The following is a 288,358-nucleotide window of genomic DNA, read 5'->3' on the forward strand; positions in this document are numbered from 1 at the left end:
GTCCCAGTGTTACAACCGATACAAGCACTCCTAGGACCTTGAGTTAGATCCTTGGCCGTTTTAGCCATCCCACATCCATTTCCAGCACACCTCCCTACAGTCCAGGAAAGTGGTCCCCTATGGGTTTAGTCACAGGTTTTATTCCTGTGAAACAGGACAGAAGGTTGAAGGCTTAAGTATTAGATGCGATGAATGATTTGTGGGTACATTGTCTAGTAAAAGAAAACAGGAAGATTTTTTTGGTGTGAAGCTGGGGAGGTCCCAACCAGGCCCCATGCTGAGGACATCTGATCTCATTGTCCCGCCAGACCTTTGACCCTCCCCAGAAGGCCCTCAATAAAAATTAAAATGGATTAAAAGAAAAAAAACAACAACAAAAGAGGAAGACTTACAGCATAAAATGCTGGGAAGCTATTTCAGGCTATTTGAAGTACACTAACAACTCCCTAAACCAACCTCCACTTGCCATTTGCCAACTTTTCTGTAAAATTTACTCGTGGATGCCACAGTGCGCTAAAATGCTCATGACTTTCTCTAGTACCCACAACCATTCCTGCTAACTGTGCTAGATGTAATTATATAACTTACACTAGAGATGTGACAAGAGAAAAGCCAAACAGATATGAATTTGTACTATCTTTCTTTTCCCCACACAAACTTTTTTTTTTTTCAGCTCACCAGTTCATCCACATTTGTCTTTTGTTCTAACTCCTGACCACACAGGTACTGGATTCTGTTTGCATGCCATCAGGTTACTTGGTTTCTAGCTCCTTCGGTGTACAACAGCCACAGTTTTCAATCTCTCGTTCATACAGAATGGGATTGCAGCGTTAAGAATCCCTTCAGACAAGATCCCTTCTCCTTAATGAGGACGGGGAGAGAGGTTCTAGAAAACTATACACCACATCGGCCTCATGAAGGAACAACTGCAAGAAGAGCAAGTTTTAAAATTTCTTTATTTATAGACATTTCGGAACCATTTAAATCAACAATGAATTATTTTAGACATCACACACCATGTTTATCTTGAGGTACACGTTGGGCCCATTAGACAGTGCTCTGGAAAGTAATGCAACTGTTAACTGATACTTAACAACCCCCAGTTTTCCAAGCAAAGAAACAGTAAACTGGTTACAAAATTCTTTGAAAAGAATATGCCATTTCCATTTAAATGAAGGAAAACTCCCCCAATTTTCAATTAATTGGGTTCAATTTTTAGGCTTAGCTTAAACAATATTTTAAATGGAACTTAATATGAAAATGGGAGGAAAGGTTTATAGCTAAGAAATTATCTGAGCCCTACTACATGAGATTGTAAACAAAGTAAATTTGTAATCTGATGAGCTCATTCCAAAAATCATAGCCTAAAAATTAGAGCAGCAAAATTACAGAAGATATTTCTATATAGTTTTAACTGAAATCACGTTTACCTCTTGTTTCTGGCGTTCACAATTAGACAAAAGTTTAAAACACCAAGTTTTAAAGACTATACGATGTTTTTTTGACAAGAAGCGGCCATAAGAACTCCATCATATTACAACTTCACACTATATAAAAGTCCCACTTTCCATCATGTGCACTCGGGCATTTTACTCTTCTTGCCCTAGCAGCCCGATGCCTCTATGTTACTAGAAAAATAGTGGGAATTGATACAATGGACAACATTTCTGAGCGTCATGTGTCCAACAGCAGATTTAACTTTTCTGGTGGATGAAGTTGCAATTTTCTTTGAACAGTTCATGAGGTTCTTTGGAGAACTGTTTTGTTTTCCAGCTTGTTATTCAAAATGTTAATCTTATACTCTTTAGGCGTGATGAGTAGTGACTTGTTATACAAAGTGTTTGGAAAATGAAGAACCCTCTTATCCATCCACACCCACCCCAGAACTTCTCGAGGAGCTGTATGGATGCTGTGCAGGTGGTTCTGGAACGTGAGCAGAAGGTGTTTATGGACATGTCTGAAAACAGTCGGAATGGACTGCCATAACATTTTCCCGTAAGATTGTTGCGTGATTTCTACATCAGACAAGAGTAAACAGTGCAATTTAGTTGCTCCAACTTCATAAACTTTTGCATGGTATATGTGGGTTGAAAGAGTACAAATGTAAATTTCACAGTTCATCAAGTTGAGCAGCTCAACTGAAAGAAGAGAGGACGTGCAGACATTTACAAGATTCTGAAAAGGAATTGGTCTGTGGGTATTGGAGCTCTCCCTTCCAACACAAGCCAGGTCCGTATTTTATATTCCAGTTGCTTGGTTTGGTTTATTGCTGATTTTCTTTTCTGATGGGGTGATGATGATTTTAGCCATGAATTTAAGGATCCCACTCCCAAAAGGGTCCTGTTTGGACACTTTCCCCCAAGCACTGTGGTCACTGCACTGTCTGCAGGAAACCGGCCAGAAAATATACTCAGTCTTGACCTGGTTGGTTGGAAAGGTTCTGTTTGTGGGGATCTTTATACATCACTTTTCACTACAAAATCTCAGCTCTCAGAAGGGAAAAACTGTTTTCTTCCTCCCCCAGCTCTGCGTTTCTTGTCGTGATTCTCTCCGGCTACGCATGCCTTGTCTAGTTAGGGTGCCAAAGTACTCTACTGACACGTGCAGCTCAGGACCAGCAATGACATTTATGTGTGGCTTTAGAGATGCCAGAAGATATTGATTACAATGAACAAAATTCCAAATCAGTAAAAGAGAATACTAGCTAGCGGGAGTCAGAGTTCCTTTCTGCCTCCCACAGATTCCAACGGTCTTGTGGTGTTTGTTTTATACCCCTTTAATGGAGGTTGCCATTTCTTCCATCTGTGGGTTCTTTAAAGACAGGACACACTTAATTTTCCACACATCCAACTGTGTAGAGGATTTCATGTCTCTCTTACGCACACATACACAGTCTCTGCAACTGTGATTTTAAATATAAATATTATGAGTTCCCAGAGGGCAGGAGCCGTGTCCTTTTTTCAGCACTGTCGAGTCACACTGTCGAGCATAGGGTCTGGCACACGAAAGATGCTCAATAGATATTGAAGACATGAATCAAAGGCCACAGTCTCTGCCCTCAAGGAGTTTCTATATTGCTGTCAACATAAACTCAATGGAAATATGCCAAGACAAAAACCAGAAACTAATTTGTGTAAAGTTTGGCCAAAAAAAAAAAAAAAGATAAAAGTAATCAGTTGTTTACATGGGGCAACCTTCATAGCCAACCCAAACCCACCCTGTTCCTCCCTCCTGAACTTGAGAATTGTGTCCAAAACCTACGTAAGAACAGATTCAGCGAGGCTGTGCTGACGAAAACATGCAGCTTTTCAATCACATCCTGTCTGTTATTTTAAAGGAAAGTTCTGGGAGTTTAACATGACTAAGGGAGTTGCCCCTGACACAGAAGAATCCTTTCTAAACACGCAAGTGATGAGAGGACCCCTTTCATGGGAGTGCAGTACTGCAAACGTCGACACAGATTTGTCAGTTACTGCTGAACAGCTGTTCCCGTCTGACAAGTTGTGCCGGGTACTCTTTTCATGGGCTGCTTTTTACTTAGGAGTATAGAATTCACATTTTGGGAGACATGGGTAGGGGGGAAATGCCTTTTCTTTTTAAAGGAGATATAAGATAGAAAATGAGAAGAGTTATCAATTCACCTCAATTCTAAACCATAAGACAGATTGAAAATATCTCTGATGCTAAGAAATAGAGCCATATTGCACAGGTCTGCCAAAGTAGATGCGTGGGTCTTGTTTTTACATTTGTTAATTTATTTGGGTGAGCAGAAAGAGTGGATAATAAGACAGAAGCCAATTCTGCAAGTCATGCTGACACTTGGTTGGCTGCCCTCAGTCACAGACTGTCTGTCTGCACATCCAGCATCTGGAGACAGGCTCTGGGGGGTGTGTGTATGTGGGGGGGGGCAGAGCTAAGGGTGATGGCTTGCTTGGAGAACTACAACTTTTCTAACATTTATAGTCCCTCAAAAAAGTCAAGAATGATGATGAGGCCAGTATATTTTGGAATATTTATAATCATATTTGGCAACAATTCTCAGCATCATGTTCTGAAATTCTTGGAATAAAAGTGTAGTAATAATGTATTTTCTTTGAAAGAGAGGCAAGAGGTTTATGAACTAAACACATACTCTTATCGAGACTTTAAAAATTACTCAACAGATGTAGCTCAAATAAAAGACGGTATGTTTGACCCCTGCGCGCTCCTGAAGCATGAAGCATGCCAAGGACACCTGACACGCTCTGAGAAATGCTCCTCAGACCTCTCACTGTCAGACACCAGGAGAATAAGACCCTCAAACCCGAGAAGAACTGTCATTTGACAGAAACTGTCATTTCCCCAAACATCGGCATGGGAGTATTTTATGCAAAACCCAGCCCTAGAATGGGCTTAAAATTAAATTCTTCAATACAGACTGTCTGCTGATTTCTTCCAAGTTTTCAGTGACAAAGCCCTAAAAAGCCTGAGCTTCGAGGGGCAGGGTTCTGGGAACCTTTGGATCTTCCTGTCCATTCTTCCTAAGACTCAACTTAATTAATGGCTCCAAACCTCAGTGGCTATTTGAAAGTGAACAGATGTTACCTAAAATATCAGATTCAAAATGATGTTTAAAACATATACATTTGGATTGTGTATACATACAGATACATATATGCATCTATTCTGTTTTTATCCCCCTCTGCTCAATAAAATTAGCAGCAGTTACAGGTAAATTATTGTAGTCATGATTTGTAGTTTTTCTAAGGACATCAGATATCTTCTATCAACACGTGACTTTTGGAAAGTGCCTTTTGATGAAAAGCTCCCCACCAAGCACATAACATCAGTGTCATTTCATCACAAACACTGTCAGGCACAAGAGTAAAACAATTAGCATTGAGTAATCCAAACGACAGAGCACAGAACAGAGTTAATTGTCTAAAAGTCGATTCCCCCAAAGGAGGGATCTGTTGTTCAAAAGTGTTTTGTTTTTTGTTTGTTTGTTTTTTAAAGATGCTTATGTCTTTCAGCTTTGGCTAGTTTGAAATAAATATCATACCTTCTCGCATAAACCTACGTGGGTAAGAATTAGTTCTCTGAACATGCCTTCTGTCTTTTAGCAGCTATTGAGTATTGAGTGATGTACAAGGCACACCTTTAAGTGTTCTGTACAACATTTTTATTGATGTACAAAATAGCCTGTTCACCATTCAAAAACGTAATCTGCATAGTAAGAGTTTCTCTTATCCCTATATACAGAGAAGGTTTTTAGTGCAAAAAAACATGAAACTGTGTCCCAGCCCACCTCTTCTAGCACACAAATTTATCAGTTTTGTTCAATGCTAGCTGGCGTTATTTGGCTATATTTTGGGCCTCCAGCCATTAATGAATTGCATGATTTTCTTCACTTGTAGTTTGCTTAATTTGAAATCCTCTGAGAGGATTTCTTCTGTTAGTTGAACAAGCAAATTCCCATCAATCTTTTCCGTAACAAAAAAGGATATGACATCTTCAGACAAACCAATAAACCGTAATGACTTGGACACTTCTTCTATAGAGAGTCCCGACAGGTCAGCAGGGGGCTGCCATGGGGAGCCATCCCCGCAGGACCTGGGGGCCAGCTGGAGGTGGAGCGGAGAGGAGAAAGGGTAAGAGACTGAGAAGATGTCCTGCAGGCCCCTTTTAACAAAATACTGGTCCTCAGAGAGGTCCGGTGACCCAGACTTGGGGTCTTCCTCAGCACCATCGATTTTCAGAGGCAAATGAGAAGTTTCAGAGGCGACTTTCTCTTCCACTGGTTTTGGGGCCCTGGGGGGTAACGCGGGGCATGACATACTCTGCTTTGTCGTGCCCGCTGCAAGAGTTTTCTCATCTGTGCTCTCCAGAGAGTAGCTGGCTGACTTGGGACAAGTGGAGACACTGCTACCGAATTCTGCAGTGACCGAGCTGGTGGGGCTGGCCGAGAGCTCGCAGCCTTCGAAATCAAAAGGGGCTGGGCAATTTCTCTTTGGTGTGCCTGGCGTCTTCTGTCTAGGGTAACTGTAACTCCGGCTGGGATCCAGTAGGAAGTCACTCCTGGTCTGGCTCTCCGACGCTCCTGAATAATGGTTAGGCCACGAAAGCCTGGAGGAGAGCACGTCCGCAGAAGGACTTCCCAATGGGGACTTCAGGTCCACAGAGTCAGTTTTCACTCGGTGACAGGGATAGCAGGAAACAGGAGCACTTTCAGAGGGACTTGTTTCACTTTTAGTAACGCTGCTTAAAAGCAAACACAAACAGGGAAATTAGTTCAAAAAAAGAAAAGAAAAAGAAAGTCAAATCCCAAGCTTTTCTTTATCCCATAAATGTTATTTTCAAGTAGATAAATGTAGTTAGGAAAATTGTTATCGTGAATTCAGTCAAGTACCCACTAACCTCATTGAGTTCTTTTTAAAAAAGAAACTTTAAATTACTAAAATACATGGGTAATTACAGGGTATGAACATAATGATTTAAAATGCTACAGTGGAGATGGCAAATATATAATTATTATTGTTTTTTTTTTTTTTAAGTAACAAGAAAATCCTTGTTAGTGGGTGCCTCGATCTTTATGAGAAAAATTCTTCAGCCATGTTTGGGCTTATCACCAACAGGTGCTATGATTGATTAGTGACGTCTGCAGCGGGCAAGGGTGGAGGGAGAGAGCAGTCAGTGGGTACCTCCTGCGTACTAGCCTTGTGCTCCAGTGACTTAACAATACCACCACCACCTATGATTCTATTTACACCCAAAAGTCTGATGCAGGAAGAAATGCTTCAGATACAATGTTTCTTTTGCCTAGGTTTCTGCACAATTACATAACTTTAGCATAAGGATTTAAATGTCTGGAGAACAAAAACACCTGCAAAGATGAGCTACTTTAAACTGCAGAGATCCCAAGTGGAATAGTGCCAGTGCATTCTGCTCTGGGGCCACAGGTGAAGAGTGACAGTGAAGCCAGAGTGCTGAGAGTGGGTGAACAAACTGATAAAGGATTAGGAAGTGATGTCAGGGAAACAGCTGATGGAACTGAGGCTGTCTCTTTTGGAGAAGAGGAGACTTACAGCACAGCTGACATATTTTCACAGGCTGACAAACAGAAGGGTGGTGTACCTTTCCTTGTTTTTCTAGACATAAGAAAGAGTTGACAGTTCCATGGAGATAGATTTCAACTCGATGTAATGAAAGATTTCTACAAAAAAAGGGACCCGCATTTGCTCAGGATGGAACGAGCTGCACCGCAAAAGAATGAGCTCACAGCGCTGGAAAGATCCAGACAGAAGTGAATGACGACCCGACAGCGATGATAAGAAGAGATTCCTGGACTGGGGGGACATTCAGAGGAGAGCACCAAGAGGACCCTTTCAATTCCAAGTCCCTGGTGAAGGTGCTGTCTGCTTACTTGTGTTGAAGTCAAGGTGGAAAGAACTAGATGCGGGTTTGTGAGAACTGATGGCCGTCTGCTGGTTGCTTCTCAGAGAATCCAGTTGGCCTTCATCCTTGAATTGCTCACGGCTGTCTTCCTAGGACCCTGGCTCTTTCATCCTAGCTCCAAACCAACAGGGGCTCCATCACGCTCTCCCACTAAAACTTTTTAAAACCACGAAGAACATGTTCTCTCCCCCCACCTGCCTAGGGTCTGGCTACCTTAACACGGTTCTCAAGATCCCGTGACCTGGGCGGTGAGCAGAATCGTGTCGGAGTGGGTGGGCCCTGGCATGAACACTTACATGTCGTGCAGCCCTGAAGAATAGTAGGACAAGGTGGGGCTGGGAGAGCGAGTCTGCTGCCGCGCTGGCTTGACTGTGCGAGGAGGGATGGAGGGACTGGTGGACAAAGGCTTTGCACTTCGGGGTGGAACAGGTGGGGCGTTCAGGAGCCGGCACTCTTCCCTGACCTGGCGCAGAAAAGAACACTCTGGGTTAGCAACAGACTGGCAATGCCACCGGGAGCCAGCTCCATCCTGTAGGGTCAAGTCACTACTCTTACACAGGAACAGCAGGGGTGTCGGGAAGGGAGAAAGAAGACCCAAGCAAACAAGAGTGAAGGGAAACAGAGGCTGCCAGATAAGTCGCTGCCTGTCACATACTTGCTGGGACAAACTGATTTGCAAAGAAACTGCTTGGCAAGGGCCAGCTGCTGCTGAAAGATATCAAGTAATGCGAAATACAGTAAGTGAAAGAGCTAGTGATATGTGAGGACATACGAAAATAGGAGTGTGAAGAAAATAAGGGCATAAGGCAATCATGATCTTGGGAGGGGATTAAATTCGCCTATTTGTTTGTGTTTATTCACTGTTCAAACGGAATTCCATTTGATCCAAACCTCAGGACACAGTGGACCTTCTCCAGTGTCAAGGCTCCTTCTGAAATGTATGCTCAGGGCTTCTCACATGTAAATGTGCACCTGGGCATCTTGTTAATATGCAGATTTGGATTCTGTAGACCCAGGGTGGGGCCTGAGACTGCGTTTCTAACAAGCTCTCCGGAGATACTGAAGCCGCCGGACAAGGACCACACTGTGAGAAGCAGGGTTACACTTGGAGTACTTGAGGTAGCTCTCTAACCGCCCCCCGCCCCCCCCACCCCCCGCCCCCGGCCGACGCCCCCCAAATAGTACTTGTTACAAGAGATGCCTCCAACTTTCTCAGACTCCCTTCATCTGCACATTGGAGAGGATCTAGGTGACCTGTGATGTCCTCCGCTTCTGCGAGTCCTCCTGCCCTCACCCCCGTTTGTTTTCCATTCACTGCAGGCATTCAGAATACCATTCTTTTTAATGAAGTGGACATTTTAGTGTAGTTCTCTGTGTCAGACAGCAGGGGGCAGTTTGTACCTGGCTCTGCCAGTCTACCCTGGCGTACACAGGTAAAAATAGAACCAAGTCTGACTTCATCAAAACACCCTCGCCTGCTTTTAGACTGCATCCCCACCAATTTCTTCCTCTTTGTCTTCAAATCCTTTCTGTCTCAGCAGCTCTGGGGTAATAAAGACAACGAAACAGCCAGGCTCCCATTAGCTTTGGTATTGAACTTGCTTAAGACCAAATGAAATGGGTTCACCGTATGTTACATCTTCTACCACCTACACTGCAGGCAGCGCCTCTAATTGGCTTCCCAGGCCTGATTCACGTGCCAGGGAAAATCAGACGGCAAGAGAAGTCATGTGACTGCGGTGACCTGGCAAACCTCAATTCTGCGTGAAAAGGAAGCAATTTTTAAAATCTCATCTGTGGGATTTTGTCCTGAGGCTGGGGATTACTGCTCCCATCTGGAGGACCCACCACCCTACTTATTGGGACACACTGGTTACGGTGCTTCACTTAGAGAAGCTCTCTAGGCCAAAACAAAATAATCAGAGCAGCAGCTTTTCTTCTTCAACAGCTGCAGGCTTTTCCCCTTTTGAGCTTTTAAAAACGTGGTGGCGGTCGATGCAGAAAGAAAATCTGGGAGGAAATGAGGTTTGGATATGGAAGAGGTGATTGTTCAGCCAGCCAAGGGAGTCTCTTGTACCTTTTGGGTCTTCTTAAGAGGCTGAGAACCAACGAGGGCATTGAAAACCTCTGGCTGGGTCACCCCTCTCCCTGGCTTGGGGTAATATATACTGGTTACAAAAATAAGTAACTACTATAAGTAACCAATAATCACCTGGCATCTGCCTTGTAGGCGAATTACACAGTAGCCAACTGTGTTTCTTTTCTTTCTTAGGGAATGTCTACAGAGTCTCGAATGGATAGGTATAACTTTATTATAGATGTGCTTGGTTCTGTTTATGGTGATAGAAATAGGAATCATGGAAAATGTGAAACGACGAGGAGTCTGTCAGTTAACTTTTTCATTTTTAAAATAAACGCTTAGTCACTCCTCAATACTGGGATAGAGAGGAGGAGCAAGAGGAAAACTTCGGGTAATGCTCAGTTTGATTTAGAATTTTCTAAATTTTAGAATTAATCATTAAGTACATTTCATTAGACACTGCTGACCTAGATGTCAATTACAATATGCTGAGATGTCAATTATAATATGCATTTTAATTTAAAGTGATCTGCTGACCTAATTCTTAGAACACAGAAAAGCCACTTGTATTTGATCTATGGGAAGTCCTCTCTTCCGGTTCTGATAGCCAACCCCAGGCATTCAAGGTCACTTCGAGTTGGTTCTGCCACCTCCTTCCATACTGGGAGTCCTAAAGAGCTTTCCAAGAGGTTTCCCACATGAGAGGAGATTGGGGGCAGTGGGGTGTATAGTGACAAGAAGCATTTGTAGGCCACAGGGCCCTGTGAGGTGAGCTATGAGGAACGGGGAGTGTGTGTAGGTCAACTCCAAACAGCTTTGAGATATAGAAAGTTTTTGGGGTGGCCACACTCCTGAAAGGAGATACAGAATGAATATATATGTGTGAGAGAGCGTGTGCATGTGTTCTTCTTACTCTTAGAAGGTGGGACATGGTCAGCGAAGAGATACTAATATAAGGCCATAGACAGATGTTTTCCATTGTGATGACAGGGCAGTTTGGATGTCATCATGTGAGTTCAAAGGGAAAGAACTAGGCTTATTTGAAACCCATTTTGGAGAAAAGCTAGTTAAAAACAAAAGAAAACAAAAACGACTTGAAAGGGTCACGTCCATGACACAAATTCAGATGTAATTTTGTCGAGGCACAAAACAAGGTCTTGGGGTACACCAGGCCGGGGCGTGAGGGCGGCTCTCCATGGGTGAGCGCAGTGGAGGACCCTGCAAACACATCTCCACGTGTTACTTTCAGCTTGAGGCTGCATATGTGGTCCTTCAAATGAAGTCACACTTCACTGCATTTTATGGGGAAAAGTATATGCTTTGGTGGAATGAATCTATTTTGGGACTCAGAAGTAACAAATAGTGTGGGCTCACTGTACTAGCTTACTTCCTATCTCTTACACCCTTACAGCAGGAAACATTCTACTTTTCTTTGCTTCTTGATTTGATTCAACGTGGGACGTTTATATCCAAGAGGAATATAGCTGTGCTTGACGTGAATTTTATCTGACAATAAAAGGCAATTTACAAGACTGGATGGCCAATCACCCTATTTCCAGTTTCCCCTCATATTCGATTTCACTTTTAAATGCTATATTTTCAGCACATTCTGTCTAAAAGTCTCAGCATGTGGCTTTCATCACGTTACTTCCCATCTTCAGTGGCCCCCTCTGATTACTGGAAAAAGTCCAGCCTTTCCTGCCTTCACTGGGGCCCTCTGCAGTCTTTCTAGCTATACCTTCCAGCTAGAAGAAATTACTCCATCTTAGTCCATCTTTCTGGTTACTTCTCCCACTGTTCCTCTACAGTAACACACAGGTCCATCCAACGTGGTGGGTTCAGTGTTACCCAAATACCTGTGTTCTCCTGCTCCTGTCTCTGCCTTGGTTCTCACTGCCTGTCCCCACTTAAACGCCAGTTTCTAAGGCCCAGCCCCAAATATTACATGCTCGGTCTGGGACCATCACAGACATTCTGAACTCTGCTAACAGTTTACAGTTCTTATTTTCCATGTATATTCAATCAGCCTGAAAGTAAAAAATGGTAGGGAGTGTCCTCACTGTTACTGTTGCCCAGTTTGGGGACTTGTCACTCCTGGCACAAATATGTCATACGCAATGCCAGGTAGAGGTTAACAGATGACACACACACACACACACACACACACACGCACACACAAAACAACAACAAAAGGTGCTTTTATTTTTAAACATATACCATAAGAATTCTTTTTATATCTTTATGTGGAAATGGTCGTTGATACGTTATTTGAGCTGGAGGATAATATTTTTATGTCCTCACATTAGTGTCAACCTAGGGGAAAAAAGGCGCCAGCAGACCTGGCACATATGACCACCACCAACTCCACGACCACCACTAAACTTGACATGGTGTTAGAGTGAAAATGACAATGATGGTATTTCTAACCCGGGACAATGTGGCTTTCATCATCAGCAACCCCAGAGCCATCACTACCCTAAAATGAGAATGTAACAGAACACACCGTGCCTGGTGGACTACCGCCCTTCTCTTCATTTCCAATGCAGCATCTAAGACGGTGCTTCAGCTGGCAGCACAGGGACGGAGACGTACCTGGATTAGCAGGAATAAACCTCCAACACGGGTGCTAAGTGAGGGGTGGGTATTGTTTCGAGGCGGGTGTTACTGCCCATCACAGATTATGGGTGACTTTTGCCCACCGGTAGGTGATATTGGGGTATGAGTAGCGTGGGTGTTCGCAGAGACTCTCCTGGCACCCACTGTTTACGACAGCGTCAACGAGCACAACTTGGATCCAGGAGGCAGCAGGAGCGCTAACTCCCATCCGTACCCAGCGCCTCGCTTCACAAGTGACTCTCTGGTCTACAGCTCTTCTTTCCAGAGGTTATGCTTCCAGCAATTCTCTCATCCTTGCTCCTTCACAGCAAGTCTTTCTTTTTTCTAAAATGCTCAACAATTCAATGCTTAGCAAACCTAAGATCCCACTACCCAGGAATAAAACAACTGTCCCCACAGATAGTTGTTTTAATACATATAAAGCTAATTTATTGGAAAATGATGAGTTCTGCTCTTTCTAGGACTGTCACTTTTCTTCAGTCCATGAGGCACATTCTTAGGGAGGCATATTCAAATGACTGCCATCTAACACACTGACAATTGAATAGTGGGGGTTTGGAGTAAGCTATAAAAGGTGTCTGTCCTGGGGGCTCCCAGCCAGAATAATAGGCACCATCTACTCCCACTCTCCGTAAAAGTCCAAAGAACACGGACTTCTCCAAAGAACATTCTTTTCCCTTTTCCTGCATACTACATTAATTCCATTAATTAAAAAAATTGTTCAGCTATATGTTGAGTGCCTGCCATACACTCTTTGAGCTCGAGTTGAGTATACAAAAAGGAGTAGCTCATGGAATTAGTTGGGAGGGAGACAAACACATAATTGAGATACAAATTGGCCATGTAATAATAAAAGTAAGAGCAAGGGTTAGAAGGAGCACCATGAATTTATTGAAGGTGTCAGGAGAAGAATAAATTCATAGGGAATTTTACCGAGAAAGTCTTGAGGAAGAAGGAATTAGGAGTGTCAAAAGGTACAGAGGGATGACTAAACCTACCAGATACTCTGGTCTGGGGGCTTAGATGATGAAACAAATGCTGGTGCCATTTATTGGATAGAAAATCAGGAGGAAGAACAGGGCTTGGGAGAAACCAAGGAGTTCAGTTTTGAAAATACTGGGTTGGAGCTTGATGTTCTACTGATGAGAATCCAGAGTCGTGAAGGCATTGAGTTCTCTAATGAGAAGCGAAGAGGGCCGAAGAGGATGGGCAGAAGGGGACACAAAGAAGAAAAACAAGTGACGGCGTCTTACTGTTCACAGAGCAGAACCATGTCTGAACGGCTTCAAAGAAGCCAGCTGGAGGGGAGGGAGCAACAGCCGGAGAAAGACAGTGGAAAGGTTTCAGAAGGATGTCAGGAAGTCAGGAAAGGTCTGGAAGATATGTACCAGGTGGCGGGTCACTGGGGATCTTAGCAAATGACACTTAACGAGTTAAGTGAGGGGAGCGGAAGCCAGAGGCCAGGGAAGCAAGAACAAGAAGAGAGGGTGGAGTTAGGGAGGACGGACCACTCTTTTCGAGAAAACTGGCTGGAAAGGAAGGGAGGCAGTTATTGGAAAGGGATACTGGCATGAAGGAGGCACGGCCTTATTCTCTTTAACTTGTTAGAAACTCGAAAAATATGCCTGAGTATGTACACACACACAGGTAGCCTGGAGGTCGAGTGCACGTGGACTCCTGGGCTCTTTTCATTTAAGGAGACAGAAAGAACACACATCTTCCCATTGCTCTTTGCCTTCACCATACCATGGGTGGCCATGCAAAACTAGAAAAGTGATCAATGGTAGCTTATTATCTAACAGCTAAGGCAAAGATAGAGTACACTCAATAGAATAAATGACTGGAAAGCTTTATGTTTCTAAGTGAAGGTGATCACCCATGTCAAAACCCAACTCCAACCTGTGGTCAAAATCAAATCCATCACGGAATGGGACTATTTTCTTTATTTTCAGAGTACTATCCAGAAAGCTTGACTTGATTGCCCGACTCCTGGAATAGACATTTAACCTTCCTCTCCACTCCCTACAGCTCTAACTCTGTTTAGCTGGGAGGGAACTGAGCACAGGATAAAGAACCAATAATTTGTGAAAAACGGAGAATAAGGTCTTTTTCCTAAATAGGCACATGTGAAAAATAATGCAGGAGAATCTTTTAAAAGTACAAAGCTCATTGTTGCATGGTTGGAAAAGAGGGTTGCATGCAGATGGTTAGAGGACAAAAATTCAAACATTATATACAACTGGAGCACTTTATGCACATTACCTGTGAACCAATTTCTTTCTCCTGTGACATTAACTTTTTCATGACACTTCCTAGGTATTAAACAGAATATAAGAAACAAAGACACACCCACTATTTATGAAGCAGCATAGTGTGGGAATGGGGCTTTTTGGTATGATGATGTTTCTTGGAAAGTCTTTGTTTCTTGGAACTCCCCATTTGTCTTCTGTGGGAGAAAGGACACTTTCACACCTCTTCACTAATTGGACTAAAGAAACAGCTTAAGAAAGGTAAATGGTACACTTACTATGACATGTTCTTTGCTGAACTTTTTTGGGAAAAAAAAATCAATTTCATAGCAGTGGTTACTCAACTTTTAAATAAAAGGCAAGGGAACTGAGATACCTGTTGACAAGGCACTTCCTTGTCCATAGGCTAAAATTTACCACCATATGCCTATATGGGTGACATCTCTGCCTCAAAGAATTGTGGGCAGTCACTAAAGAGATTTTGGCATACTTAGGTGGGGTAAGGATCATTTTCTTACTATGGGATGACTCAGAAAAAAATATAACACTATAGAGGAGTTTGATCTAAAATTGAACTCACCTATCCTATGAGTTTTCTTCTCTAAAAAGCCAACTTCAGGCTCATGTCAGCAATCCAAAGAATGGCGTTTTGTAACCATGCTTCCTTGAACTTTGTAACTTTGCCTTCGCTGTATGCCCTCTGCCCTGTATTTTACATTTCTTCCCACATTCCCTCTCCCAAATAACAAAAATCATTACAGCCTTAAGAAATCTTATTTATAAAGAGGCTTTTATACAAAGAGTTCATAACCCTGTCATATACCCATCAGGGGTATTTTCAGCCAAACAGAAATTAAAGTTTTCTAATGACAAAATGGCAATAAATGAGCCTCTATTTGATTAATGGCGCGAGGGCAGATGTGATTTACAGTCAAAATCTTGATTATCAGATGCATACGTTTCTTGTTCCAGTTTTCTACATTGATGATAAGGACCTAAGACAGACCGGTGTCTGAAATGGTCTCCAATCTCCAAGCCTCAGGGGAGGGAGGCAGGGGGTGCAGGGGCCCCCTCACTGGGAGGCAGAAGGGCAAGTGGCTCTGAAAAGAATACTTGTTTAAATTCTAGGGTGCTTCTATGGACTCAGAAGAAAGAATATGCCACTGGGGCAGAGAATAAAGACCTTTTCTGAGCAAGGCATATAATACATGATAGATATACTTAAATGGTATATAACCTTCCTATTTACATGATTTTATGCAAATGGTATCTGAAAGTGCAGATTTTTTTTTCAGCATGCAGATCTGAAACAAGAGCTATCCCATAGAATATTTTAATTACTTTAACAGTCTCTTCCTTGAGACTTTTAATGAACACAGGAGAAAAAGTTTCTTGGCCTAGAAGGTTTCATTTAAAAATAAACAACCTACATGAAACTGAAGGCAATGAGTTTCAAAATTACCAAAACACAATTAATAATTTAGACCTTATTTCAATTAACAAGTGGGAACGCAGGTATACGGCTTGCTTAGAGGGTACTCCTCAAAAGTTGTAATTCCAATTAATTAAATGTCAAATGCCTTAGGAGACCTCATTAATTAGTGGAATCCTGAGTGAAGCGTTTTGTAGAGCAATTATTTTGAAAAGTAAATAATCACTTCCAGATTAATATTTTCAGTACCAAAACTTGAATATTAACGTGTCAGGTTTTTTTTTTTTAGAAAATTTATTCTTTAATACCTTTTCTAATATTAATATTTGAAAGGAGTTAAAAGCCCCAAGACAAAATAAAATAAAAATTTGGAGTAGAATCAATTTTCATAGCCACTTTCCTTAATTTATAAACAAACATTTTTATAACTTTGTTTCCTTTTTTTTTTTTTTTTTAATCTTGGGTAGTCACATGAGGCCTATAATTATGTAGGGTGGACATTTCGAGGGTTGTGGCGTCTGATAGCACCGGGACCTCATCTAGCCATGCCTGAGGAACAGAATCAGCTCAGGCAACGTCTCAGCTTTAATATTTCTATAGAGGTATGCCTGGGAATTTCAGTTTCTGGACACGTGTTTGCAGCCTTAGAACCACATGTAGCTTTTTCATAGGCACTCTAGTTCTTCAAAACCCCAATTCCCCCATGAAAGAGTTACATGTTACTGAGGTCCACAGGACGCAGAGCACTTCTGTGGCTCTTTTTTTGGTTTATGCTGATGACAAATTTGGCTCCACAGATAGGTAACTAACTATATAATACAACACCTAGCTTATCAAGAAGTCAGATGAAAAGAATGTTTTGTTGTATTTAAACCCCATTAGGTTTTGTAGTATCTTAAGAGACCCAGTGAAATGAAACAATCACACGCATTTTTGGAATGTGGGGACAGCTGGCCCCCGCCTGGGTGCCAGGCCCTCTGACTAGTCTGGTTATGGAGGTAGACGCGCCCATCCCCATCAACCTCCATGACTCTTTGGAGACACCTTATACCCTTACGAAAGGGCAGAGGAAAACAACTTCCCTCCAAATCATCTTCTATCTGACCCAAAATCAGAAACCATCCCCTATTCCGTGACTGCTACTATTTATTGAATGCTTACCAAGTGCCAGGGAAAAGGGCCAAGTCCTTTGTACAATACAGTAATGCAATGAAGAAGTTATTATCCCCACTGGAAATGATTCAGGGAGGATAAATATTTTGCCCAAGGTTTGAAGCTACTAAGCAATCGAGTGAGGATTCAAATCCATGTGTGGTTCTTAGACGCCATGCTACAAACCTCTCTATCACACAGTATGGCAGATCACTTCTCTCTCTGCTTCTAATAGTTCAATTCCACCAAGAGGAGACATGAAGGTTCTCAGGGTGCCTGATACTTCCTTTCATTTTCTCATCAATTGATCCGCCTGTCGGAGGCAGATTCAGATACTCTGACTTACTTCTCTATAGCTCGGTCATTGTTTTCAAGCACCTACTGGGGTAGGTCCAGTCAATCTGCCATGAAATTTACCCTTTAATTCTTATTTTCCTCAAACACCAACAACACAGGATGGTCTGTTACAGGAACTTTATTTACGATGAACCTTTAGCCTTATGGCAATGAATATAGGCCACCAATCCATCTTACAACTCAATTCCTACACCCTGTTTCTCTCATAGACCGTGGGGGCATCCCTGTCTATCACAAAGGTTAACAAATTCTTCATCAATATTGCAGTAAACCTTGGTTTAAACCGGTGGTTCACAACCTAGAGCTCCTCTTATGGTTTTCCTTTCATGAATCTCAGGAATTGCTGTAATGTCAACACTCACCAACAGTGAATGCACTTTTTTCTATTACTGAAGAAGATGAAGGATATGGATCTCTGGGTTCTGAGGTCCCCAGTTGGATACTGCTGCATAAAGGGTTTTAGAAGAGCTGTGATCCTGTAGTTTTGACAATAACTTGTAATTCACTGCATAGACCAGAACAATTTGTAAGTCAAACATTCTATTTACAGAATGTCACGCAATATAAAGTCTTCCCATCATTGCTCTCCAAAACGGCATCTTCTAAAGAGGGGAGAAAAAAAAGGATGGCTTTGGAAGACTGTCATGCAGAGAGTGCATCTGGGTAAATATTTTAGACCTAATTCCCAATACCCAGAAAACTGAGCTTATATGGATAGAGACCCACAATGTTATGAAATAGAGGATGTGCTTAGAATATAGGAAACAATAAGGACAATCCACGTAAGAGGGACCGTCGGCTCATTCTGATTGGAGGACACTTCCCACAGTTTAAAAAAGTGAAAATGTCACCATTCAGTGAGCTGGGCGTGCTCCCTCAGCTTGGGCTCATCTGAAACAATTCTGAGGGACACAAGTGGCTGCTTCCCTTCTACGCCTGGACCCAGGAACTGTTTACTTTTCCCCAGGACATTCCCGTTAGGAAGGGAATATAGTCTCTCATGTTTTGGAGAGGTAAGTGGCAATTTTTCTTTTTTTTGGTAAACCTTATTAAACAATGTTTACAAAAGACACATGAGGACTACAGCATAATTCTATATAGTCACATCAAGTACAAAGTATATGAAGAGGGCTAAACCTCTGAGGATTTTCTGTTTGGCCCCACAACATAGTTTTGCACTAAGATACGGGTAGGAAAGCGCTGACAAGCAGAGCCCAGGTCACGCCAGAACTGCAGCACAACGCAGAAGGAAGCACAACACGCATTAGCATTGAAGGGGAAAGATTTCTTCTCACTTTTACAGACAGAAACAAAGACCATCAACATTTGCTGGAGAGAAAGAGCAAAAATATATAACTCAGGACACTGAAGCAAGAAGTGAAGAACAGAATCAGAAGAAAATGAACAGGGTGGTGGATGAGGGCAAAGGGGATCCAACATATGGTGATGGAAGGAGAACTGACTGTGGGTGCTAAACACACAGTGTGCTATATAGATGATGTAATACAGAATTGTACACCTGAAACCTGTGTAACTTTACTAACCATTGTCACCCCAATAAACTTTAATTAAAAAAAAAAAGAAAATGAACAGATTGACATACACTGCAGTGGATCCACTGTCCCTCTATTTCTTGACTGGGTCATAGGAGGTCAGACAATTATGTTTGCAAACTCATCCTAGCAAAAGTGCTACGTACCTCATTGCTGAATATCACTACGGTCACCTTCGAAGTCCTCCCCTTGGGAAGCTATGCACTGATGCCAGCACCTAGTTCACCCTTCAAAGCAATTGGAACTCTTTCTGGAATGGCCATCAGAGCTGTTGTCGTATTACCCTTGATGTCCTCAATGTCATAAAAATGTCTTCCTTTCAATATTTCCTTTATCTTCGGGTAAAGAAAGAAGTCATTGGGAGCCAAACCAGGTGGGTAGGGAGGATGTTCCACTATAGTTATTTGTTTACTGGCTGAAAACTCCCTCACAGACAGTGCCGTGTGAGCTGGTGTATTGTCGTGATGCAAGAGCCATGAATTGTTGGCGAAAAGTTCAGGTCGTCTAACTTTTTCACACAGTCGATTGCACTTCCAAATAGTAAATTTGGTTAACAAATTCATAATGAATAATCCCTCTGATATCAAAAAAGGTTAGCAACATCATTGTAAGTTCATGAACTTAATTGTCCGACCTCGTAGAGTGCAGCAAAACAGAATTGATTAGCCGCTAATTACCAGCTCTGCTTCCCTTACTGTGAAAGACATGCTTTCTTTGACTCTGCTCCATTGCTTCAGAACTTTCTATTCCTAAAGAACTGGTGGGGGTTGTCACCTTCCCAGATACTATCTCACTTGAAAGTGGCCTCACTTGAAAGTTTAATACCATCTTTATTTATTGGGCAGAATAGCTGTTAGACACATGACACGTCTCTCTCCCAGAACTAACTCCACTGTAACTGTCCAAAGAACTTTTATTTAATTCTGTGGAAGCATTTGAATTTATGCCCCATTAAAGTTCCCTTTTGAAAATTACAAGCTGAAGCCACATTTAACAATTATGACGTCCTTTGGATCCCACACACAATCCTAAAGATGGAAAATTCATTTCATGGACAGAGAACCAATAAAAAATATGACTTCATTTCAAATGCCTAATTTCTTCAAGTAAATTAAATGATTTCAGGTGTTTAAAAAAACCCTTTATGATTATAGCATTCTATAAACACTGGACATGCTCTGTTAAGATGCTCTTATGTCATAAGAAATGACATCTTAGACTGGAGACCAAAACCTTTTCTTCGCCTGTAAGATTTGCTTTTAGTTTCCGAACTACCATCTTTCTTTTAGTACCAAGGTCAAAATAGGTCCTCAATATTTATGTTCTTACTCATCTGATGAGTCACAGGAAAAACAAGTGCTGGTTTCCTACCTCTACACTTGGTTACACAAACGACTCTGGGTGTGATCATCATGGATGAGTCAATCAATCAATCAGTCAACAAACAAGAGTCCCCACTATGTTCCAGGTAGGACCAAAGTTCTACAGGAACAGCTCATGTGTTCCCACTCCTATTGGAGATCAGGGCTTCAAGGTTCAAGTAACATCAAATACATAGATGAGTTGAGACACACCTAAAAATTGCCTAGAGTACTTGCCAGGAAGTGTCCCCTTATTTTTTACCTGTTTTTTTGGTGAACATCCTCTGATATGAATAAAAGGACCAAGGACTCTAACCCCACCAAGATTTCCCCCAAATATTCCATGACCCCTACTGGATATAGGGATCTCTGGGCTTGTGCCTTAAGTCCCTGGGAGATCCTGCAAGGAGCAGGGGAAAGTCCAGATCTGAAGTTTCTGGGGAGTTCTGACGTCCTGGAATAGTCAGAGATGGGTCCTTTCTCAGGAAGCTTTGCCGCAATGAGGGCTATACATGGACAGCTAAACATGACGCCTGGCACAAAGTGCTACCTGACATTCAGGGCTGTCCATGACCTGGCTCTAGCCTTTCAGTCACCAGTGCCCTTCATACACTGTATTCAACCCTATTCCACTGGCCCAACAGAACTTCCTGTTTTTCCTCACCTGTCCTAGTTTCCACACCTTTGCTCACGCTACTCTGGAATGCTTTTCTTTCTCATCTCTCTGAGTTCATGCATACTCTCTCCTCTCATTTACAATGTCAAAATGTCCATGAAGGCTTCTCTCATTCATTACCCAACTACAAATTGCTTTCTCCTCTGAATTCCCACACACATTCTCTACGTACACTACTTCTCGCTTCTATTGTTTATCATATGTTAACTTGTATGATAGTCACCTCTTTCCATCTGCTACCTTCCCTATAAAACTGAAAAATACCAGAATCCAGATTTTATTGATGGTCACATTTCTAGCATCCCACCCTCTAATTCCATGGCTTTGAAACTGGCTTCTCCCAGAGAGGTGTCCTGAACCACCTGGTTGGGGGCAGAGAAGGAACAGGGGTACATGGAGACTCCCTCCTCCCAATCTGTGCTGTAGTCAGATGGGTTTTTATTTTAATTCTTCCATTTACTGTGATGAATATGCTTTTATTTCTTAAAGGATTCTGCCGGAAATAGAAAAAAAAGAAAACCACGGCAACAGATACTGTCAAATAAATAAATGAACAGAAGTACACCCAACACGGCTAGGGCTTTCTCTCTTCAGATGTAATGAAATCCAATGACCAGAAATGAACAGCAAAGGTTCAGAGTGCCTGTCAATCAAAGACCACGGTCAAAACAGAGGGCCCTGTCTCTTCTCCTGTGTTGACTTTTTTACATTACAATTTGATAGAAGAACCCTCAAGCGTTGAATGAGTTACGTTTAAGGGATTAAACAGAACCACCCTGGCACCTGGTTATGCTCAGGTGTGTGTGTGTGTGTGTGTGTGTGTGTGTGTGTGAGCACACCAACAACTATGCTTTGATCTCAGTGTAACTTCAGGGATTTAGGAAAGAGTTACAAATGATGCTGATGTCGCTTGATCCCTCCTCCGCCCAAATAAATCTACTCCTCCTTCAGTTTCCCCATCACTGTAACGGCACTAATATCCACTCTGTCGCTCAGGCTAAAACTCTAGCTGTCCTTGATTTCTCTTTTTCCCCTCACTACCCATATGCAATTTATCAGTAAATACTGTCAGGTCTACCTCTAAAACATGTTCCAAAGCAGCTCATTTCTCCCTGCCAACCACTGCTACCAAGCACTGTGGTTCAGGGGGCGATCATTTCATACCTCCACTAGTGTGATGGCTTCTTTTCTAGTCTCCAGGCTTCAGCTCTCTCCTCCCTATTACCTGTCGTCTAAGCAGCAGCAAAAGTCACGTTCAAACCTCTCCTATTAAAAACTCTCAGTTCCTCATCAAACATAGAGTAAAACTCCAACCCCTAACTGGTAAAAAGATTCTAGCAAGCATTTATATTTCACTCCAATTAAGCAAATTTGCTCATTTTGATAATCTTCCATTGGGGGAAGTTATCCTTTCTCTAGGAAAGAAAAGAAATGAATGGATGACTGAGCAGAGAGACAGAAGGACCCACGTTATCATTCAAAAACGGAAATGACTTACAGCTTCCGATTTGGGAGGCACTGGAGGTGGAGGTAGGGCGATCTCTGAAGACTTCATCGCTGCTCCCAGAATTCCAGAAACAGGAAGTGGAGAAGTTGCACATTTGGACCGGACAGAACCTCTAAACTGATCACATCTGCTCTTCTCACTCAGGGAGCGAGTGAGGGGCGGATGGCTGGGATTGCTTTCCTCCAGCCACAGCTCTTCATAAGGAAGTTCCGACTTCCCTGGGATGCCCGCTGACTCTTCATTCGATTCTGGGAAAAGGTAGTCACTCCCACTATCCCCCGAGTCCTGATGGGGCAGGATGTCATGAGGAAAGGGGGCCCACTCTCCCCCTAGGTCCCTGCAGCCATGGAGGTTCACCTCGCTGTTGCCATGGAGGTTGTTACCATACACACAGACCGAGAGCCGGTGGAAAGACTGGGTGAGCTCATCGCGAGCATAGCTAAGGGAATTGGGCACGTGGTTGTGGCCAGAGCACCGGCCCTTTTTGGGGCTCTTACAGTCCTCATTCCAGTCGGTTTTCACATCCCGGACAGCCCGTGAATACTCATCGATATCAAACTGCTCTTGGCAGATACCCAGCCAGTGATGAACCAGGGTTTCGGGCCATACCTCCCCCTTCACCAGGTGTTCTGGGAGGCTGAACTTGGGGACAGTCAAGTGCAAAGGGAAGTGCATGGGGAGGATCTTGTTATTCCGCAGGACGCAGCAAACCACCACTGTCTTGGTCTGGATGTTCACAAACTTGTAGCGGTGCCCCTCGCGGATGAAGTGGAGGTCGTAGGGGTTCCTGGGTGGGGGGCTGGGCACGGTCACATTCACAGGAAGCCTGGTTTTCTCCACGATGTTTCGGATGGTGTGTTCGCCCTCCTGCATCTGCAGTTCCAGGGGACTTCGGGTGCTAAATCTGCCCTTGCACTGGAAGGGAAGGCTAATGCTTTCATTGGTCCGGTGATTCATGCAAATGAGACATGGCATTTTGCCTTTCCCCAGCTTGCTGATGGAATTGAGCTTCCCAATCTTTTTGAAGATTGTGTTGAGTCGAGACTTTTCCTTGAAAGTTTTTGCGTAAAGGATTTCTGCCTGCCCCATTAGAGTGAGTTCGTCCCCAGTACACAGGGTGATGTTGTAAACTTCGGTGTCTTCATTGCACTCACCCGAAGCAACCTATGATAGGATAAATAAAATTTTAGGTCAGTTTCCTTTAGTCTCTTCACACAAAGAAATAGAGAACTTGCTAGTAAGATACACATGTGCGCGCGCACGCACACACACACACACACACACACAGAGGATATAATGTGGTTTTGTTTAATGTTAAATTTAGCCACTCCATTTTTAAAATAATATTTATGTGGCTAACAATAACAAGATGACATCAGTTTAGCCTTTAAATAATACATTTTGTTCTGAAGAGAAAAGAAATTAGTAAAAATTTGGGCAATAGGAAAAACACAAAGAGAAAATAACACCATGAGCCTAATTCAAAGATAGCTATAGTTAATGGTTTGATAAATATTCTTCCAGTTTCTTTTCCTATGTAGAGTAGCTTATCATATGGATAATTATTTTGGAACATTAATATTATCATTATAACTTTTTCAGTTACAAAAATTGCTTTCATGAACACCACTGTAGAAAAAAAATTTTTTTTAACTATTAAAATTTTACCAAATTGTCTAAAATTGGAATTGGGAAGGAGGATTTAAATATGTTTCATTTCTCCCTCTTCTTCTATTTTATTAGACAATTATTCATGTTTATTGGAAGAAATGTTAGAAAATACAGATATAAAAATGAACAAATTCTATATATCTAACCACTAAAGATAATATAACAATCTAACGCAAATAAAAGAAAAAAATGAGATGTATCAATCTATCTCAGAGGCATAAATACATATACATGCACACACACTCTGTTACTGTTTGTCACTATAATGTATTCATTTCCCCATGTATATGTATACACCATCAATTGTAATACTGACCTAATGTACGCCATTATACATGGATACGACTTAATTTATTTGACCAGTTCTTTAGTGCTAGACAGATGGGTTTTCCCAATGTGTAGCAATTATAAATAGTACCACAATGAACATTTTTACAGTTCAATTATTTCCTTAGGACAAAGGCTCAGAAGTAGAAGTACATAGACAAAGCTATGGATAAATTTGAAAGGTCTAATGTTATTGCCCATTATGCTTCACCAATGGTATTCTTAGTAATACTTCTTCCGCTTTATGAAATTATCTTCTCCCCTTACTCATGCTGAATAAGTTTAATGTTTACTAATATTAAAGGCAAAGCACGCATCCTGTATTTATTTATTCATTTTTTATTTTGAATATTTTGGATATTAATATGATGAATATTTTTTGGTATTTACGTATCTAGCCATTTAGATCTGTTCCTTTGTGAATTTTCTATTTGTGTCCACTCATTTTTCTATTGAAATGGTCATCTTATTACTTTTTATGTAATACAAATATCATTTATGCTATGTGTTTTTCAATTTGTCGCTTGAATTTCAATTTTATAGCTTCTTAAAGTACTGAAGTTTTTTCTTCTACTGTGTTTCCCTGAGAATAAGACCTAGCCGGACCATCAGCTCTAATGCATCTTTTGGAGCAAAAATTAATATAAGACCCGGTATTATATGATATTATACCTGGTATTATATTATATTATATTATATTATACCTGGTATTACTCTATTCTATTCTATTCTATTCTATTCTATTCTATTCTATTCTATTCTATTCTATTCTATTCTATTCTACTCTATTCTAGCCTACTGGGTCTTATATTAAAATAAGACCGGGTCTTATATTAATTTTTGCTCCAAAAGACACATTTGAACTGATGGTCCGGCTAGGTCTTATTTTCGGGGAAACATGGTATGTAGCAAATATTTTCAAATTTTTTCTTTGTAATTTTACTCTTGAATATTATGCGTCTATTAGTTGAGATGCTGTAGATCAGTGATTCTGAACTAGGGATGATTTTATCATCATCCTACAAACTGAAAACATTTGACAATGTCTGGAGATATTTTGGATTGCCATGACTGGGAGGGCTACTTATGTCTAGTGGGAAGAGTCAGGGGACTTTGTTAAACATGCTATAATAAACCAGACAACCCCACAACAAAAAATTATCCAGTCCAAATTTTAATAGTGCTGAGGTTGAGAAATAGTGATATAAATAACCAATATTTTCTTCTAGTATTTTGATAGTTTTATTTATTAACCACTTAACTTACTCAACCAAAATTTCTTTGGTGGTTTATTTAAGGTAGGGATCTAACTTTAGTTTTTTTTTTTTAACAATTAATTGAATGTTCAGTACACTTCCTGAATAACCATCCCCTTCATCATTGATTTGAAGTGCCACTTTTATCATATACTAAATTTATAAAACACATACACTTAAATGTATACATATATTGATATCTATTTGAGGGCAATTTTATCCTAATGGTCTTTCTGCCCATTTCCCCATCATAACTATATTGTTTTAGTTTACATAGCTTTAACCTACATTTTTGGATCTGATAACAAAAGCCCTCACTTGTGGTTATTCTCACTCAAAAAGTTTTTGGGTGGCAAGAGACAAGAGAAGCAAAGTCACTAAGAGAAAATATATGCCACATACACCACAGGTAAAGCAGCTTTTAAAAAATGACCAAAAATCCATGTGCCCATTGGGGCACATACATCTTCAAGGGTAAATGTTTTCAGATTCCTTCAATAGATGATTGGATAAAGATGTGGTATATATACACAATGGAATACTATTCTGCCATAAAATGAAATACTGTCATTTGTGACAACGTGGATCGATCTTGAAGTTATTATGCTAAGTGAAATAACTCAGACAGAAAAAGTCAAGAACCATATGACTTCACTGATATATGGAATATAAAACTGAAAGCAACAAAGGAACAAGACAAATAAAGAAACAAAAACTCACAGATTCAGACAATAATTTAGTGGTAACTAGAGGGTAAGGTGGTAGATGAGGGTAAAAGGGATCAAAATATGGTAATGGAAGGAGAACTGCCTCTGGGTGGTGAACACACAATGTGATATATAGATGATGTATTGCAGAATTGTACACTTGAAACCTATGTAATTTTACTAACCATTGTCACCCTAATAAATTTTAATTTTTAAAAAAATGACCAAAAATCCTCCAGAAAAACAGGCAAAAGTCATGAAAAACCAATTCACTAAAAGATGCGCAATAGACTTCAAATGTAGGAAAAGTTATGTTCAATTTCTCTCAGATTAAGAGACATATAAATTGAAATTATACTGTGGTATCATTTCTCACCCAGAACATTCATAAACATTCAAAAGCTCAACCCTGCTCAGTTGGTAAGGCTATGGGCAAGGAGGCACTGTTGTTCATAGTTGGTGGAAATGAAAAATGGTACAAGGTCTGTGGCAGGTAATTTGGCCAACATCTAACCAAACTATCCATGCATGCCTTTAAACCTCCACCCAGCAATCCTACTTTGAGGAATTTACCCTGAAGATATTCCTCCAACAGTTTGAAAATACACATGGACAAGGTTATTCATTGTAGCATTATTTGTATTTGCAAAATTCTGAAAGTGATTTAAATGTCCAATCATAGAAGACTGATTAAATAAACTATGGTACACACCCAAAATGGTACTACGCAAAAAACAATGAGAATGATGAGTTTGATAAATTTATATGAAATAACGTCCAGGATTTATTGGTAAGAAAAAGAAAAAAAAAAGCAAAGTGCATAAAAGTTTATACAGAACTACTTTTTTGTCTAGGACAGTAGGAAAAAAAAACCTATGTATATACTTTCTGCTTATGTTCATTAAAAAAAGGAACATGAGAAAAAGAACCTAGAAAACAATGAAAGTGGTTAAATGTATATGTGGGAGTGGAGGATGATTACAAAATATGGCAAAATGTTAAAAGTTGGTGAACCTGGCTAGACTGTTTGGGCGATCTTGTATTATTCTTGCAACAATTCTTTAAGATTGAAATTATTTCAAAATAAACAGTTAAAAAAAAATGACAGTAGGAAAACTTTCAATATTTTTGCCTATTTTTCCAGATCAACTTTAGAATCATTTTGGCCACAGTCCGCTTCGGTATTGTTATTGGAAATACATCTGCAGTGTTTTTCGCAAGGAGTGGCCTCCTTATGATAGCATTTCTAAACAGGCACATGGTAATTCTCAACATTTATTCAGATCTTTTATTTTCCTTATTAGTGTCTGAGTTTGCCTACATTTTCAATCCCTGAACACTGCCGTTCTTTTATAGTTGTTGAATGTGGTTTGTTGCTATTCTGTAAGTCCAGTAATCTTAACTGTAATTGTTTCTTCCAGCTGATTCTGTTAGTATTCCTAGGTGATTATATCTGATGCAATCAATGAAAGTTTTTAAATCGAATGGTGTTGCTGTATCCAATAAGACGGTCATAATTATTTTTAATTTAATGTACTGATTTCATCCTATAATAAATAGATCCCCAAATATTAAAACAACCCTATATACCGGGAATAATCTCTATATTATCATGGTGCACTTAAAACTATATTGTATGATTCTCTTTGATAATAGATGAGCTATGATTTCTATATCTTACTCGCAGGTGAGATTAGTCTACAATTCTATTCTATTATATTTATTAGGACTTAATATCAGGCTTACATTAGGCCTAAGATTGACTTTTTCTTTTATGTTAATAAAGAAGCATCTGGATAAATTGACGAATAATGCTAACATTGCTTATTGACTAGTAATCATTAGTATGTGTTTAGAAAACTAGGTAGTAACAATCTTTGTAAATAATTTCTTATCCACTATTTTTGGTCATCTCTGTATAATTTTAACCTTTGGAACAAGCAAATTATCAATTAACATTAGTGCTATAAAAAACAAACAGCTCTGTTGTCTCTATATTGAAGTGAATTTCTCTGTAGGAGGCATTAGCAGTACATAAATGGCAGCACAATATTGTTTTAATGGTAATTCAGCCTCCCAACGTTTAAAGTCCATTTTAGGTGACTCAGGTAAATTTTTTTTTTTTTTTTTTAACAAGACCTCAACCTAACTATGCTTACTCTCAGACTCAATATTCAGCTTGCCCTCACATGGATCCTAGGCTTCTACATTGGAGTTAAGTTTAGAAATATAAATAAAATTTAACTTTTTATCTGGAGTAATTTCAGATTTGTAGAAGAGTTGCAAAGGTCGTATAGAGAGTTCTTGTATACTCTTCACCTTGCTTCTCCTGTTAACATCTTATGTAACCATGGTACATTACCAAACGTAAGAAATCAACATTTATACCATTCTACTAGCTCAGTTAAGAGCTTTATTTGGATTTCACTAATTTTTCCACTGATATCCTTTTTCTGTTCCAGGATCAAACCAGGATACCACATTGCATCTAGTCCTTTGATCTGTGAGTTTCTTTCCTTGTTTTTTCATGGCGTTGACAGTTCTGAAGAATATAGATTAGATTGTTGTTGTTTTTTAAAGCTAATAAATAATTTATAAATGACAGTACTTGGCACATATGAGGGCTGACTTCCTTTTCCTATAGGACCTGCAGCTTCAAGGTTTCAGTGATTTTATTCTCATGACTTTGGTCACCAAGAGTTCATGTGCTGTTAATTCTAACTTTTGGTTTATCCCTAAGGCTTTTACTTTTAGCTAGCATCTAATTAAGTATACAACAATATAGATCAGAGGTCGGCAAACTACTGGCCACGGTCCAAATTCAGACCACCACCTAACGCTGTAAAGAAAGGACACTGCTATGGCCGTTCATTTATGCAGAGTCTATGGTTGCGTTCACTCGATGATGACAGTGTCAAGTAGCTGCAACTATATGGCTCACAAACTCATAAATATTTATTCTTTGCCCCTTTACAGAAGAAATTTGCTGACTCCTGGTATAGGTAAATGGAAAGAACTATGGACTTCGGAAATTAATTGGCACAATATTAATTATGGTACAATATTATTAATGATACGATACCAGTAACTAAAGTAGAAGCTGAGTTTGAATCTTGCCTTTATTGTTAGGTCACCTCACACGAAGTGTTTCACTTTGTTGAGCCTCAGTTTCCTCATCTATAAGCAGGGAATGGCACTATCCACTCTGCAGGCAAAATCAACATACGCAAACAACTTCCCACAGTGCTTAGCGCGTGATAGCTCTAACTATATAGGGACCATTATTATTATCACTTTTATTAACAATAAAAACATTTTAATTCTAACAATTCTGTCTCATATAGCCTTCCATATCTCTGTATTTTCATATTGGTTTCTATTTCTATCCATGACTCTTTTCAAGCCCAAATCACTACTTGCCAGCATGATCCTTTCTTCTGTACTATGAATTGCTCAAGTTTTTATTGAATGTGTTATCCCAGAATAAAACTTAATGTCAGAATAGGGCCTGAAATATTACAGTTATACCTCAAAGGAAGTGAACATACTGAAATGATTCAAAATAGACTGTTTTAGGATGGACAGGTCTCCAAAAATGCTCAGCTGCACTGCTATACTTCCTTTTGACTGGAACTTTGTGAAAAACTTGGCAGTTCATCCATTTGGATCAGGATGGAGACAGCGATGTTGAGACAGGGTTCTCCTGAGATTTGAGAAACACACACATTCCCACTTGTACAACAAACCATTTGCAGTTACCATACAGGGAGCCAATAATGCTTCTCAAAGATGAAGTTTATGTTTCTTTCTAGCTCTTTAAATTGATACTTACTCTATTTTTTCTTAACTTACCTTTCGAAACACACTCCTTCCAGAATGAATAAGTTATAGGTCTAGTGAGTACTTTATAACAAATGAACTGAAAGAGAATGTCCACACCTCGTTTGAGACACAAATCAGACAGTATGTGCACGGATTAAACAGATCAAAATTATCTTTACTGCTATAAATGGCACGCTCTGGGCACATTCAACAGTTTTGTCAACACTTTTGTGCATGTGTGTGCTTATGAAGGAAGTTATTCCTACTCCCATATATAAAAATGCCTAACACATGTGAGTATAATCTGTAATCTCCATGCTCCCAGTTCTGATGTCATCATTAATGTTAGCAATTAGCTCTGCACAAATGATGAGACTAACAGACCAACCAATCTTGTGGTCACTGTCAGCGACACAGATGAAGAATCTCATAAACAAACGTTCCTCCTTTGGTAGTTGAGCCAGTCTCCTCTGGTTTCTACAGATGTGATTTATTTGCATAATTTCTTTCCTTTTTTTAAAAAAATTTTTTTTTAATGGCAAAAGAAACAATGTGCTCTGTCTAAGTGCTCTGGTATGCGTGCCTGGTTAACATTTCCAGTTTCAATGTTTCCTGAGAGGAAGTAATTCAAATTGTGTTATCTAAACAACTCTAATAGGTCTAATCCAGGAAACTATCAGGGTTTTACTGTTCGTAATACCATTTAGAATTAATACCCCATGATCAAGCAACTTTTAAAAACACTGATGTAAAATTTCTCTCTCTCTCTCTCTCTCTCTCTCTCTCTTTCTCTCTCTCTCTCTGATGCTCTAGCAATAGGCAACCTGTTCTCTAAGAAGACTTGTTGTAAAGATCAAACATGTAACAGAGATTAAAATTTTAACTCCTGAGGGGATAAAACAGGATTGATCTGATTGATATATATATTAAATAGACAATATTGGATTAATGTTAGATCATTTCTCCCCATACTTCAATTTTTATAATGTTTTCCTTTGGGAAAACGGCAGAAAAGGAGAAAGAAAGGGCATGAAGAGTTCAGATAAATGTCAATCCTGAGTGTCTTTTTATTTCAAAACAGGAAGTAGGGCAAGGATGACAAGTACAATGGCAATGATTTAATTTGTGATGGCACAGCAAAGGACTTGCCAACTGGTAGTTTTTCAGAGGAGGTCTTAAAACCTCAGACGACATCCTCGTAAAAAGCATGGATCTGTCTTCAAACAGTGAAATAATTAACCTCACAATTGTATCCAATGTATCATGCTGAATGAATCTTAAAAATAAATGACATCTGACTCAATGTAAGAAAAACATGCAATTTTTAAAGACTGGAGAGTGAAAATAAAAATGAGCTACCTCTAAATTCATTCACTCTCTAGATTCAAAATTCATCTGTACACCAACAAAATTCAGATTGCCCAGTAAATGATCATTTCTGATCTCTTTGGAATACAGTCATGAGCCACATAGCGATGACATCTGGGTCAACAATGGACCGCCTATATGATAGGTTATATTAAGATTATTATAGAGCTGACAAATTTCCACCGCTGAGTGACACTGTAGCTGTTGTGAACTTCCTATGGCAATGCGTGACTCACGTGTTTGTGGTGATGCTGGCGTAACAAACCTACTCCACTGCCAGTTGCATAAAAGTACAGCACATACAATTATGTGCGATACATACGGTAATACTTGATAATAAACAACTGTGACTCGTTTATGTATTTACTATACTATACTTTTTAATTATTATTTTACAGTGTACTCTTTCTACTTATAAAAACAAATTTGCTGTAAAACAGTATGCTGAGTTACACCAGCAGCAGCCTCATACATCTCGTGTTTACCAGGTCTTTTGGTTGCATCATTTTCTCTTGTGCTTGGTTTAATCTCGTGTTGTTTTGTACAGTAACGTGCTGTACAGGCTCGTAGCCTAGGAGCAATAAGCTGTACCAGACAGCCTAGGTGTGTAGAGGGCTGTACCATGTAGGTTTATGTAAGTGCACTCCATGATGTTCGCACAATGACGAAATAGCCTAATGACCCATTTCTCGTAACGATACAAATACCCGTTGTTAAGCAGCCCGTAACTGTATAGCCAAGAACAAGCGAGCTAAAAGCTTCAGAGCAGCCAAAAAAAGAGAAAAAAAATGTGATGTCTATGCTAGGGCTTGTAGAAAAACCTTTAAGGACCTTAGCTTAGTGTACTTACTCCTAGCTAATCTCTATCTCACTTGGCTACTAGTTTCCAGCCCACAGTGGAATAGAAATAAAAATTGAAACTAGAATATAGAGTATTAAGGTAAGTATTCTAACAAACACAAGAAGCAAAAAAAAAAAAAAAAAAATTTAAATGCGACCATAAAACACCACGTTTTCAGGGCTGTAGGGTCTCTCCATAGAAAGGCAAAAGTCATATACATCTCAGGAGATGAGGAAAAGTTTAAATTTTGTTCAAGTGCTTCTCCTTAAGATGGCAGAAAAGTGCAATATATTTTAAGAAACTGAAAGAAAATGACGGTCATTTTTGGACAAGAGTTTTGTTAAAATTTACAGCTACCCCCCCAAAGCTGGCTACCTAGAATTACTTGTGCTCTAAAAAAGGCTCCAGAGACGCAGTAGAAAATGCCAGAGCAAATGATCCCTATCCTTTCGAAAACTCACAGGAAAGGGCTGCCTCTTTGCATTATTATAATCCTAACCATGAAGAGATTCCTTTTCTGAATTGTCAAGGAAGAAACTAGGAGTGGTGTTTTAAACCAGGAATGATGGTTACGACTAAACTACGTTCTCAAAACAAAAGAACCAAACCAAAAGACTCCCCAAAGAACACTAATGTTTCATTCAGCACCACTATTCTGTGTGACTTTACAGGATGACCACGAGATGGCTGATGAATGCAGAAGAAAGGCTACTAGTAAGCTGTTTTTGTCTTTTAAAAGACGGACATGATCGGAAAGATGGCAGAGAGAACAATCATTATGACAAGAGCAGAATCACAAGCAGTTGAAAACCTCTCCATTGATCTATTTTTTCAAGACCTGGGCCGCGTTTGTTCTGTTAAAATGAGTAAAGAAAGTAACATGACATATGTTGAATTTGGTAACCACTTTATATATGGAAATACGATACAAACTAACTAGTTGGCAGGAGGGGGAAGACCTTTAGTTCTTCAGCACTTTTTCATATGGAAACTTTAAATAGGGTAACTAATATGTTAAGATAAAAGGCACACGGACACCTCAAATCTATGACTTGGGAAGGGGAACCCAGCTGAGTCTCAGTAACTCAGAAGCCTTGGGAAAAAATACAAAACTCAGCATCAACTTGTGTGAATCACCTTAAACTTTAGAACTTTTGCTCATTTATTCAGTGATGCACATTTTAGCCACTTCAGTGGATCTTCAACACTTCTTCAAGCAACAGTGCAAGAACTGTTGTTCTCAGGTTCTTGTTTCTTTATTAATACTGGTTAATATCTAAAAAATTCTGGGTTAATGCTTTACAGCAGTGTTTTTGAAGGGGTTCATTTCAACACATGTTAATCTAATAAGAAACTGCACTGATGCTGATAGAGAGAAAACATCAACTGGTAGGATTTTCTTTTTTAAAACATTGGCATGATAACTCCGGTATGATGCAAGATGCAAAAATCTACACATACAACATTCATACCAGCTGCCAAATCCTGTGCATCAGACCCTAGGTGTGTCAGAAATACAAAAACAGAAGGATTTGGCTAAGTAATAATTACTGAACATGTTTATTTAGACTTTCAACATAAAAATAAGTGTGCAAGCTATGGTGTCAATATGAAAGGACATTCTCATCACCATCTAAGCCTTATCTCAATTCCACAAATAGAACGCGAGGGAGCAGAAGGACGACTGGATTGAATTAAGAGACCTGGCTTTGCTGCTAAGTAGTTTTGTGGCTTCTTGTGAATCAATGAAGTCAGCTAACCTCTGTTTCTTAGTTTTCACAGTTGTTAAAAGAAAGAGGAGGAAGGACTAGGTGACATGGAAGGGTCTTTCCAGACCGAAAAGTTGATGATGATGACCTTCCGACCTGCTGGGTTATTTATGATATTCTACATCATTTTACTCTTGGTCATGTTTCTCAGTATTGAGAAGCTCAGCGATCACTTAAGTTCTCTGAATCTCGTATGATTGTTTTCTTTTTCCTATTACAAAAAGACAACCCTGACATCCTTTGCCCCACACTACGGCAGCTCTGCGGCTAGACACGGACACCGCTGCCAGAAACAAGTGCCAAACCGAGTGAGTAATCAGGCGCTGATATGCAGGTGAAAGGACTGTCAGCTCAGCTCCTGCCCCAGACCACATGGTAATGGTGCTTAAGACGTCTGTGCAGGCTGAAGTGGTGATTATGCTCCACATATGACTGAAGTCCCACAGGTCCTGAGTGGGGGAGCACTTTCCCCAGCTGAAACCATGCAAACTTGTTATTTTGCCTCTAGGGAAATATCTATGCTAGAATAGCTGAAAACTTGGATATCACTATCTGGAACGAAAATAGCAACCTCATAGCATCCAGGTTCCCTCCGATTTGAGAGTAATAATTTTAATGCAGAAAGCTTTTGGGCGACAGCAGCGAAGTCAAAATGCTTTTTGCCCCGTTCAAAAGACTGGCAAGTTACCCGATGCCAAATCGAAGGCTGCCCTTTCTTCCCTCTCTCTCCACAAATGTCACAGTAAAGACAGAACTTAAATTAAGACCTAATTTGTTAGTCATTATTTTGATGGCAGAAAATATGTGTGTGGGAAAATTTCTCATCATTACTGGGCTGAGTTTGAGAGGCTGGAACACATTTTTAAAAAATGTACTAAGTACTGGCATAATTAAGTTTTCAACAAAGTATTTGAAGCTGAAAGGCATATTTTAAAATGATATCAACAACAAACACATACGATGTACTGAGTTCTTACTATTAAGACACTGGGAATAAGGACTAAATAAAGAGTAAGTGAAATAATCTGTGGCGGGAAATTTTTTAAAGAACGTGAAACTTAATTTAGTATGATTTTATGTTCTGAATCAGGTGTTGGCAAACTTTTTCTTACAGGGCCATGCAGGAGAAATTTTAGGCTTTGTCGGCCATATGGTTTCCATGGCAACTACTCAACTCTGCTACTATAAGGTGGAAGTAGCCACAGACAACACTAAATGCATGTGGGTGGCTGTGTTCCAATAAAACTTTATTGACAAAACACGTGGCTTGCCCCTATACTTAGATACTTGCAAAGCACTTTATAGTACATTACTTCATTTAATTCTCCTGACAAATCTTTGAGGTGGGTAGTGTCATCCCCATTTTGCAGATGAAGACGCCTGGGCTGGGGGGGAGGGGTCATGTGAATACAGAGCCTGAGCTACACTACACAGTCGGATGTGCTTTTGCTAAAGAAAAAACAAAAAAGACCCCAAAAAAACAAAAACAAAAATCACAGCAGCTTGTATAAAGAAAGCTGTATGCCTGAAAATTGTTAGTGTAGCTATTTTCCTTTTTAAAAGATAGAGGAATGAACCTTCTGCCGGGCTGGCCAACTCAGAAACAGGGTATCTTTGGAAGTAACATAAGACTAGAGATGGTTGATGAAAAAAACTAAAAGATATAATTAAGAAAGAAAATGTATTACAGTTAACAACAAATATGCAGGAAAGCAGGTAAATAAAAACCAAATTCTCACCATGGAAACCAAAAACTGGATGGATAAAGGAAAAAAATGTGAAAGAGGCAGGGAACTGTAGTTCTAAAAATATCAAATGCCATTAACTTGGAGAGATTGGAGGAAATGTACACAAATGATCAGTGAGAGGCGACCTGCCCACTTATTCTTTCATTTTCTTGGCCTCATTTCCCGTTTTCTGTTCCTACTACCTCAGCTGCTCACTCACATGGGCATACTTAGAGTTGAAAAAACATCTGCTGTCATTTCCTATATTACTACCTAAAGTTCAATTTCAAGCATTTCACACTCCACCACCACTCCAATTGGTACCTCACTTTCTTAAGCATATCGACTTCAGAAGCACCTTCACTCCATGAGGATCTCCAATTTTCACTGGGGGTACACTTCTTGTATTCCTTACCCAGTGAGGAGTCTAAGGCTAATTGCCACTTGTCACTCTAGAGTATATTTCATCTGCATCTTGGTTGATCTGTTACACTCACCTGGTAGAACCCCAACTCTGATTAAACTCAACCCTCTCTCTACTCTCTACCTGCATTCAGGCAGCTGATGATGGCTGGAAGAAAAAAATGTTGGTGCTGAGTGGTGTTACTTGAAATTTACCTTGACCCAGCTCTGGGACCATCCTACTATACTTCTTCCCTGGTTAACTTACTTTCCAACTCTCTGAGCTGATTATTACTTTGTTTCAAAACTACCAAAGGCTTCCATTTTGTTAAATTTAATGGTTTGTTCCCAGTCCTTATCTAATTCAATCACTAAGCAGCATTTGACACTGCTGCCCTTTCCTCTTTGAAACCCTTTGTCATTTGGCTTCTGGGACATCTACACGCTCCGCCATCTTTCTCTGTCACTGCTACTCCTTTCAATCTCTTCTGGATCCCAGGGGTGGGGTGTTCCAGGGCTCGGGCCTCAGTCTCCTCTCTTCTTTCCCTTTTCTCTAGGTCAGAGTTTCTCAGCCTTGTTACTATAGACATTTTGCGCCAGATCATTTTTTTGCTGTGTCCTGCGCAGTGTAGGCTGTTTAGCAGTAACCCTGTCCTCTTCCTACCAGATGTTAGTAGCAACCGCACACCAAACGCCCCAACCTGTGCCAATCAAAATTGTATCCAGACACTGTCAAATGTCCCCTGGGGGAAAAAAAGTCACCTGTGGTTGAGAACCACTGATGTAGGTGAACTCAACTGCATAACCCCACGGCTTCAAATGCCATCTAGGAGATGAGGAGTTGCAAATATATAGCCCAAGCTCAGACCTCACCCCAAAGCTCAGACCTGTATATACCATGGTCTTCCTGATCTCCTTATTTAATACTTGATGAAATCTTAAAAGTCATAAAAAAAGTTTTTTCTCCCCTTCCTTTCTCATCACTTATCAACAAATGAAAGGTTTTCAGAAAAGAATTTAAAAGTATTAGCTTTCCTTTCTAAATGACTTTTTTTTTTTCCGTTTAGATAATCCTAAACATAAGTTTTATGGAGAAATTTAATCATATCAAGACACTAATGGAATAGACTTTGATTAACTTCTGGCCTATCTTGCTAAGTTTAAAAATGAACATGTTCTCACACATCTTTAATGTAAATGAACACAAGTTGTCTTGACAACTCATAGACTGGGCCACTGAAGGACTATAAAAATTATAAATATTTTAAAAATAAGCATAGTATGTTTAGCAAAACATTTCCCAAAACAGAAAATCTCATCCATTTTAATAATAAAACTAAAGGAAGTAAACTGTAGCACTTGTATTTTAGAACTGGAAGAGAGAGTGGTTGAGCCAATTAAGTGGGCAGAACCACTTCTGTAATAGGAGGCTGTCTTGGGCATTTGTCTCCTCTCCTGAGGAGTGTGGGTGGAGTGATTCACCCACAAAGGCACCTGCATTCTTGGGCTAAGATAACATGCAGCTTTTCACATAGAGTGGGTTTCTAAGAAACACGCACCTTGCCCTCTAAATCTTGAAATGTTCAGAGAACGTGACTCAGTTGGACTTCCTGCTGAAATGAGGTTAAACAGAAAATCCTCTCAATGTGAACACTTTCTAAAATGTTTTAGCGTAATCATGGATGCTGCTCAAGAAAATGCAGTGGATTTGCAGGTAATACGGTTGGATCTAGTTGGTGACGTTGCTTGTGTGGTTAGTCCCTCTCCGACAGCAAGTAAGTTTAAGGAGCTCGCTCAAGATGCAGAAGGGGACAGAACTGTCTCTTCAAGAACACAAAATGAACGGAGCACAGTAAATGCTATTTACCTTTTTTCTCTCATGAACAAAGATCAGTAAATACCTATTGGGCAACCTTTCATACATTAATTTTCCCTAAATATCCTGATACAGATAGTCTACAAAGGATGGAATGAATACATGCTGATCTCAGGGCATACTCTGGAAGTCTCTCTCTTTTTTAAAATAACTATCTGGTATTAGATTCTTCATATGCTTCTTTGCCTGTTCCAACAAGTGGAGCATCCAGACTCACAGATGATCTGGCCAAACAACTGTTTCATATTAAGGAGTAAAGCCCACATGAAACAAACAAACAACCACTTTTTATCTGCCTTAACAGTTATCCTAGCAAAAAAATAATGCTAACTAAGTATAGTTACCTGTCTGGGCACCAGGTCAGCTATAGTATATGTAGTTCTTAAAAGACCCATTTTGGCCATGACACCTACATGTTAAGATGGAACTCTTCCATGAGGCCAGATGGACACTCACTGTGTACTTAACAACCTGAAAGTTAAATTATTGTAGGGAGGGTAAATATTTGGTTCTTCCAGAGCTACCTTCACGTTGAATGTTATTTCCTCCATGACGTACACGCGTTCAGGAAATGCTTTAGCCACCTCCTCCACACTGTTGAAATATTGCACTGGCTCCTTTATATCTCGGTCTTGTTCCAGCAGCTTGAATTGTCCTAAAATACATGATAAACGGAAGAGATGTGAGATGTTTACACTGGACAGCTGTCACCGTGGCGACAGCATCTCCTTTCCTTACTCCCACTCTTCCTTCTCAAAGGCTTCTGATCATTATCATTCTTCTACCATGACAGGAGGTTTTCTTAAAACTCAGCTTAAAAATGAAAACAGACACGTATTTCCCCCCCCCCTCTTTTTGGCTTATAGTTTGTTACCAGAGGACCAAAATCAAACTGAATGATGCTCACCTGTAATTTGATCGCAAAGTGAAAACTTACTGTTATAATGGTCCCTCATATTGTTTTTCGCAGTTAAGTCACATTTGTTATTTAGTGGTAATACATATTATACTCTAAAATTAAGGCCGAGTGGCCTGGGAGAACTAATTGTTTTAAATTAGCATTTTAAAAATTTCCCAATAGAATAAAATAACGAATCCTCAGCTTTCACAGATGTCTTTGGTTTCAACAATACATGGGCGATGCCGAGGGGTCCTGAGCTGCTATAACATAATCTGTGCTGTTGCTGTGGTACAAGTGTGAAGCCTGAGCACAGAGAGGCTGGAGCGGCGGGGGGATGGTGAGCCTCCTTCCAATAAACGGACCACTTGGCATCTGCAGCAACATGTGGCTTCCTTCTTTCCTTTTTTATTGCTGTGTGTGAAATGCATGACAGCAGAATACACTATCATGGTATCGCTACTTTGGGGGATTTTTGAAGAACTTTGAACATATTCCTAAAAATGTCAAGGGCCTATTATGTTGTTTATACATTTTTCAATATTTATGATACTATTGCTACTTTGTAGAGGAGTTGTTTTCAGTTTAGAATAAAAGACTATATACAATCAAGTCAATGACAGTGTTTCTTAGCAGTCATTTTCTGAATGCTGTTTACAACGTAACACTTGAGCAACTTGAAAACGAATTAAAAGCTATTCTGAGGCAGATCTCTCAGCATGCGTCTATGGGGTATCAGGCAGAAGTAGGGAAACTTTCATTCATACTCTCAATACATTTTTTTTTTTTTTAGTATCTATTAGGTGGAAGCATTATTCTAGATGTTGGAGATAAATCAGTAATAGACCAGACAAAAATCTGTCCTCCTGAAGCTTGCATTGTAGTGAGAGATAGATGATGAACACAACAAAGGAGTAGAGTATACATGTTAGAAGCTGAGAAGTGCTATTAAAAATAGAGCAGGGGGAGGAACAGAGAGTACAGGGTGGCCAGAGTGGGTGACCTTTGATGTCGCTGGGAAATGAGTTCTTCAAATTCTAAATATAGTAACAGTCTACACAAAGACCCTCGGGAAGATGGATGGGTACCTGCTCGGCGTGCTGCCAGTGTGGCTGGAGTGGGGTGAGTAAAAGGTAAGAAGGAAGAGAAAGAAAGTCAGAGAAATAGCAGGTGGTCAGACTGCATGCCTTTGAAGAACTGTAGCTCTTTATCTGAGTGGAATGGGGACCCACCGGCGGAGAAGAGGGATCTCATCGATGTTACGGAAGGATCACTCTAATTGCTACGTTGAGAACGGACTGTAAAGGTGCCAGGCACAGAAGCAGAGTTAGGAGGCTCCTGCCATAATCCAGGTATGAGATGGCAGGGGTTTGATCTCAGTGAGAAAGTGTCAGGAAGCTGGCCTGAGCAGCTAAAGAAACAGAGGGGTGTGGGTAAAGTCAGGGGTTCAGTCTGGACAGGTGAAGGCTGCGATATCTAGTAGACATGCAAATGCAAATATCCCAAAAGCTCTTAAATGGACATGTAAGTGTGCAGGTCATAAGAAAGGTCTGGCTGGAAATAATACATCCAGGAGTCAGCATCAGCACCTAGATGATACTGAAAGCCATGGTCCTTTAACGATGATGACTGTGGGCTTAAGTGTTGGCAGAGAAGACGTCTGAGGTTTCAATCCCCGAAGACTGAGAAGACCTTGCCAGGGGAGGAAGAAGAACATCCAGAAGGAGTGCGTTTTAGAAGCCCGGTGATTCGAGTGCTTCAAGGAGAAGGAGTGAGTGATGTCAAATGCTGCCGACAGGACAGTGAAATGAGGACTGAGAACTGCTGGATTTAGCTGTTTGTATTTAATTTGGGAACTTTGTATTTGGGAACTTTGATACGAGCACTGAAACAGTTTGGGCCAGAAACCTGACTGAATTAGATTTAAGAGAGACTGACTGACAAAGGAGGACGGGGAATAATAAGAACGGACACCAAATGATGTTTTGGGGAGTTCTGCTTGAATCGGGTAGCTAAAGGGATGAAGTGGAATGGGATCTAGGGAGTGTTTCTGTTTTCCTTACTATGATGGATGCTGACAGGAATGGCCAGCAGATGGTGAGAAGAATTACGGGCGCATATCCTTGTGTAGGCAAGGGGGACATCGGTGTGAAGGGTCTGGACTTCAACAGTTCGTCTGGATCAATTTCAGTGACTGTTGTGGGAGCTCCCTTTTATTGCTTCAGTATTTCCAGCAAAAGTCAGAAGGAAGGCATCAGTTGAGAGTAAGGTTGAGAGAGGAGGTGTTGGAAAGTTAAAGAAAAGACTGTAAAAAGTCCAGTGAGAGTGAATAGCAATATGACTGCTGGGCAGCCATAAGTTCCCCCTTGAGGTTCATGGTCATGAATTAAAAGTGAAATCAAACAGTCCAGTTTTGTGTTTTTCTCCAGCTAATGTCTGATTCACAGGGGCTGGCGTGGACCAGGCAGAGATTTGGATTCCGCCAGGCTGGTGAAATTGCCAAGTGAGTGTGAGATGTGAAAGAGGGCAAACGAATCAGGATTCGTGCAAGGGCGTGAATATGACGACTGTCCATGGAACTTGAGCTGGACCAACAATGTGGGAGGGAGAGGGAGGATGAAAAAAGTAGTGGGATTAATGGATGGTAGGTTCTGATGGAGTTGATTTCTGGACTTTGGAAGGAATGAGCTCAAGAGCCAAGCACAAGAGAGTGGTCAGAGAGTGGCACGCATGTAAGTGAGAGAATGGAAGCATGCAGTACTTGGTGATGATGTATTCTAGGGAGCAAGCGTGGGAGGTAAGGCTGAGGTAGTGAGAAAATAAGGAACTGAGAAGCCAGGAGCATCAGAAGGATTGTATATGTAAGCATTGAAATCCCCAAGAAAGAGGAGAGAAGTATGGCTGGAAAGAATGGCGTGGAAGTGAGCCGGGAGTGAAAATTACGGAGAAATGAGGAAGGAATCTTAGGTAGATGCCTGTGACAGTGATGGGTTAGTGGGTGATCCAGTCTGATGACAAGAGGTTTACGGCTGAGAGTTTTTAGGGAGGCCTGAAGTGGAATGAATGGTCAAGGTTGTAATGAAGAGCACAGAGACCAATTACACCCCCTCCACTTTGGGGCAAAAAATAGAGCTGCTGAAGGGGTGGGGGGTGTGGGGGGTTGGGCTTCAGGGAAGCCATGTTTTCAGGGCATATCCAGGTTTGTATTTAACAAGAAGAAAGTCATTTCGGAGAAGAGTTTAAGGGTAGAGGGATTTTGCTGGCGATGGACCTTGATGGGAGAGTTTTCAGGAGTTAAGGGACAGGTGATGAGGACAAACTGCAGGACACACCTGGACATACTATAACGGCTCGTATACCTTTTAGAAGTATATAGAGGTGTGAATGATACATTAGAAAATATAGTCAAAATGTTATGTCATTTTCATAAAAAAACCCAGAATTTTTTAAAAATCAAAAAGATTATGGCAATTTCAATATACATATTTAAATAAAATCTGCCACCGTAACAAATTAAACTTTTCATTTGTCTCTGGTCTACTTAGTCATGTACAAATTCTTAATTATGATGATGAATCTACAGTTTTATAGTGTTTTTCCCTATATTTGCCTACATTTGAACTATTTTTCTATTCTTACACAAATAGTCTGAGTTAGACAAATGCCTAATTTAAGTACAAATGGTACCACTTACAAGTTTTATGACACTGACAAATTTCTAATCCGTCTGAGCCTTGTTCCCTTGCCTATAAAGTGGGGACACTTCAAAGGGCTGCTGTGAGGATTAACTGAGATGACTCACTTCAAGTATTTAGCACAAGTCACCATTTAGCAACTCTCAGCACCCTGTCCTCATCTCAAGACGCAGCGATTTTTTCCTTCTTTTCAGCTCACATTTTTAAGGTAACTTTTCTAGAGTGGGATTATTAAATCAAAGGGTATCACACAATTCTTTGCATTTGACATGCATGGCTATATTGCTTTCCAAAATATCTAAATCAATTTATATTTCTGCCAGTAGCTTACATGCGTCCTCGTTGGACCACAATCTCCCAGCACTGTGTATTCTTTTAAATTAGATAATTCAATGGGTATTAAACAGCATCGCTTTCCTGTGTTAACCTGTATCTCTTCGAAGATCAGTGAAGTTAAACAGTTGAATTATTCTTGTGCAAATAACTGTATAAATATATAGTAAGTATATTTGATACAGTCTTAATTTCTCTTAACTCCTGGAGACATACCTCTAAGAGTCTATTGGATATTTATACTTGTCCTATTAGCATCAAATTCAACTTGTCTAAACTCAGGAAAGCACACTGCCTCGCATGCAATAGGTGATTCATAAATGTTTACTGAACAAAGAACAGAAGATTACTTTAGTCCTGGGATTGGCAAACAATGAAGCAATGTATTAGTAAATGCCGGTTTTCAAAGTTATCTGTAAAAGGTGAACTAAATTACTATCCCCAAAGTTTGTTTGCTTATGAACAGTAGATGAATGTTTCACTCACCAGAGTAAGAAAGCAATGGTATATTATAGATCTGCTTAAAAGTCATTATCTGAATACTGTACAGAACCTCAAGGAATACTTTTCAGGACCAATCCAACCAACGAATAGATAAGCAGTTGAAATTTTCTTCCAGGACGAAATAGGCAATCTTTCAGCATCAGGATGTGATATACCAAGGGATAAAAGTAGTTGTCAGGGAGAGTTCAAATTTATAGGTCCATTGGGTTGGAATATCCAGAACCATTTGATAGAGACACCAGACACTTGCCAACATTTCCAGTTCTCTGTCATTGTGATTTTTATTTTTTAATTTGGTAGAAGGACAAGGAAAGACATGACAGATTTGGTACCTGAACACAATTCAAGCAGCTGTCTGTTATTAAACCAGGTATAATTTATGAAAACCTATTAATGATACCATCATGTCATTACTATGAAGTAATTTTAAATTTGTGATGAGCATTTTATAAAAAAAAAAATTTTCTTAACGGGAATCTGTATGTATGCCAAACACTCATTAAGTGGTCTGCAGATGTTCAACCTCTAAGCTGAGAAACTGCCTGAAACCTACACAACTAAGTTCCATCCTGTCCTTTGGCAATGCACTCGTAGGCCACGATGCGTCACTGCACCTGAACACTTCTGTATCAAGTGAGACATTACCCTGTAGAACAGTGCTGCCCAATAGAAACATAACGCAAGCCACATACACAATTATATATTTTCTAATAGCCCCATTAAAAAAGAGGTACAATTAATTTTAACCATGTTTTATTTAAACCGATACACCTAAATTCAATGTAAGAATCATTAATAAGATATTTTACATCCTTTTTTTTCCACATAAAGCCTTTTAAATCCTGTGTGTGTTTTACACTGTGGCACACCTCAGTTCACAGTAGCTACATTGCACGTGCTCAATAGCCACACGTGACTGGTGGTTGCTCCATTAGACAGTTTGGGTGTACACTATGCGTTCCCTTAAAATTGTGATTGCAGATACTGTTCAAGTCCTTAGACAAAGACCAGGTGATAAAGTCCTCTTAGGGAAAAAATGTATCTCCTGACAAAATAGAATGCTTTCTCTCATGAAATAAGATCTTTGAAACTCTTATATTTTCTTTTTCTTGCCCTGTTTGTCATGATTGCTGATATTTTGGTTCAAATAATAGCACCTGGGTTTCATCTACTTCTGTCCTTTTAACACCATTTCTCTTCTTTCCCAGTTTGGGGGCTTGTTCTTTAAGCATCCTTTAGTTAATTTTCTATTGTATTTGTGATCTTATACTATTAGCATCCTCAAATATATTTTGGCTTATGGGCCAAATAATCATACTTGGTATGGCTGTGGTGTCAATATTAAGCTGTATAAATTTGAAATTTCTTGTCTCACCTGGGTTTGTCATTTGGACAAGACGACTTCAGAATCACATACACATGGGAGCACTTAACAAGAAACTATTCTGAGAACAATTAACATAAACAGAGGAAGGAATAAGAACAAAAATAAAGTCAACAGCTAAATATGACCAAATGTTACAAGTTTTAACATTTGAACATATTGTACATCAGAAAAATAGATTCCTTTCAGTCATTCTTTTAAATGTTTATTGACTATCCAAGAGTCAGTTCGCTTCTCTCTCCTCTTTTCCATAGTTTCTTTACATTGTCCTGGAAGATTTTACTTTATACCATTCTTTGTATACATATATTATTATTTTACACATTTTTCTGTCACATGTTCAATTATCTAAAACCAAATAATTATCTTACATTTCTTACACCCCACAAATGCCTTTAAAATCTAAATATACCAAATGTCTTAATGTAATGTTTTAAATACCGGGTATTTAAAACAGTATATATTGCAGAGATTGACAAACTTGTTCTGTAAATATTTTAGGTTTGTGGGCTAAATGGTCTCCGTCACAACCACTCAACTCTGGTGATCAACTCTGGTGATCTATCTCGAAAGCAGCCCCTGACAATACGTAAACAAATCAGAGCAGCTGTGCTTCCATCAAACTTTATTTACCAAACAGCTAGCATGTTGGATTTGCTGATGTGTCCTGCTGCAAGGAGTGGGAAGGACAGATGAGAGTAGTGACAAGAAGACAAGTCATTAGAAGCGAAAATGACCAGTCCTTACGTTCCAACACTCCTAAATATTTACACCGAGGTCTCTTGTAAGGTATTTGAAACCACATCCTAAGTTGCCCCATGTTTATCTTAGAATGGCAGTTTTTCCTTTCAGTAGGAGCGTGAAATCACAAAGTGGAAGCTATAGAAGTGGACTGTATTGGGAGAATAATACAAATGACCAGCAAACATGAATGCCCACATTCTCTTACTGTATTTTACAAGACCAAATTTCTCCGAACTTTTCCTTAGCTTCTATCCTTTTATAGAAGAACATGACACTGCCAGATTTGTCAACGTGAAGTACTCTGGGAAGGATGCTAAGCTACTGGGTTGCTAGCTCCTCTCTGACGGCTGGCTGTAGCCTGGAAGTCAGACTGCATCTGAGTCCAACCTAGGAGACAATCTAAGAGTTAAGAGCCAGTTCCCTGCCAAAATCGGGAATCGATTTACATAACACATATTCCCACAACCCCCACACAGAGGAACTAATTTTTTAACAGACCGTTTCATGAATAACAGAGTCTTTGTGCCACCAAATAAAAACATTAGCAGATCCTTTGAAACATCTGTTCTGAGATGTTACTGTCAAACTCTGCTCTTGGAAAGGGAGGAAACTGCATTGTCTTTCCACAAGCTTTGATGATTTCAGAAAAAGTCTCCACTGTGAGAACTGTTCCATCGGTAGGACACCAAAATTCCCAGAAACAAATTCAACACCAACGACATGCTCATTGATTAGAGTTTAAATAAATTTAAGGTAATATTTAAAAAGCAAAGATTGTTAAATACAGTGCACTGCTTTCATGATGTGCTTCCGAAACTACATTACATAATTAATATGTTGACAAAAATAATTCTCATCCAGAAAATATCCATCTCTGTGTGTGTATCTCGCAAAACAATCATAGTGATTTACCTCCAAATGGATACGCATTAAACACAGTGAAGAGGCCCAAGTCTTACCTGAGGCCTCTGTGTACAATGCTGAAAGAGCCATACTATTAACACTCTTTTTTACTTAGAGGGAAAGGGTCACTTGTCAGAAATGAAAAATGGAAACAAATTTTGCTAATTAAGAAAAGAGAGCAACAATGCTGAGACACGTAGAAATAACAGGGAGAATTAGAAGTGAGCCAATTCAGGTCTGCCATGTTTGTTATTGGCTGGGAAGTTACGGTCAATGGTCTGTGGGAAATAAGTTCCATGCGACTAGTAAAGATGGGGCTCCCTATGATTTGTGCTTCCCCGGCCCCCATCCTTGCTGGTAATGAGCACAGCCTGTGGTAAATCTTCTTTTACAGCTCTGCTTTTACTGTGTGCCATCCCTTCAGCACAGTGGTCGACTTTGTGTGTGTAAATAAAAAGAAACGAAATGAGAGCTGAGCCCGTTAGTACCCATAGGTGAGCCCGTAAGTCAAGCGAACAACATTCTACTGGTGTTTACCTCGTTGCAGGAAGTAGCAAAACGCTGCATCAACCAACACAAAACGAAGAAACCTTCGAGAAAGCAGCAGCAATAAAAATGGCACCGGAATACCAAAGCAGTCTGAGAATGGCTAAAATGAGCAAAAATTTCTACGAAAAAGGAACCTCAGAAGGTTGAAAATGGCACAACCCTGTCTGTGCTGTTCAGTATGGTACTACAAACGGCATAAAGTTGGTGTTGATTCAATAGCAAATGAATGAATGAAGTCTTCTCACTTCTCTAAGTCTTTCAGAAACAGGCCACCAACATTAAATTTGATGGTTTCAAGTTAGTTGTGCACATGAGATACAATCTGGTTCAAATAACTGAACCTTAAAACCACTGGGCAATTTCCAAAGGTGAAGAAATGAACAATTCTCAAGTCATAGGAAAAACAAACCAGTTGCCATTTTTCAGGAAGCAAATAAACCTGGACAGGAATCTGTACTTATACTCAAGATTTAACTTTACAAATACTTTTGTATTTTTTATCTGTATATATGCATGAAGGCTGTTGTTTCTATAAGGTTAAAATGTAAAAGTAGGATTACCAGGTAAAAGATATGTACTTTGTTATTTTGAACGGCACCAACCAATAATATGTTCCCTTTCAAAAAGTTTATGTAAATGTTCACTTCCACCAACAATGCATGAAAACTCAAAACACTGTGGGTGTTGGTGAACCCTTAGCTTCCATTTTCTTGAGTAATGTGCAGAGTTTTAAAGATTACTTAATATATGTAACTGCCAAAAAATTCAAATATTACCAGAGGGCATAGGATGAAAAGCAAATCTCCTTCCCGAGCTTATCCCCAGATCTCCTCGCAGAGGTAGCCCCTATCATGGCCTTGTATTATCCATCCATCCAGAGAGCATGCTCCATAGTCTATCTGCATACACAATGCCAGTCTTCTCAAAACAAATGGTAGCATTCTGCACGCTTCTTTTGTCATTTGATAAAAATCTGTGTCATTCTTTTACAGAGCTGTACAGGATTTATTCTACACCATGCAAATACTGTAACTAATGTAACCAGTCCTCTACTGATGGGCATTCAGATTTATTCCAACCTTTTGTGGCCATAGTGATGCAGAAGTTAATATCCTTGTACTGAAGGCTTTGTGTACGTAATGCAAGCACAGGCGCACCTCATTTCATTGTGCTTCGCTTTACTACACTTTACATATGTTGCATGTTTCACAAATTGAAGGCAAGACCCTTCACCAGCAAAAAGATGACGACTTGCTTTACTGCAGTGGTCTGGAACCAAAGCCACAATATTTCTGAGGTATGCCTATACATTGGTGGGAAATGCCTAAATGTGGAATTGCTGGGTCAAAGGGTAAGTGCATTTGTATTTTTGATAGACATTGCCAAACTAATTTTCATAGAGTTTGTGTGCATTTATACTCCCACCACCAATGTGTTTCCTCATATCTTTCTTAATGGTTTATTGCCAAACTCTTTTTTTTATTATCATTGCCAATCTGAGAGGTGAAAAATAGTATCTCATTGGAATTTTAATTGCATTTTATTATAAAGATGTATCTGATTATTTTTATGATAATTAAGCAATTTATATTTCATATTCTGTGAATTTTCTGTTCATTTTCTTATTACCAATTCTTGAAATTTCTGCTAATCTTAAGCATAACGTAAAAAATAAAAACAAAAACTTGAAATTCTACAACACAGCATTTCCTATTCTAAAATCTGACTCCCTACCTCACTTATAGTTCGTTCCTAAAAGTTACGATTTGATGGTAATGGTGGTAGCGGGGCGGGGGGCGGAGGGGGGGAGAATGAAAGTGGAATTGGGAGAAAAGAAAGGTAAAGAACAAATCTCAGCACACAGACTCAAAACATATAACACATAACAAAACATAAAAGAATAAAAATTAAGTGAAGCCAAAGAACAGAAAGAAATCATCAGCCCCAAAATAATGAATTTCATAGCGGGTATTTCTTTCTCCATCTGAGATTATATAAAACAAGTGGTCAGACGATTACTTTCAATTATGAAATTCTATCCTCGAACTTAACTGGACGATGCAAAACTAAATCATTCTAGTACTCATATTCTAACCAGCCAAGCTACTTCACATCATGCAAATGGTTTCCTTATTATTCTTTGGAAATTGGGAAAATTACATTTTTCATTGCTTCTAATTGTTTAGTTGCTTCTTCAGAATTATCAGACATTTTCTGGGGCACAATTATCATAAATGAGATGGAAGCTAAAAAGGTTTTAGATTTGCACATGGTTGCTAACATGTTACGGTGGAAATCTTGGGGTCATCTTCACCTTTCTTCTTCTCCTATACTCGTTTTCCCATAAGTCTTGCCCTTTCTTTCTTTCAAAGCTCTTTGCCCTCAGCACTCACTGCTACTGTTCTGGTTTCGATCCTTATCACTTCATAACGGTATTACTGCTTCGGAGTTGAACCCCATCGCCATGTCTGCCTTACATCATAACTCTACTCATCTTAAAACACAACCTGAGTGGATTTCATCTCACTCAAGAACCTAAGTGTTCAATGCACATTTGTAGAATAAACGAATAAAGCATAATAGCTGTTCAATTTCTAATCCAAGCCCAGGCGCCTCTGCCTTAGCTTTCAAGTGCCTCCACGATCTGATCCCACTCTTCTTCTGCAAATGCTTCCCCCACCACCAGTGCAATCCACATTCATACTCTCCCCTTTGCCTGTGCTCACGTGCTTTCTTCAGTATGTGCAAAACTATGGATCCTTTCAGTGACATTCTAAGTTCTGTGCATGACTGTCTTCCCTCTTATTCTATTTCTTCTCCTCCTCTCCCAGGGGACCCCCCTATTATTTTAGCTTCAGTGACCACCTGTAAGGTGACAATATACCAACATTCCCTCCAGCCAGATTGCTCTTGAATTCCACATCAGTCTACCCCACATCTGGTGCCTATCTCCAACAGCTCTCCCACAGAGATCTCAAATTTGGTATCTGCAAAATGAAACTCATCTTTTTACTTGAACCACGCAGCCACCTAAGTCAGAAACCTGGGTGGTCATCCTTGACCTGGACCTTTACCTAATCCCTCACTTCCTTTTGGTGTTAATTCAACTCCATTCCCTTCCCTGTATCAGTCAATTCCTTTTTATCTCTACAACTAGTGCAGAGTCCCAACCACATCATCTCTCACTGTCGCCAGTTTTCCTACTTGATTGTTTTGCCCCTTGACCTCCATTCCAGGAAACCATCCTTCACACTAGTGCTTAACAGGAAAATCAACCATGTGTTAAATGAGGGTAACTGGCAAAGAAGTTAATTACGATAGAACTATTGATATTATTGTGGTGGGCTGCAGGAGCAGCACGAAATAAACGGGGGATGGTACAGGGAAGACGTCACCATGGAAGGCCTGAAGGGACAAGGGGAGGGGCTTGTTACCGGAAGGAGAGAGTTATGTAAATATGGTCGCCTTGGGAAGGGGAGATAGAGCTATTCCTTGCTGATTCTTCAAGGGAAGAAGCCAGGAGAATAAAGACCTTGACCTTTCTCTTTTTGCCCATCTCCTCCTACTGGGGCTATGTATTCATTGGCTGAACTCAATGGAAATCAAAGGGCATGAGAGTCTAGGATTTAGCCTACAGGTCAGCCACAGGGTGGAGGCAGTAGAGAATGGATTGGGGATGTGTGCCCTTCCATCCTGATTAAAAGACTCTCATGGCTCTCTACCTCCTATAAAGTTTAACTTCTTAATGAATATACAGGACCTCACTCCCCTCTCATAATGCTAGAACCCACCTAGATCCACCCATGGTGAACTATGCCTCTTCTCATACTGAACTTGCCCTACTGAAGCCACCTGAAATGCTTCTTCTCTATTCCCAGGTTTGGTCAATCTATGTATCCAGAATCAATTCACTCATCACCTACTCTATACAAACACCTTCGTATCTCAGGTATGTAAGTGACCACCCTATTTTATGATTTCATTATCTATCTACAGATTTTCATCTAAGCATGTATAACATTTTATTGGCCTTATTTGTTTACATGTTTACCTGTGTACACTAAATAGTAAACTCTCTAAAGAAAGCAGGGGATGTGCCAATCACCTTTTTATTCCCTGTGCCCAATACCTTGCAAGACATATAGTAGGGTACTTAACCGATGGTTGAATGAGGGAGTGGATTGAAGCACCAGCTCAAGTCCAGTGTCATCCATGAAGCTTTCCCTGACAACCTCAGTCCATGCTGATTGTCATTCATATTTATTACCAGGGTTTAATGTTTAAATATTCCCTACTTATTTCACCTGTTTTTTTGTACTGTTTTCTTAGACCACAAGTGCCCTGACAACAGGAATCATATTTTCTGCTTCTCTGACAGCACAGTTTGAGTCCCTACTAGAAACTTAATAAATGCTTGCTTTGAGGCGTAGGCATTTAGAGCAGGATGGAGATTTATATATATATAGTAGATATCTATATATCTCTCTATATAAAGTAAATATCTATAATATATATATATATATATATATATATATATATCTAGATATATCTAAATCAAATATTTACGTGACCAGAAGAGTTGTGCAAATTGGTAAAAACGATAAAAACGTGGAGATGGCCATCTCACAGCTCTAACACCTGCTTATTTCCAGAGGCAGGAAATCTAGGTTTTATGTAAATATGTCCAGTTTTTAATAGTTGGCTCAGATGAAACATCTCATCTAACCCAGGGACCTCTCTGCATTTCTAAGAGAAAAGAGGGCAAAGCTGTGGTTTGACCAAGAGCTTATGATGTCATCACCTGATCTATGTGAGTGAGTGATGATCTGTCAGGAAACATCCACGAAATTTAGGTGGGAAGTCCAGGCTCTCATTCTCCCTTAAATCCAAACCATGACCTGAAGCGGGAGGCCTCTGTTTACAGCTTTTGGCGTAAGCATTATGAGCAAGCTCATTTAAAACACACAACGTTGACAGCTTCCTGCCTGGATGTATCCTGAGTTTCTTTTACTTCTGGCCAGCAAATAGATTCAATCTAAAACATGGTAACAAAGGATGGTAGGCCCTGTCTGACTCTGAAAGCCAGAAGATGTTAAATGCCAGCCCTGACAAAGAATTAGAAGATAGAAGAGAGAATTACATACCGAATGACCAGCTTCTTGAAGAAAGAGACCTGATCAGATGTGGAAAGACAAAACAGAAAAGAAAGAGGGACTGAGCCTCTGGACCAGAGCCATCTCAGGAAGATTCTTTACAGCCAGCCTGCTTTCACACACACATTACCTCACTCAACAATCCACAGAGGTGGGTGGGGATTATTAGAGATTTTATTTATGAGGAAACTGAAGGTGGCAGAGATTAAGGAATATGCCTTTGGTGGGTAGCAAATCCAGGATTGTAACTCATGTGTTCTGACTTCACCTCCACCTTTATTATGCTGCTTCCCCAAAATGTCCCTCTTTAGGATGAAGTCAACAGTGTGAGGAGCTGGCTATGCCTTGTCTGTTACTGAAAAAAATACACCAAAGTCTGTAGGAAGAAGGGTCATTTACTATTTATATTTGCAATACATTCTTCTCTGATAGAGTCTGAAATTTGCATGTCTGCTATTCAGATTTGTTTAATCCCCAGAAGGACCCTGGCAGTTGGTTAAATGATAAAACGTGTCTTCATTTAAGTGTAACTTTAGAGTGACTGAAGCATGGAAGGTACATGGTGTCACTGAGAATTCACTCCATTCTTTGGGGTGAGCACCTTGCTACTCTTCTTAATCTCTGGCCTTGTAATTAATTGCCAGGATGAAACAGCTGCTTCTATTAAGGTTCAAAAACCTACATTTTAAAAACCCAGGTCCTAATAAGTAAAAAGCAATTTTACTTGAGGTAGGATCCTTTTGGAGACATATAAAATGATCTATTTTTCTACATAAAAAAAAAATTAAGAACAGCAAAACTAAAACTTGAACTTCTATCTGTAGAATTTACAATCATATATTATAAAAAGTGAAGAGAAAAAAAAGGTGAATAGAAAAAGGGAAGAGGAAATGAGGAGAAAGGGAGATATGGAAAGACATGCAAAAAAAGAAACAGGACATAAAAATCTACACAAGGAAAAAAAAAGTTATACCCAGATAAACACGATTTCAATCCAGATCAAGCAAAGGAAGACCACACCAATGCAGACAGACAGAATATGTATGCACACAACAATGACAGACTTTACAGTTATGTTGCCATCTTACAACTACAGGCAAAAAGTAAAGGCGTACTTGTACCGAATCAGACTTGAGGTCTAGGAGTTTTCAATACCATGGTTTTTATGATATACGCTTTTTTTCCCTTGCCTTATGGAAGCATTTAAAAAGGAAAAAGAGAGCCAAACTGCATGTCCAAAGTGTGGGGAGGGTGAGGAAAACACTCAAGGATTTGAACATTCCACTATTATTTCTCTATTGAAACATGACCCTATTCTTGGCTCCTTATTTGCTCCCTTTTCCACAACCGAACAGTAAACTCCCACACACCAGAGGAACCACAGAGAAGAGACAATAACACAAGCAGCTGCTCAAGCTGTGGTTTTCATTAGGAAAAAGAGTGCCTTGATTATAAGATTTCGTTTTTAACCTTTGGGCCCAAACTGAAGTGATTAAAACTCCATGTACAGAAACACGAATGGTTTCTTAAAAGTCCGATTAGAACATTTTAATTATCGGACTGTTATTATTATGAGTCCGATATAATAATAAATTTATTGTTTTTTATTAATACATTTATTATTATATCAGACTCATTATTTTTTTATTAATAAATTTATTATTATATCGGACTCTTATTATAACTGGGAGGTGAGGAGAACAGCCTGAATTTTAACACCCACCTTGGCTTAACGCATGGACTTGGATATGGGAAAGCTAGCAAAAACACATTTAAAAACCTATTGTATAGGTTCTAATTTGCATGTCTGCAAAGGTTAGGGATACATTTCCACCAAATTCTTTAGCTACAAAAAGCAAGGCAATCAAGGCATGAAAAGACACAGAGGAACCGTAAATGCATATTACATACTATATGATTCCAACTATATGGCATTTTGGAAAAGGCAAACCTATGGAGACAGTATGAAGACAGTATGGTTTCCAGCGATTAGTGGGAAGGAAGGGATAAATAGGTGGAGCACAAGGGATTCTTAGGGCAGTGAAAATACTATGTATGAGATATAATAGTGGACACTTGTTATCATACATTTGCCCAAACTCACAGAATGTACACCACCAACGGTGAACCCTAAGGGAAACTATAGCCTTTGGGTGATAATGATGTGTCAATGGAGGTTCATCAATTGTAAGAAACGGACACTAGTAATGAAGGAGGCTAGACACATGTGGGGGTAAGGGGTATTTGGGGGACACCTCTGTATCTTCCCTTCAATTTTGCTGTGGTCCTTAAATTGCTCTAAAAACTGTCAACTATAATTGAAAAATAAAAATTAAGAGGGAGAAAAAAAAGCAAGGCCACATCTTGAAGGTTTGCATTTGATAGAAGTGCAGAGCTAAGGTATGACACCCCCAGAGCCAGGCATGTTTTGTTCTCGGGGCTCAGTACAGGGTTGTGCTTCCCTATCAGACACGCACTCATCGGGTATCATGTTGCTTCCCATAGCAGTAAAGGGCCTAAACTTCTGGAGATGACATCCTGGCTTTAACCTCCTATTGTGTAATTCTGGTTAAGTCATAATTGTCTACACCTCGTCTGTCTCCTAGTGCTATAATATAATACAAGGGCAATAAAACCAACACAAGTTATTGGGATCATTAAACATACACGTGTCTAAAGGGCTGACGTAACACGATAGGTGCCACATGCTGAGGAAGGGCTCAGTGAACATCAGAGAGAACTCAAATGTGACAATGATATCTCCTTGTCATGAATGAAAAGGAGTACCATCATGCTATCATTCTGAATTTCTTACTGGTTAGGGGGAAAATGTTAGCTCCTTCTTACATTAATCCTGGAAAAATTCCTCCAGAAGAGCCATTAAAAAGCATTCTAAATTTGACACAGCTAAATAAGTGGCACAACTGGTAGTGAGGTAGGTGGGATAAGAAGAGAGGAACGAGGTGCAGAAGATGGGGATTTAAGGTGGTGCACGACCTCATTAGAGACCTCGTTCTGGAAAAGATTGAGAAGGAGAGATACATGTTATCTTTTCTATGACAAGCTGCCTAATGCACCTGCTGCTCAATGAAGAGCCATTCCAGTTGAAATGTCTCATGCTTACAATATAATTACGCTAATACATTTGTGACCGCAGTGACTGTGGATGAGTCCTAGGCTCCTTAGCAATTTGTCAAAACTGCAGGGAAAACGGAAACTCCAGTAAAATAAAAAGGCCCTATACGACTGAGAGGCCCTCATTCTTGTCAAATCTTTCCCTTTTAATTCAAGAATGGAGACGCAACAGCCATGCTGGTTGCTCTGAGACTTGGGGGGCCCATTTTTGTTCAAGTGTGCAGTGAACAAGCAAGCTTTCCAATAGTAAATACATACCTTTGTCCTACACTCCAGAGCCAGCCAATTGTTTTCCCCTCCACCCCCTCACACAAGAACTACTCTCTTGTTTTCTTTAGTCTTTGCTGACAAAATGACCCTGCTCTTGCTCCCTTCTTCCAATATACTTCATTTTCATCAAAATGCCTCCCCTTTTCTTCACCACAGACCTAGCTTATTGAGCATTCTGTATTGCCTTTCAGGTTTTGTCCCTATTCCATGGTAAACAGGCTGGGGTGCAAGCACAGGACTTTGCTCAGTAAAATATTCCATCCACCAAGGGCAGTTATGTAAACAGGGCTGCTTCTGGCAGGAATGCCTGATGGGATAAACAAGGCTGGAGGGAAGAAGTTCTCTTTGGGAGGAGTGGCTTTGTCGGCACAGAGATACGTTTCAAATAAAAATATTCTTGTTTCTGATGTGAGATCAGGCTTTTAATAAGCCTAAACCACTGGGGGAAAGTTAAAAAGAGCAATGAGGACTGAGTCAGCAGCTCTGATTTCTGAAACTGTACTAAGGAGACTTTTTCATTTTCTGGTTTTACAATTTTTATTTATTTAAAAATAAAACCCCCCAAACATTTAACGTGCCAGGGATAGCAGAAGACGATTTTAAGAATTTATAACATCTACGAATCTATGTAGATGCTGAATGGAAATTAGGGCCAATAATCTATCAATGAAATAAAACACGTAATCATCAGAAAATTAGTATAGCTGTACCCATGTTGATGTTTAGTGCTGATACTGTCTTCATTAATATTTGGTCCATTGGAAGAGTGATGAAAACGCAGTATTTACTTTGCAAACAAGAACATATATAGAAAATGCACTATACTAAGGTGATGATAGCTCGTAATGAAGAAACCAGGTATCACTAAAAACAAACAGGAATTGCAATAGCTGAAGCTGGGCACCAGCGACCAGTACGACAAGGAGAGTGCCTACAAAGTTAATGGGTTTTGTTTACAATTTTACTACAAAACATAGTGTGACTGGATACTGAATGTCTGAGCCCAGGTTCTTAGCATGAAATGCACAACATGCTGGTCAGGTATTTCTGTGTAAGTATAAACACATCCTCACTTAACAAGATATTACTTAGGTTTGGTTTGCATTAATCGGAGGTACCGTGAGTGGTGGACAAGAGCCAAGTGTGCATCTCAGCCCTGTGCCGTAGTAGACGTATAACCTTGGGAAAAGGGCATCTCTCTGGGCTTCCGTTTCCTCAGGTATTAAACAGGGATGCTAATACCTACTTCATGGGATTGCTGCAAGGATTAAATGAGACCATGTATACGAGATCAGACAATTAAGTTCGTGAATGCATCCTCTCTGGGCTTCCGTTTCCTCAGGTATTAAACAGGGATGCTAATACCTACTTCATGGGATTGCTGCAAGGATTAAATGAGACCATGTATACGAGATCAGACAATTAAGTTCGTGAATGCATCCTAGAAAAAGTGCGACCTACCTCATTGCTGAGTATCACGACAGTCACCTTTGAAGTACTCCCCTTGAGAAGCTACGCACCAATGACACTGCCTAGTCCATCCTTCAAAGCAATTTTGGAACTCATTTTCTGGAATGGCCATCAGAGCTGTCATCGGATTAACCTTTGATGTCCTGAATGTCATCAAAATGCCTTCCTTTCAATATTTCCTTTATCTTGGGGTAAAGAAAGAAATCATTGGGGGCCAGATCAGGTGAGTTATTTGTTTACTGGCTGCAAACTCCCTCACAGACAGTGCCATGTGAGCTGGTGCATTGTCCTGATGCAAGAGCCATGAATTGTTGGCGAAAAGTTCAGGTCATCTAACTTTTTCATGCAGCCTTTTCGGCACTTCCAAATAGTAAACTTGGTTAACTGTTTGTCCAGTTGGTACAAATTCATAATGAATAATCCCTCTAATATCATAAAAGGTTGGCAACCTTGTTGCAATAAGTTCGCAAACTTAATTGTCACATCTCGTACACAATACTCAGCAAGGACAAGTGTGTACTTCATTAATAGTAAGATAATTAATACTACTGTTTTATTATCAGAATTTAGTAACCGAATTAAAAATAAAGGCTGAACTAATTTTTCCTCTCTATTTTAGCTATTAATCAAAATAAAACAATTCAAAGAATAGTTATGTAACTACTACTCTGTTCAACGCAGCCTGCAAAGTGCTGAAGATATTTCAGGTACTCAGAAAAACAGAACTCTCCATATTTCTTTCTCTTTCATTTACATACACGTTTGAGTTTTTTCAATGCCTATCCAATTTTTAAGATGTCAATGATTTAGGGTGGCACATTTATTTGGTATGCTTTGTAAATAAGTCTTAAATCCAAAACAACTGGATAGTTGATAAATTGAATCACTAAAAGATAAAGTGGGATGGGACCTGAATTCACGCTGGTGGATATGGTTGACAACCTGTAGGTGGAACCGACACTGTCAACAATAGTTTCTTTCAGCAATTATATTGTATCTCCACCTGGGGCCTGGCTGAACCTTTCCAAGGCTGGGATAAGGGTGTGTTGACATTGTTTTCATGAGTGTTATTTTTACTAGTCATCTAGTGGCTGCTGCTTCTTCTAGACTTCTGAGTCATTTCAACTAATACAAACATTTTTGCGGAATGAATTAAGTTTGAGAGGGTTAGGGAAACGGAAAAAGAAAATCTTTATATGATAAAGATTACTGGAAAAGACTACTTAGTCTTTGTTGTTGGTAAAACTGGCTCACTAGATGGAGAAAAACTAAAATGAATCCCTACCTACACCACCCACGGGCAGGGCAGGGCTTAAAAAAACAAACTATAAGGTAAAACAACGTTACATTCAAATTAGAGTTTTGTTCAATGAAGGATATTGTGGGAAAAATGGACAGGTGATAGAAGAGATGATGCTTGCAAAGTCTAAAATTGAAAAGAAACTGAAATCTGCATTATTCAACGGAATCCTGCAAATCCCCCAAAAAGAAGCCACTGCCAAAACAACGAAGGGCCAAGAATATGAACAGGCAATTTACTAAGGCTATTCTAAAGACCAGCAAGCATGTGACGAGACGCTGAACAGTCAAATAAATGTCAATTAATAGCTATTACTTCACATCCATTCGAATGCAAAATTGTAAATCCCTTATGTGGGTAAGGGACCCTGTTGGGCTGTGGTGGGAGTAAGGCTGGGGCAGCCATTCTGGAGCGTGATCCAGCACCATTGAGTCCAATGAACTCTCCACATTTCTAAGAGTCAGCCATTCCACTCCTGTGTCTGTATCCCAAACAAATGTTCACACAGACCATAAGGGGAACACATGAAGATGCTCACGACAGGATGATTTTCTTGCTGCCCACCCTTGCAGTCCATACAAACACACAGCAACAAGAATGAATTTTAAAACATAGTATCTTTAAAACAATGCTGAATTTTATATATATATATATATATATATACACATATAAGTATATATACATATATATGAAATTTAAAACAATACAGTTCATGTAAATTTAAAATATCTGCACACAAATCATTACACTTTTGTAAAAACATATCCCAAGGAAAAAAGGCACAATAAACACAGCAGAATGGTTGCATATGGGAGGGTAATGTACTTTTAGGATGAAACAGAATAAAATAAAATCTTCCCTTACACTTTTATTTCTAGAGAGAAAACTCTATCACTAGTATTCTTTCTTTTAACACTTATTTAATGTATCAAGAAGCAAAGAAAGGGTTGGCCCAGTGGCTCAGGTGGTTGGAGCTCCAAGCTCCTAATGCCGAGGTCGCGGTTCGATTCCCACATGGGCCAGTGAGCTGCGCCCTCTACTGCTAAGATTGTGAACAACAGCTCTCCCTGGAGCTGGGCTGCCATGAGCAGCCTAAGTTTGGTGTGAGCTGCCGCCCGCTACCGTGTGCTGCCAGGAGCAGCCCGTGGCCAGCGTGAGTGGGAGCGCAAGGCTCATAACTCCAGCATGGGTCAAGGAGCTGTGTCCTACGCAACTAGACTGAGAAACAATGGCTTGAACCGGAGTGGGGTAAAAAAGGGTGGAAAAAAAAAAGGAAAGAGTGAAGGATGGGAAAAGGAAGAAGAATTAGGCCAAGCATTAGGTTTGATCAACAAATTAAAATGTTCTTTTTTGAAACAACAGGTGCCTTCCACCACTCTCTACAAAATTCCATATAGGCCCCCAAAGAGATACACTCTGACAACTATACCCGAGCCTTTGGAGGTGAATGGGAAAAACCTCCCAACCTAACCAAGTGCTTTGGCTCACACACAAAAACCTATTCTTCCTTCTTCTATTTGATCATTTCCACCAAATTGATGACATACATATTTTCCCCCCTCTTCAATTCTATTACCATTCACTGTAGGGGTAGCAAAAACGTAATCATTTCAAGAACATTTCTTCCTTGAATTAAAAAAACCCCCACAAAGAATGTTTTTTGGAATTATAACATAACCTGTGGGGACAGAGCCCCAGAGAGCAGTTTCCAGGCTCTTGGCCTCACATAGAAAGGTGCTGGCTCAGGTAGTAAATGGCCATCAACTAGCTATGGCTAGTTGGCCGTCAGCTGTAACCAGTGAGCCATTGGCCACTAATATAATTGCTGTCGCTACGCTAGCAGAAAATGGGGGCTAGCAAGAAGGTTGTGGCTGGCAAGCGCATAGTGTGGCGGAGTGTGGATTGCAGATAGTGTGGCTCCTGCCTCCTGTGTCTCCAACCCAGCCACCAGTGAGACTATAGTGGTGTGACTCCCCTATTTATGGCTCTGTGGGTGTTCCTTTTTGGTCTCACCATGTCCTGCGTTCTTATGTGGGGAGTGGAACTAGAGACCCCAGAAAGAGACCCCACCTGTCACCCTGCAAGACATAACCCTTTCTGCATTATACTTCACTCCATACCAGTGAGAACTTCTCAGCTGGTTTCAGAGGTTGTGAAGAACTGAACATAGCTCTACCTAGACCATGGATTCCTAAGCAGATCAAGATGAAATTACTAGTCCTATGGAAAACAGGTGAGAACTGATTGGAACAGCTTCTGGGGATGTTTCCGAATGTATCTTAAACTGTTATATATAACACTGTGTAAAAATATGAATGTTGGCAAAATACATAGTGGACTTACAACCTCATTGTAGAAGCAAACTATTAATACATGAAACATGAAATAAGAAAACGAGCAACACGTCACTAAAACCTAAAGGAGGCACATAACTAGTTCTCATACAGCGTATATCCGGATCACCTGGAGGGCCTGTTAGAACACAGACTACAGCCCCATCCCCGTCTCTGACTCGGGAGGTGTGGAGCAGGGACTGAGAAGCATTTCTAACAAGTTTCCAGGTGACGCTGGTACTTCCAGTGCCCACTTTACACCGTAACTTAGAACTGCCATAAACTATTAGAGGAGAAATACATCACAATGGCATTGTTGGGACAGAGAGAAACTGGACACTAGGGAGACAGACCCTGAAGGTGGGTTGGCCTTTGGATAAGCAGAGAATATGGAGATGGAAGAGAGGGGAGCAAAACACGCAGGTGGAGAGACTACCTGAGCACAGGTAGAGCCGTGGGTGGGAACGATAAGCAGCTGGGGCTGCCTGATGGGCTTGGTGACAGGTGGGAGGACGGTGGGTGGTCTCCATCTACTGCAGTACTGTGAGTGGAGGACCGACACGAGCATATGGCTGCTCGGGATGGCCCTCCTGCCCACTGAGTATGGACCTTGTCCATCTGCCACCCTGTCCTTAGAGCTCCTCAGGCATAAAGCGGGGAGACAGGACAGCTAAGAGCCTCAACCAATAAGGGCTTTGGCCTGCCACACTTTTGTAGCAATGATCACAATTGCAGTTAAATAATAACCACAAAATGAGCTGTACAAAGTGTTATTTCTCCCAGTCATATGTGAGAGCTGGGGCTATATTTCTAGCATGTTACCCAGCATGCCACTCCACAATAAATACATACTGAATGAATGAATGAGGGCCAGTGTGCAGGCCCAGGCCGGTCAGCCGGTCAGAGCATGATGGCTCCCTCTAGGGCTCTCTTTTAGAACTCGGTGCTAAAGTCTCCACTTAGCCATGCATGTCTCACTTCTCCCCTGGGCAGATCCAAAGGTGTAGCACTTAGGAAACGTACCCCCGAACGAAGTCTTACCACCCCAAAAAGGAAGGAGAAAAGAGGGGAGGCAATCAAGTCCCCAAAGGAGTTGTTCTCTCAAGGTAACCTAGATGGAGAAGCATCTGTTCTCATCTCTGGGTAAAGCATGGTCCCTCTTATTGACCATCTGACAGAGAGCCGTGAGGACTAATTGGGAGAAGCCTAGACAAATGTTTAACGCAGTGCTTGGCACTTAATGCTTCACACCTGGAAACTACCACTTCTAAGACCTTCATGCTGGTCCCTCATGTGTGTGCCCTAGAAGCCTGTCTGAGCCCTTTCCTGGGAAGACTGGCACAGAAAAGACTATGAGTGACCATCATGATGGACTAGGACATACACTGAAATGATAATGATGGAAATAGGCACGGCAGGAGAAGGATCCAGTTTTAAAAAAGGCTTTTTGTCTGCACAGGTGAGGCTGAGATGGTAATAAGAAAGTGCAGGTGTATTCAGTAGGCACCTGAACTTTGAAATGGGAGAAGATTAAAAAGTCAAACCTACAGGAGGTGACAGTAGAAGCTGAGAGGGTTAGGTTTTCTGTGGAGATGGAGCCAGGGAGACATTTAGAAGGGGGAGAGAGAAAAAATAGGCACTGAATCTTAAGGTCAACAGAATAGGGAATGAACCATAGAAGACAACGAAGGAACTGAGAAGATTGAGGGAAGCCAGCAGAGTGGACCGTCAGGCTGAATGGGAAGAAGAGTTTCAAGGACAGTCCTCACTAGTGTCTGGTGTTACAGAGTCAAGGAGCAGAAACGCAACAGACCACAGCTCTGATCGTTAGAAGTCATTATGACTTCAAAAGCCCGATGTCAGGTGGGGGGGTGCCAGCTGAGAAGACCAAGGCCCTCACGGGCATTGCTGGGATCCAGGTCTCCAAGTCAGAACCTCAAGAATGTTTGACTTGACTTCACGCACCAGGTACACAAACTACAATAATATGGAAACCTAGCCTACTCTTTTTCATTCAGAAGAGCCCCAAATACTGCAAGTCTATGTGATTTCCTGAGGAGTCTGGCTGATGGCAACAGATCTTATCCTCTGCATCGTGAGCTGTTCCAAATCCTCCTCCTGGGCTGACAAGGACCCTTAACCTGGCGTTGACATTCGCTATTTTTAAATTTTGGAAATACTCTCCAGGTGCTCGTCATTGGTGTAAATGAGGGGAGCGGGGAGCAGTTTGGAGAGAAGACTCATATCTCTGTGCAGGCTGGTGTGTGATCTGTAGAGAGAAGAGTGAAGTCTATTTCTGTCCCACCTAAACTGAAAGCCGGAAGGAACCACACAGGCCAGCAGCCCCTGCAGTGCCCGGGAGGATGATTTCGGGCAGCATTCATCAGAGATGCTAAGGGCCATAGTGTGCACGGAGCAGGTAAGAACATTGTGAAATTATAGTCAGAAAGAAGCAGGTGTCTGGAGAGAGGGAGAGAGAGCAGAAACCCACACAAACTGTAACCGAGCCAAATACTGCAATTCCCAACCTGATTTAGCCACTTTCCCATCAGAAAAATCTGTGAGAGCTTTACAGAAGGCTTAGTCAATCAGACCCCGAGGGGTGCAAATTTCTGAGGTGGTTCTGATGAGTGATGAGGAAGCCCAGTGGTATATTTATAGACTCCACTGGAACAGCTTTGAGACAGATGACACCCTGAGATGTCAGAACTATTATTTTTTGTGGAAATAAAATCCGCTGCCAAGGTTTTATTTACCAAAACTTCTCCCCTTAAAAGAAAAATAAACAGAAAAGTGCAAATACTCTAAAACAGTTACATATTTGGGGGAGGGTGGAAAAGCGAAAGCAAGGATGGTCTTGATACTTTTCTAGCCCACTGAACACATGCAGAAGAACGTCCAACCTTATGTGACAGAAGCCAGTTTCCCCTGAGTGGGGTCCACACGGGAAGAGGGAGGCAAAGGAGGTAGGAGGCTGGTGGTGTCGTTCAAAAGGGCACAGGCTGTCCTCAAATGACATAACCTATTACTCATATTTTTGCTGGTGTTTGGTCTTTTATGAATGTAACTGTCAAAAATTAAGGATATCTTAACCTTGTCTCCTTCCCTTATAACATCTCTCATGAGCAAAAGAGGCAAATTGACCTTTATTAGATTATCACTTACTTCTCTGCCCCTTCTTTCTCAGTGAAATCCTGTAATTTTTAAATTGTTCTCCTCTTGGTACAAGCGGGACACAGTTTTGGGTAGGGCACGTGTGAGAACTATCAGGAGAGTTGACAGAAATATAGGAGACACCTGCAACAAAACGAGGTGACTATGACACCCCATCTTTGCTGGCTAATGCCCACCCAGACCGGGGAGATTTGGGGAACGCTGTTTCTGCCCATTACTTCCTTCCTCCTCAAATATAGTCACCTTCCCCCGCTGCCAATTTTAAAATTGGCACAATGATTAATGACCTAGGCAAGAACTTAATTTCCTGTCCAGTAGTACAAGGCTGATTTCCAATAAAAGAACTCGCTCAAGACAACTATTTCCTCTCCACAGCTTCTAATCTTTTATTCAATTGTAGGCATTCTTCCCTCTCAGTGTGAAAGGAGAATCAATTTTTAAACTACCATTTGGTAAATATTCCAGAGTCACAGAATGCTAAAGCTGGAAGGGACCTTAAAGGCAATGTAATTTGACCTCCTCTTTTCTTGCAATTCAAGCAGGACTTAACATGAAGGCTTTGACTCACGTCTTCTGTGTGCACATGGTCAGTTGCAAAGGGATGAGGGAATTACTATCATGAAAGCACACAGCTTGGGTCCTCACCGGTCTCATTACAGAGTTACCTTTAATGAAACAGTCTATTTTAAATCGGGAACTAATCACCACGGGAGAACAGTTCTGCAATTACGGGCTCAGGCAAAACACAAACAAAACAAGTGTCAGTGAAACCCTTCCGAAGCAGCAACACAATTACCACGTTCAATTACTTCAGGACTCCTTAAATACCCATTGTAGATGTAATGAGTTGTCCTGATTTGAACTACACGTATCCATCTCTTGTATTTATTTTTCAGAAATGCTTGATAGATTAACTCCACTGCTTGCAGTGAAATTCTCAAAAGCAGAGGTTCCTGAACAAGACGCTAATGACTGCATAATACAAGGACCTTTTATAGATGCATGATTTCCCATAGATAATTCCACTTACAATTCAGGAAATGCTTTCTGGGTGGGTGCCTAAATATCTGAAATTCGTAAGTGAGGACAGGCAAATGGTGCAGAATGGGCTGGGCTGATGGACTGAGAGGGACAGCAGGGTGACAGTAGTAGCAACAGAGCGTGTTGTCAACAGTGAACGTGAACACTGGTAGAGAGAGTAATGGACATGAAGTTAAGAGACCCCAGCACATATCTAGCCCCACTATTAGCTCTGTGCCCTTCGTCAAGTTATTTTATTCTTTTCGAGGCTCAGTTTCCTTATCTGTAAACAAGCAATAATCAAGGCCTACTGGAATGTCGTAAAAATCATATTAAATAATGTTTATGAAAGTGCCAATCACAGCACTTAGCAAATACTGGTGCTCTATAAATACCTGTTGAATTTAAATACCTTTAAATACCTCAATCGCTTCATGTTGTGCTTTCTTCTCAGTTGAAACATCTCAATTGCCATAAAACAATGCAAGTGCAGGCATTTACATCATTTCATTATTACAGTTAGCACAAAGCAACTGATAGACTCCTCCCAAAATTTGCATCAGCTCTGACCTATTCCCCACTCAAATGCTTTGATGAACTGAAATTCAAATACGTGTCATAAACGACCATAGAACTTGATGATCTTGACCTGAACACTGCAATGAAGTGAAGCTTAAAGACTAGAAAAAGCATGGGCCTCAGACCAGATGGGCTCTACTTACTAGCGGTAAGACCTCGGATGGATGATTTAACTTCCCTGAAACTTGCAAGTACCTTCCTCACCTGTAAAGTGAGAACCACACCAGCTACTTCACAGGATGTTATGAGGATCAAATAATATTAACAGATGTATGTAACACAGCCCGCTAGAAACAGTGCCCTGACTCAAAGTAGGTGACTGAAAATGGTAATTGCTAAAAATAGGCAGTGCAGGGATCTTGAGGTGGACGCTATTCTTCTGTCTCCACTTATTTTGTAAAACATGCATGACACCAGCTGTTCTACCTACTGCACAGATTTGTTATGAAAATCCAATGAGATAATCTAGGGAGAAGTTAAACTATGAAGTATTAGATATCATCTCTATATTCAAGCCAAAAAAATATTGTATTTTGGTATTATCTTTAGGAAATCAATCCCTGGAAAACATATGTTTGATTTTTTTAATGGCCTCGTTTTAGTTCCAAAAAGGTCAAAAAGGTGCCCGAATTGGGACGAGCAAAGCCATATGCAATTTTGCTGTGCAAGACCAAAGGGAGCTGTGGATCCCAAACTTGAACTTTATCCACAAAACCAAGGCACGTGATGGACACAGGGGTATTTTTTGAAAAGTTATCATATGTAAGTATGGCCCCCAATGAATACACAATTTGTACTACAATTCAGTATCTGTTGTACAGGCTTGAAAGTGGTAACTCAGGAAAATTCTGTCGCCCTGTGTGCTGCTACTCGTCTTATCCACTTGAGGGGCAGATTGTTGCTTGAGGCTCACGGCTTCCCATCTACATTAGTCAGAGAAGAGGACAAGCTTCCCTTTCAAGACCTTTGAGATCTAGGTGATCTAAGGCTAGGTGATCTAACACTTGAAAATGTTACACTTTCAAAACTCAAATCTTTACCACACTTAATCTACAAATGAGTCGGGATATTAACTTTCCAATGGCCAAGACCTAGTGAGCCAGAAGATATTTCCAAGGGCTATAGCATGTCTGAGGAGGATATTATTTTCTACTGAAAACTCAATTTGTGCTCCAAGCTTTCCCAGCCTAAAATTAGTGGGTAGTTTGCTCAATCATCACCCAGAGAACTCAGCCAGTGAGCCACTCATAAGTTGGACAGCACTTCTACCCTAGCTGGCTCTTTCAGAGACAGGATTTTGAACTTCCGTGGTTGAATGCAAAACATATTAGCTAACTAACCAAACAAACTGGAAGGAGGCATAACGCAAGACCCAAACCTGGCAGACTCAATGACTGTGAAAACACTCTTAAAGGCTACAGGGCAGTGGGGAGGATGACCCAGAGAGAGTGAAGGAGGTGGTTTCTTTAGTTTCAATACTTATTCGTCCACAAATATAGTCACCAAAAATGCAGAACTAGAAAGGAATGGACAGCAAACCTAAATTCCTCTAACTTGAAATACCCACAACCCCAGAGGGGTCAAGTAAGGCATACGAATACAAACTGGTAACATTTTTTTATTGCTCCTATCCTGAATTCAGGTAGGAGTTCTACTTTAAATATTCATTCTCATAGTCATTCATTTCTCTCCCTTCCCCTGTCTTTAGAAATAAGGTGTCTGGGGGCAGGGGAGGGGAAGAAGGAGAAAGGTACAATTTAAAGTGAGAAGACCTAGGTTCAACCCAGCCACTCGATGGCCATCAATCTGGCAGGGAACCTAAGGTTGCCTAGCCTCATTTTCCCCACGTGTAAAATGGACAAGAACCATGAAATGCTGATTTCTGTGCGTGACTGCCTGCACTTTTGCTTTGGCAAAACAAAACAAGGAAACCATGATGCTTACACACCTCAAAAGCAGCAGCAGCAAATCTCCTGAACTTGGGTAAGTAAGTAACAAAAGCCTCTTGGTTTCTTTAAGGCTCACATTTTGAATGTTTTGGGCACTTTACATTGAAGCTCTAGATCAGGGGTGTCCAAACTTTTTTCAACGGTTTCCACCAAGGGCCATATCCGGTAAAACACACACACAGCCGGGGCCACTCACTCGAGGTGAAGGACGTATTGCCTCACCTCGTTTATTTAAGTAAACTAAATATATTTTTGGAATTTGCTGCGGGCCCATAAAAAAATGGATCGCGGGCCGCAGTTTGGACACCCCTGCTCTAGATGGTCAGACTGAATCTGACCTTCACACGGAGGCCACCTTTCATAGACCCGCAGTGTCACAGAGCACTCCTGAAACAGACGCACGGCTTCGGCGAGGGCAGCTTACGGGGTGTCACGGTGAATTCTGTGTCCACTTGGCTCAGCCACGGTTCCCAGGGAGTTGGTCGAACATGATTCTAGATATTTTTGAGAAGGTATTTTTTGGGATGGGCTGTACAATTAAGTTAATAGATTCTGAGGAAAGCAGACTTGCCCTCCAGAATGTGAGTGGGCCTCATCCAGTCAGTTGAGGGCTTTAAGACAAAGACTGCGGTTCCCTGAGGAAAGGGGGGGATTCTGCCAACAGACTTCCTTTGCAGTTGAACTGCAGCTCCTCGCTGGGTCTCCAGCCTGCCGATTACGGATTTGCCAGCCTCCACAACTGCCATGAACCGATTTCTTAAAATCAATCAATCCACCAATCTCGGTTTCTCCTTCCGTCTTTCTATACACATTATATGCATACATCCCACTGGTTCGGCTTCTCTGGAGAAGCCTGACTAATATACTATGATTCACCCTTCTCAATTGTCTTTAATAATCAACCACGACAATGTATTTCATATTGTCCGTTGCCTCCACACCAATTGCTGATTTGAATGCTGGTCCTGTGGCCCATGAAGAATGGTGGAATCGGCACACCTCCTGTGATTCCTGCATACTTACTATGTGAAAACATTGTCCTAGTGCTGCAGGGCGACCTCTGTGGGCAGAAATGACATCTCTGCATAGAACAGCTTCTCTGCAAGCCTCTAAGAAAAACGTCTGAAATAAAAAAGTGCTTGGGGAGCTATTGTGAGGGCGAGGGGGTAAATAAAACCTAAAAATATCTATAATCCAAGTTGTGTAGTTTAGGCAACACAGGGAGACCTGGATTCCCTGTGGACTGAAATTTTCTTTACAGAAGCTGATGGGCTTGGGCTGGGCCTACAGGAAGGGTTGCTGCCTGCAGCACCCACCACGTCGCCAGCACCCACCTTGTACAAACCCGTATCTCCCAACTCTCTCTCTCTCGAGCCCAGTCCAGCTTAAGCCTCCACCGGACAACTTCTCCAGGATGTCTCATAGGCATTTAACACATAAAACTCTCATTTCATTATGTTGCTCTCTACATCTGATCTTTACCCTCTGTTTCTTAACTTCCCAAATGAAAGTCGCAATCCGTAAAGTAATACCAACCAGGCGTCTGTAAGTCATCTTCTTCTTCATCGCATGGCTGCATATCCACTCCGTCACTCGTATTATTAGTTCTTTCCATCCAAATATTTCTGAATGTCTCTGCTCCCTCTGCTGCATCCCTGCTGCCTACATTCTGGCCCTTGCTAATTTCACCTCTGCACTGAACTACAGTCTGGTTCTGGGCTCCACTATCCACCCACCACACTGGTGCTGGAGTGACCGCGCTAAAATGCACCCTAATCCTATAATGATGGCCCTGGCTAACATCCTTCATCAGCTTCTCAAAGATATCTGGATACCACTCAAAATCCTTGGCAGGAACGACAATCTCCTTTCAAATGTAGCAGCTCCTTTCCTCTCCACTGTCACTTCTGCCAGGTCCTCACAGAACCTGTTGTCTTTCCTCCACCCGGTCTGGCACTCCAGGTTCTGTGAAACACCCGTTTCCTCCGCAGTTTGGCAACCTGCTGTGCTAGGCCCTGGGGACAGAATGGTGAGTGACACAGACCTCTTGGCCTCTTACAGGCGCTAGTCAAGTGAAGGGGGTGCACCGGGTATCAGTTATTAAACAATCACTCAAAGAAATAAGTAACTACAACTTGAATAGAAGTTATTAAGAAAAAGGGCTGAGTCAGGGGATCTGGCTTTGTCTACGGGCCAGGCTCCTGAGGAAGTCACTCTGACCTGAGACCTGAAAGGTGAGCAGAAGTTAGGTGGCCAGAAATGAGAAGACCGGGTGCCTTAGGCATTGAAGAGCAACAGGAAGAAAAGCCGCCTAAGACGAAGTGAAGAATAGGCAGGGGCCTATTGCACAGAAGCTGGTCGGCAGCGATAAGAATTTCGCCCAGATATCCTTGAACCTCTTTGTTCCCCTTTTCTTTAAAACATCTAAATGCATTTAAAGGTATTTGTGTATTGTAACAAATCAACAATAGAAAAAAAAATAACAGTGAGGAAAACAGCCGCAAACACACAGTACTAGACGCTAAGCATTTTCTACGTGCTTTCACGCTGTTATTATCCTTATCAAGGCACAAAGAAATTAAGTTTAAGTGAAATGCCCAAGAGGATATAGTAGGCAAGTGAGAGCTGGATAGGGACCTGAGTAGTCTAGTCTTAGAGTTCAGCTCTTAGCCACCATGCTGAGGCCACCAATCAGTTCCCTCTCCAATCCCATCCCCTGAAGGACGGATGTCAAGAAATTTTGGTATTTCTCTTAAGAGCAATGGGAAGTCACTTTGACTTTATTTCTTAAACATGGCAGTAACATGATCAGATTTGTGTTTTAAAAAGATCCGCACACTCTGGCTTCCAAATGGAGCAGGGACAGGGGGAGGTGAGAAGTGACCTATTAGGACACTACTGCGATCCTCTGGGTATGGTGCTGCATACTGCAGGATTTCCTTCTTTTAATGAATATTATTTATTATGTGTGTGTATATATATATATATGTATGTATGTATTTTCTACCTACCGTTTCTTTATTCATCTGTTGATGAACATTGAGGTGATCTCCACATCTTGCATATTGTCAGTAGTACTTCAGTGCACACTGGAGTGCTAGTATTTCTTTGAGATCCCGATTTGAATTCTTTAGAATAAATACGCAGAAGTGAGCCTGCTGGATCATATGGTAATTCATATTTTTAATTTTTTTTTGAGCAATCTGCGTTCTGTTTTCCACAGTGGCTACACCATTTTTCATTCCCACCAACAGTGTACAGGGTTCCAATTTCTCTACATCTTCACTAACACTTGTCTATTGTTTTTTGTTTGTTTTTGATTAACAGTCCTCTTAACAGGTGTGAAGTGATTTCTCATTTATAGTTTTGATTTGCATTTCTCTGATGATGAGTGACACTGAGTAGATTTTCATTTACGTGTTGGACAGTTGTATATCTTCTTTGAAGAAGTACCTAATTCAAGCCTTTAGCCTATGTTTTAATCAGTTTTTTTGCTATTGGGCTGTAGCATTTCTTGCATTTCTTACATGCATTTCTTATATATTTTGGAAATTAACCCCTTATCTGATATATGGTTTGCAAATATTTTATTATATTCTGTAGGTTGCCTTTTTACTCTGTTGATAGTTTCCTTTGCTGTGCAGGTTTTTAATTTGATGTACTCCCACTTATCTATTTTTGCCTTTGTTGTCTGTGCTTTTGGTGTCATATTCATGAAATCATTGCCAAGACCAATGTCCAGAAGTCTTTCCTCTATATTTTCTCCTATGAGGTTCACAGTTTCAGATGCTACGTTTAGTTTTTTTTTTTTATTTAAATTTATTGGGGTGACAATTGTTATTAAAATTACATAGATTTCAGGTGTGCAATTCTATATCACATCATCTATAAATTACATTGTGTATTCACCACCCAGAGTCAGTTCTCCTTCCATCACTGTATATTTGATCCCCCTTACCCTCATCTCCCACCCCCAACCCCTTTACCCTCTGGTAACCGCTAAATTACGTTCCCCAGATTAATTTTCAAACCCCGTGGCCATCCTGTGGTCACCGACTGCCCTTCAATCCCTTCACCCGCCCCCCCCCCCCGCCCATCTAGCAATCCTCAGTTTTTAATCAATTTTGAGTTGAGTCTTGTGTATGGTATAATTTAAGGGTCCAGTTTCATTACTTTGCAGGTGGATATCTAGTTTTCCCAGCGCCACTGAGCGAAGAGACTATCCTTTTCCCATTGTGTACTCGTATTCTTAGCTCCCCTTTCAAAGGTCAATTGACTTTATATGTATGAGTTTATTTCTGGGCTCTCCATTCTGTTCTATTTGTCTATATGTCTGTCTTTATGCCAGTATGATACTGTTTTAATTACTGGAGCTTTGCTATATATTTTGAAATCAGGAAACGTGTTGCCTCCAGCTTTGTTCTTCCTTCTTGAGATTGATTTGGCTTTTCACAGTCCTTTGTGGTTCCATATTAATTTTAGAATTTTTTCACAAGAGCACTTTCAGAGCAAGCTAATTAAAAGAACACCAAACCAAACCTGTACCTCATACAATTAATCTCGTATGTTCCAGATTATTATAGATTTTAGTACAACATATTACGGTTTGCCCAACATATGTTTATATCATCTTCATAGGAAGCAGTGGTTACCATCTTTAGTACTGTCTAGATCCATCTCAGTTGTTAGGACTATATCCAGGTGTCAGAGAGCCACCCACTCCCGGCAGCCTGCTGAGGGCAGCAGTCCAGGATGCTCGCAGGCAGCTCTCACTTCCACCTCTTGTGTCCAAAACTTGAATATAGAGGGCTGCTGCCTGGATCCCTTGCATCTCAAGCCCTGGGGCAGGGGAGTTTTTCCAAACACCCCCCTGGGTACACTGATAGTCTCTGGATCATGTCCTCCTGTGTTTCTGCCAAGGCTCAGATCTCCAAAGGCCTGTGTACATCCTGCTTTGGTCTTCTCACATCCTACCCTGGAGGAAGTCTTGTAAATGCCCAGCTTGGTAACTGGTATTAATATCACCTCTGCATTATATTCACACAGCTGTGCTGTCCCACCTCCAGACCCCATCTGTCAGACTGTTTCTTTTGAATTTGATCTCTTTTTGGATCCAGATACCCAACTGGATTTAGATTGAATAGGCTATATTCTTATTGAAAGCTGGTCCTGCACTACTGGTTTCTTCACAGAAATTGCCAATAGTTATGTCTAATTACACTAAACGGGAAAAAAAAGTAACTACTCACTATGCTGAGTAAACAGCAATTTACTATATCTAGAAATACCTTATTATTTGAATATTATTTTTTGAAATTAAATTATATGGGTAAAAAATTAAGCTAAGGATTGCTGAAATAAACAATGAGGAAAAACTGAGGGTTGCTAGATGGGCGGGAGGGGTGGAGGGTGGGGGGGAGGGTGAGGGGATTGGAGGGCAATCGGTGACCATAGGATGGCCACGGGCTTGAAAATTAATCTGGGGAACGTAATTTGGTGGTTACCAGAGGGTAAGGGGGTTGGGGGGTGGGGGATGAGGGTGAGGGGGATCAAATGTATGGAGATGGAAGGGGAGCTGACTATGGGTGGGGAACACACAATGTGATTTATGGATGATGTGATACAGAATTGCACACCTGAAATCTATGTAATTTTGCTGACAATTGTCACCCCAATAAATTAAAAATAAATTAAAAAAAAAAACCATTTTCAAAATAAAACACTACAAAATGATAAATAACACACGTATACTTATACATATATTTATAATAATGAAGTGACAGGTCAGAGAGCTAGTGAATAATCTTCAATAAAATAGTCTATAGCCTATAAGCAAACCAGGAAAGTAAAATGTATGAGCAAAGCAAATGTATGCACAGAGTACAGTTAACTCTCGATTATCCAGGGACAGATTAAGTATAAAATCATGGTATTTGTGAAAAGGTGAAAATGACTACAAATGAGTGAAACGTCTATGTACTAGAAGACCCTTGTTGGAAGTCCAGTTCAATTAGCATGGGAAGTCTTCTCCAGAAGTCACATTTCATCTCATTAAATTGTTGAAATCTAAACCAGAACTAAAATTTGTCAAAAAATTTTAATGGATTAGAAATATCATTCAATGATAAACAAGTAGTACAGAGAAAATAATGCCATGAAAAAAAGACAAAAGACAAATTACTTCCATTTTAATCGATACTGAGTTCTGCCAGGAGACTGAAAAATAGGAAAACCTTTACGAAGTCTTCCTATGACCGTGGTAAGGCAATGCTAATTTGGTTAACTTAGCTATGAGCATAGGGAATGGCAGACTCTGGTTAAATTCGCTTAAACAAAAATTGCTTATTGGATTCTCAGGATGAAAAGAACTGAGGAGTTTCAGGCTGGGATTCGCGTGGACAATTTGGTGAAAATGACATTGGGAGCAACTTGCCTCGGGTCTCAGAATCAGGAGATGATGGCACCCCTGACACAGGTTGTCAGAGGAAGGGTCCAGCCAGCCAAAAGCAGATCACATGTCGTGCGGTGGTTAATGACCTCAATGTTCTCATCACTGGATGTGCTGTCCACTAAGATTACATTACGCGTAAGTCTATTTTATACTACACTCTGGGCTGGTTTTGTTTTAACTCTGACTTGGGTTCAAGTCTGGGAATCCCCACATAAACTGCCATGTGTATCAAAAGTTTACTACAATATCAACATCAAGGTAGTGCTTAATTTAAACATAACTGAAAAAGCAGGAAAATCAAGCAAGTACAGAATTTTAAATGTAACCGTTAGATAAAAACATTTAGGGGTGCTCTCACAAAATAAAAGTACTGATCTTAACTGCTTAGATCTACCAATACAAACTCCCAATACAACTGAACCATCCTTTTAAGAGAATTCCTTTAAGTATTCTGCAAATGTTTCATTGATATAAAGCAAATCCTCTTAGAAAGTGATAGATATTGTTAGAGGTATCTTGCTATTAAAGAAATGTATCCAAGCTCTGAGATACTTTTGTTGATCGCTCTTTTGTTTCAGACCATACATAAAAACAAATTCCCATACAATCAAAGGATTTGGGCTTTCCTTTGGTGGCACAAGAACAAATGGCTTATTGTTCTGCTTATTTTTATAGAGCATTAGTGTTATGGGAGTCAGAAAATCGATCAATTTATTTATCCTGGTTGTGTTTCAGATGTTGAAAAAATAAAGGGATATGGAATCATTGGATTTTGAAGAACTTCATAGAATCTGATTCAAGAACTTTTAATAAAGTTCCCAAAACACAAACTTAACATTAGAAGAATTTTACAAAGCGGAGTTGAACTACCGGGGAGAAAAAGCCTTGCAGAAGGCAGCAGATCTGAAAAGAACTTCCCACAAAAGGGAAGGAGGTTATGACCAGGGTTAAAGAGAAGGGAGGAGACACTGTGGCAGCACAATCTCAGTTCAATTCCATCTCAGTCTCGGCTTTGTTTACATGCCGTTTCTATTTGGAAATAGAGTTTGGAGAAGTCTGAATAGAAACTCACCCTCTGAGAGCCAGGTATGAGGCCTTAATTTATGGACATATGCATATATATTGTGTCCCCAAGTGTTGGCCGTGTGCATACAACAAAAAAGAAGTGATTTTTAAGACAGAAGATAAAAAGAAAAAGTTGAGAGAATAAAAGATTAATGTTTATTAAAAGAACATGGACGACAACAAACAAACATGGTGGTCCTGTGGTGTCTAGAAGGCATTGCCCTGCAGCTTCCGGAATGGCCTGCTGTCCTTGTTAAGCCAGGATGCCATCACTCCCCACGACCTCCTCCCTTCCCCAGTTGCCTGCTTGTGAACAAAAGGAACATGAGGGAGCTCATATTGAAAATAAGGAGACAAGAGAAATAATAAAAGGAACCAAATTTAGAACAACAATTTCAAAGGTGAACTGAGGGAAATGTACTAATTGGATAATAGAGAACAAGTTTGGGTCCATTGAGGAAGACTTCTTGAAAGGGGATTTTTCTTTTTTAGGAAGTGTCACAGGATGCACTAAACAATCAACAACTACTTGAACCCTAAATCAGACAAAGCCCAAATCAGCGTCAATTAGAAAATATTTACGTACTTTGTGCAATGCGTAAAAGTAGAAAAAGGGCGTATCATAGGGTTTCTCAGACAGTTCCTGCCCACATAGAGACATGAGTCATATCTAAAAGAATACAACAAAATATGTGGCTTACTAGACACTTCTGTTGGCTATCTTTTCATGCCAGGTAACTGCTTCATTTGTTTAAAGACTTCTATGGTATTCTATTATATACGTACTCGCATGCCTTAAGCAATTCACCAATTTTGATCTGTCAAAATCATTGGTCATGAATTCATTTTGGGAAGGCAGTAGTGTCTGGAAGTTAGACATGGTTAGATTTCAGGTCCCTTTCTAGCTCTGCCAAGTTTACTCTGGAAATTCTAGAGAATGTGATGAGGGGTTCTAAGACAGGATGAAACATGGATGGAAGCCTTCTTGCTAATTTGAAAATTACCTTTGGAATCTGCAATTATTTCTTAAAATAGAGATTTAAAAATCTCTGTATTCCAACTCAATTTTTAATGTGCCTAGTTTAAACTTGTTTGGAAACTTTTGTAAAAAGCCACAAGTGAGTGCGCTAGAAATTATTAAAAGGATACATTGTGCGGCTCCAAAGAGAACAAAGGGCAGATGGCCGGGGCTATGCCTATGATTAATACTTCTCTTAGTTTTGGCTAGGATCTGTTTCAAGAAATCCCATTATTTTGAATTAATCAAAATTTGGTGAGGAAAAAAAAATTATTTACATCTCACATCGTCATAAGAGAAAAGTGGGCAATATCCAACATCAGTCTAGAAAGTCAGGCAGAGTTCAATTAAAAAATTAATATACAGATGATGTATTCCAGAATTGTACACTTGAAACCGATGTAATTTTACTAACCATTGTCACCCCCAATAAATTTTAATTAAAAAAAGAAAAATAATTAAATATTAAAGAAAATCCCCCTTTCCCACCTTGTAAATATGTAATTTACCAACTCAAAGGAGAGGATATTTTTAAACAATCAAACATATTTAAAGTATACATAACTTTATTTAGGTTAATTAGGTCATTAATGTACATTAATTGTAAGAAATCCAAACACAAACACACACATACACACACACACACACACACACACACATATCTGTTTGGTATTTACAAAGAATTCTGAGGATAAATATATTTCACAGAATTTACCACGCTTAGTCCAATTTTCCTAACAGGTAGTTAAACTATCCAGAATTATTCAGGTATCTGGGCCTTACCTGTAAAAGTTTAGTCAGACTATTTGTTCTTCGAAGATCACCAGAACTAAAATTCTACACATTGTTTCAGATACTTGGCAATAAATAGATCAAATATAGCAGATGTAAAAATGAACAGGTTTATTTTTAAATCTTTGTTCTCTGGAAGTCCATAAAATCAATCTTAAACACATTTTAAATCTTAGAAGGTCTGAACTCTTCATGGTCCTCAAAACTTCTCCATAAACGAGAAGTCCATTAAGTTTACCAGGGCAGGAATAGCCAACGTTAAACTTTACTTCAACTGTAACTATCTATCTCTTTAAATCTTCAAAAACTATCAGGTTTTTCTAATGTTTATAGCTTATTGGCCAAGATCATTTATTAAATAATTAGAAATAATTGTCTACAGTACAGTGGTTTCCAATCAGCTAGCCAAGAACTAATTAGTAATGCAAGCGGTCTAAGAATTCTGTACATGGATTAGTATCTACGTATAAGTATTTCTTTCCAAAAATAGATGCCATTGTAATTGGTAAACATTTACAAATCAATAAAACAATACACTGCAAATTACTATATTATAACATAGATAAAATAAAATGATTATTTGCCAAGTGAGGGAATACTAAGTTCATAAAAATTTCAATTTATTAGACTAACAAATCTTGCTGGTTTCACCACCTGATACACTTTGGGTCATTTTGTATTTCCTTAATCAAGAAATACAAAATGTATCATGTGGGCTTGTAAACTGTCATGCTGTTAAAAATGGATCCTTGATTTTGAAAAGGTAGCATCAAGTACTGAAAACAAGGCATGCTTTTTAAATCCACCCCTAAAACTTCAATAAGCTCTAAAAGGACATTGCTTGAGTCCAGGGAATGTGGAACACAGCATGAGAAATGTGAACATTCTTGGTAAACTGACATCATCATGACCACTTTGGCAGGGCTCCAAGTGTCTGAAGCAGAACTGGGTCTTGTTTATGAAGCGGGAGAAAGAAACTTGGGCTTTCTGATTTACACCTTGGCAACAAGGAGAGATAGTGAAAAGAAAGGGAACACTTTTTATGTACAATAACTGGCAAGTTTCAGTGAAGAAATGGGAAGAGAAGAAAAGAAAGCTATTTGAAAAGTTAAAAACTGCCTGGTCCCCCTCCCCCTTCAGAATGAGTCATTCGGAGTCTCTCTTCTCTCTAAATATACATACACATGGAGACATAAAAAAGTCTATTTATGAAAGTCATTTAACCACTTTACAGTTTGGAAAGGAAGAAATAAAATAACCCCAAACAGCTCAACCTCAGTAGAACTACTATTATAATAGACTGATTAGGATTTTGAGCTGACATCCTTTAAAAAGAGAACCAGGGTTTTTTAAGATACTGAATTTGGATCCAAAGACATTCAAATTAGGTATAAGGGAGTGATAAACATTTCTACTCAAACTTGTGGATGTCAATATTTCCCACTATATGTGGTCTAGCTGATACTGCTTCAAACTAAAGACAAGAGCCCTTCTCTCTAGGAAATTTGAAAACAGCTCTAAAATGCACTTTTAAAGAGTTTTATACGTCAACTCTTGCAGGTCACTTTTTAAAGCTCTTATTTGGGTGTTTGTCCATTATTCAGCAAACTATAAATTGAAGAGCTTTCATTTCTACTCTATGCAATAAAAAGATTATGTAAGTTATAAAAACATCAAAGTTCATAATGTAAAAACAAATTAAGTGTTGATGGCCTTCTGGTTTCAAAATACACATGAAACCAACTGGTCAAGGTTTTACATTTCTGTTCCACATTACATTTTATGGCATATCAGGAATGTAAAGCATGATGTTTTAAGAAAATTGCAATTTATTAGGGAAGTTTCTACTTTTTGATAAATGGGTGAAGTTTTTGAATGGTGTGCCTAATTTTAACTTGAAAGAGAACAAACATTAGCAAAATCATTTGGGAGAAAGATGATGCCAACTAGGGACCTATATCTTAAATTAATTTTTGAGTCCTTTGGTTAAACTTCTGGTACTTCTGCCTTTTCAACTGTTAAATTTCATGATGCACTGTTGTATTTTCTTATATCATTAAAAAAAAGTTTATAGTAATCAATAATGCTATTTTAATCTAAGTAGGAAGTAATTTTCATTCAACTGCATTCAACTAGAAAGGAACACCCATACACCTGTGTGAAATGCATTTTAGTACCTTAGTCACATATCCTTTTAAATCACAATTATATATTCACTTTCTTGGCTCTCCAATGGTTTTAAAAGGTTACCTTTAGATTTATTACTCATTAGTCTGACTCAAATTTATCAGTAGAGAAGACTTATGTAAAACTACTGATGCAAGCAAGAGAACAACAAATATAGTGCTTAGCTCTACTTAACTCAGATATAAATAATATATTAATAAAGGTTCAGACATTTTCTACACAAAGCTTTAAAATGTGGTTTAAAGTGCCTGCATGACACAGGTTTCACACAATTCAACCAAATTTCTGAATACACATTTCATTTAGTGGAGTTTAACCAAGAAAAGTATGGAGATAATTAGGTTCAAGGATGTCCTTAAACACTCAATGTCCTGGAAACTTCCGTAATAAATATTCTAAGTAATACCTTGAAAAGCAAAAATGTGTTTCTTAAGCAATAGCTTCTCCTTTTTTCAGGTCTCTTACATGAACAAAAAGCATCACTCACACACACAAAACAATTTTGCTTGCCATGGACGACACCACAGTGTTAAGTCTGCTATTACCCTACATTAAAATTCTCAGGACATTCTTTGAAAAGATGGATTAATCTACTAGTTTCCATGTCATATAGAAAAGCGTGTGAAAAAGAATCTTTCTTCAGTGACATGTACATTTATGGAATTATACATATCTGAAATACATGTTTTTCTGTGCGAATGCATTATGTCTAAAATGCTCCCATTTAAATGGAAAAATAACATAAATGAAAATGATTAAAAAACTGCTTTTAGAGCTAAAAATTCTGAATGTTAAAACAAAACCAACAACCTCCTTTTCCTTCTCAGCCCTCACCTCAAAGCCCTTTTGAACAGCAGCTGTAGGATACACCCTTATCAGAAAACAGGTAGGCACCAAATTACAAAAGCACGGTCCCCAAAGTTCATTTATTAGTTCTTCAAAATTTTCACATTTTCCCAGGAAAACAAGATTACAATTGGGGATTAAGTTCCCAGATCAGCACACAAAACCTGATTTAAAGCATAATAATACTAAGACAAGGCCAAGGGTTCTACAGAACACTGAGAAAATGCATCCCAGGCCAACCCCCCCACGGGGTGGGGTGTGGGGGCAGGAACCCATCTTCCTGTACTGCCAGGCTGTCCTGTGGGCGGGCATCCTTTCCTACCCACTGGAGCCCAGAATCCTTTCACTGCCTGTCCTGCTGAAGGATTTGGGGGTGTAGGCTCCATAAGGCAGACAGGGGAAGGAGGTTGAGATGAAGTGAAAAGTGAAATAGACAAAGGAGCGGGCCGGAATCTAGGGGAGGCTCAGAAGGGTTGATGTGAGCCCAAGTTCACCTCCCTCCTTCCTGTTGCATGTACCTTCTCTTTCCCCAGGATCAGGTTAAAAAAACAGACCCATGAACATCTGTCTTTAGGAGGGAAGGGGAGAATCTCCACGGAAGTAGGGTGTGGTGTGGAAGGATGAGGGTGGAGGAGAGAGAATTCCAGGCTGATGTGGGGTGTACAGAAGAGGAAAGTCCCAGCTGGGGCCTGGGGACAGAGGAGTTCCCAATTACCTCCCTCTGGGGCTGCTAATATGTAAGGGGTATCAACTGAGAACACAAAGGTGCTTAGAATATAAACAACAAAATAAAGGCGTTCAATTCATTTTGTTTTGTTAATAAGAGACCAACTCACACTAAATCTTTGAACAATAAATTTCCATACCCTAACGAGATCTGTTGCTTTTCACTGAGTTTTTAAGTCTCAGATGGTAATATGAAAATAAAAGTTACATTGATTTTCTATTTAGAATGAGAATCTATATGAACATCTTTTTTCACTGACTTTTATTCCATTAATATTAAAACTTTTAAGTGTTCCCACATAAAGAAATGTGCAAAAACATTCTAACCAGATGCTAATAAAGTCAGAGTATTTTTTCCCCCCAACTAATACCTTTTGAAGGCCTACTGTGTGCCAGGTATTTTCTCAGTGTAGCACAAACAGCAGTGTTGGGTCAGAGAAATCCTAAATGCTACTTTAATTTTTAGTGACAATACTGCCACATAAAGGAAGGATCGCCTCAACTTTTGGGGGCCTGTGAACACCACTATTTATTTACATAATAGCTATTTCATTCGTGTACAGCCAACTCTTTTGACCTTGGCCCAACTCTAAGAGTTAAAAGGATTTGTCACACTTTGGTAAGTTCTCAAAGTAGCTGGCATAATGTATTGAATTTCTTGCTTTGATTACATCAGGATGTTTACAGGCTTTGAATTCTGAGTTACATTAGTTAAAAGTACATTAAAAATGACATAAAGTTTACCAATAGATTAAGGATAAGGAGACAAAAATGAGTCGTGGAAGGAGAAAATGATTATTTAATCAATTTGACGACATTGAAATCACACCACTTTCGGCAAGTGGATTCTAAGTTGCCTTCTTGATTGTGAAACAATTCTATGCTGTTCTATGAGTGTGTGAAAATACTGGCCACTTGGAACCTTAATCTTTATGATTTAGAACTATTAGAGGGCTGGGGAGAAGTTAACCCAGGAAAGAAAGGGAGGTAGTAGAGGGAAGGGAGGACTAAAACTCTTGAAAGTCAAGAAAACAAAGTTTTGTCCTTAGAAAGATTATGTAATCTTATATTAACAAACTGACTAGTTAGAAACGATTACAAGTAAAAGATGTCCTACACAGTCAATGTTAAGAAACTGATGAATATTAGTGAAGCCAAAGGAAACACAGATAACATATGTGACGTGTAAATCATCTTGGTAATATAAACTGACAAGTTCACTAGCATTATAAGATTGCAGTGAAAATTAAGGAAAAATTTAGTACCAGAGGCTGTGCCTTTTCTGTTCCACATTTATGTTTTGCATCCTCTATACCGAAATCCCTATCAGTGGTGAAAATATTATTTAACTATATAAGCAAAACAAAATTAGGGAAGGATTATGTGAGTTTCATGGATTTTGTGTGCACTTCTAACTATTCATAGCTTAGTTTGAAAATATAAAAAAAGTCATTAAAATACACAGAGTTGCCAAGTTTAAGATAAATGTATTATACAAAACATCCTATTTCAGTGCCTAAAAGAATGCCTGGTACCTAGCACATAGGTCAATACATAATTTGTTACATGACTGAATGAATGTTAAGGCAAAGGAGAGATAGCTATGGCTAGAAGGATTGCAGTTTTCATCTGGGCGAGTCCAAAATTAACTCCAATTGCTACCAGCACTAGCAACACATGAAAACTTGTTTCTATAATGCAAACTTAAAACTTTAATAACACATTGTAGCTTGGAGAGAAACAAGCTATAATTTTCTCTCAACCCTGTCTACAAATGCAGGATTGCCATTTTAATCATCCCAGAATGGCATACAAGAGACGTCAGAGATAACAGGGTCCAACTCCTTCAACTCTGGTTAAACTTGGCCCAGAGAGGTTCAATGATTTGCTTGGGGTCAAAGTAGCAATTAGAATTCTAGTCCTGTGACTTCCCTCCAGGGTTTGAGTAACTGTGTTTAAATAAACGTTTTGGGAGAAACTCGAAGTCATAAGCAAGATAAGTGAAGAAAGAGTGACAGAAGAAGCTACTGCTACTGTATTTGCCTGATGATAAATTTACCACCAAGAGCATTGTGTCAATAGACTCTGGTCCAGTAAATTCCACAAACAAAATTGTCTTTATAGGCCATTAAGAGAGAACGTTGGGAGTCAGAGATGGAAGAAAAAAATTTGACAGAGAAAATAGTCTAAGGCTCATTACTGATATTGAGGAGCTCATGTCTAATTATGACATTCTAAGTGTTTTCCAAAACTAGCCAGCAGTTACACAATTTTACAAATCTACATTTAATTCCTTAAAAAAAAAAAGACTCTTAAAACAAGAATGGAAGAATAAATGCCTCCTGGAATCGTTATCTTTGGGTAAATAAAATTTTCTTAGTTTGCATCTTTGGAATAAGTTTTAGATATGGCTACATTTTAGATATATTACCTGTATTTCTGTTTATGATAATCATAAACTAAGATATCAAGAACAGAGTGGAAAGTAGTCAAAATTACTAGCTTTGTACTCATGGTTCAGAGGTTTACATTCAATATTTCAGTCACTAACAACAGCTAGGAAAAAATGTTCAACGGACATGCAAACACATCAGAAGTTTTTTATTTCATTTTTATTGTTTGAAATAATGACAATTCAAAATCAGTGGTTTTATCCTGATACTTCTAAATATAGGGGCACTAAGGACTTGCCACCCTTAAGTGTGATGTACATTCACAGAAAGAACAAGAGTGTGTTAATGGGTAAATGAGTAAATAAATAAATAAAAATTAAAAAAAACAACAAACTCAGTAAAAGAAATGGAGGATTTTTCAGTGAACAGAAGTAATCAACAGGTTATAAGCCTGGGGCAGCCGGATGGCTCCGTTGGTTAGAGCGCAAGCTCTGAACAACAGGGTTGTCGATTCGATTCCCACATGGGCCAGTGAGCTGCGCCCTCCACAACTAGATTGAAAGACAATGACTTTGAGCTGATGGGCGCTGGAGGAACACACTGTTCCCCAATAGTCCCCAATAAAAACTGAAAAAAAAAAAAGGTTATAAGCCTAACAAAATTGAATATGCTGTAGGTCCCCACACAATCGCTGAAAAAAAGAACACTCAGTACAGTGACCAGGAAAATTCCACACAAACTTATTATTAGAGAAGGCTTATTTTAGAAAATGAATGTACCTGTCAGTGCTCTTTGTTGCCATGAGCAACACCCTACTGCCTGAATCAGGTCAAGATTACCTCTGCACAGACCTGGCTATTCTGGAGAAGCACTTTTTCTTTCATTCAGCATTTCTAAGGGAACGGCTTTCATCTTAGGCAACTAAACATCTGGCTTCTTGGTTTGTTGTAAGGAGCAAAATGGGAAAAGAATGAATCACCGTGATGCAGGTCAGGTTAGCAATATTTTCCTATTTCAAAATAAATTATGGTCTCCAAAAACTTTTCCTTGAGAAAATGAGTAATTCAAAGTGCACTGATAACTATGTATCGGGGATTTTTAAATATGTCACAGGACCACGCACACCAAACTCCCATGTTTGCTTTCTAAACTCTTACCTACGAGCTGTTTAACTTTATAATTACCCAAAGTAAAAACGCCCAGGAGGAAAAGGAGTGAAATTATTCAAGTTCTACTGCTAGGCTTTCTGAGTTTTTCCATCACAAAGACAATTAAATACATGTATTTTTTTGGCTCCTGTCTTTGATTCTTGGAACAAACTCTTACATGTATCCCTTTCCTACTTAATGAAAAGATAATTATTACCCTAGTCCTCTGCCTACTTACACTTGTTTAAATTCCTCAAATACATAATAATAACAGTAATAACAGGTGTCTTACATCTGTCTTTCAATCTCCACTATAATATATGGTATTATCACGCCAATTTTACAAGAAATAGAGACTCACTGAATTAAGCCATTTGCCCCAGGCCACATGGCTAGGAAAGAACAAAACCAGGATTCGAACCCAGGTTTATCTCACTAAGCCAAAAATCTCTGGTAAGGTGTCAAAACTCCCTCCTAAGAGACCCATCATTATGATGGCATTTGAAGATCGAAGACTTCTGGTTTTTCTGTTTAAATCTTTCCCCCATGTATTAATAATGGCTTCCGTTATATGCATAATTGTAAAATAAAACCCTTAATGGAGATTTTGGTCCTGGCTGTCTGACCCCTCCCTGCCTATGCAGTACAATCTCGTGCCACTCTCCTCCTTCCTTTCTGAGCTTCAGGGACGCAGACCTTCTCTGGATTCCTTTCATACAAGGAGCGTCTTCTTGCTTCAATGTCCTCCACACACTCTGTCCCATGTGCTGGGAATTCTCTTTTCCCTAACTCATTGTTCAGGTTTCAGCTCACCAGTCATTCCCTCAAAAAACGTTTTTCCTGAACTCGACCTAAATTCTCTCTTCCTTTCTTCCTTTCCAACTCTCAGGACTACTTGAAGTTTTCATGCATAGCTTTTCTCTCCATGTGTAACTGACTAGAGTCTTTCCTGCCAGGACCGTGAACTCTCCGATGAGAGACTTTCTCCATCAGCCTTGCACGTCCAGTGTCTAGCATGGCATCAAGCACATGACCAGAGCGGCTATCGAGAAGAGCCACACACACTGGGAAAAAGGAAGGCCTCTGATTGTTTCCCCAGCTCCGCCTAGCACTCTAATGCATGCCTGAGTTAGTGTTACCTGCAATGGGAGCTTTCACCCTTAACACTTTTACTCAGAGTGAAAAAAGAAAGAACTTCATCTAAGCCACAAGTCACAAATCTTTCCTGATACTAAACACAGCTATCTCTAGAACACTGTAATTTTAAATTATTTTAATGAATAAATAAGACATAATTATACATAATAACTTCTTTTAAGAGATACAGCAAATTCAATATATCCAAATTGGTTGTGTCTTTCAAATGTATCTTTCTGGGGGCTTCCCAATGGCTGCCATGACACTCATTGCTCTAGACAGTTCTCAGGCTCTTCTTTGGTAACTGCCTTTAAAGTCAATTTACTAATCAAACAGGAAAACCTGCCTCTTCACTTTGTGGTGACAAGCCATTACCCCTCAGTTGGCACTGTCCATCCCACGCCTCTGGACACACATGACACACTCAGCTTAGCCCCCACCACTAAGCTCGAATGACACCCCACCCCCATGCACAGGTCTCTGGCTGGCTGGGAGAGTAAAGATTCCCAGCCGAGTTGACAGGTTCAGTCAGTCCACGGAGGAAGGGGGCAGAGGAGACACTTTCAGAGAGCACACCACACTTGCATGCTTCCGAAAACTGGCCTTTACAGCAACACAGGTGGGACACACCAACTGCCCAGGGGTGACCAGGCAGGACATGAGAACTGCCCGCAGAGGGTGGTGCTCATTATAGGAGTTGGCCATAAGGGACCTGATTTCAGTAGTCCTCTGTGTGTTCTCCTTGCTGCGGGGGGTGGGGGGGGTAGGGTCTCCTTTCCCACCTCAGGGTCATTACCAGCTTCCGCCTCCCAAAATGGTGCTACAAACTTCAGCTTTCTACTTCTCTGTTGTGCAGCACTGCTAATCTTTCCTAGGACAGCCATTTAACTCCATACGTAGTGCAGAATGAAAAACAACCAGGGGCCAGCAAAAGGGAGGGACACATAAGTGAAACACTAACTGAATGTTTGTGCCCCCCCCACCCCCAAATTCCTATGTTGAAACCTAATCCCCAGTGTGATGGTGTTTGGCCTTTGGAAGGTGATTAGCTTATGAGGGTGGAGACCTTGGGAACCAGATCAGTTCCCTTATAAGCGAGCTGGCAGGGAGCTCCCTTGCCCCTTCCACCATGTGAGAACACGGGGAGAAGGCGGCCGGCACGGCGGGGAGAAAGCAGTCTCTCACCAGACACCGAAGCTGCCAGTGCCTTGACCGAGGACCTCCCGGCCTCCAGAAGCGTGAAATAAATTTCGGTTGTTTATCAGCCACCCGGTCCAAGGTTTTCTGTAATAGCTGCCAGAATGGACTAAGACAAACACCAAGAGCGGACCTTAATGTAAATTATGGATTCGGTGATAATGACAGAATCAAGTAGGTTCATCAATTGTAACAAATAACCACTCAGGTGGGGATGGTGATAATGGGGGAACCTATGAATGAGTTGGGACCAGGGGGGATATGGAAAAATCTCTTTATCTTCCCCATAATTTTGCTGTGAACCTAAAACTGTGATAAAAATAAAGTCTTAAAAAAAAACAAAACACTTCTTTTTGTGTCAAATGTCTTCTTGAGGAGGACAAAACATTAACTAATGAAAGATGCCAGAACAGTTTTCTGGGGTGTCATTCATTTAGTGGACTTCCAAATTCCCTTGTAAGGAACTGTCACTTTCCTCCAACCCTTGTGGCCATAGCAACGTCTGGGTGATGAACACACCAGGCCAGTAGAAGAAGGTCAGGGTTAAAGGAAGTAACAGCAACCTCAGCCAGGCCAGAATTCCAACAGTGTATCTATTAGAAGCAGGGCTAGCTACATAATTTGCAGAGCCCAGTGCAAAATGAAAATGTGAGGCCCCTTGTTTCCAAATTAATAAGAATTTCAAAACAGCAACAGCAGAGCATGAAACCTAGCGTGGGGCGTCTGTGACTGTGCAGGACGCAAGGCCACGGAGCCAGACCTGAGAAGAACCAGATAGCCATTCACAGACTGCCCAGCGGGGCACTGAGTTCACGTCCCTCATTCTGTGACATTCACATGTTGTTTCAAAACGGCATGTAGTAGGCTTTGTAAAAAAAAAAATCTTTGCCTTCTGTTTTAATTTTTTAAACAAAATTAAGTATGCCCGTCGTTTTTAGCAGTCAGATGGTATGGTCTTATAATACAAAAAAAAAACACACAAAAAAAAACACAAAAAAGAAAACTAGAAAAAAAACAGCAGCCCCTTCCCCACACCTTCCAACCAGATTCCTGCTCCCCAGATTTGTATATATCCCGTTGATTTCTTTTCACATAGGAGGTTTATTACACCACTTACGCTGATACCATACTTTCCCGTCCCAGACCACCCGATTTGGTTCCATGACAGTTTGGGGATTATAATCAACATTTACATTACCAGTTCGCAGTGGTGCCCAATGGATCATACAACCTTTCCTGTGCAATATTTAATTTTCCTCTCCCCCCGCCACCCTTCACCCCCGGGTAGACAACTGTCCTACTTCTATAATTGCTTTGTTTCTTAGGTAACTATCACTAATTCTTATTAATCCAAAGCATAAAAACCCTCTCAGTATGGGCAAACACATAAGGTAATATACCTTATTCTCTCTTAAAAAAATAAACAAGAAGCTGAGTCACCTCCACCCATTCTTTTGCTGAAACACCTATCATTCAATTCAACATTGAGCCTCGTGGAGCCCTTCTCTAATTTGTTTTTCTTCCCTTCCCTATACTCCTCTCCTTTAGAAAATTTACTTTCTGGGAAAGTTCCTCACCTTTAGCTATCCAACTATTCCACTGAGTTTCTTTATTGCTCAAATATTTTTAATTTCCAAACGAAGAGTTTGCTTATTCTGACGGCTTCTTTAAAAAACAAAACAAAAAAATCCTGTTTTTGTTTAATAAACATCCTCTACCCTCTGATCTCTTTCAGGTAATTAAGGAACTTTTCTTCTGATTCCTGGATAGCATTTCTACCAAGATTCTATTTTCTGGTGTGTGGTTTGCTCTGGACAGTCATGTTGCAGCCATTCTTTGTAAGCCCGGTTTGCCAGTTCTTGTCGATGAGGGAGGCACTAAAACTCAGATGTTTCATGTGCGTGACTGGGCTTATTGATCGGGTAATTTCAGGTAAGAGTGATCAGCTGGGGAGCCTACTATTTCATTAGGGGACCCCCAAATGTTAATATCTATAGACCCCTTTTGGGGATCACTTTTCCAAAGAGGAATCCTCCCCCCTGGAGAAATTAGACATGGCCAACAGCCCAAAGCCAAGTGCGAAAGGGTTTTACAAGGTTATACTTGGTATTTTGTCTTTCACAGAACTGTTTTTAGTACATACTGGCATCTTATCCTCACTATGGCTCCACTTGGCTAAAAAGTCAATAAATTCTGGGTGAAATTTCTGTAATTTACTCTAGAGACTTGTTAACATTTTTCATTCTGCTATCGCCTCTCCCGTTTGTTCTTAAGGGTCTAGCACTATTTGTTCCTTCTCTTAAGTTTTCTGGGTTTTGAGAGAGAGCACATACTAAACACTTGTGCTAATTCTGCACATTTAGTAGTTCTCCTTTTGCATCAGACTTTAAATAGAAATACTGTTATTAAGGCATTTCCGCTTAATATGCTTTTTCAAATACTATAACTCTCACAGATGACAGATTTCTGACTTTTATTTAATGGTTAGATCCTGCCATGTAACCATAAGAAAACAAAATACAGTCCTATCAGGTCTTCTTAGGCAGATGAGTTTTTCTTTCCTCCCTGTCATCACTACCACCACCTTCCTCACCCCACACAGGCACATGTTCATATGCAGACGATGTGCTTTGGGGATAACCTACAGATCATCCTGAAATCTCAGACTGGCTCCTTACTTCCATAATTCCCGCATAACCACATACACCTGACCTACTTCCTCATTCACTTTCTGTTGGCATGAGCTTAAGGACTCTGGCTATTTTTAATGTTAGAACCAGTCAAGCGTGGTGAGGAATGCAAATCTGTTGCAAAAACCAATAAAAATATGGAATATTCCAAAATGCAATTCAAATATTTTTGGATATTTGTTTCCCTTTGATGAAATTAAGAAGGCAGAATCAACTAAAATATTACCTCTGAACAACTGGAACTTACTCATTTTAATAGTATGATTAACCGAAAATTCATTTGGGTGCATAGGCCAATTCTCTAAGTTTTGACTTTTAGGAAGAAAATGATTTTCAAACAAAAATGTTTGGAAATTTGACCCCCCGACCCCCCGCAACAAACAGAAGGCAGAATGAAGACATTCTTTGTAAGACTTTACATCAGTATTTTACAATTTCCCAATATCCTGTTTAAACCAATTAATTTAGAAAACTTTGTAAACTGTTTTTATTTTCTAGTAGCATTTATAAAATGTACTATGTTGATCCCAAATAAAATCAACATCAAGAGGTTAAATCGGTAGGTAAAAATGGAAACAGAATCTCCTTTAAATCTGTTTATTCAATTTGAAGACATATGTGCCAGGTTAATAATTAAGGTTGAATACAGTGCATATCTTCACATCAGTATGTATCCCCATTTTAAGTGCAATCACCAATATGCATTGTTTAACAATGACTATTTTCAATACAAAAATAATAGTTTATTAAACTATTTCTGCCACCTTTAATAGCTACAAGAAACTACCATAGTTGGTCTGGAAAGGAGGGTGAGGAAGGCTTAAGACAGAGGCATAGGACAAAATCAGACATCCAAATCCTCAATATTGGGACTAAGTTAGCTACATCTATAGTCTTCAGTATTTCCTGTATCAGATGTTCTAGCTCCAAAAACTCCTATTCCAGGATATAGCGTCTTGTTCACTCAGATTTGCATCAGTCTTCACTATTCAAACTTCCTTTCCAACCCGTACATTCACCCTTAGGGTAACCAAATTAGCTCACTAGAACATGTCATTTTGTAGGATTAAGACCTTCTCATGTTCTCTGTAAAAACCTTTTTAAGAATTTCAGTGGGTTAATGATCTAACTCCTACTGTATTCCTAAATTAAATGTACCTGAAATTACAAATAATATTTGAAATTATATTTTTCTTCAGTTGTTACGTATACGAGTAGGTAGCTAGTCAATAAAGGACAAATGGAATATGTGTTTCACATATTAGTTGTAACAGGCAAATTATAGAAAAGGGAAATTACTGGTAAACACGAAAACCTCAACTATAAAATGACTGAAAGAGACAAATTCATATGGCGTAACCAAGTGATAACTAAGCTAGTGTTTACTGGGATAAAACTCCTAACATTATGCAAGACATCAAAGAGAAAAACCTAATCATCCATTTTTATGATAACAATATTTCAATCTGTTTCATTTTCAAAAGAACAAAATTCAGGATATTTTAACTATCAAAACAAAAGAATGTATACTACTGAGGAAAGAAGAGGTGTTTATCAGCAGAGTTTGCATTTTTAAAACAGTAATGTTTGGGTACCCCTCCGTAACCTAAATTTGCATCTATATTGAGTCATTTTATGTTGACTAGCTAAGATTGCTTTTCCAAGGAATCCTATGGTAAATATGTCAAGTACATACTCATTTATAATTTATACCCCTTTATATCTGGATTAACATATAAAATTCGCTTAAATTGAGTAAACTGGAATTGTAGCTTGTAAATACTGAACTTTGTCAATAACGTATATACAGGGGGCTTTGATTGAGTCCAAGTTGATGGGCCTGTCTTAACAAAAACAGAAATACTCCTGAAAAACTGGATATATCACAATCTTCCTAGTGATTATTACAAAAGTATACCAGGTTTCTTAAGGGAAAAAACATTTTTCTATCTCAAGGCTAAAAAATCGTAAGAACACCTTAAAAACACCAATTATTTTAAGGAAACCAAACATAATTGCCGAGACATTAACTTTAATCCATGGCTCTATTCCTTTGCAAAGGTAAATGTTTCCTTTTGGATATTACCTTGCCACTGTTTCCTTATAAAATGAATATATTGCCATAATTGTAGAGATAACCATACTGGTTAGAATTATCATTGATCATCTACTTCTTATTTACAGTAAGTAAAACTGAAATAAATAAAATTTCTTTAGAATTTCCCTAATTCAGTAAGATTCTCAACTCTTGGTGAGAGAACCCTTTTGATCGGGACACTGAAAGCCTAGGTCTAAGCCTTCAATCCTAACCAAACAGGCTTCAATGAAGGATTTGAAAATTTTCAAATGCCAAGTGTTAGAAAAGGCTTAATGAGTTAACTCAATCGTTCCTACCCCCACTCCAGGGACACTGGAACATTCTGGATTTTTGAAAGAGACAAAGCTTTACAGTGTGTGGATTTTTAATCATCAACATGTAGAAGAGAGGGTCTTTGGAAGAGGCTCAGGTGACTTTCTTGAACTTGCTGAAATTACAGGAGAGGCACCTGCCAGATCTGATTGTAAGGAGTCCTCTGGTCAAGGTTAGCTTTCTGGTACCACAAAAAGAATTACATCAATATTTCACTTCTATAAGTAGCCACCCCAGCCCTTCCCTCTTAGAAACAGACAATCGCAAAGCAAGAACTATAGTTATTGATTTCATGCAAGTCTGGTGTGCTAGGATTAACAAAATACTATTAGCTCATGAATACACTGAAGTTATTAAAGTCCGTTTATAAAATTCTCTGCTTTAGCTCATAGGACTGATGTCTAGAAAACTATAAACATAAGACACATGTTAACAGCGGTAGAAAAATGGGGGGAAAAATCCACCATGAGATGAAGGTAATCAGGTCAAAATTTTTAAATATCGGCATATGCACCATGTGCCAGGCACACAGAAGAGCACCAGAAAACATCACACCCTTTACAGATATTACCTCTTTAGATGTCTCAATGTATTATTTTTGAAATAAATTGAGAAGGAAACTGATCTTGAGTGTTAACTTAATGAAATCACCGTAGTGCACGGCAAAGCAAAAACTCAAACCCAAGAATGCTTAATATCTGTGCTCTTAGTCACCTATAGGAATTTTTAAAAATGGGCAAAGGTTAGTGAGATGGAATTGTCTTCACTCCTAGCCTTTGGGAAGAACAATGGTTCAGAACAATAATTAAAAATATAATTAGAACCTTTATATATACTGACTTAATTTTATTTTCACTGGGAAACAATAAACATCATCCCAATTGGCTTTAACTTTGATGTTCCACTATTCTGGCAATGATACTTGATTCAACAACGACAAAAATACTAGCCATTCACATCATCATGAAATACTATCATTCCACAGTGAGCGCTTACACTACAGAAACCATCTTGATTTCAAATATTTTGCTCACTGTACAAACATATCATGAAGATTTCCTGTAAACCCCATATTTAAGGATCCAAGTATTTCACAGGAAGTAGAAAAATATATTTTATATGAGATTATGGTTCCAATTCTTGGTTCAAAAAATATGGACACTATAGGTAAATGTTCTTTATATATTAGGATGTGGAAATGGGAAGTGGACATGTGGAGGTAGGGTTGACCAAAATTCTAAGGATTCCACTCGTAGGTAGGAGATCATTTACAGAGGAGGAAGATTTCCAGAACCCCTTTAAACAATATTCCTTACATGTTGCTTGAAGTCCTTAGTAAATCATGTATGATCCTCCGGATCGGACTCCTGCTTCCTAACTCAGCTCATCTCCCCATTTTCCCGTCTGCAAATCATTGTCTCCAGTAGTTTCAAATGTATAATTTTATTTCATTGAAATACACTGCTATCTCTCCCTGTCTGTAACACTTCTCTCCTCCCCCGACCCCACCTGAGCCACCTCATGGCCCGGCAGAAGCACCACCTTGCAGTTCCACCAACCCTAGTTAGGAGCCTTCCCAGATGGTCCTGTAGCACCTGTGTTTCCCTTGATAGCAGTACTACTTACGACCTTACATTGTAACAGTAAGTAAGCTTCTGATTTCTCTGTGCTCTAGAGACCAGTACAGTGCGTGACATAGAAGAGTCCTCAAAAAAATATTTGCTACATGAATAAACTTACAATTAAAGTTATGGCAAGGGCCACCCTGGAAAAGGCAAAAGAGAAGTTTTTTTAAGTACACTAAATTTATATATATTTATAGGAAGCACTTGTATCTAATAGAGAGACATTCTTGTTCACTGAGATCCATCCATTCAAACATCTAAAGGGCTGGAAGTCTAGAAAGCTGTGACAATGCAGTTTTTAGTCATCTTATTCATCCTTTTTACAATAAAGTCTAACCATGACATCATAATATGAGATAAACTTTGGTTAAAAGTATTAAGTAAAACTAAGTACCAGACAGAGTCAACTGGCAGTTATGCAACAAAGAGGAGTGATTTAAATTATATTTTGCTTCCAGCTAGCTGGGAGGTCCACATACCAAAACTGGGTTGGCAGTTCTTAGTTGTTGAGAAAGTTCTACAAATATTCTGGAAAAACCAGTGGGTGGAATTTAGGTCCTTAGTAATACAGCATTTACTGTCAACAGGTGAAATGTAAGGCTGAGAAACCATCTGATATCAGTAGCATACAAGGGTGACGGGCTTCATACTAAACACTGCATATCCAAAAACAAAAAAAACAAAAAACCCAGTCTGAATGCTGAAAGTTCTTTTTATTTAAAAAACTTGTAAAACAGAGAGGAGTTATTGATGGTAGGCTCCACGGACAAGTGCAAGCCGGGAACCTACTGAAATATCTTCATCTTCTCTCAGGCCTTCCATACTGCTAGAGCCAGCTAGCAGTGCTAATGTTCTTCATTTATAAACCTGAATTTCAGATTTTCAAATGGATTCATGTCAAATAAAACCAACGACAAAAACCAAAAATGCTGACACAAATAAAAACAGTCAACACTTCAACTTTCTTTTGAAATACATGTAAATTTTTTCATTTTTCTGCAAAGCCCCAGAAATTAGTCTATTTAAATAGAACTAATCAATTATTGTTTTTCAAACAGTGTTTTTTTTTTTTAAAGTACCATTTAACTAATAGCAATAATGCTTAGGGTTTACGTAAGACACTGATTTCTGACTGGGAGAAGAACACTGTTTAGTAGTTATGATACGCACGTAATACCAGCTGATTTGGGTAAGGGCATCCTTTTCCTTACTATACATTCAGAAGCAATAAACTATTTATCTAAGACTGAGATAATACTTTGAGTCTAAGACTCAGACTAAGGCTTTTTCTTCTCCTAAGATACTTAGCTTTATAACATGCAGGGATAACCCAAATTCCACTGATTAACAGAAAATATACTCCTTTGAGAAATTTCTTCATCTGGTTCCGAGAATACATCTCTGACAAAACCAACACAAGAAGAACAATCTCATTAAACTCCTCATTGCCCAAGTCCAAACTTTATTTTACTTTAGTTATTGAGCATTTCCATGCTGGCACTCTCCTCGGTTGTAGGGATACAAGGATGATGAACTGGGTCCAGTCCCAATCCTGAGCAAGCCAGGGAGACACACACGAAGCGTATAACAACCGGAAGAAGCAAACGGCTCCTTGGAAGTAAGAAGAGCAAGCTCCTTCACAGGAGGGATGACTAATTACCTACAGGGGCCCAGGTGAGGTGTCACATGGGAGGTGACATTAACCTGGGGCTTGAGGGATGGGTTGGCAGAGGGCATTCTTGGCAGACAAGGCAGAACCACAAAGACTATGACATGTTTGAGATTTTCACTCCTAAACTAATCTAGTCCAGGCACATCCATTTACTTACTTTTGTTTTTTAAAGAGCTGTTTTAGGTTCACAGCAAAATTGAGACGAAGGGACGGCGATTTCCCATATACCTCCTGCCCTCACACATGCACAGCCCTCCGGCCCCAATCAGAGTGGTTCATTTGTTAAAACTGATGAACCTACACTGACACATCATTGTCACCCCAAGTCCAGAGCTGACATTAGGGTTCCCTCTTGGTGCTGTCTATGCTATGGATTTGGACAAATGCATAACGACATGTTTCCGTTATTATAGTATCAGAGTACACCCTCTGCTGCCTGTCACCCTCTTCACCAGTGCTTGGCCCTCCACAGGGAAAAAATGCTTCGTGAATGTCTGCTACCAAGGAGGGACACTGATCAAAACTGAGCTATACTTATTATTTCAAAACTTGATTGCCCTTCTGTGAACCTCTGGATCTTCACATCTGTTAGCAATGCGTCAGAGTTGGTGACAGTTAAGTAATTTTCATGGACTATCAGGCAAAATTGCTGCACAGTAGAATTGAGAGAGGTCTAAATATTTCTGTAGTTAGTAAAAAACACCATTCTCCTTTTCAACGGAATCATTGTTCCCACTGCTTTATTGATAACTTCTAGATTGCAGCTCTGTCTTTCACACAGTCAGGTCATAAAGTCTTCCCAGACCCCAGTGCTAAGTACCACATCATTCATTTAATGAATAGATGTGGATCTATAAAGACCCTTCACAACCTAGCCCTAGTTCCTTTTCTTAGTCATTCCTGGCCACTCTTTCTCTGTCTTTCACATACTCTTCTCCTCTTCACCTCCTCTCCTCCTCACATGCACACACAATACGACTGTGACTATGAATAAGCTCTGCATTTTGATCAAGAATCTGAGAAACCTAATTCCCTGGCAATAATAAGTAACAGTAAAATTACACAAACAAAAGGCACTGCCTAGCACTTTCGTTTAAATATAGCAAACCAAGGACAATCTGCTTTGGGAATTCAATGTAAAATATAATAACGGTCCTTTTAGAAGGTGGGCAGTTAGTCTGCATTTGATCTGAATGGTACCCCTACACCATTGCTCATAGCGAAGCAGATCAGAACAGTTGTGGCAACTGAATACTTTTATTGTGCTGCCTTTCCCACAAATAAGCTCTAACGTGACTATATTCTGGCACAACTGCATGCTATCAGATGTCCTCAGAGTGAGTGGGTTAAGTGACAGGCAAAACTAATTCCGAATGTATCTTTACATTTCTGGGCCCCCGTGCTTCTTTAAGAGATGCATAATGCCTTTCACATCCTGAATCTGAACAACGATCCAGATTACGTGAAGTCTGCATATGTTAAATCATTTTTTTTGGTATGTTTTAGAGAAGAGAGAGTTCGGCATTAGTCTTGTAGAGAGATTTTTAAAGCCTATCCAGTTTAACCAATCTGAAACTCTTTCCTTCTTTCAGCACTAATAGAAAGACACCTTGTTGATAATGTTACTCGTTCAACACATATACATATCTCAACCCCCACCGCCCCATAGTTTTAAAATGAGATACTGGTAATTTTGTGTTTGCTAATAAACAATACTGACAGTTGAAAACTTCAAGAATTTTTTTGGGTGTTTGACTTCGGTATCATTCAAAATAAAGACTTCTAATTTAATTGCTCCCTGATGAACGAAAGCATTATTAGGTTGGTGCAAAAGTAACTGCAGTTTAAACGGTTAAAAAGAATTTCAAAAACTGCAATTACTTTTACACCAGCCTAATACAAGGCACCTCATAAGTAAAGAAGCCAACGATTAATATCAGTGAATTCTTCCAACATGGCTCGGAAACAATCATTTTAGCGTCTTTCTCCCTGGATATGGATTTGTCCGTATCACATAGACAACAATGAGCAGAAGACAGTGCAAACAGTGGCCTGGATGCCAGTCCTGAGTCTGATACTAAATGCACGTGTCTTTCATTTCCTTGAACTGTGAAATTTGAGGGATGAACGGGGTAACCCTTCCTTTTGAGCTGAGGAGCTATAAGCACCATCAGAAAGTACTTAACGACAAAATTTTATTTGGTGCTAGATGAAGAACATCATAAAAGTTTCCACTGCCTGATAATTTATACACTACTTTGCCACACAGTTTATATCGACATGCTTTATGAAAGTATAAGATTAATTTTTACCATAGGTATAACTCCCAACATTTACAATCACGTTTTGTGAAATTATTTAAGCCAATGTTCCTCAGTGTATAAGCCACACCCCTATGATTCCTAAATTTCTATTTGCGTTGTATTTAAAACTTCAAGATAAATTAAATATCGTATAGTGCATATAACAAGGGAGGCTTAAAACTGGAGTGTGCCGCTTCAAACTGTTCAAGCTCAATCAATTTGTGTCCTTCATCACTTGGGTTGGTAATCAATGATAGAAGCCAAGGTACTACGAATGCTAAAGTTATGTTCAAACTACCTGTTGTTTACAATCTTTATATACCCTAACTCTTATTAGCAACTCAAACTACGTAAACACATCCTTGGTTCAAAAGATTTACTGTTTATCACATGTCAGGTCCTCTGACAGGTACTTGAGAAACAAAGGGAAATCGGTCCTTACCCTCAAAGAATTCAGGATCCACTGGGGAAAACCATCATAAATGTGGGCATACAACATAGCGACAGAGTCTACAGGAACACATGGGACCTTGTGAGGCTTCCTAGCTGATGGATGACCACTGTAGGTGGAGAGGAAGCACGACCAAGGGAATGGGGGGAACCACATGTGTTGTAGAAATGTACAGGCAGGACCGGGTCACAGTGTGTTGCTCTGTCATACTGACTTTCTCCTGCTGGCATGGAGATCCATGAATGGATTTAAAGCAAAGGCGTAAGGTGGGTAAATTAAAAATACTGTGTTCCTGAAATACTGAGGACGTCTCTGGCTACTGTGTGGGTAGCAAATTTTAGGGGAACAAAACTGGAGGCAGTTTTGAATTAGGGCAGGAGAATTTTTTTTTTTTTTAAAAGGACACATTTGCTGTGCAGAGAAGATAAAATCAGTGGGACTTGTAATCACATGATGTGGGGGATGAAGTCGTGGGAAAGACTCCCGGGTTACTGGCTTGGGTGGTGATGCTACCGAACAGGATGCAGGGAGAAGAGCAGGTTTAAGGGGGTAACTTTAGAGTGGGACACCTCGGGGGGGAGAGGAGTGGGCCAAGGACGGGTGACACTGAGTACCGAGGGGAGGGTCACAATGAGACTGAGAGAGCGGGAGAGGAACCAGGAGCATGTGGTGATGTACTGGAATTTCAGAGGTCCAGAATTTCAAGGACAAAGACACAAATAGTCTCAAATGTGGCAGGAAGGTCCAGCAAGGACTGAAAAATGTCCATTATGTATAAAGTCGGGTGCACTAAGGACCTTAGTTATGAGAACAAAAGTCAGACCACAAGGAGTTATAAGGGAAATAAGAGGTAAGGAGCAGAGATGATTGGTTGAAGAGCTGTTAGATATAAAAAACAGGGTTAAAGGTGGGGTCTTGGTTGGTTGGTTTTTTTAAATCAGTTGAAATCTCATTACCTAGAGACAGCCAGCATTAACATTTTGGTGACCATCCTTTCACACATTCCTTTACACACACACACACACACACACACACATAGAGATGAGGTCTGACAATTAAGTTCGTGAACTTGTTGCAACTATGTTGCTAAACTTTTTTTTGATTATCAGAGGGATTATTCATTATGGATTTGTATCAACTGGACAAACAGTTAACCAAGTTTACTATTTGGAAGTGCTGAAAAGGCTGCATGAAAAAGTTAGACGACCTGAACTTTTCGCCAACAATTCATGGTTCTTGCATCACGACAATGCACCAGCTCACAAGGCACTGTCTGTGAGGGAGTTTGCAGCCAGTAAACAAATAACTGGATTGGAACACCCTCCCTACTCACCTGATCTGGCCCCCAATGACTTCTTTCTTTACCTGAAGATAAAGGAAATATTGAAAGGAAGACATTTTGATGACTCTCAGGACATCAAGGGTAATACGATGACAGCTCTGATGGCCATTCCAGAAAAAGAGTTCCAAAATTGCTTTGAAGAGTGGACTAGGCACTGGCATCAGTACATAGCTTCCCAAAGGGAGTACTTTGAAGGTGACTGTAGTGATATTCAGCAATGAGGTATGTAACACTTTTTCTAGGATGAGTTCGCAAACTTAATTGTCAGACCTCGTGTGTGTGTGTGTGTGTGTGTGTGTGTGTGTGTGTGTGTGTGTATCACATGTATACACATATATAATAATGCACAGACACAAAGAACATTTATTGCCAACAAATTATATACTAATAAAGTGAATTATATCTTTACTCCTAAACCACCCTTGAAGTTATCAGAATCACAAACAGACACATAAAAAGAAGTAGTCTCTTTTCTAAAACTCAAGACCTCTTTGTGACATACAGCACTCTTGGACAAATCTGCATCCTACTTCTGAGACAGGTAACACAGAACAGTCAGCCTGGGAAGAGACACACCTAATACAATTGATTTCTAGAAGGTAGGGAGCAATTACCCCCTTGGAATGTGTCCAGGGGGTTTAAACACATAATTGTATGAGTAGAGCCCTAGGAGCTATACCTCTGAGGGCAAATCACCTCATAGCAAGGGGTACTGACAATATACACCCAGAGTGGCACCCAGTGAGTCATCATAAAGGGGCAAGTTTCACCCTGTGAAGCTTCCACACCTGCCTTCTGTCTTCACCACCACAAAAAAAACAAAAAACAAAACAAACAAAAAAAACACACCACAAAGCTCTCTAGGGTGGTGTTGCAATGTCAGCAAAACTGGGAATACTGGTTAAACTGGCCTAGTGAGCTGAATGGCCACTGGATTTGGGTTGTGTTTGCTCTACCAGGAAATGGGGCAAGAGGTCAGAATTGTCACATAGACAAGGTGGCCCCCATGGACTTCTGGAGAACAGGACATGGGTCATTATTGCAGAAAACTGAGTGTCATGTCACTTTTTCAGTAGGGGGACACAGACACAGCAGCTCCCAGGCAGCTTCATTTTGATTACAGATCTCTCTCTCCTCTCACCCTCACTCTTACTCTTACTGTTTTTATGCCAATTTCCCTTCTACAGAAGTTATCCTAGCAGTTAGCAGAAGGAACATGTTTGATAAAGTAGATAAAGATCTGAATTTTTATTTTCAACTGGAGAATGAAAATACTAAGCAGTCAAATAGCCTGAACAAAATTGTTCTACCAACTTGGAAGATAAACATGTCTTGTTTATAATGTCAAAACTCAACTCTGTCTTACCACACATGTTTTAATACAAGGAAATATTATGTACTTAGGTAAAAACTAGGTTCCATTTGGAGAGAGAGGATGTCTTTCCACCACCATGGAACAAACATGAACGTCAAGGGACATTTGGGACACAGCAGACAAGATTGGAACAAGACAAGTGTGGAACTCCAAGTCCAAAGCAGCCCACTGACAACAGCCATGTTCTTCAGGGGGACGAATCAAAGGGGACAATGGATAAGGGGCACTTCCTGCGGGGCTCATCACTTCCTAATCTCCTTGGCTGAGTTCTCCAGGGAACAGAACACACTTTCACAGAAACAAGCGGAAAATGGTGTAGAACATAAAAGGGACTTTCTCTCACTTCTGGTTTAGTCAAATTATAAAAATAATAGAAGAAAAGAGAAAAAGATCTCTATCGTCTCCTCCTTCACATTTTCCCAAGAAGATTCTGACAAGAAACGGTGAGAACAAGTGAATTTTTCAGGTCTTCAGGGCATAACTTTGTAAGCAGAGCCACCTGAAAATAACATGCCAAAATGGAACAGCTGTCACACAATATGCTCTAGCTGCCCACAAATATTTCCATAAAGAGGTCACTAAGGTTGGTTGTGTCAACTGACACAATGACGATGTGTCATCCTCACTGTTTTCAACCTTCAGAGATAATATGAACCTGCTAATTGTCGATCATCTGCTTTAAGGTGAACCAGATTTATGTCATTTATGAGAAGTCTCATAATTATTTTTGTAACTCAGTCTTCAAGATCTTATAAAGCTACAGATAAGAATTTTTGGCAAAACGAACACATTGGCATCACCTGAATAAACTATGCAAACATAGTGTTTATTATTGATGGACAATGTGCATATATACATTTTATCCTGCAAACAGACTGATTAGGAGCTTTGATGCTTAAAACCTAGTGTGTGATTTCAGCAGCTTTTATAAACAACAGTGATGAGGCTGGGCTGAGTTCTCAGATGTGAAATGCTTTAGCTCCCACTAAAGAACATAAACTCAGTGTTCACACCATGCATTTCCTATCAGATGTTTCACACCTAGTCTTCAAAGACGTGAGGAACATTCAAGTAGTTGTTAGAAAGGTGACACTCTGTCACCATGGGAGGTCATAAATTCCTATTCTGGGCAGTTAGCCAATTTCATACATTGTGTTGTCATTACATACAACCCCACTTTTTTGCTCTGTACAATAATTAGAGTGCTTCCTTTAATTTGAGGTTGGTTTTATAGATACAAGGCTATGTGTTCATGGATCAACGACTTAACTCTCACCTCCCATACAAGTGATAGTCTCCTTGATGGCATGTGCCCACATAATATCTAATGTTCTACTGCTAGCTTAAACCAAACTCATAATAATAATAATAATAATAAATTACTCACCTTATGCCAGACCCTTCCTTAGATTCAAGCAAAACAATATAGCTCCAACAAAAGCAAATAAACTTTGCATTAACTTTAAGTAGTACCTCTGGACAAATACGTATCATATATCATACATGATATATGATAAGGGAACATAAAAAAGTAAAGAAAATGAAAGGTGAAAAGAAAATGTCTGAATGATTCTAAAAATTTTCTGTATAACATGTGCCTTTGAGAACAACTCTAAATGGTAAATGACATGTAATTTAATACTTGTTCATGTATTCAATTGTTCAACATTTTAAGAGTCTACTATGTACCTGGCACACTGCAAGGTACTGTGAAGAATGCAAAGATAAATGAAACACTATATGCAAGAGCTTACAATAAAGCAGTAGACACATATAAAAGGCATTTTATATACTGAAGTGCCAGACATGATTTAAATAAAGTGTTATGAGACTTATAAGAGGGCAAAGCTCTTCTAAAAGTAGGATTTAAGGTGAGAATGTTTAGAACACCATTTATTCTAAGCACAAGAGACACCCACTTCTTCCTAAAGGAGGTGCTAACTATATGAAGGACCAGGAAAATCTAGATCTATTAAAAATGATGCTGGGCAAAAGGACAGTTCATTATAGTTTACAAAGCTCCTCTATTCAATATATTTAATATTCACAAATATTCTTATCACTATTTTTAAAATTTTGGAACTGAGAAAGGATAAAGGCACTTTTTGAGGTTATAGAGCTGATAATGTAAATTCCAGAGGCAAGTGCTAGAATCTGTGACTTCTGACTCAAAAGTCTAAAACACATTGCACCCCGCCCACGGTCTGTACACTTGAAAGAGCAAATCTAAATACTGGTGGGCCTGCAAATCCCACGCTATGTGGGGAGTTTTCACAGCTTCATCGGAGTTTGGGAGACCTCATATCTTACTCACTCAGACTGAGTCAAGAATCACTTGAGAAACCCAATACATTCCAAAGCTGCAAGATGGAGTAATCTTTTCCTTGAACTAGGTCTCATGTACACCCAGCATTGTCATGAGATATCCTGCCCACCCTACAGGCAGGCAAACTGGAAATCATTTGATTAAAGGCAATGGTTGGAAGCAAGATCCAGTGATTTGGAATTGATTCCAATATTCAATAGATTAAAGAAAGGCAATGGTACATGTCTGGCTCTTCAATCCCATTTATGTTTACTTTGTTTGGAAAGTCATCAAATAGATTTTGTTAAGATACAGTGCTCACTTTATACGGCCATCTCAGAGTAAGAACTACCACAATTACCGCTGTGCAGTCACACATGTACTGCCAGGCACCTTAATTTCTGACAGGCGGTTTGCAAGTATTTAGTTAAATTTGAAAAAAAAAAAAGAAGATCTGGACAATGACCTTAAGAAAACTGTCTCATCATACTTCATCATATTCAGACAACTGACTGAATTAAAAGTATGGTACAAACTAATCAGGATATCTCAAAATAGATTTTTGGAGGAAATCTATAAATAAAATCCTCCATATAAAGGTAGAAGAAGCATTTTAAATATTAAAAACAATCTATACATAACATTTAACATGTTTTCACATGCCAACAAAGAATCACTTGTCTCACCAAATAATGGATGGGTTGACATCTCACTGCTTAACTGTCTTCATTTAGATCATGAAGAAAGATCTTTGCGAGGGAAATAAAAATGTATTCTGGATGCTGCTGTGTATTACTTTGTAAAAATTACATTTTCCACTTGGTTATTTCTAGTGTACTAGAAACATTTTTGATTTTTATAACCTAATCTTACATCTGACCACTAAATTCTGGTATTAATTATAATCTTTGGTTCAAGTGATTTACTTGGATTTTCTAGTGAGACAAATCATATCATATTGTTCTTTTCCTTTCCAATGTTTGAAATCTCCTTTCCATTTTTTGCCTTACTATATCAACTACAAAATAACAGCAACAGCAGCAGAGAATACTGACATGGTTCTCAGTATATGCTAGACGTTCTTCTACGCGTGTAAGTTGTAAGCTCATTTTAGCCTCCGGACAAGCATATGAGATAGTAGTATTATCTCCACCGTATAAGTGATGAAAAACTGAGGCATAGAAAGGTTAGGCAACATATATAGAAAATAAGATAGTCCCTACGAGGTTGAGCCAGGACAATGAACTTCTTCTGTTGGTCATCATTTTGGTATCCCTGTAGTACATACTGGAGTTTCAAGTAGGAGAGGAAAATTCAAGCTGTTAGGCTACAGTTATGGACTGAATGTTTGTACTCCCCTCCCATTCATATGTTGAAATTCTAAAGCCCAGTGTGATAGCATTTGAAGGTAGGGCATGTGGGATGTGCTCAGGTCCTGAGGACGGAACCCTGATGAATGGCCTTAGTGTATTTATAAGACGGGCCCCACAGAGCTCCCTATGTGAGAGAGGACACACGTGAGACACAGTGAGAAGCCGGCCATTTGCACCCTGGAAGAGAGCTCTTACCAGAACAAGATCAGAACTGTGAGAAAATGCAATTTCTGTTGTTTATAAGCCACCCAGTCTATGGTATTTTGTTAAAGCAACCCACACAGAATAAGACAGCCACAGAAGAAGAGAGGTGAAAGGGGGGATCCTTCACCTGATTCCTGACTCTAACGAAATCGGTACTACCTTGTTGTTATTTGTTTTTGCCATAAGGAAGGGAGAGATGAACTCGAGTCTTTGCCAGGAATCACAGAGCTGATCCAACATGGCTCCTGCCACCTCAACACCTTGGAGCCCATGTCATTCACGTCTAGCATTACTATTGGGCCAGTGTGGCGATGCCCAACTGGTCAAGCATGAGGACAGTGGTCGGGTGATGACTGGATACCAGCAGCACTAGTGGACATCGTCCCTCTACACGGCAACATGTTCGATGGCAGCCATGTGGGAACTCACCCAAACCACAATATCATACAGAAGATAATTTCTTAATGGTTCCTGCAACAGGGAAAATGAGCCATTTGATTTTCTTTCTACCACCTCACAAAAAAGACCACTCACTCGCTGTACAACAATGTGTGTATGTGTGTATACTCAGGAGGGGAGCAGGGCTGCGGTGAAGTGAAGTTACATATGCCAGCAATTTGGTAGTCCAGTGTCAATATCTCTAGTCCTTAAGTTTCTATAGTTGCCTGAGCTGTTAATTCAGACACAGAGTTACTGTTCAAAGACAAGGGCTGCTCTTTCCCCAACCTGTTACCACCCTGGAAACACAAAGACGACCATTCCTCACAGCTCCGATGGAATGTGTAAGCTTTTCCTGTTAGATGAGTAGAACACTTGGTGTGTCTATGGCTGACAAGAAGCGCAAAGGTAAAGGAAAGAGGGAAAAACAGAAAGAACAATTAAAGCCTCAATCAGACTGCGTTCTCAAACCTGAGATGACATCCTTCTCTTCATGATTCACCAAATCTGCCCGTGAGAAACTCGGGAGCTGTCCAAGGAACAATGGAATGTATTATCTGCTATTTCCACCTTCCTTATGCAATTCATTAGTCACTAAGGGCCATCTCCACCTGCTGCCACAGGGTTATTTCTAAAACACAAATATAATATCACGGGAGTGAGCTCCCTGCTGACAGGATACAAACCAAACCCAGAAGGTTCCTGAGAACTTTGTGATCTGGCCACTGTGGTGGCAGGCGGTAGGCCGAGCGCTCGGACTTCACAGCTGAACGGCTCTGAGCCTGAATCTTTACTTCACCACCTACTGACTGGAGGACCTTGGTTAAGACCCCAAAGCTTCAGTTTCCTCATCTAAAAAGGAACAGTTTCTACAATTAAATGAGATCCTGGCTCAGTGTGACGCAGCGGCCCAGCCACCAAATAGCAGATGCTCCCCGAGTACTCACTATTGTGGGTCTCATCCGCCACCGTTCCCTCCTCTCCACGTGTCCCCGGCCCTTCGCACCACTGCCCTGCATCTAGTAGGCATTCAATTATTCAGTCAATGTCTGACTATAGCTACAGACACAGCAACACTGCTTCAATGTATTCTCTCCTTTCTAGATATGTTCTCTCTATGCAGTTGCCCAAAGTTATAAACAAACAAATAAATAAAAATGCTGTGGATAAAATGTTGGGAAGGAAGAAGAATTAGCAATAGAAGAGAAGTGGTGTTAGGGAGGGGGGAGGTCCCAGATCTTGACTCCACACCGATACACCATGCTAAATTCTTAATTTCAACAGCACTTTAAGAACCATATATTATGTAGACGAGTATTGCAATCTGAAGTGGGCAGGCAAGGTTTAAAATGTTTCAATTCTTTCAAAATCTGTTTACTCCAGACATTTACAGGGATCTCCTTTTTTTAATATAAAGGGAGAAGAAAAGAATCAGGATAGTCCTGGAGGATAAAAGCTTTGCAACTAAAGAGACTGCTCCTTTGCTGCCCCCTGAATTTTTCTGCCATGATACACATGGTTGCTGTCAGTCTCACGCAGTGTGTGCAGAAAGTAATGTCAATTCACAAACTATTCAACTCTTTTCTTCTTTTTTTTTTTTTTCAGTCTGGGCAACTGCTTGTTGGGTTTTAGAAATCAACTCTGACACTGGTTTTCTAGACAATGTCTGTCTGAAAGCCTCTGTCCAAAAAAGAACTTTTTTGATAATGTAGCAGAAAATAAAACTGATTAGCAATAATAATAAAGACAGGAATAAAAATAATAAATATCTGGGTTTCTCCACCTTGGCACCACTGGCACTGTGGGCTGGATAATTCTTTGTTATCGTGGGGTGTTCAGCAGCATCATTGGTTCTACCCACCAGATTACAGTAGCCCCCTCTTCCCTCATGTGACAATGAAAAATGTCTCTAGATGTTTGTTGCTCTATGTCCCGGGGATGGGGAGAGAGGCGCAAACTCTCAACCTGGGTGAGCAACTTGATTGTTCAAACTTAGTTGAAAACCACTGGTCTATGTTAAAGAAAGAAAACTATCATTCTTTTTTCTTAAATAAGGAAGTAACAGAGTTAAGAATTGTGACAAATTCCATGACAGATGTTTTGATCCTAACAAGTCAACCTATAATACATATATGCTCCTTCACAGAGTAATTTCTTTATCATACTATTGAAAATAGATAACCAGACTAACTCATTCAATTCATCAAACTTTCCTAGATTTTGAAGCACAAAACAAAGAATTCCTACTGGATGTAGGCAACAAGGAATTGTCAAAATATAGGTAAAGCTATTCAATCTTTATGGTATCAATCTTTTAGAGCTTGGGATTTTTGTATATATTTTGTTCTATAACCTGATCCCTTACTACAAACACACTTTTTTAAGGAACAACTATCTCTGATATACCTGAAAGGCCCAAGAACTAAAAAGATAAGAGCATTTTTGCCAATCTAGAATTCCAGTACTTGAGACGATGCGGGAACTTATACTAAAGGACCTGAGTGTCCCAAACAATCACAAAAGGGTTTTAAAAGAAACCTGAATCTTTACTTTCTTATTCACTTACTTTCAGACAGATTTTATTTTGTTGACCAAATGTATTTTAGGGGGAAAGAGTGCTTTAGCATAAAAGAAAATGGTAGAAATAAATTAACGCCATTAGAAGTGAGCATGAACAAGTGCCTATGCCTGGTAGGTTAAAAAAAAGTTTATTTCCTTAAAAAATGGACAAAAAAAAAATTTCAGGACTATTTTTTTTTTTTTGGTTCCCCTTTGTACTTGCATTTAGATATCAACTTTTACCTCATCAGCGTTTCCCTCAGCCTAGTTCAGGATGACTTCATTATCTTTCATCAGGTCTATTTCAACAACTTCCTATTGGGTTTCTCTCACCTTCTTCCCATCCTCCCTTCCAAACCAGTACGGAAGGCAGGAGTGGGGGAAAGGCGCCCTCAGGTAATCTTTTTAAAATGAAGATTATGTGAGGGGCACCCAAGGCCCAGAGATTACAGTTCCCATTAGGCATCTTAGAATTCAAATCCCTTCACGTTTGATCCAAGCTAGGTTTTTAACCTTCTTTTCTAAACACTCCTTCCCCCTCTATCCCACAAACCATTTAAATGATCTTCACTATTACCCACAATCCAAACCTTTGTTCAAGCTGGCACTGTCTGGAATGCCCTTTGCTCCCATGTCTACCTGAAGGCCCTTCCCTCCTACTCCCAGACACAACTGACCTCTCCTTACTCATAGTTCAAGGGACTTGTTTGTGCCTCTATTAGAGTACTCCCAATTAGTGCTCTTCATATCCACGCAGGAGCTTAGAGCTGCAGCTGCCTGCTGTGAGAGAACCAGACACCAGACTTCTCCAGGCATCTTTGTAAACCGACCAAAAACATCTGTCCTTTAAAGATGAATCAGTTTCAGGTTGGTCAAAAATATGGACTGAATCCTTAAACCTGTGCTAGATTCTGTGAGAGACAGGACTGTCCTCAAGGAGCCTTCAGGAGAGAGAATAAGAGCAAACCCTGAACACTCTTGGGCCCAAACTGTTACAGGCATTCCACAGTGGAAGGAAGGGGAAGGACCTTATCTAGATCCAGAGTGTGGGAAATTAGGAAAGCTTCTTGAGGAAGGTGGTGTTGAGACAGGAGTTCGCAGCTGGTTGGTGACTCTAATGTGTGAGTTCTCCAAGTACTAGAAAGAGCAAGGAGTGAGGCAGGCGGGGCAGGTGGGGCCTGAGGAACAAGGAACTGCCCAGTGGGGCTGGCACCCAGGGGGTGTCTCCTGGAGAGCAGTGCTCTTAGCCCAGGGGATGCCAGGCCTCAGAAGGGCCCTGTGTGACACAAGAGTCAGCACTCACATGGGGGATGCCCCTAAAAAGTCCAGGCCAGTAGCCCAATAACAGAGCCACAGCTGAGAAAAACTAACCTGACAACAGCACAGACGACTGACTGGAGGAGGAACGGAGGTACTTGGGTCTTTGGAGCAGGTGAGACCCGGTGAGAATAGATAGAAAGGGGGAGCAGCTTCGATAGGGTTGGAGGAGATACCGTGTTTCCCCGAAAATAAAATCTACCCGGACAATCAGCTCTAATGCATCTCTTGGAGCAAAAATTAATATAAGGCCCAGTCTTATTACTATAAGACTGGGTATAATATAATAAACATAATATAATACTGGGTCTTTTATTAATTTTTGCTCCAAAAGACACATTAGAGCTGATTGTCCAGCTAGATCTTATTTTCGGGAAAATAGGATAGCATCAATGGGAAGTGGCACACAATTATTTTAGGGGCAAAGACGAAACGTCATGAGGTGGACAAAAAACTAAAATTCCCACCCAAAGTGTCGGGCTTCATTAGGAGAAGTAAGAAAGCCAATGAAATGGTGTGAAGGGCTGTAACAAAAAACATAACTGACTATTAAACTCATGAAAAGCAAGACATGAAGGGTGAAATGGCATATTTCAAATGTATATGTGCCCACTGCATGTCATTTACATAAGATGGGTTTTAACGCCTAGAAAACAAAAGCTCTGTGTCTCACGCTCACTCATTGGTTTGACTCACTATGAGGGACAAACCCCATGATGTTATATAAACCAGTTCTAACAAGTTGGAGGCCCTGGTGATGTCTACCTTACTAAAACCGCACACGGAAGTGTCTGAATCATTTTCCCTCTTGCCCTAAATGTCAGAAGAGTTTTGCATGGTACACGTGGTCTGTTGCTTTTCTGTGTTCAAATACACCTGACAACTACCCAGATGGGTAAGCGGTTTGACAGAAGGTCAGTGCACGATTTCACTGGAGAGTGACTCATAAAGGTAAGTGGTTCCAATTCTAAGAAATGGAGGGGAGGGACTTCAGGAAGTTTTACCAGTACAGAAATCAGTTTTGGAAGTCATTGTCAAGCCTGTTTTCCGCAAAGAAAAACAAATACAAAAACTCAAGGCAATTCTTAAAAGCTGAGAGGGAACCTTTTAAAAAGGTCACACTACTTCTTGGAGGTATAAATCCAACATGGAAATCAAATTATGAAGTGAGGTGAGCCCATCCCCATCCATGCTATAAACACTCCATAAACAGTGTGGTTTCAGGAAGCTTGTTCAAACTTTCCATCTGATGATACTCACATTATCTCATAGGTTAAATTACACTAGAACCAGAGTTATCCCTTTCAAGTACCAACTTTCCATTCAGTACCATCATACAAGTAGAAAAGAAACAGAAAACAGCAGCCTAGGAGTTTTGTACCCCAAACACCATCTGTGTTTTTTGCCAGAATTTTTGTTTTACTTTCTTGATCCTAGGTTTTCTATTTGTAGATGATTTGCAAGGATTCTGAGAGCAAACCGGATGACATGTGAAAATAGCAATTAAGGGATTCTCAAATTTTTTATTAAAGTTACTTTACAAGTTTCTAGATCAAGAAAAGCCACATAGTATGACACGAAATACCTTTCCACTGTATTTGCTCATATTTCCCCTTTCCACATCTCCCATAAAGCTCTTATTTTAAGAAGCTAATAAAGAAAATTTCCTTCTTTCCAAATCTTACATACACACAGCTCTTTCCCCCTTTATACTTAAATCACTACCACCAGCTGGGGCAGATCCTGGAAACCAGCCAGAGCTGTGAGCAGTCAAGTCTGCCTAGGAGGCCACTTGCTGGACGCTTCCACCATGCTGTGAAAACTGAATCATTTCTTCCTGAGTTCAGTTTTAACTGGGTTGTTTCCACACACACTTCCAACCGGAACAAAACCACCCAGACAAAGGTGAATTTTCACCCTTACAGAGAGTACTTAAGAGTATAAATGGGATTCAAGGATGGGGGTAGAGTGGTTTTGGTAAGAATACCAGTGAAACATTTTACAATATAGTTAACTGTGCCACTGGTTGCTATGTCAGGGTCAATTTTCCCTTTTTATTACAAAAAATTTCTAACATAGAGAAAATTAGGGTAATGAAAACCCACCCATATATCCTCCACCTAGACTTAACAACTTTAACAGTTTGTCATTTTTTTATGTTATTTTTATTTATTTAATTTTTGCTGAAGTATTTTGTAAGTTTTAATCACATTTCCCCCCTAAATAATTTAGTGTGTCTCTCTAAAAAATAAGGGTATTTTCCTTCATAACTATAATACTAGCATCACATTAACAAAATCAAAATAGTTTCCTAATATCCTCTCATCAAGAATATCATTCAAATTTCCTTGGGTAATTATTCTTAAGCATGCAGAAGTGAGACTAGAAAGCTGTATCAAAGGCAAGTAACAACCCTTCAGTCCTTCTTCTATCAAAGGTAGACACATAATTTCTTTATCATTGTTTTGAGTTAAAATATCAGGATGAATACCCAAGTGTGAAAGATACATCCACCTAACCTCTGATGGCCACAAACACTATATTACAGCAGCTACAAAAATTGTATCATTAAGTAAAGAAGTGGAGAGGGAGAGAGTACCAAATGTCTCTTGAGGGGAAAAAAAAGGGCAATTTCCCAGATACCAGGCTATTATATACTAGTTTCCCTCTCAGTTCTCTTCTGAATGACTTCCTACACTAGATTCTTCTGACTCCACTATTCTTAAAAAGGAGTATTAGAAGGCTTTACTTCGATGTACTTCTTCTTGGCTTCTCTTTAACAAGTCCTGACAAAAATAGCTGATGCTTGCTTGCAGTCTCACTTTCCACTAATTTTAACCCCCCCCACACACTTTTTAAAATCTAATTTCCTCCCTTTTATTCACTGAGATGCCCTTTTGAAGACCAATTTCCTTAGTCACTCTTAGAAGTCCCTTATGCCAAGCCTTTCTGCACCCAGCAGGTTCCCACACTTTGCCATCTCCTTCCCACAATAGGGTCTCCTGGAAGCTCTTACTGTCTGTGCTTTTTTCCCTGGCAATTTACTCAGAGATGGGAATGTCACCTGTACTTAGATAATTTATAAATCTGAAAAATGTTAAATATATATTTATTTAATTTTCCCCTAGAGTCAAACACAAGTGGCGAGCTGTCTGTGAAAACAGAGAAAAGTGAATGCTTTACTCAACTTACTATTCTAACAGATCTCTCTTCTTTAGGATGGTTAGAATGCCTTCCATGTGGAAAGTGCCTTCTAGCACTTTCCAGGGAAGAGTGGTGAGGGAAGTAGGCCTGGAGCCACATATCCCAGGTTCAAATCACACTTAATAGCTGTGTAATATTACAAGATACTGAACACCTCTAAACCTCAGTTTATACTCGTACAAAATGAAGATAATAATAAAACCCACCTCATAGGACTGTTGTGCAAGTTACATGAAGAAATAAACATAAAATGCCACGTTGACAAAGTGCCTAGAATATATTAAGCACTGCATACATTTTAGTTATTGCTAAAGATTCAATTATTAAAAAATGGTTACTTCTTAGCTATCTAATATTTATTTATTACTGGCAAAACTGGCTGGAATAATATTCCTTAGCATACTATATTTGTTTAGGACTTTTTAAAAGAAAAGTTTGGTGACTTCCTATTTATCACATTAGCTTTATTCCATGTAATAGAGAAAGTATAAAAAGTATTGTTCAAAACTAGTAGTTACTTTTGTAAACGGATGATTCGTGCTAATTAAACCGGTCACCCAGGAGAATAAAATTAGCTTGTTTCGCCATTTCCCTTTGGTCGGTAATTACAATTCAAGGTTATGTTAGATACCACATGAGTATAATTTTGCCTGAGAGACAGACACTGCACATCCACATTTTAAAAAACAGGCATTGAGGATATAAATTCAGGGACTTGATGAATAAGGGCCTTGCAGACTTCATAAGCAATTCTTACCAACCTTGTGCTCCAGTGTCACTTATTTCTATACATAGTGTAGCTAGGAGGGAAGTACTGAGATCATTTTAGCTTGTTACAGATTCACCGGATTTGCAGGAAGATGAGGATTTAAAAATAGAAGCCAAACGTGGCTGGAGTTTATCTCAGATGCTTATGTTCCAGTAGCAATCTGTTCATCCATGATGACAGCAAGCACTCCATAGAATGATTTAAATTTTTATACTCGGTCAGAATTCCACTGGGGCGCAAATTGGTGGACCACAGATATCTGAGCACCTCACATTCTGATTCATTTGATTTCTCAAAGCTGTGTCTCTCTCGAGAGCTCTTTGGGTTTGGTGTTCATGAAAGAGGTGGTCATGAGAAAGTAACATATATTTAGTACTCATCATGTGCCAGGCACAGTGTTGAGTCATTTACACAAGTTACATCTCAGAGAATCTCCCTGACATTTTCTAAGGTAAATCTCTATTGGACAGATTGGAAACTTGGAGCTTGGAAGGGCAAACAAAATTCCAGAGGCAACTGGCATATTCAGGTTTTGTGGAGCCTGGACTTTACGTTAGTTTGAAAGGGGGAAAAAAAGGTCAAATTGTGAATACTAAATTAAGTACAAGGCCTAAAAGGGATCAGCATAAAAAAGGGACCCTGAGACATGAGCTTTAGTGGTAGCCAAGTTGGGTAGCTTGATTGCCCAGTCTGAGCTACAGAGACAAAAGGAATGTGGTGAATAGAAATGTGAACTGTGAAATGAAAATCACTCATCTTTAGAAACTCTTGGCCATAATTAAGTTGCACTAGGTTTTCTTTTGATTTTTAAAAATAGATTTATGTTTTGTTGTTTAATAAGTCAGGATAAATGGGAGCGAGGGTGTGCACGCAGGGTGAGGTAACTGTCTGACGACATGCCAGGCAGTAACTTAGATGGTCTGAGTAAGCAGAATGCACACAAATTCCAAGTTCTGTAGTGTATGTTTCTTAGGAAACCTCTGCCCTTTGGGGAACATTGAGAAGTTAGAGAGTTTACCTAAAATTATCTGTGCTGCCTTTCGAATAAAACTTGTATGAAAGCAGCAATCTTTTCTAAACACGACGCCAATTTTTCTTGAGTGGTTTCTCTGCTGTTAGTAAAGTATGTGATGCTGACTGAACACATTCTCCCTCTCGGAATCAACTATTTGTTATAGCAAGAAAACGCCTTTTATCCAAAATGAAAAACTTCTTTTGCCAGAATGAGGGAAGTCTTTTTTTTCTCCCTCCTCAAAGCACATCTAATAATTTCAGAATTCAGAATAAGGCGATTCTGATTACCATCATATCAGAGTGCAGTTCTGATAAAAACTTCAAGATATATTTATCTTTTCCCAAAGTTTTATAAAATTATATCTATTCATGTGACAAACTTTATGAAGGTCTCTCATTAAGAATATGGAAAAGGCACTCTGAATTCTCATTTCCTAAAAATGCTGAGCTTTACTACTTTCCAGAATATATGTGAATAGAGCTGCATATGGCTGCCCAGGCTGTGCACTGCACAACTCCAAGGGACTCCATTTACAGAGATTACAAAGTGAGGCACATTGCCTGGAATACGACAGTGCAGTGGCCCTGAAAAGTATATTCACGCACACACACACACACAAATGGTTCGCTATCTAATCCAAAAAATAAAGACACACTTGAAAAAATGAAAAGGGCATGCCATAGAGATACATGAGCCAGCTTATACACAAATGGCTAAATTGAGGATAATTTGTGCAATTTATTTTTGAGAAATAAATAAGGTCAGGAATATATTATAAGCCACTGAATGGAGAGTCCATAATTCCACACAGACACTAATAAGTAAATCAATAAATAAATAAATGGGAGAGAAGGAAAAGCTCTTCCTTACAGTAAAATGATAACTAACAAATCTAAGAAAGAATGATGGAGCTCAGTTAGAAATGCATGGTTTTCCACCTCCATAGTAAAAACTGAATCAGACAGAAATCATCAATAGCTCTTCAAGGGTGTGTGGGGATGGGGGAGAGAGTTAGAGAAGGAACAGGGTACTTACAGAATATCAAAGTATTTCCTTCAAATGTTCTAGTAATCACAAAGTAGGTGGTAATAACACAGCAGAGAAATCAGACAACACCTTAACCAAAAGTGATCAAAATGAAGTCACCAATAAGAGGCAAAGGAACCTCCCATGCATCCAGATGGGATTCCCTGAGAAGGACACATCACGTACATAGCAATCAACCAAACCCGCGTAACCTAAATCTAATCACAAGGAGAGCAGGAAACCCAAATTGAGGGCTATTCTATAAAACAACTTGCCTATATTCTTCACACAACGAAGGCTGAGGAACTGTTCCAATTAAGAGAGACTAAAGAGATATGATTGTGAAACACAGTAAGTGGTCTAGAATCGATGCTGTCCTGGTGGGAAAAAAAATGTAATAAAGGTCATTATTGGGACATCCGACAAAACTGGAACATGGACTATAGATTAAATATTAAACGTCCTGAATTTGTTAACAGTACTGTGATTACACAAGAGGATATCCTTGTTCTTATGAAACACAGAGTGAAGTATTAGCGGAATGTATGATCTCTACTCTCAAATGATTCAGAAAAAATAAGTGTGGGTGTGTGTGGGGGTGCGGTGGAGAGACAGGGAGGAAAGGAGGGAAAAGAATGATAAGGCAAACATGGCAAAAAAAGAGAGATGAATCTCAACCTAAATGAAATTCTGACAAATTAATAAAACATGCTTAGATAAGTGTTTCTTCTAATTATAATCAGAACAATAAAACCAGAGAAATACTTATAGAAATGATATTTTTGGTCTCCATGATTTACTTTATGCTTTCTTTCTTTCAAGGCTGAACTTGTAATAAACAAATTCTTTGAAATAAAATATGTCCCAGTATGTCCCTTGAAATGATCTTATCAAATATCTCATAAACCATTTGGTCCTTGCTATAGAATGAATGTTTGTATCCCTTAAAATGAGATGTTGAACAGCTATATAAGACGTCAGAGGGGTAGGTTGGGGTGAGGTGGGTTATCCCTTTATGAGTGGTTTAAATGTCTAACAGTAACGTTGCTCTGTACACCTGAAATTAATTTAAAAAATCCATAATCTCATTAAAAAAAAAAAAGAAAGAAAATGAGATGTTGAAGCTTAAATCCCCAATGTGACAGTACTTGAAGGTGGGGCCTTTGGGAAGTAATTAGGTCATGAAGATGGAACCCTCATGAATGGGATTAGTGCCTTTTTAAGAAGACATAGGAAAGATGATTGCTCTCTCCGCCATGTGAGGACACAGTGAGAAAATGACCACTTGCAAGCCAGGAAATGAGCCGTCACCAGTTACTAGATCTGCTGGTACCTGGATCTCGGACTTCCAAGACTCCAGAACTGTGAGAAATAAATTTCTGTTGTTTATAGTCCATCTAGTCTATGGTATTTTGTTATAGCGGTCTGAACTAAGACAGTTATATTTCAATTTTTTTCTTCCTTTAAATACATTTTCCCTCCTTTCATGTAAAGTGATGTGATCTTAACATTCATGTTTCCTTTTATTCTTGGCACCTCAGTTTTATTTTTTTTAAAAATGTATCATTTGCAACACAATGGTTTCCCGATTCAGTGTATTACCTTTCTTGCAGATTAAAAAAGAGTAAGCTGCTGAACATACCACAGCTTTCTGCCCAGTAGAAGCAGAATGACTGTTAATAATAAAAAAAGTATGCTCAAAACAACACTTGCAAATACTTGCAGGTATTTGGTGAAATATTATCATCTGACACAAAAGATTCTCAACCATGGCTGCATAATTTAACCACAGGAGGAGCTTTTAAAATCCTGACGCCTAGCCCACGCTCAGGACCAATTAAACCAGAACCTCTGGAGATGGGACCTGGGCATCAATAATTTTTAAACCTTTCCAGATGATTCCAATATTTAGCCAAGTTTGAGATCCCTAGATTGAACGTCTACAGCCATAAAGAATTATATCTTTTGTGTACAGAACCAAAGGAGTCACAAAGGTTTTCTAGAATTAGTCTTACTCGTCAAGGAGTATATAGTCCAACTGGTGAGGGAAGACATGTGTGAACGTATGAAACGGTAACTGAATGAAGGCTGAGGACATGTGCCAAAAGAATGTGATACCCCGGTAAGTACATCGGGAGACCACAGGGGGACAGTAGTGGACGCCTGCACTCTCAGGACACAATGAGAGGCTCTGATAAGAGCAAGACTGAGGAAGGCAACTCCAGCTGGGGAATGGTGTAAATGGAAAAGAATCCAATTATGTCCAGGAAACAGTGGAAGGTTTACGCTTCAGAGTAGAAAAGTAAGTTTGGAGGCGTAGACTAGAACCAGATCCCAGAAGGCCCTGAGCAACAAGTCAGAGAGTCCGGTGGCAGTTTAGAGTCTCTAAAGAGATTTGAGAAAATGATCAAATGAAAGCAATCCTTTGGGAGGACTGATTTGACAGCTATTCAAAATGGATTTGGGGGAAAGACCAAAACTCTATCTACTAAGAGAAAAACACAGCAGCTTAGGTAAAAATGGCATGTTGATGAAGCATGATCTTACAGCTAGCTTCCTTTTCAGTTTTCCACAAAAGACAGGAACCAGAAGTTCGAGCCTGCCAAAAACAACGTGGGTCTCACCTGTTGTGGGACCATGTGCAGGAGAGACTGGGCAGCCGGGAGGATCTGTCTCCTTCTCTGCACCTCTGGCCTGGGTCCCAATCTCTTAGTTGTAATACTTCCTGCTGCACTGTGTTCCTCCTTTTTCCACGAAAGCTACTCCTATGGCTAGGAAATACAATTCTAGAGGACAAAGTTTCAGGTCAGACAATTGCTTTCTTTCTTATAATCCTTTTGGAATAAGAAGGATTTTTGAGAAGCTGAATGATCCTTGGGTCATTCTGGCAGTTAAAGACCTCTAGGAATAAAAAAGGGGACCAAACCATTCACTCACTCAATGAATATTTATTGAACACGTACCATGTGCTATTGTTTGAGACATTCATTGGGAAGGAAGGCAGTAAGGTCCCCTTTCTGGGGGACAACTCTCTGGGTATTTGTAGAGGTTTCACTCAAAAACACAACGGCAGTCTAAAGCTATACACTTTATAGCTAATTGACTAAAGTGTGCTGCTACAGACCTTTAAAAACTAAAGAGCCAAAAAGAGAGAGAGAGAGAGACAGAGAGAGAGAGAGGAAGGAAGAAAGGAAGGAAGGAAAGAAGGAATGAAGGAAGGAAGGAAGGAAGGAAAGAAGGAAGAAAGAAAGAGTCAAGATCCTTTATATAATGAACTGTAAGTACCAGAGAAAGTATAGGGTGACATAAATTCTTTTCTAAAAACTGTGTGTGTGTGTGTGTGTGTGTGTGTGTGTGTGTGTGTGTGTGTGTATTTTCAAGCCATGAGATGATCCTAAACTAAAATAGTACCAGGACCAAAATGTGCTCAATAAAAATTAAATGGCATCGTTGAGCTGAATGGAGTTCAAAGTGAGGAAAGAAGGCAGCTATTGTCCTGATTTAACAAAAGCAGTGAGGTCACCTCAGCGGCCTGTGTTCCAAATGCCACGTTTGCAAAGGGGGGCATGTCCAGGTATCAGAACTTCCAATCCCATGCTTTTAAAACCAGACCACAATGCTCAGTTGTGAAGCGGTATCTTGTGAAATCATGACATCCAAGTCGTTCACAAAAGCAACGTTCAAGCTGTGCCCAGGGTTATTCAGAGATTTTGGAGTTCAGAGGTTGGCTACGTATACTGACTGTCATTCTAAGATTACAGAGGCACTCTTTGTGTTTGCAAAATTTTCATTTCGTACAATTCTAATAAGAATATGCATTTAACTACGTGCATTAATTAGAAATAGTAAGACAAAATGAATCTGAGCTTGCAAATAACCACACAAAAGTGTTTGATGCTTCTTTTTCGAAGTCATTAGACTCTTAGTTTACAGACAATCCCTATTTTCTCACCTTGGAGGAAAAAATAGCATATTCCAGCCCCCTTCTTCTCCCTCTTCTTGTCCCCCAGAGGAGTTTTACCTGCATAATGTACCGGAATCTCTATCTTTGGCCCAATGACATAGTGCCCCTCCTCCAGACTATGGGCAGTGATGGTTGTCCACTGACGGCACGAATGAATCAGAAGGTAGTCGTTTTCCCGCAGCCCTTCTATGCATTCTCCTAAAAAATACAAATTTATATAAGAAACTCAGAATTAGCATATGCTTACTCCATACCCTGCAATAAAATTTTATTAGTTAAAACTTCACTAGCGCAGAAGTTGAGAGTTCATCCCAAAAGGAGATAAAGTTCACTTATGAATTAGCAATAAAAAATCATTCTATGCCAAGTTGATAATTTTACACGATTCCATAAAAATGTTTCCTACTTATTTACAAAGAGATTTTCAAATACTACCTCACTGTATCTCAATAAGTATAGGTCAATGATTATTACACAAACATTAAGTGCCTACAATACATTAGGTAATACTTAGATGCTGTGTATATATTACTTATGTAATACAATAACATGAGGTAGGTATTGTTCCTTCTTTACAGTGAACAAAAAGAAAATCAAGGTTCAGAATGTTAAGTAACATGTCTAAGCTCACAGATTGAATAAGCAGAAAAGAGCAGATTCAGGCCTAGGTCAGATTGATCCCAAAGCTTATGTTCTTCAACATTACAATATAACTACCAAAAATAAATAATAAACTTTATCTCTCTATTGAAATATCACTTGAGATTAAACGCCTATTTCTCCTTTTAAATTTTATATGTTTTGCCAGTTCTCTCTGGCCTCCTATCAAATTTCCCAATCAATTAAAAACAGTGAAGTTTAGAGTACACCAATGAAATTATTTTTTCATTTCAATATTTCCTGATGTACCCATTCAGCATGTGAAGAGATGACAAACTATTTCAAAAGCGAAATCCATTCCCTGGAACTTCAAAAGATAGTTTTTTAGATGCTGAAATGATCCATCCCATTAACCCTGGTTTAGTAATTTTAAATGCTCAAAGAAAATACCTGAAAAGACTAATTCCTTTATACAGAAAACGATTAGCCTTCCTTAGTTTTGATGTTTATTGTATTATAATAATTAAAAGAGTTCCTGGTGATTTAACTTTATGTTTTGAAATGGTATTTACAGATTCCACATAAATTCTTAAAAGTTTCAGTACTTTTTCAATTAGAAAAAGGTAGAGGAGGCTGTCATGATCAATCAACTTGGTTATCACAACCATAAACCATCAAATTTATTCCCAGACCAATGAGGCCATAATCTTTAAAACAGGCTTAATGCAAGAATCATTTATCTTTGTTGCAGGAAATACGAAGAGTTAAAAGCCTTACTGGGGAGGAAGTGGGAGAAAAAGAAACAGACCTGGAAGTGGAAGTACCCTAGCAGGAGGGGGGGAAGACAATGGGGGGGGCCAGGTATTTCCAAACCAGACTCCCCTGCATTTCACACGTTGGGAGGACCAGGTTCATAAAGATACCACCGTGGGAAGCCACTGGTACCCGGCAGCCCCTTGCATCCCTCAAGCATGTTATGGCAGAAAAGAAAGATCTAGAAATGCTGTCCGTAATATAGTCCCCTCAGAGCTCCCCACCAGGGGTAGTGGGTGGGAGGGGCATATACACAGCAGGCGGGAGTTACAAGCATAGGCTCCAGAGTCCAGCTTTGCCCCCTAGCTCTCTCTGGTCCTGGGCAGGCACATTCTGTTCCCCCAGGAGATGGGGGACAACAGTCACTGCTTCCCAGAGTGGTTGTGAAGTTACTTGGTGACAGTGATGGAAACTGTGAAGCACCAACTCTGTCATTTTATGTTAGGAGTGATCAGGAAACATCAGCTATTAATTTTAGATTTTCTTCCTAAAATTTAATCCTTTATGTAAACATTGTAATTTAGGTTGTAGCATCCTTTTATAGGTGATGAAATGATCCTCAGAGCAGTCAAGGAAGGAACTTGCCTAGAGCTACACATCTAATAAGCTGCAGAAACTGACTTCAGGGGCCTCTCTCTGTACACCTCTCTTCTGCTCTTCCAACACCATGGCTATTGCTTTGAAAACCACCAACAATAATCTAAGTAACGGAGAAACTGACCTTTGGCTTCAAACCTTACTTGTTCACTCAAATGGTATGACAAGCACTGTTCCTAGCGGCGCGTGGGACACCCATCGGAGAACAAAACATAGATCTCTGCACTAGGACACTTATTATCCAACAGATAGGAGACAGATGGTACCATTAACAAGAATGATTAAATTATGAATAAATTAGAAAGTGAACAGTGCTTTGAATAAAGGGTAAGAGAACCAGGAGAATGAAATGTACATATTTAACGTGTACAACTGGACGACCAACAAACACTTCCTGAGGATCTTTCATGCACAAAGCAATGGGCGAGTGGGCATAAACATAAAGAAGACTTGGTCCATGCATTCAGGAAGTCAACATTTTCATTGGTAAGATGTGTTCATATGCAATTTCATGTAAGGTAGGACATTATGAGTGCTATGTTGGAGGAAGAAGAAATCTAGAGTGGGGACAAAAAAATCTAGCAGAGAAGATCCAGAAAATGTTAACAGGAATATAAAGCATTAGGGCTAGTCCTTCTTTGATGGATAAGATGAGCTTCGATGAGAGGGAGGCAATGGAGAACCACTGAAGAGTTTTGGAGAAGAGAATGGCCAAAACACCACTGTAGGAAAATGAGTCTGGCAGTACTATAAAAGATAGATGGGAGAAAAGGAGAAACCAGAGCCATGGGGTGTATGCAGGGAACTCAGAGGCAAAACAAAGTGACATTCAGGGAAAGAAGAAAAATGTCATTTTCTGTGACTAAATTGTCATATCATAAAAACTGTTTTAATTTTATTCCACAGTGGGCTCTAAAGAGGCGGCTAAGAAACAACTGCAGTTAAGTTAATCAAAATGAAAATTTAATGTTAAATCCTACTGCTAGTTGATGCAGTAAACACTATCAAGAGGATTCAGGATAATTTTTTGAAGCCATAAAGTAGTAAAAAACCAAGGCCTATTTTTGAGCTTATGTCTTCTTTATTTTTTAAAACAGCCAAACCGTGTGTCTGCTTTAGGCAAAAAAAAGTTTCACAAAAATTGTCTAGAAATAAAACTTAACATAATCACTTAAAATATCCTAGGGTAGGCCATTAATCGAGAAATTACATTAAATGAATGAAAAACAAATTTTTTTGTGATATAATTATCCTGTTGCTTAACTACTATGTATATAGCACACTAAACTTATACACTTAGCTCAATGATGTAGTAACGAATAGTCTGAAAGAACCGTGTTCAATTCCAGATATATTGTAATGCCATCCTGAAATTTCCCCACATCTAGCACGCTTCTGGGATATACCTTACTTGCCTTGTTTCAAATGGATCCCTTCTCAACATTAGGTCTTACATACTCGTTAAAATCGTTTTTAATGCTAGGATAACTGAAATCCATGAATTCTTCAATGTAAGTCTGCTTAAAAAAAGAATCAATCTCAACATTTTAAATAAATATTATCACCTGAACATGCACAGATTCTGCTCTTTGGCTGCATGGCCAATATAATCTCCTGATTCACCTTTCTGATCTCTCCTTGCTACTCGCCCTATTTTTCTCTCTTTTAGATTAGCTGTAACTGTAGGGGTTAATCAAAATTCCACCCATAGCCTATTTACCTTTTCTCTCTCCTTTACAATCTTATACACCTCTCAAGGATTCAGTTATGGACAACTCCCAAATCCATGCTACCAGTTACTAATTAATTTCTATTCTGAGCTCAGAGTCCACACTTCTACTCATTTCTTCCTGGATGCCCCCCTGCCATTCATTCGGGCATCATAGCTTCATTCAACAAACACTTCTCGAGGACCAGCTATGTTCTAGGATACAGTTCTGGTGATACAGTAGTGAACCAAATACCTGCTCTCATGGACCTGGCTTCTTGGCTGGGTTTTCAATGTCCTGTTTTTGACTCCTTCAATTTATTTAAATATTGCTGCAGATAAAACTTTTAAGACTATAGCACTGCTCATCTATTCTTCTGCTCACACCTGCCTTTGGTTCCCGTTCATACAGAAGGAGGTCTTAATTCCTTGGCCCCAGTACTCAAGGGCCCCAAAACTATTTCCAAAGGGTCTATGACGTGTGTCTTTGACACCATAAATCAGAGTCCAAAGAACACCTTCTCTGTTCCACATACACACTGCACTCTCACATTTCTGAGTCCTCACCTCACTTTCTTCCATGTGCTGAGACTTTATCTTCCTCTCCCTATCTACCGACTACTTACCCTACTCTCTCTTGAAAGATCAACTCCAACGTCACGCTCATGAATGTCTTCCTGATACGAATCCTAACCTTTTTAATTTAAACTGCATTATTGTGTAACTTGGCTTATATCCTATGAATTTATAAATTTTCTTTTAGAGGTATGAGCATGAGGAACTTAGAGTATTTAATGTTTATAGGTATTGCAATAACAATAAAAATAATTTGACACCGTGAGAATTTCAAGTATTTCTTTTTTTCCTTTTAAAACTGGTCCATATATTCATCAAGTTTGAGAAACATGTTTAAAGAGGTTAAGAAAAAAAGATATTAGGGAGCATCAATGCTGTTGGATGAGATCCCCACTCTTACTAGCAACCACAGCAATGCAATAGAACAGCCCAGATTCACTGCCTCATGGTTTTGCTTTGTAAATATTCTAATGTTTATCTTTATTTAGAGTATTTTCCCCCTAGACACGAAGTCTTATGTTTTTTTATGCTGCTTGTAACTATTGTTAGCTTTGTCCAAACTATAATTAAGTTCATTCCAGTTGAATCTATCTGAGTTAGTACATATATAATTGTGGTGCCTTATATATATGAATGAGTTTGGATGTGTCTGAATCAGTTCGTGAAGTTGTATAAGGTCTCTTGCAGCAGAATCCAAATGTCTATTAACTGATTCTTTATTTATTTTTAAACGTGAAGACCAAGTTTGAGTGTACTTAGATGACAATTTATGTTTGATATTAAACCTGTTAACTTTCTACTAATGGGTTTTCTATTAAAGTATTAAAGTTGGGCCGAATCCGGAGAACAAAACGGACACATACACTTTTTTTTTTTTTGCTAGTCTGCTGTCACATACAACAAATGTGGGATTTTACACAATTCCCTAGGTTGTACTGTGATTTTGGCAGCTTTTGTGCCAAAATGTGGAAGTTTTTGATTTTCTACATTTGCGTCTCTTTGTTCTTGGTGGTGTATTTCACGCCAGAGTAACAGGCTCAGTCAACAATTTGGGGCCGTAGCTCTGTAGAAGGCATGTACTTTTAATCTTTTCAACTCCTAGAATACCTGACTTTCCACTTAGCAAATACATAATTTTATCATGCTGATTTATTCTTTTTAAGTATGCTTTTATCCCCGATTTACTTGGTTTCTTCTCAGTACATTGGTAGAACAGCAGAATAAGGCCCTGTTGAGATAATTTAATTTGTTAATACATGGGTAATGAGAATCAGACTTACTGAATGTGGTATTGCTTTTATATCTGTTATAGACATAAACTGTTTCTTACGTCATAGCCAAATCTATTGACAATGGGTAAATTAATAGGTTCTGTGATATCTGAGTTCTTGCTACAAATCTAATTTAACAGTTGTGCATTGTATTATTTTACCAATGGTAAAAGGAAAGCTGGTCAAGTGATAACATTGTACTTGTACTTCCTCACTGTTAATAAACAGTGCTGCTTAATTTTAATTATGTGTTTACTTGACCTTACAATCCTTTTCACATAGACAGGAATCCTAGAGAGTCAGTTAAATACTCAAACCACTGCATTTCTCTTACAACTTACAAACATTTTTTAAAATGTACCTCCAATGGCAGGGGCTGATTATCAGACAGATTCCTCTTCCTTCCGACTCCCCTTGCAGTTAAATGGTGCCATACCACTGAGTTCTAACCAATGGTGTGAGCAGAAATGACATTTCCCACTTTCTGTCTTGGCCTTACCCATGAAAACCGCTCACAAGCCATCCGCTATGCTCTTTCCTCAGCCAAGGGCTGAATATTGGTTCTCAGGAAGACCTTGGGAACCAGCTAAAGATAGCACAGCTGCCAGCAGTCTGGGTTCCTTAATTAATACACAGTGGAACAAACTGCCCTGACCACACACTGAGTTGTGATGTGAGAAATACTCTTCAACTGGGACCTTAGGCCAGTGATGTGTGGTCCTGTTGCAGTTTGCCGTTTTGGTTTCCGTGATTAGACTCCCTTAACTGAAACATCGCATAACCTTCCATGGCAGCACGTCTCCTGCTCATAATGATCACAAAGTTGTTGTTACAGAAGCTATTTTTTCTAAGCAGTCTTCATAAATACAAGCTTACCTTGAATTGCGCAAAGGTAGCTTAGACTAAAAATTCCTCTCCTCATTCTTTTAGTTACATTTCATCCCATAAACGTGATAGATATAATTAAATGCTGTTTCTAAAAATTAGCATTCCCAAACACTGTGAATGTATGAGGTCCTAGTTGTTTTACTGTCTCCCAAAGAAACAAGAAATATTTACTGGGAGAACAGAACATGGCACTATGATAACATTTCTTTGTCCCAAAGGACTATAATCCAAATGACATGGTGAGTAAAGAAAGGGTATGGAGATGGGGAGAGGGCGGGGTGGGGGGAATACAGGAGGTGAAAGGATGAGGTCATAGGAATGGCTCGAAGACACTGAAAGAGCAATCATGAAATCATGACATTAAAATGTCGTCTGTAATGAAAAAGCAATAAGGTGTTCCAAAAAGGAAGTATTAGAAAGGGAGAAAAATCCTAAAAGAAACAACTAATTAGCAACTAACGAATTAAAATAGGGAGACATTATAAAGCGACAGGGGAGAATATAGCTATAGGACATCATTAAAGCACAGGTAATAATTTTGAAATCAGTGAAAACTGAGAAACAAACAAAATTTCTTTGGTGGAAATAAAAAAAACTCTAGGAATAAGAAAAGACATTGCTTTTAGGCTAATGGTTATAAGAAAGTGTAGGACTGAAGAGGAAGAATCAGAGACAGGTATCAATCATATAAAGGTATCTGAAGCCACATGATGATAAGAGCTTCTCAAAAAGCATATAAGGGGTTAAAAAAAGATACAGCTTCTGGCACAGACACCCTGAATGCAAAGGAAAGTGTGTGTCCTAGATCTGGGCAGACAGAAGGAATAATTTTAGCATTCTGAAAGGTCACATTCCCCTACTCCACATGTCAAACAAAGAATGATCTTCCAATGATGTGCACGCACCTGCATTTCTGTCTTCATCTACTTCAACAGGCAAGTCCATTTTTAGGCGCTGTCGTTTTATGAACACTAGGCTATCTTATGGCACAGAGAAAGGGCTGGGGAGGGGGAAGGGGGAACCACAGACAACAGCTCTGCTTGAGCTTAGCTGCTGTCCAGTTCTAAAACTGAGAACAATCATTACCTGCTGTCTCAAGTCCTACCCTTCCTTCAAGGGAGGGTCACCCCTGGGTGTGAGGTGGGGAGCCTGCAGCACTAAGGAAAACGGCGGTTCGGACCCCAGACTGCACGGTCATTGCCATCATTGGGAGACTTGTAAAAACTCCAGTGGGGCAGGTGAGGGGAGTGGGACCCAGGTACCCACATGTTCTGAAATCTCCTCAGGTGTCCTAACGTGTAGCCAGGGTTCAGTGAACAACTGAGGCAGTTAAGAGCTCCGGCCGGACAGACTTTACCCCAGCAGGTGATTCAGTTCTTGCATCTGCTCTCGGAAGGGAGTGAGATACTACTTACGCAAGTACTTAGAAAGTGTCAGCCGCGTACTAAGTGTTATTACTGTTGCTGTCCTCAAATACCTCAGGTCACAGGATTCTCTCAAGCTACTAAATGAGCATAGCATTTGCTTTATTTTCATTTTGTAGTAATTATAAATGATCCCACTTAACATTTTGTGAATATACATTATATTTCTCCAATTAGGCTGTAACGTTCTTGGGAGTCAGGGACTTTTTTTTGTCCTCTTTCCTGACCAGGGACAATCACCCAGCTGGTATCCATAAACCATCCTTGAGAATTCAACATGGTCATTTCCCCCTATTTTGATACAAAATAATTGCATCACAAATTGATACATTTAATTATCAGACGAAATTAAAGGTATTTTCCTCTCTTCTTGTCTTCTATTTTGCAATAACAGGCAAGGGAATTTTATTTTCTAAGATCCCTCTTTCTACTTAAACCATTATTTTTAAGCAGGTTATTAATTCAGGCTAATAGGAAGCTTTCCAACAAAAAGGATTGCTAACCACAATAACTTGTAGCAGTTTTTTGCCACGAATCACCTTTAAGTAGAAAGTGGCAGAGACTGCTAGATATCCAGTAGTATCTCACTAAGAGTCCCTATTTCCTGTGCCCGGAATAATTAGGTATAACAATATAACTAAGACAATGGGATGTAGTGGAAGTAGTATGTGCAACTTCTAAGATGTATTTTTTTAAAAATATGTTTAATATACCAGAAAGTTTATTGACCGAAGTTTACAATTCAATGGTTTTAGTACATTCAGAGTTGTGCAATCATCACTACATCCTAATTACAGAACATTTCTATCACCCCAAAAGAAACCTCCTACCCATTAAGTCATTACCTACTACTCACCCCAATCTTAAGCAACCACGATTCTAGTTTCTGTAGCTATAAATTTGTCTATTCTGGATATCTCATATAACTGGAATTATAAAATATGTGACCTTTTGTGGCTGTCTTCTTTCACTTAGCATAATGTTTTCAAGGTTCATCTATGTTATAGCATGGATCAGTACTTCATTCCTTTTTTATGGCCAAATAATATTTGATTGTATGTATATAGGTACCATGTTTATTTATTCATTCATCACATGCTGGGCATTTAGACTGTTTAGTTTTGGCAGTTACTGAGTACTGCTGATACGAACAGGTGTGTACAAGTTTTTGGGTGGATATATGTTTTCATTTCTCTTGGAAGGGGTAGAACTGCTGAGTCATACGGTAACTCTAAATTTAACATTTTGAGAATTTCCAGGCTGTTTTCCAAATTGGCTGGACCAATGTACATTCCCACTAGCAACGAATGAAGGTTCCAATTTCTTCAGACTCTCCAACACTTGCTATTATCCATCTTTTTAATTATAGCCATTTTAGGGGGTGTGAAGTGTGTCTCACTGTGGTTTTGACTTATATTTACCAAATGATTAGTGATGTTGAGCATCTTTTCGTGTGCTTATTGGCCATTCGTATATCTTTTACAGAGAAATGTTTATTCAAATCCTTTGCCCAATTTTAAATTTGGTTATTTGTCTTTATTATTGAGTTGTCAGAGGATTTTGTATATTCTGGATACAAGTTCCTTATCAGATACATGATTTACAAATATTTTCTCTCATTCTGTGGACTGTCCTTTCACTTTACTAAAAGCATCCTCCTAACCACAAATTTTAAAATTTTGATTACCTCAAATTTATTTTTTCTTTTGTTGTTTGTGCTTTTGGTGTCCTATATGAAAAACTGTTGCCTAACCCGAGGTCATGAAGATTTATGCTACATTTTATAGTTTTTAGCTATTACATTTAGGTTTACGACTTACTTTGAGTTTTGTGTATACTGTGATTAAGGGTCCAACTTCATTCTTTTGCATGCGGATACCCAGTTACCTAAGCACCAGTCGAAAAGATTACTCTTTCTTCATTGAATTATCTTGCCTCCCTGTCAAAAATCAACTGATCATAAATGTAAGGGTTTATTTCTGGTCTCTCAATACTATTCCTTACATCTATCCTTATACTAGTACACACTGTCTTAATTACTGTAGCTTTGTAATTAAGTTTTGAAAATGGGAAATGTGAGTCTCCCACTTTGTCCTTCAAGATTGTAATGGTGTTTTGGGGGGTCCCTTGCATTTCCATATGAATTTTAGGATTGGCTTATCAATTTTTGTCCCTACAAAAGCAAGCTGGGATTCTGATAGTGATTGTATTTAATCTATAGATAAATTTGGGGAGTAGACATCTTAACAATATTAACTCTTCTGATCATGAACATAGGATGTCTTTCCATTTATTTAGATCTTTATTCCAACATTTTTTAGTTTTCAGTGTGCAAGTCTTGAACTTCTTTTGTTAAATTTATTCCTAAGCATTTTATTATTTGTGATGGTATTGCAAATAGAATTGTTTGGTTTTTTTTATTTCATTTTTGGAATGCTGACAGTATAGAGAAGTGAATTGATTTTTGTATATTGATATTTCCTGAAATCTTGCTGAACTACTTCTAATAGTTTTTCTTTCTCTTTTTGGTAGATTCCTTAGGGTTTTCTAGATGTAAATTCATGTCATCTGCAAATAGATATAGTTTCACTTCTTCCTTTACTATCTCGATGCCATATTTTTTTCTTTTTCTTGCCTAATGCCTTTGGCTAGAATCTCCAGTACAATGCTGAACATGAGGCAAACAAGATATATCTTTGGAGAGGATGTGCCATTCTTTTTCTTGTTAATTCTTCCTGATAGATGGAATGTGGATGTGATATTGGAACTGAATGGTAGTGACCATCTCAGACTCTGAGGGGAACTTAGGACTGAAATTGAGTCCATAATATAGAAACAAATGAAAAGAAGCCTGGGTCCCTGTCACCTTGGGCAGCATGCCAACCTGGACTTTTTGTGTCTCTATGACCGGCAGCTAAACTCAAGCCTAAATCAATTCAGGAGTATTGGAATAAAGTTAAGAATTGTGGTGCCTGCATTCTTCAATCAAAATAGATGAACTAATTTCAAAACAGAAAAGAATTTTTGTTTTTGATTATTTTTAAAACCCATTTTATTAAAGGTGCCCATCTAAGGAAGTACTATCTAAGCCTGGTTCCTGGTTGTAAAATCTGAACAATGTCTAGTATCTAATGTTTTTTACTTCAGAATAATTCCACAGAGTTTATAGCAAACAGCATTCATCAATATTATGGTTCTGGTAATCACTTTCATGCTTCCTAACTAGTTTGAGATTGTAGAGGCTGTATGACTTTTACTGACTCAAATTTCCTTCATAAAGATGAGAATATTACTCAAAATCACTTAAAAGCTTTTGTTGCACATTTAATAAAACTCTTTACTTGTACCTAATTACAGATAAGAGTTATATATTAACTCACATTTGAAAGGTTAAAATTACATACAGTAGGAGCTTTAGCTCTAAGTTATTTAAGAAACCAAGTCAAGGGCATGGCTCTAAATAGGGTAATATTGTGTATCCCTAATGCAGACAGAAAAATAATAAGTGTTTGTATATTGATGGCTAAAAAAATCATGAGGAATATAGATTTTTTCCTAGAATTTACCTAGAACTTTCCTAGAATTTACCATTAACAGGAGACTAAAATATCAGCATTAAGTACCTCAGTGATATCACCTGGTGAGGACTAGAAAGAAAAAATCACTCCATAGCCTGTAGATTATGCATCCATTTGACCAATAAAGACCCAATCACTAACTCTTAACTCCTCCCCTTGTATCTCACTTTGGCCATGAACATGCAGCACAGAAATTCTAGTGTAACCTATGATTAGGATTTCCCTATTTTCTTCTAATGTGTAAGAATTTAAAGGAAGCAACTTAACTCTTTGGAGCAGAATCTATAACATGCCAACCTAATCCAGAAGATTTTTCTTTTGTAGCCCCCAGGATATTTTTATTCTTGGAAAATATTGATTAAGCCAAATATCTGCTGTCATTAGCTATTTGACTAATCGAAACGTGACTGCTAGCCAGTTCCTTTATTGACTACAAGTATCAAAAGTCTAGGAAGACAAAACAAATGCTAAGGAAGTAGTTAAACCTGCACAGCACCCATTTTTACTATGAGTGCATAACATATGAAATAACAAGGAACCCCTTTGTCTGCTCTACTAGATTACCATGGTGTTCTTTAGGCCCAAATCATCTCTTTTCTGCTCTGTCTGCATTCCACAAGCTGCTGAGCAATGAGTAGGTGTGTAATAAATGCTTTCTGAATGAACAATCTTGAGTAGAAATTGGTGAGCTTTTGTAGCAAATAAGTTTAAGTATAAATGAAGCACTCAGGTCTTAATAAGCCCCTCAAAGAAAGCAGAGTATTTACAAAAGGCTATTTTTTCAGTTATCCTCTACTGATCTCTTCCTACCCAAAACATACATACACAAATCTACATTGTCTAAGATCCTTTTTTCGATGAATACTCTATTCAAGGGCCCAAGGACAATAATCTTGGGTTCTAAGCAAGTGAAAGAGTTGTTATGTTTTTACCTTTTATGGTTTCCTGTGAAATCCCAACAAGAAGGAAATAGAGATTTAGTCGAAGCACTAAGTGGTCATGAAGATAAATTCATAGTGAAATCTAAGCAAAAGGAATGTGTAAAACAAAAGAGAAAGATGTTTAAAAAAGAGAGAGAGAGATTAGGGATATATTATTACCTCTTTTCAAATGAAGCTTTGGACAAAGGACTCCTGTTCAACAGTAGATGTACCAGGAATTATCGATAATAGATTCTCGCTGTGTGAAATGTAAGTATGCCTACTTAAGTCAAATCTGAAATTTTACACTCTGAAATACTGAACTGTACCTAATATTTAAAAGATAAGACTCTATGCCAAGCGGATTTTAGAAAAACAGGTGAACAACTATAGTATCAGTATTTCTACAAACATTCAAAACATAGTCGATCTCCCAGCACAGCGCCTGGCACATACCATGGAATCCACATTCCCGGCAGTTGAGAGAAGCGGCTCAGACTGACCTAGGAAAAACACTCTTTGGTAATCCATCGAAAGAGAATATATAGACATTCCTCTCTCAGTAAGTCTACAGCTATAAGTCAGTAAAGATACATCTGGTGCGTCCTCCAGTGTTGGACAGTGAATGTAAGATGATGCATTTGGTTGGTGTGATGTATGTCTTTATCACACCATGAGACGTTCACACCATAAAGGCACGCAGAGACCAAGAGCAACTGAGAACCAGAGGCAGGGAGGCGTTGGCTCTGGCTCCTCCAGACATCAGCTATGGGAAGGGAGAGCAAGCAAAGGACAGTCCCCAGGAACATTATCTAGGATCTCCCCCTCTCTGGCCCCAGCTCTCTGCTTCCACTAATTCAAACAAATATATGATGACTCCACATGTATAAGGCAATGTGGGATCTCAGAAATAGCCTAGGGTTTGGAACCAGATTTAGGTTTGAACTGTGGTTTTAAGATTTATTAACTATATGACCACGCACAAATTACTTTACTTCCTTGAGCCTCAGTGTTCTCACATTCAAAACGATAGTTACAATATTATAATAGAATTTATAACAGAGTGAAATACTGGTCCTCTCTGAGTCCATCTTGTTCAAGCCTGCTTTGTTGCCATGGCCTTCTGGCTGATTGCTTTAGCTTAGTCCTGCATAGACGTGTTAATCATTAGAAGAATTCTGCGTTCAGCTTGAGGTTTACAAAAACCGCCCCTCGCCAGAAAGTGCCTCTCTGAGGAGATGTGGGAAGTACGTATTGTTTATCAAAGATTTGCAGGAATCTCACAACTGGACTCACATCAACTAGGGTCAACAGAATAAGCACACTCTTCCTTGGAACCCTGCCAGCACCCAGCTGTCTATGGTCCTCAACCAGTAAACCTTTCCTTACTCCAAAGTCTGACATTTTGAGCTTTGGCCTTTCAAAGCACAGGCACACGGACTTTGGACCAGTAATAAGTTGGGATAATTGAATGAAAACAAATCTAAAGGACTCCGGATAGTACCGTGTAGATAGAAGTCTCATGAAAAATATGGCTTTGATTTTGTTTACGTCCTCCATTAGTTCCCTTTCCCTTGTTAGCCTGGCTGAGGTGCACAATACAGTTTGTTTGTCCAGTCACAAAATGCTCTACTAATGTGCAGTGATTTGCATTATGCTTCGCTTCAACTAATAAAAATAAGGGGTGATTTTCATCAGTGAGTCACTCTGTGAACACAACCACATGATTTAGAGTGTTTAAGTTCGCCCAGATACATAGACAGACAGTTGGGATATAGTTAATCATATATAAATTTTTTTCAGATGAGGGTAAACCTAACTAAAGAAATTCACTGGAATAAAGTGGACACATTAAAAATGATTATGGAAAACTTGCTACCCCATCCTATTCTCCCTTGCCGCTCTAAGAAATAAGAAATCATTTTACAAATTATCCAGTGGACCAGTGTCCAGAATGTTATTCCATTAACTTAATAAAAAGAGAGAATATTTTCTTCCATTTCATTTTTTTCTAGATGCAAGAAGAATATTAGACAGAGGGTCTAAATAAAACCAAGAAGATTAAAATAGAACAATCATCCATACGTAAGAGAACTGACAACCTGTGTCATCTTTTCCCCCAAGTGAGACAGTCAAAATGAGACACTTTCTCCTTGGCGTGCTTACAGGTTTCAGTGGCAGGACTCTGAGGTCAGCAGTTCCTGTGGCGGCGTACTGCCAACACCCACCAGCCCATCCCACGCATCCTCTGTTCTAGGTCCCGATCTTACGTCAGCCATGGGATAGCCACGCACTGCTCTTTTGCTGGTTTTCTGTATGTGAAATGGGAATAACAGACTCACTCCAGTGATACCGTGAGAAACATCTTCTGCACCATGATATAACATTGCCAAGAATTACGTCAGTGAAGTGACAAGGACCAGAAACCTACATTCTCAAATGACTTCAAGCATGACGATACTTGAACAATCTAAACATGGGGAGAGATTACAGCCTTCCATACGTCCCCCCACAGGTTGAAATCTAGACCAAGCATCACGATAAAATAAAACCAGTAAGACTGGGCTCAGGGTTTTAGCAGAGAAAAGAGGAGAAGAAACAGAGTGTCTGTCCTTAATTCAATGCAATAGTGATTATGAAGGCAACAGATGGGAAGCATACTGTAAGCTTGTGAGATGCGAACACTGCAACTCAAGACCAATAGTCAGCATTCGGAGAGAGACCGGGAGTGAAAGACACTGTATTAGATTTCTAATGCTGCATAACGAATTACCACGAATTTAGCAGCTTAAATGCAGGTCAGAAATCTGGGATGGCATGGCTGGGTTTTCTGCTCAGGCTGAAATCAAGCTGTTGGCTGGCGGAGCTCTCATCAGGGGCTCAGGGTCCTCTTCTAAATGCATTCTTGTGGTTGGCAGAATTCGGTTGCAGTTGTGGAACTGAAGAGCTTCTTTTTTGGCTGGCTTCTAACTGAGATTACTTTCAACTCCTAAAGGCCGCTTCAGTGCCTTGCCCTGGGGCCTCCAACCTATCTCAGCAACGGACAACCTGTCTCATGTTGAATTCCTCTCGTGCTTAGACCATCGCTGACCTCCTCTTCTGTGATTGGCCAGAGAAAACTCTCGATTTAAAAGTAGGGTGTGTCTCCTTAGGCTGGACTCACCAAGGATAAGCTCCCTATCTTAAAGTCAAATGATTAGGGACCTTAATCACATCGGCAAAATCCCCTCTGCCAATGTAAGGTAACAATCTGGTATAAGACCAGGGAATGGAGGTCCAGGGCGGCATCTTAGAATTCTGCCCGCCATCAACAGTAACATGAGAAGGAAGCCAGTTATTCCAGCATAGAGCAGACACGGTATTTAAGTCAAGCATTATGGGTAAACTTGGTGCTTATAGAGTAACTTTCAGAGAGAATGTAACTGGTAAACACAATCAAAGTCAATGTATACTTTTAGATATTAGGGCATGACAACAATTCTTACCTTGCCCGAAGTGAGTGGAAAAGCCAAGTAAGAGTGCAACTTGGCTTTATTTTTAACATCTCAAATAGGCCAAGAAAAAAACAAACAAAAAACACAGTTCACTTAGACTCTGGAAACAAATAGAATCTCACAATCAGATAAATTTGAGAAATGATTGCAGCCAAAACTTATTAGTCTACATTTAAGAATAAAGTTTTAAATAATTTCCAATTTCACTTGGCTTTTAAAAGTTAATTGAATATAATTATCACAGTTTTAAACACCAGGGGTGCCAAAGAAATGTATACACATGACTTGTTTTCATCTTTTGTTATCGGTATAGATGAGTATTACAATTTCAATACAGTTATTTTCCTTTCTTAAAATGTATACACATTTTTTTGGCACCCTCTGTAGTTTCAGAATTATTCCTCTGTATATGATGCTTAGGTCTCATCTCAAGACGCCTTTGCTATGGTCCTTTGTACTTTTCAACCCTAGATTGGAGGGAGGAAGAAGACAGGGGAGTCCTTTTTTTTTTTTCCTGAAAAGTATCCGCCACTGACACGGGGGGACATGCATTACCATTCAGCCCCTGTGCATCGCTCCTTCTAGGACGCATGCTTTTCTACTGCGGGCACTAGTTCCCACTGACTCCTCTGCTCTTTGGATCCCCATTCCTGATGCTGACCTGTCCTCCTGGCTGGGATAAAAGCCACCAACTCACTCATCCATTCAAAGGACCACGCGGAAACCATACACCTTTTGGGAGGCTGGTAAAGAACATTTCCATTTAAATTGTAAACAATGGAATCCAAAGCTGGATGTAAGAAGGCAACACAGTACTTAATCGCACTGGTTTCGTAAACATGAACAGTATGTGCCGTGGAGCTGTCTTCATTACAGAGAATCCAGCAACCCTAAGGTTTCTCAGACTGTTCCCACTGACGCCAACGCAGTATTTGTGCTGCATGTACCTATGGAGAGAAGTATTTATGAATACTTCTGAGGAGATACAAAAAGTGCATGAAGGCACGTTCTGCCTGCCCAGTGTAATTATGGAAGGGTCAGTAAAACTATCCAGTTTCATCAACTCATTAGTTTGTCGGAATAGCAGTCGTACTTAGAGTTATACACAATTGTCAAGCACACGCCCTTCCTGAGGTCCAGGTCGGCACGTCTGACTCCTTCTGGATATCACCAGCTGAACTCCCCACAAGAACCTGACTTCCTGTCTTTCTTCCAAAGCCCCCGCTCCTTCTATCTAAGTGAGTGGGAGCTTCAGCCTCCCAGTCAACCAAGTAGCCATCATCCATGGCTCGTCTCTCCTCATCTCCATCCATCCATCCATCCATCCATCCATCCATCCATCCATCCACTTCCTCACCAAGCTTTATAGACGCCTACGGATCCCAGCAACAGAATGTGGTAATTAAGAGTGTGGACTGCAGAAATAGGTTGCCTCAGTTCACATCCCCAAACTGCCCCTCACTGGCCGTGTAACTCAGTAGGCGGATGTCTCTGTGCCTCATTCTCTCATCTGTAAAAGGTAGACAATAGTAACAATAGCACCTACTGCATAGGCTGTGGTGAGGATTAAACGAGTCAGTACCTATAAAGCACAGACACTGTAAGCACTCAATAAATCTTACTATTACTGTCGTCGTCCTCGTTCTAACTCGGTATCTCTCAGCTCCATCCCCTTCTCTACATCCCCTCTGCTCTCAGCTTCATCCAGGCTCCCAGCAGCTCCTAACAGAATCACTGCAAGGGTTTCCCTGTCTAGATTCTGACACCCCTCTAACCTAGCTTTCATTTCACTGCAATTAGAATCTTCCAAATGCAAAACTGCTCTCACGATGACCCTGCTTGGAAATCTTCATTGGCTCTTCAATGCTCAGAGAAAAGAATCCCAAACTCCATGGGTTACAGTATGAAACCCTTCCTGACATGGCCAGAGCAATCACCCTGGGAAGTCTGAGGGATAGGAGGGCCAAAGAAGGGCCTACAGAGACTCGCACAGCCCCAGGTGCAATCTCTTTCCAGTCTCCAGGGTGTTTTCTCAAGCTTACCCTGTTGTTACCTAGAACGCCTTTCCCTCTCTTAGGTGTTCAAGCTAGAAATTTCAGAGTCTCACATTGCCTCCTCTCCTATCTTTACAAGAGACCTGTTTTTCCTTACTTTTTGAAAGTCTTCTTAATGCTGAGGACAGTCTCACGTCCATATGAGACTTCCCCAAACTAGGCACATGTTACCTTCACAGCCTGTCACCCTCCAGCATGAGACGCGAACAGAACCACCTGAGGTTCTCTGAAGCAGTTTCCTTAAGGCCTCTGCTCTTCTATGCACTGGATGCGTTCCCTTCTCCCTAGGACGGTCAATAATCCTTTCTCCATCTTATAAAACCCCATTTTTGGTGAAGTCTTTGCTGGTCCATCCCTTCTATTTTTCATCCCACAGAGGGGACTGTTTCCTTCTCCTCTCTCTTGGCATTCTGTACACACCTTTCCCAGGGTCCGTTTAACTGCAGTGACATTTCATATTTGTGTGCTTGCCTTCCATGCTACGCTGGGAGCTCAAGGTCCTGGCAGCCCAGGTGTTCAACCCTAATGCTCAATTTATTCGTACATTTGCTGAACAGATTCCTGTGTAACTGGCATTCTGCCATCATTTCCCAGTCTTCAAATTCAGGATGAGAGTCTCACTATGTGACACTATTTCTTACAGAATAGAATTTGGTATAAGAAAAGTTTTCTCAGAGTCACCACAAAGGGAGTTTGTTATTACTCCTATCTAAAACTCAAAGCTTATCAATCCTTGGCAAAGACTGCTAGGAAAAACTCAATGTACAAAAATGTGGGCTAACCACATTGAGGCAAATAAGTTTTTTAAAAGCAACAATTCTGAATGGAAGAGTAATAAATTAAATTTGGAATTAACAGAATTTTAGAACGAGAAGGAAGCTTGAAGAGCCAACTGCCTTCCTTTATAATTGAGGACATATACACAAGGTCTCCAATCAGTTAGTGGCAACAAAAGACTAGAATCCAACTTCCTGCTTCTTAGTCTTAAACCTCTCTATCCCATTATGCCAGATGAAAAGGAAAACGAAATCGCCTGTTCTACAAATGAGATACTCAGATTTCACTCAAGCACATAGGCAGTTCCCCTAACTTGTATATTTCAATGTAGTTTCAAAGCAAACCCAGCCCAGGTGAATGCTGGGTGGGGAAACAAAAAGACAGACAGTTGGTTTTGGAGTCTGAGTGCAAAGTCTGAATCCTGGCTCAGCGCTCACTGTGTAAACCCAGTTAAGTCACAATAATCTCGGAGGCAATTTTCTAATTGAACTGTGAAGAACAGTACCTCTTTCATAAATTGTTGGGAGGATTATATGAGAACATTGATTAGTGTATTCTGTGAATCATAAATGCTACACAATTGCCACATATTACTAAAATAAAAGGTAAGGTATTAGTGTACACTGTATTTCTTTTGTCTAGCATTGAAAACTAGTTGCTACTTAACTATTCTGTTTCTTCTGTTCTCTCTCTCTCTGCATCTCTCTCTCCCTCTCTCTCTCCCTCTCTCTCTCCCTCTCTCTCTCTCTCTCTCTCTCTCTCTCTCTCTCGTTCTGCTCTTTAGAATTGCACTAGCTCCTAAGTAAGGAAAAGAAGGGAAAGGTATTATTTGAATAAGAAAAAAATTTAGGTTTTCCTTGCACTCCATTGCCAGCGACGAAACAGAAACAGCTCTTAAAATAGATCACAAGTATATTATCAGCCTACAATTGTATAATACATATTGCTACTCACTGATATATTCAGACTACCGGTCTTACACAAGTTCAATGTCAGTGAAGCACAGAATCTTCAAGTTGCACGGGGCCTTAGGGATCATCTAAATCCTATCTTTTCTTTAAAGCACATTTAAGTGAGAAGCCTAACTAGAAAAAAGTATTTTATACTTCAACACACAAGTTATTTCATGGTACTTGTATATAACTATATATTATAGGCGTCCATCAATAAATAGAACTACATTTGAATGTACCGTGGATGTACATATGTGTAGTAAAACCTATGATAAACTAAACTTGAGATAAATACTTAGCTTGTGAAATTGAAATATAAATAGAAGTCTTATAAACATTTTTGACAGTTATTTCTCCCGTTGGACATTAAATCTCACTGACTTTTATTACACTAGTATATACATAGACACATAAACATATGGATCAAAGTATAGCTTTCATTTAGAAAGGAAATCATAATTACTTATGATTATAAACTAAGATAAGATACTAGGATAAGATCAAAGTCAAGGTTGAGGAAAAGGAAATGATCATAAATGTGTGCCATGTTACAAATCAGTATTGCATGAATTTGGTTAACATAAATCAGTTTATCGGGTCCTGATACATTTCAAATCAACAGGGCAAAAATGTGGCTTCTGAAATAGTACCACGTGTATCAGGATACGATATACAGTAGGAACCAGATAAAATAATTTTCTCTCAGTATACATATTTATGTGTATTGAACACAATTTGAAAAAGAAAGCATTAAGCATAGCTTCTTCATACTGCTATCAACTTACATATAAATAGAACTTGTAAACATCAGATGTTTTACCCACTATCCTTTGTGAAACATCCTTATGACATTCTCTTAATTCAGCATGTTGTCAAATAGTACTTATTAAGCACTATTCTCAGTAAATGAAACAGAACAGTCCCTTGTTCTGTGTTGTAATTTGGCACAGACAACATCCACACAGGCCAGCCTTCCCAAGGATATATCAGAACTGTTCTAAAGAAAGACCACAACAGTAAGGCCCGAGAAAAAGGCACTTCAAGTTCTGTACCAGTCCCAATTCAGTGGCTGTGATTGAGTAAAGTGTCTACCAGATGACCAACCAGGAGCCGGTTGGTACCCCCATGGACTGGCATCTATTAGTTACCACTCCTACATTCTACCATAAATGTGTTTAGGATTTTCTATGCTATATTTCCCTTTTAAACTCCATTAGCTGAGGAACTCCCACTTAAAAAAAGAGATACTTTTCCTTATTTACCGATAGGAAACACAGTTACTTAATCAATTTCCTATACTATCATTATAGGGGAAAGAAAATTGTTTAGAAACTCTTCCTATTAACAATCGTGAACGTTTCCCTAGAGCTTTTCCATTTCTAAATGCAATTTACTACTGTTTGAGGTAAAGACTGATTCCAAGTACCCCGACACACATTGTGGGGGGACCTCGGTCTCAGTGATCTGCTAGTTGATCAGGTCCAAGAAAAGTCTCTTTGAGGGGCTCCAAGAATTCGTTTTGTGCTCTACATGATCTTATAATTTGGAACAGAGCAAAAAGAAGAGAGTTGGAGAAGCAAAAGAGAAAGACTAACATGCCTGAACAAACCAAGAAATACAAGATCATAGGAGGTAAAATGCTACTTTTATGGCCGAGATTTTAAGTCAATAGACGTTCAGTGAAGTCATGGAGCGGACCTCCTAAGAACAGAGGCAAACAGTCGAGGACCCAGAGCCGTCTCTGTGGAACAGCATTTTTGAGTAGAGATGGCATGCTTTACTCTCTTTTGCAAGAAGTATCTTTTTCTTTTTTTAAATCTAACCTAAGTCTCTCTTGAACCATTTCCCTTTCTTCAGTTCTTCCTGAGAAAAGAAACAACTGCTCAGCATCCTTTTCATGACAACCCTTCATAAATTCAAATAGTTATTAAGTGGCCTCTTGAACTTCTCTTCAAACGCACGATTCACAACTCCTTTACCCTTTCCTCATGGGCCTTATTTTTTATAATCCATTGATTCCTTCTACTGCCCGTCTCTGGATCCTTTCCAGTTTCCTTTCTTTAACTCTAGAATCCCAAAGAGAAAATAAACGTTCTACTAATGACTTGGCCAACAATGGGCAGAACAGGACTAATTTACTGGTTTTTTTTTGCGTGTTTTTTAAATTGTATTGTTTTATTGATATTAAAATGTGAACCCCAGGCTTTAAGGTAAAATATACACATGACAGAAATTCTCACTTCAATCTATACTTCACTTTATTGTATACAGGTCTGTTCTTTCAGTTTCCATCTTCTACTTCATGCATGAGTTTTCTTTGCTACAGAAATGCTTCTTTTAATTCTACTTAGTGCTTTCACAATTTAATCAACTCAGTCAATTTAATATTATCTGAATAACTAATAAGCTTGCCACGTTATTTCATTAGTTCACTCCTAAGTTTGCATCACCCTCATTGCCCCGACATCCCATGATAGCTTTTGGGAGCTCCAAGTTTGGGAGAGCCACCTACAGTTGCCACTGTAGAGCAACAAAGTGGCCATCAAATTAACTAGGACAGACTACAGAAATCAGTGTGGAGGTATCTCAAATAACTGGAAATGGAATTACCTTACGACCCAGCAATTCCACTCTTAGGTATCTATCCAGAGAAATCCAAAACTCTAATTTGAAAAAGTATATGCACCCCTATGTTAATTGCAGCGCTAGTCACAATAGCCAAGACATGGAAACAACTGAAATGCCCATCGGTAGATGACTGGATTAAGAAACTGTGGTACTTTTATACAATGGAGTATTACGCAGCCATAAAGAAAAATGAAATCTTACCATTTGCAATGATATGGATGGACCTAGAGAACATTATGGTAAGTGAAATAAGTCAGACGGAAAAAGACAAATAGCATATCATCTCACATGTGGAATCTAAAGAATAGAATAAATGAACAAACTAATCAGAAAGAGTCTCAGAGACATAGAGGAAAAACTGAGGGTTGCTAGATGGGAGCGGGGGTGGGAATAAGGGGGAAGGTGAGGGGATGGATTAGAAAGCACAATTGGCAAGCACAAGATTGCCATGGGGATACGAAAGACAGTTTGGGGACTATAATCAATAATGTAAAGATTTTGTAGGGTATCCAATGGACACTTGTCTTCTTAGGGAGACCACTTCAGGGACGGTGTAGATGCTTGACCACTGCACCATACACCTGAAGGTAAAGCTGAATAATAGTGAATGTCAACTATAATTTAACATATGCATACACGTAGTCACAGGATGTGGAGTACAGCATAGGAAATAGAGTCAGTAGAACTGTAACAGCTATATACGATGTCAGAGGGGTAGTAGATGGGGGTTATCACTTTGTGAGGGGTACAAATGTCTAACTATTACATTGTTTTGTGTACCTGATACTAATGGAAAAAAAAATTGTCACAGAGAACAAAAAAAATTTTAAAAATAAAAAAATAAAATGGGTTAGATGTGCCCCAAAGGCATTTACAATGATGTAGAACAATACTGAAATATTGGAACAAGTTAAATGTCCCCTTATTAGGGGGTTGGTTACATATTATGTCTATCTGTGTATACTTAAGTGAAAGTGTCTATAACATTTTTTAAATTAAAAAAGGCAAATTATGGGGGAAAAATTAACTACGACAGGGGCTTTTCATTGGTGAAGTTATGTTTTACAAGGAACACATCATTTACTAAAAATGAATAGTGTAGTAGCTACAATTTAGTGAGTAGTGATTATTTCCCAGGAACTACATTAAGTATTGTTTTCAAGGGTCAATAGGTCGATAACCTCTTGCTCCCAAATTTATAGATGAGAAAAACTGAAGCTCAAGAGATGACATGATTCGCCCAAAGTCATTCTCTTAATAAATAAAGGAGGTGCAGCGAGAGCCAGGCGTTCCAGTCTCTCTAAGCTGGAGATGGAAATCGAGAGCTCAACTCTCAACTGGTGACAATGGTGACACATAAGGAGGCCATGGTCTGGGTGTAACAGCGCTACAGTCCGAGGCATGAACAGGAAAGCTGATAGAAGGCACATGTTTACCACCCACAACTGCACAGGAAAATCTCTACTTCAAAGGACTGTACTATTATATTCTGTCATGTCACAAAAGTAAAAGCTGGCATATGGAGATAAGTGTTTAAATTAAGACACTCCATGTTTAAATTAAGCATCTAACCTTGGAGAGAAAAACTGGCATTAAACTCAGACAACTGAAATGACTCACAAATATTTCCGATTTTCTTTCCAACCATAAAAAATGTGACCTTTCAAAAATGCCACATCATTTACTGACATATTAAAGCTATATTTTCTAAATTGAAAGTTAAATTTCTTAGGTCTCAAAAAAGTTCTCAACACACAACAGCATGAGGAAAGGGGAGGGAAGAAAAGGGGTCCAGTGCAATTGAAGTAAAATTGCATGAAAGAATCTGACTATATATGGAGGAAAAGTGTATTACAGAGCGTTCTAAAAATGGTGATGGATTATGTCAGAGGAAAGGGAAGTCTTCCCTTTAAAAAATATATAATATTTTTGATCTTTGAGAGACAGAGCAGCCATCTGGAGGGAGATTATTAGAACAGTAGGACAGCTTGTGAATGAAATGGCTGAAAAACTTATTTGCAGGTTTCATAAATTTTGAAACCTTCCTAGAGGCTACACATCAGGAGAGGCTTTAATTGTTATAAGCTGGAGAATTGAAACATGGTACCGTCATAGTTCACTTTTGGGGGTTCTGTTTTGTTTAGCCCTTCATCATTAAATATCACTCCTCCCCCACAGAGGAACCCCAGATACAACATTTGAATTACACGCCCAGCTTCCCCGACACAGATGATTACGACCCAAGATAAGCCAATCAGGCCATCCTCCATCTTTTCAGTTCTTATTTTAGTCCTGTGCTGAGTTCTTGCCCTTGGATTTCATGACACTCCTGTATTCTCCTTTTCTGATAAGCAGTTCACATCTGTTTTTATAATTTACAAAACCCTAGCAAAAGTTTACATTTTCAAAAGCACTTACAGAATGAATTTTATGTTTCTTTGTGTGCTGTCCCTTCCCCTCAAAAAAACAGCCTTCTAAAGCAGAAGACAGCAACGATCACGTCCTTTTATTAGTGGGGATAAAAGGGCAAGGTCATTTTTGGAGATTCTAATCTACTAGCCATGTTACCATTTATTATCTCCATCAAAAAATAAAGGAAAATGCCCCCATTTTAAATGTGTAGTCCCTGTTAGGCTTTTTGCATAGCAATGACAATCAGGTTAACTACAATTACATATCATTCTACACTAGCTATCAGAAATGTATTCCTCTTAGGTCTCCCCAGTGACATCCTAAATCATTTTAGTGACTTTGGTGCCCACGATCTACCACTTAGGATTATTTCTATTATAAAAATCAAATAGAAAAAGTTCAGAAAACAACGTTAGTGTTCTGGATAATCATGTCCACCTCCCAGAATCACTGTCAATGGCACTCAAATAATCACCTAAACCTTCCTCCTAACAAAACAAATCCTTTCTTCAAAGGTAGCCAGTCACCTCAAAGGGGAAGCTCAAGCCATTCTAAATTCTGGTGCTGCCACGATGGTTTTGAACCTCACAGCACAGTACTGTCAAATTCTAAAAGTCAATTCTAGCTGTGAAGGTATGAGTGAGAGAAGCCAGAGAGCGCTTCAGTTGGCTGGCTGTGTTTCCGGCTTGAGTTCCTGATAACATTTTAATCTATGCTGATAAAGGACACTTTAGTTCTTTAATGAAAAGCACTGATCCAACCAGAGGTGATCTTTAATTCCAAATGAACAGCCTTTCTAGCTCACCCTTCCTGGTTTGGGAGGGCAGGAATGATATTCTTTCATCTTAGCTGCTGTTGGTGTATAGTATGCATGTAAAAAAGCAAAAAACAGTTAAATACTTGGCCACTTGGTACACTACAAAGATTAGTTAACATGTTCAGAGAAGGTAAGAAATTATGGTTTGCCATGGACAATCCACTGACACGAAACTGAGGAAAACGACATAGTAATTTAGTTTCAAACACCACGTCACAGTATTATATCTTCATTTGAACTCTGAAACACAATGGATCAATGGCTATCATATGACTTTTTTTAAAAAGCTTTGTCCTTTTCTATTAGCAAGCACGTTACAGGTCAAATGTCATGGCACAGTCACCAATCAAGCCCTAGAATACCATTTACATACCAGGGTTATAGTACTGTGATGAGAACCTACAGCAGTTGTTGCTGAGTGGGGTCAAAGCAAGAGGAGGGTGGTAACCGGAAGAAACAGTGAACACTGAAGTATGACTTCACATGCTTTCAGACCCAGAAAACATACCAAGAATAATCATGTTAGAGCGTTCAGGGTAACTAAAAAAATGGGAAATTCAACCTTTAAAACGTCTTATGAAACTAACTGTATTACAAATGAATGATGTATGTACATAAATACCCTGAAAGGGATGGAAGGAGCTGACCCTACTAGCTTTGGAAACAGTATTTTTGACATGATATTGTAATGTTAAAGGGAGAAAAACCTGTACACAAATACTGTACTCTAGGTGCTAAGTTTGTTTTTCACAGGGGAGGGTGTGAGTTCAGAAACTCCTCTCTCTCTCTTTCTCTCTCTCTGTCTCTCTCTCTCATACACACACACACACACACACACACACACACACACACACACACACACACAGATTGAACAAGTAAGTAAATATATTGAAAGCAAGGGGCCTCAGCCTGGCTGGGACTCACAGACAAACCACAGCCTTTTTAGATTCTTTTGCGATTCCAGATAAGATGGAGTAAGAATGCCCCTCTGTCTTTCCGCTGAATGCAATTACAAATCCTGGACAGAATGCATGGAGCAGCATCTGAGGACTCTGAAGAGGGAGTTTGGGGGGGAGGGGGGTGGTCGATGAGGGTAAAAGGGGTCAAATATATGGTGATGGAAAGAGAACTGACTCTGGGTGGTGAATAAACAATGTGATATATAGATGATGTATTACAGAATTGTACACCTGAAACCTATGTACCTTTACTAACCATTGTCACCCCAGTAAATTTCAATTAAAAAACAAAACAAAACAAAAAAAGAGTAAGTGGCAGCAGACAGGTTGGGGAATGAAACAAGGATTTGGCACAGTAAAACACCAGTCTTCAAGCAGTCCAGTGGCAGTGGCAACGAGCTGTGCAGGTCCTAAAATTCTGAGGAGGAGAATCCTCTCTGACCAGAGAAGTGGTGGTCCCAAGAGGATGGACAAATCATTGTTGCTTTTTTGTCCCTCTGTCCTTCTGCAACATGTCCTGGACACAGATGCAATTGTAGGAAGTACAGGGCAGGAAGGAAAAACTAGATCTTTTGACTTTGGAGCTAGAGGAATGGAAAGGGGGCCAAAAGATGCCAGAAAATGCCAGTGAGATCACAGAGAAAAGGGAGCTCAAGAGAGCAATTCCATAAAGTTGTATTGAACTGGGCTCACCTCCAAGCTGCACATAGATCTGACCTTCAACAACCTACCAAACACCTTAAGACCTGAACTACAGTGTAGACCACTGCCCAGACCCAGACTAGGGCTACAGGGTGGGGCACAAGGAGATCAGATGCAATTAGCCATTCAAAGGCTGTGAAAACTGAACTGACACTGGAACCACAGACCACAAGAGCAGGCTGAAACTTGTAACCTGAAACTAACCTGTTGAATGCTTGTGAACACAAAGCAAAACAAAAATCAATTTTCTGCTTAAAGTTTAAATGAGACCCTGGGTTTTATAACTGAACGTTCAACATGTCCAGATTGAAAAACAAAATTACTTGACACATAAAACAACCAGAAAAATATCACCTTGCAAGGGCAAAGACAGACACCAACCCAAATACTGAAATTTGAGACCAAGACTTTAAAGCAGCTGTTAAAACTATGCTTCAAGAAGTAACAGTAAACACTCATGAAATAAATAGTCTGCCATAAACCCCAAAATATAAAGGAGAAAATGGAAACTTTAGTACTGAAAAATACAATAACTAGAATAAAATATTAACTGATGGATTCTATAGCAGAATGGAGATAAAAAAGGAAAAAGTCAATCTGTAGCTAAATCAATAGAAAGTATCCAACAGAAAGAAAAAAAGATATTAAAAAAAATGAACGCGTCGTCAGGATCCTGTGGGACAATAATACCAAAATGTCTAATATTTGTGCCATCAGAGTCCCAGAAGAAGAGGAGAAAGCGTGTGGTGCTGAAAAAAGGCTTGAAGAAAACATGGCTGAAACTTTTGAAAACTGGTAGATACAAACTTTCAGATTCAAAAGTCTCAGCAAATACCAGACAGAATAAGCTCAAAGAAATCTATGCCCAGAGACACTATCAAACTGCTGAATGTTGAAGACAAACACAAAAATCCTGAAAGCAGACAGATTTTAATGAAATATTACCTAAGAAAACAATGATTGACATGACAGCTGATTTTTCATCAGAAATCATGGAGGACAGAAAGAAGAACAACCTTTTTTGAGTCCTGAAAGAAAAAAATTGTCATCTAGTGAATTTTATATCCAGTGATAATTGAAAAATGAAGGTGAAATAAAGATATCCTCAGATGAAGAAAAATAAGAGAACATTTGTTGCCAGCAGATTTACTTCTAAAAAAATGCTAAAGAAAGTTCTTCAAACAGAAGGGAAGTGGTACCCGAAGGAAACATGGAACATTGGGAATGAAGAAAAGCAGCAGAAATGATAACTATCTGAGTAACTGTAATACAATATTTTTCTATTAATTTCTATAAACTATATACGATGGTTAAAAGCAAAAATTATAACAATGTCTTTTGGGATTTTCAATATATATTAGATGTCACTAAAGCAGCGATAAGAAGGATACTTATAACATTAAATGCTTGTATTGAAAAAGTAGAAAGGCTTCAATCTAGGCTTCAACCTTAAGAAACTACAAAAAGCAGAGTAAGGTAAATGCAAAGCAATCAGAAGGAAGGAAATAACAACAGATAAAATTTTTTAAATGTTAAAAAGAGGAAGAAAATAAGACCACAAATCAATGAAACTGAAAACAGAAAAACAATAGAGAAAAAAATCGATCAAACCTAAAGGTAGTTGGGATTTCCAGTCAAGATGGCACAGAAGGTAAACATTGTGCTTACTGCCGCTCACAACCACATCAAAATTACAACTAAACTACAGAAAAACTATCATTGAGAATTGCCTGAAGTCTAGCTGAACTGAAGTTCTACAACTAAGGACATACAGCAGAAGCCACCTATAGTCTGGTATAAGGGGCAGAAATGCCGAACAGAATGGTCCCACACCCACATGTGACCATTAAAAATCGGGAGGGACATCTCAGCTGCGGAGGTCACCCCCAGAGGAGCGAGAGGTCACAGCACCACACTAGGCTCCCCAGCACAGTATTCCAGTGCCGGGGAGAGAAGTCGCCATAACTTCGGAACGTGAAAACCAGCAGACTGTGGCTGAGTGAGAAGATAGTGGCAGGAGTTCCAGGGTATCATCTTAAAGAGCCCGCACATGGACTTACTTGCTAACAGACTCACTTGCTCTGAGCTCAAGTGTTGGGGCAGCAGCTGGAAAGGTGCCAGGGACATACAGATCAAAACTGAGTTGTCTGGCTTCAGGGTCAGGGCTTGAGGGGCAGCTTTCTCCTGGACAGAGGAGTTGGTGGAAGCCATTGTTTCTTTGTTGAGCCCCGACCCCTCCAAGTGTGCAGATGTAAGTGGCTGACATATTTGAGTCTCTATCAACTTGGCTAACACTCTTCCTTTACCCCAACTTGGTAATTCTGAGACCCTGCCTCACCCAACTTTCAACCACACCCAGGCCACTTCCAGTGGCTTTTCCTTACAAACTGCTTGCCTTGGCTCATGCTATAGACTTTCTTAAAATTTCTCAAAGGTTCAGAAAACCCAAACATGCAGCATCTGGCTTCACTGTGTCCCGTACCTCTGGCTGAGCAGCCCTAAGCCCAGCACTAGTGACAGCCAGTCTTGGCACGTGGCTTGGCCTCTTGAGGCATCTCCAAGTACAGCATGGGTGGCGTCCATCTCTGGATTGCTCTGTGGCTCATGCCAGGTGGCCCTGGGCAGGGCACAGGCTGCGGCTGAACTTGGCCTGCGGTGGGGCCCCTCCCAGGAGGCCCTGTGGCTAGCATGACTGGTGGACAGCTTCTGACCAAGCCGGAGCATCACCTGCCTGCCTCCAAGGATGGCACACCCAAAGGGCACACTGGGCAGGCACCAGAGGCCTGCAAAAGCAAATCCTGCTCTGTAGGGTCAGCCCCTGAACCACAGCTCCTCCACTGGAGTCACAGCCAGTCCTCACAACAAATCAGCCCGAGGGTCAATCCCTCCCATTGACATGCAAACAGCAACCAAGGCTCACCTACAACAGAAGGACACATGTAATCTACACAAGGAACACACCTGGAGTACCTGGCTACAGTGACAAGGGAGACTGTGTCTGTCATTGGGGCCCACAGGTGACACCTATTACATAAGGCCAGTCTACTAAGACCAGGAGACACAGCAGAGTCTACTAATAAATAAATAATCTCCCAGATGCAGAATTCAAAACATTGGTTATAAGGATGCTCAATGATCTCAGGGAGAACTTTAACAAAGAGACAGGAAACATAACAATAGAGGTAGAAAACAAAAGAAAGAACCAGAAATAAAGAATATAATAACTGAAATAAAGAACACATTAGCGGGGATCAACATTAGATTAGATGAAGCAGAAGAATGAATTAGCGATTTAGAAGATACGGTAGCAGAAAACAGCCAATAAGAACAGCAAAAGGAATCCAAAAAAAGGGGCCTCTGGGACAACATCAAGTGTACCAACATTCACATCATAGGGGTACCAGAAGGAGAAGAGAGGGAGCAAAGAATTGAAAACCTACTTGAAGAAATAATGACAGAAAACTTCCCTGCCCTGGAGAAGGAAATGGATATTCAAGCCCAGGAAGCACAGAGAGTCCCAAACAAGATGAACCCAAAGACACCAAGACACATCATAATTAAAATGTCAAAGCTTAAAGACAAAGAAACAATCTTAAAAGCTGGAAGATAATAGCAGTTAGTTACCTACAGGGAGCTGCCATATGACTATCAGCTGAATTTTCAACAGAAACTTTGCAGGTCAGAAGGGAGTGGAATAAAATATTCAAAGTGATGAAAAGCAAGGAACTACAATCAAGATTACTCTACCCAGCAAAGCTATCATTTAGAATCAAAGAACAGATAAAGAGCTTCTCAGACAAGAAAATGTAACAGGTTTATCAACACCAAACCAGTATTATAAGGAATGTTAGAGGGACTTCTTTAAGATGAAAAAAGAAAAAGACAAAAAAATCTGAGCAATAAAATGGCAATAGCTATATATCTATCAAAAATTTACTTTAACTGTAAATGGATTAAATGCTCCAATCAAAAGATAGGGTGGCTGAATGGATAAGAAAACAAGACCCTTACATATGCTGCCTACCAGAAACTCATGTCAGATCAAAAGACACACAGAGATTGTAAAGTAAAGGTATAGAAACAGATACTTTATAAAAAGGAAACAAATAAACAAAAGCTGAGGTAGAAATACTTATATCAGACAAAACAGACTTTAAAACAAAGGCTGTAATAAGAGACAAATAAGGACCTAGTAATCCCACTTCTGGATATTTATCCGAAGAAACTCAAAATGCTACTTCCAGGGGACATGTGCATTCATATGCTCATTGCAGTATTGTTTACAATAGCCAAGGTATGAAGGCAATTTGGGTATCCCTGAATGGATGAATGGATAAAGAAGTGGTGGTACATATATACAATGTTTTATTATCCAATCATTGGAAAAAAAAGAAAAATGAAATCTTGCCATCTGCAACAACATGGATGGACCTAGAGGGTATGGTGTTGAGTGTAGTAAGTCATACAGAGAAAGACAAATGTCGTATGATTTCACTTATAAGTGGAATCTAAGGAACAAAAACAAACAAAACAGAAAGAAACTCATTGATACAGAGAACATTTTGATGGTTGCCAGATGGGAGGGGGATTGGAGATGGGTGAAAAGGGGGAAGAGATTAAGAAGTACAAATTGGCTGCTACAAAGCAGTCATGGGGATATACGGTATAGCATAAGGAATATAGTCAATAATATTGTAATAACTGTATAGTGTCAGATGGGTACTAGATTTATTGGTGTGATAGATGGGAGGAGAGATGAGGGGCAGGATGAAAAAGGTGATGGGGTTAAGAAATACAAATTGGTATTTACAAAAGAGCATGGGGATCTAAAGTAAAGCATAGGGAATATAATCAATAACATGGTAATAACTATGTATAGTGCCAGGTAGACTAGTCAGGAGATCACTTCTTAATTATATATATATGTCTAACCACGAGGCTATAATCTGAAATTAATATAAAATAATACTGAATGTCAACTCTAAGTGAAATACTTAAAAAGGATGGGAAAAGGTTACGGAGAATAAGAGGTTCATATTTCCAGGTACAAAACAAATAAATCATGGGGATGTAATGTACAGCATGGGGAATATAGTCAATAATATGGTGATAGCATGGTACACTGTCAGATGGTTGCTGGACTTATCATGGTGATCACTTCTTTAGGTATATAAATTTTGAGTAAATATAGTGTACACATGAAACTAATATAACATTGTAGTTAGCTATATTTTAATAAAAATCTTTAAAATTTTTTAAAAAACTAAAGCTAGTTCTTTGGAAAAAAAATCACTAAAATTGATAAATCTCTAGGCAGACTGAAAACGAACAAAAGAGAGTCAAAAATTATCAATACCAGAAAAGAGGAGACAGCAATACATATCCACCAGGTCTGAAAAGGAAAACAAAGTACCACTTAAGAACAACTCTACACAGGTACATTCAACAATTTAGATGAAATGGACTAACTTCTCAAACATCACAAACTACCAAAACACACTGAAGAAAAAAATAGCTTGATTAGTCTTCTATTAAAGAAATTAAATTTGCAGTTAGAAAACCTTTCCAAAAAAGTAATCGCAAAGCCCAGATAGTGTCAATGGCAAATTCTACCAAACATTTCAAGAACAATTAATACCAAATCTACAATCCCTTCTAGAAAACAGAAGAGAAAGGGATACTTCTTCCTTAATCATTCTATAGGGCCTTAATCATTCCTAAATCATTCTATCACAGAATTACTGTGATACCAGAACCAAAGTTAGGACTGGAAAAGAAAATAACACCAATATCCCGATAAACCTAGAGGTAAAAATCCTCAACAAAATATTAACATTAATAGTAGTAAGCCACTTCTATCTGGAGTTTATCGTGGGAATCATGGCTAAATTAATATTTGAAGTCAACTATTGTAATCCATCATATTAATAGAGTAAAAAACTATACATTATCATTTCAATGCATATACAAAAAAAGCCTTTCACAAAATTCAACTCCCGTTCACTAGGAATGAGAAGAGAATCTTCTAACCTCGTAAAGAACATCTTAAAAAAAAAAAAAAATCCAGAGCTAACGTTATACGTCATGGTAACAAGATAAATGTTTTTCCCCTAAGATCCAGAAGAAGGCAAAGATATCCATTCTTGCCACTTTAATTCAACATAATAGTGGAAGTTCTAGCCACTGCAATTGAAAAAAAAAAGCATATAGATTGGAAAGGAAAAAATAAAATTGTCCCTATTTGCAAAAAACATTGAGTATCTACATAGAAAATCCTAAAGAATCTACGAAAGTTCTTAGAACTAACAAGAAAGATTAAAGAATATCAATTTATAAAAATTCAATATCTGTATTGTAGCAATGAGGAATTAGACAGAAATTCTAAAATATAATACCACTTACAATAGATCCTAAAGAAATAGTTAAGTATAAATGTAACCGAACACATACAGGATTCTGTATGCTGAAAACTATCAAACCTTTGAAAGAAATCAAAAGAAGATATAAATAAATGGAGAGACATAGCATGCTCAAGGATTGGAAGACTTATAATTAAGAATATCAATTCTCCCCCAAATGACTTACAAATTTAAAGCAATTATAATCAAAATCCTGGCAGGAGTTTATTGTTTGTTTTTTTGTTTTGTTTTTTCCTTTTTTGGTAAATAGAGATGACTCTAATATTTATAGGTAAATACAAAGGAACTAGAATAGTCAAAACCATCTCGAGTAAAGAAAATAAAATCAGAGGACTCACCCTACCTGATTTCAAGGCTTCCTATAATCAGGACTGTGGGGTTGGTGAGTGAACAGGCACAAAGATCAATGGAACAGAATAGAGAATCCCAACATAGATACACACAGACATGGTCAATTGAAATGATAATGAAAGCCAGTTTCTTACTGTTGGAAAAAGAAGCTACAAACAAGCAAAGAAGGCGTGTTAAAATGAACCTTGTGCTACACAGGAATCAGAGGTTATATAGTGTGAAGCCCCCCACCCCCGTTCATATACAGATAGATGGACTTGAAAACATAGAGAGCCATGTATGTATATACATTTGATCGTTTACACACATATATGTGTCATAACTCTGCTGAGAGGCCTAGAAGCTGTGATACTCCAGTGGCAATAAACATCAGGGCTCCTTGGAGAAGTGGGTGATTCCAAGGCTGAGGCAGGGAAAATAGAAAATGAGCCTGGAGCATCCTTCCTGTGGTGTCAGAAGTAAGAGAACACTTAAAAGAAAGAAGAAGAAAAAAGATGGAGGCAACCTGAAGGACACAGAAGCCAACATAAGAACTCCCTTTGGCCAAAGCCGAGACAATCTGAGCGACAAAGTACACAGTGATAATATTGGGTAATAACCCAAAAGATAAAATAAATATCCACGATTCCATGCTGCTATAAGTTCATGATAATAAATAAATATGAAAGAAGACAAATCCTCCTTACAGAAGAATCCCAGTTCATAAATGTAGAAATGATGAGGGAAATAGAAAAACCACTATTAGAACACCACTGTCACCTTGCTGCAGGCAAGATCCACAGATCTACAAGGAAAAAGTTTAAGGAGATCAAGTCTGCATGGTCTCCAAGTGTTTCCCCTGAAGTATTTGTTCATTACAAAGGGAATAACAGTAAGCTTACAGTGGAGAAACCCGGCAGAGACTACCTTACTCCAGGGTTCCATGCCAGTCGCATCACCAGCATTGATATCATGAATCCCCGACGTAACACACTGACAGGAGAACCTCACCCTCCGGTATCCTCCCCGGGAGCGCACAACCTCAATCTGATCAACAGAAAACATCAGACAAACCCAAACTGAGGAGAATTCTACAAAATAAATGACCAATACTCTTCGAACATGTCAAGATCACAAAAGACAAGGAGAGACCACAGAACGTGATAAATTAGAGAAGCCTAAGAAGATGGGACAAACTGAATATAATGTGGGATCCTGGGTTAAATCATGGAATAGAAAAAGGACAACAGTGAAAAACTGGTGAAATCCAAATGAAAATGAAATCCACAGTTTAATTAATAGTATTGAACCAATGTTAATTTTGGTAGTTTTGATCATTGTACTACAGTTACTAAGGGAAGACGGGTTAAGACTACATAAAAACTTGCTGTACTGTTTTTGTAATTCTTACAAATCTAAAAGGCAAAGCAAAAGTTTTCTAACATTTACTGTTAAAATGACTGTCTGAATACTGGATTATTTTTGTCTGCAGAAATATTATACATCGTGGTTAGGTTTACAGGATATCCTGCAAAGTCTATTTGACCAATAATGGGATTTTTTTTTTTTAAGACAAGAAATCAATGTAGTTATAATGGTAGCAATTAAATAAAAATAATGATGACACAGAATAAAAATGTGTTTAAAAATGTTGTTATATAAGGAAACGCAATATCAGGAGGAGACTGATGTTACTATAGATATAAAATTTCAGGAAATTGCTGGAAAACTACTGACTAATTTCGCAGTGGATCCTGGAAGAAGGTGAAGAACAGGGGTGAGGAACACTCATGTCTGAATTCCTCGAGTGTGCCAGGCAGAGTTTTATGTGCCTTTCACACATGATCTTAGCCAATCTTTCTGTGAGGGAGGTATTACTAGTCATGTTTTACAAGTGAAAAAACAACAACAAAAAAAACATTGTCACTGCGGTCTCATGGCTAGTTAAGTGGTAGAACTGAGTGAGTTTCAATCTCAGGTCTGTCTAATGCCAACAATGTCTCTTTCTCTGTATTTATTGCATCTAATGAAAACAGAGAGTAATTCTTCTTAGATAAAGGGCGCAACTTCAGAGGCTGAGAAGAGTGAAAGGCACCAAAGGGGCAGAGTATAATATGAGACTAAAGAAAACAGAATTAATTAAGCTGTTAAAACGATAAAGGAAAGATGCTGGTGGAAGGTTTTATTGTTCTCCGCACAAGAACGGCAGGGCTGGGAGGATGGGAAGGGATGTAAGAGATGCAGCACAGAACCAACCTAAGAGCTGTTTTCTAGACAACCTCTGAAGGTCACGTAAGTTAAGTAAAACAACATGAAACATGGAGCCATTACAGATTTACACTCTTGCGATTACTGCAACTCTGCTTTACTATTCATTTAGGGGTGTGTGTGTGTGTGTGTGTGTGTGTGTGCGTGTGACTTTTAATGTTTTAAATCTAGTGATTCACAAGTAAAAAAAAATAACTGTTACAATAAGAGAACATATATTTATCTATACCTTTCTAACCTAAAAGAAACACTTCAAATTAACAGCTGATACATAAAATTCTGAGTAAAGGTTTACAACATTAAAAGAAGGCCTCTTTTTATAGCCAAATATCAGTGCTCTTTCTTATCAACTAACTCTCCTGACGAAACAGCTGAAGTCAGATGTCATTTCTGCAACTTGAACAGCTTTACTGTTAGGACTGTTTAAATGCATTACCCTATTCAACAGTTTCCCTTGAATTTTATTTTTAAATTAAAGCAAAGCTGGCTAATAGTTTAAGAAAAACACATTATACTGATTCGACACTTTCAGATTTAAAATGGATAAAATCTCAAGCGTAAGAGGTTTTATTTATTCTGGACATGTAACTGTGAGGTACTGAGAAGGCAGAGATTTTGAAGACAGAGAAATAGTTTCAAACCCCAGCTCCCTCACTTACTAGCTGTGGACACTTACACAAGATACCTTTAGACCCATAGGATGTGAAAACATATTTTAAAGGTTATCTTGGAATTGACCGAGAAATGCCATGTGTATCTCCTAACCCTGCATTAGCAGACAGTCAGCCTCTAAGACATGGTTGAGAGAAAGTAACTGTATCACATGGTTCTTAATTTCACACATGGACTTTAAACCATTATAATGATACATTTTAAGTCATTAAAATGACAAAAATGACAGCTGGGCAACAAACAAGTTTAACCAACCAAAGCAATGTGTGACAGTTAAAAGAGCACCAGACAGAGCTAAGAGACGTGGGCTTTAGTTATATTTCAACTGTTCCTCAGCCAGTGACCTTGACACCACATCACCTCTTGCACTTGGTTCCTCCTACAGCCTCCTCTGTCAATGAAAGGGATGGTGTGGGATTGTCCTGGTGTTTCTTTCTAGCTCCAAATTTCTGACTGCCCAGCACGCTATACTGTGGGGCTTGAGAGAGAGCTGAATGAGAAAAACTGTCAACTAACATTAGCTCTACATGTAAAGGAAGAAGAAATAGGCAACCTGCAAGCACTCGACAGGTTATCCCAAGCTCTTTCGTATCTAAAATTCCACAACCAGAGATGCTGGTAGAAACTGACTTTCTGGAGTGGCCAGAAGTAAAGAAGAGAGTGAGCACTAGGGATGATGAATGTTAAGGATGACGATTATGCACTGGAACAGGTTGCCAAGAGGAATATCCCTGAAAAGTCAAGGCCACCCCACCTCTATGGGGACACACTTACCTACAGACAGCGAACGAGGGGACTTTCAAACACAAGAAAATGGGAGAAAGAATAATACTCTAGTTTCCATATCTCCTTCCATCTTAAAATTCCAATACAAATAATTCAAAAACATGTTTTACAGAATGTTTCAGTTTTCAGTGACTTAGAAATGTGCTGTATTCAGTTCCTGGGCTCTTCACACTCTTAAACTAGGCAAAATGAGCCTACCTTTATGCAGTGTTTATACCTTCATGTTTCATCTAAAAACAACTGGGTAGATCTCTTTAAATGGGTAAACTAATGTCCAATAGATCAAAATAACCAAAATCCGGCACTCTTAAAGCCTAGAATAAAAACAATTTATCAAACTACTGCTCGCACCAAGAATATGAGGGACTAAACCTGTCCACCACCCATCCCCGTTTCTATATTCTTTCTTTCTTACTTGAAAAGGAATGAACTTCAGCTGCCATTTCTACTCGAAGCAAAAAATAAGGAAGGGAGAAGGTCTACAATCTACAACTAAATAAGAGACAAAAATTTATCTGGCCGAGAAAGTCTGTGTGCTCTGGTCTAAACCTGGGGTCACTTGCAAGCTAGCAGTGTTGGGATGGCCACCAGCCTTGTGAATTTATGGCTTCAATCTGTGAACTTCCTTCCACAAGGTCTTGCTAAGCCCTCACACTTTCCTCACCTTGGCCCCTTGCCTGGCTCCAGTGCTCCCGCGATGACAGCTAGCACTCCTCCAGTGGCCCCTTCTGCCCTCGAGGCAGCTGAAATCCTTATCAAATTGACTCTTCCCCTCAGGGAGCTGTGAATCACTTGCCCTGTCACTGAGAAAGGGGGTCAGAAACAATGGCAGCCCTCCATTCCTTCCAGATCCTGGAATAAAAGCGTGTCAAGAACAAAAGCCTATCCAATCCTCATCCTGATAAATTACAAGGGATTGACTTTGGCTGATTTTTAAGTTTATAATGGAACTTATCTTTTACGTTTATCTTTGGGCAATTACCTAACTGCTGAAATCTGTAGAATGAAAACCACGAATACCAATACTACCTTCTAAGACCGCTTGTAAGAAATATATGGCGACCAATAAGGATTTTAAAGAATTTATCACTAAAAGAAGTGGTAAGCTTCTCAACACCTGGTATTCCCCAAACAAGAGCTCCAGGGTTGGAGGCAGGAAAGAGAAGCAGCACAGGTAGCGCCTCGTTGCAGCAGGGACACTTGGAGAAGGGAGTATCTACCATTTAGAAATAGGCGCCCAACTGCTCCCTGGCCCCACCCCCACCCTTGCTGTAGCCAACGCTGGAATATCTGTGAGCAAGTTAGAGGTTGACTGTACTGAGCGGGAACTTTCATTTGCAAGACTGAAAGCTTAAGCTACATGATTGCAGAGAACCAGAGAACCCTCACAATAGCTCACCGGAGCCAATACGAGTAGCCCTGTTTGAGAAACCATGAAGCAGGCTCTGAAGGCTTGCCAGGCACTGGATGGCAGAGCTACAGAACTCTAACGTCCACTTTGCTTTGCCCTGTAGTTACAACTGTTGTCATGTACCATGAGGGGGTTGTACAGAAGTGAAAAGTGAGTCTTCCCCCAAAAGAATATGGAGGAAGCTGGTAGAACCGTGGGAGAATAAGAGCCTCGGTTGCCCTAGACGAACAACGTCAGACCAACATGGAAATGACTCACAGATCAGGAAACCAAAGCTATTTGCACAAAGAGAGGCTCCATGATTACTTTGGCAAATTTACTTCTGATAAGGTGATATTAGAAGGGTTCTCCGCTCCTAGAAAACCTTTCCAACTGAAGAGGGCTCAGCAGATTTACAACCCTATGGGATGGGCCTTATTCTGAGTCATTTCTGGACCAAAGATATTGAGGAAGCAGTTCAAATGCAATGGTTACAAAGTCACAGAATGACTAAGCTATCTTTGATAATGTTTTTAACTTGAAAAGGTGGGGTATTTTTTTGGTAAGAACTCGCCTGGTCAGTGGTTGAGATAGCCGAGGAAGGGCAATGTCGGGTGGAGAACCTAACAGCTACTGTTTTCTACCAGCCCTACTGTCTCCATCAGCCACCACCTCCATCAGACACACACACACACACACACACACACACACACACACGACTTTCATTTACATGCAGGGAAGGTACTATGTAAAGGACGGTGCAAGCCCTGTCTCCCAATCCCTGGCCTCCCCAAGGGATTCCAATTGTTCAGATCCTCCAGGAAGAAAGGAGGCCCTCATGGACTCAGGCGCCCATTTGTGCAGTTTCTGGGTATTTGCTCCATTCTCCTCTGCAGACTAGCCTCTGCTTACGCCTTATTCCCTATACCCAATGATATCAGTCATTCATCTGTACACTAATTTATTTAACACAAATAGCACTTACCAGCATATAAGGCAATGTTTTAAAGGTGCTATATAAATCATCTCATTAAATCAAAAAACTCGGAGGTGGAAACTGTCATCTTTTCCTTTTATTTTTTTCTTTAAGAGGAAGAAAATGGAATACAGAGATGTTAAATAACTTACTTAAGATCACACAGCTTCCACACAGCTATAATGGGCTTCTGGCACTTCTCTACATCATGATAGTTTAACTTCCAATCCCAGGACTGTTGATATTTCTTAGTTCAAATTCTCAAGAGTGAGTTAACCAACCAGCCTGCTTAATACTGTAAACAGCACATTGCCTGTATTCTTGTTATCATTACTAGTCATAACTACACAAGCACATTCAAGAGGTAAAAATGATGGGCCCCATTCAAGGTGAAGTAAAGAAATCTGGGCTTTTGGTTTTGTCTCTCCCTCTGATATCACAATACTGTATCTTGATTGTATGATGAATCTCCAAAACTACGTTACATCTTACAATCACTGTTGCCCAGGTGGTAGCTGTGATGTATCCTCATTTCCTGTGCACACCCATTAGATCTTGTAGTTTGGAAGAAAATCCTGGAGACAATGGTAGCACATTCCCAAGAAATGCTGTGTCAACAATGCTCTCGATGGCACAGAGAACCATCAAGAATCGTGTGTAAAAACATGGATGTCTATGGCTGAGTGGACAAATACTGCAGAAGAGTTCAACTCGGAATGTAAAGAAGACTTAGAAATACCTTAATTTATTTCAGATATATTTTCTTGTTTATATGGCCCAAGAGTGAAAATCTATGTTTAAGTAAGTCTTAAGGAGCTTATTTAACAAGTATTTAAAAATTTTAGGTGATAAAAAGCACTGTGAAGAGTTTATCTGACATCCGTTTTCTTTCTTTCTTAGCTATATATATATATATATATCAAATAATAATGCCTCTTTCAACTGACGCTTTTGTAAGATTTAATAAAATGCAGAAATAGAATCGTAACTAGCTGAAGCGATCTCAGAGACTTAAGGGACATTAGGACCTTAGTTCCTATGTTTTCTTTGAAAGGCAAAAAAAAATATCCTCTGAGGAAGTCTAAAGACGCAGAAGCAAGTTCTCAGATAATATGCATTGAAATACGTGGAAAGCAGTATCTACTGTAACTAAGGATACTTAAAATTTTTTCCCCAAAGTTCCTAAAAGAATTTGGGTTCTGGCAGTCCAATCCCATGGGCAACCCTCGTTTCCCATCCTTCTCTGGAAGATGGCGATAACAACAGTGCTTCACAGGTGCTGCTGTAAGGGTTAAATAATCCATCTAAAGAAAGCACATTCCTCGGTACGAGTAAACAATAAATGTCAGCCTCCTAGTAGCCACCAATCAAGATAAGGCAGCTTTTTTATACAGTCACGGGACGTAAATAAAGTACAGCACAAGGAATATAGTCAATGGTATTGTAATCACTATGTACGGTGTCACAGGGGTACAGTGTTCTTGGGGTTATCACTTTGTGAGGTGTGGAAATGATTACTATGTTATTCTGTACACCTGAAACAAACAAACGAAAATAAATAAATAATAAATAAATAAATAAGAAACGACAGCTTTTCACAAACTGGAAGAAGCAGATGAGGAAAGGTGCTACCTGTTGTACTCAAGCACATGATTTAGACTCCTTCCATGATCGTATTCTCTATTTAATGACTGTTCACCCAGCAACAAGCAATTCTGAATCAGACAGAAGCCTTCCCTTATATTCAGAAACAAAAGCAGCCCCTACTGCCGTTTTATTTCTCCGTTTCTGTAATCAGATTCGAATCTGAAAGGGTTCCTTCTTCGGACACAAGCCAACCCACACAGCAAATCTCTCCCCACAGAGCCCACCCTCTCGACCCTGCACAGAAAGAAAAGTGCTCTTAAAGTCATCTGAGAGACAATGTGCCAATATTTTTGCTTGCATTCCAATATACAGCAAACTTCCTGTCCCTGGGACAGCCTACCGAGTTCCTTGGAAAGGTCACTGTCATAGCAGCAGACGCAGTTCACACACAGAGAGCCCCAGAACGCAACCCCATGTGGCTGAGCGCTGCTTCTATCCATTGTCAAGGCAGGTGCAAACTGTAATTTCCTTCTGCAGAAGAAATCCGTCTGAATTGGCTAGAAGCAGCTTTGCCAAATACTAACCTAAATTACTAAATGGCTACATGAAAAGCATTACTGATCTATCCTTTTAAAATAAAAAGTCTGTTGTTCTATTTGATACTGCTGAGTAAACAATTTTATGGCTTTATATAATGCCCACTACTTTTTATATCAAAACTATGGCAGTATTTATCAGATAATTCTCAATTTTTATATTCAGTATCATAAACCGTGAAACTAAGCTACTTACAACAAAATAATTTTTAACAGTCTGAAAAGCTAAGTATAATCAAAAAATAACTAAGGAATAGGCACCAATTTATGTGAATTCAGTGCCAAAATTCCAATTTAGCTTTTCATTTAGTGTATGTTTCAGGGTAGCTGAAGCTCTTTGAAATATGAAGTGTATTTTAAGAGATAATGATACCCTTAAATTTAAAACACGCTATTTACAAAAAGAGTGATATCACTGAATACTGAACTAAGCATATTAAAGAACTAAAAATCATCCTGTTTTAACGCATAATAAAAGGAACAGATGACTTTACAAGAAAACTTTACAATGTATTATCTGAAGAGCACAAAAGTGACTGAAATTTCCCAAGCACCACTTTGGTAGGGATGTAAATTTTCAGCACTTGCAGCATATGGGATGTGGCACTTTCCAAGTCACCTGCATGTCTTAAGCTTTTGCCCTCTATTCAGTCGCTTTGTTCATTGTGCAGATAAGAGGCTGATGGGAAGAGAGATGCTTTCATTGAAAGATCCCAAACAAATGTTCTCAGAAAATGAAGATATTGTTCTAGAACAGAGACCAACTGTTCAGGTTAACAGAGCAAGAGTCTTCAGTACTACCCCGACTTGTATTTGGTACTGTAAAAGAGAACATGTGTATTCTTCAGCTCACAATAGCATTAGGTTAAAAAAAACTGAATTTAATCACTGTATGTCAGTTAAGTACAATCTCCTAAATGACCAACATTAGACACAGAAGAGTGAAAAATAAGAGTTTTTCTTAAACTGTTCATGTAATTTCATGTGGATTGAACCACCAGAAATATTTTAAACATCAAACAGCTGGAAAATACAGAGAAGCCGTAATTTAAAAGTAATCTATACAAAAGTCAACTCAAAATGAATCAAAGATCTGAATGTAAGAAGTAAAACTTTTATAAAACATACAGAACAATACATAGGAGTGAATCTTTGTGACCTTGAATTAAGCAATAATTTGTTATATGTGACACCAAAAGCAGAAGTGACAAAGTGAAAAACAGATTTACTGGAAATCATCAAAATTTAAAATTTTTGTGCTTCAAAAGACACCATCAAGAAAGTGAAAAAAAGATAACACAGAGAATGGAGAAACATTTGTAAAACATATATCTGACAAAGGGCATATATCCAGAATACACAAAGAACTCTTACAATTCAACAACAAAAAGACAAATAATCCAACTAAATAAATGAGCAAAGAATCTGAATAACTATTTCTCCAAAGAAGATATACAAATGGCCGTTAAGCACATGAAAAGATGTTCAACATCATTAGCCATTAGGCAATTATAAATCAAAACCACAAAGATACCACTTCACATTCTCTAGAATGGCTATAATCAAAAAGATAGACAGGAAGGCTGTGGACAAATTAGAACCATCATGTATCTGTTGTTGCAGGGAATGTAAAATGGTGCAGATATTTTGGAAAAGTTCTTCAAATGCTAAAATACAGAGTTAAGCTATGACTCAGCAATCCCACCTCTAGGTATATATCCAAAAGAAATGAAAACACGTGTCCACATAAAAAGTTGCACATGAATGTTCATAGCAGCAATATTCGTAAGCACCAAACGTAGAAACAACCCAAAAGTCCATCATCTGAGGAATAGGTACAAAACATGTGGTCTATCCATACAGTTGACTATTAGCCATAAAAAGGAATGAACTATTGATACATATTACAACATGGATGAAGTTTGAAAACATGATGCTATGTGAAAGATGTCAGTCACAAAAGGCCACATATTGTATAAACCTTTTCTACAAAGTGTCTGGGATAGGCAAATCCATACAGACAGAAAGAGACTGGTAGCTCCCAGTGGATAGGCAGAGGGAGGAGTGAGAAGTGACTGCTAGTGGGTATGAGCTTTCTTTGGGTAGTGATAAAAAATGTTCTAGAATTAGACAGTGGTGATGGTTATACAACTCTATGAACATAACTAAACATCTCTAAATCGTGTACTTTAAAAGAGTTAAATTTATGGCTTATGAATGTTTCCTCAATAAAGCTGTTTAACGAAATTTTTAAAACGTCTGTGCAAATAGCCTTGGGGCCCAGAGGTGGGGCTGTCCAGTCCTGCTCTGCTGATGCACCTAGACTTGCCAAATGCTGGTGGCTCTTGGAGCCCCAGTTTCTACATATGCCAACTGCTTGGCCTGGTTTCTAGGATAGGGGGCCCTCTCTGGCTTTAAAGAGGTGATTCTACACTTATGCTAGATCTCAAAACATGCCCACAATACCACTGCATGTTTGGGAGTCACTCGAAATTTCATATTTTATCCTGGTTAAGGTACAGTCCTCAGATGAAGGGCAATCATTGAGAGAGTAAAGATTTCCCAAAACAAAAAGGATCAAAAAGGAAACAGTAAAACCAGCCCCACCAAGCGGCCCCCGAAAACCCCAACTACCCAATAGTGCCAAATCCCACCCCAGTTCTTTCCAATCTGCCCTGATGAATTAACCTAGCCCTAGCAAGGGAAAACTCTCTCTATCCCTTTTCTTAGACAGATGGGTTCAGAAAATTGTATATTGAATGAATATGTTCTTATGGCACAAACATTAAATTAATAGAAGGCCATATCTGGCTAAGAGGTGTTTGACAGCTAGAGGAAAACAGAGCAGCTCTCCTAAGCTGGCTAATTCCTATCTGTCCTTCAAGACTCAGCACAGGCAACAAATTCTTCCTGGAAGTGTAGCTTGCCTCCCTTCCCAACCGACAAGCTGGACCCATTTCCTATCTGCAATCCCAGAACACAAGTGCCCATGGACGGGAGCAAGCAACTACCTGGAGGACATCCTCCCCGAACGTCCCACCAACAACTCAAGCTCAGTCCATCCAAATCCTGATCTCATCCTCTCGTCTCTCCACTACCCACCCCAAGTCTGCTCTTTCAGTCCTCATTCTGGAGAAAGGTACCACCATCTATACAGACAAATGATTGCAGGTGGAAAATTCTACACACATTAGTAAAAAGGGTGAATTACAGAATTAAAAAAAAAAAAAAAAAAATATATATATATATATATATATATATATATATATATATATATATATATATATATAGCTTTCTTTCAGGACCATACCAACACACAAAGGCCAAAGAACTATTACAGATCTTTCACAGCATATTTTAGAAACAGAGAAGAATTTATTCAAAAGTAGCATACCTATGATCTATGTCTAAAATAGTTCATCAGAAAGGCTTAACAGCAGTCTGCTCCTCAACTGGAGGTATGTATTCCCCCACAGCGCCACTCATGCTATTTGGGGGGGAAAAATGAAAGAAAAGGAAAATGAATGGTATAAATCAAGTCTTGTCAAAGTTATTGCATATATTTAGAATTCATGAATTAAAAATTTCTTGCCTTTGAATATAAACCAGAAATCTTCCAATGAAAGATAACTAAATCACGCTGACTGACTGAAGCTGAAGACTGCTAGTTCAAATTGCCTAAGCTGAATGTGTAAATATGGTTGAGTTTTTTTGTCTTATAGGCTTCTAATGCAAAATTAGTCACCTTACTATAGCATAACAAATGACCTCCACCTCCTAAAAAGCAGTTTAAAATCCCTACACTAAATCCCAAACATTAAATTAGCACATATAATAATCCCACATCAAATCATATGGTATTAAACTAGATTCATTTTTCTATCAAAAAAATATAAGTGGAGACCATAGTAGCATGATAGAAATTATTCTCATAAATTATCCTTTCAGTAGCAAAACTATGTGATCCCAGGAAATATAATGCTGGGGTAAAAATGCATGTTGCTCATCAAAAGAATTGCTCTAAATCTTAAATGATCCTCTGCCACAAGGGTACCACAGCCCTCAAGTTAATTCAAATAACAGATGGGGACACTGAAACAATGATACACAGAGCTGTGCAGTAAAAATTTCTGATGACATAAAGTAATAATTATTCCTTTCAAAATACAGAGAATGTTGATTACCAATATATAATAACTGGTTACCAAAGAGTCTCTCCATTTCTCAGATAGCAACTTCCCCATAGGATGTATGTATGTACATATATTACATACCACACACACACACACACACACACACACAAAATGAAATTATTCACCATTGTTATAGAATTCAAGGTTATCTACTGTAACAAAAATTTTATTTTGTAAACCAAAAGAATTACACTGTTCGTTTTCTCATTGTTTCATAGAATCACACATCATAACAAGACGAGGAGGGAGGTATTATCTCCACTTCACCTATAAATAGGATATCCCCAGAAGGTAATGCCCAAGCCAGGCCACTTCAGAGTGAAAGAGGGCACTGTTGTTAATTATGCTGGGACAGAGGTGCAAACGGGGACTATCCCGGGCAAACTGGGATTCTCCATGTAAGAAAACAAGTTCAGAAAAGGGCCTTAATTTCCCAAATTCACACATAAGGTCAAGAGGCAACTAGGGTTGAGACCCAGGTCTCACTGGGGTCCAAAAGGATAACAATTTCCAAAACAGAAACAAACAAACCAGGAGGAAAGCAACGAATGTAGTACTAGTGCTGTCTCTCTCATATATTGCTGTTAACTGTGAGCTCGTCAACATGACGTATGTGAGGTTTCTTGAGTGGGTAATTATTGCTTCCACCAACACTTTCTTAAATCCCCTTGCAATTCCTATCTTATGTCAACTAACTATGTGTCTTAAATGTTCAAGACACTGGGAAGATGAAACTCTACGAAGTACAGAATGAAAACAGAAAAACCTAGCCCTGGTAAGAGTTACCAAGCAGTCTCCCAGTGGTAACTGGGCAGCAGTATCTTATTAAGGGACGTGTGCTGTATACATCATCCCAGCAGGCTCAACTGCCACAGCCATCAATGGCCCTGATTGTACCGTATACATAGAGAGCACTAAGTACATGTAACTTTGCTGCTTTTAAAACTCTATCTGCTGTTCCTGTGACGAGCATGCACAAACAGCAGTCACAACTGTGTCACAAAGATTAAAAGCATCCACCACCACCTAATTTACATTCAGAAGGAAGCTCTGAGTGGGATTGTGATCATTCATTTACATTTACTACACAAATTTTTCCTCCATGTTTTAAGCCAAAGAATCTCTGAATTATGTATTACCAAACTTAAGACACTTCTTTTTCTCTGGTTGGAATTTACTATGTATAGCTCTAGTAACCAATCAGTTAACTTAGCTATATCAAAATATTCAACTGAATTCTCTATTTTCAAATTTTACTTTTGCATATTCAAAAGCTTATGTAATAAAACCATTCATCAAATAAATTTCTAAGTCATAGTCCTACCCATTACTATGACACAAACTCCTCTCCAAATTATAAAAAATTGTCCTTGGTTTTACAGAAAAGTAAATTTTTTAAGAAGAAATATAGACACATTAATGCGACCTTTTCTTGTATCAGTGTAATGGTGAGTAAAGAAAACTATACTTGTTTTACAGAAAAGCAATAACTGATTAATAATTACCTCTTAGAATTGATACAGATTGCTTCTCTTTCTTAAATCTCCCAAATCGACTGGGATAGTTGTAAAAAAATGATACAATGCTAGTACTAAAAGATAAAGTATTAAATTGAAATTTCTTGAGAACTGGGGCCTTATGCTTGTTTGTTCCTTCCCTTTGTTTTACCCATCACAGACACGTTCCCATACTGCTATTTTTTTCTATAGATAGTTCTTAGTGACATTAATGAAAGGAGGTACTGTGGATAATCCAAGAGACCACATAATTTAGAAGTAATGTCGTTGAAATTCATTATATGTGATTACTGAGGTTGTTTTGCTTTCCTGATTCTAAGCTATGTAGTATTACACTAAATAATTTAGTTTGTATTGACTAAGTACACGCTGAGAGGGCACTGGAGAACCTGGCCTAAGAGGAAAATTAAGCCATTCCACAAAGAGATAAGGACACAAATAAAGAATTGCTATATTGTATTTCTAAAGTGCTTTGTTTTGGGATCTCTCTTGCCCCATTTTCAAAGAGCCAGCTACCATTTATTAAAACAAAACAAAACAACAAAAAACTACTGTTAAATGAGTGTGTTCAGAAGAGTGGCCTACTATGTCCACATTACTTAGTTTTCCAGAATCCAGACATCTCTCCTTTCATCTATGTAAATAAACACTATTCTCAACAAAAACCAGGTGAGAACCGATGGCTTAAGACAAGGGTTGGCAACCTTTTTTCTATAGAGTGCCAGAGCAAAAATTTTAAGCTTTGTGGGCTATACAATCTGTGTCCCAACAACTCAGCTCTGCTGTTGATGTGCCAAGCAGCCCTAGACAATATGTGACAACATGAGCATGACTGTCTTCTAATAAAACTTCATTTCCTTAAACAGGCAGCAGGCCTGATCTGGTCCACGGGCCAATCTGCCAATCCCTGGTTACATACTCTGGTTAGGCAAACTCATTGCTACTTGGTGGGGTAGACTGGAGGTGGGGGGAGGAGACTCAAGTAAAGGAAAACCAGACTTGTGTGAATAGCACATAGTTCCATCTCTGGGACACCTTCTCTACTACTGCCCACTCCAGGGTACTCCCATACTGATGATAAAGACCCAGCCTGATGAAACTCAAGGTTTAAGGTAAAATAATAAAATACCAAGATGGGGAGTGCTTTCTATCCGTAATGACATCAGTGAGTGTACTCCGCTGCCAGGGCATTTGCCCCACAGTGAGGTAGTGTCCACATACTATGCAGTGACAGACACACTCATTCAGGGCTCTGAGTCCCTTGGCTTTAGGGTGTGGGGTGGGGTGGGCAATGAACACTTTGAAACCACATGAAAAACTCTGTTTATGCACATGTCTATTCGCAGCTGTCATCAGATCTCCAAAAGGTGAAGCAGGAGTCACTGCTAAAGTCATTCTGATAAATACACAATGTAAAACTATTGCCCAGTACAGATGTGTCTTGGGGAAGAGGGGGTTAATTTGTTGGTGTTGGAGCTTATATGTCCCGATCGTGCCTCCGGGGGTACCATCCCATCTTGGCTTCCACTGTGTTTGCTTAGATTCCGTAGCATTTGCTGAATCACTTGGAGATCATAAAATACACTACTCCTCTGTTAAGAGAAAGGATCTGACTACACGTGTGGGCTTTGTGACTGATGCAAATCAGAAGCAGAGCTTCTCCGGAAAGAAGGCTGGAGTTTCACCAAGTCCTACTCCAAGGTAAGAGAATATCACTAAACACGTGGGTTTCTGTACAGAAATATCATATATACATATGCACGTACCATTGAAAGCAATTAGAGCACAAGCATTTAAATGCCAAGAAGTGAAAACAAAGATGGTTTTTATTTTGCTTTTATGAGTCATCTTCCACCCCGAGTCTTTCTTGTTGAGGAAGATAACAAACATTTGAAATAGAAAACCGGGTAGTTCGCATCCTCTGTTAACAAGTCTGCAGGGCTCTCTTTCCCTCGGTTAGTGCCACCAGGCCTCTCCTTGGTACCTTGACAATTTGTGGTTCAATTTTTAATAAAGATGACAGACAAAAAGTCTCTCATTCTGTAATGTGCAACAGGAATGGCGGGGGGGGATGACTTCTTATGGGTGCGAGAATTGAGAGAGGCAGGCTCGGGGAACAGTTAAAGGCAGAGCTCTAGACCTGACTGGCTGCTGGCTACTTCCACTACTCAGCTGTGTGACCTCGAGCAAATTACTCCCTTTCTCTCAGCCTCTGTTCCTTGTAGGTAGCCTGACGTCAAAGAGTTACTGTGAGAATTAAATGAAATAATGTATTTAAGTGTCCCACAGCCTATACCATAACTAATTCTCAGTAAACGTTAATTATAATTACCATCCAGGAGGTAACGCCAATCGCTTTGTTTGGGGAACACAGAGCAGTTACTTTTAATAGTTTCATGCGTCTGTGTCTAGAAGGCAAAAGCTGTAGCTTCCCTCTGTTTTAGTTTTTAATCATTCACGGTACAGCACTATCAAAAAGTAGTTCAATGAATACTTACTTATTCACCTTGACTGTGAAGACCAAGGTTGCCATTTTTGCCATCCCTACTATTGTGATTGGACAAAATTTCCTTCCAAGAAATAAAGGCGATGCGCATTAAAGCAGGTTTGTTTTTGCATTTTTCCTGATGAGTATATAATCTTAAACAGAAGAGAGTTTATTTTAGGTACTCACGTATATCTACATGAAAAATTTAAAAAGTGAGACCCCTATGGAGGTGTCAGGCAGGCAAAAGCACAAAAACCTTTTAAGAGAATGGAGACTAGAAAAAGCATGTCTCCTTATATATGTACACCGGCCAACAGGAGAAAGTGCTATTAACTACTTCCTTTTGCCAGTAATTGGAGCTATAAAAAGAGTATCATTACAGCAAGGTTAAGCCCATATATTTTTGTCTGAGGTACAACCAGTCAGAAAATTTCATAAGGTATTCTAGTAATTTTCTGAGGACTCAGCAATCTAAGTATCAATCAACTTATAACTTACCTTTAGTTGAAACTACAATGGCTAGTCTTTGCAATACTTTCTCTTCCTGGCTGGCTCAGAAAATTGGCTGGAATCCTACTGCAAAATCTAAAGGCACCTTTTCAATTACTGAATGCAAGTCAGCGATTTTGGAGTCTGAAAAAGCTAAATTTCGTTTAAGTGATTAATTCTACCCCTATGCCAACAGTTACTTAAAATCACTTAAAAGTTATAACAAGCTTAGGGGTTACAATATTTGTAACCACAAACTTATTAACCTTGATCTTCCACCATCATTAGAACCGGTTCTCTTCCCTCCTGATCAAAGTTATGCACTCCTGTGGCTCGTTCTATGACCATTACATTGAAATCTTCCAATACTATTTCTGTAGCCCTGAACGCTCTCGAGATGCAAGCCCAGATGTCCAATTCCTTCTGAACTGAATTTCCCTTAAATATTTCATGCTCAACCTGTCCACAAAGTAACATGCTGCCTTCCTACACCTCTCACCACAATCATCATGGGAGTCATATACCCGGAAAACTGAAAGACTACACATCTCTCCCCTCTTCAAAGTCAGGTGTGGCCATGGCAGTTGCCACTAACAATGAAATGTTAGAAGGACACGAGGTGCATCACTTGTGGGCAGAAGCTTTAAGGGGCCATTGTGTGATCTGCCATATTCTCTCTCCTGCCTCCACAAATGTGAAAGCATAAACATGGGCCTGCAGGCCTGGGTTGTACAGTGACGATGGTGACGGAGAGCAGAGCTCCAGCCAACTTGTAATTAACAGGTAGCACGAGGGAGAAATATACTTCCGCTGTTTTACAGTGCTGACATTTTGCAATTGTTGTTATCGCAGCCTAACCTAGCGTACCCTGACTAATGCACCCACCTGCAATCTGCTACCCAATCTGTGTTCTTCTCTCTGATAAGGGCATTAGCACCCCAGCCAGTAACGTCAGGACTGCTGAATGCCTCCCTCTTTCTCATATCCCATATCCCGTCACGAGTCCTGGAAATCTCACCTTGAAGATATTTCCAATCCGCCTCCTCCCCTACATTCCCACTTAATGAGTTTTGGCTAGAGGCCATCTTTCTCCTTGATTATAACTCTATAGCTTCCAAATATGTGTCCTTCTATACTTCCAAATTTTTGCTGCGGTAAATGATATTCCAAAATGACACCAGAACGATCCTTCTAGAAATGAAATCTGATTGGGCCTTTCCCATATTTAAAGCCCTTCAATATTTTCCCATGGCGCATCTTAATGAACATTTGAGGAGCACTTTTGTAAATAGGCCCTGTGCCAGGCACTCCAGAAGCAAAGATGAGTCGTTTGTCTACACACTGACCTCCAAACTGTAATGTGGTGCTATAGCTGATTGTAGAGTGTGTTGCTCAAACTAGGATTCGGTAAAATATTAAAGTTTGTGACATAATTAATTCTTCAAAAAAAACCAAAAACTGGAGGGGACTCAAGTTTCTCGATGAAAAACTTGACTCACACTCAAATTCTAAGAGGTTTGAGTGAGAGAGTGAGAGAGAGAGAGAGAGACATGGGGTTTCTCATTAGTGGGGCAAGGAACCGCACAGTTCCAAGGGTCTACACTGAGCCCCTCCAGAGGCTGCTACTAAGACTAGCAGCTCACATGTTATTAGAACACACATATCATTGTAACTCACTATTTACTCATTTTTATATAGGAGTTCATCAAAATTTGGGAACCGAGTGGATTCTATTGCAGTCCGTTCTGTTCTCACACCATCTGTTATCTGCGTCCTGGAAAGGGGGAAAAGGCTCGAGCCACCAGTTCAGCCGCAGGATAAAAGTCACAATTCAACATGTTACAGCTCTTCAAAATCTGCTTCCCACTGCCTTTGCGGCCTCATCTCCCGTCACACTCCCCTCAGATGCCTCTGTTCAGTATACTCCTAACCGCTCCCGCATAGCATTCTCCCTCTTTAAAACCTACCAGAACTCCATGCACTCTTCAAGGACTAGCTCAGTAGTCAATTCATGTTTTCCATGAAACCTGCCTCCAGCGCTCTGGGCAATATCAGCCGACCTTTGGAATGAAGCATTTCCATGCTTATTACACAATAATAGTGTCTAAGAATCTACCTACCTGGCAGGCCTCTGGACTCCTCGACAATCAGGACTACACGGATTCACCTTTGTGTGCCCAGCACTCGTACTGTGCTTGTAAGATAGCAGGCGTGGGATCCATGGTTGTTAAGTGTGAAAACCACATTCCATAATCCCACTTATCCATCAGCTCATTGATGGATTCTCGTGTAAACTCTCCTATTTTGAAAATCCAGAAGAGAAGGTTACGTATTTATAACTTGTAATTTTTTAAAATTATCTAGCATTTTATTTAACTATAGGTTAGCAAAACGTGTGTGTCTATTTACATATGTGTGCGTGTGTGTGTGTGTGTACAGTACTTTCCTATGGCTGCCATAATAAATTTCCACAACATGAGTGGCTTAAAACAATAGAAATTTATTTTCTCCCAGTCCTAGAGGCCAAAAGTCTAAAATCAAAATTCAAGCTGTCAGCAGGGCCGCACTTCCTTGGAAGGCCCTAAGGGACATTCTGATCCCTGCCTCCTCTTCCAGCTTCTTGTGGGTTCAGGTAAACCTTGGCTTGTGGCTGTACCCCTCCAACTTCCTGCCTCTTCTTCTTCTGTATACCTCAAATCTCCTTTTGTCTTTCTCCTCTTGGAACGACACTTGTCATTGGATTTAGAGGCCAGATAACCCAGAATGATCTCATTTCAGGACTGTTAACTTAATTGTATGTGCAAAGACCTCTTTTCCAAATAAGGTAACAAGGTTCCAGCGATTTGGACACGGACATATCTTTTTGGGAGCCACCATTCAACCCATTACACTGTGGATATATAGGTGTTTGTGTGTGCACGTGTGTGTGTGTCGGTGTGTATTATGCCAAAGAACAGTCCTTAAGCAAGGCTCTAGTGAACACCAGTTGCCAAGGTGACACAGTCTGGAAACATAATGATAAACGTGAAAGACATAGACCCTGCCCTCATGGAGGTCAGAGTCTACTGGGGAACACAGAAATCAAGTTATTCCTTAAAGTTGGAAAATGTAGGATGAGGGAAAATTATACCTTGGTTGTATATAACAGGGAGTTTCACTTTATCTGTTGTTGTTAAATGTTATACGTAACCCTGATATTTTCTCAATCAGAGATGAATAGTTCAGAGAATATTTTCTGATTTTCAGTTTAGATTATCTCCCACCCTATGTTGGGACATCCATTAAAAGTCCTTGCTTCCCATGTGTGCTTTGCACTTTAAATGATCTGATTCAAAGATACTCCAAGGAACCACCACAGTTCATGTACTTTAGGATGCCATCACTTATAATGCAATCATTATTTTACAACTAAGAAAAAATAAACACAGCTGATTAAACTAGGACATGCCATTAATTATAAGATGCATCCCAATTTCAGAGATATGAAAATGTGTACCTTAGAACCAGTGAAATATTGTTCATTTCCATTTTGAATTATATTCTCACAACACATCAAGACAAATTAAATGGCTTGTGACTAAATAGTACAGCCAAATCTCAATGCTCTCCCAGCAAAATTTTAATGCTGAGTTGGCTTCATCCCACCTCAGAATAGTTTTCACCTTCTTTCCATGTGGTTAATACATGTAAATATAATTCAGTCAGTACTAAAATAAAACGTATACTCATATATTAGGTTTCTTCTAGGCTTGAGATAATCTGAGAAGAGAGATTGGGGAAGATTTCTGAAACTTTTGAGCTGAAGCAGGAAAAAGTGGCTGCTGGAATTATTACTTCTTTTCTTGTCCAAAACTTGGTAAAAGGTCAGAAGGTGAAGAACAGAGTATGTGCACCTGTTTGTCTACTGGAGCGGAGCTTACACATACTTTACAGATAAGCCGGAGTATCCTGAGAACTCTGCAGCGGAGTCATTCAGACAAGATTTCTGATACATCTGGTGGACATCTGGTGGTTCTGTGAAATGTACAATGGAAAGAGCAGACAGGATGCTGGCTCTCGAATGGCTTAGAAAGAAAAATCCAAAAGAGAAGTGATAAAACTTTTTGCACATACTCGCCTCCAACCTCCTCAAGTTCCTCATAAAATGCAGGATTACGATTTTGTTGAAGTTTTACACAAAGGTCATGCAGTAGGAAAAGACGCAGAGAATAATCGATGTTATGAGTTCTCTTCTCGCCCTTATTTCATCTCTATGCAGACAAGCCTGGGTTTCGACATTGAGATACAATGTTCACATTGCCCTATGGTTTTTCCTAAAAAGATTTAATTTTGATCCTTGCACGTGAAATTAAAAAGAATCAAGAAGACAATGCCATCAAAGATTTCTGGGGTGGTAAGGAAAATGTAAGAGAAATTTAAGTCTTTAAAAAAATGAACAGATGTGGGTCATCAGGGAATTTTTAAGCAATAGACACACACATACATATTATGAATAGTGTGTTAAAGTGTGCCCCTCATCCAAAAAATAATGGGGAAATTGCACTTTCAATTAAAAGTAGTCTAAAATTGAAAGCAACTTGCAAATGCTTCTTCAATTCTGAAAGGCTCTTACACTCTTATACACACACACACACACACACACACACACACACACAGCAGCTTAGTAAAGTATCATTTTAAAACAAATTCTTCCCTGGAGAAAACTTATTGCCAAAGCATCTGGACTATGCTTCTAGAAGGCATTTAACAACTTACTATCATTTCCCAGACTCAAAAGGATAGCACTGGCTTTAAAACGAATTAAAATTTTCTTTAGAAAGATAAGTCTCAGGCCTCCCACAGACATTGAGGGGGGAAAAGCAAATCAAGGTTAGGAACTACTCTAGCCACAACTTTGGGGAATAAAGAATTGTTTTCAGATTTAATTAACCATATGTGTTCTTAGATCACAGCCCAAGGCACTCCCTGAAAAACAGGTGTGGCCGAAGTGTGTATTTTCTCTTTCTAAAGAGCAAAACAAATTTGACAAAGATAGTTCAATTCAGTAGTTAAGCATTCTTTTGACTAAATGGGCTGGCACAACAGTCTGGAAGGAAATAAAATTTTTATATCACATGCAGAAATTAATTCCAGGTGGATTAAAGACTTAAATTTAAAAAAAATTTAAACCTTCCTAGAATATCTACATGTACAATCTAAGGGTTAGGGAGATCTTTCTTAGCTAAGAGTGAAAACACATGAAAAAGAGAGTTGTCAATCCATGTAAAAATTAAGAATTCTGACATGGATAAATATAATATAGTTGAAGTCAATAGATAAATTATATGTAAGGAAAAATATCACTGTAATATACAAGTAGCATCTAGCAATTGGCAAGAACAAGCCAACAATAGGAAAACCAGCAAAAACCAGCTCTTCTTCTTTGGAGAAGAGCAGTCTAAGTGCACAAAATCACGAATAGTCAGGAAAATGTAAATTAATAGAGCAATGTTTTAAATAAAAACTTTCTACTACTTAATGGTGGTGACATGGATTTGGAGAAACAGTATTCTAATATGTCAATGATGGAAGCGAGAACTGTTACAGACTTTTTGGATAGCATTTGGCAACATCTATTAAGTCAATTCTACTTTTGTGAATTGGGTTTTGATTCTGGGCTAGAAGACCCACTTTTCCCTATTTTTTCTAAAAAATATTTAATTTTGGTCTGTGCAGGTGAGGTTAAGAGAAAAAGTCAGACAATGCTATTAAAGATGCTTTGCTGGAGAAGTGAAAGACATCAGAAAGAAACCACAGAATTCTTAGAAACAATGAACAAATTAATGATAGTTCTGTACTTGGAGGTTTAGTGAAGTGTAATTCACAGGGGCCAATAACTAGAAAACAAATTGAGCACCAATCAACAGAAGAATAAGTATTTCCACATCATGGAATATTATGTAGCTGTTAAAAAACGATGAATTTGTTTTATTCCAGATGATTCAGAAAGATTTCCCTAAGTGGTATAAACAAGAGGCCAAACGTATGTATAATATAAAAGTATGAATAATACAATCCCATTTTCATAAAGCAATGACAGAATTATATTTCAGTACATGTCTTCATATGTATATCTAATGTCAATAGAGAAGTATGAGTATGGAGAAAATATGAAGGATACACACTGGATTATTAAAGTGGATTGTGTGGGTAGGCAGGGTTGGGTTGGAGGAATGGGGATTGAAGTGACGGGAGAAATTTTTTTAAAAATGCAGTAGCAAAAACGCCTCCTTTACACAAAATTCTGAGAGAGAAAGTGACTAGTGGACACATGAGAGGACAGTCACCAAAATACTGATGGTGGTTATCTCAGAATGTTGGGACTTCAGATTATCTTTAGTTTTTAAATATTTTTATGTATTCAAATTCTTCATAATGAATTGTTAACATAGTAATGTTAACCAGGGGGAAATAAAGTTTGTTTCATTGTAACAATTTAAAAAACTGGATAGACTATAAATGGTCTTTATACTTTAGTTCATCTATTTCCCTCCTCTCTAGCCTGCACTTATTAGATGAAACTCCTATGCTATCTATTGCACAGTGTTCAATTATACACAATCTACTCAGATTGATATGTTCCCAAGTGACTCAAGAAAAAAAAAGAGAAGGCTGGGGGTAAGGGCGAGCATAATTCATAAACTACCTGATTTACTGTAAAGTTAATTTAAGGCTTCTTCTTTGGCACTAAAAGATCATCTTAAAGCCATCTGGTACTTCACTTTTAGGAACTGTCACCTCAACCCTCTGATAAATACTATTTATTAGTCCTTGGGTGCCAAGTTGGCAAAGAAATATGTATTTTATTTCCCATCAATCACAGTCTATACACAGAGAGAGAATTAAACTGAGCCTTTCTTCTCTTCTCTAAGCTGGTTCCCTTCTTCTTAGCCATTACATGGAAGTCAGCATTTATAGAGATATTCAACAGAAAAAATGAAATGACATTCAAACTATCACGTTTGCTTCTCTCCCTGTCTGAAAGTTACCTGTGAATCTCTATTGTTTATTCTCTCTCATTAGCACTCAGATTTAAGCATCAACAAAGAACTCAAGTTTCTGCAGTTCATCTCATTCGAGAGAGACTAGGAACTTTGATGTAGGAAACTCTAATGGCCCAAAATGTAGCACTCAAGGGTTCGTTATGGATTACATGTAAAAAGAACAAAATATTTTTATAGACTTGTCAATTTATTCTTAGTCTTTAAATCCAAATAGTGACGAGCCTTGTTTGTCAGCTTAGTTTCAGGCAATGCACAGGAATTTATTAACAATAAATCTCTGGGGACCTTTCCAAGACTTATATTCACACTTATGGTTGTGAATACACAATATGGTTTTACCAAGACTTTCATGAAATTAGTTTGTTGTACAATGGAAGGGGATTCTTTCTTTCAGAGGAATGGCCGCAATGCAACAGTGAACATAACACTTAAATCCTATATTCTGGTTGATACAGAAAAGCAGTTTAATCACAATTATTCAATTTCAGAAACAGATGTAATACCTACTTATGAATATCAACTGAAGAAAAACAGGTTTAAAAAGCGATTAAACCCACAAGAAATTTGGAGATTGTGTATAATTATCCTGCAGTTAAACCAAAAAAAAGGACCCTAGAATTTTATTTTTATTAGAGGAGTTTTGAAAATCTCTACCAAAATTGAACAAAGCGTTCAGAAAATTCACAAAAGAAATAAGATAAAATTATTGATGCTATTCTACTACTAATCCAAGAAATAAAAATTACAAACGGCGCCAATTTTTAAACTGTCTAAATTAGCAAAGACTGAGAAACACCTATGATATTCACTGAAGGACAACGTGATGGGCTTACTCCTTCACTGCTAATGGTACAAACTTTCCTGGATACAATTTAGCAATACATAGTAACAATCTAAAAAGAATACATTGTGAATAATAACCCCATTTCCAGGAACCCAAAATAACGAAATGATGTAAAACTGACAAATTTAAGTACAAAGATAACCTCAAAAACATGACACTCAAAAAAACCCAAACGTCTGTAACAACTGGAAAACAGTCAAGTAAACAATGTTTTATTGGTAATAACAGAATCCCATTCACTCATATTTTCAGAGAATATTAGTAATAAAGGAAAACGCTCATGATCTAATATAAAATTTAAAAAGCACTTTTACATGCCTATCGTTTTAGATACAGTTTCTATTTACATGTCATTCATGTTAACAGTGGTTATATAACAAGTTATATAAAAGCACACAAGCCAAAGGAGAATGTGAAGAGTGCCTTGTCACAACGACTCCTACAATTACACAACTTTTCATGGCTTACTTAGAAAGTACTTTCACCTCTAATCAAGGGCCTCTTAAATAGAACCACTTCAAGGTTTTACCTCATGCTCCAGGATGAAGAGAGCAAAGGAAGTCGGGGCAGAAGTTCATACTATCTTAGCTGGAGGAAGAACCCAAACAAAGAGATGTCAAGGAGTTAGGGCCCAATATATGGCTATAGTAGTACGTATTGAGTAGGAAGAAAAAGGGAAGAAAAAGCATCAAAGCAAAATTCTGAGTGGCAGAGGCTGCCAGGTAGGCGGCTCTGAATATCCAATGCTCTCCTCTCCTGCAGCCAGAGCCCCGGGCACTGTACCCAATTCAAAGACTTCAGTTCCTTGCTTCTCTGCCCTATAGGAAGATATGAGTCCTGACTTGTGAGATGTAAGTGAAGCGCAGTGTAGAACTGGTGGTAAGACCAATCTTTTTGCCGTTCCTGCTGCCCGGGACACAGACATGATAGCTAGAGCTCCAGCAACCATTAAGGACCATAAGACGAACCAGGGTCCTTGATTCTGTGGATCTGCCATATCAATCTCGGCCTACCCACCTCCAGATTTCTTTTATATGAAGAAGAAAAGAAATCTCACCTTGCATAAGCCACTACATTTTTTTTTTGTCTTCTTATGCACCACTGAAATTAACCTTCACTGATGTACCTGGCCATGATGAGCTCGGGATTATTTGTTCTGGTCCTCTCGATTCAGTGGCTCCCTTCCTCTTAACTGACAAAAAAGATGGGACAAAAATAAACAGGAAGAAAATAACAGCAGAATATCTGCAAAAAGCTTTATGTTACTTATTTTTAAGTAGGTATTCTGAACCTTCTAGAGCTCTCTCTCTGTCTCTCTAGACATCCCTAATTAAGTTGTTTTTAACTTGGGTGTGGTGCTTGTTTGATTTTGTGGGTCAGTAGTCCAAGGTAAAAAAATGGATCTTGCATTCTTTTAAATGTTAACCTGAAACAGACTAAAATGGAAGATCTTGGCACATAAGCTATTGATGACCAGGAATGACAATGGAGTAGATGTCAGTTCTTTGATTCCAACCATCCCTTCCTTTCCATTGCTGCTAAAGGAAGAGAGAGGCAATTCAAAGTGAATATCAATCCCGGAATACAGCATCTGAACAGATGGATGCCCTGGAGTTATTCAAGTGGGCTTCCCCAGGCATTCCCTTAACCTTTTTCTGGAAGGATGACAAAATCTGTTATAACCAGTGCTTCCTAATTACCTACAAGGAAACAGATATGTTTAAAAGCAGAAAAGTAAACATTTACCCTTTTCTGGTTACTTTTGATATTTGAAACTAGTTCCCTGCTAGAAGGAAAATACTGTCAGAGTGAACTAGTTATCAAGAGCAAATGGTCGTTTCTAACATCTTAAAGTCTGATACTGAGAAAACTGTCATCTTTAAAAAACAAAAAACATCTAACCAAGGAAAAGTTTCTCTACTGAGTACATAACTTATTTTAAATTTTCCCAGGGATACATACATAAACACCGCTCACAATTACTCTGCCTTCCAAACTATAACCAGGCTTAATCATTACTTACTGTAGATGTTAAATATTAACCTGAATAACAAATATTTTCATAATTGGAAGATTTCATATTGCGTTCTAAATTCAGTAATTAGGTATTTATTAAGCCATCAAAGCCCAAGAGGTATTTAAATACTTTAAGTTTACGAATTAGCAGAATTAATTAGTGACTTGCCCTATAATTATAAAATAATTCATCCACAAAACTGGAAAAGGGCTCGGGAACATTGTTCCATCCTTCTTTTACCACTATGTAATACTCCTGCAGTGGCATAAAAGGAAACTCATTGCCTGGGATTAAGACACTATGGTTTCAAGTCAATCTTGGGGCTATTCTAGGAAGATGACAACTGTACCAAATTAGCAGTTGTAGTTTTGTGACACTATTTAAACCAAGTGGCTTGCTTTGCTTAGAAGTAAAATCCCTGGTACCCTGAGAAGATGAGGACAAGGATAAATGGTTAGCTGACTATCCAATCAGGCTTTATCTTTATTGTGGTAAGAGTTGACTAGTTCCAAAGACTTATAGCATTCTAGTCCATATAAGATTAAAAATTCAATGACATAGTTACATGTCATATGAAAAGGAGGCATCTTAATTTCCGAATGAAAAAAAAACTAGCAAGAAGAAAACAAATCCAAAACTGAGTTGTAATTTATAGAAAAAAATTTTAACTTGGTAACTAATGACCCTAAGAATCATTATTTCATCATGATGGTCCACTGCGTAGTCTCTATTTTTCCTATTGCTAATTTTAGGATCTACCATCTCAGTTCCAATTTACATATTTAAGAATATAATGACTATCTCAACTGAAACAAAGGTGAAATTCTATTTCAGACTTGCAGAGGACATAGATAACTTTAGTAATATAGAGATTTTGGACCTTAAGATTTTTAATACTGAGATTACCTCATTCATTTATTAAATCAAGTGCATCCTACATAATGTCTTAGCACTTATTGTATACTTTGTCAAATATGACAAAATAGTACATAAACCAGGAATAAAAGTTATTTTTCAAGTTGCATATAATAGCTGGTGTTCTTAAGATTAATAGTCCTGCTGAAGATGAGAAAGCAGTTTATGAGTTTTCCTAGAACTGTAGCTCAGTAAGTGAAAAGACAGATACCTCAGGAATCTCAAACCAAAATAAACGACTTTATAAGCTGGTCTACTAGAACTTGCTATTTCAATAAGGCGGCCCAATGAGCAAAAGAGACCAAAATACTCTCCCTTTAAACTATGACGCACTCCATCACAATGGTCAAACCAGTTTTCCTTTTACAGATGAACCAAGCGTCTTAAAATTTTTACTGGCCATGTGGGTACTCATTTAAGACTTTCGAAACAGTCATCTTACTTGAAAAGCAAAAGCATTGAAGGAGCTATTTCCAAATTTTGTCTTGTGGGTCTAAATGTTTATCAGTGTCCTCTTTCCTCTGAAGGTCCTCTCCTATTACTATTATTTTTTGTTGGAATTTTTAGGCATGGCCAGTTAGAATATGTGATAACTAGAGGAAAGTAAAAGTATATGGTATCTAATAGAATATTCCAGAGACTTTCTTCATCACCCAGTACAATGTGTCAAACATTGTACTAAGTACTTCCTTTCTGCTAACAGTTATGTAAGGATAGGTGCTCACAAAATCACCATAGACTCAGTAAAAGTAGCAATGAGGACAGGCTAAAAATAGATTCAAGTGTCTTGGTAGCATTTAGTCAGACTCACATGTGATTCAGGATTAAGTTAAAAGTTCCTTTCAACTTCTTCCTTAATCTTGGGTGAGTTAATTCCTAACAATTTCTCCCTGATAAGACTTTACACCACCTTTTTATAACCTGTGGATTACCAGATCGATAACCTGGACTACTCACAAAGAAATAGATTAAAGTCACCTACAGCATTTCCCTCAGTTTCTTTATCTATAGGATAGTAATAAAATCTATTATCAGTTGACTTTTGTTCCCTCAATGATATACTGTGAAGCCCACTCCACCCCCGGCAGTAGGTCTGCACCTTCACTATACCAGTCTTATATGTGCATATTGTTTTGCAATGCACATGTATTTCACACATATTATTGCATTTAATTTTCATAGTAGGTAGATACACAAGAATGTAAGCTCCATGAGGACAGAGGTTTTGTCTTATTTGTTCAGTGCTGTAGTCCCAATACCTATAACAGGGTTTGACACACAGTAGGGGCTGAAATATCAGCCGCCTGCATAAGCAATTAATGAATAAGTATGAGATACATGGGCAAGTATAATGTTTGTCCGTTTCTTCTGCAAGAGAAAACCACAAATCAAAGGGAATAAGAGAACTGACGAAGATGACCTGCTATGAAATGGCAATAGTGGTAACCGAACAGAGGTCTCTAGGCTCAAATCCAGGATCCTTTAAACTACCATCTCTCTCACCTGGGGCATATGTACCCTCTTACAGTACAGACTGTCAGGGCAAATGAAGACGCACGCAAGCATAGCACATCTTCCTGGAGCAAGATTTACACTGCGTTACTTTAGAAAAAAAACATATATATAAAATAACATCAATCATGGAGTAGATTTTGAGAACTTACATTAATTTCAAAGATAAAACATGGATCTAGAAACACCTTTGACATGTGCAGCCACTCGGAGCCTCTCTTTGATCGGTGTATACATGCTTCCACTCCCTCAGACCTCCAGGCACTTAAGTGGTAAAGTTAAAGTACCACAGCACAAAACACAAGGACCAAAGATCCCCCAGTCCCAACACAGCTGGGGCTTAGAATCAGCTCTGATTCCTCCACACAGCTAGAAAGGAGAGATCGTTGCTGATCTATTTACAGTTTACAGTTTACAGCTGCCTCCAACTCCTACCATTTTCTTTTTTCTCTCTCCCTGTTAGTCCACACAGCCTTGGTCTTCTTTTCCTTTCAGCAAACAGGACCAAAAACTCATCTTTCTCTGCTCCAGACTAGCATTCTTGGAAGTGGGGTACATGTCTGGAGTAAAGCCAACATGTCTCGAGGGCTTCACCATCACACCTGTAAGGGAAGCAATTTCCAGATCCCTAACTTCCAAGTGTTGTCTTGTCTAAAAATCGATCTGTCTGGAGCAGGACTGTGAAGGAGGGACTCCATCCCACCGTGAATGGAAGCTGGCCTTCCACATCTCCCATTCACAACAACCCTTCACCCACCCACTTAACAAAAGTCATGCATTTGCATAACCTTCCCCAGATCTTCCTAAACTGCCAGGGGGTAAAGCGCTCAGGGTGACAAACAAAGGAACAAATAAAAATGCTAATGTGGAACAGCGAAAGTCTCCAGGATTTGGGTAACGACTCCTCTGGTAAGTCAGGTAATTTCCAGTTCTTTGTTTTAAAACAAACTGAGATATTTAAATACCAGAGCCTTTTGGTCAAAAGAAATACAAAATACTGGGTTTCAATTTATATACTTTTTTTGTTGGTGTTACAGAAAGTATATCAGAATGATCGATTGGACACTTTTAAACATAAAAATATATTGCATTGGGATACAATTCTGTAGGGGGTAAGGAAAATAGAAATATAAATTTAAGGAGACAAAGGAAAGGTGTAAAATTTTTAACTGCTGAAGAACTTATTCATGTGTTTTTAAAAATGAATTGAACTGAGAATCAAATGTAGATACAATTAGAGTTTTTTTCATAGATGTTACAATTTCACTTACAAGGTCAATATTTATATAATGTGCTGAAAAATTACATCTTTGCAATTATTTAAATTTAGGATGAAAAATTTTAGGAATTAGCTGACGGTACAGAGTTTTACAGAATCCTTTAGGAGCAACAGGAACAAGAGTTGGAAGAACACTCACTGCTCCAGATAAAACCTTCAGACTTTCCAAAAACGAAACACTGAAGAGACATAGAATGAACAATTTCCCACCTACCCCTTTTTGAGTGACCATGGGTTGGAGACAGGGTAGGGATCAGCACTCTCTCCATCCTCTCCTTGGTCAGAAAGACATGTGTTGAACCTGGTCCTACAGCAAACATTTTCTAAGATTGGAGGTCAGTTTAAATATCTGATCGTAATTTCATTGCTGACCGGTGTTCGACTTTGGCTGAGGAGATATATTTCACTCCTAAAAATTGCTAGAGTACTTTTCCTTGAGTTCCCCAGAAAGATTCCTGACGCAATACCCATAAAAGCTCACTAACTTTGTATTTATCTTATCATAAGATGACAAATTTCACCAATGGGGATGTAATGTTGACTGCGTCTATCTAACTGGCATTTCACCAGTGACAGGAACAATGCAACGAATCGGGGAGTTGTTAACTTACTGTGCAGTTAGTATTCTGAGTAGGGCATCCTCCTGCGGCCCCTTACCTCTTTTCAGCCACTCCTTTGGGAAGCAGAAAGTTGTCTACATATGATGGATGAGGCCAGCACTTAATTCGGTGTCTCCACTGTTTTAAAAATATTGACTTTCCGGTCCTCGGGCTCTCAGAGAGACAGTGGGGCTATTTAGAGCAGATGTTAGACCTACTCTAAACCTACTCCCATTTAGTCTGAGGAGGTAGTACACTTTGAGATAAAAGGTTTGTCTTTAGAGTCGGAAAGCCAGCTGAAAATCCCACGCCACCATTTACCAAGAATGCCATTCAATTTCTCTGAATCTCAGTTCTCAAAGTTCTTAGAACGGGGTTGCTGAGGATTTGAGGCAATATACACCAAGCGTGTAGACGTGTGCCCACACACAGTAGACATTCAATAACCAACAGTTATGAAATTAGATGTTTACTGTTCTTTAATGATTACTTAAAATTAGCCTATAGTTTTCTCTTGGCAAAATGTCAACTAGTGGCATGTTTTTCAATTTCTTTCTAGTCTCTTTTAAAACAAGTGATTTGGAAAATGACTACCTTTCATGTCTAAGTATAGGGTGTGTGTGTGTAAAATGTACCTGCAGTACTAAAACTGGCAAAAGGACAAACACAGGATGAGGGCTGCATGAAACCTGAGGTTTCACATACAGCATTTATATATATATGGCGGCATGTCCTTAACATGTTATAAGCATTGCTATGAAACACATTTTAAAATTAGTGTGAAATCTATGATCGACTCTTTTAACATCTATCCAAATTTAACTGGTAATCTAATACTTCCCTCCATCAAACTAGCCAAGCTTTTTGTTTGTGTTTGTTTTTAAGATATTTAATAATGTAAGGCTGTGGGGAGAATGGTACTCCCACAATTCTCATATTAGTATAAGTGAGTACCCCCTTTAGTCTCCAAACAAATCAATTTGACAACGTGTATGTATCAAGGACTTATAAAGGATACCCATGCTTATTCAGCAAGGCAAGAATATATTCAAACTAACCAATTTATGTACAAGAGTGTTAATCATATCACAACTTATAATAGTAAAAATTAAAGCAGCTTGATGATCACCACAGAGGACTATAATACATGGTATAGCCATGCCATTGGATATTATGCAGCTTAAAAAAAAAGTATTTAAATACGATGGGATTGTTAAGTGACAGAAGCAAGGTTTAAAGCAGTATTTGGCTATGATTCCAAATCTGTGTGTGCCACTGTGATTTTCAAGTGGTAATAAGAGAAAATTTACAATAAAGAATTGGAATTACACATTGTGATCAAAATCCATTCCACAGCTTGAAAGGACACAGTGTTGAGACTTGCTACCCACGTCCTAATTTTAAAAAGAAGTGTGGGATGAGCACACTGCTGATTCAGGTCCTTTTTATGAATGGCAGGGATAGGAAAGTGGGTAACAAAGCTGAAAATTATGTCTGCAACTGATATTCAGCCTCTTTAAACTTTCAGTTTAATGAAGCTTTTAAGTGACTTTTATGCCACCAATGCTCTGCCTAGCTAAGAAGTTTTGGGGGAGGGTGCAGAGATGAGAGGTTGGCAAAGGTGAGGACTCATAGCCTTTCAATATACACAATTTTGCACAGTGAAAAAGGAAATGAAACACTCTGAATACACACGAATACATACACACAGATTCAGATCTGCAGACGCATAAAGCACAAAACATTTTCCCACCCTCACTCTAAGCAGAAATGCCTCAAAACACCACCTATCTTTTCCTGGATTCATCTGCACTTCATTGCTAGTTTTAAAACTCCTAGTTTATTCCCAATACCCACCACTACCAGCACCATCCAAACAAGACTAACAAGCATGCCAAGATTGTTTTCTAGCTTTCATGAACATTCCTGCATTTACTTTTCACATCAGTATTTTGAAGGGCTAATCTAACTTCACAGATAAGAAACAGAATAAAAATGCCTTTGGACATTTATTCATCTCATGTTACACACTCTTGTACTCTAGAAAAGAAGTAACCCAAGTAAGTCCTTGTGACTTGAAATGACATCTTTCTGCTCAGTGCTCTTCTAACTTGGCCTGCGTGACCAACAGCTCTCTATCTGCCTGCCTGCCTGCCTGCCAGCCTGGGCCCAGGTGCTTCCAGTAGCCCTAAAAGCAAGCTTCTTTCTGCAAACAGTCGGAAATCATATGAAGCCAAAATCAACTGAAGTTATTGTGAAAACACAAGAGAAGACAAAACACACCTAAATTACCACCTTACATGTCACAACTCTCAAACTGAAAGGTGTCTGCTGGCTTGATAGTACCGCACATCTATCTACTTGTTTGCAGATGTCACACTGCAGAACAAACAGCTGGGGGACGTTTGGTGAGTTTCTGGTGGTCAGTTTCAGGAAGTACCTACAAGTATTTCTTAGTTCTGAGCTCAGGTTCTAAGTCAATATAGGTTTTGGTGACTTAAATTTTTTCCAGGCTGGAAACGCGCTAAGCTAATAATTAACCTGAAGCATACCATCACTTCTGCTAAAAACATTTTCTACACACAGCCCTAAATTACTTTCAGTTCGGGTAAACAAAACACACTCGCTGTAATAAAAGGTCCCTAAGAAATGTGATCCCTTTCATCATCAGTCACCAGGAGCTTTTCCTCTTAAATTTGCTGCTTCTTGAGGGGGCAGGGGACAGGGGGGTAGATGCCACCCAAAGCACAATTATTTTGTAAGAAAGTTGCCTAAGATAACTCTTCAGGGGTTCCCAGGTTGAGTAATTCCTGCAGGCGGGTGGGAGGGACAGCTCGCCTCCAAGATGAGGATCTGCAGAGGTTTCCCCTATGTTGGTTTTTTTTAAGACGTCTTTTTTAATTATACGGCAAGCGCTCTGATTTCCACATCTCTAGTTGCTGCTGGGGGGAGTTGAGAGCGCCGCGCCAGGGCTGCGGCAGCCGCTCCGGCCAACTCCAGTGCTGGGGGGCGGGCAGCCCACTCCCCACCCGGTCCCACCCTCCCGGGCACCCACACTGCGGTCCGCGCCCGTCTGCCCTGCGCCGGCGGCCGGGCCGGGACTCACCGCTGTCCAGCCGCGCGATCTGGGGCAGCCGGTAAGTGCTGACCAGCAGGTCAAGCGGAACGGCCACCGAGCTCCACTTCACATCCTTGAGGCTACAGCCCAGCGAGGGCGCCGGGTCCATCTTCCCCGCCTCCTCCTGCCCCGCGCTCCCGCCGGCACCACCCGCGCTTCGGCGGCCGCCGCTGCTCGCGCTCGAGGTCTGGGACGCGCGGGAGGCGCCGGGCACTTTGGCCGCGGGCAGCCCGGGGGCGCGGCGGCTGAGGCGGCCCAGAGGGAGGGGGCCCGCGCCGGGCTCAGCTGCCGCTGCGGGGCATGGCTGCGGCGCCCCGCGTGCCCTCAAGCCCCGAGAGGACTCGCAGCAGCCCCGCGGCGGCGGGCGGCGGCGGCCGGGGTGGCTGCGGCGACTCCCGCTCCGCCTCCTCCTCTGGCCCCGGCTCTGCAGCTGCGGCGGCCGCCGGCTCGCCTCCTCCTCCTCTTACCCCTCCTTCCCTCCGCCTCGAGCGTGTGAGGAGGAGCCGCGGGTCTGAGAAACGCCATAGCAGCGCTCCCAGCACTGACTAATCAACAAGGTGCGAGCAACGCCTGCGCGGCTCCGGGAGGCAACGCCCCCGCGCCCGCCTCCCCGGCGCCGCCCGCTCCGCCTCCCGCTCCGCCTCCGCCTCCCGCGGCCGGGCGGGCTCGGCTCGGCGTCGGCGTCCCGGCCTCGGCCGCGGGCGCCTCGGCCCGGCGCGCTCCGTAAGCTTTAGCTCTCGCTCCCCCGTCCGACCGCTCGGGCGCCCTGCAGCCTCGCCGGGTCCACTGCGCGCCCAGACTCCTGCCTTGCCCAGGGCCCTTCCCCGAGCCCAGGAGGAGCGGCGCGAGCTTTGGAATCTTGCTTAGTCTTGGTGTCAGGCATCCTCCCCTCCTCCCGCCCATCCTGGCCCCGGTGCTTGGTAATGCCAGGCACCAAAGACACCATTGGGTGTTCACCTCTTGAGAGGTTGGAAAGGCAGGCGGGGAACACTCCTTGGCGTTTCTCCCCAACCCTACGACTCAACCAACGGAGCTGGAAGTTAACCCTACCAGTCTAGACTTGGGCTGCTAGGCAGAATGAAAAAGGTCGAAGTTCCTACAAGAAGGATGATCAATGGTGGTGATTGTCCTGTTTGGTACCTACTGTATGAACAAGCTGCAGAAGACCGCGGGGGATGAGCCCACCAACTGCCATAGACATGCCAAGGAAAAGGGCAAACTAGGTTACCGAAAGCCAGCGGAGGCCAGCTGTTTTCACATGCTTCTTTCACTAGGTTCTCTTCCAATCTTAAAGGTTGGGATAATTCTCGTTTTCTACATACGCGTACCAAGCCATTGGGTAATTTGATAAGATTACACAATTTGTAGATGGCCGTACTGGGATTCAAATCCACGGCTTGATTTCCAAGATAAATCATTCTCTTTCCCTCAATATTGAACGTGGCCTGCTGACTGCCGGCAGAGCTCAGAATGTAAAGGTGGCTGGCTGTGCGATTTCCGTTTCCTGAGGCACAGCCTTACTTTTGTGTGCTAATTTTTTTTATCATTATTTTACACTGGCAGAGGTGAGTGTTTGCCAGGTGAAAATGTTGCGTATCACGTCTTTTTCAACATGTATTCAGTGTTCAGTGCTTGATAAGGCAGAAAAAACACCTGCTCCCCCCACCCCCACCCAGGGGATTTGAAAGCACCCTGCTACCTTTTAGTGGGCTGACTTAGGTCTATGCCAATGAATAAACCACTTCTTTAGCAATTGAAGGAAAACACGGAGAATCTTCTACACCCATCTTTCTTGTCCTCTCACTTGGAAGCATTGGAGATAATTTTCACAAAATTCTTTTGCTGAAAGTTTTGACCTCTGTATCATTTCACATTAATGTTTTGAAAAAGTCTTGAAAAAAATTGAGAACTATTTTAGTATGTATTTTAGTTAGAATCATAGGTCTATAAAGTTCTGAGATTTACTCACCTAGAGAAGAATTTTAAAACCCATAAGGAGCTTAGTGCCAGCTAATACTTTTTCTATCTAAATGATTCATCATTTCTTTAAATAAAGCTCAGACTCCAAAAACAATATAGAAAACATTTAAGAATGGGCAGGGTCAGGGGTCCTTCAATCAGAAAGTAGATCCTAAAACCTTATATGGTAGATTGATTTTTAAAAAATAACTTGCTGCTACTGTTTATATCTTTAAAAGCTTCAGGGAATAGAAGTAGTTCTCTCCCAAAAGTATTGGTGACTTATGACCTAAAGACAAGATAAAAATAAAAAGATTGATTCAACGAACATTTTTTTATCAATGAAGGACGTACATTAACTTTGCTCTTATTGTTCACCTTGCAGAAAAGATTTCATTTCAACCTTGAATATTAAAGGGAAGAAATTTTAATGGGCTACAAATTTTTATTTAAGTCTCAAGTTCTGGCGGAATTCTTACAGAAAGATCTTAATTGTTAGAGTTTGGTTAAACTATAAAAAAAAAAAACAGTAATTTTTTAGTTTGGCTGAACTATACTTCCAAACATAATGTGAGGAGGTGTGTTTCTCAAGATTGTTAGACCAATGCAAACCACGTATATGAAAGCATAACAACTGGATGCAAGGGCAAAACCTGTAGGATTTTGCAGTTCATGAAAAAGGAGCATTCAACTAAAGTTTTCTGTAAAGCAAGATTCGATGTACTGGTCCTTGTTCCTACGGGGTACCTTTATAAATTGAGATTTGTGAGTGGCAGCATATTATGGTGATTAAAAATATTTACTCCAGAGCCAGATGGCTTGGGTTTGTTTGGTAGCTCTGCTTCAATTTCGAATCTTGGCCAACTTGCTGTTTCCTCCTCTGAAAAATGAGGACAATTGCTAGAGACTGAATTTTTTTTGCCATCCTTCCCCCCTCCTCCCCCTCCCACCTCCCCCTTCCCTTAATTCTTATGTTGAATTCTAGTCCCTAATGTAATGGCAGTTAGAGGTGGGGCCTTTGGGAACTGATTAGGTCTATGAACTAGGAAGTGGGCTCTCACCAGATATGGAATCTACCTTGATCTTGGACTTCCCAGCCTCTAGAACTGTGAAAACTAAATATCTGTTGCTTATAAGCCGCCTACTCTATGGTGTTCTGTTATAGCAGCCTGAACTAAAGCAGCAGACCCCAGAAGTGCCCCTGATGACACTTCATAGGCTGATCTAATAATGTTGATAAGCCCAAGGGTGAATCAGGCTTATGATACTATAGGACTCAGATGAGGGACATGTCACAGCTTCCTAACTGTGAAACTACTGTTTCTACGTACAGAACGTGTTCATTCTCTTCATTATCAGCTTTGCAAGATAAAAACATTACATGTTGGGTTTCCCCATATCAGAGTGCCCTGGGTCACATAATGTGCTAGTGGTCAAGTGTGATGTCAAAGTACACAGTCCTAGTTGTTTTCTAGGTCTCTAAGCTCTTTTTCTTTTCAGTTAATTTCCACGCTGTTGCCAGAATTAACTTAAAAAGTCACGCTATGGCTAAAACTTCACACAGTATCTGTATACTCATTATATGTGGAATAAAGTACAAAGCCTTCTGCATAAAAGGTTCTTTCTTTATGTGGCTGGGTCTGCCTCCCCAACTTCATTTTTATTCTACACCCTAGAATCTAGTAGTAGTACCTTCTTGTAGTTGCCCAAACATGCCACGCTCACACTTGCCCTTCAAGAGGTGGTTCTCTCGGCTTGGAGTGTCTTTCTGCCTTTCTTTTCCTATGAAGCTCCTATTTCAGCTCCCACTACTTGCATTTCCTGAAGTGCTGTGTATCTTCAGGGAATGTATCCTCAGCTGAACACTCCTTTTCCTGTGTCACTATTACACCTGGCCTCCCCCTTTTAATTGTACTAATTGTACTATGATTTGTTATCTGTTCTTATGTTAGCTTTCCGTACTAGACGGCAATTAACTGTGGTCACCAAAAGTGTATTTTATTCACCTTTCTTTCTCTGGCTCCTGTTACCACGCCTGGCGCATGGAAAGTGCTCGATTAATGTTTGTTGAATTAAGTAACCAATGGGCTAACTCATCCTCTCACTCTATTATTTCGTAGGTCACTGCCTCTCTTGATTGTAAACTATTAATGTTCATGAAGTCTAGAAATTTTCAAGATTTTTAAGGTTCCAATCCCATGTAACAATGTTTACTATTAGACTGGCTCCCAATTCTTTTCATTCATTTGAAAATTTGAATTTCATTGAAATCAAGATCTGCACTTTTGTCACTGAACTGGAGATATACCTCTAGACTGTTGGTTACACTAATTAAAACTGTTAACGTATTGCTAGTTTATTGTTTGTTAGCTTATTTATCGTCTCCCCTACTAGGGCTTTACCCTCAGAGGGGCTTGCTTTATTATCTTTACATCCGCAGCACCAGGCACATAGAAGACTCTATCTATCTCCCTTCCTTTCTCCTCCCCCTCCCCTTCTCCCTCTCTATCTATGCAGAAACAGAGAGAAGGGATAAATGAAATACCACAAAGCAGCATATACTGTATGGAAGGATTTAAAAACATATTCAGAAATTTACTTTGTTGTCTCTCCCTTTCTTGCTTTTGATATTGGATGTGTCTTAGTTAGATCATTGGATAATGCAAAAATCACAATATAGAAATATGAAGGAAAAATATCCCAAGTTGGAAATAGGATTTTATGGGATGTAAAATTTGTTTTTCAAAACAATACACAACATATCCCCATTTAAAAACACGTATCATATTGCAACCCAGTACACACGTATGCACACACACACACACACACACGTATTACTGTAATAAAAGCTTTACAAAATAATATTTTTCTGTACTTGTAATGTGTACTGTATCCTCATCTTTTAATCTATTCTTTTGTTTAATTTTCTTAATGTTAATCATGACCTACTAATGTTATTTCACAGTCTAATACAACCTACAGTGCTAAAACCATGATTTTAAATAATAGTTCCTATGGTGCATTGAGCATTTACAATTCAGCAAAGCAGGGAACGTTGTGGCTGAAGTTGTAGGAGCTTCTAAAATTCAAGGATAATCAGAAATAAAAAGGCAAACGAGAATTTAATTATTGAACGTACTGAAATCATTATCATATATATGTATATATGTGTATAACTTTATAAGTTTGGGTTTTTATAAAGAAGCTATTTTTTTTTTTTTTGTAGATGGTGTTTGTCCTCCCAACCAAGCACACGGCCTCAGTTTGAGAAGCTGCTGGCAATGAGTAGTGGTCCTGGGTCTGGTATGGTTTCATTAATTATGTGCAAGGTCCTGCAAAGAAGTGGTTAAGTGAGACTAGGTTAGCTATATAATTCTGCAGTTTTAAGAAATTCTTTACTAAAATAAAGCACCATTACTAACTAATTACTAATTACTCATTGTACATAATGTTATAAATTGTTTTAATGATACATTTAAAGTATTGGTTAAAGAAATAGCTTAATTGGCTGTATCACTTATGAAGTAGATAAGTTAAGCTTCTTTCCACCTAGAAGAATCTATGGTTCATGACATCATTTAGATTTTTCTTAATACATTTATCTATTTAAAGTGATAGCCCAGGTAGAAAATCTTTCATTTTGTTTTTATTAGTGCCAAAATGATAATTAATATTATTAAATATTTATTAGTGCCAAAAATCTTTGCAGGATGTATACAAGTTTGTTGTTGACTTTCTGATGATTTGAAGCTTCAAAGGAGTTTTACTGGCCGAGGCAGTTATAGATAGCTTCCACTTTTCAGTCTTTCCCTAGAAAGATAATGAGATGTCAGCTCCCTGCTGACAAATCCTCTAAAAAAAGGCCATCGTGTTATGTTTCTGCCCCTCTTTGTGGTAAGCAGTGAAAAGAGAAAGATGGGAAGATTGTGTGTATGCTGGGCACCTCTCCTGGACACCTGACTACCCTGGTCCGACCTGTTAGTATTTTGCCTCCCTGACCACTCTAGTCGTTCAGGGTCCTGGTCTATGAAGCTAGAGAGCGTTAATTTACTTAGAATTGCTTAAGATCATACTTACCTTCTCTCGTCCACTTTCTATGCACCTCAAACACACTTCTTAAAGAGTTTATGCCTTTCCCCCACCTCACAAATATATTTAAAATTTCCTCCAAATGGTGTCTATTTTATCAACATGCTCTATTTTATAAAATGTTTAAAATATAGAAAAATCCAACGAGGAAAAATTATGTCCTATAATCCCATCATCTTGAGTTAACTATTTACCACTCTTGATATTCAATGTGTATTCTTCCATCTTTAATGTATATTTGTGTGTGGTTCTATTTAATTTGGGTCAACCTACAATATAATTTTGTAGTCTATTTTTCTTACTTAACAATATATTGTGAACATTTCCCCATGTTGATATACGGAGGGTTGCAAAAAAATGTATATACATTTTAAGAAAGAAAAAAAACTGTATTAAGCTCTTTTTCTTTTCTTTTCTTTTTTAAGGAGGACACAGCTCACAGTGGCCCATGTGGGGATCAAACCTGCAACCTTGGTGTTATTAGCACCACTCTCTAACCAACTGAGCTCACTGGCCAATCCAGAAAAAACTGTATTAAAATTGTATTACTCAATATATACCGATAACTAAAGATGAGTACAAGTCATGTATGACTTCTGCAATTATAAAAGGTGCTCAAAGTGGTTACCATCAGCATAATTTTAATAGTTTTTTCCTTTCTTAAAATGTGTATACATTTTTGGGGGCACCTTCTGTATGTTCCGAAATGTGATTTTTAAAATCTTTTTTATTACTAGTTTCAGGTGCGCAAAACAACATAGTGATTACGTACCTCACAAAGTGAATACCTCAGCTACTACCCATCTGACCCCATACATAGCTCTTACAATACCATTGACCATAGGGATGGTGTACTTTACATCTCATGACTATAAAAAATATTGAATGTCAATTAAAATCAAAATGTGATTTTTAAAATGACTATGTAGTATTCCATTATGTGAGCATAACATAATTTTCCAATTCTATGATTTGGCATTTTTATTATGTATATTTTTGTCTATTAATATTGCCTTTATGACTCTGTAAGTAAATCCCTTGGCATATACATGATTTCCCCTCTTAATACAAATTCGTATATGCAGAATTTCTATATTATAAAATATCAACCTTTTAAAAGGCTTTTGATACATACTGCCAATTTACTTTCCAGAAATGTGTGATTTTTCACTTCCACCGCTTGGAAACTAAAGATTCTACGTTATCTTTTCTTTTTAAATAGTTATACAAATGCTTTTGAAATTATTTGACCAAGTTTTAAGACGTAGCAAAAACTAAGTGTAGTTAGCAATTAGTCTGTGTGATTCCATGAATGGGCAAGAATATTCAATAATAGATGCATGAACCTGGGTAAAACATTCTTCCTAAATTTAGTAACAACACCTATAAGTAGAAAATTATTTTTTAATGGAAGATATTTGGGGTTGCCTAATGAGAAAATTACCAGACAAAATACTGGAATACAGCAAGAGGCTATCATATGTTAAGATAAGAAATAGTGGCGGAGGGGGGTGAGAGATTTATGCATACACTTATGAAGATAATGTTTTTTATGCTTCTGTTCTAGATCTACATTTGTATTTCCTCCACAAAATGATCCTAAGTTTGTAACTTTTCCCTTTCTTGACTTTACTACACATAAAAAACTTCCTTTACTTTTTTAAAATTCTCATCATTATATCTAAGAAAGATATACATATCTAGCTTAAGTTGATCTACCCTCGGTATCACACGACATTTAAATAGGCACTGGGGAGTAGTCCTGGGAGGCGGGGAAGACCATGGGGTTGTACTTTGCTCTAAACTATTCAAGCTAATGTAGTGAAAGATGACACTATTAGAATGATTATGTAAACTACACAAGTTTCGTCAGAGGTCCTAAGTTTCCTTGTGAAAAATAGCTCTGTTTTCCTTTCCAAACTCCCCTCCAAATTCTATTTTGAAATATATTTATCTTGCATTCTTTGCGTATCTCAGATTTTTTTCACTACTACATTTCTAGCAACAACTTAAAGTCTTACCTATTTTTTCCAAATGTTTTATCATTCAATATCATCTAGCCTCTGTAGTTTCTTCTTCCTTTCTTATCATGTTCATCAGAGTTACACCTGAACTTAGTACCATCAGTCTTTTCCAAGGACTCAAGTCATTTGTTATATTTTTTTGGTATGGATATAATGGGAATGAATTCACTAAAAAGAATGAGGAAAAACAAAAATATGCAATATTAACATAAACTTTGCTGTTTATGTACTCTAGTGTTATAAATGTTTTACATTTAACATTTAAAAAGATTCTAAATCTACAAATTTGAAAATATTGACTATTTATTACATGTCTAACTTATGAGGAGGTTAGCTGGAGAATAATTATTGTAACAGTAACGAAATCTATCCTAGTGTTGATATTTTTATCATAGTAACTAATGCCCTTTCAAAAGAACATCATACTATGGTCTATTTTTCCATTCAGTTAAATTTAAATGTACCCTGATTAATTGCTAAATGAATGGTCATAGCTCATCTCCTACTCTTTGTTCATCCATCCATCTATTTATCCACTCATTTAATAAATATTTATTGAATACCATGTGCCAGGCACCACTAAAGCTAATAGGGACGGAAAGATGAGTTCTTGCTCTCAAGTGTCTTAATCTAGTGGGAGAGCCGGAAACACAGTAAATAAATGTAATTACAATCCGGTGTAATAAGGGTGAGAGATATGTGGTGGTATTTTGAGACTACAAAGGGAGCCTCTTACTTGGCAAGAAATTGCATGAGAGCATTATAGATGTCTTTGAGGAAATGACCAAGTAGAGAAGCGTGCAATAGAACAAATTTGCCAAGTCAAGACAGAACATGGAAAGAGGACTAGGAATTGAACACTAGGGCAAAGGAACAGTGTAAGAAATAGCATGGAGGCAAGAAGCAACATATTGTATGGGAAGAACTATAGTCGGTTTAGCTTTGTTGTATCTTGAGATTTGAAGTAGGGAGTGGCTGAGACGAGGCTGGAGGGTAAGACAGGATTCAGAACATGGAGAAATTTGTCTGTCCTATGAAGGAAATTGAACTTCATCTTAAAGGACTTATGACAAATGACCTCTGGTGTTAGTGATGGAAGCTACCAGGGTCTTAAGCAGGGAATTTGTTAGTCATGATCGAATTTTGAAAATAATATTTTAGAAAAAGTATACAAGATATATTTGAAGAGGTTAAAACTGAAGAGAAAGGATAAGAGGCAGTAGAAGAAGCTGGTGACAGGTGATCAAGAATTGAACCAGTATATTCCCAGAGGAGTAAATAAAGGGGCAGATAGAAGATATTTATTGAAGAGGTAAAATCCTCAGAACTATTTATTAATTCACTTCATGGGATGAAGCAACTTTCCCAAAATGATCATGAATCCGCTGGACACCAAGCAGATCTAACCATAGAATCCATCTTGAGTCAGCATGTAGTATTGTGTTTCCCCGAAAATAAGACCTAGCCAGACAATCAGCTCTAATGAGTCTTTTGGAGCAAAAATTAATATAAGACCCAGTCTTATTTTTCTATGTAAGACCCAGTCTTAAATTTCTATATAAATTTCTATGAATTTTTCTAAAAATTAATATTTGCTCCAAAAGATGCACCAGAGCTGATTGTCCGGCTAGGTCTTATTTTCGGAGAAACAGGGTAGTGCACAGGCACAGTTATGAGAAACCAACAAGAACTTTAAAATGAGAACATAATATTGAACTATCCAGTCAACTGATCAGAGTGGAGATAAAACAAAATCCCTTTGAAGAGACAAGACAGCTCCTAGGTCAAAGCAAGTCTTTATTGACAGTATTAACACTTAACAGATTCTAGCAGCATGGTTTTATATCAGGCTGATAATATTAAATGGACTTTCTTTGCTTTGATGACATGCCTGCCTAGTAATGAGAATTCCTTATGGATATCTTGTTTGAGGCCCTGGGGGTGATTACTCTTTTAACAGTCAGGTGGAGGAAGAGACTAGTGAGTATGTCAGGGGAAGAGAGAGAATGGGTTCAATTTTGTACATGTCATATTTGAGTCACCTGTAAAATACCCAGATGTGAAGTAGACAATTAGAAATGAGCTTGGAAAGACATTAGGGACAAAGTTGCGTATTTTGTAGGTGAAGTCATATGAATGGATAAAATTTCCCAAGAAAGGGCATAGATTTCAAAGAGAAGTGGAAAAATCACAGAATCTTGGGGGAAGAGGACTCAGTAGAAAATACCGAAAAGAGTGGACAGAGAAATAGAAATAGTAGTATAATATTTCATGCTTTCTTTTTCCCATTCAAGTTCCTTCCCTTAATTTCCTACATGAAACTGCCTCTTGGTCAGAATCAATTTTGTCTCTGTCTGTAGTATTACAAATACTGTCTATAGTATCTCGGATCTTGTTAAAACTGCCCTCTGCTCAACAGAGAGATGTTATCTCTACCTTCTAAGGCTGTTCACTCTGCAAACCTCCTTGAAAAGATGATCCAGGCTGTCAATGCCTCTGCTCACAATACGTGCAGAAACACTAGAGACCTGTGGACATTTGTCTCCCTATAGACACACTTAAATGTCTTGTATATTTTTAGGTACCCATCGCATCTTCCACATTAGTGCCTCACATATGACAGGTGCTAATAAATATTTGTTAAAATAGTGATTTAGAAATAACATCAGCAATAGAGATAGTTTAGAAGATATTTCCCTAGAATTATTTATAATAAGCCAGTGTAGAGATCGCCTTCAACTTGTGCTATATGCTATATAGATAAACAGTTCAACTCTAACTGTAACTGCCTTGAAAGCAACAGTGTGTATTAATGCTTTTGCTCCCTAGAATCTAAAAAAGATCCTAGAACATAATAAGAGATAAACAAAGATTTGTTAAATAAACTGAAATACGTGGCAGATCACACAGCTCCAAATGATGCAGAATTAGGAAGCAGACTATTTGCCCTTCTTCAGCCCTCCATTAATCCTTGGTAGCAACACTAGCAGGCTTTGTACTCTCCAAATCATCTGAAGAAAGGAAGATGAAAGCACCAATTCCTGCGAAATGCTAGTAACTTGGTGGATTACAAGAGCACTCTGGTTCTCAAGGATATGATGAAATGGGTTTTCTCATATCTTATTGGTGGGAATGTAAATTGGTATAATCTTTATTTATGCATTTGGTTATTTTCAATGGGGCTTTAAATGCCTACCCAGCAATTCACTTTTGGAGAAACTGCTCTAAATAAATTAACTACAGAAAACAAGTTTTATGCACAAATATATTAAACCCAGAAATGTATTTGTAGTAGCATAACATTTGAAGAGTCTTATAAGAAGGAATTCTACCATGAAATTCTACCATGAAGGTAAATCTCTGTATAGACCCTGAAAGACATTGCCAAATTCTCCTCCTTGGAGATCTTTAAGAAGAATAAATTATGACCATTCCTAGACAATTTCAGTATTGGTACTGTGTTTCTTTTCCAAGGTCTTTCCATTTCATTTAGTCTAGGTTATATGATCTATCCTGTCTATATGGAAAGGTAATAAAGTTTTCAATTGCTTCTCATGTTATTAGGGATGGATGGATCTTTTAGTACAGTGATATTCAGCCAGAAGGAAGGAATTGAATTCTCTGCGAATGCATATTCAATATTAAAACATTTAAAATTTTTAATTGTGGAAGAAAGTATCAACTTCAAAACTGTTTCAGAGTCTAGAAAGTTGCTTTTTGAATTTTATTTTAATATAGAATCATCCAATATTGTTTGTATTTACTCAAAGACATTGAGGAAGTCAAATGAGAGCATATCACTTTACATCCCATTATTCTGCCCCCAAAAGTGTCACCAGTTCAGATCAAATCAGAAAGTGGTATGCAGAGGACAAGAATACTTATTTCAGGCTTATTTAATGTAAGAAATAGAAAATCCTGATGAACTCTACTTTGTGCTTTCAGAATTTTGTTAAATTAAATGTTGCTACTGGGTTGGTGTAATGTCCAAAAGCAAATCCTACATCTAGAGGAAAGATGACAATAATTTAATAAAGCATTTGACCTTTTCATATTAGTCATATACTTGAAAATGTATATATTCTATTTGTTCAGTGCAGGCTGTTATACCCATCTATTTGTCCACTATTATTAATTTTACTGTTGAAATCTTTTCTATTCTACATTCTTTTGTTTGTTTGCTATGTCTGTTTCTGATAGAGCTTTGTTAAAATTGCCTACTATGATTGTGGATTTATCATTTCTAGTTGCAACTTCATCTTTTTTGTCAGCTCATAGTAGTTTATGATTTTTTTTTTTTGGTGGCTCTCTCCTTTTACTATTATGTTGTCTGTCTTCATCTCTAATTGTTTTATTCTATTTTCTCTGATATTTATATCCTACACCAACTTTCTTTTGGGTGGTATTTGGCTATATATCTTTTCTATTATTTTTCTTTATATATTTCTGTGCCATTATATTTTAGGAGTGTCTCTTTAAAACAATGTATAGCTGGATTTTCAAAAAGTATAATCTGGTCTGAAAAACAGGAGAGCTGTCTTATTGTAGAAGAGTGTCAGGCTTCTTATGCCATTCCAATTGGTTTATTGTCTTAATTTCCTTTGTCTCTTTGGTATAAAATTTCTTTGTGAGAAATACAAGATGCTTTTCTCCAACAGTTCCAAGCAAACAGGGACTTAGTTTACACAGTAGCACGTCAAGATACCCAAAGCAGGCAATGAATCCAACACTTAGTTTGGTTTTCTTGTGTGCCTCTGGAAATTAGGATAGAAATATTCTGCAAGTACACTAAAAGAACAATTTAATAGATTCTACTTTGCTTTCTATTACTTTCCCCTTAAGTTTTTATAGAAGATAAATCTTGGGGTGGAATTTTGCTGTGATCTATCAGATAGATTATTTCATACCCTCACTGAATTTTAAATTCTTTAAAGGCAGCCAAATCTTGTACATGTTTGTATATCTAGGTTGTACAATTGAAGAACAAAGGCAACCTGATCTGAAATCTTAATTTTATAGAGGGAGGAAGAAAAAAAAGACAATGGAAATTTATAGGGTGAATTTTTTTCTTTGTGACATAAATTATTGTGGAAAAATTGGCAATGTTGGTAGAAGTTCTATTGTATTTTATTATTGATCTGAGTTATGGCCTCAGTGACCATTTAAAAAAATATGCCCAGTATTATAAAGTATCATTAATACTTTTCAAAAGAATAAGTGATGGGAAATTTCAGAAGAAAAATGGAAACTATACTCCTATATTAATCACTACACTGTAAGCTCCTTGAAGAAAGTACCATGTCTTCTCATTTTTGTGACCCTAGTATACTGTAACAGTGGCTGGCATATTAGGTTTTCAAAAAATGATTGAATGAATAAATGGATAGATGTCATACAGATCAATATTATGTAACCTTACCTGCACTGAAAACTACAAATACATATCATTTCTTTCCTTACCCTCAAATATAGGTTGAAATTCTACAATTTCTGCAAGAGATTTCTGACATCCCAAAGAAAGAATTAACTATTTCTTTCTCTGTGTTCCAATTTTGTCCATTCTGTTAAGATAGCAGTTTTAGAATCACATTGCAGGGAGCTATTTACACATCTGACCTCATTCTAGAATAGCTTATGGAGGATTGTATCTTAATCACTTTTAAAATCTGTTTTGCAGTTGCTGCATGATATGTCATAGATGGCTCCGTAAATCTTTCTTAAATTGGATTTTGAGAGAGTCAAAATGAAGTGCCAACATTTTGTAGTTGTTGAACATCTATTGTTTTAGACTCTGCACAAGGCAATTTTAAGAAGTTTTCCCTTTGGTTCTCATAGTTATGAAATATGTATGATCGATCCCTTTTAACATATGAGAAAACAAAGGGCAGAGAGATTAACCCAGTCGTCCTAGACTAGGCGTTCAGTAAGTGAAGAAGGTGGGACTAACCCATGAGCTCCTTTCACCTAACCACACTACCCCGAGCCAAACTGAACTCATAATGAAGTCCGCACGTTTTACTCCACCCCCGTCCCCCCCCCCCAGCCTCTGAAAGCACATCATATTGAAAATAGAATGTTACTTATTTGTCACTGGAGTCCTTTTAGGATGAAACTGTTTACCTCAGAATGTACACCATTGTTTTTACTTCAGACGTGTTCACCTCTAGGAAAGAGTATTCCTCCTCGTATCCAAGTACCTAGAAAGCAGGGATTATGCCCCCTTATACTAAATAATCCCCTATCAGTTGTCCAGAGCATTCCTGGATGTGATACTTTGTCTACAAATCTGTTCTCTAGATGCTTAGAATCTATGAGAGAATTGAAGGCAAATTCAAGGCTGATAGTGAACATTAATGTACGAGGTGTGATCAAACAATATGATGAATGTTTAAATAAAAACATTATTACAGTAAAAGACACATTGCCCTAATCGCCCTCAAAATACTCCCCCTCGCTTCGAACACACTTATCCCATCATTCTTGCCACTTTCTGAAGCAGTTCTGGAAGTCCTCTTTCGTCATTGTCTTTAGTTGTGCTGTCATGGCTGCTTCCATGTCCTGAACCATTTTGACTTTGAGGAAGAGCCAGAAGTTGCAGTGCCAGATCCGATGAATAAGGTGGATGAGAACACACCGTGTTTTTATTTGACAGAAAGTGTCGTATACCAGAAGCAATGTGTGACACGTAGCCTTTCTGTTGTGATCACAAAATACGGTGAATGCTGCTGCAGAGTGCCAGCCAGCGGAAAGGCAGAGATCTTCAATATGGGAAGTGGTGCGTTGAACCTTAGTAACAGTGTGAGACAAGTTTCATCTTGTTCAGTGCAGTCAGTCAGGTGTGAGCTATGATTGAGAGAAACTGTGTTTTAAAGTGCACACTAAATCATCCTCCATCATGACAATGTTCCATGTCACACATTGCTTCTGGTATATGGCAATTTCTGTCAAATAAAAACATTATGGTGTGTCCTCATCCACCTTATTCATCAGATCTGACACCATGTGACTTCCGGTTCTTCCCCAAAGTCAAAATGATTCAGGATATTGAGGCAGCCATGACAGCGCAGTTAAAGAGACTTATGAAAGAGGACTTCCAAAACTGCTTCAGAAAGTGGCAAGAATGATGGGATAAGTGTGTTTGAAGCAAAGGGGAGTATTTTGAGGGTGATTAATGGCAGTGTGTCTTTTGCTGTAATTTTTTATTTGTTTAAACAGTCACCATATTTTTTGATCACACTTCATTCATGATGATGACGATAAAGAATATTCTTCACATATTTTGTCTTTGTGGCCAGATACACCTGCACTTGAACCTTTGTTCTAATTCCTTACTAGCTGAACAACTTTGGACAGGTTACTTAGTCTTCCCAGGCTACAGTTTCCTCAACTGCAAAACAAGAATGAAGATACCTGCCTTAGGGATTAAATAAGATAATACCCATCCTATAAACTGTAGCCATTATTGTTATTATTACCCCCAGAAAAGCATATTATCCAAAAACAATGGATAAGTTAGATTTGTATATATGTATATATCTGTTAAATGTCTCTAGCTAATACCTATTTATTTAATACCACTTGGTTTTGGGGCTACTCCCAAACCAATACAGAGACAAATAGGTAGAGATTTAATGCCCCAGACAGAGATTAAAGAGAACACAAATGTCATTTACTTCTATTCCTTTGCAGCAGTTTATAGGGGCATTAGAGTAGGATGTGACATAAATTTTATAAAGATATTGTACATTAAATATACATACTATTATACTCCATCTAGAATTACAGCAACATCAATTATGAACATTACCTATCAGTCACTATTACTGGTGTTTTCTCTATATAAACAAGCTCAAAAGTCATGTGGTGATATATTAGAGGTTTTCCATATCCTTCCTCCACCCCTTTCTGATCCTTTTAGGCTCTTATGAGCAAACCGTTGATCATGACTAAAAGCAGCTAAGTGCATTCTTTCTTGGTGCTTAGCAGTTTCTCTGGAAGTCAGCAGACAGTAATGTAGCCCTTAATACAGACTCAGACCAAATTTAGCGAGTAGGGGAAAGAACATGATATAAAGTTAAGGAAACATGGTCTTTCAAGAGACCAAATGAAGACAAATATTTTCAAGGTAACCTTTAAGTCACACGGCTGGGAATGTTTTTCTTTACACATGTCCTTTGTAAATTACTTTTGAACCTTCAGTCCTATAGGGAAAAGTGCTGAACAAAATGGAATGAGCTAGTAACTTAAAGACAGGAATAGAAGAAATTTGTAAGTTACACATAGCAAATATCAGCTTTGGAAGATGATAGAAAAATTCCTCTAAATCCTGGGGTAAAAATAAGAGTAAATTCTGAAATGCCCCCCTCATTGTTCGTTGTAAAGAAATACCCCTCAGTAAAGAGGATCCTTCTCTTTTGTGGGTACCCTGTTAGACAGGGATGGCTTGGGCAATGTTCTCGCCTTTTAACTTGATGATCTTCCTCTTTGACATCATAGTCACCATTGAAGTTTAGGGTAAGTTCTAAAGGGACACATTAGTGTTCTCCCAGGATCAGAGTCAATCGTTTTTTCCTTGCCATCTAGTAAAATGCTATTGTTCATTCTACCAATAATTTAACTTTGGATGTAGAATTACATAATTAGGAACACAAAGGATATATCATACCAACGTTAATATTTTTGAAGTAAATATTACCTAGCTGATTTATTTATTTATTTTTATTTTATTAAATTTATCGGGGTGACATTGGTTAATAAAATTATATAGGTTTCAAGTGTACAACTCTGTAATACATCATGTGCATATGGCATTGTGTGCTCACCACCCAAAGTCAAATCTTCCATGACCATATATTTAACCCCCTTTGCCCTTTACTACCTCCCCCACACCCCTTTAGCTCTGGTAACCACCATACTGTTGTCTGTCATATGTGAGATATGTATTAGGAAAATAAAAATTATAGTAAGGTTCAATTATGAATTCTTTTTACTCTTTAAAAATATTTTAAAATTGCTTGCTTAGAATTTGCATTTTCCCATAGAAATAAGTTTTGATTAAGGCCCTTTGCCCAAAATATATCGAATGGATATATAGCCTGCCTGTTTTGGGTAAAATTTTGGGTAAAAATTATGGCACATCAGTCTGACACTATCTAGATCATGGTCTTGCCCTCACTTGCTCAGACAGGATATTCAGCTTCGTTCAGAAATGTCCCCAAAATGATTTCTGGAAGTCCTCAAAGTATCTTTTAAATGTACCCATAAGATGTTGATACTGCTATCCCTATTATGTTGATGAGTCTCATGGGAAAACTCAACTATGCTGGCTTATTTTAATTACTCGGATTTTGAGAATGGGAGAAAGAAAATACAGAAGTAAAATCAAAGAGGTGAAATAAAAATCTATAGTCCTGATTTTGATAGGAAGTATCTCTGAAAAGACTGAGAAACAATGAAAATTGCAGTAGCAGTCATCATCCTTTACACTCAGACAGAGGTCTCAAAACACCACTAACCATGAGAAGGAAACATATCTCCTTGAAAAAGTAAGTGGTCACAGGTCTGGGACAGGGATTTTATAATACTCGTATGAACCTGGAACATCTCATCATATCAGAAAGCAAGGAAGCAATCCAAGATTCGCAGGGATGTGTCAGAAGGATGCAGGAACCAATCTGGAGGCTCTCACTGGTCAGTTTGAGCATCAGTTTCTAAGTGGGATTGAAATACATGAAATAAATTCATGAACAAACTCATTGGCCACCATTAGAAGATACCAGAGAGCCAATTTAATAAATTTTTAAATTAATAAATGAAGAGAAAAAAATTAAGCATTACACTGACTAATATTGATACAAACTGTATCTTAGAGTAACCAAATAGTTGATGAAGTAAAGTATCCCTTAACAGAAATACTCTAATCAGCCAATGAACAAGGACTTTTAATATCAATACTCCTCTCAAGCCAGCCCTCTACAGGCCTCTTTTTTTCTGGGTCCCTGGAACTACTCTCTCCTCTCTTTCCTTTGGGCCCAGAGCTTGTATAATAATAGTTTTGTGTACAGTTCTACTATCAGTTGTCGTTTTCCTCCATCTTACCCACACCTTTGTGAATAGTTTCTTTATTAAACTCTCCTAGAATTATCCTACTTTGTGTATACCATCTGTTTCCTGCTTGGACTTTGTCACTGTAATTCATTCCACAATTGACTCAAGAAACCAGACCCTCAAAATAAAATTCTGAGATTGACTTCTCATATATTTTAGGAGTACAGGAATAAATGCTTTTCCAGGGAGAAATGGAATGTGGGTAATCCATAGCATGTGGTGTCTTGATGATTTTCAAATTATTACAGGTGATAACAGAGGATGGAGAGCAGTGGAAGACAAGGGTTGTAGGACAGCAAATGACTGTGGCATATAGTTACCATTGAAACAATAGTGATTATAAAGATTGTGGAGTAACTTGGCTTCTTCTGACCCTAGAGAGCACACATAAGGAAAAAAAGAAGTTCAAAGCTTTAATAATTCAATGAAAAAAAATGTATATATGGAGAACCAGAAATCCACCATGGCATCTTTAGAGCAGTCTCTTATAGTTGCATCGCAGATATTGTTGAGGACCAAGCCTAGGTTACAGTTGTAATAAGGGCACTATTGGGTAAGAAATGAGAACTTGAGACAAAGAATATGGATATATTAGCATCATGGCTGGGTCTGAGAACTGTGATCCTCAAGATTTCCTTGAAACTCACAAATTAATGCCCATTTTTCTCATTTCTTCTAAGCCCATAATGAGAGTTAGATTCCAACATAAAATGGAGAGAGAGGGAAAGTGCCTGTCCAAAGAGGATACACTGAAAAAGTCACAAGAATTTTCTGATCAGCAGAAGCTTAGGGAACATATACAGAAGTGCTAGGCAGAGAGAGATGGATTCATTTCCCTAGGCTTTTGGACTTAATGTGTCTTGAGCAACTGGAAGTGGCATAGTCATTGTGTAGGTTGGTTAATTAAAGTCTGGACTCAACCATACTCTATAGATACTGTGTTTCCCCGAAAATAAGACCAGGTCTTACATTAAGTTTTACTCCGAAAGACGCATTAGGGCGTATGTTCAGGGGATGTTCTTCTGAAAAAACATGCTAGGGCTTATTTTCCAGTTAGGTCTTATTTTGGGGGAAACACGGTAATAAGGTCAACATGTTAAAACTTCTCTAGCGTACTATTGAAGAAGTGAAACTGAAGACTCATGGACCTGGGAAAGTTGGCATAGAACATATCAGCCACTCCCTAACCATATTCCCTGGGTGAACCCAGAGAACATTCCCTTCATCAGGGCATTATGATATGTGTTGGGGAGGAGGATCACCGTCTTTGAAGACCTCTGTGGAGGCTGTTCTCTTAGGCCAGAGAAGACAGTGAGGGGTTACAAATCGAGTTCTCTGATGTTACTGGTGTGATTCTTGATTAGTAGAGGCCAGATGGTCAGGCTTACCTGTCAGAGATAAGGTAGGCACAAATATCACAATAAAATAAAGGGGACGAATAATATTTAGAGTACTCAGAGTGTTTTGAACTGCAAGGATTTGCTACAATGGCTAATCGTGTCCCTAGAAACGAAATAAAAAAGCAGATAGTGCTTGACATATTTAGGCAGAAAATCTTAAGACCGCTAATCAGAAATACACTGTGAGTCCCTGTTGTAGGTCTTCACAGACACCTATCCATTTCCTATACCTCAAGTAGTTCATATACTTAGAACTAATTGTCTGAGAGGAACCCAGTTTCCTTTGAGAGAAGAACCCTGATATGTGACCACAGGTATATATCATGAATCTTCTCCTGAGACTTACCCACAGGGATCTATAGCCATGATGACAGAATTTGCACTCAAATTTTATAGTAGGGAAGGAATGAGACCTTCAGACAAGAAGTGAGAATACTTGGGTAGATATTGATGAGCCTGAGAAATTTGAACTTCTTCACTAATCCCTGGAGACCCAAAATGTAACCATGATTCACCAGTGAGATGGAAACTAATGGAATTTAAATGATAAAGTTTTGGCTCAAATTTGTTTAATAGTGTGTCCAGTGAGACTGTGGACCCATTGTGGTTTTCTTCCCAATCTTAGAATATATAGCAGCAATAGATATACTTAATAAATGGCAGGAGCCCCACATTAATTCCCTGACCCGGGGAGTGAGGGCTTTTATGTTAGTAATAGAGGAAGCCCCTGGAATTGTAAACGTAAAGCGATACTGCATCCTGAGAAAATTCCAGATGTTAGTGCCATCATAAAAGACTTGAAAGATGCAGAGGTTGTGGTTCCTACTACATATAATATAGTCTCCCTGTTAGCTGGGACCAAAGTAAGGTAGGCTATAGAAAATGACAGGAAATTGTTGTAAACTCAGTCACATGGTGGTAACTAGCATAGCTGTGGTTCTAGGTATGGTGTCTTGACTGGAGCAAGTCAACAGATCCCCTGACACTTCAGATGAAAATACCTTCTTTTCTACTTCTTAAGTTAAATCGGAAACAGCTTGTGTGTATGTAGCAGGGACAATACTATGCCATTGCAGTCATACTCCAGGGGATCATAAATTGAGTCCTTCAGAAAACGCACTCTAAAAAGGACTTTGGTATTCAAAATGTTTATTAGGGATCAATACCCATGGAAAGGATACGACAAATATATGCTTGCTAAAGGGTGACATAGAAACTCTGAAAATTCATAGGCCTACAGTATCAGTGAAGTTTGTAGGATACCACTGGTCTGAAGCATATTGGGATATCCCTTCTGACGTGAGAGAGAAGCTATTTTACCTTTTATCACTGATGCTTTGGGGTCCTTTTTGGGTTTTTGAGGCAACATATACGCCAATTAGGCATGCTATACCACCCATTTACTGGGTAGCTCCATAAGTTGATCGTTTTTAGTGGGAGCTGAAATAGGAAAGAGCTCTGAAACAGTTCAGGCTGCAGTTCAGGCGTTCTTGCCTCATGGACCCTGTGATCAAGCAAAGCCAATGATCTGCTCTCTCTGTCGATGGCAGATAGAGATGCTATACAGCATCTGGCAAGCACCAGTAGGAGGATCACAACAGACATGCTAGAGTTTTGGAATAAGACTATGTCCTATTCTGCCAACAACTATTCATTAGAAGAGATCCTGACTGGCTGCTGATCTGGGAACAGATTGAATTCTTGACCATAGGATACCCAAATTGCCAAACTTGTGCTTTCTGATTCGCTGAACCATAAAATTGGATATGCACAGTGCATTCCATTATAAAGTGGAAGAACTGTATATCAAGGGTCAGCAAATTTTATCTATCAAGGGCCAGGTAGCAAATATTTTAGGTTTTGCGGACCATATGGTTTCTGTTGCAAGTAGTCAACTCTGCTGCTGTGGCTCAAAAGTGGACACAGTGACATGTAAATGGATGAGTGTGACTGTGTTCCAATAAAACTTTATTTATTGATACTGAAATTCAAATTTCATGTAACTTTATGTGTCACAATATATTATTCTTACTTTGTTTTTTCCAAACCTGTTAAAAATGTAAACCCATTCTTAGCTTGCGAAGAATGCAAACTACAAAAGGCACTGGGCTGGATTTGGCCCAGGGGCTGTGGTTTACCAACCCCTGGGGCATATGAAACAAGACCCAAGTAGGTCCAGAAGGCGCAATAGACTGCCGGAGCAGAGCCAGTGGTTCTGGCTCCCATGAGGCCTGCTCCTGCTGCTTTTCTTTCTCTTCTTTGATCCTCTTTATGATGCCTTAACAGAAGAGAAAAAGATGTGCACTCAGTTTGTGGATGGATCTGCATGGTATGCTGGCAACAGGAAGACATGAATGGCTGCTGCGTACAATTTCACCAGCAGTGTGCTCAACTTTTGAGGAGTACACATAGTGGCTCAGTTTGTATGGGAGGAGAAATAGCCGGAGAAATAGTTCTATGTTCACTCAAGAGCAGTTGATAATAGGTTTTTACACTTAAGAACTTGGAAATTCCTATTGGAATATTGATCACCAGGTGAAAACGAGGAGAAGTATACGATGGACTTCTTGGAATGGACAGAGTATGAAGATATTTGTGTCCCATGTAAATACCCGTCAAAGGCCATTCAGGGTGGAAGAGGCTCTCAGTAGTCACAATGACTCATCCTGTCAATGTCAGTGAATGTCTTTCTCCAGATACCCCAGTGTATGCTGAACGGGCTGTGGTGGCAGGGATGGTGGCTGTGCACAGGCTGACCAACTTCATCCAACCCTTATCAAAGTGGGTCTGACTACAGTCATTTGCACAGCAGTGCAGGCTTTATGAAATTGTGGTCATTGTACTTGTCCATTAACAGATAAAAATAGACAAGGGAGTAGTAAGAGATGCCACAGTGGATCACTTGAGTGACAAACATATTCTTCCATGCCAAAATTATACAGTAGCAACTCTATGTCCTTATAATGATTAGGGTCAATTATCCTTCCTGATAAGTTAACCCCTTTTGTGCCTACTGGTTTACTGGCACAAAGATCCCAAAGTGACCAGGTGCCAGCAGTAGCTTTAAATTTAATGTGACTCTTAACGTGTATCCTAGTGAAAGCACACACCCTTTGAGAACCAGCATCTCTAGATACACAGAGCCTTGGTCCATTTGGGCTGTTTGAATAAAATACCATAGACTGGGTGGCTTATAAACAACAAGAATTTATTTCTTGCAGTTCTGGAGGCTGAATGTCCAAGATTATGGTGCTGGCATGGTTGGGTCAGGACTCTTCCAGGTGGCAGACTTCTTGTTGTATTCTCACATGGCAGAAGATGTGCAAGGAGGCTTTCTGGAGTCTCTTTCTTACTGGCATTAATCTCATTTATGAGGGCTCCCTCATAACCTAATCACCTCCCAAAGGTCCCACCATGACATTGGGCATTGGGATGTGAATATATGAATTTTAGGGAATCACAAACATTCAGTCTAGAGCAGAGCCTAACATTGCAGAGGTGGGAAGCATGCATTCTCTAAGTGAGTCATGAGGCGTAATGGTGGACAGAACCACTTCTGTTTTTACTCCTGGATTCCCTGACCCATATATCCAATCGGGGAGACAGCATAGTATAACTGCATTGGTTTAAAGTACTTACTGCACCCTGAAGAGCATTGCATCTTCCTGAAAGAATGTCATCACTAAGGTGGCGCCTTAGCTTCACCTTTAAGAGGCCACTCTAATGTTTTATCAGGCTGGCGGACTCTGAATAATGATGTATGTGATAAGGGCAATGGAGTCCATGGTCATGTGCTCACTGACCTATATACTTCCTTTGCCAAAGTGTCCCTTGACACAAAGTGATGTAAAACAGGACAGGACAAAGATAGATGTCTCAGCTCAAGCAGAAAGAACACATTTGCCCTTCCTCTGCCTTTTTGTTCTTTTTGCCCTCAGTGGATTATATGATGACAATCATCATTGGAGAGAGCCATCTGCTTTGCTCAGTTTGCCAATTTAAATGCTAATCTCTTACAGAGACACCCTAATAGACACACCCAGAAATAATGTTTTACTGGCTACCTGGGCATCCTTTAGTCCAGTCAAGTTGACACAAAAAATTAGCTATCATTCCAGGTCATCAAGAGTACTTACAGCTTCTTGCTCATCAGGTCTGATTAACATGGTATCAGCAATATAGTGGACCAATGGGACATTCTCTAGAATGTTCAGATGGCCCAGGTCCCCTTAGATCACATCATGATAAAGCGTAGGAGAGATGGAGGATAAGACCATGACTGTAATCTGTTGTAAACCTGAACTGCTTCTGCGTCTCCTTTCTTATGGATTTAAAGGGAATGCATTCACTAGTGTATTTAATATCAGAAGCTGAGACCGGAGTTCCCCCTTGGTTAAGTCTGTGTTGGTACTCTGTTATCTGCCATGATCTATCCATTTTTTCCCAAGGGCCAAACTGGAAGTATAAATGGGAGTATAAAAGTTGGAGTAATTTCTCCCATGCCCCCCAAGATGTATTAGGTTACTCTCTTGGTCACGGGTGGGGGATAAATTGGAAGCAGAGACTGTCCCTGATCTTTTTAGCTTCCTCATGCTACTGAATTTTTAGGGGAGGAGGTTGTTATTGTCAGAGAGAGCTGCCAGGTGTCAAGGTGGTCAATTAATTAAGAAGTAAGATGATTTTTATTGACTTACTGTGATAGTATAAGCAAGAAGCTAAACAGAAAAGAGTGACAGCTTCCCAATGTTCCATTTTCCCTATGGAATGGCACTGAGCAAGAGTCAGATGTTCGTTGCAGAGAGGGGGACAGTGTCACCACTGAGGGAGCTGGAACAAAAGACTCCTTTAATAAAAGCTCCTGGCGGAAGCAGAGGGGTAGGGGCTCCAAGTGGAAAAGTACTGAATACTGGGTCACAGCAAAGTGTGCAGGTCTCCCTAATAAAGAAGTCCCAGCAGAAGAATCTGGATAGTATCTGTCCCAATAAAGAGGCTTCCAAGTGGAGGTTCCTCAGCTAGAAGTACAGATATGTTTGAGAGCGTGACCGACCCAGAGGGGACCTGAGTTTTTTACTGTAACTCCCTCTGGAGACTGCAATGCCCTACTGTTCACCAAGTCTGGTGTGGGGAGAGTAGTTCCTTCACCCCCAGGCCTGCCGGATAAAGTTTTTGTAATTGTGTATGGTCAGGCTTGAAAAGTCACACATAGTGACCCTGGGAATTGGTTACTGGGGAAAACTGGGATGCTATTATACCATGGAACAGGAGGACTACGTCTGGAACCCAGAGTATTTACTTTTAGGGAGTGTGTATTTCTTTTTGTTTAGTATTTCTTTTCCCAATAGACTTACCAATGGAAAACTGAGACAACTTAATAACAAGACCACCAAAGGCTCATATATCCTACAGAAATGAAGGTTTGGGTCGTCCTACCAGGTAAAAAGCCCATTCAACTGAGGTGCTGGCAGAGAGTAAGGGGAACATGGAATGGGTAGTAGTAGAAGGCAGTTACTATTATCAGCTTAGACCTTACACACACACACACACACACACACACACACACACACACGTGCACAATAGTAGCAGATATGCTTATGCTACGTAATTGTTTTTCTCCCATTTCTCCCTGCTACCTTGTTTGCAAAACACAGGTAGAGGCTAACGTTTTAGGTCGAGATGGTAGTATGACAAAATTAACTGCATTCTGCTACGATTCAGCAGCTGATGGAATTCCATCTGTACTGTGGCTTGAGGACATAAGTCTTTCTTTTCTTTTTTTTTTATAACAAGTATGCAGATGTCCTTTAAGAGGACATAATTTTTTCAACTGGATGAAAGAAACAGGGGGAGACTAAGGGGCAAAAAGTTATATTGTGTTGGATGTCTTCCATTTATTCCTTCCCATCCACTTCCCACCCTACTCTTTGCTCCTGGAGGTAGTTCTGTATGGATATGGACCGCATCAAAAAATCCCTCTTGCTTTCTGGTTTCAGATTAACTAGCCAATGAGATAGCCATTGAGAAAACCAGGCAAGAGATTGGGTATTCAATATCAGAAGCTGAGACTGGAGGGGAAGTGGGAAGGGAGGAGAATGAGGTGAAGGTATATATTCTGTCAGCTTTTTTCAGGCAGGTTTGCCTTAGGTTGGCTGTGACACTTCACCCGAAGTCACTGCTCCTCTCAAGGTCACTGCTTCTTTCAGGGTGGTCTCTTTCTCACAGTACTTCCCTTCGGGTTTCCAGTGACTGCTCTGTCCCCCATCCTTCAGTTCTAGGGGTGGTAAATACCACGTTGTTTCTAGCCCCTGGGTACTGAGCTATCCATTATATCTTCTTATATCCTGCCCGTGACCTTGTAAATACTAGTCCTTTTGCTAAATCTGCCTTGACTTATCCTGATTAGTGTATGCCTTCTGTTTTGTGTTGCAACTCAAATTTACAACTGCCCCCCCACCTTTAAAAATTATTCTATGCCTGGTGTTCTCCATTCTAAAAACTTTGAAGTTATTCATTCATAGTGATTAGTTAACAGTGACTATTCCAAGTTGATATCATTTATGTCTATCATGTATCATTTACTAAGATGCTTCCTAGCGCACCCTTTTTAATCAAACCGCCATGTGACTCCAGGTGATATTTCTGAAGGCAAATTGTAGCAAATCCCTTCTCTCCCTAAAATCCCTAATGGCCCTCCGTCACCTACAGAATGACGTTTACATTCCTTGGCATGTTACATAAGGACTGCTCTCCAGCGTATTCAGACACCGCTTTCCCCTATGTGTTTGAGCTTCCAGCCGCACTGAACTTAGAATTTCCTCGTTGGAAATTTTTGAGACAAATAGCTGACTCTTCTTTCTGCTTTGCAAACTATTTCTTCTTTTTCGAGACTCAGCTCAAGTGTCATCTCCTCCCTGCAAACTTCCTTTCAGCGTGCCCTGCACATTTCTCTTTGTTCCCACAGTCTTAGTGATATTTTATTTTAAAATTCAACACATCATTTTAAAACTATTTGACTTCTCTCAATAGACTTAATAATCTTTAAGAGATAGAAATGTCTCTTTTGCCTAAAACATAATAAGAATGTTGCAACTGTAGGTTTAAATAACTTCATATTTAACAAAATGAGCTATGAGTTCCTCAGGGTCTACGGTTGGCCTCTTCCCCTGGCTTCCGAACAGCTGGTCTTTCTCTAAATCATCCCACTTTTAAAGTAAAATCTTCCCTTCTTTCCTCTAATGCAGTCACTTCCTCTGAGTTTTAATTCTTACTTCTTCTCCCTACAGAAAGTCTCCCTCATGAGAGGGAGCAAATCTTTCTCTGAATTTCCAGATTGTCATTATACACTGGAGACCTGCAGTGACTTAATTATTTCTTGGATTCCAGCCAAACCCTCACGAAATCTCTGAGTAAATAAATTACCAGGTTGGCATTTTAAGCCACACACTTATTTTAATATGCAAAAAAATAATTAATATTAATTTTATCCAATTCTATATAAGCAAAATAAATAGAATTTTGCATCCCATCATATATTTCCCATGAATTAATTCCCTATGAATTCCTATGAACTGGTCTGCTGCTTTTAAAACCTTTAAACTGGTATTTGTCTTTCTCAGTCTGACTTATTTCACTTAGCATATTATTCTCTAGGTCCATCCATGTCGTTGCAATTGGTAAGATTTCATTCTTTTTTATGGCCAAGTAATTCTCCATTGTATAAATGTACCATAGTTTCTTTACCTAATCATCTATCAATGGGGATTTCAGTTGTTTCCATATCTTGGCTATTGTGAATAGCACTGCAATAAACATTGGGGTGCATATATTTTTTTCGAATTAGTGTTTTGGATTTCTTTGGATAGATACCCAGGAGTGGAATTGCTGGGTTATAAGGTAGTTCCATTTTCAATTTTTTGAGGAACCTCCATACTGTTTTCATAGTGGATGAAAGTGAAATAAGTCAGACTGAGAAAGGCAAATACCATATGATCTCACTTATACGTGGAATCTAAAGAAAAGAATAAATGAGCAAACAAAACAGAAATAGACTGAGATATAGGGAAAATAACTGATGGTTGCTAGATGGGAGGGGAGTGGGATGGGGAAGAAGGAGAAAGGGTTAGAAAGTACAAAGTAGTAGTCACAATATAGTCACGGGGATACAAAATACGGTATGGGGAATATAATCAATAATGTTGCAAAGACTGTAGGGTGCCAGATAGGTTCTGGACTTATCAGGGGGATCACTTAATAGACTGTAGATACCTGACCACTGCGCTGTACATGTGAAGCTGAAGTAGAATAATATTGAATGATTAAATGTCAACTATTATTATATATATATACACATATACACACCATATATATATATATACATATATGTGTATATATATATGGTGTGTATCTGTGTGTGTGTGTATATATATATGTGTGTATATATATATGTATATATATATATATATAGTCACGGGATGTAATGTAAAGTACAGCATAGGGAATATAGTCAATGGAATTGTAACAGCTATATACGATGTCTGATGGGTAGTAGATTGAGGGGGTTATCACTTTGTGAGGGGTGTAAATGTCTAACTAACACATTGCTTTGTACACCTGAAACTAATTTAAAAAAGAAAACCTTTAAACTTTAAACTCGATAGAAAATAATAACTGACTTAGGCCAAAATAAAGTTAGGTAGTCTGCTTAATTTGCTAATCTCTTAAGTTATAACACATAATATACTGAAAAAAACATTGACAAATCGGTTTAAATTTTAGTTCAGGTTTTAGTAGCCAGTGGACTAGAATTAAGGGTTAAATGCTACTCTGTGGCCTCAGACTGTGCCCTGAATCTAAACAGAAATGTCAAAATATATACAATGTGTGTTTAGATGCAAAGAGAATTAGTGTATTTTCATTATCTCTTTTTTACAAAAAGACAAAAACAGGACCAAAAATAAAACCAAACAAACAAACAAAAAAACAGTGTATAAGAGTTCTTTTCACCAATTATTTTTCAGTGTTCTCTTCACATAAGTTCCTGAGTACTTGCCTTGTATTTCTCTGAACAAGATTAGGAAAGAAGCAAAACAGATGACTCATTATATGTGACTTAGAGTTTGTGTGCTTCACCATAAGATCAATCTGGCTTTTAGTCTAAATACCTAATAAAAGGGCAAATCTAAATAACAAAATTTATTTACATTAGCATCTTTTCTCTTGTTTCCATGGGATTTGGAAAAAGTAAAGGAGACTGAATTACTTGCTGGAGTTCAGAGAGAAAATGTCAATTTCACTCAGTGCCATCATTCAACATGGATTCTGTATTGAGAGAACAGCATATCCTGCTTTATCATTCTATTCCAAGTAATATTTAATTGCTTTCTGAACCTCTTCCAACTTCAATTAGTGTTAATTTAGTGTGTAACTAAATACATTACCCGAAAATAATTAGGAGTTGTACAGTGTCCTCCATAACATATGTGATTGGTATTAGCAGTCTTGGTTTGGAAGAGTCTTAAACAGGGAAATAGATACAGAAACTGTTCTCAGCCATGTGGACTTAATTAACTACACTTCCTTTTGTCATTTTGGGGGCACAGACTGTTATTAGTTCTATAGAATGTGGTCCAAATGCCTTGGCATGATATACTAGTCCCTCTATGATATGACTTCCACTTCATCTCTGGTCTTGTATCCCACACTCCAATTCCACTAATGTGACCTTTTCTTTTACATGTTCCGTGTTTCTGTTTTTGCAGTGCTCTCTGCTAAAGCACCCTCCTAAAAGAGCCACACCTACTCCCATTTCTAGGCTCTTATCAAATATTCGCGTGCTAGATCGTTCCCATTTGCCCTGCTAGTTCTAATCCTCACCCCTACCCTCCCAGCGCTGTGCCCCATAGGCTGATGTTGGAAGTCTCCTTCATCACTATGCTCCTCTAAGCTCTGGCCTGCAATTGAGGTTGGCCAATGGGAGGCACCATCTCTGTTGGTTTCCTTAACCCTATCCACGCCTGTGTAAATAGTCCCTCTAGTAAGCTCTTGTCATTTATACCTTTGAGTGTGCCATCTCTCTTGCTGGGACACTATTATAGTTAGCCCTTTTATAACACCACCTTCTGAGATAGAGTTAGTTTTATGCTCTAACTGAACCCATTGCTAACATATCAAACAACCTGGCGTTCTTGATTGCACCATTTACTTAAAAGTTTATTTCCTACTAGAGTCAGAGGGCCCCCTCTCGGTATCACTGGGGTGGAACACAGTGTCTGGCACATATTTGGTCTTCAGTAAATCTTTCTTTTAATAAATGATAAATATCATGAGTAGTTGGTATTATTGTTAATAATCACACATTTTTTGTGGACATTTTTACGTGGTAGTTTTCTTACATACATTATTGCATTTAGCCCTCACAATAATTCTACAAGGTGAGATTAACATCTTTCTTTTACAAATGAGTAGACTGAAACTTAGAGGGTGCAAGTAATTGGCTCTCAGTAAACGAAAGTCACAGTAAATGAAAGAGTAAATCTATGTCATTTTTTTTTTTGAAATTCCAAAGCCTATTCTTTTAACCATTATGCTATACTGCGGGAATAGTGATAGGTTTCTACAGAAACCCATAGTGTTTAGCCAAAGCATTAAAAAGATTTTGAGTGGATTCCTGATATTTTCTAAGCTGCCTCATTCTTCATCTTGACTCTTACTCCAGGACAAACATCTGAGTATTAACTACATTAACATGATTGTTCAGTCAACTGTGAAATGTTAATTTTGGGGGAGGTTATACGTAAATTTTGAAAGATTCAATAGGAGAAGCTCCATACAACACACTTATCTTTTAATTTGTCAAACTAATTATTTAATTTTTATTGAAAATGTCTAATTCCTTTGCCACAGTGGGTGGGATGAAGTGGGATCTATCAAGGTCTGGGAGGGGTCAGGGAACCATCATAATCTAGTTGGAAAAAATTTCAATTATGAAATCACAGTAGAAAGCCACACATCTAAGACCCATATCAGGATCTACCAAGACAGCTTAAGGGGTTACTCCTTGACAACTTGATAGTTGATATATAGTTTGTCCAGTTCACATTATATACTAATCTCTTTTGTTACTATTTAAATAAACATTATTGAGCCCTGTTACTGTGGGCCAGCTCTGTACGTGGTTTGTGTCCCATGGTACTTGTACTCCCTACCAAATGAATCACCCCAATGTTAAAAATGGCGAGAATAGAAAAGTGTCATGGATGCTTTATTAAGGGATCATTTCTAATGCAGATTTTTAAAGAAGCAAGAAAAAGAAAAATTAGACATGTTTCCTAACTTTTACTACTGTTTTTTACATGTTCAGGTTATGACAATGAAGGCATTCATTTAGGATGGAATAGCGTTATCATGATATCATCATTCTAAACATTGATTTGTTCTTCAAAATGGGAGGCAATTAGACATTTTCATCCATTTGTTCAATACATATTTGTTGAGCATCTGCTATAAGATAGCTGTTCCTAATGCTTGGAAATCATCGTTGAATAAATCAAATATTCCTACCTTGTGGATTTCGTGCAATTTCATGAAAACGTAGTCTGTATATATGGACAAGTGGAGGTAGGAGTTTTCAGAATCATAGGCTACCCTTAATTTTATTCTCTATGTTCAATGAATTTAAAAGAGCACGGAAGAAATTCATACAAAGCACCTTAGTATTTACAGCTAACATGTAATGCATGCAACTTGTCAGGCATACTTTATAACTAATCTAATCTTCACAAAAACCCTATTACACTATTTTCATTTCCATTTTATAGATGAGGAAACTGAGATCAGGAGAGATTGAAAAATCTTGTTCAACATCATACAGCTTTGTCTTTAGCAGAGATGGGAATAGAATAGAACCCAGGTTGTTCATTCTCACTGTCTTTGTTCTAATTCACCACATGAGTCTGTTTTGCTGTAATCAGCCTTCAGCCAAAGGCTCACAGAAGTTTTGGTATGGATACAGATTTATAAACTCTCAGTCATTAAAATATCTTGTTCATTTCAGAAATCACCCAAGTAAATAAAGTACTTCCAGAAGGGAATAACTCACTGCCCCTAAAACAGCCTGAGTTGAAATATGTTTCTGTATAACTTATTCTATCAGGTCCTGGTTCTAGTTTGAAAACTCTGTAGAAAAATATCATCCCTTCTTCATATGAAACCTTTTCAATCACAGGGAGACAACTATCATTGCCCTCCATCTTCCCCCACCTCAACACTTTAAACAATTTCTTCTTCTTTTTTTTTCAGGTTAAAAACTTCTTATTCCACAATTATCTAGAAGTCAAAAATAAAACAAATTGAATGATGAAAACTTTAGGTCATTCTTTTCCAACTCATTTCCAGTGCTGCTTTAAAAAAAGGAAAAACAGCAATCCACAACCACAACAAAAAACGAGGTATGCAATTTAATTCTGGATATTACAGGAAGGCTTAATGAAGCAGAGAAGTGGATTTCCAGAGAAGAAGAGATTAAAGTCTGGAAAAAAAGTATACCTGTTTGGGGATTAAAAAACAAACAACTTTAAAGGTTCAAGGAACCTAGAAAAGAATCTCATGAAGGTAACGTTTGGACTCCCGAAGTAACTTAAGGTGACTTAGCTGAGAATGAAATTATTTAAATAAGAGGTTGCTATAAAAAATTATTTGCATTCAAAAAATAATTTTCATACTGAGGAGCCAAGGATTAATTATTGGGGAAGTTGTAGCAGAACTAGATCTGGTTTGTACTTCAGACCTTCTATCTAGAGAGTAGTTACTTCTAATAAAATAATAGGTGTGGAAGCACATTAAAAAATTAAAAAATCACTACATAACAATTTTATTTTTGTTTCACGTAAAATTTTAATGTAGGTGGAATACAAATTGTTCTTTGGCAGCATGTAACAGGACTAAAAATGTTAAAGCCTTTTGTTTTTAAGCCTACTTTAATTAGGGTTTGAAAGTTACGTTGATAAACCTGAAATTACTGGTTAAAATGGGACATATCTATCTAAATATTTTTCAAATATTAAAAAACAAACAAACAAAACCAAACTCAATAGCACAAGAAACCTCAAGGAAAAGATGAGACAATCTAACGGCCATCTTGTTTTTCCAAACCTAATCTTAAAAACTATGTTGTGGCAGAAATGAACTACAGCTCCATATAGTAAGGTTTTAATCTTTTATTAGATATTTTTTAAATGATTAAAATTTAATAAATAATTCTATACTTAGTCATTTAGTCACTAGTCTAGAGATGAGTAGGGGAACAAAGATAACCTCTTCAGGTCCAGTTTGTTTTGTGTTTCTGAAATGAGATTTAGCAAAATGAGCTCATATGGGTTGGTAAGAAAATGGTGTCAGTAAAATACTGAGGTCTCCATTGTTTATGGATTTTCTGAGCACATTCATGCTTTGTACTTTCAATGAACAGCAGCTAAACATAAAGTAACAGGGTTGAAAGCAGCAAACCATAAACAAACCCAGTTTTGCAATTTCACATAAACTTTTCCTCTGGCTTGTTTGGCTATGTCCTCTGTCTTGGAGGTGCTTCTGTGAGAGCGATTTTCTCTCATATCTTTGTGCAATTTATCCTTGTCTCGACAACGAAATAGCTTCAACCCTTCCTTGCCCATATCCATCAAATTATGACCACTTTTTCTTCAGGTAATGTCCTATATATTCTGTAGTATTATTTTGTTTAATAAAAAGTTAGTATGACTTTTCAACTGTGTAATGTTTTTTAAAGATTGTTATTGATCTCATTAGTTCTCTGACTACAGAGTCCTGAGTTTTCTGCTCCTAATTCCATTTCCCCACACACCTTGTTATATTTAGTGCAGAGTTTTAGATGATGTGAGGGTTTTCAGGAAATCTCTGTACCTTCTAATATTAGATATCCATGAAGCTACAACCCTCTTTAGATGATGTGTTTGCTATCTAGAGAGTAAATCTTCCTGAGACGTCTCAAATTCACAGCAATGAATCATCAACTGTTAGATATCACATCTCCAAACAGACAAATTTGGCTAGAAAAATAGAGTTTCAGAGAAAATAAAAATCAAATTATTAGAGTGCTTTGATATGGAGAAAATCATTGTATTGATATCCGTATCCATGGTATAAATACTATTCGGTATATAAATGTATCGAAGACATAATTATGCACCCGTTTCAGGTTTGTATAAGTCCATAACCTAAATCAGAAATAGCATGTTCATTTTTTTCAAATTAATCTTGTGTTTGTACAAGCAGGAATTCTTTTTGGATGCACATACATATATATACATACACTTATTAAAGCATTAAATATGGTATTGTATTTCATAGGACAACTGAATTTATAGTTCTTAGCTAACTTTTACCTTTCAATGGAAAAATCCTAACTAATTTTTTCAAGGAAGACTAGTAGTAACTTAATAAAAATATGTATTCAGTAGTTAACTTACATAATATAAGATATTGTGAGTTCTTAGAAAATAACATAAAGGTTATAGCTAAAATGAACTTGCAAGCTTTATGACACCATGAAAGAATTCATAAAATGTAATTAACAAATTACTTAACAATTAACTTCTTTAAGCCTGTTTCCTAATGTGTAAAATAAGAATAATGATAATACCTACCTAAAGCATTGTTGGGACAGTTAAATGAGATAATACATGAGTGTAAAGTACTTAACACAGTAGCTGGTCTATTTAAATATTGGCAATTATTCTAATTGGTAATTAAAAATCTGGTTTTTTAGAGCAGAGGTGCCATAATTTCCCCTAACATTTTAATGTTTGGGTCATATACTATACATTTTTTTTTTTGCTACTACAGGTGTCACTCTTTTGAATTTTCTCCCTGAAAATGTGGCTATTGTAAAGGGCAAGATCAACAACAATGCACTGAGCACTCTTTCCAGGTAAGGCCATGACCAAATGTTAAGGTGAATGCAAAGCAATGGAAGCCCTACAATCAAAAGTTTACAACCTAATCTGACAAAGAAGACACAGGAAAGGAACAATTTAGTTTTCCTGCAATGTAATGTTACTTTTATGACACTGTAACTCACAAAACAGTTTTCACCCTTTCCCCATGTAAAAATTAACCCTCTTTTAAGAACGAGCTCTTTATCAAGTTTAGTTTAAAGCGAGTATTATTGTATATAAATATTTTACCTACTAATGATTTGGGGAAGTCTTAGATGAGAAGATAAAAGAAAGTTTAGATATGGCCTGTCCTTACAACATAGTGTATGCCGAAGACAAAAAGCATAAAAGGCCTTAAGCAAACAAGATTTTATAGGCATTCTGATTATCTTTCACCTGCATTAGTGCAAAATTCTATGGGTTAATCTTACTAATTTTAACCTCTTCTGTCTCCAATTCATTTTATACACAGCTGCTTAGAATAGATAATTTTCTTCTTTGCAAATATATGAGCGATGGATCCTCTGTTTTCTTCTCAAGATTCCCTTAGACTGTCTCTTTAACATAGAAAGAAAAAATTAATAATTTACTCTTATTTTGCATTGGGTACTGTACTTTTTTTTTTAACTATAAAGATGAAATACCTGATTCTTATCATAAATAAATTCATAGTTTAATACAGATTTAATTTTTGAATCCCAAATGAAGCCTTAAGCTCCTTCATCTCCACTGGTTCTACCTTCAAAGGAGGTGTTTGTCCTGAAACACTTACCTTTTTCCTAATTTGACTTAAAAGTGGGCTGTAGTCCTTTTATCGCCCCAAACAACCTCACTTGTAAATAGCAAAATGGCAGAATAATTCTGAATAAGAGCATTTGGACCAGCCTATTCTAGGTACTGAGATCATATTTATACCAACGAAAGATGCATGTAGTAACAAGACATTTGTGGTCTTGGCCTAGTTGAAGGCTACAGTTTGTTAAAGGACTCCATTTTTAAAAATAAAATGCAGAGAAAAAATATTTATATGTGGTTTTTAAAAGGTTACATCTCCAATCTTGCAACTAGGGCCCCAAGTGGAAAAACTAGTTTGACAATCTTCATTTGACCTCTGTAATACAGAATGTCTCCTCTTTATTGTACGACTTAGTTCTTTTTATTCCTTTGCAATCCACGTAGGGCCCATCTCCTTTCTCCTGTTACAGTTCTTGCTTTTTAATTAGGCTAGTGCTAATGCACAGCTGATTGTAGGGGAATATTTTAAGTTTTATTTTAACTGCAATAAAATAGTCTTGTGCTAAATATTTGCAAAGGTCAAATTTTTTACATGAAAAGGCACTTCCATGGAGAATGAAAGGATGTATTGAGTAAGTTTGCGCATACCTAGCACTTGGTAGGTACTTGTAAATGTGTCAAGTGATGGAAACGGTGAACATACGTTGAAGTTCTCTTACAATTATGTTGTCAATTAATTCAGTTAAACATTTATCGTGTGTATTTTTTATGCGAGGAACAATGTAAGGGATAAAAAAGTAATGGGATATGTTGGCTGTCAAATACCTCAGAGTCCAGAAGAGGAGACCTACTTCTAAGCAGATACATGAGGGTCAGAATGATAGTGAAATACATAAATACTCTGAGAACAAAAATATGGGGTTACCTAACCCAGACTCAGGGGGTTAGGAGTGGCTTCAAAAATGAATCAATCCCTACCTGAGTAACAAAGGTATTTATGTCAACTGATGAAGAGAATGAGGAGGAGAAAGGTGGTGTAGGCATACAGAAAGCTGGAATAAAAGCACAGAGAGGTAAGTGATAGAAACAGCACCAGTGAGAAGGGAGGACTGGGAAGGGAGAAACTGGAGGTAGGAAGGCCAGTATGTAGGTCTTTAAAAGTCCGTTTCATTGGTCCAGGATGGAAATGTAGGGGTAATGGCAAGCAACGGACAGACAGCACTCACTTTCTTCTCTGCTACTATTCTCCCTTGAGAGGACCTCCACACCTGTAGTTGATGTTAGGGCCGGCTGTTAAGTCCATTGGAGTCATGGAAGCAGGAACAATATTCAAAGGAAGTATTAGGAATACACTTGAACTTCTGGGAGCATAGGCTCTTTCCCTCATCTATGTACTCTACTCCCATGTAGAAGCCATAGCTACATCAAGATCAAAGAGCCCACTGGAATGCTCCTCTTCCATGAGGAGAGCTGCCTCTCTGTATTGCTTTCCCTTTGGAGCGTCTTCCTCTGCTGGTTGCTTCCTGAGGGCCATCAGTCTGGTAATTCTCTCCTGCTTCTGGTATAGCAAGGAGTACTTGGACAGAAGCATCTGCCCAAAATGTAGCAATCTGGGCGGAGTCTAAAGGACAAGCATAGAATAATCTGCTTAAATTTGCATTTAACCTAGACCAAAATATAGATAGACAAACAGGTTCTCCAATATGGTTTAGCCAAAATCACCATGTAAGCCAATGGGCGTTTGGGACCCAGCTAGTTACAACATATGCATAACAGGACCTTATTTGTCTCCCTATTTTCCAGTCACTCTTGAGAGAACCAAAATAAATTTTCTCTATTTCCCCATAGGAACATTATCCAGGTCTTTGTTGATTAGGGAAGCCAGACAGTGGACAGGGAAGGTCATGCAGTTTGCATTATGACAAGGTCTAAGGAATGGCCATGGAATTATGTGACTGAAGTGAAGGAGGAAGTAAAGAGCATCCATCGGAGCTGAGGTCAAGAAGCGATATCAAGTTAGGATGTGGAATGTGTGTCCATGAGTTGGAGCTGGGATAGAGATCAAATCTAAGTTCCAATCACCGGAGTCCTCAATAAATATGTAGAAAAATCTGGGAAGAGGGCCAAGAAAGGTTAAAGGATAGTGAACCTGAGAGCGTAAATTTTACGAGGTTTTTGTTGTTGTAGGAATATAAAAGAATATTTGGAAGGAGCTCGTATACATTGTTTTTTGCTTACTTACTATGTCTAATATATAGACATAGTGTCCTATATATTAGAGAATATATATTGTGTCCTAGGCATTTTAGTTTACTAGGGCTACTGTAACAAGGTACTCAAACTAAGTGGCTAAACAAAGAAACTTACTGTCTCTTAGTTCTGGAGTCTTGAAGTTCAAGGTGAAGGTGTCAGTAGGGTTGGTTCCTTCTGAGGGCTATGAGGAAGAATCTGCACCATGCCTCTCCTTCAGCTTTGTGGGGTTTCCTGGTAATCTTTGGTGGTCCTTGGCTTAAAAAATCTTCACTCCAATCTCTGTCTTGATCTTCACATGGCCTTCTCTCTGTGTCTTTGTGTGTGTGTCCAATTTTCCCTTTTTTGTAAAGACACCAGTTGTATCGAATTGGTATTCACCCTAATGATCTCATGTTAACTAAGTATATCTGCAATAATCCTGTTTCCAAATAAGGTCAAATTCTGTGGTCCTGGGGGTTAGGATTCCTATATATCTTTTTTGGACGGACACAGTTCAACTGTAAAAATATCTTGATTTTGAAAATCTTGATGTTTATTTCATGTATTTAAAAAACAACTATGAGATTGAAAATACTGTCATTGGCAATTGTTAGAACTAATGGCATTTGTTTTTCCACAGATATGACTAGTAAACTCAGATTATTTAAAAGCATATTCCATCCACCCAGCCACGCCTTCAGCACATATATTTTGCACACCTACTATGTGAGCATGGGATAATTAAGATATGGTTCATGTTCCTAACAAATTCACAATTGCAAGTAGGAAACAGATATGGAAAGAGTGCTTTTTATTTCCTCGTCAATACTTTCATTTTTAAAGAAACTAGTTAAATCTGCAACGTGAGACTTGTGAATGGAAGTTGCAGCTCGGTTAGAGCAGGCACCATAGAGACATTTCTATAAGGCTATTCCAATTCTGTATAATTACATTTTCCTCTGTGTTATTATCAAACTAGAGAGTCTGTTAAAAGAGAATATCCATTGTACCTGAATGAGTGGCTATTTTGTTGAGCCAAGATAATTCAGATTTAGATATGATAATTATAAGCTGTCATGAATGTACATACTCCCAGGGTTTCTCCACCCTGGCAATACTGACACTTTGGCCTGGATAATTTTGTTTTTTTTTAATTGTAGGGAGCTGTTCTGTGCATTTGTACAATATTTTATCAGCATCCTTGGCTTCTACCACTAGGTGTGAGTAGTATTCCCCCCCCCCTTTGTGACAATTGCCCCACAATTTGTGACAACTGGACAATATTACTGCAATTGAGAACCACTATGATATACTTGAATCTCATGGTCGTATTACATATTATCCAATTTACTGTGCAATATTGATTTGGTTTCTTAAGCAATCCACCTTTCACTTAAACTGAAGCAAGTAAATCTACTTTAGTTGTTTGTCAGTATTTTTGGAGAGGGGGGATGTGAGCAATTAACATCTATATTTAAAAAATTGTACTAATATCTAGCAACTTGGGCTAGTAACTTTAATTTATCTAAATATCTCTATGAAGGATTAACATTCAGGACAGGGAAGGGAAGCAATGAAGAAAAGGAAGAAAGGAAGGAGACAAATTAGACTAGAATGGTTTCAGTGTTCATCTTAGGGATGAATGTGGGGGCTTGTGGGAGACGAATCAATTGGGGAAGAAGAACCCCGTTCTTCCGCCTGTGCCTGCTCAGGGGCCATTTTCCTTCTCCTGGCACCCCTGCCAATATTTTGCCAGCTTGACATCAAGTTCTTCAAGGGGTGCTCTGGTACGCCTGAGGTCTCAGGTCACCCCTACTTCTCACCATGTGTCATGGTCAGGGATATTTGCCTAGAGACCCTTGCCAAACCCACTTGTGCATTACTGTAAAGATGCTGGCATCTCTAGCTTTCAGAATTGAGAACGTCTAGCTTGACTGTTAGAACTTGACTGATTTGCTGACAACAGCCCTGGCACAAATCGTTTTCAACAGCAGTTATTTTACTGAGCTGAACTTTTTAAAGATATCAGATCATTACTTTTAAGTACAAATATGTCGTCTTAAGGAAGTAACGGGGCATAGCCTGTATTGGATTTTGATAGTTCTGGCATTTGGTTCAGTAGTAGCTTGACCCTGTGTTAATTAGACTGACAATTCCTGCTGGCTGTTTAATCAAAATACTGCAACTTTCTACTTCATCAGTAATTTAGTTCATTTGTCTTTATTATGATTCCATGATTATTTCTGGTTGAAAGACTAGTATTTTTGATAATTGTAATGTTAGTGATGAATGGCAATAATAATATCTGTGTAAAGAATATGCATTAGTGTATCTATAATAACAGCCTGGGCTTTAAAAATATTTTTTTTTGAAGGAAAGAAGATAGCAACTGTTTCTCTAACACTCAAACTATCTTTCCTGTGTATTGATAATTTAAATTACCATCAGTGATAAGAAAACATTCAATCCAAGGGAGAAAACACCATTTCTTGCCAAAAATAATTTTAATATTTTTGAAAATTGTACAAATAACTTTATAAAAAGTATAGGAATTTTTTAAAAAGACATTCCTCTCATCTACTTCCTTAACAAATCAGTCATTTATATTTTCCATTTTCCCCCCAATCTTGTTTGTATGCATAGCCAATTTTATACAGTTGCCATTACAGTGTAGATTTAATTTTGTATTCTGCTTTTTTCACTTAGCATTATTCTTCCATAATAATTTAAAGAGAGTTTTATTTATGGTTATTTCAAATGTAGAGAATATAATTTTCTAAACTGTACTTAAGTGCTCAATTTAAATATTTTAATGGCCAATCCAAATCATCAAATGTATTCTAGATAAGGGTGCGATATAGTTAATGCTAAACATCGCAAGAAGCAACTTGCATATACATTAGATTAAAGTCAAACATTATATGCAAGTGGAAATGAGGACATTAAAGGCTGGTTGTTTTTATGTATTTGGAAATTTTTCTCTAGTCAGATGTACTTCTAGAATTGGTTAGTCTGGCAGCTAAATTTTCATGCCCTGAACTAATTCAGCCAGTTGTAAAATTGTACCTTCCCTGCAGATGACTTAACATGTGCACCTCATTTATACTTGAACTTGCTATGATTCAGATAGTATTATCCTAAATGATGTTAAGAAATTGTTCATTTTCTGTGTCAGCGAAAAATGAGGAAAGGCCAACTACATTTCGCCTGAAGAGAGTCATGTCAGAACTGACATCTTGGCAGATACAAAAATGCAAGTAAGATATTTTAACAGGGCATACTAAAACTAATGAACTGAAGACCAATATACACTTCTACATTGTATTAAAGTGGCATCTACTGAATTTACAAATATTCAAAGACATGCATTATTAGTTGCTGTGAGAGTCCTGTTTCATTTTAGTTTATCAGTTAAAAAATAAATTTGCTTTCCTTTGTGCAATTTTTAACCCTTATTGTAAAATGTGGTTTGAGAACATAAGTTTTAAAAATCAATTGTTCTAATGTAAAATATTAAAAGGAAAATTGACTATTTACCTATCTCTATGTACTTATTAAAAAAAACAAAATCTGAACGGTAAATTTTTTTGCTTGACAAAGTAAGTAACCTAGTGAGGTCTTTCATAAGCAATATTGTGCTTTAAATTATAAAGCAAATATGATACTTGGACATTTTTAAACTGTTGGGTTATTTGCAAGAACTGGGGAAGGCTATTTCCAATTAATTCACTATTTATTAGGCCTTTATTAATGTATAGTGTCCAATTTTAATTTATGTATTTTCAAGGTCACTTTTTTTTTTTATCCTGTGTATTTAGGGAAGAGCGGTAGAATTGACGAAAGGGATATCAATTGGAAGATTAAATCTAATTGGATTGTTTTCCTGGAGGAGGAACTAAGATGCTTACTTACATTTTTCAGGTATATTGGTTATTATAATGGTCAACAAAAGCAATTTCAATTAGTCACCTCAATTTTATTTAGAATTGATGTTCTCAAAGTATGATCCCCAGACCAGCAGCATAAGCATCACCTGGATATCTGTGAGAAATGCAACTTCTCTGGGGCCACCCCCAACCTACTATACCAGAAACTCTGCTGACGGAGCTCAGCAATTTGTTTTAACCAACCTGCTACCAGATTCTGATGCACACAAAAGTTTCAGAATGTTTAGCAGTAGTTTAGGGAAAAGAACAGATATTAAAAATAGGGATCGATTAAAAAAAAAAGGAAAGAAAAATCGGAATGAGTCTGACCTCAGGAAGAACCTTTCTAAGTATTAGGGTTACATTGTACCAGTATATTAAAGGAAGTTTCAGTATGTTTAAGAGAGACCAAGCTTTCTTTATTGAGTCAGACTCATTGGAAAGTCAAACAAGACCACTCTGTGCTCTGTATTTAGTCGTGTGTGCAGACAAACAAGTTCATTTTTGAGACTGCCTCAAGTGGAAGGGTGCATCTCCCCAACAGCTTAATTAGCTCCATCATTACTTTACTGAAACATTAAAAATTTTCATGTCACCTTGCATATTTCTCTTAACTTCCTCCCTCAATATGCCTGAGGGATCTGTATAATTTCCATCCATTTGTTTTGAAAGAATAAGGAGTTTTCCTTGTGGAGTTACAAAATGAATCTGTTCTTTAAATTCCCCCTGTCATTTTGATCCCGAAGAATAATATATAGAAGGACTCTGAAAATAAAAGAGACACTCTCATTCAAATGTAAAGTGAAAATATAAGAAACATTATTAACTTCTTTCCCTCTCACTTTTTTTTTTTTTTTTTTTTAAATCTTGGAAGATACTGGCCCAATGAGAAAGGAGATGATTTTTCCTCCACTGGTTTCCCCAGGGCGCTGGGGTTTACTCTTGAAGAATGGTGTAAGTGTCTCGTGCAGCTACTCTAGGTTCATGGTAATTGGAAGATGGGCTCAGTGCAGCCAGGCCAGCGTTAGGCATTTCTATCCTATGTATTGGGCCTGCTAGTTGTAAACTCCTGGAGGACAAGAGCCACGTGTTTCTTCTCTCTATTGGCAGTATTTTGGTTTGTCTGCAGGGCTGCAGCCAGGAACTCAGCGAATGTATTCTGTGCAAATCAGTTTAGGAGGATTTGATGGGAGTCAGGAAAGGCTACTCTGCCCACACTCTTTCAATGAACAACCTGCTCTCTAGCTCTGATTCTGCTCCCTGCTGGATATGTTTTTTCCCCCACAGCGATGATCACTTTCTAACATTCTGTATTATGTACTTCTTTAGTTTATTTTTATTTCCCTCAGTCTACCACGAGCAGAGAGATTTTTGCTTGTTTCATTCACTGCTGTATCTTCCCCAGAGACCACGTAAAACAGTGTGGACAAAGGAACGAAGGTAGTCAATAAATAATAACTGAATGAATGAAGGATTGCTGTCACAATTTCCATTCAAGAACTATTAATTATGTTGTACACCAAAAGAAATATAATGTTATATGTCAATTATCGCTCCATAATAATAATAAAAGAACTATGCATTGAGCACCATTTTCTGTGCCCAGTGTGAAGGTACATATTGAATGACAGATTCACCCTTGTTCTCAGAGTTAACAGTTTAGTGTCATCCTTATCTGTTCTAGGCCATATTGCCTTTTTGTCACCAGTAGGGTCCACGTGTCTGTTACAGTTGTAATTCTCTCCTGTAACGAAGCATTCCCCAGCAACAACTAGAACAGTGCTTCTCAAAGTGTAGTCCCCAGACGAGCAGCAAGAGCGTCACCTGGGAAGTTGTTAGGAATACATCTCAGAACCCATCTTAGAAGAGCAAAATCAAAAACTCTGGAGGTGGGACCCAATAATCTCTGTGTTAACAACATCTCCTGGTGATTCCGATACACGATCAAGTTTGAGAACAACTATAATAGAAGACTGCGTTCTACAGTCATGAGCTGAGTACCTTTGGCAAAGAAATTGGGGCCACTGATACACTGGTAATTCAACTGTTCAATTCATTTTATGTGGCATATAGCATTTTTCAATAACAAGGTATCAAGAAAAGGAAAAGAATAAAAGGTGTTTGAACTAGTTTCCTGTTGCCATTGTAGCAAATTACCTCAAATTTAGTGGCTTAAAACAACACAAATTTATTATCTTACAGTTCTGGAGGTTGAAAGGTCAAAATACGCTTCACTGGGCCAAAATCAAGACATTGGCAGGGATGTGTTCTTTCAGGAGGCTTGAGACAGCCTTGACTTTTCCAGGTTATAGAGGCTGCATTCCTTGGCTTGTGGCCCTTTTCTCCATTTTCAAAGCCAGCAGTTCACTTATAAACACCTTTGTGACTGCATTGGGTCCACCATATAAGCATGTCTGCAGTCTCTTTTGCTATGCAAGGCACCATATTCACAGGTTCCAGGGATATAGGACATGGACATCTTTGGGAGACCATTATTCTGCCTACTACGGTGTCTTCTGGGTAGGATACAATACCAAGCAGCTCATATCTTGAGAATGGATAACTTCAGAATGTCAAAGCAATTGCTTGAGGAGCAACAAGAAGCAGCAATTGCAGAGAGCCAGGCAGGAGGAAGGTCTTTAAGATCTATTAACAATCCATTAGAAACGAAACATTCTATGTAGTCAGTAAGAAAATAGATATTTACATCTATTATATTTATGATGACTGACGCTACAGTGTAAGGGTCAGTTCTGTGAGCAGGTGGGACTGGCCGTTCACTTCTGCGTGACCACAGCTGAGATTATTGGAGGGATGCTGGGAAGATCCCTCTAATCTAAAACACCTCTACTGACAACATTAGTGAGCTGTGTATCTGAACATACTTATCTTTAAAGTGGAGAAACATCCAGAGAAGGTGATTTCTAATTAAGGCCTGAGCCAGTGTTTTGCTTCAGCATCATTTATATGTGAAATGCTGTTAGAATGGACTTGATTGATTGCCTTGAACAGGTAAGGCTGAGGCTCTGTTTACTCACGTTATGAGGCTTAGTTTTCTTTTCTGTAAAACCCAATTAATTACTCTTACATCATAGGATCATTGTGCAAGTTAAAAGACATATTGCATCTACAGTACTTATTACAAAACTTGGAACGCAGTTAATTGTTTACGAAGTGCTAGCTGCAGTTACTAGTATGTTATCATCATTATTATTTTTTTAAGTTCAGTCCTCTTTGAGGAAGGTAAATGAGAACACTATTGCCTTCCTTTGCTTTGTTGTTAGTGATGGATTTCAGAGGCTGGATGTATGCAAACGTTTTTATTTAGCAGTACCTTGGCCTACTACATACATTGATGTTGCCTCCTTTCTACTTCTTGAATCTCAATGAGTATTGAGGAGGTGAAGATTTCCAGGGGCAGGAAGGGCAAAAGATACAGAAATGGAAGTAGGGATAGACGTACTTGAGTTACAATGTTCCTCCACAGTTTTGCTTAGAGTCAAAGTAGATTGTCCGCTAGCCTAGAAATACTCTCTATATTAGTTAATTCATCAAACACATCTTTAAGTGGCTACTGTGGATCAGCGCCATCCCACTGGAAGAAGTTGGTGAACAAAAACAGATTAGGTCCATGGCCCCGGTGGAGGTGACAGTTTAACTGGGGAGCAAGATAGTGAACTGGTCACATAGATGTCATAACATTGCAGTTATGAAGGGCTACTAAGGAATCCTCCATGGGGAGATGTGACATCATCAGGGAGGTCAGGCGAGCTTGTTCTTACGGAAGGTGTTTTAAGATGCGATCTGAGGGGTGTGCGGGAATTAACAAGGCTAAGGGAAAATTGGAAGCCCGTCTAAGCAAAGGGAGCAACGTGTTCCAACTGCCTATTGCCGAAGAAAGGGTGAAGAGTGTCAGAGATTGAAAAAAGGCCTTTTGGTTGGAGTGAAGAGCACTAGGGGTTGTCTACGTGGGTGCTGGGAGGGAGATACAACAAGACGGGGTCACCAGGGCCTTATAAACCATGTTACAGAGAGAAGCACTGGCACACTATTAAAGAGTTTTAAGCAGGTGGACGACAAAATCAGATTCATGCTTGGAAAAGGTTGTTCTGGCTGCAGCAGAACACATGGAGCAGGGGTGGGGGGCAGAATGGATGGGGCTTAACAGCCAGTTGGAAGGCTGCCACATCATGCAGGCGACACTCGATGGGAGCTTGTACCAAAGAAGCGGTGGGGAAGGATTAAGTAAAATAACTGATTGATCAGAGCTTGGTACACAGAGGTAATCAAGGAAAATGACTGTTCTTTCTCTTTATTATTAAATATTTTCAATAGTCAGACTATGCTGTAGCGCATTTATGATACAACTGCGTAACTGTGTTCTCTTCCCTCACCCCTTGCTACCTCCTCCTTATCTGGCTTACCTACCTCAGCATGCTCTCCTGTCCTTGTCTGTCCCACAGCATTTATTGTAAGCATTACACCCCCCATAAATCACCTCCAATAAAATGTAGGCTCCTTAAATGTGAACAATGTTACACCAGTGATTCTAACTTAACGTGCATAAGAATTGTCTAGGGAGTTTGTCAAAATGCACATTTTGACTCATTTGGTGTGGAGTCGGGTCTGGAATTATTAATTTCTAATAAGATGCAGGTGATACCAATGCTGCTCGCCTCGGCGGATCACTTTGGGTAGAAAAGTCTTTACTATATAAATTTTTATCCCCAGCACTTAGTAGGGTGTCTGGTACATAACAGACCCTTGACAAATGTCCATTGAATGAATAGTCCAGTCTCCTTTTCCAAATTCACCTGCTAATAATTTCCTTCATGTACCTAAATCTCAAAGCACTGTCGTACCATCACCCATATTTCCAAGTTCCCATGTCAACATTCTTGCTCACCCTCACCACGTTACTCACACCTGGAGAACTAGCTTACTTTTATCTCAAGTTGAACACAATTTTGCAAATCCGTCTCAACTCCATATCATCCTCTAAAGGCTTTCTGTGTTATCCTCATAGAGAAGAGATTTTTCTCCCTCTCTACCCAATTTCACCGCCCTATCAAAAAGATTAAAAAACAAACAAACAAAAAACAGGCATATCTGTTCTTCTATCTTTCTTACATCCTGTCTTAGGTTGTTTACTTCCATTCAAATCTTGCTTCACTTGCTCTACCCAAACCCAAAACCTCCAGACTGCACATGCCTTAGGGGAAAAGGAGTCTAAATCTTTCATTCTCTAATTACTATGTATGTAAAAGTACCCAGTAAGTAGTCACAGAACAAATGAATCAGTGAATGTGGGTGAATGAGTCAAGGCAAAACTTTCTGGAAAGAGATAGGACCTCAGCTTCCCTTCGTGGGTTCTCATGTATGGGATAGCTCTGGGGAACTTTCAAGTGTCATACATATCTTCCAGAATCTAGATAGGTCAGTGGGTGACTGCGCAATTTAGATAAGCAAGTGACAAGTTTGATCAATGATGTGGAGAATTTTGCTGTTTGTATATTTAAGGTGTGAAGACAGAGAGAGGTATGACACAGTGTCACACTTCTGTCCTATTGGTTGTTCTTCTTCCTACTCAGGAGGTATAATCACCCTGAATCATCTTGACACCTGTTTTTGTGAAAATAAAACACGGGAATATAAAACTAGTGTTGCAGAGGATAATTAAGTCTTTTAGTCTACAGTCATCTAACTGAAGGTCAGGGAACTTTGGAGTCTCCTGAATAAAGTGACTTTGTTCCTTGAGATATAATATCCCAGTTTCCGGAATGAGGTAACTACAAACTAAATACAAATTTAATCGCAGAACATACAGACTGGATATAAATTGAAAGTATGCTTTTAAATTAACAAAGAATTCTATCTAACTTGATTTTTATTTTGCTTTATAAATAAAAGATTGATGGTCCAAATTTTAAAAAAGAAAAATAGCCTACCCCTGGCTTATTTCATGATTGTGTTCATGAAAAATAGGCTACGATTTACTCATTTGAAACTTAGACATGTATAGTTGATATCTGAGCAAGGTGAGGTATTGTTTGCTTCAGAAGATCAAATAGTGCTTTCTTCAACTTGTTTTTACATTATTAATTTGCCTGCCATTAAAAAACAAAACAAATGAAAGGTAAATTTTCTGAAGGTTTGATTTATCAAAATTTCTAAATTCGTGGGACCTAACTTAAAGGATTTTCCACATTCATCCACCATCTACCATCTCCAGTTTATTTTCTACACTCAGATCACTAACCAGATGAACTAGATGAGATTTGGTGTGTACTCAAATAATGTAACTTATAAACACCTAATATGACTCCTTTGTCTCCAGAGACAGTATTCAAGAAAACATTGAGAGTGGGTAAATAATCAAATTATTTTATTTTTCTTTCAAATAGAAAAGAGTATTTACTTCATCCTCTCATTAGAATCAAAAAAGAAAAAAGAAAAAAAAAGAATAAACAAAAAAGAAAAAGTGGAGTCATAGCAATCAAGATTTGCCTATCTTTTAAAAACTGCATCTATCAAAACATTAAAATGAGCAGGGTTCAAAGCCCTGAGAAATACAGAAGAAGCAGGCTGGCAGAGGCTTGCTGGATGGCAAGGAGCTGGAGATTAATGTTGTGTTAAACCAAACAGGCTAATTTGGGCAGAGCTTCTCCTGAGAGGGTTCTTTTAGGATTCCAGGTAAGTCAATCTTTGCTTCCCGGTTCACCACATCCTCCTCCTGAATTGCCCTTAATTTTTATGGGGTATAATTTAATAAATTGTGATAAGGATCTTCCCCATCTTTTGGCTCACGTTCGCTTGTGGGTTTGTTTGCTCCCTGCGTATTACTCCAGTACCACTCCCTCCTGCTTCTCCACCCACCACTTCCTGCCCTCACTTTTCTTTGCTGGCAGTCTCAGTCCGTCTTTCCCACCCACGTTTCATCTCCCACAGCCTAGATCTGCTCTTCCCTAGGGCCTCATGAACGGCTGGAACCCTTAGCAATCCTAGACGTGACAGGTGCTGTGGTATACATGGCATCGAACCTCCTGTGTTCCTTCTCAGTATTGCACCCACCCTCCATGGCATCTATTTCAAAGGGTTTGGGCATTTTTAAACATATCAACAAAATGTTGCTCTCACCAGCTAGGGAAAATTGCTGCCTTCACTGTGATTCAATGTTTGCATGCATTTACTGGTTGATCTCTTCCTTGCTCTTCTCACCCCTGACATCTGCTCGCCCTTTGTAGACATTTTTAGAAGTATTTTACCCACTTTCTCCAAAGTTTGTGATTTGACTTTCAATGTCTAGTTTTCGATGAGGGAAATAAATAAATAAAAGGCTTGTTCATTATTCTGTCATCATTGCTTTATCATCATGGCATGAAATACTGAATAATGAGGATGCAAACACCCATTTTATGGGCCTATTGCAATCTTCCCTGTATAATTAATATCTATCATTAGATGAAAGTCGTATCATTTGCAATCTGATGCAGCTTTCTTTAGAATTTCTTGATGACTCCACGGTAGTTTATATGCTAGTGCACCTGTTGCTCGTAATCAAGTTTTATTAGATAAATAGGCATCTAGCCCTTTGCATGCTCTCCTTCACTACTCATCTTCTCAAAGGGCCACTGCAGTAGGGAAAAGCAGCCTTTATGACAGCTCTTTTGCATAATAAGGCTGTCCCTTCTTCTGCCTCCTTACCTCCCACCAGGAGGAAATATTGCATCTGTCTCACTATAAGGACATTCAAGTTGGATGGCCTTGTTATAAAGCACAGAAGTTGGAGGCATATCCATCTAACACACATCCGTAAAAGGAACTCGTCTCAGACGAGTCTCAGGGCACTCTGCTTGAGCTTTCTGTTTGATCCTATTCCTGGAACAAGAGCTGTTGCTGACATTAAAAACACAGCTTCATAAAATAGTTTCTTACCTCTTCTCTTAATTTCACAGACAAAGCCAGAGAGAAATTGGGTCACACATTCACAGGGTTTAAGTTTACATGGGAACCTCTGCTTTTTCTTTATTTGAGGCTCCGAGGTAGTTACGGTTGCTGCTAATCCCGTATATCACGAGGACACCACCGCTTGAATCCCGGGGTCCTCTGAGGTACTTGTCATCGTTCACAACGAGGAGGGGAGCCCATAAGCGCACAGAGATGAGTGCAGATACATCACCACTACTGAACTGGCAATGTCATGCCCTCCTGATGGCAGGTCGCTGGCCCTGGCCTCCAGTCTGAAGGATGGCTCATTCCTTCATTTGCCAGAGCTCTCCTCTGACCCAGAACACTGAGGATGAGTAAGCTCATCCCAAAACTCAAAAGGCCTGTCTACTAAAAGCCTTACCACCACCCACACAGTTCATTGCACAATTTCCTTATTTATTCAACTCCACAACTCTCCTTTTTCTCTGAAGCTGTAAGGTTTCACTAGGGCAACAGTTGATAGAAATGAGACAATATGCTAATGACACTTATGCAAATATCAATTAATAATTTGTAGGACATATTCGTGGAGGAGCCAGAAATTCCAGGGGCCGAACCTAGTTTAGCAAATAGGTTCTTTTCCTTCTTTTCTCTCTCTCTTTTTAAAAATTATATTTTGCACCTTGCATACCTAAGGAAATTTCCCCCTCATTTTCATTGGATCAGAGATTCCTTAAAAGTGTTTCTGGGAAAGCAGCCCATTAAGTGTTTAAGAGTGCCGAAGTCAGTCTGCCTGGGTCTTAATCTCTTCTTTTGCACACTTAATAGATTTGTGGACAAGTTCCTTCTGTAAACTGGATTTTTCTCACCTATAATGTGGGAATGATCATAGAACCCACCTCATAAAGGTGTTCTTGTAAGTGATTCCATGTAAAACACTACATATGATGCCACAGAAAGCAGGAGCTTTGGAGACAGACAGATTTGGTGTTAAATCCTGACCTGTCTTCAGCAAACCATATGATGTTAAACAAATATTTAACCTCAGAGCCTCAGTTTTATTTAACCTCTCGGAGCCTCAGTTTTATTTTTGTTTTCCATAAAAAATGAAGATAAATATTCCTACTGGAATAGGTTTTGGTAAGGATTATCTGAGTATCTATAATACATCTGGCATATCATAGGTGCTCAATAAATGCTAGTTTTCTTTTGTCTTAAGTTCTTAGAAACAACATGGTAAAACTGAAAAGCATGAACTTTGGATAGAAATTGATTGGAAACTTGACTCTATAATTTAACAGTAGTGTGGCCTCAACTTGGACAAATGACAGCTAGTTTTGAGCTTCAGTTTCCTTATCTATAAAGTTACCTGATTGCTGTGAAAAATAAATGAAAAACAAAACACATTAGATTTCTATGAAGCTCTTGGTTCATAGTCAATATAAGTTCTCCGCTCCTTCCTTTGGGCTATTAGAACTCAAATATTAAACAAACAAACAAACAGCAATAACAGCAACATTTTGAACTCTGATAATAGAAGAGAGTTAGAATAAAAGGATTAGCACTTTTTATCTCAGATGAAGGCACATCAACCAAACCGTACACCCAGAGATCTTCAGGTGTCCTGTGTCTAGAGAAGATTATTTATAAAATGCCGTGGTGAATATTAAAGGATATGGCTAGGAATTGAACTTCCCATCCTGATGAGCTTTCAAGAAGAATCTAGGGACACTTGCCAATTTGACTCCTACATTTCAACGTTAGAAAACAGCTAGCATTTCTTCTCTTGGGTGTGTGACAGTTTCAGAGAAACCTGACTTACAGGAACCGAATGATATCTTTCTAGGCTTATAAATGGTCAAAGAGAACCAAGCAGCCCCACCCCTCTTGGCATGCCTTGGTACTGAAAAATCTCTACTTTGTATGGAACTTGAGACCTTATCGCGAAACCCTGTATTTGAGGCCCTATTCTTTAAAAAAATGTTACAAGAAATTATAGAGGGAGCTTGCACAGCTGGTGACTGTTAGCAAACAAACGAAACCAAGTAAAGTAGGCCAACATAAATTCTCACTAGAAAACAGAGGGTGTGAGTGGCCTCTGGCCAAAAGAAATTCAATAAATCCAAAGCAAGGGATGAGAGGGACAGAGATTAATTTTGTTAAACTCTTACGGTTTCTCACTTCAACTTGACGAATAAAATTTAAGCAACAAAGACCTTCTACATTATATCCTGGTTCTTACCCAGAGGTTCTGAGTACTTTTTAATGAACATTATATAATGTCTTCCAGAATCACAGACCAAACAACTCATTGATAATTGCTGCCTTACAATGTATTCCCTATGAAAATAATGGAATCTTCAATTGATCCTGTTACAGACAGAAGGGAAAGCTCCAAACTTGATGGGCTTCTCAGAATCAAGACACACAGACTTTGAATGTGAGTTTAGAACTAGACACACCTATACTTGCTCTGTGATCTGTACGTCTGGTGGTATTTTGGGAAGGAAAATGTTGGGAAGTAATAGACATATCTTAATAAAAGTGATTGTTTTCATGATGAAAGTAATCGGCTCATTCTTGAAAATGTAGAATGTGAGGAAATGAACAATCTAAAGTCTCATGATCCAGTCTATCATGCTTTACCTGTTGGTTTACTTTCCTCCAGTATCCTTTTTGGAGGCTGCAGAAGGCTATTCATTTCTTTTTTTCTAGTTATGATAATACTAAGTATACTTTTTAACGTTTTTTTAAAATTAGTTTCAAGTGTACAAAGCAACATAATGATTAGACAGTTACACCCCTCACAAAGTGAAAACTCTCTCCGAGTCTACTACCCTCTGACATTGTATATATCTGTTACAATACCGTTGATTATATTCCCTATGCTGTACTTTACATCCTGTGACTATATATATTTTTAATTGTAGTTGACATACAATATTATTCTACACCAGCTTCAGATGTACAGCACAGTGGTCAGGCATCTACACGTTTTTGAATTCTGTATTTCTTTGTTATATGTAATTTACTGTATTATAAATTCTCCACAGACATAATTGTGATGACTGCTTTTTATTTGGATAAGTCCTTAATTTCCTCTTTCATCCCTCATCTCTTGCTGTGCATTCTTTTCTACCTTTCCATTTCTGTGATCCCTAACATGAATATACTTTACACTTACTACTTCATGGATGTCTTAAGGACCTACATCATAGGGTGGGAACTGGCATAACAATGACACTGAAAAAAATACTTTTTTAAAGAGCAGTTTTAGGTTCACAGTAAAGTTGAGCAGAAAGTACAGAGTTCCTCTGTCCCCATGCACGCACAGCTTCCCCCACTATCATCATCTTGCACCAGAGTGGGACATTTGTTACAATGAATGAACCTGCAGTGACACGCTTTTATCAACCAATGTCCATAGTTTACATTAGTGTTCCCTCACGTTGATGTTCATTCTGTGGATTGGACAAACGTGTAATGGTATGTATCCATCATATAGTATCGCAGAGTTGTTTCACTGCCTTTAAAAAACGACACTGTTTAAAAGAGTTGTTTTTTTCTAACATTTTTTGTTTGTAGCACTCAAAATTGTTTAAAAGTTTGAGAAGAAGAAAGGAACATGTTTGACGTCCATAAGCAAAGAGCTTACATAGGCACAGAATGCCAAGCCCTGCAGAACACAAAGCACCCCAAACCTGACCTGTGAAAGCATTCCCGAGAAAGCAGCATGATCTCCCAGAGTGACGTCAGTGGCAAGCACAGAGAATCAGGGTGCCCATGCAGGAGCCAAGGTAACTCTGGTAACCGGATTTTGAGTAGAAGTCAAGAGTCATTGGGTTCAGGGACTCCAGCGAGTATTTTCCGTGTCGTTGTGGGCAAAGACAGGCAGTGGAAGAGGACAGAGCTCTGAAATGGCATCTAGATGCCAGGATTTTCTTATACTAAGTACTGACTGAAGTGGCTTGCCTAAGTCTCTTAATTAGGGGATTTAATCCCACAGCAGGTGAAAAGGACCACGGCTTTTTCCCATAGAGTTCATTGTCAAATTAAGCACACAATCCTGTGGGCTATTAGGCTTCTGCCAATATAAGAATAAATCGCAATTAATATGAAAGAATGAAAACCAAGTTAAGAAATAATTAAAAACAGTTTAAGGGCGTTTCATGCGGGGTCTCAGCTCCCGCTCCCCACACAAGAACGCAGGACATGGTGAGGCCAAAAAGGAACAGGTAGGGGAGTCACACCACTATATTCTCGCTGGCGGCTGGGTTGGAGACACAGGAGACAGGAACCACACTGTTCGCAACCCTCACTGTGCCGCTTGCAGACTCAGCCACCATCTTCTTGCTAGCCCCCATTTGCTGCCAGCATAGCCACAGCCATTATATTAGTGGCCAATGGCTCACTGGTTACAGCTGACGGCCAACTAGCCACAGCTGATGGCCATTTGATCACAGTTGATGGCCATTTACTAACTGAGCCAGCACCTTTCCACATGAGGCTGAGAGCCTGGAAACTGCACTCCTGGCTCTGTCCCCACAGGGCATCAGGAAGTTATGTGATGTACTTAAGTAGCCCTTTTTTCATTGTCTTGTTTCAAATAATACATATATTTTTATTATTGTTAATGTGCACAGGTGTTTTACTCTGTGGAGACTGTTGTTCTAGTGAGACTATAATATTATGGAAGGAAGTATACTGGAAACAGAACTTGGTGCTTAACACTGAGAAATTAATTATCTACCCTGATGTGAAAAACTCCTGACCTAGATCCCCTAAGAGGCACCACCACCTCTGGGGGGCCCTTGATGACGGTGCAAGTCCCAGACTCAGAGGAAGCCTTGAGCTTCTGGGGGGCACTTCTTGCAAATGCAAATTCTTCCAATGAAAATGATCATCACAGTTGCAATGCTGCCAAAGATCGAATATTTACGGAGCATCTCCTTTATGACAGCAGGGACGGCCGGGGCTCTGTGTGTAGCTCATCCTCCCAGCAGCACTCTACTGCGCGTAGTATCATAATCACCATTTTGTAGAGGAGGAAACTGAGTGTGGGGACAGAGCCCCAGAGAGCAGTTTCCAGGCTCTCGGCCTCACGTGGAGGGGTGCTGGCTCGGGTAGTAGATGGCCGTCAGCTGTAACCAGTTAGCCAATTGGCCACTGATATAACTGCCGTGGCTGGGCTGGGGAGTGGGAGTCGTTGGTTGGCAGGCAGAAAAGCAGACAGCAGGTTGTCCGTCGTGTGGCTCCAGCCTCCAGTGAGACTATAGTGGTATGACTCCCCTACCTATGGCTCCGTGGGTGCTCCTTTGTGGCCTAGCCATATCCTGCGTTCTTATGTGGGGAGCGGGAGCAGAGACCCGGCATGTCACCCCACACGACACAGGGCTCAGCGAGCAGGGTCTCCCGCATGACTCCCCACACGATGCTGAGGCAAAGCAAGATTAAGTGACTTGGCCAAGGTTGGAGAGCTAAGCCTGCTCGACCTATGCGTTGAAATCAGAATTGCCTGATGCCAGAGAATGTGCTCTTTCCAGTACTAAGTCTGAGTTTTACATTACAAAGAGTGCTGTGATGGGTCATGACTTTTTACGGAGTGATCTAGAATTTAGACCCACACCTAATGTATTCATTTGGGGAGCGTTAAAGAATAAGTATTTTGATCTACCAGGTCAACATATTTGCAAGGAAGTTAAAATTCTGAGATTCCAATTTAGAGACCATGCTCCACCTGGTGGCAATTTACCTAAACTGCAAGTACCTCTTCCCCTGGTGTTGGTGACTTCTCTGGTTTCTCTGTTTTAACTGGATTCTTTTTCTCGAAGGTGTTTTGTGGGTTTTTCTTCTTTTGCCTGCTCGGTAAAATATCAGGGTTTCTTTGGGTTCTTGGCCCTCTTATTCTACACACTTTCTTTGGAGGTGGTTGAATCTTTTCTTGAGATTCAAACACTATCTAGATGCTGATGACCCATAAGTCTTAATCTCCAGTTCCGCAGCCAGAGCCACATTTGGATAGTTTGGGCCTTGCCCTTCCAAGGGAGGTCCTTCATTGCAGTCCGTGAAATTGGCGCCCCCTGGTGGTGGGTAGTACATGCAGCAGCATGCAAGTAGCCTTTCTTTAGGAATCTCAAACATAACAGGACGCAAATTGGACTGAACTATTTATTTTCCTGGATTCTCATATCAAGGGGTGATACACCCTTCACTCTTTTGTCATTGTTGGCTCTTCTCTTCCTGACCACCACTCCATCTTCTCAATGACCAATCCTACTACCTAATATCGTTTGTGATGGTTTGCTCATCGCCACTTCAGCTTTTTCACCTTAGCTCAGGCCTTCAGTATTGCTGACCTGTATTACCGCTGCAGCCTTTTGACTGGTCTTCCTGACTCCAGTTTTGACCATCGTTAATCTAATCTCCACACTGCTGCCAGAATGAACTTTTTAGGATACGTATTTGATCCTGTCATTTTTCTGTTGAAAGCCCTACAATAGTTTCTCACTACCTTAGGGTTAAATTTAAATTCCATAAAATGACTTACAAAGTCCTCCAAGACTGGACCTTGATTTCCACCCCAGTGCCCTTCTCCCCCTTTACTCTGTGTTTTGGAAGTAGTTCTCCAAGTGAAATACAACCACTTTCAACCTCAGAACCTTTGCTCACCCACTCTTCTCAGTATATTCTTCTTCCTCCTATTTGACAGGCTATCTTTAATTGGTCTTTTGGGGCTCAGGTGAGCCATCATCTCCTTTAGGAAGCTCTCTTTAACTCCCCAAAGTTGGGTTAGGTGCTCTGCTGTGCTTCCAGAAGATACTACTGTCCCCTCTACAAAGCCTTTATTTTATTGTTTTGTAATTTAGCTGCTCATTTCACCACCTCTCACACTAGATTTATCTTCTTTAATGTCAGGGACTTATTTTGTTCACAATTGTACTCATAGCCTTTCGCATCCATCTGGGTACACAGTAGGTGGTCAATAAATGTTTTTTGAAGTGACCAAATAAATGAAAAGAAGAAAAGAAAGCCTCATGAGTAATCCTTTTGCAATTTCAAATCTTAAACTAATGGCAAATGCCAGCAGTTATATCAGAAAGCACAAGGTATGTAGGCTGGGATCTTCTTCCAGGAATGTAGCAGGGTCCCATGCAGGGTGGACTAGACTACTCGATGGCTAATGGCCTAGAAAACATAGGTTGGCTTTAAGGGTGGGAAAGTTCTCTACACTGAAACATCTCTTACCACGTGAAAATCTGAAATTCTTATGTAGAAGATTCAATCTTTTAGCTTAAAGATTAACTTTCAATTCAACTGGAACAGCCTTTATCCCATGGCCACACATTGAAAACAATCAATTACACTCTAATGTGAATTAGTCTCAAATATTCTTGCAGGAGGCAGTTATAACAAACAGGGAGTGAGCATGAATTTAGGGCACTTGACAGGGGGAAAAGGGATCTTTTTAAAGTGAGAAGAAATGTGCAAAACTAAGAGGCCAAAGCAATAGAGATAAAGCTTGAATATTTCATAATTTTGTGTGGATTGGCTTTGTGCATGCACATTGAAAATCCATCAGCTCTACTGAATGTCCTTGGCTCCTAGACAAATCAATTCTCCTGATACCCAAAGAGAACAAATAGAATGAGTTAGCAACAGTGTTTAAGATGCTATGCTCCTTAGTGTAAAAAATAGTGCAGAGAATAAATTGAATGTTCTCGAAAATTATCACTGTTAAAATGACATGTTAAAAAAGCAAATTTAAAATTTATCATTAAAATTAATTTTAAAGATACAGAAACATAGTGAAATTAAAAGGCCAAAGATTTTTTTTGTCAAAGGCTGAATTCAGATTATTGTTTATAATAAGTTACATAGAAATTACTTTCAAAGTCATCTTTATTAAAAACATTATTTAAGTCAGCTGTGTACATAAACAATGGAGTTTCAGATATTGTAGCTTGATAGCTTCTACGTTCCTAAAAGAATTCCCAAAACTCAAGACACCATTTCGTAGTATTGGCAAAGCCATGAAAAGCTTTATTCTTTATATATAGGACTTCAGCCTATTCTAGACCCCATGAAAGATGACTTGCTTAGGGTAAAAGTAATGATTTTTTAATATCACCTTTCTATTAGTTCTAGTCTAATGCACAGGAAGGCATAATTCACTTCTGTAACAATAAGAGAGAGAGAGAAATATGTGTATGAGTGGATGTCATCAGTAAATGCCTTTGGCTAAATAAGGCACAATTGATTTAAGGACATACATCTGAGTGGGCCTTTGAGTGGCCCAAGGATGGAGAAGAATGCATAACTGTCAATGTTCACTGTAGATGGTCTCTCTCTTTCTCTCTCCCTCTCCCGCTCTTCTTCTTTTTCTCCTCTGATACATTAAAATACCTGTGGTAATTGAAGAGGGATGAAGTTACACTGGGTATTAAAAGAAGTATAGGTGGAGGGGCAATTAGCTAAATTAATTAAATGACATAAAAGAAGCCAAAGGAAAACTTGATCAGAGGGAACGGGCAAGAAGGAGAAAACAGTTGAGACAATGATAAGAATGAAAACTTGGATATTTTTTTCTTTTTTTGAGGAACTTGAAATAAAAAAAGAAGCCAAATGACCTTTCTTCCTAGTTGCCATGTGCTTAAAGCATTGGAAGATTTGGAGTTTGGTGGAGGCAGAGGTTAGCAAAATGTCATTAATCAACATTAAATGATTCATACAACAAAACCTGTAAGCAACTCTGGCTGGAAACGTAACCTACTGTCAAGCAGACCTATTTCTGAAGTATAACGTACAATGTGGAAAAGTGGACTATTAAAAAAGCAGGTGAAAATATGAACCATTACATGTTTATGAGATGTAGTTTTCTTAAAAATACCAACAAAAACAACACGAAACTATAGCAGCTAAAGTGTCCTAGTTGTAACAGCCAATCTTATTATGTTAATTTTAACATATCTTCTCAAAGAGAAATCAAAATGGTGTTGAGTGATTTAAAATAAATGTTGACAATAAAACAATGTTTAGAAGTTACAAGCCGACATCAGTGGGGAGAAGGAAAAAAGGCGCCACAGACTTGAGTCATGTGGTATATCATTACCCAAAGAAATGTACACATCTATTAAAAAATATATACTTGAAAAGCATTAAATTTTGTGAAAAGCATCAACCCCTCAGGTCGGGAGTTGAAGAGTGAGTCATTTCTAAAAGCAGAGAAGTGCTTTGTGACTTAGCGTTTTAGCTCTTGGTGAAGGGCTTTACTCAAAATAGCTTCGTAGATTTGGCAAAATTGGCACAATGAAGCTGCAGGATTCTGGAGAAAACTGGGCATAGTTCATGCTTAAGCTTTTAGTCAATAAGTGTTATGAAAGGCAAGAATTTAATGATAATGACCTCTCAAATTAAAATGACGTCAAAGGCCATTAATAACCCAAGTAGAGAGATGACTATTTTGCAGAGATGGAGCCTGGAGGCTAGCCTGGCTCAGGATTGCTCCAGTGTTTGGAGAAAGAACATAAAACAGCAGGTGATATGAAGCTCACCCGTGCTCTGCTTTAACTCCCTGACTGCCAGTGCCCTCCTGTTCTGCTTGCCACATTTTCAAGACTGCTTGGGACACTTACCAGTCTTCACCTGTCACACAAGATTAGCCTCATAAAAGCAATGTCTTGATCATAATCAAGTCACTAAAATCACTATTCTCCCAGGTACCCAGACTCAAAATTCCTGAATCTTCTTTTATACCTTCCTCCATCTCATCTCTCATGTCATTGTGCCTTCAGGTTTTTTTCAGAAACGTCTGAGCCTTGTCTCTTTTTTTTTCTAAGTCTAAAGTCATGTCAGTCTGAGACCTAATTATCTCACGCCTGGAACTCTAAAATAGCTTCCTAGAGGAACTCTGCTATGACAATAAAAGTATGCCGATACATTTCAACTGTTTTCATTACCCTTGGTGATAAGTCTGTAAATGCTAACAATTTTCTGTGCAGTAAATTATCTATAAAGTTATTAGTTGTATTAAATTAATCACAAATGTATAAAAGTATTATAAAAATTGATAATTATTAAATATAAAATGTCAAGTCTTGACAATGCATCTGCTATTGAGGTGGGTGAAGCTGGGTTTTTCCTAATTAGTTTATGAATCTACAGGTGAATATTATTTATCACTAGAAGATGACAGAGTTCAATTTCAAGTTTCTCTCCCTCCAGTCCTCTCCCCTCTCCTACCCCCTCCTCTCCTCTCCTCTCCCTCTCTTCCTCTCCCCTCGTTCCTTTCTTTCTTTTTATCTTTATTAAATTTATTGGAGAGATATTGGTTAGTCAAATTATATAAGTTTCAAGTGTACATTTCTATAATACATCATCTATATATTGCATTGTGTGTTCTCCACCCAGAGTCAGTTCTTCTGTCACCATATATTTGCCCCCCTTTATCCTCTTCTACTACTTCCCCCTTACCCCCTGGGAACGACTAAACTGTTGTTGGTATCTATGAGTTTTTGTTTCTTTGTTTGTTGCTTTCATATGAGTGAAGTCATATGGTTTTCGACTTTTTATGACTTATTTTGCTTAACATGGTAATTTCAAGATCCATCCATGTTGTTACAAATGGCAATATTTCATCTTTTCTTGTGGCCAAGTAATGTTTCATTGTAGATGTGTACCACATCTTCTTTATCCAACCATCTATCGAAGGATACTTTGGTTGTTTCCATGTCTTGGCCACTGTGAATAATGCTGAAAGGAACATTGGGGTACATATATTTTTGTGGATAAATGTTTTTTCCCTTAATCTAGATTTAGGTACTGAGAAAACTTGCTGACAAAAGTGGGAATGGAAGGAGTTTTGATATCACTTAATTATTTGAAGTTCTTTTAAGTTGCATGCCAAAAGAATATAATAATCTTTAATCAAAAATATTTTTAATTATTTAGCAGGTGATGACTTCATAATGACCATAATTTTGTAAAAGACAAGAATTGAAAACCCTCTGATTTGCAAAGGGACTTGTTACCCAGTCATTAAAATTATTTTATTTCTCAATATGTGGGAAGTGTACTAAAAAGACTTTATAATTTATCAGCTATTATTCTATTAATTTTTAACTTAGAGATCTCTTATTTATGCTAAAAGTACATAAAACTGGGGTAAAAAATAATCCCATAATATTGGACTTTTGTACTTTAAGAATTTACCCATCATTTCTGAACACAGATCTATATATTAATGCCAAATTTAAGTTATCTAAAAAGTCATCTCAAAGTTTTTAAAAGTTAAGATACTTGAGAATTATTATATATAAATAAATTCTAATTTTATTTAATGATATAAACGATTTTTTATAACTATGTATTTGACATAATTGAAACTGATTTGAATCTGCAAAAGAAGAACCATTGCTAATGAAAAGAAACTGGTTTCCTAGAACTTAAGATATTATATCCTAGAAAACACTTTAGAAACATTTTGTCTCATATAAGAGATGGTCTGTTTTTAAGACTACAGGTTTATATTTTTGTCAAAATTGACATAAAAACTGACCATTATTAATTATAGGGCATATAAAAGATGTGTTAAAAGATATATCAGATTAAGAGATGAATTAAATATTATGGCTAAATGCGTGATTTATGGTAGAAATCGATAACACAATCCCTTTATTTTAATCTTCAGCCTAAAAGTATGTAGGATAAATGAACACAAGCAAATGCAGACAAGTGGGAGGTTTGCGCACAAGTTAAAAATGAATATGTACTTACACTGCCTAATGTTTTGGCAAAGATTAATGAAAATGTTTCTTCTTACCTAGGTGAATAATATAAGAAAATATAAGATATTAACTTACCTATTAACCATGTGTCCCTTTTACTTAAAGATATGCTGTCATTTTACAGAAATAATCATGGAAATTTTTACCTCTTCTAGAATCATGCAAAATATGAAACTAAGATATTCTGGCCTGGGTTCCCTCCAACGGCAGAGCCTGAAACAAGGGCTTGCATGCAGGTGGCTTCTTTTGAGAAGGGGTCCCCAGGGATAGAAGTGGGAGGTCAGGAAGGAAGGAGGAAAAGCCAATCCAAGGGTATGTTGTTGAGCTGGGTCACATTGTGGACAACTGCAGCTCAATCCTGCTAAGGATCCTTCGAGGAGTCTTATAAAATATGCCCCCAAATAGTCCATTCTAGAAGTGTATGAGAGGAGTATTAATCCTCTTGCTCTCATTCTTATTGGTTAAGGGTGTCCTTATAGAATATGAACTATCTCCCTTGAAGGTTTGTGCATGTGTCAAATGCGGGTGTCTCCGTGGCCGCAGCAGAGAGGCCCTGGGGTAGACAGTGAGAGATCTGAGGTACTGCTGAGGTTACACAGGGTGTGCATTTGGTCGGCTAGAGTGCACAGGTCGGCCTGGAGGATGAGACATGGGTCACAGGAATTGTCTGATTGACATCTTGACAACAAAGGCTGTTATTACTAAGAATGGTGAAAGTACAGACAGGCTGGATTTACAGAAAATTGGTGTCTTCCAGCATGCTTTTTGTTCTGTTTTGTTTTACAAATACTAATCTAAGATACACAGATGAGGCCTGGGAATTTTGCCATGTGTTGTCACCTCCGTGGAATCAGGTGACACCCTTCCAGTTTTCACCCACGTTTGCTTCCCCACAACGCGCCGTCAGAAGTGCTGCATCCTTTGACACGAATTTGGGGGCAGATGAGGTAAGACTGTTAAAAGAAAATGGTCTTCACTTCTGCTTCCCCATCAGTAAAATGAATATGATGATCCAGGGAGGCCTCGCCTACATCCATGTTTGGAATTTCCCTGCTCTTTGGCATCCTGAAAGTTTTTTCACCACTGTTCCATTCACAGTGTGTGAGAGGTAAGACTTGGGTTCCAGGAGTGGGAGTCCTGCAGGGCAGGGTAACTGCGAAAGGGGAGGCCAGGAAAGGAGAACCAGGGTAATCCGTCCCCAGCTTCTCACGCAAGTCAGCTTTAGGGAAAAACAACAAATGGAAGTTGAGGATGTGGAAATTGATTTCCTTACAACTATCTATATCTGTGTACACCTCAAAACATCTGTCTAGGATTCTCTCACCTTAGTTGGACACCTGAGGTATGTGACATCATTACCTGTTCTGCTGTTGCTTCCTGTAACATGGATAAGCTCCTATGGCCAATACTGAGAAGGATTTACTTCACTGCCAGCAGTGAGCTTGCATGGGGACTGGGCTGGGGAGAAGTTTTCTGAAGTGTGGAGGTCATTTTCTTTACAAATCCTAAAGCTCTGGAATTGGTGAGAGAATAAAAGCAGATATCCTTGTCTTCATGCTCAACAGTACGGCATTTGAACACTTGTTCAGATTCTTTCTTGGAACTTGTTTCTCAAACAATCACAGGAGGTTATTCACCAAAGTCAATGAAACTGAAATGTTCTTTGTCAGCAGGAGAATATGACTAGATGTGCTCTCATTATAGCCACTGGAAGCGTTTCCCCTGATCCTCAAAATATATTATTACATTTTGGATGACATTAAGAGATAAGTCTTTAGTCACGGAATTCTAGTAGGAGGGAAAAATAGTAGTTTTGGCTATTTTCTTTATTATTGTTGTTAAAATGTGAATCATGCCCTTCAGTTGATGAATTCTCATTGAAGCTTCAATGAAAGGGGAAGACGAAATAACGTAAATGATAGCTATAATTAATTTTATACTAAGCTTCCTTGATGAAATTAATATTGTCAGATGGAAATGTAATTTAAGCAAAATATGCTTATATGCTCATGTAAGCTGAGATACACATTTGGACTTTAAGAAAAAAATCACTCTTGCATTTCATAGAACTGCTTATAAAATAATTTAGCTTAATTGTTTGTACAGCTTTCTAGACATTATAGCTCTTTAAAGGAAATAAGGGCACATGAGATGAAGGGACTAAAGACAAAAGGTCATTTTAAATATGCTTCTATTTGAAAAAAACTATAATATTGCAGAATACTTCTATTCCCAAATAAACTAGTTTTTAAAAATATATATCAATACAGTCTGCAGTAGTTTTGTATTTACAAAAAGGGAAAAATTCTGGCAATTTAAAACAATTTATATCCAAAGTGAAATAAATTATATTGACTTATTAAGTAAACTTCAAAACATATTGACCTAAAAGGTCAGAAAATGTTAGTGAAAAATGTACAAGTCAATATCCATTGCATGCCTGAATTCTTTGTCTTTATATGACATTTCAAGCAATTTTCGTCACTGGTCAGGAAAAAGCAAAAATTAAGAAACAGCAAGACAGCTCACTGATTTCAGATAAAAACTTCCATGTTCTCAAAAAAATACCCATAAGCATTATAAGCTGACATTGATTACTATTCTGAAAAAAAAAATCTGCAACTTGTTTTTTAATGAAACCAAACATTATATAACATAATGAAAATTCAAAATATCATTCAATCGTTAATATTTCTTCCCTAAAGAATCTACTCCTGGGAGACAGTCAATACAATACTTATTAAATTAACTAATTACAAGAGGTAAGGGCTCATACAAGGGAATATAGAAAACTTAATTGATGTTTCAGAAGAGAGGAGGGTGGTTTACTGGTAAAGTCAGCATTCTTCTCTACGCTCACATATGGGAATGCATGATAATGATCTCCCTTCCGTCAGAATAAATTGAATCTATACAGCTGTGTGAAAGATAAGGTATATTAACGAGAATGTAAAGACCTCGTAGGTGAGGTGCTCTAGTCTTTGTGATTAAATGTCTGGGCTGTAGGTCTTGCTCTACGCTGTATACCCTACGCTGTATGTCCCAAATATAGCAAAGAGTAGCGGTGTCATGGCAATGCTTGATCCTTATCTTCTTGTGGCCGTATAGGTTGGTTGTAAAAATCTCAGGTTGTGAGAGCCAGTAAAAGAAAGAAAAGAAACTAGCATTTATTTAGGGTTTAGGTGGCAAGCACTGTGTAGCTACTGTCCATGTATGGCCTCATATTGTTCTTTCAACTACCTTGAGAAACGGGTATTATTTCTGTTTTACACATGAGGAAAATAAAGCTCAGACAGATTACATAATAAAAACATAGTGGAATTTAAGATTTTTTAACTGAGGTTTTATATCATCTCGGTAATTATTTTCTGCATCTGTGATTGTAATGACCTCATCTTCCTTGTTGTTACTGATCTTTGTCTTCTAGCCTTGCTGGATCTCTAACACCTCCAATTTGTGAACATCATTCATTATTCTCCTTTTCAAATTTGCTCCTCCCTTGCATTCAGCCTCCCAAGAAAGAAATATGAACTAAACCCACTCCAACCCCCAATCTGTCTTGTCTGTTTTGTATAAACACTCTTTGAGTTTTGCTTTAGCATCTCATATTAAGTACCTTTACATCTTGGATGAAGCATCTAGGTGACAGCTTATTGTAATCTTTTCAACAAAGTAGTTTAAGTAATTCTAGTTGACATCTAACTCAGCGAGCTCTAACATAGCTAACTAGATGCCTGTTACTCAGTAGGGACATCTTTGTTGCCAAGCCTTTAAGTAGCACCCCAAGTCTTGATGTATTTAGAAAAAGACAACCCAACTTTATTAGTTACCGATACTTTTGGGTGACCTAAAGCAAACACTCACTTCCTAAAGCATTGCTTCTCAAAATGGAATTTGGCTGAAACACTCATCTAAGAATCTCCTCGTGTGCAGATTCCTGGGTTCCTGCCCCAATCCTATTATTCTTACCTAGAAAGTGCAGGAAATAGAAACCTCCCTAGGTATTTTAAACATAAAGAAATTTAATATAGGGATTTACGTGCTTACCAAATAATTGAAAGAGGTATAGAAATAAGCTATAGGCTGGGACTCTAGAACAAGATAGAACTGACCCACTAAGGGAACTACGGCCTTTGAGGCTGCCCCAGGAGATATGAGTTCAACAACTCATGTGAAAGCTAAATTCAAGAAGTTGCTGCTGTTGCCATGGTCACTGCTGTAATGGCCTTTTGACACTCAGGAGGCTGGAAAAGTGGACACCTGTAGCTGGATCAGAAAGCCAGAATCAAGAATCCACTACTGTGTCAGCTGCCTGCACAGCTGCGTGTCAACATCAGGAAGCTGGAATGTTTCTGCAGAAAAAGTGTTTCTACAACTTTGCTTGCCAAAAGAAACAAGACGGGCAGGGAAATGGCCTCTGCTTCATCTGCACTCCCAAATCTTGGGTAAGTCCTCATTCATATCTATAGCCTCATTCATGTCCAGAACTCCGTTGGCTTTTCGCTTTCCAACATCGCCAACTAGAAGGAGGCTAGAAGGGCAGTTTGGAAGGCCAACCTACAGTACCCCCACACTGTGGTTCGGTTTCAGAGGTATCTTTATACAGCTTTTCCTACATTATGAATGTAGTGTATAAATATATGTTTAAACATATTGTATTGTGACTTGTCTTATTTTTTCCCCCCGAAATATGTCTTAGGGATCTGTCTTCATCAGTATGTGTGAATGTAACCCATTATTTTTTAACAGGCAATGGCATTGTGCATTTATATTGTTTCTACTTTTGCTGAAACTAAAACTGCTGCAATGACATACTTGTACCTACAGAATGGTGCACATATGTGAGTGACTTTATAGTATAGATTCCTAGAATTTAAAAGCTATCCACATTTATTTATTCATTTACTTATTTATTCATTTTCTTTCTTTTTATTAGTTTCAGGTGCACAAAACAATGTAATAGTTAGACATTTATCATTTATATCCCTCACACAGTGACAAACCCCCTTTCCCCATCCACTAGCCCTCTGACATCGCACACAGCCATTACATTTCCACTGTCTCTATTCCTAATGTTGTACTCCGCTTCTTGTAACTATATACACATATATATATATATATATATATATACATATATATATATACATATATATATATATATACATATACATGTATACACACACACACACACACACACACATATATATATAAACTTGTAGTTGACATTCATTATTGTTCAGCTTCAGCTTCAGGTGTACACTGCAGTGATCAGGCATCTACATCTTTAAAATTTTGTTAGATATTGTCAAATTGTAAGACCAAAATTTTGTACTGAAGTATCTTCTTATGAATAGTTGAGGAGGTTCTTGCTTTGATTATCCCCTTGTTAATACTGGATATTTATATTTTTTTGTCACTCTGAAGAGTGGAAAATAATATTTCATTACCTAATCTACACTTCTGAATTATGAGTAAGGTTGTCTGTTTTTGTGTTGTATTTTTTGGATATTTGTAATTCTATGAATTGCCTGTTCATCTGCTTTACCCATTTAAAAAAATCGAGTTGTCATTTATCTATTCATTTAAGGATTTTTTTGGTATTATAAATAACATTTCTGTGTCTATTATTGGTTTCATATATTTCTCATAATCTGTTACTTATCTTGTAACTTTGTTTTATGGTATACTCTTATTTTGTACAGAAAGTTTATAATTTTACATTTTTAAATCTGTCCATCCTTCTCTTTATAGTTTTTGTATTTAAGTTGTATTGGGAGGGCCTTGCATATCCCAAGATCATTAAAATATTCTCTTCAAACTATCACTATGAGTCCCTTGTTAGCATAAACTGTCAGGTCTGGTCTGAGCGGCTTATCAAGGATAACAAGGACACTCCAATCACTGGGAAAATTCTAAGGGTTTTGAGGTTATTTCCTAGGAGCTAGGACAAAGATCAGACCCCTCTTTGATAAAGTTTATTCTACTACACAGATATTTTATAATTTAAAAATATTTTCATTTTTAACATTGTTGAAATTATATGTTTATGGCTGGAGTAGTATATAAATTCAACTTTTCCAAATGAATAGCTAATTGTCTCAAAACCACTTACATATTATAACCTTTCCCCATTATTTTGAAGTATCATCTTTATCATATGCTAAATTTTCATATATCTATATCTATATATATGACATAAATATGATATATACGCATATGACTCTGTTTCTGGGTCTCTATTCTGGTTCATTGATCTTTTTTCTATATCCACTCTAATTTCACACTGTTTTCAATTACTATAACTTTATAATACATATGTTTTTTAAATAGTAAGTTTTGGTAATTAGTACGTCAAATTCTACTTAATTGTTCTTTTCTAAAATATCTTGGTTCTTCTTGTGAATTTTCTTTTCCAGATAAACTTTATAATTTTGTCAGATATCACAAATAAACCTCAATGGGATTTTAATTGGAATTTTATTGACTTCATAAAGTCAATTGCTTTAAGGAAGTTAGCCTCATTAGAATATGGAAATTTCTCACTCAGGTTGGTGGCATGCTACTTTATTTACTCATTTCCTTTAAAACTGTCCTTTAGTAAAACATTACTTCTCGTTTATATTTCTTGCATGTTTTTAAAGATAATTTCTAGGCATGTTGTTACTTCTTGGTATATAATTGTGACTAGATGTTGTTTTTTTCTGTTCTTGTTTCTAACTATTGACTTCATATATGAAAGCTATGGATTTATGTCTTAGATCTAGCACATGATTAAACTATACTTATTCATTTGAATAATTGTTTAGTTAATCATTTTATATATTTTTAGATAGATAATCATATCTTTATAATAATACCATTGTCTCCTTATGAATAAATATTGGAATATGGGGGTGCAGCCAATGAGGAATAGAAGTATCGTTAGCAGACACCGGTGTTCAGTTTCTAATTTTAATGTGAATGCTTCTAATACTTTACTTTAAAGTAAGATGTTGGTGACATATTTCTATATTATATCCTTTGGCAGTTTTAGTAACTTGCTTCTATTTCTAGAGTATTGTGAAATTTAATCAGAGATAAGTGCTTAATTTACAAAGTGCTTTTGGATTTTAGCAAGATCACTTTATATCATATCAAGTGTAATTTGTTATTGTTAGTGATTCACATAAACATAGTTCCTAATATTAAATCATTTTCCTACAATATTATTTTTTCTATTAAATTTTTATCCTATCAAATCATATTTTAATAGTTGAATCATATATAGTACTCTTTAATACACTGCAGAACTTAATTTCTTAAAGTTTCACTTAGGATTTTCATAAGTTGTTTTGGTTAATAGGATTTTTCGTGGTATTCTCTTCACCTGGAGTTGGCATCAGAATTGTGTTGTCCTCAGGAAATGAGGTTGGAAAGCTCCCCATAGTTCTCTAGGTTTTGGAACAATTTAAGTAATATAGGGATTACAGTTTCATTTTTTTTAAATTGGTAGAAATTACTTATAAAGCCAGCTAAGACTAATGCATTCTGCAGGAATAAAAATTTAACCAACTTTTACATTTTTTCTCTGTTGATCTACTGAGCTTTATGGTTCTTTTTGAGTTGTTAGTAGTTTTTTTCTTTTTTTTTGAATGTATTTTCTATGTAAATTTTCATTTTTTTGTATATACCTGTATATTTCCCTTTGTTATTCTGAACATTTCTCTATATCTATACCTATTTAGCCTTTCTTATTCTTATTTTTATAATTTGTATTTTCTTTCTTTTTTCTTTAACATGTGAATATATTTGTAAAAGGCATATATAACTGATCTTTTCAAAGGACCAGCTTTTGTATTTTTTTGATGAAGTTTACTTTAAAAACTTTGGAGGTGAAATATATTTAAATCTATTACTGAGTCCATAAGTTGCAAAGTTGTGAGATGGAGCTAGAGGAGGAAGAGAATTCAGTTGGACAAAATATCTCCATGGCATCACGCAGGAGAGAGTAGCTTGATATGGCTTTGGATTGTCCCCTGTGGGATGAAGGTAAATGTGATTATGGCTTTAATATGGATACTCTGAACATGTTAAATATGCAGACACACCTTTTGAATTGCATATGCTAAAGCCAGGGGATGTGCCAGATACATTTGATTGACTACGTTGCTTTGGCCCCTTCTAGAGAAACTAATGTGCTCACAGCTGCTGGGTGGAGTAGCAGCTGTGAGCACATCTTTTAGCCTATAGGCTAAAAGAGAGAACATTCAGATTGATCTCTACATTAAGAAGACTCGAAGCATTTAATGCAGAAGCTTCAGTACAAATAAAGTGTCGTAATTGTTTAGAAAAAAATGTTCTGTTAATTTTTAAAAGCACTTTCAATATCTCCCTTGTTCTGAATGACAGCTAATGCAGACATTGGAGACAGAGCTGGTTTCAGAACTGCTCACCTGCTGGAAGTCCATGGACAAACCATTTAGCCACTTTGCTCCTTAATTTCTTGATTAGAACAATGGGGATGATAATCACCTTCCGGCAGGGTTGTTGCTTTTCGTCTACCAGGCACAGGAAATTCACTTTGTCACAGTTATCGCCACTCCTTATTTGTTGGCTTACTTTCTGCATGTCCAGGAACCTCTTTGTGTGTTAGGATTTGTGATCACGTGGCTAGAAGCTGTTATTTACAAGAGAAACTTTAGACTTATTTGTTGTTGAAAAGTTAAGGTGAAAGGTTAAAGGAACCAGGGAAAAATTATGCGGTGCAGTGCTAAAATTTGATTAACCTACTGTGTGTCCTTGGCAACTCACCTAACCTCTTTGGGTTTCAGTACCTTCCTATTTTAAGACCTGGGTATTGGGCAGGGTGGGGTGAAAAGTGGGAGGAATTGTTTGAGATGATTTCTTATATCACTTCCATATAATAGTTGATGATTTTCTAAGACCAGGAGCAAATTTAATTTTTCTTTGGCACGGGGGGCTCTTACACAAAAGACAATGGACAGTTCTAATACATCTCACCTGAGAATAGAATTAAAGGATGTTGACTGAACAAAACCTCACTTGATTTAGGTTAGAGATAAAGAAGACTTTTCAGTCTGTGGAAATTATTCTTTTGTGTGTCAATTAACAATGGGATAGTGTAGCAGGATAGATTCCTACCTCTCCTTGGACAGAGTAGGATCCTGAACAAGAAGGCTAAGTTTCCGGTGAGCAAGGGAGGGGGTGGGTTTGAGTGGAAAGAGGGATGAAGAGATTAATGGTCTTTCTCTATTAGCCCATGGTCCTATGTGTGACTTGCTGACTATAGTCCCAGGTTTCAAGGAGTTAATGCTCCTACAGAGTACAGCAAGCTTGATGACTTCGAGAGTTACCACAACTATCAGTGTGCTTTGTATTTGAGCCCAATAGTCCACTAAAGGAAAGTATTGATTAGCATACAAAATAGAACAGGTCTGTGGATCACAATTTCCAGTTTGTCTTTACCATCATGTTTGAAAAGATAAGTTCTTGAGGATGGTAATATTCTAAAAGGTGTTAGTCAGGGGGCTAACCAAACAAAACAGCTTCTCCTTCTAAGTTCCCAAATTGAGCAAGCAAAGCATCTGGTGGGGTGACACCACAGGAAGAAAATCCTCAGGGTGACAGGAGGATCCAGTGAGGCTGTGATCTTCAGCCATACATGCTGTGCTGCCAGCCCTTTGAGAAAGGGCCCCCATTTCTTCATTATGATGGTAGTTTTGTCAGCTATATTTAGACCATTCTGATGTTGTTTTTTTAATCTGTGTTTTATTTTTATTTTATGTTGTTTCCTACTGTCCCTACGTTCAGTTTCTCTGTATCAGCCTCATTGTCTGAGCTTCAGGTTTTTTGTCATTTGTTTGTATGTGTTTTGCATGATGGTATTTTAATAGAAAATATTTCATTACATCTAGAGACATTCTTATATTCATCCATTGTGGTTTATTATTTTGTTTGCATTTGTTCTCAACCAATCTGATTGCAACTTGGCAGTACTGTAGCCCCACTAGGGGGCCACAGTGCTGTAGTCAGAGTGGGCTGTTGGCTGCTCTCCCAGCTGAGTTCTAGAAAGTTATACTGACACACAGTTTAGAAAAGACAAAGCATGGCTGTGAGTACGTTGAGCTACAGATTCTTTTGTTCTGATACTGGAGCCAATTGCATCATCAAAAGAGAAGACTATTGGAAAAAAAACAGAACCAGGTTTGCTATTTTAAATGATGTTGGATACTCAGGAGTATTGTTTTCTTTCAGCAGCAGAGAGGAAATGTCAGCAAAAGACAGTATATCTCAGCGATGTGTGGCCTTGTGAGATGCTTGAGAAAAGTTGTTCAGGGTTTTAGGATTGGCTTGTCTTAATCTTTTCCTGCTTCTGTGCTCTTCCCATTTCAATTCATCGGATCCACTACTGACAGATTAATCTTCCAAAAAACTCTGCAGTCATCACATCATTGCCTATCTCAGGAATAATCAACAATTCCACATTATCTAGACCTAAACTTCCAGTCTTTCAGAGTAATAAGGACTCCTTTTGAAAAAAGGAACAGCTACATGACATTTTTAGAATTAATTCCCTACACTTTTAAGTGAATTTGTATTTAAGTATTTATAGTAACAGCATCTATGTACTTTAAAAAATGGTACAGGTGGGAGAAGGTATTTATTCCATTATCTTATAATGCTAGGCTCACCTCTGGACTCCTGGACCCCTTGTAATACTAACTCCAGGGTTCTGGGGACCTGGGGTCAGAAGTGTTATCCTGATGGACTGTACTCTAAGCATTGCCAGAATGTCTTATCAGGCAATATTCTCTGATTCTATTGACTTCCCTAGGGTTAGATGGCTTTCTGGGTGTGTCTGCTCTCCTGTCGTCCTATATCCTCTTGGAATATTCTCCAGCCATGTACTTCCAATCGCTCCCTTTTCATCGACACTTTTCTTGCAGCCCCCAAATATTCTCAAGTATCAAGTAATTTAAACTATCCTTCCTCATTACCAGTTAGCCAGTGCTCTATTTTCTGCCCTTCACAACCACGTTCCTCTCTGGGCCAGTAAACACTATCCACTTCAGTCTCACAACTCCTGCTTTACTTTAGTCACTCATCATTTTACACTTATTGTCTCCAATTAGACCACATTTAGATTGGTGCCTAGGTAATCATTAAACTATTCTTATAATAGATGTAACACATACAAACTGTTAATAGCAGAAGCCAGAAATGAAGAGTCTCAAGCAAACAAACAAATAAAAAAGCTTTAATGGTGATATAATTTGTAAGGGAAAAAAATGAGCTCCCTTGGTTTGTGGCTCCTCTCTACTTTCTACTTGGTATCTTTGGGTACCCTTGCCTGTGTAGGGTTAATATATCTTATTTTTATCTATGTTTTTCCAAATCACATTGTCTTCAGCCTCTGAAAATGACCATCTTGAGAAAACTGAAGCTGCTTACTATTTACTATGAAAAAACAACCTTTATATTTATCAAAGCCTATTTCCTATAATACGATTTCAACAAAAAGGTGATTATCTTTGTTTTCCTTTAAATAGTAAGCTCAACCTGTCATTGTTCCTGCCACATAGTAGGTACTCAGTATGCATTTATAAATTGTGGAATGGCAATTGATTAACGACTGTTCTTTCAGTTCCTACCTCTTTCTTCATTTGTTTATTCAACCAATGACTATTGAATGCTCGTTATGTGACAGATGTTGCACCAATAATAAACATGCTATACGTGGTTATGACCCTCAGGGATCAACATTCTGGTGGGTGAGACAGTTGAAAGATAGACAATTGTCATATGGTGAGAGGAGAGGTATGATGGAGGCTAGGCAGAGGCTACAGGAGCACTTGGGAAAGTCTCTTAACTGACATGGGGATGGGAGGAAGCTCATAGCAGATCTGGAAGAAGTGCCAGCTAAGATCACACATGAAAAAGGAGTAGGAAATGTAATTCTATTTAATTTGGAATGGCAGTCTCCAAGGCGTTATAGCTTTGTGCTTTTCTGCTTATTATTAAAAGCTTTACAGATGTTGCTAGCTGTAGGAAGATGTGGCTAGCTTAGAAATGACTTAAGATTGAGGAGGAATATTGATTCTGATACCGGTACTTTGGAAACACAAACTTATAAACTGTAATTTAAGAACTTAATTGCCAAGAATACCAAGAAAACAATTGATTTTCTTATAAACATCCTTGAAAACATTACCTTCTCTTGCCCTTATTCATGCGATTTGTGAATAACAGTCTCATTGTTTGCATTAAAAAAGTTCAGTAAGTATTTGTTGAATGAGCAAGTCCTATCTCATGTATCTCCTTAATATTTCCCAAATATGTAAATCTTGCCTCTCTTTATGTCACCCTTCTAATGTTTTCTTTAGAACCCTTCAGTGTCTCCTCCCAGGAGACACTCTCAGGGGGTCACACGTGAATGGGACATGAAGAATCTTTATGACACGGCCCCACCAGGGTTTGTCTCACTAGTCCACACTCCCCTCCAGCATACTTGCAGGCCTCCAGAGACTCCCTGCTCTGTCTTTTGCATCTACTCCCTCTGTCTATAATGCCCATTTACGTCCCTCCACCTCAGCCCTCAGAGATCTTTTACTGCACGCCATCCACCTCTTCAAGGCTGGGTTAGTTGTCCATGTGTACAACTACCTCCCATAGAACCCTGTGCAATTCCTTCAACTAGTGCCCTTAACCCATTGCATTGCAACAAGCCATTTGTTTCTCTTCTTTACTAGAGTGAAAGCTCATTACAGTAGGGACTGTTTCCTATTTATCATTGAAGCCCCGTGAATAGCAAAGTGCCTGGCAGACAGTAGAACTCCATACATATTTAATGACTGAATAATAATTGGGTAACAAATTACATTTTCATGGGACTTTATTTACATATATTATCACATTGGCTTCTCAGTATAACTCTGGTACCTAAGTATTAGTATCTCAATTGCACAGTGAGAACCGGGGCACAAATAGGTTAAGGGACTTAGACAAATTTCCATAGCTACTTTATCTATAGCTTCATTCCCCAAGAAGTTTTCATGGATGATTCAGAAAGTAGTTGCTTTTGTATGTCTGGCTGTCTTGACTGGCAACTTATAGAAGTCTTCCCCCAATTATTCTAAAAATGTCAAGCACATTATGATTCTAATTCTCTTGGGAATAATCTTGAGCTATGTCTACTGGCAAAGGTGGAAGGCTAGGACTATGGAAACCCTCTACTGAAATTAGGGCTGATCCAAGGAGGTTCGTAATTTGCAGATCTTGCCGAAAGCTGGAATACTTGGGGACTACACAGGAGGTGGGTAGCATTTATAGATGGAGAAATACACCCAGGTTCATGATGCATCAGTGGTGAGGCTGGGATTCAATTTTACACAGTCTCTCTCTTAACAAGTGCCCTGCACTGCTTTTGCTGACGTTTACTTGTGCTCAATAAATACTTGATAAATGAAAGAATAAGTAGATTTTACATGGGAATGGGAGACTTTTATGATGTCCACTTTACACTTGGGAAAACTGAGTCAGTATTGAAAGGAACGACAGCCTGCCTCTCTTGACTCCTACCTCGGTACCCTTTCCATTATGTAATGCTTACCTGTGGATCAAAAAATAGGCAAATATTTTAATTTGAAGTTTCAGGTAAGACTTTAGGCTCATCAGACAAAAGACTATCTTCTACATGAAAGCATTTTAAAGAATTATCTTCTTGTTTAATAAATAAAAAATAAAAATAATAATGAGAAAACCACCTAAAATACACAAAAAATTTCTAAGCATTTTTCCAAAGCACGAAGGAAAGGATTAATGTGGTTGACGGGTGATCAGATCTCCATAAATATAGCAGGTAGCATTACTTAGGTTGTTATATATCATGTTAATAACTTGAAAACAAGCTAAACTGCATATAAACTATTTCTTTTGTTTGTAATTTAGAAAGCCTAGAAAAGGGCTCTACGACAAAGATAGGCCATGTTCTCCATGAAAGATTCCCGGAAACTGAAAAATAAGGTCTTTTAACATTTTGTGATATAACTGTTTTTCTTGGCTTAAGCGTAGGTTTTAAAAAATGGTGCTCATTGTTTTGCTTCTAGTTCTTTTATGCATGGACAACTGTGCTGATGATGCATTCAGTTTAGGAGAATTTTCCAATTGAAAAAGTGCTCTGGAGAAGTTTAAGCGCCATGAATCACCCAAACCTCATCTAAGTCTCGTGAAGGCACAGGCTGTGAAAGGCAGTCACAGAGAGAAGACATATTGTAGTTGTGCTGCCTGATTCAACTAAATAGAAAAATACTTTGTAAGGACATGAGAATTTCAGGCATCTTACAGAGTGGTAAGGATAAATGTCACGTTCTGTCACGAAGGCAAAAATGAGTGACCTGCCACTCACCCTCCCTCCTCTTCTTTTTCCCCACAGGAGGGGCAGACGTGGAATCCCAGTCTGATTCCCACATAAAATGCAGACCTAAAGTGGCTTGGTTACACATAGGAAAGCACTACAAAGCACTGCAATGGGATATTTTCCCCCTAATTATTTCCTAATTACTTTTGGACATACAAAGTGGTTTTGATCCGGTGAAGAAGTCAACACATTTTTCCAGTATGAAGGAAGTAGATTGTTTATAATAATGATAATTATAGCCGCCGCAGCAGAAACAGCAGCTGTTCAGAAGGATCACTTGTCTCCATCCTCATCTGCCCAGGTAAGACCAAGAGCATAGAGGGCGAGAGCGTTCCCGTTGGCCTGTCCTTTAAACCAGTATTTCATGCTGAATAGAGTATATAGTTTACTACTTCTCAGTTATTAAAACATAGTAAAAATGCTTGATGCCTGGGTCTTCTTCTCCCCAACTTTACTAGAGCCTAATATTGCCTTAAATATGTTCACTTTGAGGGCTTTGAAGCCCTTGCCTTCTCACGCCTTTGAGTCCTAGCTCCATCGGATGGGCACTTTCAGCCCAGGAAAATATCTCAATGGTGTGGGTGAGCTGAAGGCCTCTTGAGTTTGCAACTCTCAATGAAGAATTATATAGTGAGCTTTAGTTGTCCATCCGACTTTCTCTGTATCCACTCTGTTCCCAGCTTAAAGAAGGAAAATGTGGACAATGTGGTCTGTTACACATGTGACCTGAGGGCAGATTTGCAATTTTTCATTTTTACATTTTCCTTTGCCACATCAGCCCCCCTGTCCCAGTAAGCAAAAAAGTGTCCTGAGCCTTCCCCAGAATTTGGAAGGTATTGCTCTGAAGGGGTGTGTGTGTGTGTGGACAGGGCTATTCTGAGCAACATGGGGGCAGGCTGAACTCTTGGCTTTTGAAATCTGGACATCCAATCTAGCCTTCTCTCTTTAGGGCCACATTGTTTTGGGGCTGGGCAACCAAGGGAGCAGCTAATGAGTGGAGACTGTCAGACTTTGCCTTCCTCAATGTGACAAACACTAGCTCATTTCTTTATTTTGTTTATTGCACAAGGGCTCTGCTGTTTGCCATTAACAGCTATTTTCTTATTATCATCTCTTAATTCATAGCAAGTAATTTGATTGTTTCTAAAGGACAAATAAAAAATGGCATTACTTTTAAAGGTTAAAGTAGGGAGTGCAAGTTCAAATGCAAGTTCGACTGGCTGTAGGCAATCATTGGTCAGGTAAAGGTGACCTCGAATCTACTTAGGTACCTTGGCTCCCTAAGCCTACTTAGGTATCCCATTAGAATAATTCTAAAGCCTACAGAGATATCTAAACATGAATCCATAAACCCCTGGTTAAGTAGTAATTACAGGTTGTGGTTACAGGCAATAAGAATGATGTTGAGACTCCCTAAATTGTCGGCTGAGTCTCTTGATCCTTCCATTTTTGGGATGCATTTTCAGCCCTAAATGGTGGTGTGGCTGCCTCCATAGTGATGTGCAGATATACTCCAGACTGTAAGCTTGATTTTTCTTTGTCAACAAAACAAATCACTACTCTTTCCAGATAGCGCTACCAGTATGCCCCGACTGAAATGATTTCAGTGGTGATGGTTTGATTACACAGCACTGATATCACTCAGTGTATGTATGCCAACTTTGTTTTCCCAGATAAACAAAACTTCCTCTACTTTTCCATTCCCACTGTCTACATGGGGAATACAGCCTGCCCTTAATAGATGCTGGTTGAACAATGGAATGCTTCTCAATTGCTGTATGTGCAACCAAGACACACACACTTCCCTTTGAGGGCTTGGTTTTTTAACAGGAAGCCAGAATATCATCTTGTTTAACCCTTGCTGCGAATGTGCGTTTTGGGTTGCTCAAATTTTTCGCCACTCAGCATGTGTCGGCAGATGACCCTGAAAATGTTGGGGATACCAATACATTTTAGGTGAGTAGGTGAATTTGCGAATATGAACCCACAATTCATTAGGATTGGCTGTATCTCTAGAGGGAAGAGTTAGGACTGACTGGTGGAAATTACAGGAGAGCAGTTTTCAGATCACTTCCAGAAAAGGGTTTTCTGATAATTATAATTATCCAGTAAGAGAACAAACTTGCCAGCGAGTGCCTGTTATTGCACAGGTTCTAGTACAAGGGGCATGATTTAGACTGACTTGGGAAAAGAATATAGGTCTTGAGAGGAGGACATGGGCTATCAGATGAACGATGACTGAAGAAAGAAGAGAAAAAACCCAAGTACAGTTATCATTGTTATTGATCATTCCCTAAAATGAATCTCCATTCTTTCATACCTCAAGTGGGATTTCAATCAGGCCAATACCCAGTGCTTAAAGAAAAAGAAAAAGCTGTGCCCTTTTAAATGGGAATGTGTGCCTAAGTGTCCTTTATTCTTTATTTTCACAAACCGTCAGATGTTAGAAGCCACAAGCAACACTTAGTAGCACAAGCCACAGAACAGTGATGAGGAACATGCTAAGAGATAAGGAAAGGTCACTGAAGTGGAAGAACAAGTCCTTCAGAAAGTCATCAAAACATAAGAGACAGAAAAATGTCTGGGAAGAAGTCACTTTCAGAAATACCTCACCAAAGCAGGAAGAGAGGGGCATCTCCATGAAGGATTGAAATATCTAGAGATCTACATTAATAAGAATCTGTGTCCCTTTGCTTACAGATGAAAAACAAAATGACACGCCCTCCCGCAAATTAAATTGATTATTTGATAATCGGGAACTTTAAGGGCATGAAGAAGAAATGGATGCTCAGGGTTAAAATGTATTTTCAGAGGCTGGGTTCGGGAGGAGAGGCCATAACCACCTTGAAATATCTCCTCCCCTCCAGTTCTTGCTAAGAGGCAGGGAAATTCCAGGAACTTTCAACTAAGAACCGAGAATTTTTTTTTTTTTAAGCAGAACCAAATAAAGTAGCAATAAATTCCCTCGTTTCTGCTCCAGTCTGGCTTTCCTCCTGCGTTGGATGGCGGAGGTGCTCCTGTGGGGCTCATTCCCATTCATTTTTCTGGGATCGCACAGATTTTGGACGAGTGGAGACTTGGCCCATGTCCACTCATGGGGCTTGACTGGTTTCTGATTTCTCCCCGTCTCTTTCCACTCCCATCTCTGGGCAGTCAGCCTGCAGCCATGCTGATTCTGTGAGGTTGAGGGTTTTTTCCTTTTGTTTCTTTGTTTCTTTCTTTTTTCTTTTTAACAAATTCCACAAATGGAGAGCCTTTCCTGGGTTCCCCGAAGGTTAGTCCACAATACTATTATCACAAAATTGACAATACCTCTATGTATTCTAATAGGCAGTCCATCTTCTAATGTCCCCAATTTTCACCCAAATATCTTTTATAGCTTTTTACAAATATGCTCATCTGATTTTTTTTTACAAAGGTGCAAAAGCAATTTCATGGTGCTGCTGCAATTGCACAGCTGTAGGTGAAAAAAATGAACCTTGACCTAAATCTTACACCTTCTACAAAAATTAACTTACAGTGCATAAAAGACACATGTAAAACACAAAACTATAAAACTTTTAGAAAACTCATACTAGTCTTCAGCACCTTTAAGAAAAGAGTTGTTAGGCTTGACACAAAAAGCAGAATCCCAAAAAAGAAAAATTGGTAATTTGGACTTCATCAAAACTAAAACCTTTTGCTCTGCAAAAGACCCTATCAAGAGAATGAAAACGCAAGATACAGATTGAGAGATAATATTTGCAATCTACATTTCTGACAAAGAACTAGTATCTGGACTATCTAAAGAACTCTCAAAAATCAACAGTTAAGTAAAAAATTATTTTAAAAAACCCAATACAATAAAATGGGGAAAATACATGCAGACACATTTCACTGAAGAGGATATACAGATGGCAAGTAAGCACATGAAAAGATACTCAACGTCATTAGCCATTAAGGACATGCAAGTTAAAAGCACAACGAGAGCTCACTACTCATCTGTCAGAATGGATAGAATAAAAATAGTGACAACACCAAGTGCTGTCAAGGGTGTGAAGAAACTGGATCACATACATTATTGGTGGGAACATACAATGATATAGCCTCTCTGGAAAAAAGGTTAACAGTTTCTTAAAAAAACACTGAACAATGACCTAGCAATTGCACTCCTGGGTGTTTATCCCAAGAAATGAAAACTTATATCCACACCAAAACCTACAGAAACTGTTTATAGTGGCTTTATTCATAATAGCCTCAAACTGGAAACAATCCAGGTGTCCTTCAATGGGTGAATGTTTAAACACACTTTGGCACATCCATGCCAAAGAATACAACTCGGCAAAAGGAAAAAAAAGAAGGTACATATAGCACCTAGTATAAGTCTTCAAAGAATTGTGCTAAGTGGAAAAAGCCCATTCCAAAAGGTTACATAGTTAGTGTATACATCTGTTTATATAAATTTTTTAGTTTCAGGTGCACAAAACAATGTAATAGTTAGACATTTATCATTTATACCCCTCTCAAAGTGATAACCCCTCCCCCCCCAATCTGCTACCCCTCTGACATCACATACAATCGTTACATTTCCACTCTCTCTACTCCTAATGCTGTACTCCACTTCTTGTGACTATATATATATATAGTCATCAGGTGTACAGTGCAGTGATCAGGCATCTACACCGTCCCTGAAGTGGTCTCCCTAAGAAGAAAACTGTCCATCGGATACCCTATAAAATCTTTACAACATTATTGATTATATTCCCCAAGCTGACTTTCGTATCCCCGTGGCAATCTTGTGGTTACCGACTGTGCTTTCTACTCCCCTCACCTTCTCCCTCATCCCCACCCCACCTCCCATCTAGCAACCCTCAGTTTTTCCTCTATATCTGAGACTGTTTCTGATTAGTTCGTTCATTTATTCTTTTCTTTAGATTTCACATACAAGTGAGATCATATGGTATTTGTCTTTCTCTGCCTGACTTATTTCACTTAGCATAATGTTCTCTAGGTCCATCCATATTGTTGCAAATGGTAAGATTTCATTCTTCTTTATGGCTGCATAATACTCAATTGTATAAATGTACCACAGTTTCTTAATCCAGTCATCTACCGATGGGCATTTCGGTTGTTTCCATGTCTTGCCTATTGTGTACAGTGCTGCAATAAACATAGGGGTGCATAAATTTTTTTGAATTAGAGTTTTGAATTTCTCCAGATAGATACCTAGGAGTGGAATTGCTGGGTCATAAGGTAATTAGTTCCATTTTCAGTTTTTTGAGATACCTCCATACTGATTTCCATAAATTCTTGAAATGACAAAATTATAGAAATGGAGAACAGATCAGGGGTTGCCAGTGGTTAAGAAAGGGGTGGAGGTGGGGAATGGGGGCAAGAGGAGAGGACAGGAAGGAAGTGGGTGTGGCCATGAGGGATCCTGGAAGTGATGTAAATATTCTGTGTCTCTACTGTCTCAGTGTTGGTGTTCTGGCTATGATGATGTACTGTAGTTTTGCAAGGTAGTACCATTGGGGAAAGAGGGTAAAAGGTACATGGGATCTGTTATTTCTTACCACAGCATGTGAAGGTACATCATCTCAATATAAAAAGTTTAATTAAACATTTGTATTCACAGGTCTCACTCCTAAAGATTCTAATTAAGTGAGTCCATTAAGGGACCTAGGAATCTGCATTTCTAATAATACCACATGTGATACTGATGTAGGAAGAGTATGGCGCTCACTCTGGGAAACACTATTTAATGCCATTTCAATGGAAATAATTAAGAAATGTCCTTCTGATATTTCTAATTCAAATTTAATACCACAGTATCATTTAAAACCATATTTTACTTTATACAGAGGGTGCCAAAAACATGTATCCACATTTTAAGAAAGGAAAAAACTGTACTAAAATTACACTGATGGTAACCACTTTGAATACCTCTTGTAATTGCCGAAGTCAAACTTGACTTGTATTCATCTTTTGTTATGGGTATATATTGAGTATTACAATTTTAATATAGTGTTTTTCTTTCTTAAAATGTGTATACATGTCTTTGGCATGCTCTGTATTTAGATCTTTTTCCACTTACAGTGAAAATCTGTATACCTGATAATACTAATGGATTTCCTTATTTGTATTATCTTATAAAACAATTAGAAAATTATAATACCAATATTACTCTCACAATAATTCCACTCAGTAAAGCATAAGGTTACTTTGCAATTCTTTGTCTTTAGAATATGTCCTACAAAAATTTATGGTCAGAATACTATGTTCAAAAGTTACTTGAGTTGATTCTTTTCTCTGCGAGGTTATTTTGTTATTTAAAATCAATTTGATATACATTTAGTTTCCTTTGTTTTTGTTTGTATTCTAATTTACCGTGTACTTTTTTATCCTTTTTGATTTAATTTTAGCTTTGAATATGTGAACTATTTACATAATTAATCTCAAAAATAACATAAAAAGGTATAGTTAGTAAAAAACCTCACTTCCTGAAATCTCCTGTCCGCCACTCTCATTACAGGTCATCACATTTATTAGTTTCTGGTTTATAATTCTGTATTTCTTTTTAGCAAAAAACCAATTTTATATATCCTTATTTTCTCTTCATTACACAAAAGATAAACTATATACTTTTTTGCATGTTGCTTTTTAAACTTAAAACTATATCTTGAAAAATCACACCATATCAGCTTATAGAAAAGATATTCATAATAAATAGTTGATTAAAATCTGATTGAATAGTATCACTCAGGAACTTATGCAAAAATAAAATTACAGAAGGATGAAATCCAAACATTTTGCATCGGAAGTCTGAGGTTTATTTTTTTATTCTCTATTCCATAAAAAATTTAAGGCAACTAGCATGATGGTATAAAGTTTTAGGGGAAAGGTAGTGCCCCTAAGCTTTGGGGTATTCTTTGCTGGTGAAAGCTTTCATTTGAAAGCAAATGAATTTTACAAAGTTTGGGTTTTTTCCATCAAAATGTTCAGGCAAATTCTTCAAAATAATTTGTAGCCTACTCTGGATAGTTTTTGGTTTCTGTTTAACTTGCATCTTTGGGCGTATCTATTCCTGAGCAGTGAAATCTTTCCTCTCGTCATGAACTCCAGGCCAATCTCAAAACTCTTTTCATGGCTGGCTTGCCTACTCTGGGGACTCTGCAGGCAAAATTGCTTCACAAGAGCCTCTTCAAATAGCAGATCTCCTGGGAAAACTTGCTACCACTCACAGTTGGGGTGGTTAGAAAAGTAGTGGTAAAACTTGTATAAAATCAGTTTGGGATGCGCTTGCTTTGCTCCAGCTTCCAAAGCAAAAGAACCAGATCTTACCAGTTGAGTGAAAAATCTGTATCAGTTAACAGAAATGATCACAGTTGCTTTTTAAAAATGCTTGTGCAGAGCAAGGAAAGGCATCAAAAGGCTTATCATTTCCTTGTCAATTATATTTAGAGAGATAAACATAAAGAATTTAAAAACACTGAGAATCAGGGATGATTCTCTATCTTAAATATCACTAGGTCAACCAAAGGACCTTGTTATTCATGTACCATATAGTCCAAATGCAATGCTGAAAATCTGTGAGCAGATGCTCATAAACAAATACACACAGCAGTTTAACAATTACAATGAAGCACAATCTTGCCAGTAGATACTGTATATTGGTGATCAATACAAACTTCTATTTATTTTGTGTTTTCTTCTCTAGGATTTTACACTTTGGTCCTTTCTTACACTAGTATGTTCTGGCTTCTCATACATTTTGGACCTAAAATCCATACTACCAGGTTTACGTTGTGCAAATTTGTCCAAATTGCAGTCAGACTAAAGATATTTATTTGATAGGTATTTAAGTTAACCTGTAAAGCAGTGGTGTGTGTGTGTGTGTGTGTGTGTGTGTGTGTGTGTGTGTGTGTGTTTAGCCAAGGGCAGATGGCTAATAATAATAATAATAATAATAATAATACATTTATTACACTCTGCATTAAGTGCTTTACATTCATCTCATTTAATCTCAAGTTTATCTTCAGATAAGTACATAGGCTTAGAGAGGTGAAATAAATTGTCCAAGACGTTGGACATGTATTGACAGAGCTCATAAGAGGCTGTGTTAAGATTCCAAATGCCTGAAGAGAGCACCTTGAGAGCCCCAGACAGGTCATGCCGACATATTTTTTAGAATGGCCATTTTCCACTCTCTGTATGCTAAGTGTCATTATACAGGTCAAAGGATAATTGTTTCTCAAATGTTTGTATGTAAATATAGCTGGTCCCAAGGAGCAAGCTGTGGGAGACCCAATATCAGTCAATATATCACACAGATCAATTTTCCTGACCAAGCATGAGAGAAGAAGCCATTGAAATAATGCAGTTTATGGGGAACCAATGGACAGCAAACAGAGGTGATTCCCCTCCATCTTTTGTTTTTAACTAGAAAACTTTTCTAAAGTGAAAGACGTAATGTTCCAGGCAGGATGGAGTCATTTCCCCTATTACAGTTACACTTGTTCCTATTATAGTTACAGTTATATTACAATAACTACCACGAGTTGTTGTGATAGTTATTCAAATCATCTCTCTCTCTCTTTCTCTTTTGTTGTGACATTACTTGCTGAAGATAATGGATTCGAAATAGAAACTATCACCTAATATAATATGAGACACACACGTAAAAAGATATCTTCATCAAGTTGGAGTGTGTGCTTGGGGAATGGAAAGATAGATTCAACAGTTAAAAGCAGGAAATCCAGCCAGGTGGATAAAGCTATTATGATGACAGGTAGCAGGTAGCAGCACTTCTGGAAGTTGGTTTCAGTCGGGTGGTTCAGAAAGGGGTCATAAGTAAGCTGAACAGAGCATGATGTCCACAAGTTTTGAAGCAGGAGGCAACAGACCTAGAATCATTTATTTACTCACTCATTAAGCATTAATTAAGTTTCTTCTATGGGACAGCCACTATACTAGGTGTTATGAATATAAGATGAATAAAACATGGCCTCTTCCTCACAATCCAGTGATGGAAGCAAATCTAAACAACTGCAATACAATGGATTGTGTTAGAGTATAGGCAAAAATACAAAGTTTTTGAGTCTGGAGGAAGGAAATGACTAAATCATAAGACAAGCTTTCACAAATGAGGTGAATGTTGCCTGTTTCTTAAAAGGTACTTAAGATTTGGCCTGGTTGAGAAGGAAAAGCATCACAGGAAAAGCATCACAGCTTGTAAAAGCACATTAAGGGATGAAAAGGCCTTCTTGATTTGGAGAATGGTAACTACTTTAAGGGATTGGAGTGCAGAATATGTTAGGGAAAAGGAAAAGATATGCAGCTCTAATGATAACAAGATAGGTGTTTATAAAATACTGTGAATACCATCCCCTAGCTGGTGGGGAGCCACTGAATGTTGCATTTACCATGAAACTAATGATGCTAAAGCTTCAGGGCCCTTCATTTGCATAGGCTTTTTCAAGACCCTGGGAAGATCCCCAGCAAGGTGACCATCGTCAAACGCTCTTGAAAATTTCGAAAAACAAGTCCTGTATTTTACAGAAACTCTTCTAAATGGGATAATCTTTAGGCTCCACAAAACTTGGATCTGTCCCTGGCATGACCCATGACTTAGAAAGTTCTCCCTGACAACGAGAGGGAGGATGAAATGGAGAGGAAGAGCCTGGTTGGAGACTCTTGCAAAAGTCTAAAAGATGTTGAGACCTGAACTAAGGCAATGGTGGAAATGATAGTGAGAAGAGGTAGATTCTTAGGAGGTAGAATCCACAGGACTTTTGACAGATGAACATGGGGATGGAGTGCATGGAAGGATGTCATGCGGGGTGTCGTGCGGGGCGGACGGCGGGGTGTCAGGCGGGGTATCCTGCCGACTACACCATGTGTCGTGCAGGGCGTCCGGCGGGGTCTCTGGTCCCACTCCCCACATAAGAACGCAGGATATGGCTAGGCCAAAAAGGAACACCCACGGAGCCATAGGTAGGGGAATCATACCACTATACTCTCACTGGCGGCTGGGTTGGAGACACAGGAACCAGGAGCAACACAATTCTCAACCCTCACTGTGCCGCTTGCAGACTCAGCCACCATCTTCTTGCTAGCTCCCCCTTTTTCTGCTCTCCTAGCCACGGCAGTTATATTTATGGCTAATGGCTCACTGGTTGCAGCTGACGGCCAACTAGCCACAGCTGATGGCCATTTGATCACAGTTGATGGCCATTTACTACCTGAGCCAGCACCTTTCTATGTGAGGCAGAGAGCCTGGAAACTGTTTTTTGGGGCTCTGTCCCCACAAAGGAATACTTGGAAGATTCAGATTTTTAGTGGGTGCCTAGGAGAATGGTGTTGCTATAACTGCAAAGTAGAATATATATATTTTAGGGCTGGAAGGATGCTGGATTGTCTTTGGTAGGGAAGAGGATCATGAAAGAGCTTCTTATGTTAAAGATCCAATGTTAGTTATTAACAGTGTTGAACACTTGGTGTTCAACAGTGTTAAATACTAGAAAAGAAATGGAGTAAAATAAAAACTAAGGATAGTCTATTGAATTTGGTAATTAAGAAGTCACTGGTTACCTTAAGAAAAAACAAAGAACAGATTCATTGAGTGGTGTGGGTGGAAGTCAGATGCAGCAGGAAGCAGACTGTGGTTCTCCTTGTACCTCTCACCAATTTCATGAGTTTCAAGGTAGAACTGCAATTTCTTTTAGGGAGTGAGTGAGAGATTAGCTATGAAATGAAAGACAGGTCCCAAATCAAGAGGAACTGAGGAGGTGGGCAGGCTGTGAGGAAAGGGATTCAAGAACAGAAGAACCCAACAGAGACTGTTCCAGAGCTTGGGAATTTTGGAATCAGGAACCCAGTTACTGGGAAACAAGGTGTTCCAAGGACTAGAAGTTAGGCTGCATTAATGCTGAAGAATAACAATATTTCCACAAAATACCCCAAATTTCCTGGATACAGATAAGTTTGCTCCCCGGAGTCCAGGGCATCGCTGAGCTTTCAGCTTTCAGGCAAGAGAGCTCAGCGATACAGCAGGCAAGATGAGGGGGTCAGGGAGTCAGGAAGCGATAACCAGAAGGAAGAATTTATGGTTGGCAAGAGGTGCGAGGCACCTCCAAGCTCAGGAATCTGAAGTCTCAGCACTTCCAAACTTCAGAGGGGGAGATTCAGGCCCATTGCCCTTTCTGTTTCTAACAAGAGTACCATGGTCCTTTGAATGTATCATGTGATCATTCTGAAGTTTTGGAGAGGAAAAATTGGAGAGTTTGCTGTAACGATTCCTAAGGGGAATCAAGAAAGACATAGTATTGGTTTGGGGACTATTCACTAAAGTACTTCTGGCAGCAAAAACCGAAAGAAACACAGCTGGAATCATTTTATGAATTGCAGGCAAATTGTAAGATTGAATTCAGTCAAGATAATTGGTTTTTAAGTATGTCCTCTTCTCTTTCTCCTATTTGATATTATTAACATGAAGTCTTTTAAAATGTCAATAATTTAAATGTAATTTAATTTCTTTAATGGGTTGTTTAATAATTTGAGAATATAAGAATAGCTTTTGAGCAGGAGCAGCAGGAGAGAGTGGTGGAGGCAGGGGGAGCACTCAGCCTTGGAGGGGAAGGAAGGTGCCTTCTATCTCTGGAGGGTGACTGATTAATGCCAGTGGAGTTCCTTTGAAAGGCCTTCTGTTTCAAGTTCCCCCAGCTAAATGCAAGGGAACTGCGCACCAACGGCCATTCAGGAAGTGTAATGTGTATTAGAATAGGCAGCCATCCAATGATATTCGATACGATTCCCTTGCCCACAAAATTCTAGGATTTAGGTAAAGTTGGAATCTGGAAAACAGATTGGACTGTCACAGCACAGCCCCATAGCCTGGTATGTAAAGACCTGCACAATTCACCTTTTGCAAAACATTGAATCATACTCAACTCTGAATCACATTCCACTTTTTTTTTTTAAATAAAAAAACAACACATGTTTTTTTTCTCTATCGTGTAATTTGTGGAATTAAACTTTTGGAACCTAGAATCAGGTAGAAGGCTTTCCGTTTATCCCTATTTAGTGTTATCTTGTGATTTTGAACTAGGCCAAGTTTCCAGGCTGTTCAGAGGTTTTTGAATACTAATTTAACCATCCCTTATACTACCTGCTTCTCCCGACTATGTTTGCAAATATAATAATTATGTCATTGGCACCTTCATCCAAAGAGTTGATTGAAATGTGGAGAGGACAGGGTTGAGCTCTCCAAGCCCTAAAGAATTTCCTATGGGTTGACATGGATTAATTAATGGGGAAATGGAATGAAAACAACTTTTATGGAATCTCTACTATGTACTTGAAACTACTAATGATTCTTTGCATATGTTATTGCATGTAATCTTTAATCATGGTAACATAGCTAGCAAATGCTGAACTTGATTTTTGATTCTACATCTAAATCCATGCTCTTACTAATAAAACATATTGCCTCTGAGTAATTGAACTTCTTTACTTGATTGTTCAACTTCCTCCCAGTCTACCAAACTGTGTTTCCTTCCAGCCCACATTTCTACATCTTGCCCATAAGGAAACCAAGACAGGTCCTACTAAATATGTGGTTGAAATTCAAATACACTATGTGGATTTCTCTCAGTCATATTAAGACTAAGATAGTATTGGGTATGGTGGTAACGGAGGGGGAAGAGGACAGTCTGAAATGATAGGGTTTGATATTTTCATAATATGGTAGTTGTTTTTGGTTGATTCCTAAAATCTGTTAAAAACTGTTGAAAACAAATTCCTCCACCTCAAATTCTGAAAATGCACAGTATTCAGAATCGTTATTTAAATCAAATTATTATCCTGTCTAACCTCTAATGGTCATTTTTTTCTGAACAAATTAAAATAAATATATTACATGTGATACTTAAATATTAGAATATATAGAAATGTGGTTTTTCATAATCTATATAGTATCATGTATCATGTTCTATAATTTATTTCTACAGTTGCATTTTTTTTTTAGAGTTTGGAAATTTGAGGGGTCTATTATAATGGAGTACTCTGTGACATCTGAGGATATTCCTCTCAATACCCTTAGCTGTGGTAATAATAGGAATAATAATATTTAAATGTTTACCTTTGTATTAGACATTGCGTAAAATGCTTTACATGTATTTGGTATTATCTCACTTATTGCACACAACAACTCTCTGAAATGTTTCCTATTATTATCTCCATTTTATAGATTAGGAAACAGACTGAGAAGTTAAATAATATGACCAAGAGCTGAGGTTTGAACCCAGGAAGATAATCTCCTCCAGTGCCTGTAGCTCTAGTCATTGTTGGTGTAGAATTTCCAAGGATCGATCTCTTGCATTTCTGTTTTGTCTTGTGAGCAGAGAAACTGGCTGCCTTCTTTTGAATGATCTTTTCAAGGAGTTTAAATAATGAATAACCTTAGAAGACATAGTGTCTCCTTGCAAAATAAAGGGCAGATTTGTTTAATATCCAGTACAATAAAGATAATGTCTCTCTGTGGCATAAAGTTTAAGCAGGCTTACTGTCCATTATAAAAGATTCGGGTTCCCTACACTCAGGAATCCTCACTTGTAATGCAACCCACTGTGTATAAATACATCCTTGGGTCCTCATGGCATCAACTTGTGGGAATCAGGGCTAGTGTAACTGGTACAAATGCTAATCCTCTGGCTACTGCTATTGCTGTGAGTAATGAAGCCTTTTGTTTCTGACCCGATTCTCATGTCTTGTTCTATGAAACTGTGGCAGGCTAACTTGTTAGCTTCTGGTAAGGTAAAATCTCAGACCATTAATAGTTCTTGACTGCCTCTTTATGGAGAGTATATGATTCTCTCATCTACTAGTCCAGCAATGCTATCCAAAAAGATATGTGACAATCTAAGAGAAAGCTAGCTGCCTTCTGATGATCCAAATATCTTTGATGATACACTTGCACGTAATATACCCTTGGTGGCAGCCTCTGTTCTCCCTCTCTTAGATAAGAAAATGTATAAATGAGAATCTGACTTTCCGTAGGTAGTCTAGAAGTGTAGTTCTGGTTAAGAATACCTTGAAGGAGAACTTCCAATTTAAGTTTGCAAAATAGAAGGGTACTTTGCTGCGTTGCCTTGGTTGGTGACCTTAGGGATGTGGACTCATTTTGATGGGTAAAATAAACAGAGAAAAACCACTCAATCTGATTTTACTGTTATTTTAGAGCTTGACATAGATCTGTCAACAGCAGAACCATAGATCTAGCATCAAGAAGTAGAGGATTTCAGGAAAAGAATCATTTTTGAATAACTAATAGTTGTTTGAGAAACTCTTAGAAGTTTACTGGAGAAACTATGCTTTTAATTTGTTCAGGAAAATGATCATTAGAGTGTACAAAGGATAATAATTTGATTTAAATAAGATGATTCTGAATACTGTGCATTTTCAGAGTTTCAGGTGGAGGAATTTAGGTTTTCAACAGATTTTAAGGAATGTTTTCCTAAGCTGTATGCAAGAGACACACACTGGAAAAGCTGAACCCAAAGATTTTATGTAAACAATTTAAAATTTCATGCACATGTCTAATCCCTCCCTAAATTTTCTGCTTAGCAGCTCAGGCACAGAGCTTACTCAGGACACTCTGTGAAAAAATTAGCCAAAATATGTAGGCTCCCAGGCAGGGTTTGGTCAGTGGCGCAGTGGAGTGCAGATTTCAAATATGGGTGCATGGATTTCCTTCTTTTTAATTTTGCAATTGAATGAATGGTAATAGATGCAGAGAACTAGTTGGTAGATAGTTTCATAGAGTGACAATATTGGCTGCAGCTGGGCCATTCCTGACTTTTCCCTATGGGCTTCCCATAGATCAGTAGTTTTCAAACTTTAGTGAGCATCAGAATCCCCTGGAGGACTTGCTGCTTCAGTCTCACACCCAAACCCTAGAATGCCTGATTCATTTGGTCTAGCATAAGCCAGAGAATTTGCATTTCTAATAAGTTCTCAAATAATGCTGATACTGCTGGTCTGAGTAGCACATTTTGAGAACTACTGCCCTAGATTTTTCCGTGGGACTAAGAGCCTCTGGCATAAGAAGAGGAGCTCTTTAGGAAGAAAAATATTTAGGCTATTTTTTCACATTTACCTTAGGGAATATATGAACTTTGTTTTTCAGGGGATTCTCCTTCCACTTCCTGCTAATTTTTGTTTTCCATTGTATTCCTATTTTACGTGTCAAAGTGAAATCCTGCCCTATGATATACTGAACTCAGTTGCAGTCCTCCTGCTCTTTTTTTCTATTTTTCTTTCATCAACTTTACGTGAAGCAAACCCCACTAATTTTTAGATAATTTTTCTGCACAAAATAAATGTGTATTATGCAGACCTCTTCTAAACTTCAAATAAATGACCACTTAAATTCCTTCTGGAGTGGGAAATTACCAGTTTCCTTTTGCTGTCAGTCTTTATCTATTGGATCTCTGAGTGTTGTATGTCAACGAATTGCATACCCTTTAAGGCCAAGACCCCACTTGGATTTGTACTTTAGTAAATGCTTGAATTTTATATAATAATGGTCTTTTACTTACTTGGCTGTTGTAAGTAAGAAAATTTTTTTCATTATATACTTTTGTCAGTTTATTCATCCCAGTATAACTGTGTTTGTCACATGTGAAATTTGTTATATGAGGTCAGACAATTAAGTTCGTGAACTTGTTGCAATGATGTTGCTCATCATTTTTGATATCCAGAGGGATTATTCATCATGAATTTTTACCAACTGGACAAACAGTTAACCAAGGTTACTATTTAGAAGTGCTGAAAAGGCTGTGTGAAAAAGTTAGACGCCCTGAATTTTTCACCAACAATTCATGGCTCTTGTATTACGACAATGCACCAGCTCACATGGCACTGTCTGTGAGGGAGTTTTTAGTCAGTAAACAATATAACTATGTTGGAACACTCTTTCTACTGACCTGATCTGACCCCCAGTGACTTCTTTCTTTACCTGAAGATAAAGGAAGTATTGAAAGGAAGACATTTTGATGACATTCAAGACATCAAGGGTAATACGACAACAGCTTTGATGGCCATTCCAGAAAAAGAGTTCCAAAGTGCTTTGAAGGGTGGATTAGGCACTGGCATCGGTGCATAGCTTCCCAAGGGGAGTACTTCGAAGGTGACCATAGTGATGTTCAGCAATGAGGTATGTAGCACTTTTTCTAGGATGAGTTCAGGAACTTAATTGTCAGACCTCGTATGTAGTTCAGGATATTATTAATCTAAACAGATTAGTGACCATTGTTGGATAGCCTAAAATGACAAGCAGGGTTTATATTTTTGGTTGAGGGATAGGTATATAAACTGTCTAGAGTCCTAGGCTGAGACAGATTTTGACTTCACTTGAACTCAGTGGGGCAGAATACCACCATCATTTATGTCCGTGGTTGGCCCCATAAGGGAACATGACCACCTGGAAGTCCCACGCGGGCAGAATCGGGCCTATTGTTTCAACATCATATGGATATAGGCTAGATCAAACAATTTGATACAGAAATGTCAAACAGTAGTAAAACACTGATACAAGAATTAGAGAAACTTCTATTTCCCAGGGCTTCGGTTTCCTTAATTATAAAATGGGGATAATTATAATAATAATACCTATTTAGTAGGTGACATTATTAAGCTAGAAAAGAACTTCCAAACAGAAAGGTATAACAATGAAAACGAGGAGTATTGGAGAAACGGTGGCTGGAAGACAGGGTGTTAAGGGGGCAAGAGAGCCAGCTGGGGTGCAGACACCACCTTTTCACTTACCCCATTTGTTTAACCTTGATGAGTTGTAATTTGCTAATCTGTAAAAATGGTAATGTAATGTCTACTTCTCAGGGTTTCGACAATTATATAAGTTAACACATGTAAAGAGCATAACAGAAAATAGGTATTCAATAAAGGAAGCCACTATAAATGAATTGCTGGTATTATATTTATGATGCGAAACTTGGAAGGAAAATACTTGAAGATAGATGAGAGGATAAATACATTCTGTGTGATAGGTGAATTAGGGTCAAAGGATAAAGATTATACGAGGAAGAATTACACTGAATACAAGGAAGAACCTTTTAAGAAGCAAAGGTAGGCAAGCAATGGAATGGGTTTCTTTGTGATGCGGTGTTCCCTAACGCAGAAAATACTCAGACAAGCTGCATAGTTTTGGTCAGATTAGGTAAAAGGATCCCCACTTTCGATGGGAGGTTGGAGTCTATGATATTGGAAATTTCTCCAATTCAATTATACTGTGAATTCACCCCAGTGACTTTTTGGCAAATCACCCTCTGTGCTCCCATTTTGCTTTATCTCAGTATCTGGTGTTCCAAAGGATTTAGATTTCCATAAGGACTCATGGAACTTAAGATGTTACCATAAAGAAAACTGATCAATCCCTGTGTTTAAAAACCACCAAACCAAACAAAAGAACAACAGATATCTTTTTTTTTCTTCTTTGATTTAAGCAGGATACTAGGTGCTTTGCTTGCTCAAAGGCTCAAGTGCCGAATATACCCATTTTAGCAGTCCAAGGCTGACACCACTAACAAGAGGACATTCTGTAAAAGCGCATCAGGACATGGCAATTGAGTCCGGCAGCCCCAAGAAGAAGCACATTACTGTGTCTGTATGTTTATGGTACAGTGATCAGCAGCGAAATGATTAACAGTGTTGGCATTTAAGTGATCATAATTAGGTTTCAAAGTTAACAGCCCATTTGAGATAAATAGTGGAAGTTCACACCTCTCTCGGTGCTATTGTTTATCAGACTGTCAAGTTGCAGATTCAGGAAGACAACATTAATGTGGCTTTGGACACTAATTGTTCAAAGCCAAGTTATATCCACCTGGGAGGCTCCTTGGGGTATTTGTTCAACTAAAATGTCAGGGGATATGCAGTGCTGGGGTTGTGCATTACGTAACAGCATACAACATCTCTCTGATATTTTGATGCACGAAGGCAAATGATAAGGGACTATGTTGTAAAGTTTGGGAGGAATCTCTGGGTTTAATAGTATATTTGACTCAGTTTCTCCTCTCAAATGGCAATGAAACTACTCATTCGGATATAGTGGTTTCTGAGAGGAATAAGAAGTTTAACAATTTAAATAACAACAACAAAAAACCCCTTTGCTTATATGAATTAGATTTCATAACCCATGTTATTGTCCTAAAGGAGTTATATTCACGTTCCATCAATAGAAGAACACTGAGAGCATAATTAAATTAATTTTCATAGAATTCTGTATTTGCTCACAATTAAGTTTACACGCATGATTGCATGTTGCCTCATGCTCAATAAGGATGGAGATTGTACAGTTTCACTTTGCAAAGTATTGATTTTCTTTTTCAAAAGACATTCAATAATTAAAGGCAGCAAAAATGGGGAAAAAGAACCCCTAAGACGTAAAAAAGAACATGCTGCAACGCTGTAGTAGTGATTGTCTTTTCATGAAATAAAGTTTCTTCAAAGAACAAAGGAATTGATTTCTTAAAAGAGCAAAGTTCATTATCATTGCCAACATAAAATAATTATTGAAAATAGTTTAAAAATTACATCATCAAAGAATCTTAAGGAAAACTAAACTTTAGAACGTCGCATTTTTTACCATTTCACCTTGAACAGAGTTTTTCTTTCCTTTGCTTTTTGTGCCCATCCTTCTACCAACAGCTTGGACAATGGATCATGGCCTCCTTTATCACTCTGAGTGCTACCACGGGGTTTAACAATGACCAAGCATGCAAAGGCAGTAGAGAAAGAAGAGTGGAAAAGAGAGAGATATAAAAGAAGAGCGGAAAAGAAGCACAGGAGTAGAATGTAGGGAAAGGAATTAAGAACAGACAAACTGGAGAATAGGGAGGTATCCTGAGTTACCTCAGGTGCTGGGACCATTATTTTCTTACATCTCATTTAGAAATAGCTTCTGCTTCTTTGAAGTAATTCTGCCTTGGGAAGCTTTTCATGCAGAGAATTATACCAGAAAGAAATGGCTCTAATATTTCTGAAAGAATAGGAGGTGTTTTTATTTCTTCCTGTTTTCCAACTGGTATACCCTGCTGCCTCGGGTTCTAAAGCCAATCAGTAGAGGCCACCCACACAGACATCTGAACCAGCGTGGACTGCAGGGCAGACCCAGACCAGTCAGTGGAGTCCATCATCTAGTGATTGGGGAAGCATCGGATTTTACTGCTGAGTAAATTCGAGTAGACTATGAACTCCCTGAGGCCAGGTGTCATGCCTTATTAATTTTAATATCGTCAATCTAAGCTCAATGCCTGCCTCATGGGCTTTTTTTAAGGGTAAATATGGAATTTATGGAGACACTTTAAAGTACATTCATCTCATCACTTGTTAGGAGATATTAAAAGTCACTGGGTAATTATTATACCCATAATTTTCATATCACACATTTAAAATAATGTATATTTTTCAAAATGCTTCTATAGTACTGTCGGACTCTATTGAACCCTACTGAACTTGCAATTTGAATTCATGCCAGTGTCAAGGACAGGAAGAAGATACACCCACAGCATAAACCATGATGTGATGGTCAATATCATGTGCCAACTTGGCTAGGGTACAGCCAGTTATTCAACCCAACACTGGCATTGCTGTGAGGTATTCTGCAGATGTAACTATAATGTATAGTTAGTTACTTCAAGTTAGGAAGACTGTTTTATGTAATCTGGGTGGGCCTGATCCAGAATAGGCTTTAAGAGCAGAACAGGCTTCCCTGAGGAAGAAGAAATCCTGCGTATGCATAGCAGCTTCAGCCCTTGTCTAAGAGTTTCAGCCTGTCCTTCCTGATGGTCTGCCCCACAGATCTCCAACATGCCTAGTGGCCTCCACAAGCACATAAGCCAATTCCTTTCAAAAAAATCTCTCTCTCTCTCTCTCTCTCTCTCTCTCTCTCTCTCTCTCTCTCTCTTTCTCTCAAAAAGAGCTTTGCTGAGATATAATTCGTATATCATATAACTAACCCATTTAAAGTATACAGTTCAATGGTTTTTGATGATTAATTTTTTAAAACTTGTGGTAAAATACATATAATTAGCTGTTTTAACCATTTTTAACTATACACTTCAGCACCATACATTCAGAATGTTGTGCAACCATTATCACTATTGCCAAAAGGTTTTCATCACCCCCAATACAAACTCTAATCATTAAGCAATAACTCCCCTTTCTACCTACTTCCCAGCCCTTGGTAACCTTTAATCTACTTTCTGCCTCTATGACTTTGCCTATTCTAGACTTTTCATCCAATTTAATCACTTAGCATAAATTTTCAAAGTTCATTCATGTGGTAGCATATTTCATTTCTTTTTAAGGCTGATTTATATATATTACATTTTGTTTTATCTATTCATCAGATGATGGACACTAGGGTTATTTCCATCTTTTGGTTATTATAAAAAATGCTGCAGTAAACATTGGCTTACAAATACCTATTCAAGTCTGCTTTCAATTCTTCTGGGTATATACCTAGGAATGAAACTTCTGGGTCATATGGTAATTCTATGATATATGTATATATACACATATATATGTATATATACACACACATATATATATATATACATACATATACACATATAAATATATATATATATGTGTGTATATATATATATATATATATATATATATATACACACTACTAATTCTCTTTCTCTGGTTGATCCCTGGTGGATTCAAAGGCATGGGATGGAGGAAGGGAGAGAGGGAGAGAGCACAACACATTTGCAGAACTGGAAGTAATCCATGGTGCATGTTTGCTATATTTGCTCCAGTTAAAAATTTTTAAAAAGATATAACATAACTGATACACTTGAAGCTCTTACAATCCCATTCCTCACTCTCTCATTCCCCCTAGGGTAAGTAACATTCTACGGCTGGTGTGTAACCTTCTGATCCATGTTTACACATTTTCAATATATAAATGAACATAAACTGCTGAATGGTACATTTGAGTTTTAGAAATTCACATAAATGGCATAATACTTTATCTTTTTGTAACCTACGTTTTCACTACCATAATGTATTAGACATTCATACAAATTTATCCATGTAAATCTAGTTCATTTATTTTAACTTCTGAATAGCATTCCATTATAAAAAATACACCATTATTTTTCATACATTTCCTTACTGATTCTAATTTTTTACTATTTCAAGTAGTGCTGAATAGATCCTTTTGCATGTTTACTTATAAAAATGTGTAAAAATTTAGTACATATTTTAAAATGGAAGCTTTCTCTTTTATGTATGTTTACTCTGATGTTTATGATATCCATTGAGTTTTTCATTTCAAAACTACTTTTTTTAGAAGTGTTATTTGGCTCTTCCTTTTTTCAATTACATCTGTTCTTTTTTTTTACATATTTTCCCATAATATCATTATGATAGTTTCTTTGCTTTACATATGGTAGTATGAAAAAGAGAGAGGATAGTTAAGGAAAAAAAGAAGGTAGTATTGGCAGGACTAGGTAGCTGACTGAACATGGAATGTATGGAAGAAAGATGAGCACAAGACGAAACCATTAACAATTAACATTTACTAGGCACTTAGCATTTGTTGGGCACCGTGCTAAACATGTTACATGCATGAACTCATTCAGTAAAGAATTTGGCCGTTGACAGCTTCTGGGGGTAACCTCTAGCCTGATAAGAATATCTTTGTTTTCTGGGAGGCCATGGGCCATGCTAGATAGTGTATGCTAATTATATCATTTATGGCCAGGGCTTTGGGCCATGCAGTAGTACCAGCCTGACCTCCAGAAGAGCTGGAGAGTAAGGCTAGCCATGTGGCTGGTCAGCCATGCCTGTGTGACCGAACCCTATTAAAAATTCTGGACCAAGGCTCTGGTGAGCTTCCTTGGCTCACAGTATTCCCTGTGTGTTGCCACACGTTGCTGAGAGAAGTAAGTGCTCTCTGCATGAATCTGCTGGGAGAGGGCAACTGGAAGCTTCATGCCTGGTCTTTCCTGCTCTCTGCCCTATGTGCCTTTTCCTTTGGTTGATTTTAGTCTGTATCTTCCACTGTAATAGACTGTAATTGTGAATTTAACAGCGTTTTTGAGTTCTAAGAGTTCTTTTGGCCAACTATTGAACCTGAGGGGGACTCTTGAATTTATAAAAGCCTGTTTAGGTGGATTTACTATTTTCATTTTTATGAACGAGGACACTGAAGCTCAAAGAAATTAAGTAAGAGATGGTGAAAGTTGAATATAATTAAAGATCTGATTCCATGATTCCTGTTGCTGGTTTCCTAAACTAATGTACCATATAGTTTTCTGGCTTGGGTGACTGGGTACAATTCACCAAAATGGTAATTGAGAAGGAATAGATTTGGGGGAAGATGCTGAGTTTGTTTTTATGGCAGATGGATATATGAGCCTAGAGCTAAAAAACCAAGTCTGTGTTGGAAATAGATTTAGGAATGACGGGTGGGGGTTGACATCATGGGAATGAATGTCATCCTTAAGTTTGAGTATGTAGGGAGAAAAGGGATAGACTGAGAGCAGAATCTAAGATCCACCAATACGGAAAGATGAGATAAAGTAAAGGAGTCAGGAAAGGAGATTGAAAAAGAATAGTTGGCAAGAAAAGGAAAACTGGAGCATCATGCCAAGAATACCAAGGGAAAGCGTGTTTTTAAGAAGGAAAGCATGGCTAATGGTGTCAAATGAACAATGTCACTCAAGATTAAAAACTACATAGTATGTAGTATCTAGATCTACGATATGACCCATTAATCTCACATCTGGGTATTTATTCAAAAAAATCCAAAATATGCATCCCTATGTTCATTACAGCATTATTCACAATAAGCAAAATATGGAAGTAATCTAGGTGTCCATCGACAGATGATTAGGTAAAGAAGATGTGGTACATATATACAATGGAATATTATTTAGCCATAAAAAATAATGAAATCTTACCATTTGTAACAACATGGATGGACCTACAAGATATCATGTTAAGTGAAACAGTCAGAGAAAGACAAATACCATATAATTTCACTTATATGTGGACTCTAAAAAACAAAATAAACAAAAGAGAAAGAAACTCATAGATATAGAGAATAAACTGATGGTTGCCAGACCGGAGGGGTGTTGGGGGCTGGGTGAAAAAGGTGAAGGGATTAAGCAGTACAGATTGGCAATTACAAAACAGTCACAGAGATGTAAAGTACAGCATAAGGAATATAGTTAATACTATTGTAATAACTATGTATGGTGTCAGATGGGTACTAGACTTATCTGGGGGATCCCTCTGTAAGTTATATAAATGTCTAACCACTATACTATACACCTGAAACTAATATTACAATGAATGTCAACTATAATTGAAAAATAAAATAAAAAATTTTAAGGAAAACTAAATAGTGTCCATTGGATTTGGAAACTAAGAGACCTTGGCAAGAAAAGTTTCAGATTAGCAAAATCTAATCTGAACAGACGCAAGGGGACAGACGCAAGGCTGCAGTGGATGGAGTAGTAAGGGAGAGGTGAGTGTGGCAGTGGGGAGGCAGACAGCTCTTTCTTTGTCATCTGTCCTATTGTTTGTCATTTGCTTGATTCCTTGGATTGCTATTTTAACTGCCTTGGTATGCTACTTCTCATCTCCCACGGGACTGTGATCTCCTCAGGGCCCAGCCCGGCTCTGAACCCTGGGCCCACTCCGTGAGGAGAACACTGCAGGGGCAAGTCTGCGTTTAACAAGAGTTCAGTATGCTGAGGAGGATCTTGGACGGGAGGGGCAGCTATCCGAAGATGAGTGATCATTCCTGGTGGGGCTCAGAGCACACTAGGTAGGTGGAGGCTCAGAGCATGCAGTCCTGTTTGGGAGCTAAGAGAGGCTCTGGGTCAGACAGGCTCCTGTCTCTGGCCCTTTCTGTCTAACTCCGAGCAACAATTCTAAGTCTCCATTTCCTTATCGGTAAAAATGGTGCATTAGTTTGCTAGGGCTACCATAACGAAATACCACAGACTGGGTGGCTAAACAACAGAAACTTCTTTTCTCACCATTCTAGAGGCTAAAAGCCCAAGGTCAGCAGCGTTAGTTTCTTCTGTGGCCTCTCTCCTGTGTTTGAAGATGCCACCCTCTTGCTGCATCCTCACAAAGTCATCCCTCTGTGTTGCCTGGGTTCTAATCACCTTATAAGGGCACCAAAAATATTAGAGTAGGGTCCACCCTAATGACTCCATTTTAACTTAATTTCCTCTTTAAAGGCCCTATCTCTAAATATAGTCACCTTCAGAGGTACTGGGATAAGGGCTTCAATAAGGGAATTTGGGTGGGGGGGCACACAATTCAACTCATAACAAAGAGGATAATATTAAAACCTATTGCATGTCATTTTGGGAAGAAGAATTGAGAAAATACACAGGACATATTTAGTGCAGTACCTGAGACCTCATAACTACTAAATAACCTAGATAGAAGAAAACCTGCAGACATATAAAGAATGTGCTTGCCTAGCTCTAAGAGGAAATAGAGAGGAAGACCCAAGCTGCACTCTTGGAGTCATTTCTTCTGGATCACAGTCCCTGATCAACCCCCTTTGCCTTTGGGTTCCTCTTTGCTCTGGTCCTGTCTAATGACTTCCATTACAGCACTCCTTTCCCCCTGATGGGGGTCAGTATCAGAGATCACCTCTGTCTTGTCGATATCATCAGGATAAGAGCAGGACAAACTGCTCAAAGGTATTTATTGAATGCATGCATGACTGTCAATGTTTTTTCTGAAATAGCTCTCCGTGACTCATTCCTTCCCACATTTTTACAGCAAAGGTGTGCATAAAATGAATGAAGATTTAAGAAGACTAAAAACATTGCTTTGAGGTCTGGGCAATTTCAATCTTCTTTTATGCAACGAAGTTGCTGTTTAAGTTTCTTCCTCTGAGTAAAGGAAAACCTGATAACTTTGCAGGGCACGCAATCCACAGTTATGCTTTCTCAGTATTTAGCTAGCCTTCTCTTTCTTTCTCTCCACTGCCCTGAAGCAAATGCTAAATTTTAATTTTGTGATTTTGTATCTATTAGCTATAGCGCTTACACAGTTATGAACATATAGACTCGCCACCCCACCCCCACACCCCCAAGAAAAGAGAAACATTAAGACGCAAAACAAGCTTTATGTAAATTTGCCTTCTCAACTTTATGCACCTGAGTTAAATGAGGCTCATAAGAATGGTTGCAATTTGGTTAATGTTTTCCTTCTGACACAGTATTTTAATTTGGAATTGTATTTCTGAAAAGGTGGTACAATTTAGGAGGTTGACAATTTAGGAGGCTGTTTACAATGATGCTGTCTATATTAAAGGTAGTAGGAGGGCTTCTTCTGGGGGTATTAACTAGGCCAAAAGTTCATCAAGTTCAGGGAGCAACAAATGTCCTTGACACTGGAAAGGTCTGTGTGGAAATCTGAGAAGTATGTAGAACCCCAGTTGTTTGTTTTAATGCTATTAATGAGCGACAGAATGTTAATTATTCAGATTAACTAAGTGGCTGAGTCATGCAGTAACCCTTCTCACAAAAGAAGTGCCCATTTTGAGTTGCTAAATGAGGCCCTAAAGGCAACCAACCATACCGTTCCTGAAAGATAAGAGAGTACCAATAAGGCTGTTAACGTAGCAAAGTGAATTAAGTTTCGTGATACATAAATATATATATGTCAATTTTCATATCTGGTGCCTACTCGAATAAGCACCTAAAAAACCCTGCAATAAATTTGAGGTTTTCGAGATATTTAATCAGATCAATTTATTCGTTAAGGAAAATTGTCATGCAGGGTGTCATGGGGGGGTCTCAGCTCCCACTCCCCACACAAGAACACAGGATATGGTGAGGCCAAAAAGGAACACCCACGGAGCCATAGATAGGTGAGTCACACCACTGTAGTCTGGCGGCTGGGTTGGAGACACAGGAAGCAAGAGCCACACTATTTGCATCCTGCTGTCCACTTCTCTGCAATCTGCAACCCGCACTCT

General features: G+C 38.8%; 1 protein-coding gene across 3 annotated transcripts; it reads right to left on the reverse strand.

Moving 5' to 3' along the window:
• Positions 1-4,985: 4,985 nt before the first annotated feature.
• Positions 4,986-187,031, reverse strand: GAREM1 (GRB2 associated regulator of MAPK1 subtype 1). Of its 3 annotated transcripts, none has more exons than XM_033087331.1 (6): positions 186,776-187,031; positions 118,636-118,776; positions 38,708-38,838; positions 22,409-23,581; positions 7,731-7,897; positions 4,986-6,237 (listed from the first exon to the last, which is right to left on the reverse strand). In XM_033087331.1, the coding sequence occupies exons 1-6, from the start codon at positions 186,894-186,896 to the stop codon at positions 5,343-5,345; spliced, it is 2,628 nt and encodes an 875-aa protein (XP_032943222.1). In that variant the 5' UTR covers positions 186,897-187,031; the 3' UTR covers positions 4,986-5,342. The 3 variants fall into 3 exon arrangements, with proteins under 3 accessions (XP_032943222.1, XP_032943221.1, XP_032943223.1); XM_033087330.1 differs by having other exon boundaries at positions 4,986-6,240; XM_033087332.1 differs by lacking the exon at positions 186,776-187,031 and adding an exon at positions 133,730-133,746 and having other exon boundaries at positions 4,986-6,240.
• Positions 187,032-288,358: the final 101,327 nt, after the last annotated feature.

The sequence above is a fragment of the Rhinolophus ferrumequinum genome, chromosome 19 (genome assembly GCF_004115265.2).
Source record: "Rhinolophus ferrumequinum isolate MPI-CBG mRhiFer1 chromosome 19, mRhiFer1_v1.p, whole genome shotgun sequence".
NCBI lineage: Eukaryota > Metazoa > Chordata > Mammalia > Chiroptera > Rhinolophidae > Rhinolophus > Rhinolophus ferrumequinum.

Bases quoted from the DNA above. Each gene is read 5' to 3' on its own strand.
- GAREM1 (XM_033087330.1), bottom strand. From the start codon at position 186,896: ATGGACCCGGCGCCCTCGCTGGGCTGTAGCCTCAAGGATGTGAAGTGG. The intron at 23,582-38,707 runs GTAGCTCTGGAA...ATCCTATCATAG, and splicing joins AAATAACATTCAACGTGAAG to GTTGCTTCGGGTGAGTGCAA. The intron at 6,241-7,730 runs GTAAGTGTTCAT...TTTGCTTTTAAG, and splicing joins TCTTCAGGGCTGCACGACAT to CAGCGTTACTAAAAGTGAAA.